The sequence below is a fragment of the Panthera tigris genome, chromosome D4 (assembly GCF_018350195.1).
Source record: "Panthera tigris isolate Pti1 chromosome D4, P.tigris_Pti1_mat1.1, whole genome shotgun sequence".
Taxonomy (NCBI): domain Eukaryota; kingdom Metazoa; phylum Chordata; class Mammalia; order Carnivora; family Felidae; genus Panthera; species Panthera tigris.
In genome coordinates, this window is record NC_056672.1 from 9033507 (window position 1) to 9321864 (window position 288358).

Below are 288358 nucleotides of genomic sequence, written 5' to 3' on the forward strand. Positions count from 1 at the left end.
CTACGAGATCTTTATGCCTATTCCTCAAACAAGCTCTTTTTCAGATACCTGCTTCCAAATACTTTCCCCTATTTTGTGACTCACCTTGTCATTTTAACTGAGTTTTTCACAGAGCAAAAACTTTTAATTTTGAAGAAGTCTGTCTTATCAACATTTATTTTTAGGGTTCATGCTTTTAGTGTCCCATTGAAGAAGTCTTTGTCCTGTTTTCTTTTATGAATATAATATTTTAGCTCTTAAATTTAAGATCCATTCTGATTCATTGTTAATTTTTGTGTATGGTATGAGGCATAAACGTCGAAGTTCTTTTTTTCCCCTCATACAGATATCCAGTGGCTTTGATCTTATAAAGTTAAAATCCTTACCATAGATCCAACAATCTCATTCCTCTGTTCACCTTAAGAGGATTGAAAACATGTCAATGCAAATATTTGTACCCCAATATTTACGGCAGCCTTATTTATAATAGCCAAGAACTGGAAACAACCCAATGTCCATCACATAATGAAGAGATAAACAAATTGTGAGATATTCATATAATGAAATGCTACTCAGTAATAAAAAGGCACAAAATGCTTGTTTAACATAAATGCATCTCGGAAATATTACAGCAAATGAAAGAAATCAAACAGAAGACCACATAATGTGTCTTCCATTTATATGAGATTCTAGAAAAGGCCATACTTCAGGGACAGAAAGCAGATCAGTGGTTTCCTGAGTCTGGGGGGATAATAAAAATGTTTCATATCTTGATTATGAAGATGCCAAAACCCTACTGTTAAAATGGGCAAGTTTTACTGTGTGTGTGAATTAGATCTTACTAAATCTGGGCAGAGTCCATAGACAGGAGCAAATGTAAGGGAAATGAACTTGAAGAGTGATTCTCTCTGGTATCGGTTGCCCGAGAGTGTACAATATACATACACAACTAAAACAAGTCCCCCTTGATAGAACACGATACCACTACATGGGCAGTGCAAGTATTTTATAGCCAAGTATTTCCAGTTCCCCCCTCTCACCCCTTAGAATATTTTGTCGTTCATTTCATTTCTCCATAAGCTATAATCCTGGAATACATTGTTGCTATTATGATTTCAAACGAACTCTTACCTGTGTGATCAGTGAAGAATAAGCAACATGAAGTTTCTGTTTTACCCTCATTTATTCCTCTTTCCAGCGCTCTACCTTCGTTAACACAGATCCAAGTTTCTGACCTGTATGGTCTTCCTCTACTCTAAAAAACTTACTTTAATGTTTCTGGTATAGCAGACCACCCCCTTCGACTTCTGCTGTCTGAGAATGTGTTTATTTCTCCTTCCCCTTTGAAGCATAATTTTAGGGAGGCACAGAATGCTAGGTTGGTGACTCTTGTAACACTGTAACTATTTCACTTTGGTCTCTGGCATAGTTTCTGAGCTTCTGATGTAATTCCTGTTCTTGTGGAGGTAAATTATCCCTGCCCGTCCCCCCACATTCTGGCTTTTTCAAGATTTTTTTTTCTGTGTCTTTAATTTTTCTGCAGTTTGAATATGATATGCCTAAGTGCAGATTTTTTTTTGTTTGTTTTTTGTTTTGGTATTCAACCTGCTTGGTTTCCTTTAAGCTTCCTGGATCTGTCTTCCTGGACTTGGTGTCTGTCATTAGTTTTGGGAGATTCTCAGTCATTCTTGCTTCAAATATTTCTTCGGTTCCTTTTTCTCTTTCCCTTCTGGTATTCCCATTATGCATATGTTACATCTTTTTAATTGTCCCATAGTTCTTGACTGTTGTCTGTTTTATTCATTCTTTTCCTCCTTGGATTTCAGTTTTGGAAGTTGCTGTTGACGTTTCTTCAAGCTCAGTGGTTCTTTCTATGACTGTGACCAGTCTACTAATGAGCCTGTCAAAGGCTTTCATTTCTGTTAGTGTTTTTACTATTATTATTATTATTATTATTATTATTATTTCTAGTGTTTCCTTTTGAATTTCCATCTTCCTGCTTACATTACTCATATTCTTGCAATGTTTCCTACTTTTTCCATTAGTGCCTTTACCATATTAATTAGTTGTTTAAAATTCTGATAATTCCAACATCTTTGCCATATCTAGTCTCCTTCAGATGCCGTCTCTTCAAAATGTGTTTTGTCTTTTAGTGTGCCTTGTCATTTTCTTTGTTGCAAGTAGGATATAATGTACTAGGTGAAAAAAGTAATGATGTACTAGGGAAATAGGCCTTGATGTAACATTTCAGGTTTATCTGCCTGTGTCCATTGTTTGCTGTAGCTGTAGGTGTCAGGGGCTACATTTCCCTCTGGTGTCCTTGTTTTGTCTCCTTTGTTATCTTTGGGTTTCCCTACAGACTTTAAAAATGTTGCCTAATGTGGGAGCTGGGTGGCTTGGTTGAGTGTCCGACTGTGGCTCAGGTCATGATATCATAGCTCGTGAGTTCAAGCCCTGCGTCAGGCTCGTTGCTGTCAGCACAGAGCCTGCTTGGGATCCTGTCTCCCTCTCTCTCTGGTGCTGGGTGAGGGACCCCATTCCCCAGCCCTGTGCTCTGGTCTCAGTCCTTTTTTTTTTTTTTTGTAATATAATTTATTGTCCAGTTAGCTAACATACAGTGTATACAATGTGCTCTTGGCTTCGGTGGGTAGATTCCTGTGATTCATTGTTTACATACAACACCCAGTGCTCATCCCAACAAGTGCCTTCCTCAAGGCCCATCTCCCATTTTCCCTCTTACCCTGCCCCCCGCCATCAACCCTGTTTGTTCTCTGTATTTAAGAGTCTCTTATGGTTTGCCTCCCTCCCTCTCTGTTCGAAACTATTTTCTCCCCTTCCCTTCTCCCATGGTCTTCTGTTAAGTTTCTCAGGTTCCATATGAGTGAAAACATATATCTGTCTTTCTCTGACTGACTTATTTCACTTAGCCTAATACCCTCCAGTTCCATCCACGTTGCTGCAAATGGCAGGATTTCATTCTTTCTCATTGCCAAACAGTATTCGATTATATACGTATATACCACATCTCCTTTATCCATTCACGGGTCGATGGACATTTGGGCTCTTACCATAATTTGGCTCTTGTTGAAAGTGCTGCTGTAAACATTGGAGAACATGTGCCCGGAACATTTTCCAAGACAGATCACACACTGGGTCACAAAACAGGCCTGAATACATATAGAAGAATTGAGATCACACCATGCATATTTTCAGATCACAATGCTATGAAACTTGAAATCAACCACAAGAAAACATTTGGAAAGCCTCCAAACGCATGGAGGTTAAAGAACATTCTACTAAAGAATGAATGGGTCAACCAGGCAACTTTTTAAAGAAGAAATTAAAAAAACATATGGAAGCAAATGAAAATGAAAACACGACAGTCCAAACCATTTGGGATGCAGCGAAGGCAGTCCTGAGAGGAAAATACATTGCAATCCAGGCCTATCTCAAGAAACAAGAAAAATCCCAAATACAAAATCTAACAGCACACCTAAAGGAACTGTAAGAGAACAGCAAAGAAACCCCAAACCCAGCAGAAGAAGAGACACAGTAAAGATTAGAGCATAAATAAACAATATAGAATCCAAAAAAATGGAATAATGAATCTAAGAGCTGGTTTTTTGAAAAAATAAACAAAACTGATAAACCTCCAGCCAGGCTTCTCAAAAAGAAAAGAGAGAGGACCCAAATAAATAAAATCACGAGCAAAAGAGGAGAGATCACAACCAACACCACAGAAATACAAACAAGTATTAGAGAATACTATGAAAAAGTTATATGCCAACAAACTGGACAACCTGGAAGAAACAGACAAATTCCTAGAAATGTACACACCACCAAAAGTCAAACAGGGGGAAATACAAAATTTGAACAGACCCATAACCAGCGAAGAAATCGAATCAGTTATCAAAAATCTCCCAACAAATAAGAGTCGTGGGCCAGATGGCTTCCCAGGGGAATTCTACCAGGCATTTAAAGCAGAGTTAATACTTATCCTTCCCAAGCTGTTCTGAAAAACAGAAATGGAAGGAAAGCTTCCGAACTCATTCTATGAAGCCAGCATTACATTGATTCCCAAACCAGAGACCCCACAAAAAAGGAGAATTACAGGCCAATAAACCTGAAGAACAGGGATGCAAAAATTCTCAACAAGATACTAGCAAAGCGAATTCAAAGGTATATTAAAAGGATTATTCACCGTGATCAAGTGGGAGTCATTCCTGGGCTGCAGGGCTGGTTCAGTATTTGCAAATCAATCAGTGTGATACATCACATTAATAGAAGAAAGTATAAGAACCATAGTGATCCTATCAATAGATGCAGAAAAAGCATTTGACAAAATACAGCATCCTTTCTTAATAAAAACCCTCAAGAAAGTCACAATAGAAGGAACATACCTTAATATCATAAAAGCCATATATGAAAAGCCCACTGCTAATATCCTCAGTGGGGAAAAATAGAGAGCTTTCCCTGAGATCAGGAGCACAACAGGGATGTCCACTCTCACCACTGTTGGTTAGCATAGCGTTGGAAGTGCTAGCCTCAGCAATCAGACAACAAAGTAAAATAAAGGGCATCCAAACTGGCAAAGAAGTAGTCAAGCTTTCACTTTTCACAGACGACATGATAATCTATATGGAAAACCCGAAAGACTCCACCAAAAAGCTGCTAGAACTGACACGTGAATTCAGCAAAGTTGCAGGATACAGAATCAATGTCTAGTATCAGTCTTTTAGGGCACCTGTGACCCTAGGACTGTGACCTTGATCTACCTTGGATTGCTTTCCCCCCATCGGAGAGGCATGAAGGCTAGCCTACACTGGAGTTGGGTGTTTGCCTTCTTCCATGTTGGTTAGGCTCCAGTAAAATCATTTCTGTTGAGAACAGGCCTTGTTAAAAAGAACAGAATATTCTGAGCATATTTAAAAACAGCTATTTTTGGGGGCGACTGGGTGGCTCAGTAGGTTAAGCGTCCCATTTTGGCTCAGGTCATGATCTCATGGTTCCCAAGTTTGAGCCCCGTGTCGGGGCTCTGTTGTTGACAGCTCAGAGCCTGGAGCCTGCTTCCCCCTCTTTTTGCTCAAAGCCCAAGAGAAAAGTGAGATACTGATGGGCTGCTGGAGGTCAAAGTCATGCAAGTGTGGGGGCCCTACTAACACTGGATCCCTTGGTATTTTTTTTTAAGTTGATTTATTTATTTTGAGAGAGAGTGAGCAAGAGTTGGGGAGGGGCAGAAAGAGAGGGAGAAAGAATTCCAAGGAGGCTCTGCACTGACAGATGCGGGGCTTGAACTCATGAAGTGTGAGAGCATGACCTGAGCTGAAATCAGGAGTCGGATGCTTAACCCACTGAGCCAGCCAGACACCCCTCCCTTGGTGTTTTTAACTCGCAAACTTGTCCAGACAGAGCCTCCAGCAGTTCATTAGTTACACATTAGGGTTTCCTAGGCTGCTTCTGGCCTTTTGTTACAGAGAAGCCAGTGGTGATTCTCCATATCTGCCGCTCTCCTCACTGTTAGAGGCAGTGGTTTGCCTTGTGACTTCGGTTCTGATACATTTAACAGGAGCTGTTGATTTTCAGTGTGTTCAGCTTCTTTGTTGTGTGAATGGGAGAGAGGACTTCTCGGCTCCTGGCATGCCAGACAAGAAACAAATACTTCTCTCTGGATGATAGTATGTCAATGAATTCTTCCTTTGTACATCCTTCACTTTCTGCATTTTCTACAATGTGCATATATTCCTTTTAAGATAAACAGGAACGGGGAGCCTGGGTGGCTCAGTCGGTTGAGCGTCTAACTTCGGCTCAGGTCATGATCTCGCAGTCTGTGAGTTTGAGTCCCGCTTCGGGCTCTGTGCTAACAGCTCGGAGCCTGGAGCCTGCTTCGGATTCTGTGTCTCCCTCTCTCTCTGCCCCTCCCCCACTCGCACTCTGTCTCTCTCTCTGTCAAAAATAAATAAGCATTAGAAAAAAAATTTTTAAGATGAACAGGAAAACGTTCTTACAGAAAAAAATTTTTATTAAAAAAATTGTTTTTAATGCTTCATTTTTGAGACAGAGACAGAGCATGAGCAGGGGAGGGGCAGAGAGAGGGGAAGACACAGAATCTGAAGTGGGGTCCAGGCTCTGAGCTGTCAGCACAGAGCCCGACGCAGGGTTTGAACTCACGGACCGTGAGATCATGACCTGAGCTGAAGTCGGACACTTAACCAACTGAGCCACCCAGGCACCCCCAGAAAAAAAAAATCTAAATGAGTTTAATCTCTGTTGCCTTGGAAGAAAATAAGGCAAGTTGCAGAGAATAGTATCTTGTTTTAAAAAATAAAAAATAGGAACATCTACACACATACCCCCCACCCTGCTGCTTACTATCAACATTAAAATGGACTTTAGGGGCACCTGGGTGGCTCAGTTGGTTGAACATCTGACGCTTGATTTCAACTCAGGTCATGATCCCATGGTCATGGGATGCAGCCCCATGTTGGGCTCTGTACTGGGTGTGGAGCCTGCTTAAGATTCTCTCTCTCTCTCTCTCTCTCTCTCTCTCTCTCTCTCTCTCTCTCTCCCTCCCTCCCTCCCCCCCCCCCCACTCACGTGTGTGTGCGTGTGCGCTCTCTCCCTCTCTTTCTAAAAAAAAAAGAAAAAAAAAACTTTAAAATTCTATGGTCCTCATTAGCACACTCTTAGTATTCAAGGAGACTCTTGTCCAAGCAAATAACTGAAAGGACGGGCCTACGCCGGCTGACTCCATCTTGTTCTGTGTCCTCCACCTTGAGTGACTATGTCCCCGACATGACCCCTTCTCCGGGAAAATCACAGAAACCTCAGACCACGCCTCCTCCCCTTGAGTAACCTCCCGCTCACCCGTTCAAACTTCCTGATCAAAACACGCCCAGCGACCTGCGTAACAGGACTCCGACCCTTCCCCAGCCAATCGGCCGAGGCCACGACCCTTCCCCAGCCAATCGGCTGAGGCCACAGCCATTACCTCACCAACTGCCCCTAGACCCCTGTAAAACCTTTGTGCTTTTGAAACTCGCTCGCTCTCCCTGGTATCTCACCGCTGCGTCGGTGCAGGTAGGGGCTTGAGCTCGAGCTAGCTCGAATAAAGGTTCTTTTGCTTTTGCATCGGACTCGGCTCCCTAGTGGTCTTTGGGGATCACGAATTCTGGGCATAACAATAACTATTGTTCATTACGTGAACTTCCTGAAAGACACATTCTCTTTAACAAAGCACCAAATGTGATCTATGTGCCCTAAGATCCTTTGAATCTCCACTCGAAATCCTTGCTTTACTACTTCTCCCGATCCTGATTTATTGTAGCGTGATCTTTATGCACTTCTAACCAAATCCCCACATTGATGTACCTTAGATCACATTTCCATAAAATCCAACCTTGACCTTCCCTTTCAAACTACCAAAGCTCCATCAAGGTGGCCCTCTCCCTTACCGCACCAGGCGATGAATTCAGCTTGTCTTATTAACAGGTGATGTTGGTGATAGCTGGGGAGCCAGCCTTTGACAGTATATAGGACCCTAGGGGTTTATGTGAACGAGAACATCAGGCTGTTATTGCTGATTCCCTTGTGGGGGTGAATTCTAAATTTTGGGGGGTATTATTTCACTATTTGTGGTGGACACATGTCCATTTTATAGTGAACTTTGATTAAAGCTTTGGGAAGAGAATTTTAAAAATACATCTATTTGGTGGTGGGACTCTGCATTCATTCTCTTTGAAGTTTAGAATCTCACAGCGAGCCTTGCTTTGTAGCATTTCTAGGGTTCACAAAGGCCTCTTTCTTGTGCATAATAAAACCCAGTGTTTATAAACAGGAAACTGGTTACCCCATACTCTTGACTTAGGTTTTTGTTTTTTTGTTTTTTGCCTTATTCAATTTAGAAAATCCCTTTGGAAAATCCTTACTGAAAGTGATGCAGAAAATGATACCCTCTTACACGAAGGGCTCGGTCATTTAGCACACGCCCCTTCCACTCTCCATTAAGTCCGATGTCCTAAACCACACCCGTGATGAGGATAGCTCACCTGGGCATACCTCTAGCAATTCTAGACCTATCCATCATCGTTTGTCATACCGCACCTCATCATTTTTGATGGTCTCTCCCTAAGTGATTGAAACACTGAGATTCATACACTTGGACAGTATCTAGGAGTAAGGGCAGAAACTGTGCTTTATCTGGCTTGATGTAGCTCTTACTGAATAAAATTTAGGAAGAGGAATGGACTTGGCTATTCTTCCAAGATACCTGCACAGGAAGATTGACTGTTACTATCAAATTCTCATGGGAACTACATTTATTCATAAGGGAAGAATGTGTCTCTATCCTTTTGCTAAGCAGACCAAAAAACATTTCCCCAGGTATTACACGTTATCAGTCTGAATGAGGTTCAAGTCAAGCACAAATGAAGATTGCTTCCTGGTCACACAGATGACAGGAAAGCTGTGTCAGACAGGGAGCAAATACTTGGCTTTTTCACTTATTCTCATTTATGTTGATTTTACTAGAATGGCTATTGGGTGATGGATGTGTATGCCTGTACCAATCATGTACGTCAAGACCAGGTTCAACATGGCCTCCTATCATTGCCCGGGAGGGAAATAATAGAGATTGAGAAGGTGATGGAGCCAGTGGTGCTTTTTCAGCTGGAACATACATCAGAACTGCCTGGAGGCAGCAGCAGCGTCCGCATCCGCTGGGGTCTAAGGGACAGGGTCCTGGTCCTTGTGGAGTGGCTTGTCACTGAGAAGGAAGAGGCAGGGTAGTAGAGGAGCCCAGCCCCGGAAATGGGGTCCCAGAGGCAAGTTCCAGTTGAGCCAGGGGGTCTAGAGAACTGAGTCAAGACTGATGGGTAAGCCTGGCTGTGTGAGCCAGTGCAGAGCAAATGGGTGTGTGGGGCTCATCAACAAGACCAGTTCCGTATCTCCCTTGCTGGGGAGGTAGGGAAGCTGCATGAAACATAGGCCCAGGAGCCAGAGTCTCACTTGCCAATTCAGCTTTGGTGCCCTGGCCACAGCTATTCAGTCTCGTGTTTGCATGATCCTCACTTGTAAAAGAGGAATGAGAACTATGCCTTCTTGGGGCACCTGGGTGGCTGAGTCGGTTGATCATCCGACTTCAGCTCAGGATCTTGGGGTTCATGAGTTCGAGTCCACTGTCAGGCTCTGTGCTGACAACTCAGAGCCTGGAACCTGTTTCAGATGGTGTGTGTCTCTCTTTCTCTCTCTGCCCTTCCCCCACTCATGCTCTGTCTCTCTCTCTCTCTCTCTCTCTCAAAAATAAGTAGACATTAAAAAAAATAAATTGAAAAAAAAATGCCTTCTTCACAAAGTTCCTATAATTAAATAAACCCATTAAGGGATCCAGTACATTTCTCTATAGTCTTAGCTTCCTTCCTGCATTCCTAGTAAACCACAGACCGTAGAAAGAACTAAGCCCACCTACGGGCTCAGCTACTTGAGCTAAACCGAATGGCGGTCACGATGAGGATAAAAAGTCAGCAGCACCCCAGTGTAGGATGGCTTACCTTTTGCTAATGCGTGCTCACTCTCCCTACCACCTTACCACTGTTCTGTGGACCATCTCTCCTGTCTGCTGGAGTCAGGGAGAACAACCCACCTAAGACTGGGGAATAAGAACGAGAGAACATTCTTCCACAACAGAAATTCTGAAGCATAAAGGCAGTGGTCTGGATGGCTTCAGAACAGCAATGCCTCCGAGGCTGAGAAGAGATTGCAATTTGTACATCAAGTATTGGAAACAGAAATGGTAGCAGTGAAATGAGACTCTTCTCTTTGAACTGAAACCAAACCATTCAGTAACAAAATCAAATACAGTTGATTCTTACATGGGAGTCTCCAATCCTTCTGTGGCCAGCAAACTCTAAACAAAGAGTAAAAGGAAACTCAACACACATTGTAACGATCAGACTAACTGGAAAGTCAGACATCAGAGTGGACACTTAGAGGGACAAATGGGTTTCTCAGGAGGATGCATTTTGTGACGGTCAGATTTCCTTCAGGATTCCAAGTAGGAGCCGTTGGTGATTCTTCACGTTCAGAAAGCAAGAATCGTGGCATTCTCCTTAGGCAGTTCTAATTTGTCGACCCATTAGAGAGGAGAGAAACCTTTTCCATGTCATAATGAGGTCCATAAGAGAAGAAGTTCTGGCATTCTTTGAAAACTTGTGCGAACAAATAAATGCAAGACAATTTGGGGACCGTTGGGGAAATGGGACTGAGATTACCCATGAGATACTAGGAAGCTACTGCTCATTCCCTTGGGAATGGAAGTGGGATTGTGGGAGCCAGGAGATGGCTTGAATCGTTGGGAGATTTGTGCTGAAGTGCTTAGGGGTGAAGTGTCATGATGGCTGGGACTTATTTTCAAAGTGGTTTAATGAAAAAAAAAAAAAGGAGAGGGACAAAATATTGACTGTTGTTGAATCTTAGCAGGAGAGTATATGGGTGCATGGAATTGGTCTTGTTCTCTTGAACACCTGTGAAATCTTTGAAAAATCAGGAGATGTTAATATATATGTATTACATACCATATTACACTGTAAATCTGTATTACCATATAGATTATCTGGCTAGTAAACAGAATTTAAAGCACTAGAAAAGGGTGAGCAGGGGCTTAGTGTGGCTTGGTCCATGGCACCAGATGTCTCCTGTTGCTTGAGATTAAAGTCATGAAAGCAATGGGCTCTCCCTTGAGACAAACCTGGTTCATTCCAGGAGACCAGCTTTCTAGGTCTTTCCGCGCCCCCCCCCCCCGCACCCCCACAAGCCTTCCGGAGTAAGAGACTGCCCAGCCCTCTGCAGGAGACCTTCACTCAGGCACCACGGTTTCAATCCCCTAGAACTCAAAAAACAAGAGGCAGTGTTGGTGGAGCTAAATTGTCTCTTTATTAGGAAAGCACCAACACCACATTCTTGGAAATTACTGGAATTTTATTTGCCTCAGGCTTATGACTCGCAACCAAAGACATTGTGCAAAGAAAGCAAAGATTAAGTACACTTTAGGGAGAAGGAGACGATACACATCAGTAACATAGGAGATCGGGCTGACAAAGGAAGCCATCCAATACACTAGAGAGATTGCAATATTCAATAGCGTTTTCAACAAAACTTTGTTTTGAAATCAAGAGCAAAAAAAAAAAAATTCAGCAATGTTTACAGTAGACATAAATCGTATACAGTTCAAAAGCATTTTTTTTTCAGATCATAGAGCATAAAATGGAAAAATGTCTATGCAGGTGAAGTCTAATTACTGTACACTTATCACCTATTAAAGTTGCTTATATGTACCACAGTGTAAACAAACAAAAAGAACAATACCGAACAAATAAAAACTCTGAAAATTGCCTGATGAAAAATAAAATAACCAGTGGCTTTTAATGGCTTCTCCTGGTTATCAGTGCTACAAAAAGACAAAAAAATCTTCTCATCTGGACAGGTGGTAAAACCAGGCACAATCAAACCGTTACCAAATGAGACCCACCCATAGAAATATACTATCCACCCACATATTTTCCATCAAAAGCTTTGTTTGTTTTAATCTTTGAATCTTTGAGGCCCATTTGGTCACAATATGTTACAAATATTTGTGTGTGTGTGTGTGTGTGTGTGTGTGTGTGTGTGTGTGTGTATGTGTGTGTTTTTACACCATGATATCATATGTTTGTCTGGCACTATCCTAAAGCTAGTTTATAGATGAAGATGCTATAGAAACAACCCAGGGCCCATAGGACAAATGAACTCACTGGGCAGAAATGAGAGAGGGGACGAAGGAACTCAGTTCTACCGAGGAAAAAAAGGCCCGTACTCCTCACTCATCGTCAGTCCCACTTGCTTCTGACTGTTCCTAAAAATAAGACAAAATGAAGGAAATGACACCTAAGAAAAAGAAGCAATAAACCATCCCGAGGGCAAGGCAGAAAAGACACGACATTTTGGAAACAGTCAACCCAAGTCTCTTCGTTCTGTGTCAAGATGGTGAGACGCTTGTGAGGAATTCAAGCTAAAAAGGGGAGCCCCCGCTGGGAAATCCCAAAGCAATTCCCACCATCTGTCTTGCTTTCTTTCACTGTGGCATGAAAAGTTCAAGGCTGATAATTCTTATTTTTAACACTATGGGTTTAGAAAATTCACCAGAGGCAAAAGTACCGTACGTTGGATGTCTACTCAGGGGGACGTCTTTGAAAGAAAACACAGCATTTTAAATGTATTCGAAAAGCCTGGGCCAAGGGTGAAGGCTGGGTGTGGGGCTGGGGTAAGAATTCTCAAATGTTTTCATCAGACCCAAATGGTGGTGCCCTGCAGCACACGGACCAAAACGTTAAATTCTCTGTCCAGAAGAAGAAAAAAGAGGGGGGCGAGTGATAGCCTGAGGTCTTCTGGAAAGTGAATAAGTGGAGGGGATTTCCCAAGGCCGGTGGCGGAAGTTTCTGCCAGCAATGCCACTTGCCTCCAGAATTTGGGGACGGTGTTGTACTGTTTGAGTCTGAATTCAACTTCTGCTGTTTGCTACTATGACCTGGAGGTAAGCACATGGAACCTTGGCCCTGGTTTCTGGGCTATGTTGCAAGTAAGAGAAACGTTAATTATGGATCATATGGGAAGGTAATTCTTTCAGGGCCTAGCTCCATAAGTGCTCCTGAATTTTTCCACCATGAAAAACAACCTGCCATGGAGAAAACTGTGTTGGGAAGTGACGGGAAGATTAAGAAAGGAGGAAAGGAAACACGATTGACTAGTTTTTCATTTTTGAAGACAATGAAAAAGGCCCTAAACACAAAGCCCGCAATTCTCTGTCCTAGATCATGCAGCTTTAGTTCATATCCCTCAATAACAAAATCTCCCCAAGTCTTGGTGTTTCCATTTCTGGAAAATAAAGAGGGTTACGAAAAAGGGAAAGTGGGGAGAGGGCTTCTGGGCCTTAGTCAAAGCCTGGTCCACTTACGTTTTCCTCCTGCTCCTCATCGCTGTCGAAATCACTCACTACGGGCTTGGCTTTTCCTCGATTTGGCCTTTTCTTGCCTTTGCCTTTGTCCCGGCCTTTCTCGTCTTTTTTATTGAGCTTGATTTTCACCTTGACGGATTTTGCTGCAACAAAAGTAAAACCACAGTGAGCCATCGCGGGAAGTCCTTCTGCAGGTAGTAAAAAAGGGTGCCAAGCTGCAGGTGACAAATCAGAAGGTCGTGGAGTATCCAGAACCCTCTCAATTCAGGCTTGTTCTCCATGGTCCTGTTAGCACCCCCTTCCACTCAGAGACTTTTCTTGGTTAGGAGGATAAATTAACATCATCGCCCTACGCAGGCAGCATGAGGAATGAGGTCTTACAGAAGGCTGGGTTCTTTGGCTGTTCTCTTAACTGGCCAGACAGGGATCTCCCTCAGCAGGATAAACAGAGCTGTCTTCCCTACTCCTGGGGGGTTTTTCAAGAAAAAGTACAAATAAGTGTAAGGCTTTTAAAAAATTTTTTTGAAGGCCTGTGTTACTATGGAGATCACTCTAATTGACTTAAAAAGAAAATTCACATAGTTGAATAATATTAACAGCACAGAAAGGTAGAAAATGCAAAGTTAAATGATTGTATGCTTCCTTTCCCGCCATCTCTAGTAATTCCTTGTTGTTCTCTTTCTGTTGATTATTTCCAGAAAAAAACAGTTTACATTTTATAATTACATAAAGATGTCAAGCATGCGCACGCACACACACTTTGTTTTATGCATGCTCAAATGTGACAGCTTGCCTGTATTCTCATATATGTGGGACATTTCTACCCATTCATATACATATTGGTCTAAATCTAAGTATTTTTCATTTTTGAGAGAGAGAGGGAGACACAGAATCTGAAGCAGGCTCCAGGCTCCGAGCTATCATTACAGAGCCTGATGCAGGGCTGGAACTCAAAAACCTCAAGATCATGACCTGAGCTAAACTTGGACATTTAAAAACTGACTGAGCTACCCAGGCACACCACCCACCCTCTGCTGCCCACCTAATTCTTTCTAAAGCCTGTAAATGTTCTACTTCAAGGGTGCATGAAAAATTCTTTAACCCTTTAGTGGTGGGTGCTGAAGTTCCCAGGTTTGTGTTTTTTTTTTTTTTTTTTCAAATTTAGAATATTTGTTGACAGGTTTGGCAGAACTGAGGAGAGATATGGTGAACATGTATCCACATGGTAAATTTCTACCAGTATTCTGCTCAATGAACCTTCAAAAACTGGCATCCCTCTTCCCTTTCAAAGCTATTCTGAGGACAGGAATAAGAACACAAGGGAGGATTCAACGTGCAATAAATACCACAGAGGCAGGTGCGTATTCCAATGTACAAGGAAGATCCGTCCCATGGCACTGGGCCAGGACAGATGTCTGTGGAATACCATGTTTAGGATTCGATGATGAAGTCACTAAGGATGTGTAGCCCTCATTCAAACCGGTTAGACTGGAATATCATGTTTACTGGGTCTCAAGGCACATGGAAATGGAGATTGTCATGGAGGGAATTACAGTTCTAGAAGGAAGCTTAGAGATGAGAGTTTTTCTTTTTAAAGTTTACTTAAATAGTCGGACACTTAACTGACTGAACCATGATGAGAATTTTTCAGACTTCCTTTGTGAAGAGGAGGGACCCACCAAAACATTGACACAAATGAAATCTTCCATGAGAGCACAGGGTATCCACAAAGAGGAGACTGGAGCTGTTCCGAACTGTAGTTCCCAAGTATGTTCTCCACCCAACCCGAATGCAGCAAAGGTGGGCAAATGCGAGTACACAAAATAGTATTCTAGTCAAGGCTTCCCTTCCTTGTGCCCAAATGTCTGCTGCATCATGAGCTATCAGGTACGGCCCTGTTATTGTGTGTGGAGTAATTTAGGAAAAGGGGAAAAGCTGGGGTGCAAAGGCTGACCTATTAATAGAAATGCATAAGGATGTGAAGCAAGGCCTCTAAAAACCCTCTAAAAAATTTGTAAAATTTTAATGTTTATTTTTGAGAGAGAGAGAGGCAGACGTAGAATCCAAAGCAGGCTCCAAGCTGTCAGCACAGAGCCCAATGTGGGGCTCGAACCCACGAACCCCGAGATCATGACCTGAGCCGAAGTCGGATGCTTCGCCGACTGAGGCACTTGGGCATGCCACCTCTAAAAACGTGCTAAACGAAAAGAAGACATGAAATATCTTTATCTACACAGGTGGAGCATTTCCTGACATTTGCAGTACAGAAAATCCACGCGAGGTGTGAAAGGGCAGAAGGCTGGCAGTAAAGGTAAGAAAGTACTTCTTTAAGAAGATAATTTAAATACACCTCGGAGTGGGAGATACTCGAAAGCTACCTGATTTTGTGTGTCAGTGAACGTGTTACTTCCAAAAAGCCGTCATGCAAAACTCAACTAAAAGATGGGACCTATCAGGTAGGCACTACAAACAGCATCCTATGGCTTTATGATCCCACCATTATGTACCCATGAAAACTGTCCTTTATCAGGCAGAATAACAGCCCCTTGGAGATGTCCCTGTCCTAATCCCCAAAATGTTACATTACTTGGCAAAAGGGATTATTGTTGCTAATCAGCTGCCCTTCAGAAGGGGAGATAAGCCTGGATTAACCAGGGGAGCCCTGAGTCCTTAACAGAAGAAGAGGAAGTCCCGAACTTACCTGCTGAGGACACATTGATTCTACAACTATATACAGAACAATTTCCGCAGGAGGAAAAAAAAAAACAAAACACCGACCCCAAACTAGCTAAGTGACTTCTACACATTAGGCAAATGAGGAAAAAACATCACATCAAGAGGAGAGGCTGAAGCACATTCTCACCATAAACCCCACCCCTGGGGTGGTGCTTCCAGTTCAGGAGGTTAATGCAAAACCTGGAGATGCTCCCTGAGGAGTGAAGGGTTTGAGTCCCACATCGGGCACCCCAAGTTTTAAGACCTGCAGCCCAGAGAGGAGTCCCTAAAACATCTAACTTGGAAAACTAACGAGTCTCACATCCAAGAACCCCCACAAGGCTCTAGTGAGCTGCAAAATGGGGTGTCTCGGCCCAGGACCCAGTACAGAGGCAGTGATTGAGAGGCACCCAGACTTTAAGTGAAAAAGGCTTACTTGTTTTATTAAAAGCTCAGCCTGAGCAGCAGGCGCCTCATCTGACGCACTTCTATAAAGGCCTGTTGGGGTGCTCCCTGGGGTGGAGGCATCATGCACTTTCCCTCTACCTCCCCAGTGTATCTCCTGGACAGGAGCTGGTACCCTCCTCTGGTGCCCAATGTTGGCAGCTACCCCCCACCCCCCACCCCAGGGCAAAGCAAAAGGCAAGAGTCCAAGAACCCCAATCTTTTAGTGAAAGAGACCCATTAACTTGGTTTCACACATGCGGTGTGAGGGGAAAATCTTCTAATGAAACATACGTCTATCTAAAGACAGGCAGGAATCCTTTTGCAAGACCTAGCAGGGCAGGCCTTACCTTTGAGCTCTTCCTCTGCCACACTCCAGAGAGAGTCAGGAGATCCCAAAGGGCCATTTCTACATGTAGGGCCATGGTTTTTATGTCTGCCAGCCCCGGGACATCTGGCTCCCGTGGCCTGCAGCTTATGCTTATGACCCAGCAGCACTGTAGATGTTGGCTCACTTTAAAAGTATCTAAGCAGCCTGAACTGCCATGCTCACGGAGATCCTCCCCTTTCAGACCATGACTGGTTCTTGGCCCAACCTTAACCACTGGGAGCTGCTGAAAATAAAACAGGCTGCTTAGAGTATCACAAAGGTGTGCGAGACCACCAAGAGGTAGAGCAGGGTTCAGTAAGTTTCGTCTTCAACAAGCGGTTAAGCTTTTAAGACCGAGAGAAGCCATGGTTTAACGAGTGCATCAAAACCAACACAGACTCCAGGGAGGTGAAGAGACAGAGGTATAATGTTCTCAATGAAAGACGAAGGTACACATTTAGGTATATCACTTAGCTCTATTTTCTTAGGGGCTTTTTCTGGTTAGGAGTTTAAAATAATGGCCATAAAAGTGCTCACAGAACTGGGTAGGAGAATGGATTAACACAGGACTTCCACAAGGAGACAGAAAATAGAAACAAGTACCCAGTAACAATCAGAGCTGGGCCGCCCAGGTGGCTCAGTCGGTTCAGCATCCAACTCTTCATTTCAGCTCAGGTCATGATCTCATGGTCATGATGTCAGATCAGGTCATGATCTCATGATCTCATGGATCTCGTGAGATCAAGCCCTGAGCTGGGCTCCATCCTGGGCACGGAGCCTGCTTAACCTTCTCTCTCCTTCTGCCCCTCCCCTGCTCACTCTCTCTAAATAAACAAAGTCCCAGAGCTTAAGAATGCAGTAGCTGAGCTGAAAACTTCATGAGGAGAGATCCACAGAAGACAGAATAAAACAGAACTGGACCAGCTGGACAAGTACAAGGGAAACCCCAGAAGACGATCAGATTTTTCAGCAGAAACTTTCTATGCCAGAAGGGAGTAACAGATGTATGCAAAGTGCTCAAAGAAAAAAAAAAAAAAAAAAAAGGCCAACCAAGAACATTCTACATTCTGAATTTATCATTCAGAACTGGAGAGAAAAATGTTTTGCAGACAAGCAAAAGCTAAAGTTCATCAACCTCAAGAAGTATAAGAGGGACTTTTCAAGCTAAAAACAAAGGGTGCAAGTTAGGAGCAACTCCTATGAAAAAAATAGTAGTGAACGGATCACTTGTAAAGTTAATATGAAGGTTGAAGACAAAAGTAGTAAAAATAACTATAACTACAATAATAAAGAGATGTAGCATGTGACTTTAAAAATCTAAAACGTGGAGGGGGTGGGGACAATAAAACTGTAGAGCTTTAGAATATGTTAAAACCTAAGTTTTTATCAACTTAAAGTGGACTGAATAAATATAAACTGTTGTATGTAAGCCTCCTGGTAACACAAAGCTAAAACCTCCAGTAAATACACAAAAAATAAAGAAGTCTAAGGATACCACTAACCCCAGTCATGCAACCACAGAGGAAGGAGCAAAAGAAGAAAGGAACCATAAAAATTCCAGCAAGCAATGAACAAAATGGCAGTGAGCACACAGCTATTATTAATTGTTTAAAATACAAGTAGGCTAAATATGCCAGTCCAAATAGGCTGAATGAGTGGATATGAAAAAGCAAGACCTGCCTAGAAGATACTCACTTGACATCTGAAGACACACAGACTGAAAGGGAAGTGAATGGAAAATAAATATATTCCACACAAATCGAAACCTGTAGCAACAAAAGTTATATCAGACAAAACAGACTTTAAAACAAAGACTGTACTAAGGGAAAAGGAGAGGCTTTACATCATGATAAAAAAGGTCAATCCAAGAAGCAGATATAATATTGATAAATATATATGTACCCAACATAGGAACACCTAAGGACATGAAGCAAATATTAAAGGATATAAAGAAAGAAAATGTCAGCAATATAATGAAAGTAGAGGAGTGTATCATCTCGCTTAAATCAGTTGATGGATTGAAATGACACATGAGATCAGATGGAATTCATACATGTAGAGAGAACATTCCAACCAAACACTGCAGAAGATACATTCTTCCCAAAGGCACATACAACATTATCCAGTACTGATAACATGGTGGGCCACAGAACAATTGTCAATACACGTAAGAAGAATGAAATCGTGTAAAGCTTTTTTTTTTTTTTTTTTAACTACAGTATGAAACTGGAAATCACTCACAAGAAGGAAATTGGAAAAAAAAAAATACACGGATACCACACAACATCCTACTCAACAACCAATGGGTCAACAAAGAAATCAAAAAGTAAGTGAAAGTCTCTTGCACGAATGAAAATGGAAACAGTAGTCCTAAGTCTGTGTATGCAACAAAACCAGGGAAGTTCATAGCAATACAAGCCTACCTCAAGAAACAAAAATCCCAAATAAACTATTGATTTTACATCTATAAGAACTAGAAAAAGAAAGCCCAAAGTTAATGGAAGAAAGGAAATAATACGGATCAGAGAGGAAATAAATGAAATTGAGACTAAAAAAACAATAGAAAACATCAATGAACTAGAAGTTTGAAATGGTAACTAAAATTAATAAACCTCTAGCCAAGACTCATTAAGAGAAAAAGAGGGTTTAAAATCAGAAACACAAAGCATAATTAGTGACTACCATGAACAATTATATGCCAACAAATTGGAAAATAGAAAAACAGATCAATTTCTAGAAACTACCTTCTAAGAAGCCTCAGTTATAAAGAAACAAAAAAATCTGAATACAGCAAATACAATAAAATTGAGTCAGTAATTTAAAAAACCGTAAAACAGGGGTGCCTGGGTGGCTCAGTCAGTTAAGCAGCCGACTTCGGCTCAGGTCATGATCTCGCGGTCCGTGAGTTCAAGCCCCGCGTCGGGCTCTGTGCTGACAGCTCAGAGCCTGGAGCCTGTTTCAGATTCTGTGTCTCCCTCTCTCTGACCCTCCCCTGTTCATGCTCTGTCTCTCTCTGTCTCAAAAATAAATAAACGTTAAAAAAAAAATTTAAAAAAACCATAAAACAAAATCTAGAACCAGAAAGCTTCACAGGTGAATTCTACCAAACAATTAACAGTTATAACCTATCCTTTCTCCACTTATTCCAGCAATTGAAGAAGGAATGCTTTCAAACTCATTTTACAAGGCCAGCATTAATTACCCTGATACCAAAAGGTCAATATACATGAAGGACACCGATGCAAAAATTCTCAGCAAAATACTAGCAAACTGAATTCAACAATGCATGAAAAGATCACATGCCACAATCAGGTAGGATCTACTCGAGGGAGGCAGGAGGCTTCAAATCCACAAAACAATGTAATATGCCCTATTAACAAAATGAAGGATAAAAATTCCATCTCAATAAGATGCCAAAAACACACCTGACAAAATTCAACAGCCAGTTCTGGTAAAGATTCTTGACAAAGTAAGTATAGAGGGAACATAGCTCAACATAAAAGACACCATATACAAAAAACCCACAGCTAACAACATACTCAGTGGTGAAACACTGAGAGCTCTTCCCCTAAGAGGAGGAAAAAGACTACGCCGCCTACTCTTGCCACTTTTATTCAACGTAGTAGTGGAAGTCCTGGCCAGAGCAGGTATTGAAGAAATAGAAGGTGTCCAAGTTGGAAAGGAAAAAGTAAAACTGTCACTACGGACAGAGGACACGATACTAAATCCAGAAAAGCCTAAACACTCCACCAAAACACTATTAGAATGTGTGGAATTTTACGAAACAAAATGGATGAACGTACGGGAAAGGAAAAAAGAGAGGGAAGCAAACCATAATATACAGAACAAACGGAGGGTTGATGGAGGGACGTGGGTGGGGGGTGGGCTAAATGGGTGACAGGTATTAAGAAGGACACTGATTATGATGAGCACTGTGTGTTCTATGTGACTGATGAATCACTAAATTCTACTCCTGAAACCAATATTACACTACACACTAACTAGAATTTAAATAAAAGTTCGAAAAAAACAAAACCCTGCTACTGGAACAAAAAAAATGAATTTCGCAATGTAGTAGGATACAAAATGAACACACAGAAATCATTTGTGTTTCTATATACTAATAGCTATCAGAGAAATTTGGGAAACAACGCTCCCTCCAACTGCATCAAAAAAATGAAATACCTAGGGGTGAATTTAACCAAAGAGATGAAAGACTTGTACTCTGCAAATTGTAAGATGGTGATGACTAAACTAAAGATGTCACAAATAATGGAAAGATAGATCAAGCTCAGTCAGTTAAATGTCCAACTCTGGCTCAGGTCACGATCTCACGGTTTGTGGGTTTGAGCCCCACACCTGGTTCTGTGCTGACAGCTCGGAGCCTGCTTCGGATTCTGTGTCTCCCTCTCTGTCTCCCCCTGCCTCTCTCAAAAATAATGAACTTAAGAAGACTGAAATATCAAAGCATCTTTTCTGACCACAGTGGTATGAAAAGAGAAATCAATTATTCACATGTGGAGCTTAAACAATGGTAGTGAACAGCCCATGGGTCAACAAAGAACTCAAAGGAGAAATTAAAAAATAACTTGAGACAAATGAAAATAAAAACACAGCATACCAAAACTCCTGCAGCAGAAGCAGTTCTTAGAGGGACGTTCATGACAATGAATGAAGCATCAAGAAAGAAGAAAAATCTCAACCTACTTTTACAGCTCAAGCAACTAGAAAAAGAACAAACAATTCCAAAGTTAGTAGAAAGGAGATAATAAAGATCAGAGCAGAAATAAATAGAGGGTAAAAAGGCAATAGAAAATAACATTGAAACAAAAGCTGGTTCCTTGTAAATAAACAAAATGGACAAATCTTTAGCCACACTCACTAAGAAAAAAAGAGGTGTCAGAATCAATCAAAGACAAGTTACAGCTGATACCACTGAAATACAAAGGATCACAAGAGACCATTGTGAACAATTATATGCCAACAAATTTGGCAACCTAGAAGAAATGGATAAATTCCTAGAAATATAAAACCTATCAAGACCAAATCATAAAAAGATAAGACAATATGAACAGATCTATTATTAGTAAGGAGATCAAATCAGTAATCACACACGTCACAACTAATAGAAGTCTGGGTCCAGACAGCTTCACTGGTGAATTCTACCAAACATTCAAAGAAGAATGAATACCAATCCTCTCAAACTCTTCCAAAACAAAGAAGAAGAAACACTTCCAAACTCATTTTCTGAGTCCATTACCCGGATACCAAAACCAGACCAGGATGCCATAAGGAAAGAATTTTATAGGCCACGATCTGTGATGAATATAGATGCAAAAATCCTCAACAAAATATTAGCAGTACAAGTTCAACAATACATTAAAAGGATTCTACCCCACACTCAAGAGGCATTTATTCTGGGCATGTAATGATAGTTCAAATCACAAATCAATAAACATGATATACCACCTTAACAAAACAAAGGATAAAAGTCACGATCATCTCAATAGATGTAGAAAAAGCATCTGAAAAAATGCAACATCCACTTATGACAGAAACTCTTGACAAAGTGCATATCGAAGGAACAAACGTCAACATAATAAAGGCTATATATAAGCCCACAGCTAATACACTCAATGGAGAAAAGCTGGAAGCTTTTCCTGTAAGGTCAGAAACAAAAACAAGGACGCCCACTCTTGCCACTTTTATTCAACACAGTACCCGAAGTCCTATCCAGAGCAGTTAGGCAAGAAAAAGAAAAGGCACCCAAGTTGGAAAGAAAGAATTGAAACTATCACTAATTGCAGAAGATAATGTATATAGAAAACGCTAAAGACTTCAAATATGTTAGAGCTAATCAAAGAATTAAATGGAAGGATACAAAATCAATATACCAAAATCTTTTGTATTTCTAAACACTAGTGATGAGCTTTCAGAAAGAAATTAAAACTATTCCATTTACAGTTGCCTTGGGGAAAAAAAAAAGTTCCTAGGAACAAATTTAACCGAGGAGGTGAAAGACACGTAAACTGAAAACTATCCAATATTAATGAAACAAGTGGAAACATATTTGTGCTATCAACTGGAATAACACTGTTAAGATGCCCATACTACCCAAAGCAACCTGTAGATTCAGTGCGATGTATAAAATTCCAATGGCATTTTTCACAGAAATAGAACAAACATCCCCCTAAAATTTGTGTGATGCCTCAAACAATCCAGAGTAGCCCAAGCAATCTTGAGAAAACAAACAAAGCTGGAGGTATCACACTCCTTGATTTCAAACTATATTACAGAGCTACAGCAATCAAAACAGTATGGTATTGGCATTAAAAACAGACATATAGATCAATGGAACAGCATAGAGAGCCCAGAAGTGAAGCACACACATGGTCACTTTACAACAAAGGAGCCAAGAAGGTACAACAGTGAAGGGCCAGTCTCTTCAGTAACGGTGTTGGGAAAACCAGACAGCCACATGCAGAAAAATGAAATGGGATCACTATCTCACACCATACAAATATCACATAACAAGAATTATCTCAATGAAGGTAAAAGACTTGAAAGCATAAGACCTGAAACCACCAAACTCCTGGAAGAAAACATAGGCAGGAAGCTCCTTGACATTTGTCTTGACTTTATGGTGTTAGGTCCGAGAACTCATTGCCAACAAAAGCAAAAATAAACACGTGTGGCTACATCAGATGAAAAAGCTTCTGCACAGCAAAAGAAACTATCCGCAAAATGAAAAAGGGGCCTGGTGAATGGGAGAAAGTGTGTGCAAATCTTATCCCTTCAGGAGTTCATATTCAGAATATGAAAGATCTTCTACAACTCAATAGCAAAACAATCCAATTAAAAAAATGGGTAAATAATTTGAACAGACATTTTCTCAAAGACATATACAGATGGCCAAGAAGTACATGAAGAGGTGCTCAATATCACTCATCACCAAGGAAATGTGGATCAAAACCGCAAAGACCTATCACCTCACACCTCTTAAAAGGGCTGCTATCCCAAAGACCAGAAGTAAAAAGCGTTGGCGAGGATGCAGAGAAAAGGGGACCCTCGTACCCTGATGGTAAGAATGTAAATTTGTGTAGTCACTATGGAAAACTGTATAGGGGTTCCTCACAAACTAAAAACAGACCTTATTATTTGGCAATCCCACCTGTGGAGTTTACATGAAGAAAATGACACTAAATCGAAAAGATGTGTGAACCCCCATGTTCACTGTGGCATGACTCATAGTCAGGATTTGAAATAACCTAAGTGTCCACTGATGGGTGAATAAAGGAAATGTGTGTGTGTGTGTGTGTGTGTGTGTGTGTGTGTGTAGTGAACTATTATTCAGCCATAAAAATTTTTCCATTTGTCACAACATGGATGGACCCAGAGGGCATTATACTAAGTAAAATGTATTTACTACTATACATAGTAAAATATACTATGGCTATTATTCAGCCATAAAAATTTTTCCATTTGTCACAACATGGATGGACCCAGAGGGCATTATACTAAGTAAAATAAGGAAGATAAATGCTCTATGATCTTACTTAAATGTAAATTCCTAAAAAGAAAACCAAAACACTCCCCGAGGCTGGTTGCCAGAGGTAGGGGCTGGAGGGTGACTGAAAGGGGTTGAAAGGTACAACTTCCAGGTTTGAAACAAGTTAAGTCAGGAGTATAGAATGGTGACTGTAATTGATAATACTATGTATGTGACATTTGCTAAGAAAGTAGATCTTGTATGTTCTCAGCAAAAGGAAACATTTGTAACTATTTGTGGTGATGGATCTATTTTTTTTTTTAAGTTTTTAAAATTTGAGAGACAGAGAAAGCAAGTCGGGGAGGGGCAGAGAGGAAGGGAGACAGAGAATCCCAAGCAGAGTCCGTGCTGTCATCTCAGAGCCCGGTGCAGGGCTCGAACCCATGAACAGGGAGATCATGACCTGAGCTGAAACCAAGAGCTGGAAGCTTAACTGACTGAGCCACCCAGGCGCCCCTGTGGTGATGGATATTAACCAGACTTAGTGTGGTGATCGTTTTACAATATATACAAATATGGAATCCTTACATTGTACACTTGAAACTAACATGTCATTATATCTCAGTTAAAAAAAAAAAGTACAAGAAGAGGCAGAAAAGAGGTCGAAAAGACACAGCATGAGAAGGATGCACATGAAATGGGTTCTGGCCTCCAGTGAGGAACGCAGCCCATGAACACCCTGATTTTGGTCCAGAGAGACCCACAGCACACTGTGACCTCTAGAATTGTGAGGTCCTAATTACGCGTTGTGTTAAGCCACTCCATTTTGGTGATTTGTAAAAGCAGCCATAGAAAGATAATACATCAAGTCTCCAGAGAGCTCTGAGAACCTCAACGGATGAGGCTAAGAGGGCAGATATTTGAAAACAGATTAGAAATGTGGCTGTAAAATCGGGAAAGATCTAGCTCAGGTTAAGTTACGTAGACCTACATCATCAAACACTGGGATCTCAGAACTGGGGAATAACCACATGCAATTGAAAAATGTAAAATGAGTAGGAGGCAGAATCACTGAAGAGAATGTCATGGAGAAGGGATGTGGGGACACAGGGGTGTGGGGACACAACGCTGGCAAAGACAGGTGCCCCATTCTGTGGGGCAATAGGCATGAATCAGAGGTTTGAAGAATGTTTGCAGTGATTTTTGGGTTAAAACGTTCACGACAGTGTTATTTAGAAGTGATATCGATATATTTTGTTCGCCTCATTAATGAATGTTAATAGATATTGCTGTTATTAAGACACTCACTGCTACTGGGAAATGTTCATAATACAGAAAAATTATGCTACAAAACAGTGTGCTGTGGTTTTCTAAAGAAAACATATGTAGAAAAAAAACTGAAAGGCCCATTCTCCAAATGTTAAATGTATATGGGGTAGCGGTATTACACATTTTCCTTTCTTAAAAAAATATTTTCCAAGTTGTCTGTACTGAGTTTGTAATGAAGAATAAATCTAATAAAAAAAAAAAAACAAACTTCTGAAGTATACCTGTACTGTTTTACACAGAAGACCGTATATGGCAGAGATTAATTACTTGGAGAGGAGGAGGTAGGGGTGAGAACATACTTAGGTAATCAATTTAGACTTCTGAAGGCACCTGGGAGGAAGCTTCCACAAAAGAGGTATTTGCCTTGGGTGCAAAATTTCTGAATGGATAAAGAAGATGTGATACACACACACACACAGGAATATTACTCAGCCATAAAAAATAAATGTCATTTGCTATGACATGGATGGAGCTAGAGAGTATTAGGCTAAATTAAGTCAGAGAAAGACAAATACCATATGATGTCATTCATATGCGGAATTTAAGAAACAAACAAACACAAAAATAAAGGAAAAAGACAAACCAAGAAACAGACTCTTAACTACAGAGAACAAACTGATCCCCCAGAGGGGATGTGGTGGGGGGGCAGCAGATAGGGAAATAGATGATGGGGATTAAAGCACACACTTATCATGAAGAGGACTGAAAAAGGTAGAGAATTATTGAATCCCTGTATTGTATACCCGAAACTCACAGAACACTGTATGTTAACTTTTCTGGAGTTAAATTTCAAAACTTAAAAAAATTTCCAAAGGCACTGAAACTAAGTAATTGAGATAAACATACTAATGCAGTGTTTGAAATACTTGAGGCTAATGCCAAAAAAATCCATGATGAACAAAATATCAAAATTTTAAAGGCAGATCAGTACTGGATCCATGACGGATAAAATGGACCCCATTTCCAACTCACTTTGACAATTATTTTCTAAGACAAGGATTCTCACAGTGTGTTCCTGAGCCCCCACAGCATCAGGATTTCCCAGGAAAGTGTCAGAAATGTTCTCTCTTGAGCCCAACACACAGGTTACAGAATCAGAAACTCGAGGGGGAGTGGGGATGCCTAGAAATCAATGCTCCATCAGTCCTTCCGGGCTAGGGAGCCTCTGTGTTCCATAACAGACAGGTGTCATTAACAGCTATGTTGGTAGAAAATGTGTATTACACTAATTTTCCAAGACAACATTCAGCGAGTGTTTGCTACGAGCCCGGCTATATGCTAGGCTCTCTGCATGCATTGGGATGTTTCTCATACCTCGGTTTTGTAGGGAAGAACACTGACCTTGATCAGGGTTAAGTACACTGCCTGAGGTTGCCCAGCAAGGACACAAGAGACCACAGAATGGCGGACTCGAACATCTGTTTTGTTAGCATCTGTGGAAATGTCTCTGCAGGTGGCAAGAGGCACAAAAATGGAAGAAACACATGCCTGGGCTTACCCTCTGACTCGGACTCCTCTTCATCTTCCTCCTCCTCCTCCTCGTTGCTGTCGTCCTCACTCTCTTCCTCTTTGGCAATTTTCTGCCGAGCGCTCTTAAACACAGACTGTAAGACGATCGAGTCTTCATAGATCTAAAGGGTCACAGGGGCACCGGTTACAAACACAAGCTGAGGACTCAGTATCACAGCCACAGTCTCTTCGTCAAGGCACACACCCTCTTTGCTGTACGTGAATCCTATTAGAAACATCAGTGTTAGCTTTTATGCCTGCGGGAAACCCAACAGGAAAACGCTGAACTCTACTATAGACACGCATATTCTTACGGAAAAAGAGTCCACTTGTGGTTGAAATTGTGTGCGTACGTGTGCATACATACTTAGGGAAGGGTAGACTTGCGTAAGATATCCTCACAACTGTGGCAACACAGAACACTTATAAAACTTCCATTTGTTCCTTGAAGTGTTTTGTCCAATGCTGTGGGAACACAACCTTGTCTAGAATGCAGATTCCCTAACAAAATGGAGGAAGTTGTTCTTTATTATTGGCTCATCAGTACTGGCCATGACTATTCCAATCAATACCTCACTTTCAGTGTATGCACAGACCTGAGCACAGCCCTGTGCGGTAGTTGCTGAGATCTGAAGTTCAAACATGGTCCTTTTACTCCAAAAATGAAAAATTCAAGTACCATACGATCCAGCAATCCCACCTCTGGGTATATGTCCAGAAGAATTGAGAGCAAAGTCTTAAAGAGAGATTTGTACTCACATGTTTACAGCACCTTTATTCGTAACAGCCAGGAGGTGGAAACAAGTCAGGTGTCCATCAGTGAATTGACGGACAAATAAAATGCAGTACAGAAGGAAAATGGGGTATTATTCAGCATTAAGACGGAAGGAAATCCTTTCATATGCTAAAACCTGGATGAGCCTTGAGAACATAGCCCTGAGTGAAATAAGCCAGTCTGAAAAGGACAAATACCGTCTGATTCACTTATATGACACATCTCAAGTAGTCAAATTTGTAGCAACACAAAGTGGAACAGAGGTTCCCAGGGACAGGGGAGCAGTCAATAGGGTGGTGTTTCATGGGTAGGGGGTTTCGGCTTCACCAAAGAGTTCTGGAAATCTGTTGCACAACAATGAGAACATCCTTAACACTACTGAACTGCACACTTAAAAATGGTGGAAATGATACATTTTAGGTGTTTTACCAAATTAAAAAAAAATACGGAAGCCAATGGCCTTGGACTCTAGATCTAGAACATAATCCTTTTTTGTGAGAAGCCAAACACTCATTAAGGTGACTGGGAGAGCCACAGTGAGCCCCAGAGGTAGTACAAGGGAAGAAATGATGGGGAGAGGCTCTGAGGTGGGGCCACTGGGGTAGAATTTGCCAGAAATCAGAATGCAGCTAGATATGCACAGGTGAGGAGGATTCCATCAGGGCTGAGAAGGGAGGGGGCTATTTAGGGAAAGACAGCAAGTGAGAAAGGTGGGGAGGCAAGAATATGATACATGTGGGATTGCACCAAGCAAGGTCAATTTCCTAGTGGTGACGGTGGACTGCTTATGCAAGATGTTGCAGTCTTGTGACCACATAAAGGGCACACGGGCTCTCTCTCCCTGTCCTATTTCTTACGGCAGCACGTGCATCCGGGTGTGTGTTCATGGGGCAGGTGTGACTGGACCACGAACTAACTGCTTAGCCTGAAAAGCAGCAGAGACAGAGGCTATAGTGTGAGGGTAGGGTACGACTTTGGAAAGCAGCCTATGGAGATTCAATTCCTTCTAGAATCTAATAGCACATGGTGGGAAGTAGATGGGCAGGAAAAGGAGCTGGTGAGAGAGTGAGCCACATGTTTCCAGGATGGACGGAGAAGGAAGCCGGCCAAGAGACCACTTAGGACTTTAGTTCACGTGTGAGACAGGGCGGCTGTGGCACCAGAGGGGGACCGGAGGACCCCGAGGCACAGCACCACGCTGCCCAAGTCCAGTATGACGAACCCAAAGGTCCATCCAGCGACTGCAAGGGGTCATTCACAGGAAGACATCCTTGTCGACTCTTGCTTATTACCCTCTCTGCCCTGGTTTCCATGTGAGCTTTCTTTCAAGAGGGTCTGGATTGCAGAAGGCCTGCTTTCAAGAACTACTGCTGAGGTCGGCCATGACTTACCGCCGTTAACCTGGAAACGCACAGTCTTTTCCTAAAAGGCATAAAAGGCCCATGCGAGGGTCCTCTTGTTCTCCAGTTTCATGATTGGAATGGACATAAAAGATTTTAAAAACAAGATCAGGAGAGAAGCTCAAGGAACTGAATGGTGGCTTAACACTGTACCAGTTGGCAGGCACACTGACCTCTCCTCTCTTCATCATGATACAAGAGCATTAGCAGAAATACAGACGGGGGAAAAGGGGGTGCTTACAAAAGGGGAGCGGAATTGAGGTATAATTCCCGTGAGAGGATCTCCTCGCCAGTTATTTTAATCAGCTGAGTATCACTGACTCGTATACTTTAAGACTTGCTAACAGTAAGAAAGGGGACTTCTTCACTGCGGTTGGTTTGATAAGCATGTTCTGTAAGCAATTAAAGGCAATGGTTCTTTTTTCTACGTGTACCCTTTTTTGTTCATTTGCTTTAAATCAAAGTATTTTCATTTCCTGACGTACGGTTATGGTCAGAAAAATGAAGGTGAAGTATAATCAAGTGCACAGTCTCTACAAAAGCAGAAAACCATACCTCTAGCCTTGAAGCATTATGCTAAGTGATTTCCTTGAATTCCAACCCCAATTAGAAGCCAAGCCTTGAAGGGAAAGCATAAATAGGAGCTATAGCACAGCTATGATACAGAGGCTGGCCTTAATTTGAAAGAGCCAAAGCCTCAATTTATTTACATACTCGCGTACGATATAGGCTTTTATTTCTCATTTTTGATTCTGCACCCCCCCGGGGGGGGGGGGGAGTAGCAGTGGTTCAAATAGTAGAAAATGAAACAGATCACTTAAAAGCACATAAGCACATCGAAGGTGGAAAGTTTTTCAGGCAACCAAAGACACATACCTGAGATCCCTCCAAGTTGAACGTCTGAGCGTTGTGACAGAGAAGCATGACATCTTTCTCCAGGTCACCCAGGCTCCGGTACTTGTGATTACGAATCCTCTCCTAATGCAGGTTTTGGATAAAATTGAGGTTAATGACGAGGAAGGGGGAAAAAAATGCAAAAATCATTACTTGGTCCAAAAAAGCCTGATTTGCCTCCCTTGTCTTCATAACCGCCCTGCCAGGGATGTGGGGCTACACAACTCTAGGGGGCGCTGTTCACAGAGGCCACCCTCCCACGGGGATTCCTTCTTGCAAGGGGGAAGGAGCTGCCCAGATTGGGGGGAGGAGTCTGAAACTTCTGAAATAAAATGCAACCGAATACACTATGGGCTCGTGACATGATGAAGTCATCTACATGTCAAGGCCCAAGGATATATCCCAACTGTTCTAGGGACGAGCCCTAGATGGAGGAGTTGGGGCCTGGGGGGAAGGGGGGGTGGGGGTCCACGGTGGTCAGACAGGATGCCACTGCCAACCCCTGACTGTAATCATTTCAATGAATTTACCTTTTTCTTTTTTTATAAAGTTTGTAAACAAAATATCTACCTTTATTTTTTTGAAATCCACCGGCTTCCTAATTAATTCATAGTATTCTGGTAACTCTTTCCTTGAAGGTAACTGAATGAAGACTTCACTGAGCTGCCGCCCTGAACTGTAAGGTTGGGGGGAAACAAACAAAACCATATCCGGTCACGTACTACCAAGGAAAGCTTTTATTTCAGAAAATGTCAAAAAAACAAAAACAAAAAAAAACAAAAAACAAAACAAAACAAAAAACTGCACCCCACATATTATAGACAAGGGGCCCCTTAAATCCAGGAAAAATCCCACAACTAGAGATTAATGCTCCTTGTGCTAACTCCGAAATCACATTAAAATGCCATTAGATCCCCACTTCTGTCACACATGATATGCGAGGTCCACTGTGAGTTCCTCTTTCAGAGTGAACAGATCTCTGTTTTGATAGAAACATTTAACAGTGTCCTATTCAACCAACCACTCCATTTTTTAATGAATAATAATTGAGTTGGCAAGAAAAAAAATTACAATGGCTTTATTTCCACACTCCTTTGTCTTCAAACTCCCTGTATATTCAGAAAATAGTATGTTAGAATATGACTCTGGAAACTCAAATGAAAAGCTTTTGTGTCGCTTTCTTTTCTGTGTTATTCCTTTTACAGTGTTTTACATACTGTGAACCACGCATACCTTTATTATTATTTGCCAGAGGAACCCCTTCATCTTGCCTAACTGCACTTCTGTGCATATGGCCATTTGGTCAGAAAAGAACAAACATATTTAGCAAGCTCGGATACCTCGCGTTTCTGGGATTAGTGCAGGGCCCTCCCTCAAATTCATGGTAGCTTTATTTGAAAGCAAATTTAATAGCAACAAATGCTTACTAATTTACAACTTTGAAAAACGGTTTATAAGGCACTATAAGCTTTAACATCACTTAATACTGGAAGCAGACATGAGTGAAGGAACAAAGATATTCATAATTTAGGTTCAAGATTCTAATATCTGGCTTGGCCTATCCAGATCGATGGTAGCTTGTGAGGTATGGTATGGTCATTTTTCAACAAAATCTTGCTTCCCTTATGATGCAGTCTCTACTTCCTTTGTGAAGGCAGAAATACAAAAATAAATAAATAAATAAATAGACAGAAATCACTACCATGTAAATTTCGGAAGGGGATTCCAGGAGTGTGGGAGAATGCTGTGGCTAAGAATGAGTGACAATATGTTGTTTTAATCCATACTCCCAGTTGTATAATTAAAAAATATTCATAATGACAGTTATCATAAAAAAGGCATGCGCAGTAACTCAAAGGGTTGCTTAGCAACCAGTGGGGAAAATGCTGAAGTGCAAAGGGGCCTGCATAAATTAACCGAAAATCCGCTGTCAAAGGAATGGGCGAGTTTTTCTATCATACGGGGGGGGGGGGCCTCTGTTTTATTTTTTAAAATATATACATGGGCCTCATGAATATGGAAATCAAGGGGCACACACCGGAGGTTGAAGAAGACTGCAGTTTAACAGGGAATTAGATTTTTAGGTTATCGTGGGAAGAGCCAAGGAGTTTCTCCCACCCCACAGCCGCCCTGACCCCCCTTTCCCCAGGCTGATAAATCTATTTGTACCTCCATAAATTATACCAGCAAAACATGACAAAAAGTAGTTTATTTATGGTCACCTTCAACATAGGGCCACAATTCCTGGTTTGTTCTTTTCCTCCCATTCTGAGATTTATACACACAAACGTTTTACCTGTTTGAAAAGAAGTATCTGAAAGGCAATTTATTAGCTATCAGTTTTTCTATTTCTATCCGTGTCTTCTCAACAAAGAGTCAGACCTCCTTGTAATCTCAGATTTAACACCTGACCCTCAATGACATCTTCACGATGTCATTTTCGACATTGCCAACAGATGGTGTCATTTTTCTATTGATGGATTACAAGGACATCTTTGCTTTGTACACCTGTGATGCACAGACCCTTGATTTCAGCGGGGCTCTTGGTGAAATAAGAAATAAGCTGTTTGCACCAAGAACGTGATAAAGGGCTTTCCAGCAGGGGCAAAATGGCCAAAACAATCTTGGTCTGATGTCTCTGTCTTTAGTCGGGTTGTGGGAATTCTAGACCCTGTCATGAGACAAGTCCAGAATTATCTGTGCTCCTAAAGGAGAGAGCTGAAAATTCTGAGACTCTGAAAAATCAGACAAATTTCTTCTGTTGATATGGTTTCAAAAGTTAACGCTCTCACTAGTGACTTCTGGTCCTATTTCCTTTTTTCCCCTCTGCCTAAGAACAAGGGAGCACTGGGGCAAATGGAAGATCTGGAAGCTACTGAAAAAGACCTCTAATGGTATGTTGGTTGGATCATCATACAAACATGTCAGTCCTCCTCAGCTCTGTATTGATGACCTGACTCTTCTATTCAGGACAGCATCTTTCCTGTGTGCCCATAAAGACCATGGTCAACCCGCCACGTGATTACTAATTCCCAGGCTCCATGCCTCCAATCTTACTTCAAGATCAAGAACCCATTTTCCATAAAAACTGAAGATACTCGCACTGCCAAGCTAACCCTTGGTGCCTCACTGCCCAGAACTTAATTCCCCTATGTATTTTTTTTTCTTTTTTCCAAAGAGGGTGGGAACATTGTACATTCAGTTAAAAGCCTTTCCCATTCCTGTTGGTACCAGGGGTTCTGATGGCCAGCTTGGGTGGGAATGTCAGGAAGACATCTGGCTTTGTGTGACCTAGAGAACACAGGGACGTAGGAGAACCACATGTTGACGGATCACTACAGTAACTTATTTTTTCCTAAATTAAAGGTTAAAAAAAAAAGTAAATGAAAAAGGAAGTGAGACAGCCTGACAAGAGTTTTGAATTCTTGGCATTTCTTTCTCAAACTTAAGCTGAGCAAAGGCTTTTTCAATACACCTTTTCAAATGCCTTTTTTTTTTTTTTTTCCAGTGCTGGAAAATTTTGTGTGTGTGTGTGTTTTTAAAGTACAGAACAATGGACTAATTGTACAATGGCTTGCAGAAGGTGTTCTGTTTCTGTTGAAATGCTTAACCTATCCCCCAAGGTATTTTCCATGATGTCATTTTATATAGTTTAAGGCCTAAGTATGAATCGCCAGCTGGAAGTGTGCAGCTTCCCCAAGACAAAGGGGATATAGCCGCTGCCCTCCCCCAAAAGAGGGATCCACTGAGGGTCCGCGATTTCAGATCTATTTCATACACTGATCCGTCAAGGAACAGGAAACGTGAGAAGGCAGAGCGTGGGTGGCGGAGGGATATGGATACAAGGGGACGCTGGGCAAGCACAGCTCTCTCCAGAGGTGACCGGGCGGGGGGCCGCGTGAGCATGATGTGTGAGCCAGAAAGGCCCTGTGTGCCGCCATGTAAATGCTGGTGTGCAAACCCTGCATGTACTGCTGATACGTGTGCGCATTACACGTGGATACACAAGCATACGACGGGGGCTCCCGTGGCTGTGGGGCTTCACGTGGGAACCAGTGTCTCTCCCATCCCGTCCGCAAACCAGAGGGCTCTGCTTTCCCGTCTGTACTACCAGGACCCTAAAATGGTGACTGCAAACATTAGGAACCTCTGGTTACATTTTAGGCTTAGCCTCCCTGGAAGAGTACAGAAGACTAACACTGCTAAGAAACCTACTGCTTTAAAACGCCAGCTGTTCTGCCTTCCCCACAAACCCAAACTAGGAAGATCAGGTATTGGGCAAGAGGTTTTTTGGTTTTGATTTTAGTTTGATTTTTTTTTTTTTTTCTGTTTTATGATTTTCTTTTCTTCTGCCCAGGTTGATGTGTTAAGCATGGATTAATAGACACTTGTGAAAAAAAAAAAAAAAAAGAATTTAGCTCATGTCGAAATGGCCACATTTTTGCCTTTGTTAACTAAATAAAACCTATCTTGCCCCCATTAATGAAGTGATGTCATGATTTAAAATACCCACTTGGAAGGATTTTACAAAAAAAAAAAAAAAAGTTACTATAGTCCTCAAGGATTCAAACACAGGAAATCTTTTGGGAAGAGAACTTTAAAACTGGGTCAACATTGGAGCTAGTAGTAGGTGAAAGCATGCTGTTGCTTTTCAGGGTCAGATTCCTGGGAGGTTTAAAACAAACCACTTAAAAATGCACCTGAAGGTGCATGGAGGGTAGTAGGTGAAAGCATGCTGTTGCTTTTCAGGGTCAGATTCCTGGGAGGTTTAAAACAAACCACTTAAAAATGCACCTGAAGGGGACAGCACCCTACTTTCCCAGGGAGCCCACCTGGGCCAGGCACAAAACAGGTATGACAATTACTTGTGCTCTGTGTTCACTACTGAGGTCTCTCACCTGAGTCTTACTGAGTATTGACTGAGAATTCCCAACAAGCTTGGAAATCTGAAGAATACAGGAGGTTATGGCAACACAGAATGGGAGGACGGTAGACTTGCTTTTGGCAATGGCGGTGGTAGCCATTAAAAATCACCCCAAAGGGTAGCGTTAGGACCGTAGATATAGGATGTGCCTGAGTTACCAACAAAAATAAGGTTACATCAGGTTAATGCAAGGTAAATGACCGGCTGTTAGCAGCAGTCATAAAGGGCTCACGCAGCTCAGTAAAAACAGCAAGGCTTTATCAAGAAGCTTGAATGCTGGGGCACTTGAGAGGCTCAGTCTTGATTTCGGCTCAGGTCCTGATCCCAGGGCTGTGGGATCAAGCCCCCCATTAGGCTCCAAGATGAGTGTGGAGCCTGCTTAATATTCTCTCTCTCCCTCTGCCCTTTTCCCTGGCTCACACGTGTATGCACTCTCTTAAAAAAATAAAAATAAAAGAGTCTTAAATACAGTTACACCATGGTACATGGTTCTACTTTTGGTAATCTATCCTAGGTGAATAAAATAATATATATGTAATACATAAGTATGTACATATAATAGTTGCATAAATGATGTTCATCACAGCATTATTTAAAGCGACTAATGTAATGCATCCAAAATGTTTACTGGGGAAAGGACAACAGAATGTTAGGGAGTCTAAAATTACGAATTTTAAGATTATGCCTTAAAGAAGGGAAAATTCCTTGTTGTGACCTTCAATAAAAAAATAAATAAAAGAACACAGGATATCAGACTGTAAATGCAGTACAATTGCAACTACATTTTTAAAAACTCATAAACTTAAGGACCAGAAGGAGATATGCCAGAGCATAAATAAATATTAACAACAATGTCCTCTGATTCAACAAAATGAGGATTTACATGCTAATGTATTTTGGAACCATATCATCATCCATAAATAAAGTAGGTTTCAAACACTTTTACTGGGTTACCTTCTTTCAAAACATGCTGTAAGTCAAAAATCTAATCTAATTTTTCCCAGAGAAATGGTATCTAAGAGGTATATGATCAGCTTTTATTTATAACACCATAAATAGCACATTTCACCAATTGGCACCATTTAATTCTACCTTATAAAGCCAAATAAAGAGAAAAGTAGAGCAGAATAACTCCATAAAAATTTTAATATATCACAACCATCAGAATCTACTACCTTATTAAGGTCCAATTTATTTCTTCAGGTTTCTCTCCCTGAACTTATCACTAACAAATCAAAGGTGCTCATCAGGACGTGGGATTCTGAGATTATTACTTATCTGCGTAGACAAGCATTTTGAGGAAACTTTGGGAGAATCTACCATCTATCACTGGACTCTTCTAGAAAGTGACTCAGGGTGTCCAGTTGCTTTTTCCCCTGTACTCGCCTGACATTTCCTAAGAGCAGGTAGAAATATACAATTGTAACTGCCCACCTGTCCACCTGAGACCTTGGTCGCTGATTATACCATCTCATCTCGTAGACCTGGACGTGACTCAAAGAATGCGTTCCTTTCCAAAGGCAGGGACCTACCTGCCCTTCCACTGAGTATTTTGTCCTCTGCTCCGTCCCTTTGTCTCTACTTGGTAATAGTGAAAACACTTCAAAGCTTTAGGCTGAAATGGGACCAAACTCAAAAGCACACAGCTTGGCAAGCAAACAAAATCAAATGCCTCCCACCTGAGCCTCCAGTCCCAAGTGTCATTTTGTTAAAGGGACAGGTTCAAGGGGACACCAGAGTGCTGCTTTGTCCTACATGGCTGTTTTAGCAACTTCTTAAGAATGACACGAATGAGGCAGACCTTGCCCCATGAATATGCAAGAACATCTATGCCTGATAACTGCCATGTCTCAGAGCAATCCGTTTTATTAAAATGCCTGTAGAGTGGTTTTAAAGACAGTTTTATCAGACCATAAGAAAATCTATTTTGTTATTCCAGCTGGTACTGTTCCTCCTCCCTCAGAAAGAGGTCATTTATGCTGGTGCTGGAGTACAGCTCTGCGAGGCAGAGGCCCTGTGCTTCCCCGGTCAGACTGACCCTGGAGGCCTCAGGGAGGCCCTGTGTGCCTTGGAAAGCAGACAGGCTAAGTTTGTTTGTGGGCTGCCCACTTGCTTTATGTGGGTATAAGTGGCTGAGAGAATCATGAAGTTAAGTGTCGAGTTGCCAGGAGTGAAAGTATAAACATATAAAAGTATCAATATTTGTCATGAGGAAAAAATAAAGTACTGAAATCCATATTTCCCTGAGCAAACCCTCTCTGGACTAAATGCAACTTCTAAGCTCCAGTTCAGCACTTCCCAAGGTGTGCTTCAGGGAATACAAGCTTAATGAGTTTTTAACGGTTCTCCCTGGAAAGGGGGGGTTTTGTTGGTCAAAGGAGTTTGGGATACACTGGGATGAATGAAGTTCAACAGGTTACTTGACAAAAGACCTCTCAGAGCCTCTAAGTGCACTGAGGGTTCTCCAAGAGGCTACGGTACCGGAATTTGAGGACCCCAGTCTGGGGAGCATCATCCCAGACAATGCGCAAGGCTATGTACGACCTCACCAGGCTGCAACTGCATAGAATAAACTGTCGGCTGTGATGCCGAGCCCGAAGCGTCCGATACGGGGAATGCACGAGGAAAGGCTCTTCACCTCCAACGAATTTTTCTACAAATGTGTCCACTTGGTCACACTACCATTTTATGGCAATTTCGCCATCATCTAATTAGAGCTACTATAGGCAAAGGTGCTTCGGCCCGAGATCCACAGTCATAGCCTTCCTCCCCTATTCAAAGAAATGCAGCACGTCGGGTGCTGATGTTGCTAAAAATAGATTTCCTCTAAAAGAGCTTCTTGGCTGGTCCTGGAAGGATGGTCAATACTAGCAACATAATCACAACATCAAGGGCTGCGAACAGCCATAGAGAGGGATCGGATTTCCTGGGATGGAGTATGTGGGCTGGGTAGTCGCATGTGCACGCACACACACGCACGTATGCATGCACGCACACGGTAGATAGGTATGCACGCGGCACCCAGGCACATGCGCGCGCACGTGCCTCCTTTCCTCCTACCCACATTCCTGAGTGGCACCACGCGGACTCACCACCACGGACAGAGATCCAAGGGCTGTCCGTGGGTTCTTCTCGCTCACACCTGCTCTGGAATCTTGTCAGTCACGTTCCCACCGCCCCCACGCGAGACCCCCATCCCCCGCACGATGTGGTCCAGGCCTACTGGGATCACGTGGTCTCTAGAGGGGCCCGCGTTTCCATATGGCCAGGGCTGCCCCCGCACGTGGGCCTGGGTGCCTCTGCCTCACCCACCACCCCCACACGCTCCTCGGGGTTCCCACTAGGCCCACACAGAGACCTGACGCGTCCACCGCCCCTGCCCCATCCGTCCCCTCCCACCGTGTATACACACGCTGTATACTCCCACTGTGTCCATGTTCTTCCTTGACCGCTTTTTCCAACTAGGCTTTAAGGCGTTCCGTCTTAGTCATTTCTCCCCCACTTGCGACACTCGCACAGAGACAGACACAGAAAATGCTCAGCACTTCTTCTGAACGCACAAACACCACTTTCACCCTAACACAGCCTCTGAACTGCCACAGCCATCATAAACTCGGGGGCTTATGGGAAAGCACAGCATATGGGGCAGTAAGGGACGAGAAAGATGCCAGAGCCTGGAGGGAGGCAAGTGTCGAGCCCCTCTCTGTGGCTCTGGAAATTAGTTTAAATGTGTCTTCGGTGAAAACGTGTTTATCTAGGTCCCAACTACATGCAGCCATATCCTCTCTGCAGAAAGGCCAGGCGTGACACTGGAGGCTTGCAATACCCTTTAAAGTTGTGATTAATCCACTTTTCACGGTCACATGACCATTTTGATGTTAGAGAGGGAAAAGGAGCTTATGTCTGTCCTTGTTTCCTGGGTTGGGCGTCTAGCCACATGGTGCCATTTAGACCTTAAGGCCACCTCTTCATGTTGGGGGACGGGGTGGTGAAGGTGGAAACGTTTACCCAAGATGTTCCCGAATTTAAACGGACCAAACTAATGAAGTCAAGTTATTTCAATCCCAAAATGCAAATCCGGACTGAGTTCTTTCTCATAATGGCCAAAATGTAACATAATTCTTAACATCCTGCAGTTACACATGATGGTTGGAGTGTCTGTCTGGCTTCTGGGATTGAACACTGTTTACCGAACACCAATAGGAATGATCAAAAATCAACCGTCTGGGACAACAGTTCTATCCCCACACAGACGCGGGTAGGCACGAATCACTCCCACGTTTAATCTCTTTACATACACAACTGGGGATCGGCATCCATTCTGGAATGCCGGATGGAGGAGGCTTCAGTGCTTCCTCCTGGCCCTAGACTGGATCCTACACTAGTGGGGGAAAATGCCGTAAAGGACGTTGCAGGGTCAACCGACAAAAGGGCAATATGGCTGAGCAAGTGGCATACCGTTTTTTTTTTTTGTTTTTTTTTTTTTTTAAGTTCAAGCTGACAGAAAGACATCTTCAATGTAGGACTAATCGTTCCTAACCCCGAGAAATCACGTACATCCCCCACTTCCCTTTCGCGACCAACGTCACCTCATTCGCAGGAAATGCCTACGAGAAAGAGCAGTTCTGTTTTCCACCTGCAGCAGCAGAAGCACACAAAAGTCCAACAGACTGGCTTGGGACACTTAGGACCACGGGGCAGGCACACCCAGATGGCGCAGGCAGGGTGCAAACCCCATGCACACTGGGGTTAACTCCAGAACGTCAGACACACTGTGTGCACGCACACATTTGTTCACACCCTGCAGGAGAGCCACGCAGCAGACGGGCTGTTCATGAAGCTTCTACAGCAAGGCAGCACGGAGTGAGGAGGCCCACGGATGTAAGACAGAAGCTGCCCGAGGGAGGGAGAAGCAAGAGAAACCCATCTGTGAGGGGAGGTGGGCAGGCAGGCCGGCAGGCGGCTCCCGACAGCCCTTCTAAGAAGGGCATTTACAGGACGGACACACCCCAACCTCAGCGCAGCACAAACAACTTCAAAAGCCATGGCTGGGGGGTTGGAATATCTGCCTCTCCGCCTCCCACCCCAAGTGGGTGTGGTCGGGAGGCTAGGGGAGCAAATGGGCTGTTTGCTGTCCCGACGGATACCTGTATTCAGAGACAAGGGGATACAAGACAGATCCTGACCTGTTTCCTTCTATTTCCAACTGAGAATTACCGGGCACCTTCTCCACGTTACACCTGTGGTAGAGTAGAAAGAACACTGGAGTCAGAAGACCTGGGTTCGAGTCCCAGTCCGGCTCTTCCTCCTATGGTGGGTGACCTTGGGGAGATTCCTGTCACTTCTCCAAGCCTCAGACTGCTTACCTGCCCGTGTTGTCGACTCATAGGATTTGGGGGGGAAACTACACAATGTTATGTGTGGAACCGCATTCTGACACACACACACACACACACACACACACACACACACACACACAGTTTTCGAGGAATGGAGAGAAAAGAAAAAACCTTTTTCGTGACGTCTCTGAGACATTTCCTGCTTCTCTTAAACGCGAACATGCCTGTTACTCCGGTTCCTGCTCCCTCGGCTCATGTTTGATGTGAGCATTAGGGTGCAGCTTCCGTGCACACTGCTCCAGAAGCAGCGGGGGGAAGTCAGGCAGCATTTGCAGGGGGTGGGGGAGCATGACCTTACCGGAGTGCTCTTACCATCCGAGGCGAGCCAGCTCCTCACGTGTAAATAAAACGGGCCTAGTACTTACCTCAGAAAGCTGGAGTGGAAACTGAATAGCACACTGCACGCTGCTACAGCAGCCAGCCCTGATTTCTGCACGCCACCCAGGTAGCTGGCTCCGCCTCCCAGACCTCCCTTCTCTTCAAGTCAGTCATTTGGACTGGAAAGGACCATAAATGGCCACCTGAGGTCTCCGGCCCTTCTATGGGCCTCTAGGGAAGCCTCTTCCATTGAGAACTCTGAAGCTGCTACCCTGGTGTCCCTTTATGTGGCGGGAACCAGAGCAGTGGCCGGGTGTGAGAAATCACAGGAAAAAAAAAAAACTTCCATCCTGTCCAGACCTTACTCTAGCATCCGCAGGCTGCGTGTGGCCGCTCATAAAATCCCTTCTCAGAGCCACTCCCACTCTTCGGAGGGCGTGAGGCACCACACAAAGGGAACGGCATAAACCAAGGAGAAGTGGAAAAAAGGTGGGGGGGGGGGGGCATTAGCTGCAATGTCTAAAATAAAAGGGAGAACAGGAAGGGACATGTTGGCAAACGAAGCTGGGAGGTCACTAAGGCCAGACTACGGAAGACTAGCTTTCCCTGCACTAAGAAGTTTGATCGCACTTGGGGAGGCAATGGGAAGCCATGCAAAGTTACACGACAGTGCGACAGTGAGCTACAGGCCCCAGAAACGCAGGATGAGGGACAGATTGGAGGCAGGGGACACAGGCAGCACACAGCTGCCCCAGGCCGGGCCTCCCATAACACGGTAAGGGCCTAGTGAAGAAGCATGTGGGGCGATAGAAGACGGAGTACCCAGGAGAGGTGCTGGGGTGCGTGTCAAAGGAACTTTGTACCTGAGCGCGTATCAGAAAGAAGGCACAGAATTGGAAACACTTTTCGTGCTGCTCATTTGGGACACTGGGTTGATGGTAATGTTAACCACGGGGATACAGAAGCCAAAACCAGACCACGTGGTCTCAGGACATGTCGTCAGAAAGGCAGAGAAACCTGGGAATGGTAAATACTCCCTCAGACATTTTACAGAACATGCTGTAAATAATTCAGAGGACGACGGGCAAGGTGCTGCGAGCTGAAACTAACGAAGATTACAGTTCACGGGAGATGCGAGGCTCTGAACAAGAGAGGTCCCTGCAGGATCATTTCGGATGATTCGGATAAGGAGGGCAGGGGGACAGATCTACACAGGTCAGCCATCTGATCACCTTGGGGGAAGGAAGAAAGGTACACGATACCCAAACGACCACAAAAAAAGAGTACAGGGACACGGATTTGGCTTTAAAAATACTGTTACTACAAATCTGTGTTGGTGAGACAATCCCAACAGTGGTGTAAACAGTCTGCCCTGGATCGAAGCCTCTGGAGGGTGATCAGTGTGGGAAGCACCTCCCCCCAGCCCCCCCCACCACAGTAAATGCACATCAGGTCAAGCACTTGAGAGAAAACCTCAAAACCAGGCAACTAAGTAACTTTTCTTTCTTTCTTTCTTTCTTTCTTTCTTTCTTTCTTTCTTTCTTCCTTCCTTCCTTCCTTCCTTCCTTCCTTTCTTCCTCTCTCTCTCTCTCTCTCTCTCTCTCTCTCTCTCTCTTTCTTTTTTTTAACGAGAGCCCATCCCTTCTGGAGAATGGATTGATGAGATGGGGACCTTCAAAACCAGCAGCTCGGCCTTACTCAACTTGAGGGCTATGCCACACCCAACTTCAGCATGTAAAGGAATTAAACGGTACATTTAGTCCTAAGGCTTGCGGTCTACCCTGTCCTTGGAAAGGAGCTGAAATGTAAAGGAATGGCACACTGGCTCTCCTTTCCCAGGTTAAATATCTTTATAATGATAGTTTTTTGTTTTTCTAAAAAGTGACCCTACATAAGAACTAATGTCATCGTGCCCTCATGTAAGAGGCTCACATGACCCCTTGCTTCCCTGAATTCTCCTGGCTGGCCACCTCCTTCCTGGAAGGAAGACTGTCTACCTCCTCCAATGCATGCACCGTGAGCAAGAGGAGGGGAGTACTATGAGTTTTTTTGTTTTTGTTTTGTTTTTTGGCTTTTCCCCCTCTGGCCCTGTTCTGCAGTACAGGGCTGGAAATACAGGAGGGATGCCATAAATATTTCCAGGATGAATAAATGATTTTCTACACTGTGAGCTGGAATTCAGAACAAGCCAAGACCTTCCACCGCTCTCAGACCTATCAGGAAGGATTCTGCAAATTCAGGTCAAGAAGATGACAGTCCGTCTTTAGGGAGGACAGCGGAGCCTCAACAGGGCCAGGGAGGAAGCAGCCCAGCGGTCACCAGCCCTACCCCCATCACCTCACTGTGGGCCAGGGTTGTGTCCACCCATCAGACCAGCCAGGCAGGTTTCTTCCGCCTCGCCCACTGCTTCCCTGTGTCCGTCCACAAAGCTGGACGTCAAGTCCCAACCCTCTGCGGACAGCGAGGCGGGTCATCGTAGAATGCTCCTGCCACAGTCTTCAGACAATTGTCAGGGAGGGAAGAGAGGACACAACCTCACCTTCCATTTCCAGATTCTTCAGGGATGAGGACAATGTTCAGATTTGAAAAGTCAGGCGCAATAAACGTTGAACAAAAGCCACCGACGGACAGGACTGTCGACCAGGCGTAAGAAGGTGCTTCACGTGAGTTCAAGTATCCAGTTGCAAACTAATTACATCCTGAAGCACTGTGCGGATTGCTTCTAGTAACGTTTAAGAAATCACAACGAACAGAAGTGGAGTCAGAAGATGAGAGATAAGAGCCAGCGTTCCCATGTCAAAATGAACAAGGAGACTTGAGATTGCTAAGCTTGATGAGGACCCTCCATAAAAAGTTAGAGGAAATTATTCAGATGCCACGGGGCTATTTAGAGAAGATAAATAATATCATTTAAGTACTAGCAGGGGGTCTCTTAGAAAAAGCCATGGCAAGCTAACCTCATTTTATTCTTTCGGCAGGGTTTCTAGGTGGATAGATTGGAGAGGCCATAAATGTGGTATCTCTTGGCTTCAACCTTTCTTGATAACCTTGAGAAAGGACAGACAGAGTGGGGGACACGATGGCGCAGTCCTGTGACACTACAGACGGCTAATCAACTTTAAGGATTGCTGTTTAGGGGCTCCTGGGTGGCTCAGTCGGTTAAGTGTCCAACTTTGGCTCAGGTAATGATCTCGCAGTTCATGAGTTCAAGCCCCGCGTCAGGCTCTGTGCTGACAGCTCGGAGCCTGCTTCGGATTCTGTGTCTCCCTCTCTCTCTGCCCCGCCCCCGCTTGTGCTTTGTTTCTCTCTCTCTCTCAAAAATAAACATTTAAAAATATATTTTTTTTTTTTTAAAAAAAAGGGTTAATGGTTAATACATTTATGTCAACCTGAAGTGATTTTCAGGTGCACATGACAGAGATCTGTCCTTTGCCTTTTAGACAGCTTATGGCAAATCTGATGGAAAAACAACAACAACAAAACAAAAATATTAAAAAAAACCCACAAAACAAAAAACCTGAAATGATTTACACAAGGAAACATGATTTTTTAAAAAGGCATAAAAAGGATGTTATAATAATAGACTGGAAAAATGGGACAAGAATCTGTTAAATGGAGCTGCATAAGGGAAAGAATGAAGTCGGTAGATACAGGCTCAAAAAAATCAAGCGCTTAGTTGACGTCTAACCTTGGCAATATTCAAGGGAAGAAAGAGCTTTCTACACATTTTGGGGCCGGGGAGCTTTCCCATGTTCATGTGTCAGAGCTGTTGGAAGAAGTTAAGACACTCTTGAGGCAGGGTAACAGAATTTTGGTATCCAGACCAGGGAAGCTCACTGCCCCGCAATTAGCCATCAGAATACCTTTGGAGGTATGGGTGCCATATTCTAAATGGGACACTAAGAAAGTAAGATGTGCCTAAGGAAGGGGACCAGGATGGTGTAGGTCTAGACGGCGCTCTGAGAGCAAAGGGAGGTGTGTCAGCCTCAAGGAGAATGGCCTGAGGTGGATAGCCGTGCCCAAAGGACACTGCTCGGAATGCGGACGGACATACTCTCTGAACGTCCAAGTAGAACACCCAGAAGTCAGAAGGGCTGAATCCTATAGGAAAGGATTGTTGTGCTTACAGCTGCACGTCAGTGTCGTTAACTGCCCCCTGACACAGCGCACTAACTCTCGGGAGGGTCCATACTGCTGGATGGCAGTCTGTCAAAGATGGTGAGGGGGGGCACATCTGAGTTGTGGGAAGGTGAGCCAGGGAGAGCGAGGACCCCGAATCCCTCTAGACCTTTCCATTATCCAAGTAATTACGAGCCACGTCTCTAGACTCGGGATGGCTCTCCCAGCCCCTACCCTTCACTATCTTATTCTAGATCTCATCCCAGGGGTAATTTTAAAGGGTAGAGATGCAAACTGGGATGGATCCTTTTTCTAAAGGAAAAGCATCTTAGGTTAAATAGTACATACGGTTAGAACAGGATTTTTAAAAGCCTCCTATAGAAACAGAAAACAAGGCTTATCATAACAAGTCAAAACAAAGCCTTCTAACACTACTTGATTTGGGGAATGAAAATAGTAGGAATGAGCTATAGCTGACCAGTTCTAACTTTAAATAGCAATTACTGCAGAAAGATTTTACATTTGTGTGTGAAACACACAAAATTACTGGCTCTTTGGGGTCACATTTTAAAAAGTATCCTCCTTAAAAAAAAAAAAAAAAAAAAAAAAAAAAAGCCTGGCACTGAAAACAAAGGCAATAAATAGATGCTTAAATTATCCTAGTTCTTCATAAAAAAGAAAGATACATCTGTCCCAGAATCATGCAAGAACTTTGAAAAAACTGTCTCATGAGAGCTAATTAATTCTTATAGATCAGTTAAATATAGATGGCAATTCTTATCTAATACACCGCTAATCTGTACAACTGTCAGAACCCTAACACTTGAGGTAAGGGGAGGGAAGTTAGTACAGGTGGTATTTCTTGCACAGGTAGGATGAGTTACTATATTAGTAGCTGACTTTAACAGTACAAAAATCTCAGCACATGGAGGGGTAGGTACATTTCCCAGCAGTATTTTTCTAAAACCAACAAAAATATAACAATGTATCCAATTAAGGCCCTCCTAATTTGAGCACCTCCTACTTGAGCACCAAGTTTGGGAAGAGAAATAAAACGCCGAAATATTCACAATAAGTGCTTTTTTTTTTTCTAGACTACTAACACGAAATATACATGAAACATGCAGCAATGAGAAAGAGGCCCATACTCTCCAGAAGGGACCTAAATGTGGGGGCTAACAGAACGGGCCTTAACAGAGTACTCTGCAAGGAAGAGTTAAATAAATACATTGAAACCAGAGAAAACAAGAGGAAAAAAGTACTCGATGTGTGAATACTAAAATATTTCAATATTCTTTCCCTACAATACAACCAAAGACATGTTCGATAATCAGTCCCAGTGAAACTGTGTTTTCTGTTTTTGGAGGGTGTGAGGGGACAGAAAGGATAGAAAACGTATTAGCAAGGACGCTTACTTTCAAGTGCTCAGAGCTCCATTTACCCACCTGATGAGCTAAAAGTAGTCTGAACGGCTGATTATTAATAATTAAACGACTCAGCAAGCAAGCTTGGCCTGCATTAACTCCTCCAACTCGCCTGACGCCTCTGGAGGCAGGTACGGTAATCATTCCATTTTGTGGATGGCGAAAGTGAGGCTCAGAGGGGTTAAGGAAGTCGCCCGAGCGCCCCACAGGTAGTAGATAAATGCTGGAGTTAAGATTCAAACACAGGTAAGCTGAACCCACGTAAGAGCTCGTGTATCAACAACGGTGCTGTGCTCAGCTGAGGTGCAAGGGATCTAACCTCCTATTCTGTGGTGGTTTCTAGGAAAGGAGTCAGCCCATAGCTATCTATGCCAGGAAGCGCAACACCCAGAAGCCTATGGAGCCAGCAGGTGATATAAATGAGTCAAGTGGGCCGGGTGGGAAAGCACGATGATAAATAGTAAGTGGCACCCCACACTAGAAGGATGATTTAGCAGGGTGACGGGTCAGGGGGAGGGCTGCGGCAAGCTGGAGCAGGAGAGCCCGTGGGGGGCGGTGGGTAGCCATCTCCTCACTCCTACCCGTTATCACCTTGGGGAAACTTGGGTAGAACGCTGCATGATTTTCAGGTTTTTCTAAAAGGACGGAGAACACCTGAAGTTTATAAGAAGTCTCTCCGGGTTTTATGTGTTTGCTTTCTCCCCGTCCCCCACCCAACAACATGAATCATGAAATTAATCAGGCTGTGGGCACTTTGTGGTCCACCAGCTGGTGACCTCTTTTGCACCGTTAAAGGAGGAGCTAGACGTCACCTGGAATAAAAGGCCTAGCTCCTAAACCTCTTCTCGGCTCTGCGCAGTGCTCCTGCCGCCCCAGACTCCACTCAGCAGGTTATGAGCAAGATGCCTGTCAAATACCAAGGCGCACCTGGTCAGAGTAACAGATGTCGCGCTCTGCTCTCCTGAGACAAAGGCAGAGAAGTTGGAGGCTTATGCAGGGTGATCCTCTCTACTTATTTTATTATTATTATTATTATTATTATTATTATTATTATTTTTTTTTTTACACCAGGGGCTGATAAAATAAGGCGTCATTGTCCAAGCTGGTTTCCCGGAAACCGTTCCTGCCTGTGGCATATCTTCCAGGAGGGCTGGGGGCGAACAGAAACCTGACACAGTTACTGATTCTTGGCTTACGAGGAAGCGTGTGCCCGTTCGCTCTGGTCAAAGAACAGACTGGTGGGCCAATCTTCCTTTCTGGATGGCTGTCATCCCCCTGTGTCAATGAGTGGCCTCTCCAAACCCAATATAATGGGGCTGCTCTTTGTTGCCACGTGTGAAATATGCAAGGGGATGCACTTGAAAAAAAGAACAACAACAACAACAAAGACAAGTAGTAAAAATAGTAAGCAGAGAACCTAAAAACTCTGGAACACAAAAAAGGGCAGGAAATTCTGACTCTTCCACACACACCTCGTGCTACCACCTGTCACCATTTCTGGAAACTCCTTACAGATAATGTAACGAAGACCCAACAATAGAACCTCTCAGTGGAAAGTTCCTTCCTGGTTACACGACCTCATCTTTATTAGGAGGTTTCTTCCTGATAGAAAACGAGCACTAAAGTCGCAAAGAAAAACTAAAATCACAACTTCGTTATGTGTGTTAAACATTCCTGGGTGTACAGAGCAACACTACTGTAAAAAAAATAAAAATAAAAAAATAACCAAAACCGGATTAAATGCCGCTGTGCAACTGCGAGAAATACAGTGCTTAATTCTTTTGTTTCCTATCAACTTTTCAACTGGAACGAGATGTGATCTTTCTATGAAAACTGCATCACATGATTATCAAGCAGAAACCAAAACAACTAACCAAAATGTAGTCCAACTAGTTTATCTACTGTGTCGGGCTGACCGACACAGGTCTGGGGATGATAACACGCCGCGTGTGTATCTCCACACTCACACTGAAAAGGTCTGTGAAAACGAGGTACATCTACCAGAAAACCATGCGGTCTATACAGTGTCATTAGGAAGGAGGAGATGTCGCTCAAACGAGGGCTCAGAAATACAAGTGTGTTGGAAGGAAAGAAGGAATGGTATTTCTGACGAAGCACCTCTTTGGTTTTCGACAGTCTCGACACGAAATATTTACCTTAAGTATGCTAGGATTCTTCATTCCCAAACAACTCAGCCCAAAAGTATAATTTCACGATGTCATTCCAGTCCTTCTACAAACGGGATGGTATTTCACAGATCCTTAAGAGTCCTGACTCCTCCAGTTGAGACTGTCTTTTTAATTTTTGTCACCTACACTATTTTCAAATATCCTCAACAATGCCTGGGAAAACAGCACACAAAACAGCAATGGCAGCCATTGTGAAAATGGTACGAGGTTTCTGACACCTTTGGGCAAAAGCCATGAAACACAAAGCAGAGAGAACCTTACAACCCAGCGCATGCCTTAAAATACATCTTGCTCGGTAGTGAGTATCAACTCTGTCTCCGTGGAGGGGAGCGAGTTGTAGGAGTGAAACACTCACCTGTCTTTGTAGTTTATTACAGTATCAATGATTGCGTTCATCTGCTTGGTCAGTTTGGGGGGGTTGGGGGATAGTTTCTCAGCTGGAGGGCGGCCTCTTCTCTTCTTAGCTTTTTCCACGTCTTCTTTGGCGGGATCTTTATCCACATTTCTTCGTCTTTTCCGCTTCTTGAGCCGTACCTCCTCTTCCATTTCTTCCAAATTGCCGTCTTCGATGGCCTGTTGTAGTTGGGAATGAAGGAGGAAAATTCAAGACAAGAGATTAATCAAGAAAATTTTAAAAAGCCAAGGTGAGTGATGAGAATCAAGTAAAACTAACAAAAATAAGATTAAAAATACAAGTTAACAGTAATCAGTCAAGTAAGAAGAGGGAAGACCGCCATATTGGATAAAATAATTCTTTAAGCCAAGTCTAATCTGGGAACAAAATACAGCGAGGGCAGGAAACACTAATAGTAAGAAGAAATGACAAATACAAAAAGGGCGACACATGTGAAGTGTCTGAAAGGTAGCTGAATCCAAATGAAATTTTAGCTCAATATAAGAAAAAGCCTGAATTGTTTTACTACTATAAAAGGGGGGAAAGGTAAAACAGAAAAACAAAACAAAAAAGAGGTGGGTGAAGAAAAAAATTCCTCTAAGAATACATCCTTACGATCATATAAGCTCTGACCCTTCTCTGGGCTTTTACATCAATTTACTCATGATTCACGACATAAATCCCTATTCCATCCAGATTTTGTTCTAACGTAGCAATTAGTAAACAAGGAAACAGGAAGTACAAAGCCACATTCCTTGGTAAATGCACTTAAACCATCTGATAAAGAACACACACACTCACAGACAACAAACACTTTTTTCCAATTACCTGCAAACGCTTGCTTTAAACCAGAGCCAGCAGCACTAATGCAGAGAGATAATAAAATAGCTATAAAAACAACCAGGTATAAAAGAAACCTGTTCGTAAATGGCTAAAAGATCCATGTGACAGACCCAGAAGTTTAAACTTTTTTTTTTTTTTATCCCCCTGGTAAATCTCAAAACTTAAGAAAAATAAAGAAAAACTGCAATGAAAAAAAAAAAAAAAACGAAACAAAACAGATAAAAGAAAATTTGACCATGAAAAAGAAAAAAATTTTTTAAAGACCTTTAAATTGCATTTCAAGATTGCTTTCTCACACAAAATAAACTGATGTTGTTATTTGTTCCTCCTGGCTCTCAATATTGCTTCCAGTATGCAAATGCTAATCAATCCTTTCTCGTAGCTGAAAGAGCCCTAATCATAAAGCAATTACCTTCATTTCTCCACAGCACCAAACATGGCTAATATTTATGATCATGTGAGTATAACAATCAATATAAAGAGTGATTACAGCTCAGACATAATTTCTTTCACTTGTGTACAATGCCTCCTGAAAAAGAAAGGTTTTATGAAGAAAACCTGGTGCAGAACACAAAACAACCTGGCATGTTAAAAATGCTAGTGGGATTAAAAGAATGTTTTCTATGCATCTTCCAATGTGCAAACCCGAAGAAGCAACATGCACACAGACAGAATCCTAAGGGACAGTCTGAGGCTAGGCCTTAATAATCAAAAGACAATTTCCATCACGATCCTACAGTGTTCAGATAACCACTATGAAGGAGGCGAGATCTGATGAGTTATGAGGAAAAAGAAAAAAAAAAAAAGAGAGAGAGGAAAAAAAAAAAGCTTCCACATTATTTCATTAATATTCATTTGCCTAAAAGCAGGACACCCAAACTATACAGCTAAACACACTGCAGCTAAGCGAAGATTAAGAAAAGGAAATTGTCCCGCAAATGTTGGGGACTGAACATGCTAATAATAAATACAGCATGCAAGGCTGTCAACAGTTAATGGTAATGCTCTCCTCAAGCACCCAGTTGCACACAGAAATACGGAGAACACCGGCTTTTGATGTGTTACACACCTACACATGCCTGGGATGTAGTTCTACTGAATCTTCAAGACGGCAACGAAAAAGGATATTTACCTTACCACTATCGGCAGGCCGGCTATCGGAAATCACAGTTAGTGGGGATAAAATTAACAAGCCAGCAAAGCAGCGAGCTGCTAGTCTCTTCATCAGCTGATCAGGAAAAAAAAGAGAGCTGGGGAAAGGCTATGTTTTCATATACAAGTAATTTTATTTTACTGAAAATTTAATACTGAAAGGATTGTGGATACTCAAATCTGCTGTTTCATTCTACCTACTACAAGGCCCGAAGCCTTCCTCCTTCAGCCTGTTTTAATATTGACAACTACTTATCATATTTTTCCCCCCTTATTATTCCAGGAAGCAGAATTAGAGATTTTTTAGCTCAGATGGTTTCTGATTCTTATTCTCATTTTAACAATTAAGCCAGTAAGGAAACAAATTAATATTCAATTTTACTAAAAAAAATTAAAACAGTTTAAGCTTTTTTTTTTTTTTCTTTTTTTGGTATCTTAAACCTCATTTTAGTGCCTTTAAAAAAAAACAGGCTGCATGTTTTTGGAGCAATCTCAGATGATCTTTTTTTTTTTTTTTTTTTGGATAAAAGAATTTTTTCATTAAATGCATGTCGGTAAAAGCAATGTGCATGTTTCCCAAGTTCAAACATTTTAATACAATGTCATTCTTCTCTTTAAAGAAAATCCCGAACAACTGTGATACTTCCCTTTCAGTTTCGTGCTGTAAAATTTTTCATTGTTTTTCTTTTCAGTGGGATCCATGAAGAGGGGGAAGTTGTGAAAAGGAGATTTCTACTCTCACCCCCTCCCCTTAATTTTTGGGGGGAAAAACGGAACAAAGCATAAGCTTATGATATTTGGATTTATCAATCTCTAAATCTGGGAATAGCTAAGAAGCGAAAACAAATAGCAAAAAGGAACTAATGGAACAATGTTTATTGCAATTGCTCATACGTGCAGATTCTTATTAAATTTAGATTTTTGGAATCACAAGGAAACACGCAAAGTACTGACCATGATTCCCCTTAAATTAAGGTTTTATGCAGGAATGCCGTCAGCTACAAAACATCTTCCCTCCTCCCCAAAGACCCCAAACACATCCATATGCAGTACTTTATGTTCAGGGATTTCTAAGGGTCTTTTTCTAATGGAAATCAATTCACTAAATATTTCCCAGTGCTTTTCGCACTTAAAGAACTAGAGTAAGATTACTCCTGCATGTAAGTAAAATTATTCATGGAAATTTAAAACTGTTCTTTTATTTAAAAAAATTATTTATTACACTGGCTCAACAGACTCAACTCAGTGCTAGGCGAGGGGGGGGGGGGGTGCCACGAAAAAAAAAAAAAACTTGCTACACAATGCTAAAGTACTACCCCGAAAAGAATGCCCTTCCAAACCTTTTACCAGCACAATAATGAAATAAATCACAGAAGCAAACCCCCAGTTTCCGACTGGTGACGTGTTGGGCAAGAGTGCGAGCCCTAATTCAACATACAGACGGCTCCCATGCTGAACTGCCTCTAGATTTAATGAAGTGAATAGGAAGGAAGTCGGGGGAAAAAAAAGTGTACAAATAAGAAATTAACACTTTCCTTCCCTCTCCGAACGGTGAGATACAACTACGGCGAAGTTTGGTGAGGCACTTCTTTCCTTAAAGGCACACTGCACCCATTTGGCTCCGAATGTCACTAAAAAAAAAAAAAAAAACCCTTCTGGTGATAAAAATCCCCAGCCAAGTTAAAATAGTTAAGCATATTCCAGCCTGTGTTTTTCCTGAATGAAGCTGGGAATTACTCCTTCCTCCACTGGATGGCAACCTTTTCTCCCCCCCACCTTTCTTTCTCTTTCTTTCTTTCTTTCTTTCTTTCTTCTTCTTCTTCTTTTTTTTTTTTTTAAAGAATACATTTTCACAACACCAGAACCGGATAAAGACTGGCTCCTTCTTCAATTAGCTCTGAAGAAAGCGGCATGTGGGTTCTGGTAACAAAATGCAGGAGCCAGTCCTGCAGGGTAAGCGGTTTCCGAGCAAACACTTTTCGCAGTCTGCAAGGCACATGGCAGACTCGACTGAGGAATCAGTCACCACACGTGGGTCTGGTGGTGCCCCTGTCATCCCGACACATGCCGTGTCTTTTAGGGGAAGAGAGACGGTCGGCAGAGTGGGCATTATCCCTGCTCTCCTCTCCCCGCGCTGCAAGGGGGTGCTGTGAATACGGGACTTCACAACCCTACCCGGCGGAACAGAAGGGATCCATGCCCGGGGAATAGGTAAACAGAGACAAGCAAACAAAAGCCACAAGCAAGTAGGAGGCATTGTTTCACTGTGGTCGCCTTTTTCCGCCCCGGTATCTGTAAGCCCACCACACAGAGGGGCACAGACCCAGCAGCGGAACAGACCATCTTAGGAAAAATCAAAAGGAGTAATTCTAAAGACATCAAGACAATGCATGGGAAATGTCTTGGATAGGAAATGGGAGATCCAGTATTCTCATACCCAGCTCTGCTGTTTAAATACCACGTTTCTGCCTACGGACAAGGGCTCTGGCTCTCTTGGCGGGTCCTCCTCCCTTAGGAACTTGAATTAGGGTCCCAAAGAGGACCCCAGATGCTGCCTGGGTGGGGGTGGGGTCACAGATTGAGGGCTAAGCACTAAGGCAAGCGGTTAGGACAATTACATATCAATAGGAGTGTTTCCTGGAGACCACTCACACGCTGCTAAACTTGATTCTAATATTAGGGGAGGCTAAACCTCCCTCACACCCTGCAGAGACCCTGAAAGCCAGTAAGACAGGTAATGATGCCAGCGGCAGCAATGACCAAAAAAAAAAAAAAAAAAAAAAAAAGTGGATTTTTAAAGAAACTTGAAGATTTCACGGGAAATTTTCTTACAATAGGCATCTTTAATAACAGCAACAAATTGAACATGGAGTTCTGGAACTCCTACTAAAAATGCCAGCCCATTTCACCATTTCAGCCACTTGGTTTAATAAAGACCACAGCACTTCTGGATACAGAATTTTGAACTCGGGGCCGTGGACCATTTTAAGGTTTTTGTTTGTGTGTTTGTTTTTAAGTTTATTTATTTTGAGAGAGAGAGTGAGACTACAAGTGGGGTAGGGGTAGAGAGAGAGGGCTAGAGAATTCCAAGCAGGCTCCTCACTGTCAGCACAGAGCCCAAAAGGGGCTTGAACTCACAAACTGTGAGATTATGACCTGAGTCAAAATCAAGAGTCAGACGCTTAACCGACCGAGCCACCCAGGTGCTCCTGGGGCCATTTAAAGTTTTTGATCATTACCAATCCCTGAAAGCAACCTGTTAGATCACTAGGCACGAAATCAAACTCCCAAGGTAAAATAAGCTGGACACCAAAGGACAGATAACTGTGTGATTCAACTTACATGAGGAAGAAGAACAGGGGTCACAAGGCAATGAATGTTGGGGAAAGTGTGGAGTTATTGATTAATGAGTATAGAATTTTGGTTTGGGATGATGAAAACATTCTGCAGTATCTCACGGTGATGAATGCACAGCAAATTAGCTAAAATGTACACTTAGACTGGTTAAGGTAGCACATTTCACATTATGTGTTTTTTACAACAATAAAAAAAAAAAAGTCCCGGGATGGGGGGAATAAACTTTGTAAATATTACACAAAACAAAACAAACCCAACTGCAGGTTCATACATGTTCCCATCACCTTCACACACAGCACACAATACCAGAGAAATCTTGCTGGCTTTCCTTCCGACCTCAGACCCTATAGCAATTCAACAGGTAGCACGTTCAGTCTTGCCCTCACTAGTGACTAGAAGCCTTTCCAAAAATTCTTATTCATTCATGTGTTATTAAGGAAATACCCAGGATGTGAGAATACACCTGTATAGAAGGACATACCTATCCACAAACTTCAAAGTCTTATTAACAAATGCCTCAAATATTCAAGGAGAGAGATGAATTGATCTCAAAGGGTTTTGTTTTTTGTTTTTATCATGCTGGCTTTTTCTTTTTTCTTTGTCACTGTGGTGCAACTGACTGATGTCCTATTAATTCAGTGGACCCTCATTTCTTCACTCGTTCCTCAGGCACCAGGGTGCTGGAGACTGAAATGGGCAATGCTGGCCATTAAGTGTGTGGCAAGCGTGTGGAGCCTCTGTTAACCTAAATTTCTGTTCAACGACTTTCCATCACTTTTGCGAAAGTGAACCAAGGTGTTCTTTCCCCCTAACGCCCTGAGGAAGCTACCTAAAGAAACCTAGGGGAAGGGGGGAAAAGGTGCGCGTATACAATTGAGACAAGGCAAATTAGACCCCTATTTCAGGTCAAAGCAGTTGTGGGGTGGGAAGAGGGAAAAAAAAAAGTTTAGGAAGCATAAAAAGTATTTCAGTCACAGGATCAACTAAGAACCCAGAGGGCACCTTCTGGGGAATATTAAGCACAGTACTCTGTTCAGAACGTGACTGTTAAGAGTTAGTAGAGGGTGGCCCTGTAGACCCTACCACGTTACAAACATGATGTACTGACACCTTTGTTCTCACACGTTAGGCACGCACGATGCTGTAGCTCCCTTGGGTGGAATAAAGAAGCAGAGAGAATTTGTGAGCCAGCAAAAGGCTTAGAGAAACGACGGAGAATTAAAAGAAACACAGTTCTGCTTTCTTCTCCTGAGACCATTTATCAGTTACTGTAACTCGCAACCCACTCATGCCCCAGGGAAGGCTTCTCAGGGAGGCCCGGTCACTTCACACTTTGGGGTTCTCAGTATGTTAAAATAAACAATGAGACGCCAAAGATAGGTAACAACAGACTGTGGTACAATTTCAATGCTTACAAAGCACAACATGATGGGGGCGCCTGAGTGGCTCAGTCGGTTGAGCCTGTGACTCTTGATTTCAGCTCAAGTCATGATCTCACCGTTTGTGGGATCAAGCCCTATCGGGGTATGCACTGACAGTGTGGAGTCTGCTTGGGATTTTCAGTCTCTCTCTCTCTCTCTCTCTCTCTCTCTCAAAAAAAATCTATATCTATATCTATATCTATATCTATATCTATATCTATATCTATATCTATGTATATATCATCTATATTTATATCTAAACTGGCAGTGCCTGGGGGGCTCAATAAGTGTTGGACTTCAGCTCAGGTCATTCATTGGTCTCCTGGTTCGTGGGTTCAAGCCCCACATCGGGCTCTGTGCTGACAGCTGAGTCTGGAGCCTCCTTCGGATTCTGTGTCTTCCTCTCTCTCTGCCCCTCCCCTGCTCTGTCTCTCTCTCTCTCTCTCTCTCTCTCTCTCTCTCTCAAAAATAAATATTTAAAGAAAGAAGGAAACTTAAAAAAAAAAAAAGAATAAGAATGTGATAGTTTTGAGAGAGACAGGTCACATACAATGACAGAAGTGAACCTCATACGGAGGTCCTCCAGCCAAAGAAATGGTTCTCTCACGGGCTTGCCTGGGACAGGCCATCCAGGAGCAACAGAGCCCTCCTCCGGGCTTCCAAACGACATCAAGACAAAGTCTTTGGGCTATAAACGCGCCCTGGGTGAAAAGCATCAAATCCAACAAAAGGGTGGCTCAGAGTAGGGTGCCTGTTCCCCCTGAGGCAGAGGCCAAGACCAGTAATAGCCCAGTTAAGGCAGAGAACACCTAAGGAACACAACACAAGAAATCAAAAGCACTGTAGCCTGGGGCCATCTGGTAAAGCAGAGTCTCCTTTCCAGCCCCTCTGAAGATACATGGCCTGGTGGATACTTCTAATGCCCCTACACCATCATCATCACCAGCAGCAGCCACAGCATCATCACCAAACCGTGACACGTACCATTGACACAGGTGCCAGGCACTCAGTGCTTTACATACATTTGCTCATTTAATCGTTACAACGACACTGTGAGGCAAGTACTGTGTCCTCAGGATACAGGTGAGACACCTGAACATCTCACTCCAGATCATAGACAAGTAAGTAGCGGAGCTAGGATTTGCGCTCTGGGGGTTTGGCTGCATTAAGCCACACCCTCAACCAGGATATTATTCCACTTTACAGCACAAACGAGGACTCAGAGCCCCATCAGGAAAAGGCTAATTACGCTTCCTGGGCTTAGTGAAGAATGCACATAAAGACCCAACATGGCACATCTTAAGGAGACTCTCAGCAGGAAAGATACACGCATGCACACGTGCTCAGTTGTCACTTTGCCTGCAAAGCACGGGGACCATAAAAATGATGGTGCAATTTGAAACTGCAAAAACCCAGTCTAATAATCAGGAAAGCATGATTTCTTCCACGTCCCTTAACAAACGTACACGCCAAAAAATTAAAAACTCCTATTGCCGGTTATATGCACACAAGAAAATGAAAAACATAGTAAAACGAGTATCTATTTAGTACCTGAACTTTAAAGCACTAGAAATGAGCATTAAGAGGACTTTTTGGGGTTTAAAAAAAAACCGTATCAGTATTGGACAATTTTGCTGTCTTCTCACCAATTAACTTATGATACAGAACAATCCTTTTCTTCCCTAGGCTTTGGCAAAACGCTCAGGATCAGCTTCCAACATTTTACCCTTTGCCCTTTGGATGTCGTGAAATGTCTTGCTCAGATGAACCCTTGAGGTGAGGATTTTGTTTTGTTTTATTTTTTAACTGCTGTCTCTTCCTCTGGGACATCGTCATCCTTTTCTTCACGAGCACCTTCAACCAACTTCCTCTGGCTGAACATCCAGATTGTTCTTTATGGGCACTCTACGACCTTACGTTTTTGTTGGCTTCCGTTCTCCATAAAGGGGTCTTCCAGAAAAGACCAGTCTCATCAGCAGTCAATATGGGATGATCCTTGGAGCTTGGGTGCAAACTTCACAGCAGTCCCCCCTCGTCGGCCCCTGGCAGTGCCACTAACCCTCTCTGTTCGCACCCATGTCTGAAACCTTGAAATGGGCCTTTTCTGGTAGACAAGGTTCTTCTCCAGTGTCCTCGTAATCACCATGCTTTTTCGGTGCAAAACTTCAACACTTTGGCCTGAACACTGGCCCAGTTGTTCAGGGTTTATATATATATATGTAAATATATATATAAATATATATATATATACACACAATGTAAATATATAAATATATAATATATATTTATGTATAATATATAATATACAATATATACAATATACAATATATAATATATATAAATAATATAAATGTATACATTTATATATATGTATATATGTATGTCTTCAAAGTAAATGTTCAAATTCAGTTTAAACTGAAATACACTGTGATGACTTTAGCCTTTATTTTTATGTTCATTGGACTGTTTCCAGGGCGGTTTATACTCAAGTTTCACGCAAGACTCCTCCAGTCTTCGCAATGATGCCACCATCTTCAAATCCAGTCACATCCAAATTCACTTTCTGTGCGTTTTTCTTCCCCCCTACACTTATGCCTTTGGAGGCCGATGCCCTCTTGTGACTATCTACTTTGGTAGAGTGTTGTGCAGGTTTACCACTGGGAAACAAGGAGGCACCGCAACCACATGCTTCACCATCTGTCCCTGGACTGAGCAACAGCCACTCGATGACCAGTCACCAACACACTTTGAAAACAGTGATGGGAACGGTCATGGACCATCATGTGGGTCTGTTACTTACACAGCAAGGATCGAAGAGCCAGCCGCCAAATTTGTACTTTATATAAAGACACAGTATATCATGGCCTTCTGGTATACCCCGGTGTGTTTGCCCTCCCCAACTCCTGTGGTGGGGTCCTAACCCCCGTGTGCCTCAGAATGTGTATGTATTTGGAGATGGGCCCTTTAAAGAGATAATTAAGGTACAAAGAGGTATTAAGGTGAGCCTGAACTCAGTACAACTGGGGTTCTCATAAGAAGAGATGTGAAGACACAGGGAGAAGAAGATGGTGTCCACAAGCCAAGGAGGGAGGCTGCAAAAGAAATCAACCCTGTCAACACCTCGATCATGGGCTGCTAGCCCCCTGATCTATAAGAAACTCAATTTCTGTCCTGTAAGCCACACGGTCTGTGGTCTTTTGTTCCTGCAGCCACAGCAGACTGATTCACCTGGTAACCGACCTTCATTACTGGGGACTGAGGTTTTTTAACTCTCTCACGGTAATGGAAATTTGTGTGCGCTGGAATGACACCAAGTGAGGACCTCCTCAAGGAGCGGAAACATCCCTTTGGGTAAGTGACAGCAGCCTTGGTCTTCTGTGCCCATCCTATAATCCAAGGGAAACTGCCCTGCCCGTAGGGCTGGCCGCCCGGCTGCTACGCTCAGTGTCTGGTCTCACCTGGAGGGACCTGGAAGGTGCCATGTCCTCAGAAAGGCCGGTCTCCTAGCTTGGGTAGGGCCTGGCAAAGGGGTCTCTCCATCAACAGAAGAGCGGCCAAAGTAGTTCACTTCTCTTAGGAATCGGGACTGCCAGCGCGGAAGAGGTGTCTAGTGGGTGAGGGAGTTGAAGCTGCACGAAATGAGCAGGAGAGCCGCTGGTCCCAGGGAGGCTGGAGCTCCATGTGCACAGGCACATACTCCTCACTGGTTAGACTTCCCCAGATTCGTAAATACGGGCACGTGCAGATGCACGTATACATATACGCACAGATACCATTAGAGTGTCTGTCACAGGGGAGTGCCTGGCCCCAGCACCACTTGAGAAGCCAACCTGGACACGTACACAAGTTTCAGATTTAGGTTTGCTCAGGTTGCGCTTCGAAATAGACGTGAAGTTATTTGTCAAGGAAGACTGACTTTACTTAATTCCAGGTCAGCAAAGCTGAATTTTCAAAAGAGAATCCTGAGCCCCGGTGGGCTATCCACGTTACAACACAATGGGTCATGCGGTAAGCCTTCAAACAGGTCTCACGTTAAAGCACAAACAAGAACGGAGGTAAATACGACCAGGTTTTACGAACGAACGTGCTTAGCACTACTCGGGCCGTCACGGCTCTCATGGGCTCTTGGTAGGCCAAGCCAGGACTAGCAGTTTTGCTGGGAATCAGTGGCCGAAATTAGGATGGGCAGTGCTGGGTAGCAGAGGAGGCAACGCCGGGAGACGGGGTCCCCTGAAACATGGTCAGTGATCTGCACGGCGCAGGCACACACAGTGACCAGCTGTACCTAGTGGTGACATTCTAGCGCAGAAAATCTCCCGTAAGTGCTATTCTAGGAACAGAGCACCTGGAAAGTGGTTTAGACGAGGCACACCTGTCTGTCACTCAATCTGAAGGAAGTGTCGAGGCTCCTTCAATCCCCCTCCACTTAAGGCCCCGCCCACAGCGGCTCCTGGCTCCTATACCAACACTCAGTGGTGTTCCCCTCGATCTTAATGCCAGTTACAACTTGTTACTGGAACTACACAATTGGACTGGAGATTGGGTAAAATGAAACACAGTTGCGAAAGGAAATAGGGTTCTAACTTCTACTGACCGCCAGGATAGTTAATGAAAGACTCTGTAAAAGGGGAGTGGCTTAAAACACTTAACAGTATTGCTGAATTTGGCAAGGGATAGACTCATCACGCGAGTAAGAGTATGCACTCTGCCTCCTTTGTAAGTATCCGGATTTGCCTTCAGGTGACGGATGGGTTCATGAACTACACGGGGCAGTCTGTTCAAAATGTATACTTGACAGGTCTTACCACGTCGTGCCTCAACCCTCCATAAAGCTGAACTTGAAAAAAAAAAAAAAAAAAGATTCTAAAGGGCACCTGGGTGGCTTAGTCGGTTGAGCGTCCGACTTCAGCTCAGGTCACGATCTCACGGTCAGTGAGTTCAAGCCCCTCGTCAGGCTCTGTGCTGACAGCTCAGAGCCTGGAGCCTGCTTTGGATTCTGTCTCTCCCTCTCTCTCTCTGCCCCTCCCTCACTCATGCTCTGTCTCTGTCTCTGTCTCTCTCTCTCAAAAATAAACAAACATTAAAAAAAATAATAAAAAAAGAAAGAAAGAAAGAAAGATTCTAACACCCAAACTGGAAGCTCTAAGTGAAACATAATACGGTTACTCAAGCGAGAAAGACTAGTCAGTAGATTCAGAGGTAACTTCATAAATAAATAAAAATGTGATAAATACTTGTTATGTTTCCCATTAAAGTTTTCATCGACATATAAGCGACATTTTCCCAGTGTAATATTCTCATTGACGGACCAGCTACTGATAAGAGGGTGTCTGCTGTTCTTTCTTTTCAGAATGGGAGTCAAAAGAAAAGTCATACTACCTTGCTTGTTCTTTCCTGTCCTCCAGCCTTTTCTCCCCTGCAAGAAGATCTAAATAGCTCAATTATGCTTCCCGGCCCCCCCCCCCCCAAGCATTATGGGCTACATCCCATTGGCCAGATCTGAAATGATCCTTTCATTAGGTTATTGCCCTACTCAAGTTGCAAAGTTATCCTTAGGATTCCAATTCCAGGTCTCCCCGCCAGACTCCAGAGGTCTCCGTAAGCTGATTTTACCCCATCTGACTTGCCATACTTTCCGGCAGGGAGCAGAAAGCCAGTACCTTGCCGTGGTGCGCCATATTTATCCCCACCTTTGTGGTTTCTCTTACGTTTCTCACCTGGAGCGTCTCTCCTAATCCCTTGTGCCACACTTCCATGATCAACTCATTCCCTGCTCAGGACCTTCCCCAGCTGTAACGGATCATTCTGATCTTTTCCTTATGGAGATGCCTTATGCTTTCTCCACTTCCTCTACAGTATCGAGCACAGCACTTGGGGAAGAAAGTTAGGGAGTATAAATAGAGTTGGAATACAAATGGAACTTTCATTTCATTTCATTCTAGGATCCCCTGGGAAAACTGCCCTTGGGTATACACCTGTTTACTGAACACTGATCATGAATGCCAAGGGTCTGTTCTAGATATTTCTACGGGAATCTCCAAGGACAAAATCATAAACTCTGGCATCGAACTCTCTGTGTCTTCTCCAGTCTTCTCGTTTCTCACTTTCCGCTTATTGCCAACCTCTGGAGTCACCTGTACTGTTGAACTTACGTCCTGACCACGGAGTAAAACTCCTTAGCGCCCAGGACAAGACATTGCTATGTTTCAAAAGTTGCCCAGAGCTTCCGAATCCCCATTTGTCTGGTCTCAGATCTTATTTTATTTACTTTCTCGTCTACTGCTCCTTATTTGAAATCTCTCCTTCCTGTCACGTTACAGTCTTGGGGTTCCCTACCTTTTCTTGCCGCCTTGTTCCCCCACTTAAGTGCAGATTCCCCAAGTTTTTCTTTGGCCTCCCCGTCTCTTTGTTCATGCTCCCGATAGTGAAATGTGGCTGCCCTGGGCCCACAGCAGCCATCACTAGTATGTCTGATGCCCTCACCAGCTGCAGGTGAGAGGTCTCTTAATGACCCGTAGGTCTCTTAATAGCGGCTGGAGAACTTCAAAACCGCTCTCCTGGGGTGGGAGGGAGGGGGCATAAATCGTTATCTTGGAAGGCTTTGGCCTCTCCGCTTCCAAAGCGGGGCCCTTGGTGAATGTCCCTGTGCTGAATAGCCTGGACACAGACTCACAACCCTCAGTGAGGTGGGTGCTTTCTGAGCAGTCCTTTGCCACTCAAGAAGTCCGGTCCCCTCTTCTGGATAGGACACCTTCTGTGGAGACCCAAACGGCCCTGACTGACTTCACTTCGGGCACTCGGCTTCAAACATTTCTCTCTCTAGCCTGGACTTGCTTTGGAGTTACCAGTTGTGGGTTCCAATATCTTGGTCAAACATCCCGGGTAAACATCACTGCCCTTCTCCCAAGAGAACAAACATTTCTCTCTGGATCTCTCTCTCTTCAAAGGGCAGCATCATTTCCCCCCCAGTTATCCAACCTCAAAACCTTTAAAATCATGACTGTCCCTCCTTACAGTCTGCCAGGCCTGCCCGTCACTGTGTGGTCTGCCCCTGAAAGAGCTCATTTCCTTCTGTTCATTCTCCTCTTGCACAGGGAGGGTCAGAGATAATGGCCTCCCTCTGGGCTTCCCTTGCTATCTCTCCTGGGCCCTGGTTCATCCTTCACAAAGTGGACCGTTACCTTCTGCTTAAAAGGAGGAACGCACATTGCTTCTCCCATTTCAGACCCTGGGTGTCTTTCTATGGAAACCAGTAAAGCCCCGGTTCCTGGGTCATGCACTGCCCCCAGGGAGTCCCACCCCAGCTCTTCTCCTCCATTTCTAGCTCTATAAAAACACCACGCTCCTAACACACAAAGTCACAGTGGAAGGAGCCACACATTTCGACGCCTCAGTGTGGGTCAGAACCTAGAACTCCCTCCTCCTGATCCCCCAGTCCTACGCAAATCATGCTCCTTTTTGCAGCAATGGCTAAAATGTCACTTCCTTCATAAAATCCTACCTGATCCCTTCCTTCCCTTGTACTTTTTACAATATGTTACATATACTTTTGTTCACTGTTTGTTTAGCTCTGCTTTGTAGGAGTGTTGTTCTCCAAATATGTCTGAATCGCCTATCAGTCTGAAATCTCTTCGGGAATTAAAAAAACAAAAAAAAAGGTCGCCTTAATCAAAACGTAAAGGCATTTTGATTGATGCCTTACTCACCCAAAAACGGGATCCAAAAATCTTGTTGAAAGAAAATTAAATCTTCATTCTCTATTCTTCCACTTTCTCAAAATAGCAGGGCTTACCAACCACGTTGCAAGGCCTGGCTTAAATGACTTCTGTCCAAGGGACGCGACACAGTCATACAGTGAATTAAAAACAAGCCAGGGGTGCCTGGGTGGCTCAGTCGGTTGAGCGTCCGACTTCGGCTCAGGTCATGATCTCGTGGTTCGTGGGTTCGAGCCCCGCGTCGGGCTCTGTGCTGACAGCTCAGAGCCTGGAGCCTGCTTTGGATTCTGTGTCTCCCTCCCTCTCTATCTGCCCGTCCCCTGTGTGTCCTCTCTCTCTCAAAGATAAATAAACATTAAAAAAATATATTGAAGAAGAAAATAAGCCAGACAAATGGGGCAAAAGATTTTGGGGGCTTTGTTTGCCCTGCCCCAACCCACCTCCTTTAAGGTGCCTTTATTTTACTTTTATATATTTATTAAAACAATTTTTTTAAAATATTTTTGAGAGAGAGAGAGACAGAGAGACAGACAGAGGGTGAGTGGGGGAGGGGCAGAGAGAGAGGGAGACACAGAATCCGAAGCAAGTTCCAGGCTCTGAGCCGTCAGCACAGAGCCCAATGTGGGGCTCGAACCCAAAAACCGCAAGATCATGACCTGAGCCGAAGTCGGATGCTTAACCAACTGAGCCACCCAGGTGCCCCAATCTTTGTTTTACTTTTACATTTCATTTATTTCTTTTCAGTCATCTCTACACCTAATGTGGGGCTCCAACTCACAACCCTGAGATCAAGAGTCTCATGCTCTTCTGACTGAGCCAACCAGGGACCCTGGAACTGCCTTTATTTGAACTGCCTTTACCTGTCTTGCTCTGAAGCTTCGAAAGTCAAATGGCCTAAATAAGATATCCAGTCTCATTGGCAAAAAGGAATATGCAGCCTGGAGTTAAGGTGAAGATCAGGCCTCATTCACTCAAAGGGAGAACATCGTGCGTGTCCCCACCCAACAAGATGAGGAGGGAGGCTGGGGAGAGGCCCAGGCTCCCTGCAAACAAGGCAGGGAGAGGAGCTGACCTGAGGCCATCAAAGCCCCGAGGGAGTCCCACTGCTGAGAGAAGGAGGTCGACAAAGAAGCCCCCTCTTGAGGAGTGGGGGCAAGTCCTCCATTGATTCCATCTCAAAGGCTGTCTTGAATGTCAAGGCAAGTCAAGACAAGTCCCCGAGAGGACTTGCCTCCGGGGTCCTCGAGAGACTCACCTGTTGCTGATCTGACCTGAGCTCCTGCACCTTTTCAGGAAGCAGGTGGACTTCACAAGCCAGAAGGAGGTTGGCTCAGTGGGCAAAGGGGCTGTAAACTGGGATGTGATTTGTCTTTTGCCAAAACCCCATAGTCCCGCAGCTTTGCCCTGATGTGCATTTTCAAAATCTTTAAGAGGCAGTAAACTGAACGTCCAGCATTCATCAAACGAATCCACGTTCTGGGTACCAAATGCTCTACCTGAAAACTCTGCTCCCCCACTGTGAGGCTTAGCTCCTCATCTGTGAAATGGGAGAAATAATAGCTACTCCAAGTCTATGAGGAGATTAAAACGTGATGTGTATTTATAGCACCCAGCCTAGCACTGTCTGGAACAGAGAATGGGGAAAGGGTAGTGTCGGAACTAAAAGTCCTGAAAAGTCTATGGGAAGGAATGTGGACTAAGAATTCAGACCTGGCAGCTAAAAAGCATACAGGATTTTTTTTTATGTCAATTACACGTCAAAAAACCCCAACAAAGCCACATCAGTCTTGGGGGATGGGGTGACACGAGCCCACTCTGTGGTAGCGAAACAGCACCGACTATATGACACAGGGAGGTGAAAGCAATTTTGAAAAGAGGAAATCACAGCCGGTGAAATCTGAAGTGGAGACATAAGAGGCCTGTTTACGGAGAAGCAAAAATTGGTATTCCAGTGTGGGAAGGCATGCCCCCACATGTCCCGTAATGGCCTTAAAGAAAAGTCAGTCCCTTTGGCACCCGGAGCCCCGTAAAACAGGGTGTTCTTAACACTGAATGGAAGGACATGCGAAGATTCCTAAAGACAGGCTGGGGCTTGATGGGCCTCATGGGTTGGGATTTACTGAAACTGCTACAAAAGAGCCAACGAGCAGCCTCGTAACAGGTTAAAAATAATTCGGAACGTAATGGCACCAAATTAACCCCCGTCCGTGTTTTACTTGGCTCTGTCTCCAACCTGGGTACGTGAAGGTCAGTGAGATCACAGGTGCTTCTATTTTCTTTCCCTCACCTCACTCTTCTGTATTTCTCATTACGCTTTTATGACCGGGGGAAAAAAGTGCCTCTCAAAAAAACTATTTTGAATTTTAGGTTAAAAAACAAAACAAAACAAAACTCCCAAGGGTTTGGGTGCTGATTATAAAAATGCAGAAAGAGACACGGGGCGCCTGGGTGGCTCAGTCGGTTAAGCATCCGACTTTGGCTCAGGTCATGATCTCGCGGTCCGTGAGTTCGAGCCCTGCGTCGGGCTCTGTGCTGACAGCTCAGAGCCTGGAGCCTGTTTCGGATTCTGTGTCTCCCTCTCTCTCTGCCCCTCCCCTGTTCATGCTCTGTCTCTCTCTGTCTCTAAAATAAATAAACATTAAAAAAAAACACATTAAAAAAATGCAGAAAGATACAACTAAGCAAACAGTCTATCACCAGATTCGTTTAACAGGATAACATGGTGGCAAATAAAAACCCCGAAACCGGGTTGGTAACTTCTCTTGCAGAATACGTATTTATGTCAGGGATTCCTCTGCAATGTGGACACTATAGTCTGTCGGACTCCACGGTATCTTTCCATGCCTTCCAGTAATATCCCCTGGCATTAGTGTCCTGATTTTTTAAAAATGTTTTATTTTTGAGAGGGAAGGGAAGCGGGGGGGGGGGGGGTGAAGAGAGAGACAGAGTGGGACAGAGGATCCCAAGCTGGCTCCATGATGGCAGCAGAGAGCCCAAGGTGGGGCTCGAACTCACGACCAGTGAGATCGTGACCTGAGCCGAGGTCAGCCGCTCAACTGACTGAGCCACCCAGGCGCCCCAAGTACTGATTTTTTTTTTATTTATTAAAATGAGTGTAAATGGATTTGGTCTTGATAATTTGGGTGGGTGGGTGGATGAGGGGGCTTCATATGTGTCAGTGAACAAAATGCACCTATTTGGCAGCTGTGAAGCACTCGGTAGTGTGCAAGGGGTTCAAAAAAATTCTTGATCTTGGTCTGTAGCGAATGGCAGAAGCCCCGACTGCCCGCATGGGAAAGGCAATCCCGTATGGCAGGTACGACGCTCCCTTCACACTCCACTATGCTGGCGTCCTATCCGCCCCGTCCTATCAGCACACAGACTCAGCTCACCATTCTAAATGCTACAGACAACCAGACCGTCCCAAACACTGGATCATGTATGTACTGAGTCTACCAACATGCAACAGGACCCTGTGTCAAACGTGCATTTTCAAGAGAAAGCCTTCCTGAGAATGACAGGAAACCTCTCACCAGTGCCCCCGGTTTGAATCCCTGAGAGCAGAGTCTCAGAGCTGGAGCCAGACCAGGGTAAATCCACGTGGTTCTCTCCAGGGCCACCAAAGGCAGAGTCACATAAGGACAGGGCAGGAAAGATGGGGCATGGACTCTTCCTCATCCCTCCTGGGGAGGTGAAATGACGCCTCCAAGATGTCATATAGCAAAACAACGGCAGATCTGGAACCCCTGTTCTTTCCACTAAGTTATCAGAGGCAACTTGGAAAAGAGGAACAGACCCACTGGCAGCCTCGATCAAGTTTTGAGGCTATCATTTTATTTTATTATATTTTTAAATTTTTTTAATGTTTATTTATTTTTAAGAGAGAGAGAGAACGAAACGAGCGGGGCAGGGCCAGAGAGAGAGGGAAACACAGAATCCTAAGCAGGCTCCAGGCTCTAAGCTGTCAGCACAGAGCCTGACATGGGGCTCGAACTCATGAACTGTGAGATCATGACCCGAGACGAAGTCAGATGCTTACCCGACTGAGCCACCCAGGCGCCCCTTGAGGATATCATTTTATTTTATTTATTTTATTTTTTTTACATTTATTTATTTTTGAGACAGAGAGAGACAGAGCATGAACGGGGGAGGGTCAGAGAGAGAGGGAGACACAGAATCTGACACAGGATCCAGGCTCTGAGCAGTCAGCACAGAGCCCAACGCGGGGCTTGAACCCACCGATAGTGAGATCGTGACCTGAGCCGAAGTCGGATGCCCAACCGACTGAGCCACCCAGGCGCCCCGAGGATATCATTTAAAATAATCTTTAGAAAATATTCTACTGAAGGTGCAAGGGAGGGACATTTTACGAAACAACTTCCTGTATTAGGATTATGCTTTCTACAAAGGACTATGAGCAGAGTGACCTTAAATATTGTATTTCAGTAGGAGTGGCAGACTAAGCTTTGCCTGGAGCAAAGTTTCATGGTCCCATCTACAATTTTTCATGATTCTGACAATCCCACATTCTCCAATAGAAAACAAGAAAGGAAGCCTTGCAAAAGTCCACAGATTTAGGCTTAAAATGCACATTCTCTTTTGGGGGCTTTCTTGTACAACACTAAAAATGAAAACCCAATTAATTTAGTGCCTTTTTAAAAAAAAAAAAATTTTAACGTTTATTCCTTTTTGAAAGACAGTGCACGAGCAGGGGAGTTGCAGAGAGAGGGAGACACAGAATCTGAGGCAGGCTCCAGGCTCACAGCTGTCAGCACAGAGCCCGATGAGGGCCTCGATCTCAGTGACCACTAGATCATGACCTGAGCTGAAGTCAGACGCGTAACCGACTGAGCCACCCGGTGCCCCTAGTGCTTTCTTTTTGCCTCTTCATTTCGAGTTAGATTAGATGTGCTAATCTGGTTTTCACCGAAAAAGAAAGAAAACAGTTCAAGCTGGAAAACAGCTGTTGCGAAATCTCTGGCAATTTCCAAGGAATAGCTGGGTTGAAGGAATGGCTGTACTTATGTAGGCATAGTTAAATGATCTTCATCAATGTGCTCTGAAATTAGAAGAGAGCCTTCAAATTCTTGAGGAACTCAGGAGCACTTAGGTCAAAACTGCATGCCTTTAGACTTCTTCTAAGTGAGAAAATTTTCCAAGGAGACACAGATCACTGGACCCTAATGGGAAAGAACGCCAACAATGTCTACCTTGACCCACATCAGTCAAAAGAAAAACACAACGCAGGATTCACAGAGTGTGCCGAAACGACACAGACTGCAACCAAATCTCCCCCGAGCCCACATTTCTGGCTGGCCCACTCACAGTCACAAGTATTTGCTGAGTGCTATGGGCGAAGTGCTCAGATGCTGGCATAGGGCAGTGGACCAGACAGGTGAGCGCACCGGCTTTCCTGGAGCTGAATGCCAGTGGAAAGAGACAATAAGATAACCTTGGCATGATGGCATGAAGAAAACTAGCCTAGGTCACATGACAGATCCTGGCAGGGTGAGGCTACTTCAGCTGGGGTGGTCGGGAGGGATGTCTCTGGAAAGAGACCATCAGGGCAAGGAGATAGCCATCTGGGAAGGAGCCTTCCTGGAAGTGCAGAGGACCTGAAAGACAGCCTGGTGTGAAAGCCTTCCTGAGAGCTAGGGGAGAAGGCCAGGTTCAAAGGCCAGGCAGCGGCCAGATGGCCATGCCTCCCAGACTATGCTGAAGTGTTTTGAGTTTAACTGCACTTGCAGTAGGAGACTGGAGTGTCTTATGTGGCTGGTTGGGGGAGCTGGAGTAGGGGTAGCAGGTAGGGGGTGATGGGAGTTGGTACTTGTTGTGGAAAGTACCCTCTGACCTCTCTGGGTAGCCACCTGAACTGTTGTGAACAAAGAGGAAAAGCCATCCTCCAAAATTCCAGGAGTCTGCAAATGTCACAGGCCCTAGCACCTAACCCCCTGCACCTCCACCTCCTTTTCTCTGCTCAAAGGTGGAGGATGTGCTGTGCTGTATTTCACCTCCACTGGGGGCCAAGCAGGGTCGGTAGAAACCCCAGGAGCACAGGCGTGGCTGTCAGAGAGGCTCGGGTCTCCCGGGGACAGCCAGGAGGTGACCTCTGTTGCCCTCCGCGAGTGGAGGGCACAGTCCGAGAAGGAGCTGCCCTTCCCTCCTGTGGAAGTCTTCTTAGGCATGGGGGAGGGAAAATCAGAAATCACGTCTCCAGAGGCAGGACACTAAAACTCTAGCATAAAGTAGAATGCATGTTGCCTAAACTCTGCTCATTTCTGGAACAGTTAAAAGCCCCACAAGTTAGAGCATCTCACAATCTATTTTAATCTCTATTAATTCCCATCTGTGTACACTTGGAGACCTGCTCTTGACAAGCTCTTTAAGGTGGCTAAGTGTGCACTATTATCTCTAATAGCATCTCTCAAATCTGGCTCTTAATTGCACTAATAAGGCGGGCACTGCTCCGACAGCAAGGAACAGAAACCTGACGATTAATGCTGCTTTCCCCGCTCCAAGCCAGTGCAGTTCAACCTACTCAACGTTCAATAAATGGGCGTCGAGTTGAATTTGCTTTGAAACAGCCTCCACGCGTGGACCCGCTAATAGGAAAAGCAGAGGATGATCGTTATCAAAACCAGCATACAAAGTAAAAGGCAAACCAGCTTCATGGGATTTGGAAGGTTGTGGAAGGGACCCTGCGAATCAAACATAATGCAACTAACTCAACCCTGGAGGCCCGAGATCACCGCAGCTGGCTGGTGGCGGGGCCAGGACCCCACAGGCCCAGTTCCTGACAGCTGGCCCCAGCGCTCTCTTCCCGCATGCACGGAGGGTTAGGGAGAAAACCCTAGAACAGACAGTTGATAGCTGAGTGTGTATAGGGTGGTGGGCTTGAGGTGAACAAGCCTGTAGGCCAATCACACAACATATTCAGCAAGTAAACATTCTGTCCTCCTTAATTCCATTGAGTGGGGATAGGGACATCTCAACGCACCCCCTTTCCCTTTCTCCTGGCACCCCATACCGTGTATTCAAGATACGCAACAGAAGTATTTTTGTTTCCTCTTTCACTATTACCTATCAGGTTTACTCTGAAATTAGTGAATACTTTTTCGTAACAGCTTATTTGTTTTTGGAATCCTTCTTATATGAACCAGGTTCTCTATGTTATGCATTGAAACCTCGGAAAACCCTATGAAGAACATGGCGATTATTTTCCTCGTTTTATAGCAAAGCTACGAGAGGTTACACTAGGCACCCCGGGTCACAGGCTAATTACCAATCAATGGAGCTGGGATTTGAACCCTGGCCCATCATATTCCAAGGCTTACTTTAAAAAAAAAATTTTTTTTTTAATGTTTATTTATATTTGAAAGAGAGAGACAGAGACAGAGTGCAAGCTGGGGAGAGGCAGAGAAGAGAGGGAGACACAGAATCTGAAGCAGGTTCCAGGCTCTGAGCTGTCAGCACAAAGCCGGATGTGGGGCTCGAACCCATATCTGTGAGATCATGACTTGAGCTGAAGTCAGACACCAAACCGACTGAGCCACCGAGGCATCCCTCCAAGGCTTATGTTGTTGACCACCATCCTAAACTCCCCAGGTAGACAGCCACCAAAAGGGACAGCTGTGACACCCACCCAGACAGAGGCACAGTGACGGTAAAGTTATCAGCCCTGTCTCTAACCTCCGGATACCCTCCCCCACCTCCACCCCATGAATGACGTCATTTCAAAACCTATACCTGTATCAAAACATCACATCTCACACCTTAGATATATATACTTTTACTTGTCAAAGACAAAAATTCTTTCAAGAAGATCTTTGTGCAGCTTTACTGATCCAAAAAAAAAAAGAAGTAAAAAAGAGTGTAGGACGGACACCAAATCTTGATTCAAAAAAAGCAGATGTATATCTAAAACCATCTATTTGTCTGCAGGAGTTGGCTCCACGTAAAGATAAGACGAACTCATTGGGGCTTGTTAATATCAGTAAGCCCCATCCCATTTCTCATGGTTACTTTCCATGCCTGAGCTCTGCTTCAGAGCCCAATCCCCGTTTCAAAGGCTAAAACTTGAAACCAGAAATTCCACGCATCACAGTTTCAAAAACTGAGCAACGCAAGTCTCTCTTGCTTCTCCACCTGTAATACTTATTCTAGTTGGTCCTTTGAGGGCTATTTCTTCTACTGAATTTTGACAAAAGGGAACAACATACTGAGTAAGGTCCAGTGGCTGTGAAAATGATCTAGCCAGTGGATTTAAGAGTAAAATAAACAGTGTAGAAAAGTGACCGAAATGCTTTTTACTATTGTCAAATATTTCCCCAAACAATTCAAATTCTTGCCATTAATCAGTTCAGGACTTCCTTCCTAAGGTACCGCAGAGCGTGAAATTTGGCAAAACCCAAATCTATTTTCTAGGGCCTTAGCTCTCCCTTGTGTATAAAAGCGGAAATGCAGCTTGCTAGAAATTTTGCCCCAGTAGATCTGACGACCCAATTTTAGAAGCTAAAAATGCCATTTGAAAAAGGAAAAGAAATATCAATTTTTATATCTTACAGCAAAAAAACAAAGATTACCCAAAGTGACAAAACAAAAGAGAAGCAGGAACAGATTAAAGGCATCGGGCACATTACACTTTCAATGAAGAATCCAAAAAATCAAAAGCAAACACACAGAGAAAACCTTGTCAGTATAAGATATTTTAGGAAAAAGTACATCTCCCAGAATCACAGATGCTCTTGACTGTGATTACAACTAGGATTTTTCAGCCCCTGTCTCTGATTTCAGGCTGGATCGTACTTTTAATCCAGCCCAAATGCAAGACACTTTATCCTGTTTCAAAGGTTTCTAGAGAGAAACCACCTCTTTGGATAGGTGAGAAGATAATTTTGCTATTTTTCACTGTGTATTTCAATAGAATTTCAAATACATTATTTGAAATACCAATCTCTTTAAACCTTCTTGGTACCTTTTCCAGTCCTTTGTGACCACCTCTCCATGGATTTCTCTGCCTCCTTCCCAGGTAGGGTTTGGCACAGGCTGTTGGTGATGGAAAGCCACTCAAGGGATCTTAGCGTGTAGTTGCAACCTGGTGTTTCATAGCTTTATAAGCCACACAGGTACATTCCCTTGAGAAGGGTCTCATTTTACTTCCTGATTGCCCCCTACTACTGTATATTTTAAGACTTCGTTACTGTTTTCTCCACTTTGAGCTGCGGGAAGGAGAAACCCCAAAAATCGTCCTTTCAGTGTGGTCAGGGGACAGGACCATGAAGCACAGAAAACATGGGGAGGCTTGAGCTTTTAGTTGGTGACAGACTAGTTGAGGAAAAAGAGGGTTTTCTCTGGGCTGCCCTTCCTGGAGGTCCCTCTCGAAACCCTAACACTTCTAAAAATAGCTGAATCTATCCCTAGATTCAAAGATGTGAGAAAGTGGGTTTTACTGCTATCATTCACGTAACATCGTTAGGGGCCCCCAACTAACAGGGCATTGCAAAAACACAGAGGTACCTTCCTTCATCACCAGGAGCTTGTACAGCAGGCCAAAACAAACAAACAACAAACAAACAAACAAAACGCAAAAAAACAAGCATCTTCATACTCATACATGTGGACCACACAGACAGCCACCAGCAATTAAGAAGGACCTTTCCAAATCACAGTCTGGAGACATCACATCCATTGTGAAACAAAAGCATACTCTTCAAAGTTTGTTCCCTCTACCCGGCTGGCAATTAAATAGTATACAGAGCACATAATTTAGTTCGCATTCCAATTATCTTCAAGTGCTGTAGGGTATAAATCACTCACTCGGCAATTAAATAAATTCTGGGGTGTCACTAAATGTTTTAAGGAAGGGAAGGGTTCTAAAGTTGGTGGCGGGACCAAAGGTTCAGGAAGAATGGGAAAAACCAAGGGCTCCAGAATTCACCCTCAGTCCAGCTTTTAGCTTTGCGATCACCCCGGTTTTACTGAGCTCCCGCCTCAAGAATGACTACGACAACTAGAGATGTCCCAGACAGGGCACACACGGCAGGAGGTGAACCGAAAAACCTGTCCCCCTGGGCTCATCAGGGACATCTGCCCGTTTAGGCCGATGGGATGCCCGCTGTCACACAGAAAGAAACAAAGGTATTTTTTTCGAGAAGTCATCAACACGAGCCGGTCATTGTGTATGCGCAAACACACACACGCACACATACACACACAGTACGTGGTGTCACAGTGTTGTCACCTGGGGTACACCACGGGAAAAGCTGTAAAATGCTAATGGAGATAGTGTTTTTAAACCCACGTTCATATTCTCTTTTATGCCTTCTAAAGGCACCATTCCCTGTTGAGGGGAGTCACCCACTGTCTTCGGAAGGATTAGGATAAAGTTGGTACACAAAGAAAAACAAAACCCAAATGATAACCAGTGACTTCCAAAAACGGATTTGTGAGCCCACCATCAGAACGGCAGACTAAAACAGGATTTGTTGAGGGAAGGGAGGGTTTCCTCAGTTCCAAAGGCTCTTTGCAACCAAGAGCTACCCTTGTGGACAGGGATCCGCAGAACTGCCAGGAGTCATAGTGTTGAACCCCGGGTCGGGCCACATGTGGATGCGAAGTTGCTACATATAGGGCAGGAAGGCAGGGCACAGTGCCTTCTTTCTTGGCCACAGAGGGAGTAAAGAGGAAGAGAGGCAAAAGGTCAGGCCTGAGGATATTGCCACCTGTTGTATAATAATTTATCTGGTCTTTGTCCTAGGTTGCTGGCATAGAGCTTTTAAAACCCTTGGAATTTCCTGAGTGGCAGTGGTGCCTTTGTTATGCTAATGAGGTGACCCAGGGAGGGCCCCTAGAGGGCTTCTGGATGGGGGCTGTCACCAGAAGGACCAACCACCCTATTAGATGGTGGGGCTGTTGAGCGGGCCCAGCCTGGGAGGGGTGGGGGACCGGAGAGGGAGTCCAATCACCCAGCTGATGATTTTAATTATTCGTGCCTGTGTAGTAATGAGCCCCCGACAAAAACTCTGGACCCCGCAGCTCAGTGGAGCTTCCCAGTTGGTGAACGCACTGATGTGCCAGACGGGCGATGTGTCCTGATCCAAAGAGGAGAGGGCAGGGGAACTCGGTGTCCCCTTCTCAGACCTCATCCAATGTGTCTCTTCATTTGCTGGATTCGCTGGTCCATCTGACGTGGGGCTTCCGTAACAAAACTAATCACAAAGTAGTGCTTTTCTGAGTTCCGTTAATCATCAGAGCAAATTACTGAACCAGCGGGGGTCATGAGAACCCCTGAAGTTATAGCCGGTCAGTCAGAAGGAAGTGCAGGTGGCCTGGGGGCCCCCCCAAAATGTGGCTGCTGGGGGAAGGAGGCACCATCTTGTTGGGGGGCTGAGCCCTTTAGCTTGTGGGGTCTGTGCCAATGCTGGGTAGTTGGTTCCAGACATGAACCCGGTTGGGGTTGAAATGGAATATTCACCCACAAGGGTCCAAACTTCGTGTGCCTGTGGGATGGGTGCAAGGGGCACGAGGAATGAGGTCCTAAAAGTGCCAGATTTCTCTGTGATGCTAATATAGCGCACACTTGAGGATGCTCACCTCACAAGCTCCTTCTGAGGATCTGGGAGGGTCCCTCACTAGGTGTTCACAGGGTCAGATTCAATACGCACAAGTGACATGTTTTTGTCTCACTTGTTTTAGTTTTTTTAATTCATTATTATTTTTTTACTGTTTTCTTTTTTTTTTTTTTTTTTTAATTGAGAGAGAGAGAGAGAGAGAGCGAGCAAGCAGGGGAGGGGCAGAGAGAGAGGGAGACACAGAATCCAAAGCAGGCTCCAAGCTGTCAGCACAGAGCTTGATGCAGGGCTCGAACCCATGAATCATGAGATCATGACCTGAGCCGACATCGGACGCTCAACTGACTGAGCCACCCCGGTGTCCCAATTGTCTCGCTTATTTTAAAAAGCTCCCTCACCCACCCACCCACCAGATTCTAGAAGCTTCAGTCTTGACAACCCTTTGGAAGTGACTATGCCATTGTTGAGAAATGGGGCTAGACTGTCTCCCTGTTCTAGCACGGCACGAAGAAAGCAGCCAAGACTTTGCCGATTCTCAAGCTGGGCACGAAAGAGCTGAGGGGCACTCTGGCAACACCAGAGGGGCTGGGGTCCTCATGAGACTTCAGAGTGCAGAAGCTGGGAATGGAGTCAGGACCCCAGACTTCAACAGCACAGATCATGGCAATCTCCCAGAGGATGAGATGGGAACCAAGGGCACGTCAGGGCGTCGAGGGATGGGGCGGCCTGGCAGCCTGGCACTGACCCCAGCAGACAGAATCGAGGCACCGGCCCCCAAGGCCATGATGAAACACCCACTTCTGCCTTTTTCCAGATGCCACTTGACAAGGTACGTGGGACAGCAGCCCCCAGGAAGAGGAGAGAAACAGCCCATGGGGTACATGCCTGTTGACCTGACTACCCAAAAAGATGAGTTAACTCGAGATTGGCTAAACCCCCAAGGAAATCTAAGTTTCCCTCAGTGGAAATAGGGATTTCAGAACAACTTTACAAAAACGTTTGTTTCTTTTTTTAATTGAGCTGTGTTTGAAATTGTGAACCTTCTCATTTAAAACAACATTATGGATACAGAAAAATTTAAAAGCCTTCCAACTAAACAGATTGTCTAAAGGTCACTGTGGGAATTTTTAGCATAATATGATTATAAAATAAAACCTGTTTGTGATAAAACCGTAATAAAATTTTCAAAGAAGGTGGCCATATCACTTCAATTTAACCTAAGTGTTCTGAGGCAGAGACTGCTAGCTAGTCACCAAAATCTTATTTTCCTGGGCTGGCGGCCAGGCCACATTTCCCAGTCTCCCTCAGAGCTGGTGCGGCCACACCACCGACCTCCCGCCGACGGAATCCGACCAGAAATGGATTCAGGCCTGGCCCGACTGAACCCCACACCCACCACTCTGTGCTGTCTCCCCCACTTCCAGCTCAGTGGGGTGCGGATGAACAAGCTGCCAGAACGCTCGGTCAGCCTAGATCCTTGAACAAGCCCGGGCTCACCTCGGGCTTTTATGTGAGGGATAATATCCTACTTAGTTTTCTGGATAGGCCCATGAATGGGGGGTGGTGAGTGAGCATGACCTTAGGCTCTATTCTTGCACATCAATCTGGTGCTGATTCAAGGTGGCACTCCATGGGCGCTTACTATTTGCACGTGGAGCTCCTACGTTGTAGCAAGATCCACCTTACCCACTAGGAGCCGAGCAGCCGACATGCCGAGCATGTCGGCAGCTAGCAAGAACGCGAGGAAACTGGACTGGAACTGTGACGAAAGAACAGGCAAAGGCATGTGACAGCACAGGGGAAAGTTCATTTGTGAAGGCGCCACAGATATGGTGGCCAGGGGAGCTGGGCCCTGAAGGATGAGAAAGCTTCCGAAGAAAGGACAGGGGCGGAGGGTGGGAGAGTTCATTCCAGACTGAGGAGATAGAATCAAAGCCGGTGAGAAGCAGCTACAAGGAAAGAGGATTCTGTTCAAAGAGAGGGGAAGAGCTAACAATCGGGGTTGACCACGAATTGGAGGCACTACGCAGACAAAAAGGCAGAGCGATTCCTTGAGGGGTGGCCAGCCTCCTGGCACAGGGACGGCGGAGAACGCGGTTCCAGCACAGGATGGGTAGCTGCTCCATTCACCGGCCTTCCAGCTCTGGGATCTACGTATCTCCGGTGCCTCTGCCAAGCAGGCTTTGTACAACATTGCCAGAAGAAAGAAGAATTATTTTAGCCCTGTTTCAGCATTGCTTACACGACGGTCTTTGCCACACTCCCTTTCAAGGCTGTGCTGGCTGGGATGGGACCATTCAATGCGTTCGATCCTAAGCCAGTAGAGAACATCCCTTCACGACGAGGCTCGGGAAAACCCCTTGAATATAATGTTATTACTGGAAGAACTTAGTAGGCTGATATTAACCAGGATTGCTGCTGGGGACCAAGAAAACAGAGAACAGGAAGTATCTGTTTCGAATGCGGAGGCCGTGGGACAACGCCGTGTTAACTGCGTGTGCTGGCTGACAGCAAGTTACTAGCTCCTACCACCAATTATGGACATACAACTTTCAGAAGAATGGTTCACAAAAAGACATATTACAACACAGCTGTGCGGAGAGCACTTTTGTCTTTCCTGGGTGACTTTTTATCTCACAAGACACCTCGGCCTGAGCATCATAAACGTGACTTTCACAGTGTAGTTTTGAAAAGCAAACTAGTTTTCCACTTTTAGACGTCTATGTTATAGGTCAAAGAAAGTCTGCCGGAGCACTAGAAAGAGAAATACTATTCTAACATCACAGTAAATGAGTCAATTTCCACTTTCTGCATACAGAGTTATAATTTCATTTCACAAACCTTTCTGAGTTTCTACTATGCGCTCGGCACTGTGTTATTCATTAGTGATATAAACGGAATGAAAAAGAAAAAATGGGGTCTTCTAAACTTGAAAACTTCCTAAGATCCACAATGTTATCTTTCTGTAAGAGCATTTCCAAATGATTATTTTATTTATTTATTCATTTATTTATTTATTTATTTGAGAGAGAGAGAGAGAGAGAGAGAGAGAGAGACAGAGAGAGAGAATCTTAAGCAGGTTCCACACTCAGTATGGAGCTGGCAACGGGGTTCATTCTCACGACACTGGGATCATGACCTGAGCCAAAATCAAGAGTAGGACACTCAACAGACTGAACCACCCATGTGCCCCCAGCCAATGATTATTTTAAAAAATGGTAAGTTCAGCTACATTCTTGCCCCAATAAACAAGGTTATTTTGCTTGTCACATCTCGAGATTCTACATATAAAGAATGACTTTCAGTGTTGGCCTGGGCTGTTATCTCATCTCCTGTAACAGGACTCCAGATACTTAATTTAGTGCTTAAATAAAAGGGAAAGAGAAGAGAATTTTCCTGAGCTCAGAAATGATTGTTAAACAAACACAGAACTCTTCACATTATAGAATGGATCTTAATTAAACAGCTCCCGCCTCACAACAGCGAAACAAAAGAAACCCATAAAGCCATGTTCGGGGGCCACTGGAATGTTCAGATATGACAGTAAAACAGCCACACAGGAAGTTACATTCCATACGCCATCATTCAACCATAAATATGAGCAGTGCCTTCTTAGTCTCTTTCTTTTTCAGTCCTTTCAAAATTCAGGTCACGTCTCTCTCATCGTACAGCATCCTGAGTAAATCACATCTCAAGTGGTGACAAGACCTGTCTGCCTTTGATATCCAATCTCAAAATACTTCCCAATCGCCTTTCTACCCACCTACCTTACTTATGTCCTGGGTCCTAAAAGCCATGTTTTACAAAGCTTGGGAACTGCATTCCCTTTCGATAAAATGAACAACTCACAACAACAGCTTCTATTTTGTTTGGTTTTCGCCCAACTGTGCTGACTCTTTCCAGCCCACATTTACTGGTCCTGCCTGGAACGTGGATCCCAGTTTGTTGTCAAGGCAGGTACTGAGTCTGCTCCCTGTGACAGAAAGCGGGGCTAAACCTTCAAATGGAAGATTCCCACCGGCCTTGGCATTCGCACCATGTCATTCCTAGGTGCACTGTGGTATTTCTCTGCTCACCAGGCAACATTCTGAGATTTCCTTCCCTAGCCAAAATGAGAAATCAACATTTTCCAAAGTGGGGCGGGGAGAGCCCCAAACGACAGAATAACACTTCCAAACATCAGTGACCCTGAGTCTGTGTTTGCGACGGGACAGATCAGATTAGCCGAAACTGAGCACGTCAATGCTTCAACACTCACAGATTCTTATTTCTAGCCAGCTGTGTGATCCTGTATAGTCACTGAACCTCTCTGGGCCACAACCACTTTGTCTATAAAACCAAGAGAATACCAAGAGACCTTCCAGCTCTAAGTTCTTTGGGCCACAACAACTGCTTTGTAAAACCAAGAGACTCCAAAGACACCTCCCAGCTCGAATTTCTTTGGGTCTGGGAAATTAACAACGCGGTCAGAAAATGCCACTGTCTCTGAACTGACTCTGCAGACCTTGGAAAAGTAAAACTCGGATTAAAGACCATGAAATTGAGGGGGAACAATTAAAAGATCTCTAAGGCCCCTTTCCACATTTCGATGCTAACTCCGAGAGTGAGGCTTGGCCGGGCAATTGGCCATAAAACATTAGCGGGTCTCATTGCTTCCAATGGCCAATTCGGCTCTAGCGAAACATTCTTCATCATGTTTCCAGGCACTGCCTTGAAATGTAAAGCGTCCAAGGCAACAGCAGAACGACTTGCCCTATGCTCTGCTTTCACTGGCAACTCGTCCCTGGGTCCCCGATTTCTCAAGCCAACGAGAGCATCCACCTGGCAAGAACAGGTAAGAAAGCCACACCTACCCTCAGCCACTGCTTCTCCGTGAGGGCGTCGCTGTAGTCCACGTCCCGGCGCTGGCGAGAACCCCTACCAAATATTTTCTCCTCCTCTTCCTCACATGTGAGCCGTTCAACTTCGGCGTCATCCTTAATAATCCAGGAGGGCAGCTCATCTTCCTCCATCAAGCGGGGCTTACGCTTTGGGTTCCTGGCATCTTCCCTCCGTCGGTCCATGTCCATGCGCTGCAGGTAGTAAACAGAAGTGTCACCAATGGGAAGGGGGACTCTGTCCAGTACCGATGTCACAGCACACAGAACTTTCACGAGGGGCACCTGCGTGGCTCAGTCGGATAAACGTCCGACTCTGGCTCAGGTCATGATCTCACAGTTCACGAGTTCGAGCCCCGCGTCGGGCTCTGTGCTGACAGCTCGGAGCCTGGAGCCTGCTTCGGATTCTGCGTCTCCTCTCTCCGCCCCTTCCTCGCTTATGCTCTCTCTCTCTCTCTCTCTCTCAAAATAAATTAAATAACACTAAAAAAACAAAACAAAAACAAAAACAACTTTCACGAGTCTCCTCCTATGGCTTCAGGGCCCCTTTCTGCTTTTCCCATAGAGTCTCTCTATCCTGGCTTACTTGTTCCGGTTCCTTCCTCACACACACTGTCCCAGCAGAGATTCTGCAAGGTGAAATCTCCTCCCTCCCTCCGTACCCCATCTTTGAAATTCATGCATGTAAAATATGCTCTTTACAAATTCCTTTACTTCACCTGGGTGTGTGCAAAAGCTACCCCTTAAAACAGTGAGAAAATTCCAATTGGGGGTATATTTAAAAAATATGAGCCCCAGAAATACAATTTGCTGCTGCCCTCGCATAAAAGTACTCTCTGAGCATATACAAGAGAAGCTTCATTAAGAAAACTTCCTTTGACTCAGTAGGGCTCATGCTTTTAATTAAACAGAGAAAAAAAAAAGTCAGCGACCCAAGTTTTGCTGCAGACTGGCTCACCCTTGGACTCGGACATGTGGGCACATAAATGGCTTGATTAGTCATTCGGCCATGAATGTATTGGATTTTCGGCACACCACGGGTTCCGTGAGAGGAATGTCCTTCGACGCTTTAGCTTTTAAAAAGTTTAGCTCTTATGAAAATATTACAACGCCAGAGAAAAACCTCAGATGTAATGTCACCTCAACGGATCAAGTTTTAAGTAAAGTATCTCCCTTTCATATATTTTCATAGCCTTTGAATGCCTACTTCTCCATCTCTTGCTTTCTTTTTTAAAAACCCAGTGCACCTGGGTAAATTAAGTACTACATGCTGGGCTTTAACCTATAACTAAACAATCTGAGAGCTAAAAGAAAAAAAAAAGTAAATAAGACCTACACGGAATTGCTGCTTATGTTATACACACACACACACACACATATATGTATATGTGTGTGTGTGTGTGTGTGTATGTATATGGGTAGCTAGATGTACTATTTCTACAATCAAATAGACCATTAACTATTCAATGATTTACCTTTCCCCCTTCTTCCTTCAGTTCTACCGTCCTGAAACAGGAATTCAACATAACTTTTTCTTAACAACTGAAACTGATAACAAAATAGAAATGAAATTTCTATTCAAATCCAAACTTGACCTCTAGAATCGACACAAAAATTAAAGTTCAAAGTCCATTCACCTACGCTTAAACATTTTTGGAAATCATTATATTCCCAGGGTTGGGGCAGGCTTGCGGCATGGGGGAGCCCCATTGGTAGATAAATGTGGCCGTCCTGTTCCGTCATGTGCTATAGTTAGCTGGAGAGGCTGTCCTTAATCCTGACTCCTAATGTTCTGGTATCAGAAATGGGACCCACCAAACTTGCCTTGTTAGAACACAGAATGCCTTGCTAACAATACAGTCTACAGAGGGGCTTCTCAAAGGGACCTCCTAGTAACAGTACTTTAGAATGCTAATGAAAAAAAAATTTTTTTTTTGGTGAATGCATTCCACTGTGATGACAAAATACTGCCACATCCACTTCTGATTACATCACCACCATCACTTTTATACCGATATACCTATATATGACTTATCCCATGTATTTGTCCACAAGTGAGAAAATAAATCTTTTCTGACATAAAAATTTCAAAAATCGATATAAAAAAATGTAAACTGATAGAAAATCTGATATAAAAACTAAATTGCATTTGTTTTTTATTTTTCGTTTATGAAGGGGTGATGCACTTTTTAAAAAAAAAAAGTTTATTTTATTTATTTACTTATTTTGAGAAAGGGAGTACATGTGAGCCAGGTAGGGGCAGAGAGAGAGGAGAGAGAGAATCCCAAGCAGGCTCTGCACCGTCAGCACAGAGCCCGTCGTGGGGCTTGAACTCACAAACCATGAGATCATGACTGGAGCTGAAATCGAGAGTCAGACGCTTAACCAATTGAGCCACCCAGGTGCCCCGGGTTGATGCACTTTTTTTTTTTTTTTTTAATTTTTTTTTTTGACATTTATTTATTTTTGAGACAGAGAGAGACAGAGCATGAATGGGGGAGGGTCAGAGAGAGGGAGACACAGAATCTGAAACAGGCTCCAGGCTCTGAGCTGTCAGCACAGAGCCCGACGCGGGGCTCAAACCCACGGACTGTGAGATCATGACCTGAGCCGAAGTCGGCCGCTTAACCGACCGAGCCACCCAGGTGCCCCGATGCACTTTTTAATAAGCTTAAAGTTCTGACGCTTGCCATCTCTTCCCAAAGATTTCTACTTGCAGAAGACACGTACAAAGATGTGAAGTTGATATTCAAGCATGTCTAATTTACTATTTAGGTACTACATGAATGTATTTGTTTTACGATACATTCATGATAATAAAAGTTGTGCTAACAAGTACAATGATTTTTAAAAAGCACTTCTTGGGGCGCCTGGGTGGCGCAGTCGGTTAAGCGTCCGACTTCAGCCAGGTCACGATCTCGCGGTCCGTGAGTTCGAGCCCCGCGTCAGGCTCTGGGCTGATGGCTCGGAGCCTGGAGCCTGTTTCCGATTCTGTGTCTCCCTCTCTCTCTGCCCCTCCCCCATTCATGCTCTGTCTCTCTCTGTCCCAAAAATAAATTAAAAAAAATAAAAAAATAAAAAGCACTTCTTAAAGTTTCATGTTTGTATGCCGTTGAAATATTTCACATTTGTATCTTGATGTGGCAAAGGTCTTTTTAGGTAAAATTCATTGTTAATCAGTGTGAAGGATCACTGTTTCTGAAGTTCTGTTTTTAGGAGAAAACAAGAAAAATATTTAAAAGAAAGGTTTCATTTTAAAGAGACTAGCTTATCTGCTTAATGTGCGTTATTTAACTACAGTGTCCGTGATAAATAAAATGATAACCTGATATTAATTTTTACATAGAGAACCAGCTTTTCAAATAATAAGGGATAAGAAGGTTAAATATTTGAAATCCAAATCTAGCTTGCATTCCATTCTTGTGTCTCACTGAACTTTTTCATCGGGAGTAGCTGGCAGGGAATCAAATGTGATTTCCTGCCCCCTGGTGGAGGTGCTAATGCATACAGAATGGGACAAAGGCAGCCCGCTGCTTGGATTTAAGGAAAAAAAAAAAAAAAAAAAAAAAAAAAAACTAAACCAAAACTTTGTATCATCTAAAAATGAGAAGGCAACCATTAACAAGCAGAACATTCCCCAAATCAAAATGCCTACAAAACAGCGTTCCCTAGCCAGCCAGCTTCATTTGTTCTAAGCCTCCTCTTTGCGTGATACAATATTCCCAAATTAAAAGAAAGCTGGGCCTTGGCCAGACATTTCTTTCTTTCTTTCTTTCTTTTTTTTCCCCCTGAAGCTTTCAATTTTTACAAATACCCAGCCCAAAAGTCAGAAAAGAGATGTACTCTTTTCCCCTCACTTCGGGGCTGCTGATGCAAAAATCTCCATCTCTGGGCCTAATCTAATTTGTATAATGACAGGCAGCTTATCCTTTCCCAGGCCTCAAGAGTATCTGCGGCTGTAGCGCTGCTGAATTATTGCCAATCAGAAAGCAGCCAGGGAAGCTGAGGGCCTCTGGCCCCGGTGATCCCCAGTAATCTACATTTTAATAAGTTCGTCAAGGAGAGAAAAGATGTCTGTTTCCTATGTGTACCTCTAATGTCCCCAAGGAGAGCACCAGTCTATAAGGGTGACCAACAGTCGGGGCTCAGAAATTTAGGTCTGAGGAACACCCTGCATTGGCCATGCTGTCACATGACGTGTTGCACCATTTGTAGCCAAAAATGCCTTTCCTAAGGAGGGTGGTTCACTTAGGAACGGGGTGGGGTGGGCAAAGTGCTCATCCCAGGTTAGGAGCTATTCCCACAGCTCCCTAAAACTTCCCTGAGGAAGAATTAAATGTCTTTTATCTCGAATCTTTATGTGTGGACACAACCGTTGTTCCCTAGTCAAAAATTGCAAAAAATAACGTAAGCCTCTACGCAGCTGGAGCTCTCTTCTCAGACTGTCTGGGCTAAAAAGACAGAGGATGCAAATCCTGTGGGTCACATCTGGCCCGGAGTCCTGTTTCATTTGGCCTGCAGTAGGAGATCATAATAAAAACAAAAGTGAATTTAGCCGCAAACATTTTGAAATCCAGAGATTGCCCATGAAAAAAACCTAGATTTCTAGCTTCTCTTGGAAATTTGGAATTCCTGGATACCTGGGGCCTTGCGGCTCTGTCCCCCTTAGACAAAGCAGCTCTGGTTTACCACCACCACCCACCCACCCCCATCCACTTGTTTCTCTCCTGCAAAATGCCTGACACCTTGAGGGCATTCAAACTGGGGGCCTTGGACTTGGGGACCGTGCAGCATGACCGCATCACAGTTCACATTTCCTTACTCATTCCGCCATCAGACTAAATGTCCGGAAGATCAGAATGATTGATGGTACTGGAAGGAGCCGTGCAACTTCACAGGTCCTGATCCGCGCTGACATCTTCACAGGGCTTAAAATGTTGCGAACGCTGCCATTCGTTCACTCAAGATTTGCTAAGCAAGTACTATGTGCCAGAAACCGTTCTGACCATTGGGCCGCACAGTAGATGAAAGAGGTCCAGCGCATGCCTGAAGAATGCAGCAAAATAGCACTTCTGAGGGCCTCCTTCACAACCGGAGGGGCTTGCTTCCGCATGTACTGACCCTGGGGCGGGCCACACACGTAAATCAAGTGCAGATTTCAGCAAAATCGCACGTGACTATGTAGTATGGAACGTCAAGGTTGAAACCATGGCTGTTAATTCCTTAAATGTCAAGGTTCTTTCCTATCTGCCCAGATCAGCGAAATCCAACCAATTCCGATCTTTCAGCGAAGGCTATGCCTTGATGTGCATCTGGAAGGCTCCTGCTGGCTTAAGCCAGGCTCTCTTCAACAGGAAGGAGACACACGACCCGTGTTGTTTGGTTGGGGAGCATATCTGCTTTGATCCAGTAAGGAGACAGCGAGGGAATGATTGTAAACTACCTACAGGAGTAGGGCAGGTTCCCAGAATGATGCTGGCCTTGAATTACAATGAGTTGGGATTGGGGCTGGGGGGCCAGGGGCAGGGATCTGGGGCAAAGCCATAACCCACATGGCCTGTCCAGCCGGAGGGTGCGGCTGCCACTAAGCCCTGGCCAACTGTTTCCACACAGAGACGTGGGCCTGGTGCTGCCCACCCTCATTTTTCAAGAGAAGCCAGAAATCAGGATTCTTTTTATGTTGGCAACAAATTTGAAATTTTAAAAAACACCGCGTGGGCCAAACAAAATATGTCTGCAGGCTAAATCCAGCCAGTCTGCAGCCTCTGAACTGAAAGGCCCAGGCTCTCCGTAAAGGAAGTTCTGCCAGGGCACGCAGGCTCCAGACATCGCGCGTTAATAGAAAAAGGTGCACGATTTTCTATGGTATTACCATAAAAAGATCAAATTCTTCCTCTCGTCGAGCAATCATTTGGTTCAGGGTCTCATCGTCGGGCACTTCATCTTCTTCCTGGGGTTAAGAACAGAATGATTTAACAGGCTTTAGGGGAAAGTTTGGACAATCAGGGTGAGGTATGAAAGAGTAAAGTGGATATGTCCTGTAGACCACAGGGATTCATTTCTCAAGCCCCAAAGAAAAGAGAAGGGTCACTGGGGGTAGTATTTGCCATCATTATTTCGCCAGCTACTCAAACCAATCTTCCCAGAGCACAGTACTATGAAAAGTACTGTGTGTGTGTGTGTGTGTGTGTGTGTGTGTGTGTGTGTGTGTGTGTGGTTTTTTGGGTTTTTTTGGTGCGGGGTGGGGGGTGGTGGTGGTGGTAGTGTATATCTTGATTCCATTACTTTTGAAACAAGTTACTTAACGTCTCCCCTGCTTCAATGACCTCATCTGTAAAATGGGCGTGACATTTAGTTCACAGTCAAGTTGTAAGGAAACGCGAGGGAAAAAGTGCCTGACATAAATCCTTTTAATTCTATTAAGCCTCATATAAGTGATTTTCAAAACCTTATTAAACCCACCAATATGTGAAAGTTCGTGACTAGGCACAGAACAAGGCCATAAAAATCATACAGATAGGTCAAATATAGAGCCTTTAATATGGGTTTAATCAATGTGTTTCAGTGGGAATTATTATGCTAACAGTTAAAGTTCTGGATGGGTGCATAACAGGGAACAGTTTCGTTTTATGTGATATTAGACCAAAGCACATGATCTCTCTGCAAACTCCTCAGAAACCAAGTTCTCAAGTTTTCTAGAAATGCTATGACTTCCACACTTTACCAAAAAACAAAAAAAATCTAAAAGTTGGGCATATACTACAGAACTTACCTTCCAAAATTATTTTTATCATATGCTGACTGAGTGTGTTAAGAATCAAATGGGGGGATCGCAGGGTATGGGCAGAAGGAGGAAAAGAGGAAAACCCAGAACTTCAAATATCCAGTTTCCCAAATTATATGTGCAAAAACGAGGCACCTTGTTCTAGAAAGAGTATGAGTGTCCCAGCAGCTTAAATGACTATGTTTCTTCCCAAGATAATGTTTTATGCACTGTGTTAGAAGTGAATGCATTTCCATAGGCAAATATCTAATGACTCAAGATAATAATTCCTCATAAAAAGCTTTCTGTTCTAGTTCGCCTCTAACCTGATTAAAGTAAATTTGTCTCAATATTGCATTTCATTTGACAAAGACCAAGCCTATCTGGCAGCGGGCTGATACTTCATGGTACGAAGAATTTGGTTAACATATCCTTTGGTGAAAAGGTGCCCTGGTTTGCTCACTACCTAGAACCACATATTATCCACTCTCTGCCTACACAATGGGGGGCTTGCACATCCCCACGCGTACGGTGAAAAGATTCTCTTGTAAACTGGCAAGAAGCCTGCCTGCAAGGGTCTGACCTTCACAGAGAATGAAATGGCTGGGAAGTGTGCAAAATACCTCCCTGGGGTCTTTGTATCTTAGTACTTCTAAGTACTGTCAGCCGTGCAGATAAGCAGCCTACTCGGCCTCAGTATTTGGAACCACAGCCCTTGACTGTGGTCTGTCAGTGTCTCCAAAGATCTGGACACAGGGCGCCCAGGGCACCCAGACACAGGACACCCAGAAAATGGCACCACGTCTGACACACTAACAGCCTGGAAGGAGTGTGGAGCCCCAGTAATGCGGCTGGCCCCAGGCCCCACCCCAGCCCAGCCCTGGTGGCCCCTGCGGCTGGGAGACATCGACATCTCCCTGCAGCCTAGGACGGGCGGAAAGCTCCAGGCTCCTCTGCACGCCATGTTCCCCAGGCCAACCTCTACTTTCACAAGGCCTATACAAAACGAGTTAAAGGCAAAAACAGGGTAGAGACCATGGGCGGAGTATCAGCTCTGCCCACACCTGTGTTGGGACAGTATGCATCACGCAAAAAAATAATATATATGTTTTTTAATTTCCAGGTGTGTAAACAAGAACACAAAATTTACCTGACAACCTGATTCTAAATCTGGACCAATCAATTTCAAGAATCAAGCCTCTATCACGTGTTCAATTTTAAGAATCAGAGTGAATTATTTGAGATCACAATTTTAAAAATACGGGTGGATGTGTGAATGCGTGCGCACACATATTTTTCATTATTTTAACAAAACCTAATACATAACTAATCAAATATATTAGACCTACAAGTTAGGAGGAAGCATGGTATAAAAGTGCTCTTCAGTTTGCAAAAAGATTCATTTCAGGATTCATTTGAATATCAAGATCTACTTCACATTCAGACTCATTTCACACACAAAAAAATGTACGGGAGACTTTTAAATGAATTTGGTTTATAATTTATAGAAGATTTCAAAAGCATATATCCTACTTAAGGCAAGATCGAACTATATCTAATATATGCAATGAAAATAGTATTCCATATGAATATGTTAAGGTAAACCCACTCCTCAGCTTACAAATATAGGGACATCAAACTAAATCTGTCCATCCCAAGACAATTTTATGGTAAGGATTGGTGCTGGTATTTTGCACACTTTTCTAGACTACATTAGAACTATGTCTTTTGATCTCTTTCAAATCTGTTCGGGTTGAAAATTCAGTATAGAATTACTAAAATTGGCAATCTAAAAAAAATACAAGCGACTACCTAAAGACCCCCTTAGAGGGGCGCCTGTGTGGCTTAGTGGGTTAAGCACCCGGCTTTGGCTCAGGTCACGATCTCACGGGTGCGTGAGTTCAAGCACACATCGGGCTCTGCGCTGACAGCAGAATCTGTTTGGGATTCTCTCTATCTCCGTGCCCCCCCTCCCCCACTCATACTCGTGCTCTCTCTCTCTACGTGAATAAATAAACTTAAAAAGTTAAAAAAAAAAAAAGACCCCCTTAGAGAAACATAAGGAATGTGTTCTTTGAACAATCTTGCCAAGTAAAGAGATTTTTTTTTTTTTTTAAAGCTGGTCATTTTCTCAGCCTTTGGTCAGCTTTTACAGAAAATTTTGCACTGGAGGTCAAAGTCCTGCTTTCAGAGTGTAAGTACAAGAAAACATGTTACGATGGCTGTGAGGGCTTGTCCTACAAACATACTGAAGAGCTTAATCAAAAGGCAAAAGACAGAGAGGGCCCAGGGTAGGGGGATGGCAGAGAGACAAGGCAAGGAAGGACCCTTCTTTCTGGCGGGGTCTACTCTCATCTGGCTGAATTGTGTCCCGGTACCAGGGGCCCCTGTGCAATTCTACATCTTCCCTACAGAAGGCGGCATTTACAGTTCGATTAAGCACCCTGTCTGCGTCTCTGGGGGGGGGGGGTGGGAGCCAGGGGGGTGTGCCCTGGCTGAGCCTTGAGGTGCCTCTAGCAAAGGCTCTTAAGACACTGGTCTGGATGACTTTCAGAGGCTTTCTGTGCTTGGGATGTAAGACAGGCAGCTAATTTATTCATTTTAATCAACGCCAGCCCAGCAAATTCTTTAAAGAAAGAACAGGTCGTTCTTAATCCTTCCGAGACAAAAGGGCGCTGTGCGATTTCATCAGCTCGGCTTTCTATCGTACCTCGTTTTCCTCTTCGTGCTCCAGGATGGCCTGCAGGAATGCCCTCCGCTCGTGGCTTGAAGACTTCTGATCAAACATACCCGCCTGGATCACCTTCTGATCCACGTTCAGCTTGTATTTCGCGGCTGCGAGAATCTTTTCCTCCACGCTGTTGACAGTGCACAGCCTCAGCACCCGGACCTCGTTCTGCTGGCCGATGCGGTGAGCTCGGTCTTGTGCTTGTAGATCCTGTGAGGGAGAACCACATGCTCTGAGGGCCAGCGCACCTGCATCAGCCCAGCGAACAAGTCACCTGCCCGAGAGACAGGGGAGCATAGAGGGTTACTTAACCCACCCACGCTAGTGAAAAGATCTTGCTTTCATTTTTAATGTATGCAAGCCACCTTCTCTGGAAAACCTGAGTTCATCCCTAGTTGAGGGAAGCTGGGCTCCGATCGGCCAAGCCAACCAAAATACATATCAGGTTTTGAAATCCAGGCATCAAGGTGTTTGCACCCGTCTCTAGGTTCACCATTAGATTTTGACCCGAACTAAAAAAACAAAACAAACGAAGACCCCATTAAATTTGATGTCAGAATTATGACTTTGATATTCCCTACAACTAACCTTAAATCTCAAGAAACACTAGACACTGGTCTAAAGTGTTAGAGACGATTTTTAAAACATTTGTGAATTATATGTACATACAGTATACATACACACCGTACAGATAGGGACTTGTCAGGGGGCAGATCTCCATGCATCTAATTCCACCAAAGACTCCATCTTTAGTTTGGGCAATGAAAAGAATTCCCCAAATTATAGCTTGTGGAATGCTAAATTGGTCACAGTTTTGGGGGAAAGAAATCCGGAACCAAGTACCAAAAGTGTTAAAACTGGGAATGATCTCTGACTCCTGAAATTTTGCTTCTGGCAATTTATCCTACGGGAATAATCGTGGATAGGATATGCACAAAGATTTACAAATATGGGTATACCTCTCAGCATTATATATTACTTACAATGGTTTTTAAATTTTTTTATGTTTATTTATATTTGAGACAGAGAGAGAGAGAGCGAGCCTGTAAGCAGGGGAGGGCAGAGACAGAGACAGAATCTGAAGCAGGCTCCAGGCTCTGAGCTGTCAGCACAGAGCCTGATGTGGGGCTTGAACTCATGAGCTGTGAGGTTATGACCTGAGCCAAAGTCGGATGCTTAACCGACTGAGCCACTCAGGCACCCCTGTTTTTTGTTTTTGTTTTTGTTTTTAAAGCAGAATTAAATCAACATTCAACAATAATAGATTGGTTAAAAAAAATTAATCTTTGTATGTATGTACCATACACTATATGCATAGTACCATACAAATTAATTATAGGAGATTTAATGACACAAAGCAGTAACAAGTAAAAACGACACGTTACATATGACTATGTACATGTGGATCTCATATGTGCATATTTACGTAAACCAAGTAAAAGGCAGGAATTTACACTTCCAAGTAACGAAGAATAAAGTCATTATTAAATTTCCCTCATTTTACTTTCAAGTGGTTGAACAATTTTTTTTTTCTGCTTTAAACCTGTATTACTCTTATAAGAAGAAAACAGTTGTAATGAATTCTTTAAATAAAACCCCTACTAAACCTAGGAGGCCGAGCTACCTGATTTCAATGCTACACCACAAAAACATCTTGGTCTGTCACTTTGATCTAGGTGATGGTCTCTGGGCCAATGCTAATTAGTGGTTTCCATGCACCCCCCATTAGACCCGTACACGTTTTGGGGGCAAAAGTCTGTCCCCTGTATCCGGCATCCCAGACGCCCTGTTTTGCACAGAGCTGATGCTCTACAGCAGGAAGCCCAGCCACTTGGCCAGATGAGTTTCCTGGCCATGCACATGGCACGAGACGGCAACAGGCCAAAGTCTGTCCAGGAGACCCGTCTTTGCTGCAGGGACCTCTACAATTAAATGACTCGTGAGGCCAATATGTTTCCTCAGAAGATACATGAGTAATATAAATATCAGACAGCTGAAACACAAACACAGCTGGGATCCAACCAAATTAGATTACGTTCCCAAAACAGGAGAAGGTGAGTTGGAGATGTACCATCCAAAGCTGGTAGGGGGAGAGGGGGTCGGAACCCTAAACTTCATTTTCAAGCTCTTAGTTCAACCATCTCTCTTGACAAATGCTCACGAGAATGGTGAAGCAGATTTCAAAACAGCGAGGTGTATGTTATCCACCTCTGGATTATTTCTAGAACAGGGGTCAGTGGAATGTTTCCTGAACGGGCCCAACAATAAGTATTACTAGTAAATGTTCTAGACTGTCTGGGCCAAGAGCAAGCACTGAGCAACTGTGCTGTCAGCAAAGAGCCCACTTAGGATCCTCTGGCCCCTTCTCTCTCTGCCCCTTCCCCCACTCACACGTTCCCTCTTAAAAATAAAAAAAAAGTATTTTTTTAAAGGTTAGAAAAATTATTAAAAAAAAATAAAACGATCTATCTATTTGGAAAGTAGCCAAAATTATTATTTCTAAGCTGAAGGTTTAAAAAAAATTTTTTAATGTTTTTTAATGTTTACTTACATTTGAGAGAGAGAGAAAGAGAGACAGAGTGTGAGGTGGGGAGGGGTAGAGAGAGAGGGAGACACAGAATCCAAAGCAGGCTCCAGGTTCCAAGCTGTCAGCACAGAGCCTGATGCGGGGCTCGAACTCAAGAACCGTGAGAGCATGACCTGAGCCAATATCAGATGCTTAACCTAGGCTGAAGTAGTTTATAGAATGTTTAGCCTCTGAGTCTCTTAGCTAAAGTGGGGAGCAAGGGGCAGGGGATACTATGACAAAGAAAAACGTGCTTTCGTCATTGAACGGATTCTTCAGTACCTCTGAGATGGGAGTCGCCTGACACTCAGCCACACTAATTAGGTGTGATTGATTCTATCTGCACATAAGAAGATAGCCTGGGAAAAGGACCTCCAAGGTAACTTTGTGGGTGGCCATTCTGTGGTAACAAAGAAGTTCAAACTCCATGGGCTAATAGTAAAGGCATCAACCCATGTTTCTGATTCGCAGTTTGGAAATGAGAGTCTTGGTAATTCCGAGGGATTTTATTGCTAATTCCACATGCGTATGTGCTGTCCTTACTTCTAGCAAGGGCCTCCAAGTAGCAACTTCTTGGCCTCTATCTTCAACTTCGCAAATGGACCTGCGATTTCATCAACAGGACTTAATTCTGATTCAACTGACTTAGGATTATTATAGACACTTTTTTTTTTTTTCAAAGCACAATGGAACCAACAAGATAAAAAGAGCTCCACAACTTTCATTTTGGGGACCATGCAATATTTATGCAGGGGTATAGGGTAGAAAGAGCCCAAAGCCAGGATTCACACCCAGACAGACATGGGTGACTTAATACTGACTGGTTACCTAACATGTGAAATATTTTGAGGATTAGGTAGGAAATTAGGTATGCAAACTGCCTCATCGTATCCAGTGGAGTCGTGGCTTAATGAAAGTTAGCTGTCTTACTTTTTAAATGAAAAATCAGTACTTACTCTATCATTGTAAGATAACTGATTTCTGAAAGTGAAAGAAAAAAAAAGTTTGCCCAAAGTAATGGCCATGTTTAAGTGACAGCCATGAAAACTCTGGTCAGCCCAGTTGTCCAAATCAGGGGACGGTGAACCTACCTGTGGCAGATAAAAATATTTGGAGAAATATATGTCCCAGTGCCAGGAATCTGGGGCAAATCAGACCAGAGGAAATTTGAGATATTAGCTCAAACACAGTGAAAAGTGAATGAATTGCTCATGCAATTTACTTGATTCTGGACTTACACCTTTGGTTGCTGGTTGTAAAAGTATGTCTGTCTGTGTGTGTGTGTGTGTGTGTGTGTGTGTGTGTGTGTGTGTGAGAGAGAGAGAGAGAGAGAGAGAGAGAGAGAGAGAGAGAGAATGAGAGAGAAGCAGACATAAAGACAAGACAAAGAGATAGAGGGGTAGAGGGAGACAGAGAAAGGGAGAGGCATGGATGTCCCAGCATCCTCTCTCTGGTAATTTAGCATTTCTAGAGACCTTGAATTCCTTTGACCCTTAGCATTTGCACTGTGCCAGTGAAGGTGGTCAGCTGAGATGCCATAGATGTGCTTCCCCCGCCAAGATAAAATCTAATGAACTCTGCATTCACCTATAGACAGGTTATTTTTTTCTCAGGAAAGACACAGGCAGTGGCTGCAGGGTGATCTAAACCACACGGGGCACCGAGAAGACAGACATCACATACTCCTCCCCTAGACGCCCAGCCGAGCTCAGTGCCTGCACGCGGGCAGCCTGTCACGAAATGTCAAACAGACACCGAATTCACAATGGTAAAAAGGGACAAACTGCAGGTCTCGTGGGATATAAAAATATAGAAAACATATAAAAATATTTCCCAAAGACTTGGAACTAATATATTCCATGCTGGTGGCTCCCGAGCCCTCTCCAAGGTGAGAACATTTCCAGAGAAGCTTCCTTTAAGATATTCAGCTAGAGTAAATGACTGGCGAGCCTCTCAGGGGTCCAAGCTGGTGGTCACCCCAAGGCTTGGAACCACTGCTTTATTCCTGAAATCAGTGCTCCTTGGCCAGGAGAGAAAGGATGTCAGAATCTCTGGGGAGCTTTCAAATGTATGGTGGGGGGAGGTGGTTCCGGGAAGCCTCTACCAAACTGGGGGTGGGGTGCAGGGGATGGTAGGCAGGCACGCAAGTTTTTGAAAGCTCTCTCATAATTCTGTGCACCCCCTGAATGCCACTTCCTGCCCAGAATGACTGCTGTCAGCTTTTTCATCCCAGTCTCCCCGCCGTGACCCGGTGACAGGGTCGTACTCTGCATATTTGTAGCTGAGGAAAGCAAGGTGCAGTGAGGAGCCCAGGCTAACCTGGTGTATGGTTCATATTCATACACGAGGGCCGCTTCCCTTTTTACTACCTTGAATTCACGTGCACCCCAACATGAGTCACATCCTGATGAATAGCACTCCACCCGATACCTTACAGGCAAGCGCACTATCTCCCTGAGTAACGTAGGAACCCACAAGGGTGCCACAAGGGGCCCATCCTCACGGATAACGCTACATTCACCTAGGCTCAAAGAACCTAGTAGTAGATGCTCCACAGAATATTCTTTGATGGTGATTTTAAACAAAACCTACGGACTAAAAGACAAACCATCATATACTAACCTCAGGGAACTTACTTAAAGCTTCCGGCGACTCATTTTTCTTGACCGGGGAGATGCATATAGTAATAATAATTACAACCTCACAGGATTGTGAATAAAGAATGAAGCAATGCACATCAACAGGCTGGCACAGAGTCAGGGAGGGTCCAAGAAATATTAACTGTTGTTGTTTTTATTTTGGAACATTTGTGATTTGTCCTACGACTAAATATCCTTTGCCTGACGTCAACCTCAGAAGGGGGGTTAAAGCTAAGCAGAGCCTGAGTTTCTGTACCCCAAAATGGAGCTTTTCAAAGGCACATCAAAGGTGGGTGTGAGACATCTCACTGTCTACGCTCTGGAGGGACATGAGAAAAGAGCCATCACGAGGTCACCATTTCCCCAAAGGGGAAACAGCCCCGCTCATTTAGAAATTGGCTCTTCTGCACAAGTGTGAATGCAGACACTGATAGTCTTTGAGTTCCTCTGGTTCCAGAAGGAAGGCCTGGGCACCCAAGTCAGAGACATTACAGACCTGGTGAGGATTCCAGTCACTGTCAAAGATGACCACGGTATCAGCTGCCTGAAGGTTCAAGCCCAGGCCGCCGGCTCTGGTGCTCAGCAAGAAGATGAAATACTGGGACCCGGGTTCGTTGAATTTCTTCAGCAGAGCGGCGCGGTCCTCAGACTTGGTGGTGCCTGTAGGTACAAGAAAAGTAAATTTGCCAATTAACTCCTGTCTGAAAATGGCACGGTTCGAGACAGAAAGGCTGGCCTCCTTGAGAAATAGACTCCTCTGGCATTGGTGAGGTAATCCCCTGAGGTTTTTGTGCTTTTTGGGAGAGAAAGTTTGAACATTTTGCAATTAAAAAAAAAGAGAGAGAGTGAGAGAGAGAGAGACATTTCTCAAATCAAGGAAGGAATACTGTCTACTACCCACTGTTTCAAAATGCTCGGTTTAAATAAGCACTTATGACTGTACCTTTGCAGAATGTACAACATTCTCATGTTAACCTAAACCTTTATGAAACATTTGCTGGATTTATTTCTGTGCTTTAAAACAACAAATAATTTTATTTATTTGTTTATTTATTCATTCATTCATTCATTTATTTAGAGAGGGAGAGAATGAGTGGGTTAGGGGCAGGCAGAGAGGCAGAGAGAGAGAGAGAGAGAGAGAGAGAGAGAGAGAGAGAGAGGGAATCCCAAGCAGGCTCCACACTGTTGGCACAGAGCCTCAGGCAGAGCTCGAACTCACAAACTGTGAGATCATGACCTGAGCTGAACCAAGAGTCGGCTGCTTAACCTACTGAGCCACCCAGGTGCCTCAAACACACCAAATAATATTATAAAATACACCTACATACATACATACACACACACACACACACACACACACACACACATACACATACACACACACGCCTGCACGTGCCTACAAAGATTATCATAACGGTTTAAAGCAATTTTGCCGATGGGTATCAGACCAAGTAGATGTTTATGCCAAGAGGGTGGAAACAAAAGGGAAATTGATTTCCACTGCATTTTACCATTTCGATTGCTCCTGAGCATGATCTGGCTGCTTAAAACCTGAAATGTGAATGGAATATTTTTATCCTGGTTAGCAAGACTTGAAGCCACAATAATCCCATATATATAAACATATACCAACACACACACACACACGCATACACACACACAGAAGCTCTCAGTCTGTTTCTTGTGTGGACATTCTGCTTGTTGAGTTCAAAGGGTGGTAACCTAAAACCTAACAGACCATCATGCGACTCACCCACCGATGGCTGGCCCCAAGGTGCCTGAAAAGACTCCAAAGACCCTGAATAAGCTCAGGACACCAAACCCCAGGGGGTGGTGCTCACTTTTAGAGCAGGAAGTCACCCATACCTGCTCCCAAACCAGCCACTCAATCACATACTGGGCATTTGTAATGTATTTACCGAGAAAGCACAACTGCAGAGTTTTGAAAAAGGCCTTAGGCTGTTGGGAAATACGGGAAAACTATATATACATGTTACACGATAGCCCCTAAACGTCTGCTATACAAATATTATTTCTACATGGTGTTCTTTTTTTAAGGTTGAAAATACACCAGCAATTTATTTCAGAGGATTAAAACAGTTAAGTGGTGACAGCTAATGAAATCTAATTACTATGAGGGTCAGATTCCCAAACATGGAGGGGATCTATTATTCATATTAATAAAAATAGTAAGTACCCTCCTGAGGAGGGGGAAAAATGCCAATTCCCCACATATAGCAAATGGGGATCAGAAACCAGGGGCTTTGGGGGTTCTCTTCATTAAATGAAGCAATGTTCTTTAGAGCTCATTTTGCTTCCTAAATTAGATTTCAAGTTTAGCCACCTGGTCAAATTCTGCAACAAGAAATGGTAAGAGTCTGAATTTTGGGGGAGGTGCACTCAATGTGCTTTGCTGAGTGAGGTTTCAAATACGTGGGGCTCTTCTTTTCTTTTCAGAACTGGCTTTCTGAGATCATAGTGACCTATTTGTTCAGGATGCTAACGGAAGATATGTTCTGTGCTATCACGAAACCTTTTCACTATATCATCTTTCCAGTTGAAGTAATTAAAAAAAAAATACTCACAGGGAGTCACGGTTCACACATTTACCCTATGCCGTAAACCAAACGGAAAGCTACAGAAACCAAAAAAAAAAAAAAAAAAAAAAGAGAGAGAGAGTTCTAAAGTAAGGAAAGAAAGAACTTCTAGAGACAATGAAGTCTGTCTTCTGACAGCACAGAGCCTGACGGGGGACTCGAACTCATGAACTAAGAGATCATGACCTGAGCTGAAGTCAAATGCCTAACAGTCTGAGCCACCCAGGAGTCTCAGAAGTTCAGTTTTAAATCCACTGAAAAATAATCAGCTAATGACCACATGTGTTAAGATAGGAATAAAACTAATTGGTGGAGGTAATTACTTGGAATGAAATAACCCTAAATACAAAATAAAGCACTGAAAAACAAAAGAAATACCAAAACTATTTGGTCAAAGGAGTTTTTGAACCCTACCCCAGATACCTCAAGCAAAGAGAATGACTATATACATATATATATATATATATATATATATATATATACACACACATATATACGTGTATATATACGTATATATATATATATACACACATATATACGTATATATATATATATATACGTATATATATGTGATGTGGATTCAAACTGTATAAAATCATAGGGAACCTGACAAATTTTTCAAGCCGGACAAAACTCTGATTAAATCACTTTTCGTGCAAAGCTAGGACATTTCTAATGACAAGGTTCAGAATTTGCTGGATTACCATTCCCATTAGTCAAAGGTTCTCCAAGTCAAGATCTTGGCTGGTCCTTAGCAATCTTTGGGGTATTTGCTCTGGGAGGTTCGGACTACTCCATCAGGGTTTATCCGCAGGCACATAAGCGCTCCTCGCAGGTGGCACAGGATTTGACATGCTCGGGATGAGTATCAGCCCCATGTTCTTTTGGACTTTTGACACAGAACAAACCCAGGTCATAAATTAATAGCAAGGGCAGTTGTGTTGCAAGTTGCAGAACGAGCCAGGAGGATTAGGCTGCCAGGCTTTCATGATTCCTAATTTTAACTGCGTTTCATGTGCTTTGGGAGAATTTTGTCTTCTGGGATGTAACTTCACCACTTGCTCTCACTGAAAAATCATTTCCAGTGAAAACAACGACTATAACGGAGTAGTCGCCAAATCTGTTCATGTAGCCATCATCTTTGCAGGAAAAAAATCTGTTTAGCTGTCATCGAATGATTCCCCCTCTGCGCGCCCCCACCCACCCCCCCCCCCTTCCCCAGGTCAAAAATCTGAGACATCAGACGCAGCAGTGAAAATCTGAAGTCATTTTAACAAACGGGCTAAGGGGGGGTGGTGGGAGGGTGGATGTACTTGGAACTGGGTATATTGATTGTTTGCCCCTCGATTCTCTCCAACTCCAGAAACAAATGGCGGCTGTTTCTTGCGGGTGGGAGCCTGTACAATCCTTCTCAATTCCATCTGCAACATTTTACGGAGACTGTTGTCTCCTCCAACCTCACAGTAAGGGCGTTGGTGGCAGGAACAGTGAGTGGCTCCATTCGGCTTGCATCTCGTTCCGATTAATCACCTTAAAATTTCTGAGTGAGTTCCAAACCACTCGTAAAAGGCTGTCGCCAGGAAAGCAGCCTGCATTTGAAGAGATGGGGTGCATCTCACTGGGTCTGCTAAACCTGATTCTGAACTAATTTGGAATCAGACAGATCTAAGATAGAACTTGGTTTTGCCCTCGGCTCCTTTCTGTAAACCTCTGTTTTCCCATCTGTAAAATGGGAATCGTAGTCACACCTCGGTAAAAGGGAATGAAAACAGCTTGCTTGCCTGAGAAAATTAAATTAATAACGCACGCAAAGTGCTTTGCCTGGTATCCCACATGAAGTAGGAATTCTGTAAACCTTACCTTTTAGGACTATTATTAATAGCGATAAGGTCAGCAACCAACAGCAACGTAGGAAAGGCACTCCCTCAAGCTGGCAAGAACATGGGAGAGAGATTTGTTTCAAGGAAAAAGCACTTCTTGCCAGTTTCACAGACCGGAGCATTCCAAGGCCACACAGCAGGAGGCTCTAAACAAAAAGCCACAAAGTAGCAAATGGCAGTTGGGTGGGACACCAGGGCTGGGCCGCCCCTCACCCGAGCAGCAAGGAAGGCACGGAAGGCACGCTTATCCTTCAAATGAGTGCTGACCTTGCCCCTCACAGAGAGGGAAGAAGAATCAGGTCAAAGGAGGAGACACAGTGCAGGAGACGTGCCAAAAGAGACAGACTGTGGATGACAGAACTGTATCACGAACTGTGTTCAAAAGGAACACTTACTTAGCCATGCATCGGCCTGGAGGTCTGCGGTGACTTTGGAAGGGAGAGGTAAAAACACCCTGAAAAATCAGGTCTGGGGTCACCTGGGTGGGTCAGCTGGTTAAGCGTCTGACTTCCGCCCAGGTCATGATCTCACAGTTCGTGAGTTCGAGCCCCATGTCAGGCTCTGGGCTGACAGCTCAGAGCCTGGAGCCTGCTTCAGATTCTGTGTCTCCCTCTCTCTGCCCCTCCCCTGCTTGCTCTCTGTCTCTCTATGTCAAAAATAAATAAAAACATTAAAAAAAAAAAAGGCAGGGGGACAAAACCTTTTAATGGAACATAAACTTTTAAACTTCCGATTTAACAATAACTTGAAGATTGCACTAGCTAAAAACTGATATTAGAAATTCTGTGCTACTCAATATCCAGGATTCCATACCATTCTGGCTGTAAATTAGCTCCTGTTCCTACAAACCACTCTTCAAAAGTATTATCCCACACCACCATATGAGGAAGTTTAGTATCTTTCATCTTTATTTTTTAAAAAAAAAGTTTTTTTTTTAACGTTTATTTACTTTTGAGACAGAGAGAGACAGAGCATGAGCAGGGGAGGGTCAGAGAGAGAGGGAGACATAGAATCTGAAACAGGCTCCAGGCTCTGAGCTGTCAGCACAGAGCCCGACGCGGGGCTCGAACCCATGGACCGTAAGATCATGACCTGAGCTGAAGTCGGACACTTAACCGACCAAGCCACCCAGGCGCCCCAGTATCTTTCATCTTTAAAAGATTAGGGCTGATAGCAAAATCCTAACAGTAATTTAGGAAATGTCTCCAAATTCATATTTCCTCCCATTCGTATTTGCTTACTAATTTTTTAGAACTTTGCCTACCAGGTAAATCAGGCAAATATTTCGCACATTGTCTGCAAAATCTAGGACACAACGGGGCCGTATGTCTTCAGGTAGCATGTAGATATGTTCTACTTAGAAAAAGAAAGAAGCTTTTATTTATTTTTTTAAAAAAGAAGCTTGAATGATAATTCAGTATCACCTTAAATGAACAATTAGAGGGTTACTGAAGAAAGGAGACATAGCCCTTAATCTCGTTAAAAAAAATCCTCAACAGGTGGCTTAGCCTGGGTGCCTAAGTCAGTTAAACGTCTGACTCTTGCTTTCGGCTCAGGTCATGATCTCACCGTCATGAGATTGAGCCCTGTGTCGGACTCTGCACTGACAGCGTGGAGCCTGCTTGGGATTCTCTCTCTCCCTCGCTCTCTGCCCCTCCCCCCTCCAAAAAAAAGTAAGTAAACTTAAAAAAAAAAAAGCCTCAACAGAAGAAGTTAAAGGTTTATCAGAACATTCGTACAAGTGTGTAGAGAACAGTCAATCCTAAAGGCAGGGACAGATTTTAAATTTTAATTTAGCTTCGTTTAGTTTAATGGTGGTACTTATAAAATGCCTCCAAGTCCACTTGCATTATTGGCTTGTCTGGGAGATAAACAGCTGTGCAAACGATTTCAGCGTATTTTTTAAAAGCTGGAGGAAATAAAAACTGTCTCTGGAAAAGCCGCACCTCACCCCGCTAGTTAATTCTTCAACAACTTCACTCCTCCTGTTGGGGGGAACTGGATCTAAGTGCCCGTCACCCCTGCGCTCTCCAGGGCGTGGCTTCCGAGCCTCACCCCTCGGGCACTCACCGTCAAGGCGAAGGTAGAGGAAGTTCCGAAAAGCAAAGTAATCCTCCATGATGGTCATGAGCGAGGTCATCTGGCAGAAAAGCAGCACGCGGTGATTAGTAGCTCGCAGTTTGGGCAGAATACGATCAAGAAGCTCAAACTTTCCTGAGGCCCGATACAGTTCAGCCCTGAACCCAAAAAGGCAAAACAAGAAGACAGTATTACTGCTGTCTTCTTGAAGGATCCAGTATCGCTTTCGTTTTCAGGCACTGCCTTGTGCGTAGTGAACATTCAGTAAAATAACTGTGGAATGAATGAATGAATGAATGAATGACTATCCACTCCAGGGTGATGGGGGTATGTAAATGGAAAAAGAAAATGTTTCTATACAAAACCCATAAAGAGCACATTATAGATGCCAGGTATGAGGGCAGATTCTGGAAAGAAATGGAAATCGTTTCATGTTCTAATTCTTTCACTGTGTGTGTGTGTGTGTGTGTGTGTGTGTGTGTGTGTGTGTGTGTCTCAATTCTCCCTCCCTCTTTCCCTCTCTGTTATACACACGTGTACACGAATATGTTGTATTTCCTTACACTGCTACTGAGCAAGCACATAATTATTAATTCAGGGCACGTAAGATTCATCCAAATATTTATTGAGCACCTACTACCAGCCAGGCACAACGCTCGGCATGTGTACCAGGATGAGAAAATAGAAACCCTGCCTTCAAAATGGCTAATTGCACATTGTGATAAGTACTAAAAAGAAAAATAGCAAGTTGCTATGAGACAATGCATAGCAACACGTGACGTCTTTAAATTAGAGCAGAGTTTGGCCAATTTCGGCCCTGGCCTGCTGCCTGTTTTTGTAAATAGAGTTTTATTGGAATGCAGCCAGGCTCACTCATTTCTATTTTGTCTATGGCTGCTTTCATGCCACTATGGGCAAAGTCGAGATAGAGACTTTTTGACCCACAAAGGTAAAAATATTTGACATCTGGCCCTTTACAGAAAAAAAAAAAATTGCCAGCCTCTGATGCAGAGGGTCAGAGGTAACCTTGCTGAAGAGAGAATGGTTTAGCTAAAACCTCAAATAATGAGCAAAAAGGGAGCCAGGTGAAGAACGGCGGCTTGGGAATGGAGAGGAAGAGATTCCAGAAAGAGGGAAGCGTATGTGCAAAGGTCCTGTTGGAGTAAAGGAGGCTGGTGAGTCTGAGGAACGGAACACAAGCATCAGGAGAATTCTGGAGATGAGGGCCAAGAGGCAGCAGGAGGGAGTGGGGACAGATGCCACAGGGTTCTTTTAACCACACTGGGTGTGTTAGCTTTCAGTGCAACAGGAAACCCCTGACGGGTTTTAAACAGGAGAGTGGCGAGATCTGCCACACCCTTCTACAAGATCACCATGCACACTGGAAGGATAGACTGGGAAGGGGACAAGAGGCCTGGCTTGCACAGAAGTTCATAACAAAAATAGGACAGTAGATTTACCTCTGTCAGAGTGTTAATGACCTAAACCAGGGCCTTTCCTCCACCGTAATAAACTACTTATCTTTTGTCAACAGGCATGTGTTAAATTATTAAAACGTAATCGTAGGGCTGACGTGGCTGGGAACACCGGTCAGTGCACCTGCAGTCTACACTGAAGCGTATCGTCTGGCAGCTGATCCTGTGACACAGCGTGTGTTGTCTCTAACAGACACATTTTCAAGTGTACGTCTTCCCAACATCCACCTTCCCGCCCCGACATCTGTGGCCATGTTTTTAGTAAGCAACCTGGCCAGTCCCGTGATGGCGGCAGGAGTGACCACAGCCAGGGGAAAGGGAAGCAAACAGGAGTGGGAGAGCCTAGAGGCACTGGTTCTGGATGGGTCCCAATCTCTGGTGCTTAGCCCAGGGACACCATCTGCCTTTGGGATCCCAGAATGGCCCCTACATCCTCATGATCAATGTTCCTTGGGGCAAAACAGAGACTATCTGTTAATGCGAGGTTCTTTTTTGTTGTTGTAAGGCATGGCTCTCTTCAATGTCTGCTGCTAGGAAAAAAAAAACAAAAAACCAAAAACAAAAAACCCAAAACAAACGTTTCTTATACGGGCCATACTTTGACAAACTACTGTAAAGTCATCCATATTTATAGCAGATGAGACATTTCCTCTCATGCACGTCCATGTTAAGCGTCAACTTGAAATTTAATATGATAAGTTCTCTTTTCGGCTCAAGCTACACCACCGGTTATAAGTCACAATGTTTGAAGCTTCCACAACAATTTTTAGGACATGAGCATACCATACCATTAAGTCTATTAAATGAGATCTATGTCCTTTGAATAGCCACATGCTTAAGGCATGGAGTAATTTATGCCAGTAAAATAAAAGAGAATGCTGATGTTATCTCACCTCTGCAGAGGTGAGAGAGGACTGAGGAGGAGAACAGTACGTACGCGTGTGAGAGGAAACACTACGGAGGGAAAAGTTTAGGTATGACTAACTACTTTTTGGAAGAAAAATAAATTTTAAGTTTACCCATTGATGACCCCATTTGAATAGCCCAGGTGTTCAGCAAAGGATTCCTTTAAAAAAGAGAGGAGGAAAACAATGATTAAAAAAAAACAAAACAAAACCCAGACATGTAAATCATTAACTTAATAATGACTTTTGTAGTGAGGTCGTTCTATTTACTTATAGAGTATAGTTAAACAAAATAATAAATAGGAAAATACTTGTTAGACGATGAACCAGAAACCCCGTATCTTTGAATTCGGAGTTTTGTTCTGCCACGAACGTGTCCTGGGAGTTTCTGCAAATCTCCAGAATCTCATACTGAGATGACAGAATTAGTTTACTTATCAAACAGTGATTAAGTGTCCACTGACCCAGGTTTGAGCCAGGCAGGTACGGGGGACCCAGAAAGAACTGAGTATCTATCCCGAAGAAGTTAGGTCTAGACTAGAGGAAAAGCCTAATATAAGCAAATCAGGATCAGACGTACACATATGTATACTGCAAAGATATTTAACAGGTGTACTGTAGCATAAATCTGAGTTTACTGACATCCTAAAATCCCCCCATACTGTGCTTTTCTTCTCTCTGTTACAGATAAGGCCCTAAATGGACACTGTTCCCTCAGGCGCCTGGCTTCCATTTTCAAAACAAAGAATTTTAGATTTAAAGAATGGTGGAATGTTACATCGAATTTTGAAATGCTTAATCACATAATTCCCTCCTCGCTGATCCTGCAGAAGAAATAAATGACTGTTCTCCATGTGATGTTTCCATTCCTGCTTTATGGAGAGGGAGACCATCTGTGGGGAAAGGAAGCATATCACACCTTCACATTAGCCACCAGCTGTCACCCTTCTCTGCTTCCTTTCCTTCCCCGACCCACGGAGCTTCTCCTCCAAGGGGATCAGATCTTCCCCTTTGGGCTCTCCTCTCAAATACCCTCATCGCCTATGGTGGGCTCAGCCCCTCAGGATGCTGCCCTGCTGGCAAGATCGACACCGATGGACAATGGCCAAAGATCCCACTCTGACTCCAGGAACCACGTGGGCCTGCCCACTCCACACGCAGCCACTCCCGGCTAGATTTTTGGGTTCTGTCCCTATCTCCAAGAGACGTAAAAACCACAGAGATGGTACGTGTCAGTGCATGGTGGCAAGTTGAGGAATTAGCAGCATTTTAAAAATGCTGTTTTCGGGGCACCTGGGTGGCTCAGTTGCTTAAGCGTCCGACTTCAGCTTGGGTCATGATCTCGAGGTTCGTGGGTTCAAGCTCCGCCATCAGGCTCTCTGCCGTCAGCGCAGAGCCTGCTTCGGACTCTCTGTCCCCCTCTCTTGCTGCACACCCCCCCTCCAAAACTAAACATTTAAAACAAGTGCTGTTTGTCATTTCCCTGGCTTGCAGGTGCTCCGGGGAAACAGTGAGCCCACAAGGGAGGCTGGACTTCCGGTATGATTTTGTAAGAACAAGGGTTGTGGGGCAAATAATACAAAGACAAAGGCAAAATGCGTGCACCGACTCTGGGCTGTATGGGTGCTATGTCTGCCAAAACTGTGAGTCTCCTTTCTAGGAAGATGCTTCTGAAAGTTTTTGTGATTAAAAAAAAAATGTACATCAGACTCTGTCTCTCTACTGAGTGCTATTTACAACGTAAAGGGGCGCCTGAATGGCTCAGCTGGTTGAACTTCTGACTCTTGATCTCGGCTCAGGTCATGATCTCGAGGTTCATGGGATCGAGCCCCGCATTGGGCTCGTGGCTGACAGTGCAGAGCCTGCTTGGGATCCTCTCTCTCCCTCTCTCTCTGCCCCTCCCCTGCTCGTGCTCTGTCTCTCTCTCTCTCTCTCTCTCTCAAAATAAATAAATAAATAATTTTTAAAAAAAAATGTAAATATGCAAGTATTGGAGGGCATGTTACTTAAACTTAGCTCCTTTGGTGATCTTCTCCCTCAGGTTCTCCGGACGGAAAAGCTTGAGGGAGGAAGACGTCATCCCCCTTCCTGACATGACCTCCCATGTTTCAAAGGCTAATTTTTGCATGAGAACCAAAATGAAATTAGGTTGACACTTAATTTTCTTAACTTGTAAGCCCTCAAACCCCTCTATGCATAGGAATAAATACCTTAAAATTGTTTTGCGGGCAAAATGGGTGGGTGATGGGTTAGCCTGACATGACCCCAAGTCATTTTCATCATGAAGACATTGTATTGGCTCCCCACGCCCCCCCAGTCACAAACCAATGTAAACCCACCACTAATTCGTTGCTACCTTTGATCTGTTTAATATATATTGTCAATTTACAAGATGCTTCCTATCTTATTTTTTCTTTGAAGTTTAGCCTCTGCCAGTCCTATAATCAATCTGTCACCATGAGATGACAGGTCAAGCACACTGAAGTTTGCAGATGCTGAGAGATTTTCACCAGGTCACTCAACAAAGTAGCCCGGGACGTGGCCTCACGCCCCTTCACTCTGTGAATGCTCCTTCACTCTGTGTCTAAATAGCTGTGCCTTGACGGTGGGATCTTTTTCCTTCTTCTTTTTGTTTTTTGGGTGTTTTTTTTTTTTTGTTTTTTGTTTTTTTTTTTTTTTAGGATTGCTGCAGCTGCCATTTTACTTGGATCCAGAACTTGTTAGCCTATAGCTACTCTGCCCCATGAACACTGGTGACAGCAGTTATCAGGATGCCTGGGACAGGTTTCTAGGACAGGCACAGGATGTGCAATAAATACTCTTATCTGACAAGTGTGGTTACCAAAAAGAAGGGAGAAGAAAAACGAACCGTCAAAGTCAAGACGATTTGAAAGTCAGGAGTATGGCAACTTGACTTTTATACTGTAATTATGAATTTCTCATTTCCCAGAACCTTCGACTTATTTCCTTTTTTAACGAACGGGGGCAGGCACTGGAGGCCTTCAGTGGCTTGTTCCCTGGAGCACCTGCTCATGTGCCATGGACAGCAGGCACTGCCCTGGCGTGTAACTGCCACAAGGGCCATACGCATCAGCAGCAACGCTGAAAAATGGGAGACTATAGTTTGTCTCCTTTTCCTTCCTGCTCAGGTCAATTGTTCCCACTGGGGTGAAGTTCTGTCAATTTAGGAAACTTATTTGCACGCAGTGAACAGGGAGGAAAATGTCCTCGCCCCAAAAATAGCTCAGTGAGACCAGAACGTCAGGATAAAAGCTGGGATTTATACTGTCGTGATAGGAGCCAGAAAGGGGAAAAAAAAAAAAAAAAAAAAAAAAAGCAGATCGAAGCAACAGACCAAAGTCAGCGTCTTTTACAAAGAACGTTTCGAGAACGTCTTCCTCTTCAACAGGTATAAATACGTTATTTTAATATTTTTTTCACAGCATCCTTCTGAGGAAGCTGGCTGTATTCATCACTACCTTCAATTTCGCAGCTCCTACCATAACAAGGCAATTCACAGCACTTACCCAAACCCACATAATGAGCCAGAGCTTACAATATTTTCTCACTACTTTAAACCCTTGGTTATAAAATTCCAGCTGCTCAAGTGCTTGGTGCCAATGAGAATCCATAACCAGAAAATCCGTGTTTGTTAATTCTGCTTGTCGAGCTATCAGAACATACGTCTGCAACCTCCATGCATATTTTAACCCTCTTTCTTCCCTCTGTCGTTTCTTCCTTCTTTCCTTCCTTCCTGCCTTCCTTCTCTCCTACCTGCCTTTTTGTAAGAGTCGTATTCACAGGACAGTGCGATCGGGATCAAACTCAACACAGAGCAGAACAGGGACTCACCTCGATGTGCTGGAACATATATGGGTGGTTGCAGATTTTCCTCAACTGCATAATAGTGTTCATAAGTGTCTTGGCACCTCCTTTCCCCTAAGGACGAGGGGAATAAAGACAGAACAAATGATTAATCGATCAGATACTCCCTGTTTTAAAAAGTAAGCTTTTATAGAAAGGGCCATAGGGTCTTCTAAGTAACCTATGCGTCTTGGGGTCCAAAGCTCCTGTTACACAGCTGTTCCCCAGTGACATAAAACATCTCCCTTGGGACTAACTTGTCCTACGGGAGGGAATTCTGTTGAGACGATGGCTTTGCGACCTGTCTATTCCCCAGAAGCCTGGAGAGAGAAGACAGACCAGATGCCCGGGGAGCGGCACCGGATTTTAAAACCTTCTAAGATGCCACCCCACGCTTAGGCAGAATATAGTCCCTACAGAAGTGACATGAGCAGAGCTGAAAACTATTTTGGTGAGAGGAACACACTCTGTTCTCCATGCCCCAGTGCAATTTGCGATTGAAGAGGTTAAGAGATTTCCTTCGGCTGCAACAAGAGCTAGAGAAAAGGCCCCAAAGTGTGCTTTAACAAATCAGCATTGGCAGGGACGCGTCCCGGGAGTATGTGATGTCACGGCCTTGAGAAGACGCATAGTGACACCCTGAGTTGCACTATTTTCTGTGATGTACCTTCTTATCTTTCTCGGAACCATCTGTGAGGAGGATCCCTTTGGCTTGCATATGGCGATAGAGAATCTTCTGCAGGGCTGACATGTCACATTTGATCACATATTCAACCTGGGCGAGAAGAAACAGCAAGTAGGTAAGAGGAGGGAGAAGGTGCTCGTGCTCAGAAGGCTGTTGACGCGTGGTGACGGGTGCACTCTCCAGAGCCCTGCAGGTGCCTCTGTTTCCCCTTCTTGGATTCACAGAGCGCAGGGCGGGATGGGGGTGGTGGGGGAGACCATGGTCATCACTCCTAAAGATACCATTACGATGGAGGGACCTTCCAAAGGTTGTAGGTAACTGAAGCTAGGGTCATGTTTTCTGAAAATTCTTGACTTGTTCCATATTTGAGAAAGAGGTGGGGGGGGCTTGCAAAATGTTCAAATTCAAAAATGTCCCATACAGAGTTTTTTCTTAGTATTTCTTCTGCTTCCTGGCTACACCCTCTCTCATATGAACAGAAAAACAGCGACTGGCCAATATCCCAAGATTTTCTCTGTTAATCATTTTTTTAATGGTCATGCATAGCGACCCCAGTACTGGTCCAAAAGTGAGATTTGTAATAGCCCTAGGTTGACTACCATTAATCTCTGCTTTTCAGAGATGAGAGAATACTACCTGTGAGGACGGCAGGTGGGCAGGGGGGGCGGGTGTGGAGAGGAATTAATCCAAAACTGGATGCAACTTTACGACCTTCTACAGAGAGCAAAGCCTCCTGTGCCTCCAGTTGGACTACTGCAAAAAATCCAATTTAAAACAGTTGGAGGGAATTCATGTGCCCTTGGCTTAACACGCACCTGCAATACTTCTAGCACATTCTTAATGCATAAAATCTGCCTTGATTATTTCTTAGTATTATTTTCTTTATTAAAAAAATCCCCAGAATACAAATGTGCAATTTTCATAATAAACGTCACATAAATGCCTAGAAATCTGCAGAATGTGATTAAAAGTCAATCAGCAAGCTGCCTAATGTTTAATAAACTGATTAAAAACGATCAGGTTATTTTCAGCTCTGAGGGCCAGGGCGAGGAGGTCACAGATGAAGAGAAGTTGAATATTCATTCAGTTGTTGCGTCAGAAGGCACCTTTGTCAGCCCAGATAGAGCGGCAATTAATAGCCTTCTGCCACCTGTTTTGATGCACCGAATAAGACCGGAGAAAGGCTAGCATCTTTGCAGAAAAGTTAAGAAAAGCAAGCGACCTACCATATGCTTTTCGTTTGGAATGACCTTCTTGGCCAGAGAGGAAAAACCAAAATTTCAGGTTCATAAATTGAAATTCAAGTTCAAGTTTCATAAATAAGAATGGACTTACAACAGGCTCTCTGTTGCAGATACCTGACCCTGTACTGTTTTCACAGCACGTCGACTTTTTCAAGAGTTGTTCGCTGTTGGTGAAATTTGATCATGGTGAAGAGCAGTATTAGACAAGTTCAGACCACAACAAGTTAGAAGCATAAAAATGGCACCAAGGGCTAATATCACTGAGCTCTTCCTGTGGACCCGGCCCTGTGCAAAGGGCGTTCTGTGCCTTCACTTATTTCACAATATGAGAGCTCTAGGAGAGGGTTAGATGTCATGTCTGCATTTTATACAGAACCTGAGCATCAGAAAAGTTGACAGTCTGGCTCAAAATGACAAGGGTATTTAATGGTAGAGTTAGGACTGGAGACAGAAGTCACTCTTTCAAGCTCTATGCTAAGGATGACCAAGGCCATCCAAGGCTACTCTGCCAGAAGGGATGGCCACCGCTTGCTTTAAAGTGTGTTAGGGAGCAGCAGATACAGATATAGGGACAGATCCCTCAACTCCCTTCCCACCAGTCAGCTACTGCTAAGCACTGGAGGGGAGGGACTTTGGGAAGCGGGAGGCACATATGATGACACCATGCAGACAGGGAAACCAAATACTCCTGCAGCATTCAGGTCAGCAGAGAAGTGAGCCCATCCCAAGGATCCAATAGCTGCTCTAAGAAGGGGAAGTCTCCCTCACCCTCCTCCCCTGCACTCTTAGGGGGTACCTAAGAGCAGAAGCTGCTCTGATACACATGATCAAAATCACTGTCATAAGCTTCACAACTGTATTTGACGTTTGCTCCCTGTACCTGCTCAGACAACTCCAAGCTGTTTTGTTTGACTTTATACTTTTCTCTAGGCCTGGGGTTGGGGTGGGGGGGGGTTACTCTTAGTGCTTCTTTTCTAAAAAATCTTATTCTACCTTAAGGGTTTTAAAAAGTGTCTTCCCAGTGGTGCCTGGGTGGCTCAGTCAGTTAAACTTCTCTCAGTTTCAGCTTGGGTCATGATCTCATGGTTCGTGGGTTCGAGCCCCGCCTCTGGGCTCTGCAGCAGGCAGTGTGGAGCCCGCTTGGGATTCTCTCTCTCTCTCTCTCTCTCTCTCTCTCTCTCTCTCTTTTTTATCTATCCCTCCCCTCCTCATGCTGTCTCTCTCAAAATAAGTAACTTAAATATATATATGTATAGGCATATATATATATCTCAAATATACACATGTATACATATATATATGTACAATATATATGTATATTATATGTATAATATATACATGTATAAGTGTGTATATATATATATATATACACACACACACACACACACCCCTATACATATATATATCTCTTTCCCAATTACCATATCTATCAGTCAGAGTCAATTTCCCCTTTCATTTCCCTCAAAGAAGTAGTTATTAAGCTTTTCTTTTTTATTAAAAAAAGTTGTTTTTTTTTAACGTTTATTCATTTTTGAGAGACAGACAAAACAGAGCGTGAGCTGGGGAGGGGCAGAGAGAGAGGGAGACACAGAATCCAAAACAGGCTCCAGGCTCCGAGCTGTCAGCACAAAGCCTGATGCGGCACTTGAACTCACTGCCCACGATATCATGACCTGAGCCAAAGTCAGATGCTTAACTGACTGAGCCGCCCAGGTACCCCAACTATTAAGCTTTTTTGAAGGCATCCCCTTCTCAGGTAGACATATGAGAGAACATCTTCCCAACACATGCCCATATATTTGCTTATGAATTATATGTAGGCACTAGCTTTAATATCTAAAGACACACATGGCTCTTAGGGCATGGTCATCAATGTTAAGGGCAGCTAATTTATTTCAAGGGTCCAATTTGACGACATCTAATTTTTTTTTGGCCGATTGCAGCCCAATTACCCTATGATGTGGTTAATAAAAACTCACAGCAGGAGCAAGAGAGGCCAGACTGCCTTTTTCTTACTGTTGACTTATGCTTATGCTCTTCTTCTTGCTTTCAACCCACAGTCCTTTGTGGAATCTTTTTAAGTCCTTTGTCCATTATGGGGGCCAGGAGTTGCGTTAGTTAAAATCAGACCATCCTACATCCTCTGATCTGGGTACAGGGAACTCAGCATAGCCTCACAAGAGGCAAGAAGTGCAGAAGCCAGGCTGTGAGGGTGGGTGGGCTGCCAGATGCCCGGGTAGTGGTGTTTCCCCTCACACTCCCCCTGGGGATGACCTACCCAATCCAACCCAGGCACGTGACTCGTTTCTCCCGTGCACACTGCATGGGTACCCATTCCAGTCTGTATGCTAAATGTCAACAAAGCTTAATTTTTAAAAATATTTTTAATGTTTATTTATTCTTGGGTTATATTAACTTTTAAAAATAAAAAAAAATTAAGCTTTGTTAGGGTGCCTGGGTGGCTCAGTTGTTTAAGCATCCGACTTTGGCTCAGGTCATGATCTCGTGGTTTGTGGGTTTGAGCCCCGTGTCAAGCTCTTTTCTGATGGCTTGGACCTGGAGCCTGCTTCAGATTCTGTGTCTCCCTTTCTCTCTGCCCTTCCCCTGCTTGCTCTCTCTCTCTCTAAGAATAAACATTTTTTAAAAAAGTTAATATAAATGGAAGTTCTAAAACCTTCTTTCCATACCCCAATGGACTGCCAGTACGCACCCCTGCCCAGACACACTCCCTGAAGTGCCTGCTCTGGAGACCTCTGCCCTGGAGTGCTTGAATGCCTGCATTACTCATCCACATGGGCTGGATGACGTTGCCTTTCATGGTCATGTCCTTGTTCAAGGTGAGTAGACCTCGTCTCCACACCATGTCTGACCTCTCACACCATGTCTGTTTCTGGTGTGGCTCCCACATCTTCTAGCCCAGCCATACACACAGCAGGCAGGCAATGAGAGCTATGTGTTGAGAAAAGGGCAGCCTGAACGATTATTAAGTAGACACAGAGACCCAGAGGAACCAAGTGAAAGAAGTTTCTATGATGCTCATGCCCCTTAAACTTCCGGGTCCGAGAGATGTGATGGCACCTGATTAAGGCATGAACGCAGAAGTTCCTTGAGATATGCTGGTGCTGCAGGAATGAAATCTGTGCCTCTTTAATAGGGAGAATCCCCCCAACAAGTGAGATTGGTGAGGGCCACTGGGGCTATTTTTGTTCATGTGTGAAAGTGAGGTACTGAGCTACACTCAGAATAACTGTCTCCTAAGAATTCTTATGTTAGTAAATGACCAAACTGGTCCCTACAAGGAGCCACATCAGGTGATTGTACTGGCCCAGAGTCTGCTCCCCACAACCCCATAAAAGTTTTCAAGCTTTAGCCATAGTTTCCTCCTGAATACTACTCTTCACTTTCAACTTCCCTCCCGAAAGGATATGTTACTGGCACAAGCGATGTAGACTACGCTGTGTGACATATTACCACTTTCTGAACTGAGGTTTCCAAACAATAACATTAAATATTTGCAAGTCTTAAGTTCTGGAATCTGTGGTGTGAGAGTCCCGAAGTAATGATTAATCACATCAAACACTCCACGGATTTATATAAGGAAGATACAAGTTGCCCATCTAAGGGAAGCCTGTTTGTGGTTTTACACAGATGACATCAAAATCAGGATTGATTTTGGTAGGTCAGCCTCTAGTCAACCTCAGGCATTGTACACATATTTGAGCATATTTAGACATCAGTATGTACACAGCCGATTGCAAGTAGAGTTGATTCTTGATTATATGAATTATCAAAGTGGAGAGTCAGCACAGACGACCCCAAATGGGGGCTAAATCGCAAAATCAATTTTTATTTAGTTTACATTAGGTTTTACACATGTCCTTTTGTATGAACTGCCTTTCTTTCCTGAGTGGAAGGAATGGATTTCATGTGACAAATTGGTGGTGGTGTTGGAGGCACTGGGGGGACAGTACATCCCCCCTGCTCATTAGGTGTATCATTAGACTTATCACATTATTAAATACTCATGGATTAAAACAAATTTTTATTAAAAACTCACCTACTCGAGCTAATTTTTCTATGAAACAGGGCTGCACATCCCAAAATTCTGGCCCTTAGATGCCTGTTTTAATTTCATCAGAGGGAGTACAGGTTCCTGAGCCTACTCCAGCTACACTAGACAGAATTACTGTTTACTACATATGGAATATATTTTGTATTTTGAAGAGTTTTTCTGTCTTAAAACTCAACGATAAGAAATGATCCAATAAAAAAAAAAACAGGCAAGGATTTGAGCACCATTTCATCAAAGAAGGTATATGGAGGCCAAATAAGCCATGAAAAGATGCCCAACATCAGTGGAAAATGGAGAAATGCAAATTTATGACAAGGTACCAGTGCACCCCTGTTGAAATGGCCAAAAAGGTCAAGAAAGCTGATGACACTCAAAGAGTACTGACGAGAATGTGGAGGAAACGCCCTGCTCAGACACTGCTGGTGCAACTGCAAAATGGTTCAGGAAGCTTAGAAAACAAGTCAGTTTAGAGAATTTCCTGTAAAGCTATGTGTACATTTACCACAGGACCCAGCAATCCCACTGGAGTGAGATGAAAAGCTATGTTCACGCAGAAACCCGTGCACAGTGTTTATAGCAGGTGGGTCCACAATCATCAAAAACCAGAAACAACCCAACTGTCCCCTCAAATAAATGGACAGACACCCCACGGTGCACCCACAGACCAGAAAGCTACTCGACAATACAAATGAGGCAACCATTGATACAGGCAACAACTTGGATGGAGCTCAAACACACTGTACTGAGTGAAAGAATCCAGATGCAGGTCTGATGAGACACGATGACTGATTCTATCCACGTGACAGTCTGGAAAAGGCAAAGCTATACGGATGGAAAACAGATCAGGGGTCGCACGAGGCTAACGGTTCCAGAGAGGATTTGGCTAAAAACAAGCAGTGCCGGGGGATCTGGGGTGGGGGGGGACTTGGAGGGAGAAACATTCTGTATTTTGACTGTGGGTACGGTTAACAGGATTATGCATTTGTCAAAGCCCACAGAGCTGTATACCCGAGAGACTAGATTTTATCATATGTAAAGTTAGAAATAAAATGAAAAAACACTTTCCTAACTGGTTGCGTTTCATGAGAGCATTTGAGAATTCTTACTATGGAATATGTAGCCTTTTCCTACCATCAGCCATAATTCCTATCCAGGTCTTTATACAGGCTGAGAAAGACATACACGTTGTTTGTGGTGTCTGATTTATCACACCTGTAATAGGTATATATAATACATACACGTGTGTGTACATTTTATCATCTGTATGTTTATACATATCACATCTGTAATACGTATATGTAAAATACAAGTGCATGTAATACGTATACATCTATGTTTATGTATGTGATACTATCTATACGTTGGCATATATTATACCTGTGATATGTATATGTAATATATACACTATGTATGTAATATACACACGTGTCTATGTATATGATACCATCTATATGTTGGTATATGATATATTACACCTGTAATATGTGTATGTTATATATACACATATGCGCGCAATAAACATACATATATATGTAATACGCACACGTGTATGTAATAAATATACATATATGTATATGTATATGACACCATTTCTATGTTGGTGTATGCTATATTACATCTGTAATATGTATATGTAATATAAACACACATGTATGTAACATACGTGTGTGTGTGTGTGTGTGTGTGTGTGTGTGTGTGTGTGTGTATACACCATCTGTAAGCAGATGGGGGCAGAAGGAAGCTCCTTATCGCCCCAGGATGCCACTTTAATGGCCAACCAACTTCCCTCAGGTAAAAAACCCTAACAAGACAAAAAAAGAAGAGAAGGAACACAGGCCAAACCACATCAACAGCTACATGCACAAGCAGTGTGATTAGCTCCCCTACTCACCTGGAAAGGTTTATGGGCACAGAGATGGGGGAGGGCCCCAGAAAAGGCAAGGAGGAGCGGAAGGTGAGAAAGAACTTGAGGTGAACACAAAGGAGAACTTCAAGTCAGCAGCAGACAGAGCAACACGTGTAGACAGTAAGGAACATGGCAGCAGCAACTGTCACTGGTCCAGGGTGTATCGCATGCCAGGCTGAGACTTAGAAGTGCCACCTCCATGAATCCTCTCAACGACCGTAGGAAGGCAGGTATTATTTATTTTCCAGTTCACTGAGAGGAGCACTGAGACTCACTGGATTAACTGACCAATGCCACACGGTTGGTAAGAGACAGGCAGTGGGGGACCCATGTCCGCTCTGGCAGGCAGGGCCCGTTATTCCTACTCCACGAGCTGCCTCCATAAAAGGCAGCTTATCCACAGATAATATACCACATACAGGGCATTTACCATACCTCAAATAATACTCTGGGTATTAAAGAATATAAAGTGTAGTTTATGCAGAAGACATGCTCTCGAAAATTGAATCCCAATTTTTTTTTAAGTTTATCCATACTCAGGAAGCTCTCTTGTGAAAGGAACAGTGAAAAAAAGTAGTTTAGTAAGAATTCCTCTGTGACACAAACTGATCACCCCATAACCCTTATTCTGGGCAAGCTGGGAGTTTTATATAATGGGTTTTCTTTTCTTTTTAATGTTTATTTACTTATTTTTAGAGCGAGAGGGAGAGAGAGTGAGACAGAGAGAGACAAAGAGAATGCACATGTAGGGGAGAGGGGCAAAGGGAGAGAGAGAAAGAATATGAAGCAGCCTCCATGCTCAGTGCAGAGCCCAGCACAGGGCTCGATCCCACAGCCGTGAGATCATGACCTGAGCCGAACAAGAGTTGGATGCTTAACTGAGTGAGCCACCCAGGCGCCTTATATAACGGATTTTCTTAAAACAGGGCGTACTTCCAGCTTGTGATGTGTTCTTTTTTAAGATTTTTTTAATAAGTTTATTTATTTATTTTGGGAGAGAGAGAGCGAGCGGAGGAGGGGCAGAAGAGAGGGAAACAGAGAATCCCAATGTCAGTGCAGAGCCCAGTGTGGGGCTCGAACCCACAAACTGTGAGATCATGACCTGAGCTGAAGTTGGATGCTCCACCAACTGAGCCAGCCAGGTGCCCCATGTGATGTGTTTTTGAAAATCTGTCTATATTACCCAGTTCTGGAAATAAGTAAACAAAAGTAACAAGTATTATGAAATGAATAAATGAAGGACTTCAGTTAGTTACCTTTTATTTTATACTTCTAAAGAAACAAAAGAAGTATAGGATATGTTAAAATTATTAACATCCACTTCTATACCTTTCAGGATCTCAGTAACAGTACAATGACAAGTAGTTAGAGGGGGCCACTGACCAATGGACCCATGCCCCAGTTTATTCAAGAAGTACGGTCCAGTAAGCGGATTACCCAAAGACACCAAGACCACAGGAAGTCAAAGAAATATCAACCACATTCAATCCCCAGGATGCATTCACTAGCAAAATAAAATACTTATTTAGTCTTCTGCTGGGGTAAGAATGATATAAGGACTGTATTTATTTTTAATTCCTTTTTTTCCTGTTAATGAGTAGGGAAATTAGGAACAGAATTCGGTCTTAATAAAGAGATCAGCTTTGTATACTACCCTGTCAACTCCCACTTAAAAAATGAACAGGATGAGCCAATCTGTCCAAAAAAATAGAGCCCTTACACAGAAAAACACAATGATGCAAAATATACATTTCTGAACTGGCTCATCTACGGAGAAAACTCAAATCCAAATATCTCATACAAGTCGTATACAATGTCAAACAATCTATCTTTAAGACAGTATAATTTAGAACTCAGAAGTGTGTGCTTCCAAAATAGGATCAGAAACATATTAAACTAATACCCAGGTCAAACCAAAAAATGTGCAGGGAAGGGCTCAATAGACATTCTAAGGCACTGAAAAGTCCTGATAAATACCTGCCTAAAAGGTTCATAGGAAGTTACTTTTTATGGTGCAGGACAAAAACCCTGTCCAAGAATAATTAGATGATGTGTCTATAATTTGCAGGAACTCTTGTTTTTCACTTACTATCAGAACAGTGGCATCACAAGCATCACAAGCATTCAATAAATTTCTAGGAAACCTGGCAAATGTCTAGTAGGCCTTTTGCTGATGATTCAAGCCCCAAACTCATGTCCTTGTTTGACTCACCAGCACATCAATTCTGTGGCTCCTGCAAGAGTAAACTCAATGAGGCCAATAACTTTAAAAAAAAAAAAAAAAACACCCTAAAGTTACAGTATAACATTAAACGAACACAAGGTTAAGGGAAGGTAAGTTAAAGCTAAGATGTAAAGAGACTCTATGAATTTGCTAATTTTATAAAATCTGCCCCAGAGCCTTAGGAAACCGGGCTGGAGACACCAAAATTTCCCTTCTCTCCCTACCCTAAAATCTCTAGCTTCTATCAAACAAAAAAAGGACATCACGCTATTTCCGCGACACCACCTGTGACTCAAACACAAGCCTGCTGTTTCAGAAACACAATTGAAGGTGCAGAGAGAAGCCACCATTTTTTGGATTTTGCAACATACTTTTTCTGGCAGCTGGGATTCAACTTCTTTCTTCAGCCTCCTCAATAAAAACGGTCTCAACACCTTGTGCAGGCGCCTGATGATCAATATAGTTTCTTCTTCATTCAAGTCCACCTACAAGAGAACCTCAGGTGAGTCGGACATCTTTTTTTTTTTTTTTTTTTTTAATGATGTTTCACTTAATAACACTTTAGGCTACCTTTCTTATTTGTTGCAATACACGACTGAAATTGTATGTGCGGCACAAAGGCCAGGTCATTCATTACCTCTGAATTCTCTTCCCACGTGCCAGGTGGTAATAAAATGGACTCTAAATGGGTGTCTTTGTCTTAATGTGCAGTTCCATGGAAAAGGGGCCAGAGCCCCCAGCTTCCCAGTTGAGAATCTTTTGGATAGGACTGCAACAAAGCCTTACTGAAGACTGAGACAGAACCCAAGGGAAGGGGCAAGAGTTCGTGTGTTCTCACTCGAAGCTGAAGCGTTAAGCTAGGCTCTTAACTTGGATTGTCTCCGATGCAGAAACACACCAAGGCCATGTGGCCTGAACATGAAAAGAAAAAGAGAGCAGATCTAGTTTGTGTTGGTGAGCTTCCAAGCCTCTCTACCTCACTCTTCCTTTCCTCTGCCCTGGTCTCGTTCCATCCTCTATATACGTAACCTCGTCTAGAACCTCTGTGTCACCTTCCTCTATGAACCTCTAGGGGGCAGATTTCATTGGCGTTGCTTTCTCCACACGGGCAAGCCACTGAATTTCTGACAAAGGGCAAAGATCCCTATAATGTACTTCAAAATTCAAGGGCTGAAGAGTTCCAACATAAATGTCTCGACAGCTTTCTAAGTGGCTTTTCAATCCCACAGTTAAGAAACCACTAATCAAAAGGACAGGTACCCATTTCTTTTCTTGCAATGGCCCGTGTCTTCCTTTCAGAAATGAGCTCCAAGACAAAAATTGATGGTGGAAGGAATGAAAATAAGGAATGTGAAAATGGCTGCTCCGGGATCTGAGGAGCATTTATATAGACACGAAACTGAGGCTCACACAAAAGCCAGAAAAAAAAAAAATGTGTACAGAAAATTAGTGTGGACTAGCTCAGTTTTACACACAAATTCTTCAGGGGGATATAGTGCGACGAGAAGCCCAAGTTTACAACAAGGAAATATCTGTTTTAAGGTTTGTGTTCAATTGGTTCGGTTGATCTGGTTAAACTGATTCAACAAATATCTCCCATTCATCCTCCCTGTGGCCCATGTAGATAAACATTCCAACAGTCAGGAACATTCTCTGCTGGCCTACTTAACATGTTGGCAAAAGACCAAGGACCTAGATTCTAGGATCCTAGACCATTTTCTTAGGACAGAAAATAACCCTGGAAAGAGAACATATGCATCCACTGATTAGCTCTGTAAAGTAAGCAACACTGTAAACCACCCTACGGGCTTTCTGTGGCGCTAACATTCTTGGCTTTGGGTTCCTTACGTTCATTTCATTCCCATACGCGGAAAATACAAAAGTTAGACCAGTACCCTTTCTCCAGTCATGGCAAATGGAGCATTAAACCACTGTTCAAATGTGCTGCAGCTCTTAAAAATCGTGGGGAGGAGGAAGTTAAGGAGGGCCCAGAGTTCCGGGAGCTTGTTCTGCAGTGGGGTCCCGGTCAACAGGATCCTTCTGGGGGCCACATAGTGAGTGTTCAAGACCTGAGTCAGCTTGCAGTGGTGATTCTTCATTCGGTGGCCTTCATCCACTATCATGTATTTCCACCGAATCTGTAACACATGAGGAAGGACCAACATGTGGTGAGCTAGGGAAAATACCACAGGCAGGCAGTGGTGAGGAAAACCAAAGAATTCACACTTTGTGCATAATACAGTGTGATTCCCCCTAGGATAAAAGAATCTCAACAGTCTATTTCCCATACCTGATGGATCACGTAAGACGTCACGTGATGATGGAACGTCAAAGCCACAATGCTGCATAGGGGCCATGTGATTCCAAACCGCCCTTCCCAAAGAAGGGAACTTAGCCCAGAATGAAGTGGTCGGGCCGGGACTAGCTCCTGTGTCTCGCCCCCCAACTCCCCTCCTATTGATGCTATCTCAGATTTAGTGTTCATGCTGCCTCTGCTCCTAGAAAGTACGGAATAGAGCTCTCCACTTAAAGCAGAGATTACTGACTGGTTTTCCAAGGTGGCGTCAGCAGGTACTTAGAGCTGAGCTCTTCCGGCTTCATGCCTTCTTTTCTATTATTATATTGGCTGACTAGTACCTTTGGGGCTTGGCTCAGCTCAGTGTTCCTTTTTCTTTTTAATTTGAATGAGTTGCTAGCATTTAAAAGTTGGAATATTTCACATAAAAATCTGGACATCCAGCTTCTCTTAAAAAAGAAGAAGATCTGGCAACTTGGAGTCTCTCGGTTCAGACAAATTCCTTACCTGCCAGATCTAGGATCACTCTTTTGAGATAGCTAAAATGAAAGGACATACTCACTAGCACTGAAGACAATGCTAAAATATCATCCCTCTATTTGTGCCAGAACTTCGGAATTAAACACAATCTTCTCTCCCAGCATGACTACTGCTTTAAAAATAAAGAATGGCCATATGACACAATCTTCCCTCCTAAGTCTACTAGACACTGGCCCCTTCCTCTCTCATAACTTACCCTTCAGCCCTCTTCAAGGTCACTGGTCTCAGTTTCTTTAAGTGAGAACAATAAGGAATGTGCCACTAAGCCTATTCATTCCCTACAAAACAGTGGAAATGGCCAAGAAAAGCATCCGGTGCTCAGATGTCCCTGGATCCTGCTGCAAAGCTCCCAGAGAGAGGAGGGAGACTAGCAAAGTATTTTAGGCGGTTCCTGCCTTCCTCATGAGAAGTGACGGTAAAATCGGGGGAAAAGAAATAAAATCATCCGCCAGGCTGGGATGTTCGGTTAAAAGAAACTACCAGAGTTTGGGGTCGTTTACTCTTCTTTCACCATTTCTAAGAAAAGCGTTTAAGAACGAAGCTGTACGGACAACTGTCCCAAGCTTACCAACAGCATGAAAAGAGGCCAGCAGATAAAAATGTATTCAAGTAAGCATTCTAATCTAATTTCCTAATTTAGCTTATGACCTAACAAACAAGGAATCAGGGGACGCTGATTTTGCTAATTTGCTAATTTACCAATTAGGTCTTCTGCTTGGGCAAAATATTACTACCCCTTTCTATAGCCTCAGTAACAAATAAAAGCAATTCATCTCATTACCAGGCATCTCTGATGAATTCTGAAATACATATGCAGAAGATGTGATAGGGTGTTTTTTTTTTTTTTTAAAGAATCTCAAATGTGCAAACACATTCCCGCAGTAATATTGAAAACGTCATTTTTGACATGTTCAATGTCAAATTCATCTCTGAGCCGGAGTAGCAGGAACACAGCACTATTGCCACTGTCATCTCAATTATTAAACCCCCCTGGGAGCACACTTCCTGTATGTTACTTCCTGTGATGCCACGAAGGGAGCACTCTGTTCCCAGAGCAAAGGTTTAAGGCAGAGAGAGAAAAGGTCCAAGAAACAGGGATTCCGTTCAGTTCTGGCCATAACTTAGTTTCAGATTATAGCAGTTCGGTAGCACCGTGGGGGGAAAAGAAATTACCAAAGGGGAAAACAAAAGGAAGTTTTCATAGTTGCTCCCATGAACCAATGTATTTCTGTCATTCGGCAAGAACGCATCGGGAGGCAAGGTGATATAAGTGAAAAACACTTTTCTATTTTATGGCTAAAGGACAACTTACGACGTACAAATTAAGAGCCATGAAGGTTGCAGGTGGAAAAACAAGCCTCTCTCAGCTTCAAGTAAATAGAGAAACAGCCCAGAGTAATTCAAACAATAGCCCATTATTTTACCAGGAAAACCTAACACAGGAATAGCACCAAAGCCCCAGCCTGGATGAATGTTCGTATGGAGAGGTGCCCACTCGTCTTTGGAGAGACAAAGGCACCAGAGGAATGAAGTCACGCGGCTGACAATAACCCAGGGCAGCAAAAACAATTATTTCTTCCACAAGCAGGTTCAGGGCCACTGGAGAGAAAAAGAGTTGCAGAGGGAGCCCAGGTGAATTTCTTAAGAGATGTAAACTCATTAACTATGAGAGGCTAGGTAAGAGAAGCAGAATCAATGACATATGCCAAAAAAAAAAGCATGCATAAAATTAAAGCCCATGACCAAAATATATCTGACTCTGCAAGTGAGCGAGAGAGAGAGAGAGAGAGAGAGAGAGAGAGAGAGAGGGGAGGGAGGGAGAGAGAGAGGGAGGGAGGGAGACAGCGAGAGGGAGAGGGCAAGGGGGAGGGAGAGAAGCCATCTAATGATCAAATTATAGTAGCGAGTATAATTTGGGGAATACTTTACGCTCCAGTGCAATGGTCCATAATTAGAGGTAAAAGAATTTTTTTTTTTTCAAACATACCTTTGCAAGAATGTGCTTGTCTTTGATAATGTACTCATAAGTAGTCAAGAGGACGTTGAATTTGCCACTCCGCAGCTGGGGGACAAGGGAGCGACGCATGGCAGGGGTGCCCTGAATGGAAAGAAATTCATACATATATACATACATATATATATATATATCCCAATGGAAGTAATGTGAGCATTTTGTCTCACTATTCATGGCTTAATGGAGCCCAGACACGTGACTGAGAATTGCACATATATGCATTATCATATACAGATCCATTATCCAGGAAGAAAGTGCTTGGCAAAATCGCACACATCTGGACAGTTTTCAGACCCTTACAGACAGGATTTCCCAGTGAAAACTGAGGGTGGGGAAAGAGAAAAAAGGAAATTATGGCAACCTCGAGGTAGCAGAGACCCTGCTGCCCTGGTGGAATGCTTCATTTCTATGGGACCGTGCAGCAGGCAGCCCAAGCGCCCGGGTAATTGCGAACTTTGCGGGAACCGTGGGCATACAGGCACGCGGAATGCGCGATATTTGTCATTTGTATTACTCTCATCAGAAACCTCGCAATATGATAATTAACAATTTTCTTCTGCATTTCACTATCTGAAAGTAATTATGGTTTATTACAGTAATCTTCTTGGGATGATTAACTCACACTGTTTGGTACATGATGTACATGACAAAACTTTACAACCAAATACAGTTCACAGATGTGCATATGGAACGAAGAAAAAAAAATAGGGTCTATTTTTTGCTTCTCCACATTTATATATAAATACAGCATTCCAAACCTTGTAAGAAATTTTCACCACAGAAGGAGCCCATTTGTCAAATTCATATGTCCAGTTAGACAGAGTCCTATGGAACAAAAAAGAAAACATTCAGAGAAAAAGACATTTGTATGAAAAATCAGTGGTTAAAAAGATGTTCTTATTCATGCTCAGGCCTCACCTTGAAAGGGGCTAGAGACTATAAATTATCTCAACTAAGTATCTCTTTTAAAGGTGTGGAAATAAGAGATAAGTGGAGAATAAGATGCCCCAAAGCATGACAAGTGTGTGTGTGTGAGTTCCTAAGAAATCTCGTAAGGGAAAAAAAAAATTAATGCATAAACATAGAGGGGGAAGAAAAACCTTAGCAATTGCCAGAGTGATGTGGGGACTCTTTAGAAGCAGCCATGTAAGTGCACAGAAAAGTTGAGCCAGGAAAAAGAAATTTTAAAAAGCACATGAAAACATTAAATAAATATGTGAAGATAGAGGAAGGGGAAAAGCATTGAATGCCCTTTTTTTTTTTTAAATCCCTGAAAACATCACCGTAATATAGGAGTCCCAACATGAACAATATAGGTAAAGAGCAAAATATATACTTGAAACGTAGATATAATACAAAGGATGTCTAAATACCACGGATTTGGATAATGCAGATTCAGAAGGCTTGCAAATAAATAGTCCTCGTTTGGACCGAATTTGCAAAGGCTAAACCAGAATCCTTTTTTTCTCAAGGTCCAAGACTGTACCAACACTGGGATCGACAAAGATCTCAGGGACTAAAACTGTAATCTAACACCCACAGCCAGAGACCTCACTCTGGAAGGGGGGCTCTTCTGAACAGGTATTCCTTCTCTCAGAAGAGTCAAAGAAAGACCTCCAAGGAGATGCACAGTGGGCCAGGCTCTGGGAACTGAATGGAGAACAGCAAGACCCGTCCTGATGGCTGAAATTAACCTGCATGTACCAAAGGCAGTTTAATGCAAAATTCAGTTACGACTGTGATTTAGCTTCTGCTTTAAAAGATACAGCGAAGGCAGGTTGAATAAGACATACTTTTTGAATTTCTGCAACCTTTTGGAAATGGGACAAGGGAAAGCTATCAAAGAAATCTTAAAAAAAAAATATGTCCAAGCCTTTCCACCTCGGGAGTCACTTAAGGTGTCACAATGAATAAGATCTAACTGTGCCCTGTGCAGGCTGTGTAGACTACAGGGCTAATGGCTGATAAAATCACTTTGTCCTGTGTTTAAACAGCCATTCAAAGAGGCCGGGGGTTGGGGGGGGAGGGTGGGCAGTGAAAACCTAAATCCAGATTAGATGCTCTTGGTAATCCCACGACCTGCTAAAATTCTGTCTTAAATGAAAAAACAAAGATGAGCTACTAAGAGGGCAATCTACAACCTAGGGAAAGATAGTGCGAAATAAATGACTTTACTTACGAAAGGGGAACAATGATGAGATAGGGGCCATTGAGTCTTTTGTGCTCCATCAGATAAGTGATGAGGGCAATGGTCTGTATGGTCTTTCCTAGCCCCATTTCATCAGCTAAGATCCCGTTCAAATTGTTATTATACAGGGAAACCATCCATTCCAGGCCCTGGAGCTGAAATGAAGAGTAATTGCTTCAATTATCCAAGATCTGCACAGGTAATTAATACTAATACAACTCAAGTGAGGCTGTGACTTCTTAACTCCTCGGTGCCGTAGGTTGCATTTCCCACAGTAGGCAAGTGGGGGGAAGCACCAACACAAAAAGAATTTAAAATATGAGCCTGTAATCATTCCGGCTGCTTGGCAGGTGCTAAGTGTTAATCAGATTTAGAAATGACGGGCTGCAGCATACTGGTGGGATTTTAAGCAGCTTTCCTGCTCATCCCTACTTAGCATTTCACAGTATATGACATTCCACAGTGATTATAAATGAAGAAAACCCAAACTAAAATCCATTCCAACCACTCCAAGAACAAAAAGCCAATGTGAGGATTAGAGACAAACAAACCAGAAGGCAGGTTTGGCACACAGATCAGAGATCATTAGAAACAGCCTTCTTGGCAACGTAGAGACTCCCCCGGGGCGGGATCCCCTCCGGGAGGAAGCAGGGTGACCGGGGAGCCAGGGGCGCGCTGCTGGGTCCACAGGAGCACATTTCCTGGTGGAGAAAAAGCTCCCAGGCACCACTTTGCAATGTGGGTGCCCCCCATGGGCAGCGCACTGGAAGCTGACTACCTGCAAACAGGTCCCACAGATTTTTCAAGTACAAGAGCTCTGCACCAGCGATGCGGCTTTGGGGTTCCTGTGTTAACTACAAGAAAGCTTGGGTGAAAATACGGAACTGCTCCACTTCCTTCCCCCAACCACCAATACCACTACCATCCCACACGTGTTGGATTTCAATGGTAGAAGCAATTTAATGTATTTATTTACATGATATACATTTATACACTTACATGTTACATAATACATAGAACTATTCACCTTGATGATGTATTACATATTACACAGAAGTAAATGTGTATAAATATACAAATACATAAATACGCATATCTGCTGAAACCAACTCAGCTTGCTGATGAAGTTATACTTAGGGAAATGTTCCTTTTAATTTATTTTATGTAAGAACAAAGCGAGTAATTCAATGATTTTCATTAGTTATTAAGTGACTGTTCTGTGCAAAGGACCATGCACCGAGGCAGAGAAGACGGATGAGGGGTGTGGAGGATGCATGCCTCCCTTCAGAAGTTTCCAGTCCAAGAGGAGACAAAAGGCATTCACACATACACGTGGTTTAAGAAGTGCTTCAAAGTATGTGGCATACATATAAATACTATAAACTTACTTAAAACGGTACTAGCACATATATGCAATTGTATCGAGCAGGTGTGCAGAAATACGTCCATAGGCCACTTGGGCCACCTTGTACCATGCAAAACGCCCAATCATCCTACAGGATTTTGCAGGACAGCAACACCAGGAGATGGGAGAAACAGGGAGGGCTCTGAGGGCATGGGCAAAGATAGAGAAGGCAAGAGGGGAAATGAGTGGCGCAGTGGCGGGGTGGGAGGGGTTGCATGACCGCAAGAGGACCCTGAGACCACCAGACCTTTTGGAAAGTCAACTAAATGCCAAAAGCATTTGAACAGTGGTTTAGTGGATTTTTTTTTTTTTTTAACGAAAACTGGCAAAGGGGCTGAATTTTGCATCTGCGTTCAACCTAGATAAAACAGGAGCACGAGTGGGCAGCACAGGAGACTAGAAAGTCATGAAACTGTAGGAAGGGATTTGGATTTCCCTAGACCGCAGAACTGGAGGGTTCGGGCAGTGAAGCACACTTGTGCAGCATTCCCAGTTAGCAGCAGAAGAGCCTCCCCACCACCCCCATCCACAGTGCCAGGGTTACAGAACTATTAATGACACAAAAAAATGTGCCAAGGAGCAAGGTGACAGAAAGCTAACGCGTGGACAGAGATGCAGGAAGGCGCTGAGCCGCAGCTTTGTGAGAAGCAACTCCGTGGAGCGAAAACCCGGAAGGGGTCTGATGCGCATGCTCAGGAAATCTACAGTGGCCTGGAGAGGAGGAGGGGCATAAAACGCACAACCGGAAACCGGGGAGACAGGTGTGAAAGGACTGTGATGTCAGGGGATTAGAAAGGTGTTGGATGGCGGGAGGAAATCAGTGTGGCATTAACACTGATTTATGAATATTCCAAAGTATGCATCTTCTCCGTGCAGACCGACAACAGTTTACTAGAACAAACTGAGTTGACATCTATGCCAAGTACGATGAAAACAACTCGGAACCTCGTGAAAATAGCATGGTCTTTGGAAAAACCATGACCTTACTACAGCCAGAACAGTGGTTCTCCAAGTGTGCTCCAGGGGCTCCTGCTGGGGAGATTTTCAGAGCATCCCCAAGGTCAAAACTATTCTCACAATATCACTAATTCACCTTTTACATCAGGTTGATACTTGAACCGGTGATGCAAAAGCAGCAGTGGGTACAGACTGCTGGCACCTTAATTCAAATCGAGAAGGGGACTGTGGCAATGGGCAATGCAACCTTCACCCCCCACAGTGGCAGCAAGCACAGTGCCCAGTATTAAGAGTTTAGGGGAGGGGTGCCTGGGTGGTTCAGTTGGTTAAGTGTCTGGCTTCAGCTCAGGTCATGATCTCATGGTTCGTGGGTTGGAGCCCTTCATCGGGCTTTCTGCTGAGAGCTCAGAGCCTGGAGCCTGCTTCAGATTCTGTGTCACTCCCTCTCTCTCTCTCTCTTGCTCTCTCTGCCCCTCCCCCACTAGGGCTCTCTCTCTTTTGAAAATAAATAAATTTTTTAAAAAATTAAAAAAAAAAAGTTTACAGGAGCCGAGTCCAAGAAGTCTGACAACTTAAACCAAAATTTCCTGAGGTATATTCCAAAACACACTAATTTTATAGCATGTTAATAGGGGATATCAACATAAAATTTGGTGGTCAAAGAAATCTGGGATTAGGAAGTTAAAGTTATTTCACTGCAGGATGCTGATGTGCAATCATAGGTCACACGTTTATTTTTGCAGAGTCGTGAATGCGCTCCTGCACAGCAGGGCTTACCAGGAGGGTCACTTCCAAGGTGCCCATATGTCTGCTTGGCTCAGGATAGTCCTGGGTTATGCCTGGTATTTATAGGAAGGGCTTCTATACACGCTCCTAAGCATCCAAATTTGCGATATTAAATTATGCAATAATCCTACTTACAGCTGATAGTATTGCCCATATTTATTTGACCACAGAACATTTTTTTTTCTTTTTAAGGTACATCTCCTGAGACAAATGTTCCAAGGAACACACTTTGGGAAACACCAAAGTGGCAGGAGGTAGAAGACAGGAGCTGACCTTATTCCAACAGGTCAAATGCAACGTCTGTTATGTTTACAGTATACTTTTCACCAGAGCTCCCCATTTTATGGTGTCTTAAAAAAAAGCATAAATATAGCAGACAGTGGCTCCCAGAAGCTGAATCCATGGCATTAAACTCTAGCCACCACTGCAAGTTTTGAAAAAAATGCTTCATTTACTTCAAGACGAGGCACAGATGTTCCTTTACATACAGAATGTGGCTGGGTTTCCCATTGTGCAGAGACCCACAAGAAAACCGTTCCAAATGTTAAAGCCCATATTTCTTAAGACGCAATTCATCCGAAAATCATGGAAGAGAAAATGGGTATGCCCTAGTCAGGTGGCAAAACGGAAGTGCTCTGAAACAAAAATGGGAGGCACCACGGAAGAGAATCATCTTAACAATGGGACCCCAAATGCCTCCCCATCACCAAACTTCTTAAGCAATTGACACGCGCCTGTGCAAGACCCACTCCGACGAAAATTAGGTACAAGACTGTGACTTGCCAGGAGGGCACAGACCACACCCATTACCTGATAATGCTTCAGGGTCCCGTTGATGAGGAGGGCGGACTGCTTCTCCACCCTCTCCGAGATGGCATGGGCCACCGTGTAGTAGGACTGGGAGCCCCTGGCACTGTACTGCATGCTGTACTCATCATCCACGTCTTGCTTCGCTGTCCTGGGACAGAGAGTGGAGAATCATCCTCAGGTAATTTGGTGCCTGAATGGGGAGCCTAAAATAGCTGCAGTGAGTACAGTGTATCGATCACCTACTTCCTGTCTTCTAGTTCAAATACACGATCTGTAACCCTCACAGAATTAGCAAGGTAGACTGAGTACTGTCCATCCCCATTTTACGCTTGTGGGGAGCTGTAGGCTCACAGAGGTTAATTCATTTGTCTGGGCCACATAAAAAGTAGTGGAATCCGGGTCTGCGTGCAGGCCCGCTTGACCTCAAATGACCGATACGAGCATGAGCTTGCCCAGCAGCTGAGAGAGGGAGCAAAGGGATAGGAAAGACAGGCCGGTTTCAGCTTCCTATGTCTTGTTAACCAGCTGGTATTTCATTCCACAAGCAGTGAGGACCATCAAAGGTGGGGGTGGGGTTCTAGACCTTTGGTAAAGGAGGAATGGCAGACTGAGAAAACAAAGTTTCCTAATGTGGGGCCTATTTCCTATTTCTGGGTGTTTCCTTTAAAACTCATCCCTTTTATTATTTATTTGTTTTTTAATAAAATTTATATTTATTTATTTCGAGGGAGACAGAGACAGTGCACATGGGGGAGGGGCAGAGACAGGGAGAGAGAGAATCCCAAGCAGGCTGTCAGCACACAGCCTGATGCGGGCCTCAAACCCATGAAGCCATCAGAACACGACCTGAGCCAAAACCAAGAGTCGAATGCTCAACCGAATGAGCCACCCAGGTGCCCCGAAACCTCATCACTTTAAAATGTTGTATTTTGCAGGGCGCCTGGGTGGCTCAGTCAGCTAAGCGTCCGACCTCGGCTCAGGTCATGATCTCTCATTTCATGAGTTCAAGCCCCGCATCGGGCTCTGTGCTGACAGCTCAGAGCCTGGAGCCTGCTTCGGATTCTGTGTCTCCCCCTCTCTCTGCCCCTCCCCTGCTGTGCTCTCTTCTCTGTCTCTCAAAAAATGAATAAATGTTTAAATAATAAATAAATAAATAAATAAATAAATAAATAAATAAATAAACAAATAAACAAATAAATAAATGTTGTATTTTGCGGGGTACCTGGGTAGCTCAGTTGGTTAAGCGTCTGACTTTGGCTCAGGTCATCTCATGGTTCATGGGTTGAGCCCCGCATCAGGCTCTGTGCTAACAATTCAGAGCCTGGAGCCTGTTTTGGATTCTGTGTCTCCCGCTCTCTCTGCACCTCCCTCACTCTCACTCTGTCTCTCTCTCTCTCTCTCTCTCAAAAATAAAATAAATATTAAAAAAAATTTTTTAGATGTTGTATTTTGCACATTATTTCCTCCAAGGTTTCTCTTAATATTAGAGCTACACAAGCAAAGTGCCGACACAGAGGATGGCTGGGGTGAAGAATGGAGCCAGCAATTGAACACCGGGAGAAGAGGGCGCTGAGGGGTCCTGGGGTGCTGCGGAGACTGGGCAGGACGGGGGTTAACGGGGACTAGGAGGGAATGGCATTTCTCACAGGGTGGGGGGGGGGGCGGGCTCAGGGTGAGTGTCAAGGTGGGAAGAGCAGCCGAGCAGCCAGCTAGTAGGGCCGGTCTGATCAGTTCAGTCCTGGCACCGAAGGCCAAGGTCGGGGAGAAGCCCAGGAGTGATGCTGAGCTGCAGATGGGGATTTGGGAGGAAGGAAGGAGATGAGCCCCCAAAGCTCGGTGGGTGACCTCAGTCGCCATATTCGTTTCACGTGGGGTGTGGGCGTAAGGTCGGTCGGCCTCCTTCCTTAGACAAAATTTTCTACAAGAAAATCCATAAAGCACAATCCTCCTGAAACACACTGACAAGGGAGAAAACTGAGCGATACACACTCAATGATCTGCTTGGCATCCTTCTCAGAAACCTCTTCACTGTTTGGATCCAGAAGTATTTTCTCTTCCGTGTCCTGCCGACTGGACTCCTCTTCTTCATCCTGGGGAGGGAACAAAGACACAGGAAAGAGTCCACTTTCGTGAGGGAACCTCGACGGTAGGCATTTTCTGAAAAGCGACTGGGTGGTACTCAACTTCACAGACAGAGGAAACACAATTAAGGGAGGAAGTAAATGTAATACTTACCAGAACCAGGCAATACGCCATTCCATTTCTGTTTAAATCATTGAATAAGAGAATAAGAGAAACCCTCTGAGGATCCCTTAGAACACTCACTCCCAAGAATGAATATGGAAAAGTCATGGCAGATGGGTATTTATCATTGTTTGGTTATCAGAGTCCTGCAGACCGTATCTTCTCTCACTTAGAAACATTCTAGAGCCTCCTCTCCAAAGCCAGACTTTAGAGGCTTGCTATGATCCTTCTCATAAAAATGCTCTCTGATAATGCCAGTCGTCCCCCATGCATTCAAGGTAGAGGGGCTGGAGCTTGTGAACACACTGCCTTCTGTGACTACTTCCTATCACATATTTCTGAATTTAGATTAAAACTGTCAATAACTTGGCAAAGGACTCACTATCTCCACCTCTCAACTGTGTACTATGATCTGCTGATGTGTTTGAAAGCTTTGCTATGTAGCCATTATGTGCACTATCAACCACTGGTGTTGAAGGCTCAGCCCTTCCAGATAGTCCAGGAGAAATTCTTTAAAAGCAGGTTTCAAGAGAATAATGCTTTCCCACAACTCCTGCATGAAAACATATGAACTGATATGATGTTAACACGGACAATCAAACCTAGGACAACAGATCATTGAGATGCCGGGGGTCCGGCGAGGAGGCAGTACAGGTCTTTCGTTTTCCAGGCAAGGGATGAAGTTCTTTGAGGGGAACATGACTCGCCATGAGTGGGAGACCCAAGATGAGGACTCAGGGTTTCTAGACCCCTGGGTCAGAGTTCACTCTATTCCCGGCTGCCTAGAGCTGTCTGCAGGGGTCAGTCTTGGGCTGATAGCTGGGGGTTCAGCAGCGTACTGTATCTCATCTCTGTCCCTCCCTGGTTCTCTTACTCAATGACAAGATGCTTCCAATGGGTCACTTATGGACACACTCATCTGAGTAAACAAGAAACATTTTTAAAATTGATTTTGTAAGCTTCAAAGGCCTTGGAACAAAAGTGGCCTATAAAAAATAAATAGCATGCAACCCAAAGCAGTTTAATGGGGTGCTTCTTTTTTTTTTTAACATAACTTTTATTATTTTTTCCTCTTTGTAAAAGTTAACAAGTGTTCATGGTAGATTCCTTTGGGGAAAAAAATGGGGGGGCCACAAAACAGAAGAAAATGACAATTGTCTTAAAACTCTGGTGAGCTATATGACCCAGTCTGTGGATCTACGCCACAGCACTTTCTGAACCAAGATTCTTCCAAGGCTGGCAAACAGAATTAATGACCACTCAATAACAATGCTCTCATAAAGGAGATAAAAGTCTTCTTTTAACCCTCCTATTTGTAATTATTAAGCATTTCGCAGTTGATCTAAAAAAAAAAACAAAAAACCTTTACTATTATTTCTTAAGTTCTGTTAAAAGTGTCCAAAATTACCATCTCAGGCTCTAGATGTCCTGACTGCTCCCTCCAGGAGACTGAGAAACATGCTTCTCCCTGGGTCATGGGTATATCCAAGGAATTCAAACCAGAATCATGTTTAAAGAGAAACCAAGAGGGTCAATAACCTCATTCAAACAAGCCCATGTTGCCCTTTCGTCTAAGTCTCCAGGTGTTTGACTGCAAATACACTCTAAGGCTTACAGGACTGCAGAAACCTTTAGGTGACTAAGTCTCAGTGCAAACCAGGTAAGGCAAGGCGCTGCCTTCCCAAAGGAAACCATCTCCAATTCTCCCCAAAAGACCGTTCTGTCCCCTCCAACATAATGTCAGCTTCTGTTTTCTTGGATTCATATAAATTTAGAATTCACCAAATTTCCCCATTGGCCACGAGCCCCCGAGAGGTCACTGTACCATGGGGATTGTGCCATCACGGCTTTGGCTCATCCCTCAGCCCCAGGCGTCCCCCAAAGGCCAACACTGGAGGAAGACGGGACAGACAGACACGGGTGCCTCCCCCATTAACTTTCAAACCCATACACTCCAAACACAGGTGACTACATACCTCCTCCTCGTAATCAGAATCACTCTCTTCGCTGTCGGATCGGGGGGCGACTTCGTAACTACAGGAAAAGGAGTGGGAACGAGAGGGGGCTTAGTTTTTTAAACTATAAGACAATATGTACACCCGTGACCTAACTAGCATGTTCTATGCACAAATGACAGATGCAGGTGAAATAACTTTAACCAGATCGGTAAAGGTCATGCTGTTTTAGTTCTAAGATTGTAAAAGGAGCACAAAACTCTAAGAAGTCAAAGGAGGCCAGTACTTCTGCTTTATTGTTTTTTTGGCTTTTTTATTTGTTTGCTTGCTTCAATTTATTTTGAGAGAGAGAGAGAGAGAGAGAGAGAGAGAGAGAGAGAGAGAGCACGCAGGAGGGGCAGAGAGAGGGGGACAGAGGATCTGAAGCAGGCTCTGTGCTGACAGTAGACAGCTTGATGCGGGGCTCAAACTCACGAACTCTGAGATCATGACCTGAGCTGAAGTTGGACGCTCAACTGACTGAGCCTCCCAGGTGCCTCCTCCCCCAGTATTTCTGCTTTTAGGCCATACCCAGGATTCATCTCCAACCAGGCATCCAGCTGACTTGCTTTGGGTGCTTCTGGTCCAAACAGGACCTTGCCAGTTTCTGTGTGAGTCACTTTGACAGGGAGGTCACTCATCTGACTGCTTTCGTCTATGGGCTAGAAAGGAGAAAAAAAAAATACACATCACCGCTTGGTGTTCACACAGCCTCCCAATTCTGTGCTGGGCATTTCTCAGCCTTTTGGCTGCCCAGCATCTGAACCCTTTTTCTGTGAATGGAAAGTTCACCACCTATGGAATCCTGGCAGGAAGTGGAATACCACCTCCTACTGAAGAAGCTGAAAACACCAGCCTCTCTTACAGCAAGGCTACCAGCACAAGACCTCAGCTCCATCCACCGGACGCACTCACCAAGGCTCTGTATAGGGACCCAGAAGGCTGGGGAAGCCGGCAGAAACAGGCATGCTGGAGGGAGGGCAGAGCACAGCAAGTGGCCTTGTGGAGCTCCTGCCCGACTCCCAGCGTCAGCCATAGGTCTCATTGTCGAGCTGTTCGGCTCAACGCTGACTGTTCTCCGGGCTTTCTTGGAGATCCAATGAATTACCCAATATCCCATTAACATATTCTCTTCTCACTTAAATCTGGCAGGGTTGATTTTTGCCATTTGCAACTCAGAACCCTCAACCCCCAAATAATACTTCCCCAGATAACAACTATTGCAAAGTCATGGTTTCTGAGAAAACAGGAACAGAGAAAGGTACTGTCACCTCATGAGGGGCCAGTCTAAGCTTCTGCAGAACCAAATGGCCTGGCATCTAATGCAGCCACGGGTGCTAGGAGTAGGATTTTAAAGCAAAAAGCTCTGCTCATCTGAAACCTGGCGAACGGGCCAAGACTGAGCTGAAGTTCATTATTAGACTCTCAATGAAAAATGGCTTGCTCAGAAAATTAGGAGAAAAAAATGAAATTGCAGAGGCTGCATTCAACCTACTTCAGAGAACAAATTTTTTTAAGAGGCGTAAAAATGGAGTAATCCTATGCAAATGCGTGCAACTCATTACAGGGTGACGTCACCTCTAGGAGCAGACCCCCAGGCCAGACGTTGTTGGTTTGGAAATGCTTGATGTTTTAGGAGTCCTCAAGTTATCTATCTCCTTAAAGGTAATAAAATTCAATATTTAGAGAACTTATCAATTCCAAAGGATTTTTCCTAAATTGTTCTTAATTGAAGTTAAATATAAATGGTAGGAAAAACAGTATACAGTAGCTTATCTTACGTATCTTTATAATAAATGACCAGAGGGGCGCCTGGGTGGCTCAGTTGGTTGAGCCTCCGACTTTGGCTCAGGTCAGGATCTCACGGTTTGTGGGTTTGAGCCCCGCGTTGGGTTCTGTGCTGACAGCTCAAAGCCTGGAGCCTGCTTTGGATTCTGTGTCTCCCTCTCTCTCTGCCCCTCCCCCACGTGTGTTCTGTCTCTCTCGAAAATAAACATTTAAAAAAATTTTTTTAAAAATGACCAGAAAAAAAAAGTTCTTTCTCCCTTCTCCTTTAAGAAAACACTGTAAGAATAAAAAACAATATGTTATGATTATCAACCAAAATAAGCTTTAAAAAAAGGAAAGGATTACTCCAAACTGTCTTTTTCGTTTTTCTTTTATGTGTGCTAAAGCGATGCATGTGAACACCATTACTTTGCACGCACGACGTTTCTTTCTCTTTAATGTGAAAGGTCATCTACACACCCACGTGATCAAGACCTACCAGTCGCTATTGCCTCCCTCGGAAAAGTCAGTTTACGTTACCTTGAACTATTATAATATAGCTTTTTCATTCTTATGTCATGCCTCAAAGAAAATTGGGAATCACCGTAGCTGGAATTAGATCTTTGGCAAAAAGCACTGAATGAGCACAGCAGAGTGTAAGAACATGATTTCAAAACAAACTGAGCAAGATGTCCACTTTGCCAACTTGAGCAAACAGAATGCACATGTGTCGAGATTAAAAGAAAAAAAAAGGTGCATGTCACAAGCCCAAGATCAGTGGCTAATTTTCCCAAGAGATGATAAGAGGTAAGAGCATTGTCCCGCTAACACGTTAAATCTCTCCCTGTGTGCTTGTTAGTTACAGACCCTTGTGAGGCATGCTCAGGTAAGGCTGGGGGCTATTACAAATCAGAGTGGTTTCTAAGTGCTCCAATATATGGTATTCTTCCCCTAGAATGGCCCACTGAGAGGGCCTTACACGTTAGACTCTTAACCCCATCCTTTCTTTCCCTGTGATAGATTACAGTGGTTAAGCCACATTTACTGTTCAAGAAGTTTCTGCGCAGAATAGTGGTTTCAACCTTTTTCTCTGGATCCAGGATGTTCACATTCAGAGTACGCCTCCCATGTACAGTGATTCTAGAAGGGTTCCCCAAGCAGGTTTATCAGAATCCATGAGAGAAGACAGTTTGAAACATACTCCCTCCCATTCGGCTGTGGAGAGCGGTACGTATACCTCCTCATGTGAATCACTGGCAGAGAACTTTGAGTTTTCGGAGAAAAAAAAGTCCAATAAATAAGTAATTGTGTTCTCATGATTCAGGAGAATTTTCAAAATCCTAGGAAATAACATTTAGGAATGTGCTGATGACTCCACACATAGAAGCCCTATCATAAACCTACACACAATGTCAAAAAATAAGTTAACCAAATATGTAAATTGTTTATGGAGTTTCATAATTTCAAATTAGTAATACACTAAGGAAACTGGGTCATATTTTATGTTTCTGTATCATTTACTGGGGAAATGCAATTATACAATCACTTAAGGTTCTTACACACATGCTATACATTCATAAACATATAGGTACACAGAAGATTCCAGAAGGTACACAAGAAACTTCGTCTGAGACGGAAGATGCCTTTCCAGTATATCCCTTTTATGCTATTCTAATTTTCAACTATGCTAATGTACTACTATTTTTACTTAGAAATGAATAGCTGAGTAAAAATAACGTTGGTATTCACAGAAAATGGTGCCGTAGGGCATGGTGGGGACTCACGGAGCAGAACAGAGCAGAAATGGGTGCAAAACGCCTCACCTCTCCGTCTGGTCCCAGGGCAGACTCTCCACCCTCGGCAATCTCTTCGGCCTTCTGCAAAGCAAGGTCAAGATGTCAGGTGTACGTGAATCAAGAAGACGGTTACAAGAAGAACTTTGTGGCAACGCTGTGGTATAAAAAAGCACTTCATCGCCACTCATCATCATCCAACAAAGCTTACATGTTAATGCCTTTCATTTGTATTTCTCTTCGCTGTCTGAGACAAGGTGTGTCTTTCACGGGCAACTTGCGGGGAGTTACTGAAAGCCACGTATGATTCAAGGCTGGCACACACCAAAGATTTGTGGGTCGAGTCTTCCAGGACCCAAAATGCTGAAGGTATGAGAACATCAGGGCTGAGGTCAGCACGTGGAATGTCCTTCCCCTGTTTGGCACTGGGAAGACAAATCCTGATGTAACTGGCTCCACATTCCTTGGCAAGGTTTCTAAAAACGTCCATCACGAATAAACTCGGAACCGCTCTTGGGTCATAAAAACACAGAATTGTACAACAATCCTGTGAGCTCTCTGGATGTTTTCCATTCAACCTAATCGGCTTTTCATAATACACAGTATTTCTATGGTGGGTACTAGGAGCAAATGTGATACAGATACTGTGATCTCATGACAAATTCCGTCACCTGCCATTTCTTAAATATTTCAATATCTTAGTCCATTAACCTCCATGTGCCTCAAAGACAGCCTAAATGAAAAGCGAGGATTATGTCACATTTGGGGCATACCCGAGAGAGTCTCATCTGCAATAAACACAGAAGAGTCTCAAATTTCTTACATTTATAACAACCTCTTTGACAAGGGAAATCTTTTCCATCACCTTTTCAGAATCCTTATTTGAAAGTTATTGCTGGAAAGCTATACTCTTCGTGTGTGAGGAAAAAAAACCAAAAAACCACTTTAGTCATTTCCTTTATCAAGACATTTAAGAAAATGAGCTTTCCTCCCCTGGGCTCTTTAGTTAATTAAAAATATATATAATGATACAGAATCGATATTAACTCTACTCTGTTTACTTAAGGCATTGATTATATAATACATTTTTGCTTTCCATGAAAATAACTCAATTGTCTCTTGACAAAACAGCTTTGAGAGGCAATGTTCAAAATCCAACCCTTTGTCCATACTGAAGAAATGCAGATCCCATAAACGTTTGAAATTTTGGGGAAGTTCTTTCAAAATTGTCTTACAAGGAATACATGTACGTAGGTATGCCAAAGCAAAGGGCATGAAAAAAAAAATGCAGTGCTTCTACCAAAGAGCAGGAAACAAAATGCTCCCTTTGGTTATGATTTCCCAAGAATTTAATATTCTATGTATGCCGCCCCAACGTGAAAAACATTTACACTCCAAAGGAGTGATGAGCGTCAAAAAAGACACCAGGCTCTATATCTTGGCGAAGGATATAGAGAACAATGGCAGAAAAGCCCAGAAAAAAAAACCTCCCATGTGACCAGCCCCTAAGAGTTCCAATTTTGGAATTCTCGGGCACTACACTCAGGCGACTGTTTTAATTAATGGGAGAAAGTCAATTAATCCCACCATTCTTTCCATACAAATCAGAAATAAGCTACAAATTTGGCCAACAAAGAAAATCAAATGAGACAATGAATAAGCCAATTTCCAATATCTAGTGAGTGGAACTGGATCACCATTTCAATGAATAGTACATTAAAAAGCTTGAAGGACCATAAATAATAGAATCAAAACCATTCTAAAGGATACTGTTCTATGAATATGCTTTGACTAGCTAGAGTGTTATCTAAAAACTGCCTCACAATCAGGCCCGTCCTTTATTTTAAATCCTCTAAACTCATTTTAAAAATAATATCGAATTCAAGAGGCAATGTAAGATTAGATTTAAAAAATTTGGTTCTGGAATTAGACCACCAGTGTTTGAATCCCCAGCTCTGTCACTAAGAACAAGAGATCTGAGCTATGTGATCTTGAGCAAATCTCCGTCGTGCTTCCCTCTTCTGTAAAAAAGGGACAGTAACAGTCCCTCCCTCATGGGGCTGAAGCAGGAAAGGATCGCTATTTCAGTACGTACAATCCAGTGTTCCATTATATACTGTTATATACATATATACTCCTAGCATCAACCTCCACAACGCACAAGTTTCAATGACTGTCTGAAGACTATTCCTTTATGTCTGTGACACTGGTTATAGCACTGCCTAAAACTGCTTCATAAGGTTCATCCCATGAATTCAGGGATTTCTGTCTGTTTTGTCACACGTATATCCCCACACTGACAAGGGGTCTTGGCACGTAAAAGGTACTAAGTAAATATTTGGTAAAAGAAGGAAGGAAGGAAGGAAGGAAGGAAGGAAGGAAGGAAGGAAGGAAGGAAGGAAGGGAAGCACCAAAATTAATAATAATAAAGAAGCATCCACTTAGCACACACTCAATGAATCATCATTATTGTAATTACATGCCAATGTATTTGCAAACCATAAAATTAGGTAAGAACACACACGCAATTCCTCACAGAACTGGCACGCCCTGAATTTATACCCAATCCTGCTGCTATTACACAAGGTGGAAGCCAGGTGGCAGTCTACTCTATGGCAAGAGACAACACATTCTCCCATCATGCTTTGGATTCTTTCAGTTTGATGATCTCTGGATCTCCCATGACACTGGTGCTTTATCTTGGCCACCCACCCCCCACAAAAATAAATAAGTAAATAAATAATCCCACAAAACATCCCTTTTCTTGGTTCAATGTTAACTCCAAACAGATTGCTCTTGGTGCTACCATGGTCTCCCACCAGTTGAGGAACGTTCATATACAGTTATCTCCATCACATGATTACAAACACATCCTACATTACCAGCTGATGCCTGAGCTTTTTTTTCTCCGTCGATTAAAAACAAAACAAAACAATCCTACAAAAAAACTACAAAAAAAACTACAACACTGTAGTTCATCCATTAATCAGGACTAAAAGGACCCTGTCTTGGCTTCTTCCAACCTGCAAAACATTGGGGACAAATTATGCTTGCTGGAGGGAGGAAGGAGTGTAATTCACCTAGTGATGGAAGGGGATACAGAACAAATTACTCACAACTAAAAACAGTGTGGCTTCCCAATGCCCAAGGCCAATGGCAATTTAGAAATTCCACTTAGGAATGTTCACCAAGCTGTGTGCACTGCTACCTGTTTTCCTTGCAGAAGCTATGTGAGATAACTGGCAATGGGCGCAAAGAGGCCAAGGAATCCCTACATGTGAAAATCCTGTGTAAGCCTGCACCCAGGAAAATAAACTTCAGCGGGGCACTTCCTTCACAGCACTACCCCAACACAGGCCACGAACGGCCTCGATCTGTAAAGAAACGGTGTTCTACCAAATATTTCACAATTTTACAATTTGTATGATGAAGCGAATGCATTTTATCCCCCAGCAGGTGTTGTTACACTATGCTAAAACAACATTCAAGAGCGTTGGCATCGTACAGACTCATTCTGTTTCAGCGGAAACCTAAGCTTTCAGAAACCACTTGGGTTATTTTTACTGTCATTTAAGTGGACCTTTGAGCATTAAGATAGGTGATCAAGCAATAAAAAATACCCAAGAATATCAAATGAACAGGCAACTGCACATTACTGTGCTTGTACTCTGCAGAGAAAACCAACTCCAACATTTTTGACTCAAGTAACTGGTCAATCCAGTTCAGCAGGACTCTGATCCAAACTTCAGTTTTCACCCATTTTGATACTGAGCTAATCAAATTAATCTAATCACGCTGGCATTGCATTCACCTACCTTGACCACAGTCCCTACACTCAGATGCCCAGAATTTCTTAGAACTTTCCTTTGACCTGTGAAATTGTCCTCGTGGGGGTACATCATCATCTTGGGGGGAGGGGGGAGAAACAGGAGAGACAGAAGAATTGAGAAGAAGTGGAGAGCGGCTTGAATTTAAAACAAGTGTCTCAACAATATTACTATACTTTTGCATCTGATGCCTCTTTTCACCAAAAACTATACCAACAGGTTTTTCTGATTTGTTGATATCTAAAAAGGATGAAAACACATTTCCTCTTACCATACTGACCAATGTGGTATGCTGTGCCAGAAACACTCCCCCTCCAATATGTCATGGTCCTGAGATTTACTCCTAACAGTGTCTTCTGAGAAAGAGAATTAAAGAACTTCTGGAAGGAAAACTGAACACTACGATGGAAAAGGTACTTGACCCAACAGTGCCCCATGGGATTTGGACGGTTCTTATTAGCATCTTGAGTTTCCAAGAAATGTCACAAATTAATAGCAAGGGTGTAGTTCTGTTGGTATACACGCCATCGAAAGACTTTGGAAGACGGAATTAAATATTTATTTTTGGCCTGAAGTCAACAGCTCGGGAAGCTGAGCCTGTGAAATGACCACGTGTCTTGACAGTAGGTTGGGTGAGGGAGGTCGGGGATGGCTGGCATGGGCTCCTGACCACAGCTGAAGGAAGAACTCTAAAGCCCTGCAAGGGCCACCTTATTACCACCAGGAACCACCGTAAATTAGAGGCTTTATGATTAAAAAATTCTCTTTGTAGGAGCTAGGGAGAGAGAGATAGGCAGGGTCCACCACAAAGAATAAATCTTCACTTCCTACTACATGCCTCAACAGGCAAAGAACCTGTCACTGTCCCAAAAGACATCTTACCTAATTGCTCCTAACTAAAATACATACATACATACATACATACATACATACATACATACATACATAAAGTAGCCATTTATTCTCTCGATATCACAGAGAACATACAGCATGGGGAAAGAGAAGATTTTATTTAAAAAAAAAAAAACTATAACCACATTTCAACAATTACTATCCTACATTTATACTGCAAAATTGTTTCATAAAATAATTAATACTAACTGAGCACTTACTCTGTGCCAGGGTATACTCTAAATGCTTTTTTTTAAGTTTACTTATTTATTTTGAGACAGAGAGAGAGAGAGAGAACAGGGGAGGGGCAGAAAGAGAGGGAGAGACGGAGAAAGAGAGAGAAAGAGACAGAGAATCCCAAGCAGGCTCTGTGCTGTCAGGGCAGAGCCCAACACAGGGTTCAATCTCACAAACTCTGAGATCATGATCTGAACAGAAATCAAGAGTCGGACACTCGGCCAACTGAGCTGCCCGGGGCCCCACTAAATGCTTTAGATACACTTTACCATGTAATCCTATCACCTTCTTACAGATCCAGAGACTGAAGCACGAGGTAATAGGTCTTTTAATGAAATACTCTATAAGGGAATGAAAGCAAATTTGTACAAAATTTAAAAGTCTGCAGACTGGGGGCGCCTGGGTGGCGCAGTCGGCTAAGCGTCCGACTTCAGCCAGGTCACGATCTCGCGGTCCGTGAGTTCGAGCCCCGCGTCAGGCTCTGGGCTGATGGCTCGGAGCCTGGAGCCTGTTTCCGATTCTGTGTCTCCTCTCTCTCTGCCCCTCCCCCGTTCATGCTCTGTCTCTCTCTGTGCCCAAAAAAAAAAAAAAAAAAAAAAAAAAAAAACGTTGAAAAAAAAAAATAAAAGTCTGCAGACTAATGTGATTTATTAGACAGTGGCTCAATTTTCTACTCTAGTATGCTCAATCCTACTTGTACACACCCTGGTGGCCTTATGTAGCCCCATGCCCTTTTATACCTTGTAGTCACCCAGCAGATGTTAAGAGAACGATCATGGCAGGGGACAGAGACCTCAAGGTCATGCAGAGTGCACATCAGAGTACATTAATCTTGTCACACTGCAAAGACTGGTTTCACATAATTAGATATTTCCATACTTTACAAATTATGCCTCCTCTAACACCTAGGTAGATACATGTATTTCGTTTCCTATTCCTCCACCTCAAGGGCATTCATGGAAGACCAGACCCACAGCGAGAAGCTCCAGAATGATTTATAAATGTTATACGTCACAGCAGCAGCTCTGATGGTGAGAAGAGAGAAGCAAACATGGTCAAGGCAGGTTAAAGAAAACCCACTCTCCTGTTTACCAACAGCAAGGAAACACAATAAACTCCACCAGAAAGAGAGAGAACTTCTCTGTTACATTGGGGCAATTAAAAAAAAAAATCGATCCCTTTCCATTTAAGTTACAAGGTCAACCACACTCATCTACAAGAGCGTAGATACAGTCAGCTGTAGCCGAGTGGTCCTGTACCTGTTGCTATAGCACAATGTTCTTGGTCCACTGGGTAAAGAAGGCTTTCTCAAAATAAAGGCTTATTGATGCCTTACTTCATTAAAAACAAACAAACGAACAAACCAACTGCAGACAGGTACAGCATAATACTGTTCTGTGGGAAAATGCTTTCTCAAAGGGTCAGTGCGGAACTTTTAAGCTTCAGGACACAGCCTTCCTCCCCAGCAGAGAAGCTGGAAGGAGCCATCTCAATCATTCACTCTAATGGAGGGAAGAAGAACTGCAGATAATCCAAACTGTCAAATAATCAGCTTTTGAAAGCATCCATTTGCTTTGCACTTGAATAAAGGTGCATCGGCAATTGTGTAACTTGCTTTGAAAGAAGTCTCAAAGCCCCAGGAAAGAGACAGGTTTCAGGAAGGAGCCTGGTTTCTTTGTTTCCTCCATTATCCCATTTGTCCCAGCAAGATGGCCCCGGAAGGAAATACAGCAGGTCCTCCCCAGTCCTGCTGAGGGCAGGGTGTGCTCAAATGCTGGGGATCCTGACAGAGCACCGGGAAGGAGGCAGAGGGCTGATGATCAACTAATGGTTCTGCACATTCAATCGTGTGAGATAACCAGCCAGAGCCACCCAGAGATTCCCACCAGGCAGACAGGAGGGAGTTGCTTTGGTATCCATTATTCTTTTGCCAGGAAACCAGTCCCCGCCCCCAATTTGACTCCTGGGGCTTCCTTTTCCGCATTCATCGTGGTTTATCATTATGTACCTGGTTGCATATTTGATTAATGTCTACCTGCCTCTCGCTCTCTGATGGAACTGAGAAGGCACGTGTGCTTCTCCTGGCCATCGCCTTCTTTCTCCCCCAACGTGTAGCCCGCTGCCTAGCTTCAGTTGATACTCGTCAAACAAATAGATAAAAGAGAAAAGAATAAATGCTATCAGCAAAACTGAAGCTAAGAGTTTGGAAGTAGAGAGCCAATCTATAGATCATGCAAAGTTGGCAGCATCGTGAAAAATAGTGTGACAGGTTCCCGCTCTATACAGATTAACACAAAAATAAAGGCATAATCCCCATCACTCAGTTAGAGATCTTTCTTTGCCTACGATGATATAACAATCTAATACCATGGCAGGAATCCATTAATTATAAGCCAGAAGCTCAATTCGGGGACCCTTCAGCTTTTACATCACACACACACCAAGTAGAATTTGAATTTTACTGCTACGGACACCAACAGTGACCTTTTCCTGGCCACTTCTGCAAAACACAGCTCCGGACTAGGAAAAACGAAAACTGCCGTTTCATGGGGTCCCCTTGTGGAATGTTACAGAATTCTTTCTACCTGTTTGCCCATGTGCCTTTCTCTGACTCTGAAAGCGTCTTTTGAAGTCAGAAACTGGGAGCTGACATTCTGCAGAGTCTATAATGCCACCTTGACAAGAAAATGAGGGATCGCTCACCGACGAAATGTCTAAATCCAAGCCCTGAGTCATTGCGCACTCTTCACATTGCGGGAAGCTATCTTCTACTAAAGAAGTCAGGTGCAAGAAGGCACCTTCTCAATCATTTATTTCTCCTCCTTAATTATGAAGCAGGGATGGGAATTCAGGAGCCATGAAATTAATTATTTTTTGAAAAACATTGCGTTCAATTATTCAGTGCACAGAATAAATGATTAAATGGCACCAATCTTCAATCCTCACAGCCCTGGCCGAGACTTCCTGTTTCTTGCTGGTGTGTGTGTCCAGGCCAATCAGGGTGTGCCGTGAAAACAAAACATGAACCAAGAACCAAATCACCAGACCACTCAGGATTCAGAGAGGATCTGTATTCACAGGTCTACACTGGCAGGTTGCCCTTGAATCAAGATACAATATCTGCAGGGCAGAAATTCTAAATCTTACTCTTCACTTTCTGTGCAATATAATTAGGTTATATTGTACATAAAACGATTTACTGTTCTCTGTAATAACCTAAAACCCTGCCTTAGACACTCACCTTACTGTGACACCAGGGCAGCTGAACTGAATGAAGGAACCACTTTGACACTGTCTCCCGTTCAAATAAACAGACTGAAATCTGTTTTGAAAGTACCCCAACGCCATCTCTTAACATCTTTCTCAGGCTCTTTCCATCTGTACTCTGCATTCCTTCTTAATTTTCATCACCCTACCACACTGGCATTAAACTTAGGCAAATACTTCTGTGCCCTCACATCTTTCCCTTTTTTACTGACCGTATACACTTGATATTTCAACACTGTACGGGACCGTGAAAGTATGGACAGAACCGTTACAGTTTGGAACATCCTACTGGCTACACCCTCATCTCCGACCTGTGGTCTGGTGTGCCTCATCACCTCTTTGACACCGTGCCTGTTTTGGATAAGCATTTTCTGCAACTCAAATATCTGAGTCTTCCACTAGGGCAGTAACGAGTAAATATATATGTATATATATATATAGATATACACACACATATATATATATATATACACACACACATATATATACACATATATATGTATATATACATACATGTATATATGCATATATATATATATATATATATATATATATATATATTTAAGTTCTTTTACTTTTAAGAGACAGAGAGTGACATAGCATGGGCAGGGGAGGGGCAGAGAGCGAGGGAAACACAGAATCTGAAGCGGACTCCAGGCTCTGGGTTGCCAGTACAGAGCCCAACTCGGGGCTCGAACCCATGATCATGACCTGAGCCAAAGTCGGATGCTTAACCGACTGAGCCACCCAGGTGCCCCAGGAGAATGTATTAAAGGGCCCTGGACTGGCTCCTGACCATACACTCCTCTCCTCTGACTCACTAGGGCGCTCACCTTCTTCCTCTTCCTCCTCTTCTTCTTCTCTTTGGCGGCCTGGGCTTGCTTGTGCTCCCAAACCAGGTTGGTCAGGTTGGCCACATACTCATCAGTCTGCTGTAAAAGGTAAGCTAAACGCCTGTCTTTCTTTTGATCAATCAGTTTTCTGTAGCCCTCTTCATCTTCAGCCTATTAAGGAAAGAAGAACACGGTCAGGGCGCCATAAAGATTGGCAGACGACTCCATCTGCCGCTCCTCCGCCCCCCTCATGGTCTGAACTCTGACCGGTGGTGAGTGCGGGCAACCTAAGGATCCACGCTGCGCGAGTTATGGCGCACAATCCGGGTCTGGGGTGCGCTTGGGGGCGCCATGCCTGCGTCCCAGGACACGCGGGCTCGTAGCAGTCAGGACACTGAACCACACTACTTATGTGGTGCGAGCAAGTCCTCAAAGTCAGCTCTTTGCTCTTCTAAGGTTCTTTGTGCGCGCGCACAAACACACACACACACACACACACACACACACACACACACAGAGATAAAATTTGAGAATCCGTCATCCAAAGTGTATCCTTAACTTTGTATTCTGGAAATTTTCAAAAACAAGGGAAAGCACTTTGTATTCTGGAAATTTTCAAAAACAAGGGAAAGCAGAGAGGAGAGTATAATCTCTCATATCACCAACACCAAGCAACAGGAATTAACTCACGAGGACTCCCTTTTCACGGCTACCCTTCCCTCAAGTTCTCTCCCCAGTCCCAAGCTAGAGTGTCCTGAAGCAAATTCCAGACATAAGATCTCTTCATTCAGAAATAGTTCAGTAAGTATTTCTAATGGCAAAGACTCCAATGGACTCTAAGTGTAGTAAGTATAACTTCATATACGTAAAAGCATCACAAACACCACGGCTGATAGGAAAAGTCAAATTCGGGGGAGTTTTGTCACTGACAGGCACGGCGCGACGGGCCTACGTGACTAGAGGCGAGTCATTTAGCACCTGGAGTCTGATACTGCTGGGTAATAAAACAGGTACAGTAATTTCCAACTCTACCTCCCATTAAGCAACATTATGAGGTTAAATGCAATAAAAACTCTGATGTACTCTGGGCCATTTCAAGAGAAATCTCTTTTATGCATCCCAATAAAAAGGACAGCTCAAAATATTTTCCTCGTGTGACGCGCAGGATAAAAAGGGACATACCACAAAATCTTCCACTCTGCGGAAAAGCTGGGGAGCTTTGGTCCAGGGGCACCACTCCAGCATGTGCCCGAGTGACAGCCGTTTTATAACCCAGTCTAGCTGCTGTCTGCCCCGTGGATGAGTGTGAACCTCAAATGCTATTATAACTCTAATTGCTTTTGGTTATGGTTGATCTCACTTGAAGAAAGAGTGATAAAAACTGCAGTTTCCCTGTTATCTGTATATTCCATCATTTAATTGCAAAAATTAATGATTTGCAAATGCCTAATCATTAGTGTCAAACCAATCTGTTACTGAAGTTCTAATATAGTTTCACTCCAGTTGAATCAGACAAATTTTGACCGCTTACTGCTCAAATTACTATAAAGCAGCCTCCTTGGCTAGTTAGAAATCTCGTGGACAGTCGTCTCCTTCCCGAAAAAGCAGAGGGAGGTTGGAGGAGATCTAAGGTTTAGTAATACCTGGAAACAGGGCTCTTTAAAACATGGTGTTTAGTCTCTGGAATCCACAAAATTAGTGGGGAAAAAAATTCAAACCATAATAACACCAAGAAAGGCCTTGTCACTTGGAATTTTCCAGGTTCGTAATTATGGGCCAAGGCTAATGATTTTATCTCCATCCTACTCTCAGGCATTATGTCTCAGGTACAATTTGCAGGTCTCGTATCATTATAGATCACACACACTTTTAAAATTCCATGGTGTGCTCCGAGGTCCAATTCCAAAAATAAATGGTCAATAAAACCAAACACCCAGGTCAATGATGTAAACCAATCCCTTCTGTATTTATATATCCATTAAAAAATAATAGCATAAATGCAATGACCCGTGGGTAGCCTTTGACAATAACACAGCTATAACCAAAAACGCAACATTTCAAAATTAACTTAAAAATCACTTTTTATACTGCTAGGGAGAAATTTCTATCATTAAAAAAAAAAAAAAAAGGATAACACCAGAGGCTTCAAAAAACAGACCTTCTTCGAGTCCAAGATATAACTTCATGACACATTCATGCAAAGCAACCTGTATCATGAGTCTCAAAGACGCAAAATTTTACAAAGGACGATCTGGTTGTTAAATACAACTCCTGAAAGCTGTACGACCCGCCTTTATGTGAGAAGCTATAATCTGAACAGCAATGCTGCCCCAGGACAGGCAAGCACTCGACTCATCAGCCGTGGTCCTGGATTCGTGGTATGTGCTGTCCAGGAAAGAGAAGATGTGCTTACTCCATCCGTACGAGGTTCAAAGGAGTGTGTTAACATGTTTGAGAAGCCGCTTTTACTCACTCCCTGCTATAGCATATTTACCATTCTCAATACGGGTGCCTGTGAGGACCCCCATTTCCCGGGGTCCCTGCAGGCGAGCGAGCCCCTTACCATCAGTCTTCGCATTCTTTCCTTTTCGATACGCTCCGTCTCTTTTTTCTGCTCTCTTTCCGTGTTGGCGTGCCAAGTTGCCACTGCTTTGGACAGCTTCTGGATCTTCCCGGCCACAGACCGATGGTATTCCTTAAAATCTTTTGCATGCTGCAAAATACTGTTCAGGTACTCCTACAGGATCCAAAGGGAGGAGAAAAGGACACTCAAAGTCTATTTCCCATGAGGTTTCAGCGTAGCCCAAGAAAGCACACACTCTGGCTTCATGAGAGTGGACGATTAGAATCTTCTGGGAGACAGGTGCCCTGGGATGTCTCCTGGCAGCTGAGCTGTGGGCTATGGGGCTGGTGAAAAAGGCTCTCAAAGTTTGTTTGGGCGCCAGTGTGTGGAAGCGAAACCTCTCAGGCCTCAAAAAATACGGCCCCATGAAAATGGCAGGATCAAGCATTGGCAGAAGCATGCAAAACAGCAGTGAGGAAATGTAAAGCACATCACCCTCAAATAAACCCGAGGGAGGAGGGTATTTTCAGTGAGAACCAGGTTATAAAAGTCATGCCTCTTCTGCTCTAACTTAAGCGCCTTAGAACCGTGACTTGAAATAAGATGAGGAGCCACGAAAATCGCCGCCATAATTCAGATCTACTTTTGAAATACAGGAGGAGACACGTGTACCAACGAATATCTAACTTTTTTTTTTTCCAAATGAAACGAAGCTGGGGCATTAAATCGAGCACCAGAAAACAAACACAACTTATAGGGCTTCTAATGCAAAATCAAATCCTGCATCAAAAATATTTCCAACCCCCTAGGAAGGAACATTTTAAAATATCTGCCCCTGGGTGCCTGGATGGCTCAGTCGGTTAAGTGTCCGACTTCAGCTCAGGTCATGATCTCACGGTTTGTGAGATGTGAGCCCCACGTCGGGCTTTATGCTGGCAGCTCAGAGCCTGGAGCCTGCTTCGCATTTTGTGTTTCCCCCTCTCTCTACCCCTCCTTGGCTTGCGCTCTTTCACTCTCTCTCTCTCAAAAATAAATAAACGCTAAAAAAATTTTTTTTTTAAATCTGCCCCTATGAAACCTCCAACGGGGCCCCAGAAAAGCCCAGGAGGCTGTATTTACATTCGTTATAAAAATAACTGTTTTGGGGAGCCTGGGTGGCTCGTCATTTAAGCCTCAGACTTCGGCTCTGGTCATGATCTCCCAGTTTGTAGGTTCGAGCCCCGCATCGGGCTCTGTGTTGACAGCTCAGAGCCTGGAGCCTGCTTCGGATTCTGTGTCTCCCTCTCTGTCTGCCCCTCCCCCACTCACACTCTGTGTCTCGCTCTCAAAAAATAAATAAGAAATTAAAAAAAAGAAACCAAAAACTGTTTTGCTCTCTTCATTTCTTTTCCAGGCCATCCGGGTGGCAGCTGGCCGTGGGATTATGCAGAAGACACCTGCCTGGAATTCAGAAAGCAGGGTCCTCCACTGATCCCCTCACAGTGCCATGGACGGGCCACCCGCTTCCCCAGCCTGGCCTGTCTCCCATGGGGCGGCTGGAACACAGGAGTTGCAAGGGACCTTTCTGTTCTCATGGTTTGTCCCCACCACCCTCGCCAGTACATTTCTCAGTCCTTCTGAGTCCACCTGAGGGCTCAGTCAGGCGTGTCCGTCAATGTAGGGCCACACAGTCCACCCCCCAATACCTGGTGCTTCTGTCGACGCTTCCTTTCCTGCTCAATCTTCTGCTGCTTCTCCAGTTTCTCTGTCATGCGGGCCTCCCTCAGGGTCTGGCGCTTACTCCGTTTGTATGCTTTGGAGTTGAGGGCCGTCTCCAGGGTTGTGTCTCGTCGCATGCAGGCCACCACCTCTTGTCTCAGCTGTCAAGGTCAAGGGGGGAGCGGGGAGCCGTTGGGAGAGCTTCCCCAAACAGAGGCCTGGCTCCTGGACAGCCTCCACTGCCCTGCTCCCCGTTAGTGGGGCAGAATGGGGTCCCTACAAGGTTCTCCGTCGGAGTTGGCCTTGTTTTTTGTAAGTGAAGGGACTAAATCGTGCCAAATCCACGCAGCATTTTCAAAGACGGTAAAAGTGTTCTTTCCCAGTAATTCAGATTAAAAACAAAAACAGAAACTTACAGCACTATAAAAAACACTAACCAAAACCTGTCTTGGGTGTTCAATAAATGAATTCATTCTGTTTAATTATTCTAATGGTATTAATTAGCTAATGAGCTTCTGAAATATTTTACTTCATTTTAAGTGCCATACTAACATTCTCTTTGTGTCTAAAGATGGACGTTAATGATGCTCTGCAAAAAAGAGTAGAAACGTTACTTCTTGTTCATGCACAGTAGCAGCAGGTACTCAAACAATATTAATTCAATGTTAATTTTCACATGAAAAATGGGAAATATGGGCTTTGGCTTCCTCCACTCCCAACGATGATATTCTTTCCAAGATATTTAAATTTCACACTAGATCGTGGACTTCTTTTTAGATTACCATAAACGTAGTATCTTATCCATGTTGTACATTATGTGGTAGCAGCCGGGGTGGTGGGGGTGGGGGAAGGATTGGGCATATACGTTAAAATAATAATCTAACTGAATCTCAAATCAGCATCAACTATAGTTAATTCACTGGGAAAATTTCATAGAGGGTGGACTTTTCTACACCATCAAGCAAAAAAAATCAGAGACTGGTAAGAGTCCAGCACAGAGAAGCAAATCTGAATATAATCTTATTTTGTGAAGATATATTCGGTTATTAATTATTTTCACAAAATTTTAGCAAGCACTTCATGAAGTGCGTTTCGTGAAGTCCCGTATAGGAAAGGAAGTAAATGGAATTCAGGGCCTTTTATTTTCTTTCTTTTAGAATTTCAGCTGAAAGCTACTCTCACAAAGCTATGGCCAAGGAGCACCCTGTCACCACGACACCCTCCTGCGACATTATAACCCATAGGGCAAATGTACTCCCAACCGAGTTCCTATGACAGTAGCAAGTGGGGTGCCTTTGTGATTTTAGTCACATCCCGCAACAGACTGAGTCATGCAATTCAATACTTCCAAACCACTTTCATTCATTAATAATTCATTTTGCACGCCCCGAGACCTTCACCAAGTAAACCCACCTGCCTGGCAAGCATGCGTCCCTTCTCCCCTTTGGCTAAACGAGGCAGGGTGCGGACCAGGAGACCTGCACCTTTTGGGTCCACAGAGCAAAACTCACCAACGTAAAGACTATCTCTACTTCATTTCACTAGTCTCCTACAGACTCGGCAGTTATAAAACAGATCACCATGCTAGCTTTTATTAATCAGTCACTACTAAGAACCACAGCAAGAACACTAGGTAACAGTCCACTGATTAGTCAATACATGGGCCTGATGTGGTCAAATGCTTCAAACTTAGGCTCCGATGAATAATCAGCAGTTAGAAAACAGTGCTATGTATTTCTACAAATGAGGGGCTATCAATTCAGCAGAGGAGAATTCGGAATGGCTAGGATTTTACATTTGTGTTTACAAAGAGACTCTGATCGACCCCCTTCTATCTTTTTCTTTGGAGTCATAAAGGCAAGCTAAACCATTTATTCTCAAGGTTTCATCCATGGTAACAAAATGCCATTACTCTGACTTTGGAAACCGTAATATAGGAGAAAAAAAAATGTCTCTGATATACAGAAGAAAAAAAGTAGAATAATAAACAATTCATCTTCATTACTTTTGGCTCTATGCTGCTGGTTGGAAATACACACTAGTTTTACTAAGTTTATATCTTTATAACAATATTGAACAGACTTCCGCTTATTTCCTTCATCTCAGATTCGCTGGGGAAAAGGTATTACCTGACGCTGGAAATTGAGTAAGCGAAGTGCTTTCAGCTCCACAGTTGCTTTGGTTCGTAAATCTGGTGGCAGAGAGCCAGGCAGATTTTCCAGTTCTTGGATCCTATGAGCTATGCGAGCCTGGAGTCTAAAGGAGATAAGGAAATGGGGGGGAGGGGAGGGGGAAATATACATTACAACTGAGTCTTGAATGATAAACAGTAACCCTCAGGTTTAAGTTCTGGCAAAACATATCCCGGATCTTGCTGTCGGCGAATTCCTGATGCCCAGCTGGATTATCTGATGTTAAACGGAGAAGAGCGACCTCTGCATTGACGCGGACAGGTGCCGTATGTTGCTCAACACTCTGGCCTTCACAACGTCTCTCTCTCTCGAACACCCAGAAAGGAAGACTCAGGATGCATCTAGGAAGGCAGTCCAGTGCCATGACTTGCTTCAGACAGAGAGAACATGAGAGACAGGACAATGTGATTTGCTCCCAAATGCCCAGGCAGCCAGAGTGCAGAGCTGAGACAACAGAGTTTTCTTTCTGACTTCCAGTTCCGTCCTAGGCAACCAGGCCATGTGCCCTCTTTGCCAAGATGCTGATGACAACAGCCGTTGAAGCTGAGTGAACAAGAGCACTTTTAGGTGCTGAGGCCACAGAAATCAACCAACCCAAAACTTTCACGGAGGGAGCCTGCCAACCACGACCACTTCCTCTCTGAGCAGTGCTTGTCTGAGAAAAGGCAAAGTAGGCATTTTTAAAAATCAGGTTTGGGGAAGCGGGAGATGGTAAAGTAACAGTATTTAAAAACTACGTTTCTAGAAAAAGGGTTGCTAGAGATTCTCATCTCCGACATCATCAGAAATATAACTGCAGGTCATTCTTCAAAATAAAGGCAGAAGAGAAAACAAAACATACCCCACTTTCTTCATTCAGCCGGGATACTTTTACTGTGACCCCATACAAACCGGCTTCAGATTTCGCCTGGATCCTATTCTTACAAATAATTGCATGCCATTTAAAATCTATTTTTAGAACTACCTCCCTCCAAACTCGGGGCAGAAGTGTCTTGGAAAAGATTTCATGAAGAATAGTAAAAGGTAGTAAGTTAAATTAAGTTAACATTAACTGTGCTAAGGTGTATTTAAGGTAGAATTTTCTTCAATTCTTTCTCCCTCCCTCCTTTGCACGTACTCACTCTCTCTCTCTCTCTCTCTCTCTCTCACACACACACACACACACACACACACACACACTCACTCACACACGCATACACACATGCATGCACCCCCTACAAGGTAAATGCTATAGAGGTGCCATCTTACTGATGAGAAAACTGAGGTTTGGAGACAGTAAGAAACACGCAAACTTCACAGAACTAGTGAAGGAGGGAGCCCGGACAGGAGCCTCATTTGCCTGACACCTGCAGGGACACTGCAGGTAATTAATACACACTTTCTGACTGCAGCTTTCCTGGACCTCAACTATAAAAGCTGATAATTAAAGATTCTTTTAAAAACTCGTATCATGCGGGGTGTCTGGCTGGCTCGGTCGGTGGAGCGTGTGACCCTTGATCTCAGGGTTGTGAGTTCTAGCCCTCAGCTGGGTATAGAGATTACTTAAAAAATACAATCTTTAAAAATATTAATAATAAATGACTAAATAAATACAAATCTGTATTATGGTTTTGTCGACCTTTACGATGCTCTGTGTGCGTCAACATGAAAAAGTAAAATCTCTGAGCGAGGGGCCACAAAATTATCTTATTACTTCAGTTAGCCCAAATATCAAAAACTGAGTGCTTTTAAAAACAAAACCAAACCAAAAAAATGTACAGAACCTGCAACTGTTTGCTTTGGTAGAGAAGTAAAATGTCATCTTTTTCAAAACTTTAAAAAATGACAGTACACATCGTTTTTTCATTGACTTTGCTGGAAATAATATCCTGACAGATTCCTGTTTTATTTGGTACATACGTGTTATTAATTCTGATTTACTGAACGATTTGATGGCAGAACATGCTATTATTAGCGCTGTCTGTGTTATCATGCTGTTTTTTTCAGCCCTCTGTACGAACACAAGCAAACAGGCCCTTAAACGGCTTACACATGCAGCAGAATAAACACTTGTGAGTTCAAATGACGGTAAGAAACTTCCGCCATTTTTGAAATAAAAAAAGGAACACTTACAAATTTTAAATAATTAAAAAAAATAAACAAACTTCCACATTGTATTCTTTTGGCCAGACTGCCCCACCTCACCCACTGTTCTTGTGCATTCCTATTACTACTGATACTCATGGGATTTTCATCAGTTTCTTTCTTTTTTTTTTAAATTTTCACCGTATGGAACAAAGATCCATTTCATTTATCCAATTCAATTTCTTAAATATTCCCATTGCCAAAAATCTCTAACTATGGCCAAAGATGGTACATCTTAACTATGACATTAAGAGAAAAACCTATTATAGTGTGTTTTTTGTTCAAATATTTAATGTAAATAGGAAAAAACAAAACAAAAGAAAACTAAGCCAAAACAGCTTTACTCAAGTCGAAGGCCACAGTATAGGAGAATTAAATATCACAGGGAGGTAGATGAGAGTCAGTGATTTAGTTAGGCTACTTCCTCGGTTCTAGATTTACCACAAACTTTTGTTTGTTTGTTTGTTTGTTTCATGTGAATATCTCAGAAATTCAACCATCCCTTGGTGTTTGGGCTTACTTTCTCTGACCAAGTGGGTCAAGTGAGAAATCAGAGACATAGCTGCTTTTTCTTAATCTTCTAAAGGTCTATGGAAATAAGACGAAATAAATAATCTTAGGACAACTGGGCTGAGAGTACAGAGATTAATTCCCCCGATGGGAGTGGGAGATGTAGGGATGTGGGGAGGCAGGGATGGGGGCAGATGTAGCCTCAGAGTCTGTTGGGGAGCAGTGGGGGGCACTGCTTCCCAAAATATCTGCATCTCCCAAGGGCCTAGTAATTTGTCAAGGAATCTCAGACTCCCCAACACAAAAGAATCTTTCTTTTATGAGAGGGGGGTGGAAAGTGCAAAGTGCCATCGTGCAAAACTACAGAAGAGGAAAGGTAGGTTCCGCGGTAAAATTACATGCATTGAATTCCGCACGTGGTGGGTGGGTAGCGAGGGTACAGGAGGGGCTGCTTTAACGCAGAAAATTTTATTTCTTTGTGGTGGTGGTCGTCGTTGTTAATAGAAATCTTCATTTTAAATAATGCTCCTCGCCAGACAATTTCATCTTCCCATCAATGGAATTCAGCAGGTAGTCCAATAAAGAGATTCAGGATTCTAAACTTCCCGAAACAACAACACATGTAATACTGTATAACTGCGGGAGACTCATTTGGTGTCCTCACGAGTACAGAAAATTGAAGCAGAATTAGGTCACTCAGGTTTTTCATACAGATTGAACAGTAAATCAAGAGGGGTTACTGTTCCAGCAAGAAAAAGAGTTCCATTAAAGGTAACAGATATTTGTTCAGGTCCAGAGGAGAAGTTTATGATTCCTGTAGGAGAGTTATTTGAACAGAAAATGACACTGGTACATTTTGTTCCTTCAAGGAGCTGAGTGACACTTTAAAAAGCGGGGGGGAGAGAGAGAGGGGAGAGGGTGGGGGAAAATGACTTTTCGTAACTCTGCTGACCAAACAGCCCTTGGTAATTTTTGAGAAGGAGTTTGAGGGTTGCAGTGGGGATCCGGGAAGGACAAAAAACACGCTTGCTTCCTGAAGCAAGGTGTGCTACTATTTTCATACTGAATTTGAAACTGATGCCAAAGAGGGCTGGCGTGTTTCAAAGGCGAACTTCTCAAATAAACTCCTTTGAATGTGAAATGCATCTTCCGTGAAAACGCTTGTGGAATCCATTCATTAACACACTAACGTGACAACCGGAGCACTTTTGCCCGAATATCGAACTCAGGATGGGAGAAGTGAAGTCAGGTGTACTGACAGGGCAAGAGAAGCAAGCTGGAAAGACCGCCACCACCACCAACAACAACAGCAAGGACAAACTGGAACTCTCTCTCTGACGCTTAACTACAGAAAAAGGCACTGAGATTCATCAGTAAGAGAAAGATGGTCAAAAAAGAAAGGATACAATTTAGATGGGAACAAAATGTTTTCACCGCAGAGACTGCACAGATTTGAGGCAAAGTGTTCAGGCCCAGAAACTTATTTATGCTGTTGTTGAATCAAGAAGGTCAGTTTGTCAAGATTCTGCTTTTATGATGAGCAAGAGAAACAGCCAAGCGACTTAAAAGTCAAAAAGAAATTTGAGATTCTGACAACTTCCTTTCAATTTTCACAGACAAGGTAAGTGATATTACCATGGTCAAAGACATGAATATCTGTTAAAGAAATTCTGACAGATGATGTCTTTTCTCCAACAAAGTACATAAAATTATAAAGGAGATATCTATCTATCTATTAATATCTTTTAGACCTTGCTCAAATAATCGATCAGATGGTTTTTGCTCCAATTAAGTACATAAATTATAAAACAAATATATGTATACATATATTACATGTACACATACATGTACATATACATATATATACACATACACATATATATACACACACACATATATATATATATATACTTTAGACCTTGCTCAAATACTTGATCAGAAGGTAAAGATACACAGGACCTTTCCAGCTACTAGTGCTAAAGACCAGGAAGCCATTCTCTCAAAGAGGGGCAAAAGGAAAAGTTGCTTAGCTGTCTCTTACAAGAGCCTAAGGCACTCGATCTAACCCCTTCTGAAGGATAAAGTTAACTCCTCTCTGCAGCTGAACCATTTATCTCCAGATGGGGAAGCCAGCCATCGCTCTCTAATTAAAGAAGATACAAGATGCCCTGTGATGTTGCCAGGAGAAACCCGTGCTCTTTCTCAAGATGGCCATGGGAAAGTTCAGCCCCAAGACCCCACCTGCTTTTCAGACCCAGAGTTGCCAGAGCAATCATTCCGGAAGCCACGCATCTTTACGAAAGAGGAGACATTTCATCAAGTAATGATAATAATATCAAAAATAGCCATTCCACCACATTCTGCTTATAATTTAAAAGATCCCGACTCATGTATTTTTTTCTTATTGATACGGGACTGGAGGACCAAAGCTTTTCACACACTGGAATAGGCTACATAGTCCTACTTAGTACTGTATACTTTGGGAGGCTATCCAAGGGTGCTAAAAATGGGGCTCATGACAAGAAAGTCCTGCAAATACGGTTCCGGTAAAAATGAAGAAAACTTAGGAGTCAGTAAAATGCACATACACCTGCCTGCCTCCCCCCACCCCCCGCCCCGCACAACACAGGCTGAACAAGGAGAAAAGTCCAGATGTATTTCTAGGTAGAGAGAGTGTCTATGTTATGAATGTAGTTCACATGACGTAGTAACAATATTGGTACATTTGAGGTAAGGACAAAAAAAAGTTAGTTCTTTGGAAGTCAGAATTTTAGAGTAACTAAACAATACCCCTCGGTGCTACTTACCGCCTTTTTAAAAAAATACTTTTGACTTTTTTTTTTTTAATTCAGTAGTGATGTAAAGAAAGTACCGCATATGAATAAAGCTTCTGCCCCCAGATAGGAACCTAGTGCTAATATGTGACTTTGTACCGCACAGTGATCTGTCTGTCAACACTACAATACCAACTGATGATGTATATGTAGCTCTCTAGGGATACATAAAATTTAGGAAACAGCAATACAAAAGCTCTTTGTTGAGGATTAGTAATAGCAAAGAGAGGAAAGTTTTGCTTTTCATCCAAAAAGCTACACACATTTACGGGCAAGGTACTGTGATTTCTTTCACAGTTAACTACCAAAGCTGGTAACTCAGTGTTTTAATCTAGTAACATGTAAGTCATGTGTTTTTCAATAAAGACTAAGGTGATGTCTTTAAAGGGAAGCTAGATGTTATTTACTGACCTTCCCTTATAATTTCTTTGAAATTAAATAATAATTGGGAATAATCATAGCTGATATGTACTGAAAGTCTTTGTATCATTTAATCTCCCCCCCTACAAGAGGTACTCTAACACCTTCTTTTAACAGATGTGGAAACTGAGTCATGGAAAAGAGATGTAACTTCACCAAGGTAACACAGCTGGTAAGTGACAGAACACTCCTGGACTCTCTTTTTGGTTAACATTAAGTATTTACATCAAGGGTCCGCTAACTCCAGCCTGTGGGTCAAATCCTTTCCACAGCCTGTTTCTGTAAATAAAGTTTTACTGGAACACAGCCAGCCCATTATTGTCTGTGGATGCTCTTAGCAGAGCTGAGAGGCCTTTGCCACAGTCCTGAAAAGGGTAAAGTTTTAACCATCCCGCCATTTGCAGAAAAGGTTTGCCCACTACTGATTCAGATAAATGTGCCAAATCAGGTGAAAATTAGGTTTCTGGAATGAAGAGTTTAAAGAAGGACCCCACATGAAGACACTTGTATCGGGCTTACCGCTAAGGCTGGGCCAAGCTGTAGACCCACAAATGCATGCATTAAAACAAAGAATATATTACAGTGAGCCACTATGTAGGCTTTAGTAGCATGAGACCAGCTCGAAGCCATCATTCAAGGATAAACTGAGAGACACCCTGCACAGATAGGCCAAGTATGACGGGTCTGCTTTCTTGCATCCACAGGCACTCCTGGCTGGACTTTGATCTTTGCATCCCTAGTGCCCGACACAGTGCCTGGCATGTCATGGCGGGTGATGACAGCTTTCCGGACTCAGAGAATGACACTCACCGTCCTGAGAACCCAGAGGCCCCTCTCCTGACACCGCTATGGCAAACAAACCCTTGTTCCAAGGACATTCTTCCCGCAGCCTGAGTTTCAGCCTGTGCCTTGTCCCATTGGGAAGCATGCCCACCACACCAGCGGTCCACACACCCCCGGCGAGGTGGGGGGCGGGGCGGGGAACAGTGTCTTACCTGTACTCGCGCTCCTGCAGGATCTCCACGGGGTCCAGGCCCTGCGGTTTCTGGATGGGGCTGATACGGCTCTGCTTCTGCTGCAGCTGCAGGATGGGCGACGGCTGCCCCGGGGCCGGCTGTGGCACGGAGGGCCCGGGCACGGCGGCGGCGGGGGGCTGCGCGGCGGCGGGGGGCGCGGGCGAGGGCCGGCCGCTGGGCGCGGGCACCGGCAGCTTCTGCGGGGTGTTCGGGCCACTCAGCTCTGGCCCCGGGCCTGCGGGACAAGAGCGACACGGGCAGCAGCAGCTCGGGCGGACCGGCGCCCCTGCGCACCCCCGGCCTGCCCGCTGCCCCCGGGGGACCCGCCATGGGGACAAGTAAACTGTCTCAAGGGAAGGAAGGAGGGGAGGAAGAGGAGGAAGGCAGGAGGGCAGGGGAGGAAAGGAAGTTAAAGGAAAGAAGAACCTGGCATCTGTCCGCATAGGGAAATGGCATTCACTAACGAACACTGGCGAAATGGTCCATAAATGACTAAAGGAATAAATTGATGAAAGGAACGGAGGCCCAGCAATTAATGTAGCTGAACAGTGCTTTTTATTTTGTTTTGTTTTTAAAGAATTACAATTACAGGTGCATTCAAGAGTTGAGAAAAGCAAGGGAGTTATGGAACAGTCAGATGCGATTTGGGTGCGGTCCTAAAAATCACATTTCGCAAATTGCGCCAAAAACGCGGCTCTAGGCAGACCCCGGTCTTGTTCTGCAGCAGCCTTGCTGTTGAAACCCTTGCCTTGCAAATAACAGCCAGCAGCCCGGCCAGTCCTCTGATGTGAGCTGAAAGGGGCACACATTTTTCCTTAATGACCTATAAAGCACATTTCAGGCTTAATCAGTGCATCTCAGGAACTTAAGTTTTTGGGTTTTTTTTTTTTTTACTACATATTAGAAAATGTTTCTAAAAACATTGCAGTGTGTGTATCTGGTGGGGGGGAGCCACTCATCCCACCTAATAAAAAGTAGTAAATATTAAGATTCAAGAGAGCATTTTCCTCATGCTAACAGAATAAAGGGATATGTAATCATCCAGCTTATCAAAATGCACTTAATAACTTAATTTAATGCAATTTTCCACATTAGACCTCAGGAGTTTAAATTGATTGCTATGTATGGACCTAAAATAAGAAGTCCTGTCCCTCTTCCCTCCTAGGTAAATTTTTACTTACTTCAAAATTATAAATAAGATTAGCGATGCTACCAGATGAATTAGTAAATGAAAAAAAAAAAGAAATAAAGCTCTCTAAGCTGTTAAAACCTCTGCATTCTTCTGGGTATTTGCCATAGCTTCTCTAAGAAAAGTTAAAATCATTCAATGGCAACAAAATAATAGTCTATATACTTCAGAACCCCTTAATAATTAACCATACAAAGACACACATTATGAAAGATGAGACATATTTATTCAATTTCCAGCAAATACCGTTTGGAAATGGGCTTCAACTGACAATGCAGGGAGAGTGTCAGCAAAAATTTTGACATGAGGAACGTGAGAAAATAGAGCAAACTGCTTAGGAAACTGTGTGTTGTGTGTGTGTGCACGCGCATGTGCATGCGTGTGGGCATATGTGTGGGTGTGTGGGCACATACATGAGCACGTGTGTGTGTGTGTGTGTGTGTGTATGTGTGTGGTGTTACTGTTGTTCTTCTTTCCCCTTCCCTGTGAAATTAGGTAAAACTTTCCAAAATACATAGAGCTACATAATCCTGAGGCAATCTGTAGCCCCTGGGTCTAGTGGGGGGGGATGAAAAACTCTGGAGAGAAAAATGCATTTTTAAAAATTTTCTATTTTAAGCATTGTAGACAGTACTATCATAATAAAGAGATTCTTTTCATCTAAGTACTTTCTGATTTTTTTTTTCTGAATGGGAAAGTCTTTTACATAATGTATCGCATTTCATAATAATTTATATTTAGAGTTTCTTTTATCCATACATAAGAAACCAATTTCTAAACGTTAAATCTGAGGGTCGTTAAGCATGGGAAAGAGTTATGGAGGGACGTTCTAGAATATTTTCTCCCTAGAGGTCTTTAAAACAGGGTAGATTTTCCCTTGGGGTTGTTTTAGATATGATCCAGTCCAAAGAGAGGAGACAGAGATTTCTAACAGTTATGTTAATTCTCTGATTCTTTTTTTTTTTTTTAATTCTCTGTGATTCTATAAATCTCCTTAGTAGACTCAGGAAACTGGTATATTTAAAGACTTGGTATAAGCACACTAAATAATCAACTGAATACATTGAAGCCCTCTAAAAACACTACCAACTTGAACAAAAACAAAATTTGGGTCTTGGTGATAAGATAATAATTACTTTACACTCAGTTCTGAAAGGGATTTTCCTCCTTTCCAAGTTTAAATAATTCATCAACAAAAGCCATAACAGGGCACTGGGGTTACGCATTCCACCCGTTCCGGGAGCCTTCTTTAGCGGATAGCCGGCAAATACCTATGCAGAAGCCTCTGATGACTCCTTGAGGTAAATTCAAGTCACTATTTTTAAAGCCACATTTCAGCAAAGGAAGGTATCCAGAGCATGTCGGATATCCCTGGTTCCACTTCTGGTCATTTTTAGCCTATGACTCAAAACTAGGTCTAACACGCACGCACCAGACTAGACGTCTTAAATCCATTAAGTCCAAAGACATTCTTATCTGGCTGATTGACCGTTAAAATTGAGAAGCAGGGAGAGACCCCAACGTGAACCTACATATTCAAATCTCCAATTTGAAAAGTACTACGGTTTGCTGTGAATGAAATGGGCACGTTTAAAACACCCTGTATCTTCCCAGGTCACCTCAGCTCTACCACCTACTGGTGGTGTAAGCCTGAGCAAGTTGTGCCTCGGTTTTCTCATCTGCAGAATGGGGATAAGAGGGTGGTCGTGAGGTACAATGAGATAATGTAGATTCCACCCTCTGCTCTTGTCATTCTTACCGCTACCACGGCCACAAAGGTTAAGAAGTCTAATTGAATTAATTTCGCTTTCTAGAAAAACCCCACGGCAACAGAAAGGCCTTTTAGGAAACTTGGTAGCGTATTAGCTGGCAACGTTGGGAGTACGCTTTTCTCCAGCAAACTTCAAAATGCCTCTACAGTTTACAACAACTCAGCACAAATACTCAGATAAGTCAGCTTGCCATGTGCTTCCTGCTAATCTGCTATCAGAGCCACTTACAAGCAAATTCCTTTCCTCACTAAACACCGCAAGTTCACTTACTGCGTGGGCCTTTTTTTTTTTTTTCCCCTCCCTCCAATAGATTACATAACAACTTCTATTTACAGAGGCCAGGGAACTGAATGCAGCTTGCAGCAACTGGACGTGCCTGGAATGTAACTACCTGTTCATCAGGCTTCCTGCCTGTCCCGCAGGCGGCTTCCACACCTGAGGTGCCTGGCTGGCTGGGCTTCCTATCGGCAGAAACCATCTCTGCAATAGACACTCGTGGTCTGCCAGACGGTAAGACTTCTCCCTGGTATCTTCAAACGCAAAACAAATTACATTCCCTATCTTATCGCCTACCCGCCCCCCAACATAAACAATTTAGGCTTAGTTGCCAAGGCTCCAAATGTGTCTGTTTTCCCCTGAACTCCCACCTTGGAAATCTAGGCAGATGTATTATGTCCTGATGTCCCTGAGAGTCTCCCAGGGCAACCAAGGTGTGTGTGTGTGTGTGTTGGGGGTGGGGGGGATTGTTCTCGGACGGATCCCTATGCCTGATGTTATGAAACAGGGAAACTGAGCCTGGGTGGCTCAGTCGGTTGAGCATCCAACTCTTTGATTTCGGCTCAGGTCATGATCTCACATCAGGCTCCATGCTGACAGCGTGGAGCCTGCTGGGATTCTCTCTCTCCCTCTCTCTGTCCCTCCACCACTCGCTCTCTCAAAATAAATAAACAACAACAACAAAACAACAGGGAAACAAACTTATGAAAATACCTGAGTCTCGCATGTACAGAATTTCTGTTCATTCAGAACTCACTGTCTTCTGGCACACTAGGATAGTTACTCAATATTCTGTGCCTTAAATAGGGATTTAAGTGGTTTCCGTGGGTTGGAAAAAAAAAATGTAATGAAGTGTATTTATTACATTGAGGATACCTAGAAGTTTTAGATACTAAAAGGAGGGGCGAAGCAGGAGAGAGACAGGCACTAAAGAAAATTGGCAGTGAAACTTTTACTTTCTATCGTAAGGTCCTTTACTCCATATACACCAAAAAAACAAAACAACAACAAAAAAAACACCCCCCAAACCTTTTTTATTACAGTTCCTAATTTTAATTTTGCTTTAGTCTCTATAAAATAAAAAAATAAATCAAAATGAAAAGGGAGATGATGGGTTACATTTGCACAGAGCCCACAGCAGGCAAAGGTTGAAGAATTATTTGTTCAGTGCACAACTCCTGCAGTCAACCAGTAATTCTCTAGCGGTGCCTATGATGATATATGCCACTTTGGGTGAGTTACAACTCTGGAGTAGGTTTGAGGCAGACCACCCCAACCAAAAAGATTCTCCTCACACATGAATAACGCTACAAAGTGGGACAAAAGAAAAATGGAATCGTAGCTACCTCTAGGTAAGTGGACACACTTAAAACTTATTGTTTCCTGAAATATTAGTAGAGGGATTTATACACAACAATACTTTTTTTTTTTAATTAGGGAGGGATGGAGGTAAACAATAACAAGAAAAATAATATTAACTCAGAAAAAATATTCTTCTTTTGACTTGTCCTAAATGCCAACCTCCTCCCCACCCCCAACAAAAAACAAAACCAAAAACAAAAAAAGTCTTTGTCAAGGAAGATTGTCATTTCCCTCTAAAATCTGAGATTTGGGGACAAGTTCTGCAACAATGTCAGGTGTAAGCCCCTTCCCAGAGGCAGAAATGGATCTGCTCTGTTAACAGGTTATTTCTTCCAAAGTTACCCATGGCCTCCTTGCCCCCTCTGGCATGAAACACTACCTGCCCTAATATTTTCACTTGTAATGAAGCCTGCTTTCTAGAAACACGAGACATGAGTGGTGAGTAATAAAATGAATTCCTCCCGACAACAGGGGCCTGGTGAGGGAAGGCCCAAGCATCGGAGACAGAAAAGACACGGAGCCCTCTCTTCTGGAGAGGGTCCAGAAAGCGCACTCAGGATTGTGTTGTACTGGGGCATGGACTGGTTGCTCTTCCCAAGCATCCAGACAACCACGACTTCGTTCCCTAAGTTCTACTCCGTCACTGGGTCTGCTTATTCGAACTTCGGGTGAAAAGGTATCTGAAATGAATTGATTACCTTCCTGCCTTCTTAAGGGAGGCTTTGGGATGTTTTCCTGCTGAGTGTAGGTCATTAAAAAAAAAAAAATACCAATGCTCATGGAGGTCTGTGATGAGATGGCACCCCAGGACACGCATCGAGGTGCGGTGACAGGTGCCTACTGACAGGGTCCCACACCACTACCTCTTGGGAGGTGCTTAACTATCTGATTCCTGTCATTCTGTCTCTACTGGAAACTGCCCTGAGATGTGGGTTATCAAGATGTGCCAATTTCCTTGACGTTGTGTCTAAAGAGCAAGTTAAAAGGCTCTACATAAGGAGCGAAGATGTTTTTCCTTTTGACACACACAGGAGTAAAATGCTTGCATCTGGTGCCCAGAGTTTGGGATGGGGTTCTTTCCCTGGTGGTGAGCTCCGTTGTGATGAGGGAGCCAGTATGGGGCAGCGGTTAAAAGACGTGGGCTCTTGAGGTCAGGCTGCTGGTATGTGAGCCCCGACTCGCCATGTTCTGGATGTAAAGTACTCATCGCTGAGCATGATGCACGAGGCATGCCAGTAGGTGCGCCCTAAGTATAAGCTATGCACCCAGAGACGTGCGTGTATTTCTTTCTTTCATCTGGCTGCCTTCCCCAGAGCTGGAGTTATGCCATTTTAAAACCTCTAAACGCATCAAATATGCAAACTACCATTTTATGCGTGGTTTTCCTCTACGTTTGCAGACCCTAGAGGTTCAGTGCCATAGGATCCTTCATCTACCAAAGCGCCATGGTCACTACAAAATGATCTGAATCTGACATGATCCTTTCTTACTCTTTCAAATCCATTCCTAAGTATACAGCCACAGTTAAGGTGAGTTTATCCCTACCAGAAGAGAAACACAAACTCTGAAAACAGAGTACTTCATCATCATCATCATCACCTGAACTCTTCTATACTGCTTCAGTCCCCAAACCTAGAAAAAGTACCCACTTCCTGCACCGATTGTGTGCAGGAATCAGCATGTCGTGGCCTGCCCTAAGGAGAGGGAACCATTCGCAGGAAGGATGTCAACGTCAAGGAAGACCCTGGGAATTCAAAATTCCCTGGGATTCAAAGCTCTAATCAGGACAGAACCATAAACTCTTTGCTTACCTGGTGGTTAACAAAAAAAGCCTGCCAGAGAAAATAAAGTGTGTGGAAGCTCATCCCCTAGCCTCCTGCACCTCTGAATTCTATCAGCGGGATCAAGCCAGACCACCAGAAGGCCCTGGAAAGGACTATCTCATCTCCACCTGTTACATAACAGCACAGCTTAAGCTTTGATGCCGGGGTATATATAAGAAATAGGCCATGTGGATTCTGTTACTCGGTTTATTATGAACAAATGTCACTGATGCCTGTCACGCAGTGTCTTTTATAATAATAATAATAATAATAATAATAATAATAATAATAATAATAATAGCGGTAATTAAAAAAAATAATCCCACCCGGAGAATCTATTTTATTGCCTCATGCTAGAAAACGCTCCGTTTTCCTCTGAGACACCGGTGAGCTACTTGCTTCTGAAAGGTGAGGATTTGGTACCAGACCCTCCCCCCCACCCCACCCCTTTCCTGACTGCCCGGAAACTAGAGTCCACTTGCTCGGAGGCAACAGCCATTGGAGCTCTTGTCGGCCGTGTCCCTGACCTCCCTGACCCTGATTTCTATTCCCTTTGCTTCTGATTTCCTACCTGACCATGATTTTACTGCAGGTGTGCTCCTTGGAAGCCTCCCTCAATGCTTTTCGCAACACAAACCAGGTAGAAATAAATAAGTCAACCAACCTAAGATGGCTCGCGGGGACCAGATTCTGGGGGCGCATTTTGGCGATGGGACGCACCGCGTGCAGGGTTCTTAACCTGGGGGTGGGGGGCGGTGTGCACGGGCTTCCGACAGGCCTTGAACCTCTTGGAAGAGAATGCAGAATCACGGGGGACACACCGCCTCCTGCCTCAGACTCTACGGCACAGGAGCCCAAGGATCCTGGCCAAGTGAGCGAAAGAAGACACGACAGCCAACGAGGTACAACAAAGGGCTAAGTCAGCCCTGGGCTTCGGGCGACCCAGCGCTTGCGCACCAGGAGCAGTCCTTATCCGAGCCGGAGCACCGCGTTATTCATTGGGTGGCACGTTAACCTACCAGATGGTCTGTTGTAGTTAACAAGGGCCTGCTGCTGCGGCTGCTGTGCCTGCGGCTGGGGCTGCGAGGGCGGCTGGGGCTGCGGCTGCGGCTGCTGCATGCCGGGCAACGTCCTTTTCCCCTGCACTGCAAGCTGCAGCGTTTCGGGGAGGGGCTGGCCGCGGGCCAGCATTTTGTAAGCTAAAATCTGAGCTCGCAGCTGATGCAGCTGGACGGGGCTGAAAGGCGAGGGACCTCTGTTGGGCTGGCTCATCGCCTGCGGATCGCCCGACAGGAGGGGCCCCGGCTGGCTGGGCGGCATCTGGGGTGGGGTCGGGCCGCCCCCCGACATAGGACTGGAGACGTGCTCTGGGGCTCCCAGCGGAGACGGGTGCGGCGACATGTAGCCTGGAATAAAACAGGAGAGGAGATCACACGCTGCCCCCAGTGACCCCCGAGGGCCAGGCATTCCTGGCTACTGGGATAATTTTCTGCAACAGCACTGCCTGTTTAGAGGAATGTAGGATATATACCATTCAATAATCACAGAAGTACATGGAATTATCAAATTTCTATACACCAGAGGCACATACATTAAAATTTTCTAGGAGTCACATTAACAGGTAAAAGAAACAAAGCTCATTTTAATAATGTTTCACTGACATCAACAAACCCCAAAATAGTATCATTTCAAAATATAAAAATTATTAGACATATTTTACATTCATTCTTTTTTTTTTTTCATACTAAGTCACAACACACCTCAATGAGTAGAAGCCACATGTCGAGTGATCAAAGACCGCATGTGTCCTAGAAGGTAAACTGTCAGTGGCTGCCATATACCTAAACGAAAGGCACCAGGGGAGAGCAGTATACATTAAGACTGGCTTCAGCTGACAGAACAAAACCTGGAGGTGGGTTCGATATCGCAAAAGGGAATGAAGAGTCTCTTATGAGGACAGCAAATGATTATCTGGTTTATTATTATGCACAATTATTGAGGGCCTCCACTGTTGTAGGCACTACCCAAGTTGAGCGCTCCCTCGAAACAGAGCCTGACGGAAGGATTGAGTGTGAGTGATTTGGGCGAAAGGTGCGGGGATACTGGCAGGGGTATAAAAAGGTGGCATAAGGCAGGGACGGCAGCTGCTAGAGTGGGTATCTGCAGATTCATCTCTGGTAGACGCTCAGGGACATAAGGTGAAATAACTTGCCTCCAAATTATCCCAGGGAGCTGGGGGAGGAAGAAACTTGAGGTATTTACACTCTCAGGATCATCAGTCACTGCTTATGTCACCGGTGACGACTCTGGGGGATCATTGGTCCCCAGGGACTCTTCTAGCTGTGGGTAAGAGGGACTGAAGTCAGCTGAAGGCAACATGGTGATCTGGCCAGCGGCTTTTAGGCTAGTGTGAGCACAGACATGGTAAGGAGAATTAAAAGGATAGGAGTGGAGTACACATTATTTCTTTAATCCCCACAACATCCTCAGAGCCTATGTGTTGTCCCCTCATTTTCAAATTTTTATTTTTATGTATTTTTTAAATGTTTATTTGTGAGAGAGGGAAACAGAGAGCATGAGTGGGGAAGGGGCAAAGAGAGAGAGGGAAAAAGGATCCAAAGGGGGCTCTATGCTGACAGCAGACAGCCCGATGCGGGGCTTGAGCCCATGAACCGTGAGATCATGACCTGAGCCAAAGTGGGACACTTAACCAGCTGAGCCACCTCGGCACCCCCACCTCATTTTTTTTTAAATAAGGAAACTGAGGCTCAGAGTGTGAGTGAGTTACCCAAGGTCACACAATGAGATCTCTGTAGCTCCGAAATTCAAACCAAAGCCTGTGTGATTCCAATGCGTACATGTTCTCTCCAGCGTCTAATATTAATCTGGTTTTATAAAAAATAAGTTAGAGACTCGAAAGTATCACTAATCCTTCTAGAACCATTTACAATATGACATAAACATGAGAGGAATCTGTTTGGACTTATAAGAGATCTACATGGGAAACTTAAGAATACTTTTCTTGGGGAAGAAAAGTCAAAAATGCATAAAATACTTCAAGGAACTCATTTTTAGGAGATGAACTGCATATCCCGGCCAAAGAATTCCTGGAAAAACATATGACCGAGCACTATTGCAGGGAGACCCAAGGTGAAGTGAAGGAGGGAACAAGGCGGCCTCCTGCAATCCTAAAGCCTGTCCCGAATTCAAACTAAGCGCTAATTAATCAAATCACTGATGTCCTAAGACACAGTCTAAAATATTAAAGGTCATTGCCTTTTAATAAATGTACTTGAGTCACAATTATCATAAAGGTCATCACACCCGCGGTTATTAGACATCTGCTTTGTGTTTGAGCCCACGTTGGGATTGGGCTGAAAGAGCTCTGTGCGTCCACGTGGGATCACAGAGGCCCAAGAATATCTGACCAACAGTGACTGGGGACTCAACTGTCACCATGTGCAAAACTAGAGGGGGAAAAAGGGATGTAACTTCTTGTATGTCGAACTGCCAAGGGAAACAAATTTCGTCTGATCCTCTAAGACAAGGGTAGGTTCTGTCCAATCAAAGGGTGGGAGAAGTAGAGCTCCATTCAGAGAAATCCTGCACTGAGGATCCACTGACTCTTGTTCTCCAAATCCCTACTTCATAAGGAAATGCAAAACCACTCAGCCACTAGGGTTCTAGTTAGTCATAGAAGATGGCCAAGAAAATGCCCTTGAACCTGAAAGCAGCCTACAGGGCCAGCAGACATGTACAGCCCAGTATGCTGCCACTTAAAACAGAAAAAGTTTAGATGGGACCCACAATATACACCTAACTTTGACATGAACATTCTTCCTTCTTTTTTTTTTTTAATTTTTTTTTAACCTTTATTTATTTTTGAGACAGAGAGAGACAGAGCATTAACGGGGAAGGGGCAAAGAGAGAGGGAGACACAGAATCGGAAACAGGCTCCAGGCTCTGAGCCATCAGCCCAGAGCCCGGCGCGGGGCTCGAACTCACGGACCACAAGATCGTGACCTGAGCCGAAGTTGGACGCTTAACCAACTGAGCCACCCAGGCACCCCGGACATTCTTCCTTCTTAATGAGGCTTACATTTGCCCCTTCATTGTAATGCTGGCGCAAAATGGGAATTTGTTCATTAGGAAGCAGCTTCCTGACACCGTTTTGGCCAACCCTCTACCTACCACAGAGGGAGAAACCTGCTACCAAAAACTTCCTGCTGGCATTTTCATAGTAGGAGGGATACTCCTTCTACATTAAAATGGGTCATATGTCTCCCGTCTTCTGGTCTCTCCTATTTTCTTCAGGTCATCAATTATAGCTTACCCCAAGATAAGTCACAGGATGCCTAATACAATGGGCCAAAACACCAGACAATCCAGTCTAAACTCAACTGTTAACCAAATTGCTCTTTTAAACTGTGGAGTACAGGCAAGACGAAGCAAGGGAGGAAGGTGAGACAGTTACATCAGGGACAGTGATTAAGTTTACCTCAAATTCACTACTGAAGAAGCTGAGAGAGGAATAAAAATTATTTTCCAGAATTCGTCAATGCAACCAAGTTTCACCTCAAATGTGACAAGAAGAAACTGGGGATGGGAATTTTTTCCCCCCAGAAAATACGGGGGATGGTAATAGAATCATTCTATCACAGTATGACGTTAAAAATGTGACAGTGTTTCAGCTAAAGAGAGAGAGATTTTTTTTTATCCTACATTCCATAAAACGTCAGGAAAAAACAGAATCTAAATGATGATACAACATAACATATTTTAGTAATTATCTTTAGTTGAGAAAACGGGGTGAGGAAATTGCCTGAGAGTGAATATACATTCGTCTGCAAGATGCCAGTGTCGATATGGAGTGTACTCTTTTTGAACTAGTCTGATTTGCTCATTCGAAAGTGGTCCAAAAGTGGCAGTTTTACTTCCCTGGTCTTCGAGGGCCAATATCTCCCCAGTTTCACCTTGCCTCAGAGAGAAGCAGTCACGTTTCTCCTTTTAACAATCTTGAACTTATAAGTGCCAATTTTTATATGAATTTTCTCTTTGCACACACACACACACACACACACACACACACACACTCACACACACACACACATTAAGTATTATATACTTGCCTTGGAAGACTTTTTCTATCCAACGGACTAAAAATAAACAATGTTATCATTGAGACCATAAGGTACACAATTCAGTATTTATTGAAGGAAATGGTTTTCCTTCTCAACCAATACCTTAAAATAACCTAATATGTTGCTAGGTAGTTAAAGCTGGCAGCCTTCCAATCAATGCCACACCTCTCTATACCTGTGTGCTTATAAATGGCTTTTTACAATGGGGTTTTTAAAGAGACATGCTATTACAGAGTCTAAATTCTTTTTAGATCATTATATAGAATAAGACTCCATTATACCAATACTACTTTACTCAAAACTATGCTTTTAAATAACTCATTCCCCAGCCTGCAATGCACTTTGCTAGTTTGGAGAAAAATATTACATGCTAATTCTGATTCCATTTAAATGCAGACCTCTACATTTCCAAGTAATTAGAACTTCCTAAAATTACATAAAAATTAGTATCTATTTAGAATTATTGACTTGTGAATGCATCAGGTCACTTCTCTGCCTACATGAATGAAATTAACTAGGTATCTATCCAGTTGTGTGCTAGATCCTGTGCCAACGTCTTGGAGATTCCAAGCGGAATAAGAGGAACCAAGCAATGAGAGCAATTCTAAGATACATAAAAGTAAAAATGCTCACGTAAAGTTCATGCATTGGAAGTGTTTTGTGTTGGGAGTTTTGATCGGACCCTATGACTAAAGGTACTGCAAAGCTGGGAGCAGAGAGAACAAGCACCTGGCTTCGAGAATTACTGAATGTCACTCGTCTACATCTCCCAGACAGTACAAATGAGGTCTATATTGGCTCTGTGAATGCACCTGGCTTGCACCTGGCTCCTTAATATTTAAATGTTAAACCTGGAAGTGCTGTCTAAATCCATTCTTGAACACTGAATGGGTCAAATGTTTTCTTCCTATACTGCAAAAAGGCCCAATGAATCAGGCTGCTTTTCTGACAACACATGGTAGTCAACATTTGGTGAGTCCTCTGTGACCCTTAGACCTGCCTGCCATCAAAATTCAGGTCGGAGTCTGGGATATTCAAAACCTGCTTAAACATTAATGACGATACACTCCTATGCCTCCATGATTTGCTTATTTATGTATCTGTTAAAATTGTGAACACACTTCTCTAAATCCTGTCAAAAAATCTCTCCTCGGATGGATGGATGGCTGATCATGAATAGAGAAAAAGACTACATATATTAAACTACAAAGGAGTATGCACACCAACACATAAACCACAAACTTTGAATTATATATCAACATATTAGGGTTAACTGGTCCTAGATGAATGCATGCCCTTGCATGCTGAAATGATCATTAAATGACTGTGAAAACAGGTTACACTGTACTCAAAGACTTGGCCGTATCTTTACTATGTCTTAGGGAAGAAGGCACCAAGGAGAAGAGAAATATACCATAGATTGATTGGCCATTGTTGTGAGTTGAATTATGTCCTCTGCAGAGATATGCTAAAGCCCTAACCTCTAGAACCTATGAATACAACCTTATTTGGAAACAGGATCTTTGCAGACGTAATCAAGTTAAGATGAGGTCATAATGGATTAAGACCCTAAACCAATGACTAGTGTCCTTATAAGAAGAGCGAAATCTGGACACAGGCACAGACACTCAGGAAAAATGTCACATGGAGACCAAGACACATTGGAATGAGAGATCGACAAGCCAAGGAGTGTCAAGCTCTCAGCCACCAGAGGCTGGGAAGAGGCAAAACAAGATTCTTCCCCAGAGCCTTCAGAGAGAGCACGGACTTGCTGATACCTTGATTTCAGGTTTCCAGACTCCAGAACCATGAGAGAATAAATTTCTATCGTTCTGAGCCGCCCCCCACCCCCACCCCACCACCGGTTGGTGGGAATTTGTTATGGTGGCCTTAGGAGACTAATGCAGCCACCCACCAGCAACGACAGGTAATTCCGCTGCCAGAAAAAAGCCACCTTACAGACAACATAAGAGCATGCAATCCAAGGGACACGGTGGCTCATCTTACCTTCACATCTATGCTGTCATTTGGAGGCAGAGCTGGATTCTCCTTCTGGCCCCGTCACTTACTGGATGTGTAAACTTAGGAAAACACGGTAAATTCTCGGAGCTTTAACTTCCCGTCTGTAACACTGGGGTGCCCTAATTTACCTTACAAGATCACGAGAAAGAATCTGCATAAAGTACACAAAGCACTCTGTAGACTGCTTGGACGCAGGGTGGCTAGTAGAATTTATTAGTATTTTGGAAATAAAACTGTCCATATAAATCATAGTTGTGTTGGCAGGGGAAGGGGGAAATGAAGCCTGCAGGACTCGATCTCCCTTAGACACGTTCTTTGGAAACCACAATTAAAATAACCAATAAGAGGGGCGCCTGGGTGGCTCGGTCAGTTGAGCGCCTGACTTCAGCTCAGGTCATGATCTCGTAGTTTGTGGGTTCGAGCCCCGTGTCAGGCTCTGTGCTGACAGCTCAGAGCCTGGAGCCTGCTTCAGATTCTGTGTCTCCGTCTCTCTCCGTCCCTCCCCTGCTCATGCTCACTCGCTCGCTCGCTCTCTCTCTCTCTCTCTCTCAAAAATAAATAAATATTAAAAAAATAAATTAAATAACCAATAAGAAAGATGGAAGTCTATGGAACTGAGCCAATGTCAGGTGTGGAGCAGACACAAACCTTGGCTGTGTTGATCCATCGGACTCTGGGGAGGACCCATGCCTGGGTGCGGTGGCCGCATACCGGTGCCCTTCATGGATCCACAATGGATATCTTCTACAATCCCCTTGTCGTGCATACCATCGATGGGCTGAAACATGTCAAGGACGTCAGTTAGATGTCACTTCAGCTACAAAACATGTAGTTGGACCTTGAAGATCCCTCATGTTTAAACTCTTCAAAATTGTGGCACAATTTTCTCTGGCTCACATGACAATCATCTATTTTTATACGTAGACTACCTGTATTATTATAGGTCTTACATATATTTTATAGATGGGCACAAAAAAATAAGACTATATCAACAAGGCTAGCAAAACTATCTGTAAGTCAAAGTTAAGGCTGTAAACAGCTGGATTTTTTTTTTTTTTTTGGTAATGTCAAAAGCCTATAGATAAAAAGTCCTGCTCACAAGGGAGACAAATAGAAGTTATTCTTCTAAACCATTTTAAGTAAGTTCTGAAACCTGTTGTACATTGAAGTTATAGTGCAAAGTCAGAAGGGAGACTATTTGAAACATCTGTGATGGTCTATTTTTTGGTAAGTTTTTTTTTTTTTTTTTCCCCCATCAGGGAGGAAAGAAGACTATGGAAAGTTTAAAAGTCGAAATTGGAAAGTTCCATGCAGTTGGGAAAAGAGGAACAGCCACAGTGGAGCAGACTACTTCAAGGGAAGGAAGGTCCAATGGACAAAGCTATACCCTGGAGAGAAGAGGTCCTGAAAACGTTTCAAGGCAGAGTTTGGAAAAAAGTTAAGAACGCAGGGACTGTTCACAGGACGTGAGGCCTCGTATGTAACAGGCACATGATAAAGAGCCATTGAGCTGACATTAATCCAATCCAGAATTGGGCAACGGAGCATATGTTTGAAAAAAAGGAAAAGTCTATTCCTCCCCACACTGGAAGAGCAATTTTCAGAACAGCCTGAAAGAAAGATTTCCAGGAGTTTATAGAAACCAAATGACTTCAAGTAAGAAAGTATGAGTGTTTGCAGTTTTACAGAAAGGAAAGTTAATTTCTGCAGAGTCAAAAGCGCGCACTTGAAAAGAGGAAAAATTTACCATAAAGAGGATGTTCAGAAGAAAAATGGGAAGAATTTGGGATAAAGAGTGTCTCTGAGTCTGTTAAATAGTAATAATAGGGAAGAAATCAAGGCAACACAAGCAGATGTATTTAGGCCACTTGTTTATTTATTTCCAGCGATGTTGAAAAGCGAAAAGCTGAATCTCAGAAGGAGAAGGAGGAGAAAGACAAGGAACAAAGCTGCCTGTAAAAGGACTCTAAAAAAGGGAAGGCATCTGGTCAGCAGGTGTGAACTCTAGGCGCTTAAACAGGTCCCCACACAGGGCATCATCAGAGGGGCTAGGATTTTGGAAAAGCAGGATGGCAAAAAAAAAAAAAAAAAAACTCAGCAAAGCAAAAGAAAATGAAACAAAAAGGAGTATCAACGGGGCAGGGGGCGGTGTGTGGAAGGGAAGACAGTATGGGAAAATGTGACAAAAACACTAGGTCACAAAACAGAAGGGACCAGAAGAGATAATCACCAAAAAAATCAATCCAGTGCAAAAACCTACCACGGACCCAACACTCAGTCAAACATTCAAATGCTTAAATGCTTAAATAATACTAAAGCCTAGATAAAGCTTTCCTTCACACTTTATCTTTCATTTGGGAGGCAAGACAGCCTCAAACCGTCCTGGAATTCTTTCACCCAGTTGGACTAAGGCCTATTAGTGACAGATCAGACCTATAATAGCTCCCAAATTAATTTAATAGGGACACAAGACAATGTAATGACTTCAGTATGTCTGTATGTTCAATATGTCTCCTAAAGACGACGATATGAAAAACAAGCAGCTTTATTTCTTTAGATACCTGAAACGCTAAAAACATGTTTAAAAAAAAAAAACCCCAAAAAACGAAAAAGCAGAGAGAGAACCTGGGGATATTATAGGGATAGGCATGGTATGTCATTAAATGAAAAGAGGAAGTTTCAGAGTAATTAATAGTGATGCTATGATTATTCGATTATGGTAAAAGGAAAAACAAACAGACAAAGTCAGACCTATATATGCAGATGTGTGCTTACACAGTACTTTTACTGAACAAGGAGAAAAGTAAGGCTGGGAAAGTAAGCACAAAGCTGTTACCTGGGGTAAAGCCAGGATTAACCATTTCTTTCTTTTTTTTTTTAATCGTTGTTTAATGTTTATTCATTTTTGAGAGAGACAGAGTGTGAGCAGGGGAGGGGCAGAGAGAGAGGGAGACACAGAATACGAAGCAGGCTCCAGGTTCTGAACTGTCAGCACAGAGCCTGATGCAGGGCTCGAACTCGTGGGCTGTGAGATCCTGACCTGAGCCGAAGTTGGACGCTTAACTGGCTGAGCCACCCACATGCCCCTAACCATTTCTTTCTTTAGCTCAGTATGGTTTTACTTTTCAAAAGAAGTATATATTACTTTCCTGATTTGAAAATCATCACATAACAAAATTTGTAAAATAAAATAATAAATAAATAAATAAATAAATAAATAAATAAATAAATAAAATTTGGGCGCTGATGCTTTACCTTAAAATGGGCCTGTATAGTCCTACACAGTTAAAGGAAAGACTTGCTTTATTTTGCTGGAATCTTTCTGTTTTAAACCAGCATCTTCCACGGCTTGCCTACTTTATACCAAGGGGCAGCCCCACCACGCCTGTCATCTACCTGTGACGACATCCAAAAAGGGGATGGAAAACCTCTATGTGTCTCATCGGGTACAGCCCTGAGGTCACGTGCTGTGGCCTCACTGATTTCCACTGACTAGTAGAGCAAACTCCCACAGGCCCTTGCTGGCTTTCTCCAAAGGCTGCTCTCCCTTCTCTGCATCTCCCTCAAAGGCCTGATGCCAAGTTGTACTGATAAGATCATCCCTGCAGCAACAATCCAAGCCTCATAAACAGAAGATTATTATAACCCTAGTCCAGAAACGAACAGATAGGGACCTGCACTCTGCAAACTCCCAGCCCTCTTCCAAAATCAGAGTAAAGCCACTTGACACGGGGATAGCATAGTGCATTTTAGGGATTCCCGAGAAACTATTTTATTTCGATACAGTCTTTTAAAAACATCCCTTAGGAAATGACTTGTTTTCTTTTCACTCTGTGGGATCTCTTTTTTTTTTTAAATAAATGTCAACATTTTTAGGGAAGGGTCAATTTCAATACCTCCATTCGCGGATGATATGTTATTTAACATCTACGGTTGGAAAAGAACCAAGACTCGCTCACTAATACACTTACTCACCAGGCCAAGGTACCTGCAACCTACAAATCACAGACTGTCAGAACTGCATATTCTATCTAGTCTTTTGCGAAAACCCAAGATCTGATCTTCCTGTACAACATCTGTAACAATAAAAAGAGCCTCAGAACGTATGTTTTTAATAACATACAAGATAAAACAGAGTCCTAGCTTGATTCTCTTGTTAACAATAGTAGGGGAAAAAAAAAAAGAGAGAAAGAGAGAGAAGGGGGGGTTATCAGGGATATTAGCCATCTATGACTCAGAAGACAAGAGTGAACAAGAAAATGAACTCTTACCTTATGCATTTGATGTATGCCTTCCTGTGGGAAGTCGGCAGACCCCATTGTTGGCATAGGGTGTGAGACACTGGGAGGTCCGGGACTCGGCCCCATCATACTGTGGACAGAACCTGGGGATGGTCCGGGTCCTGGACTAGGTCCAAGAATTGGTCCAGGAGAGGGTCCGGGCCCTGGCGAGGGCCCTGGATGGGGCATCGCGCCAGGGTCTGTGGGCGTGGACATCTACTTCTCCTGTCTCTGCCAGTCAGTAGAGTGATACTGCGTTGGAAAGAAGAAAAGAGAAAGGAATGTCTTAAGCATGATGTTGAGATCAGAATGAAACAGTTGTTAGTATTTGATGGTGCCATTTCTGTAACAAACATCAAACAGAACTGCCCTGTCTCGTCCAGATGTTTGAGTGAGTGTGATATATATCCATCTGCCCTAGTCTTTATGAAGACCACTTGTTTAAAAGGAAAAAAAAACAACACTCTAAATGATTCCCCAGAAAGATATAAATCATCTAAGATACAAAAAAGACTCACTGGAGAAACTCAAATTTAACACATAAGCAGAATTCTAAACAAGTTTGAAATTTATTACCGAAGTCAACAGATGCTGTTCATTACTTACTGGCTTGGGCACCTGACGAATCATTAACCCCCCAAAGCCAGTAAAATATAAAACCCCTAAGAAAGTTTTCATAATCAAGACACGTTTTCATAAGTAAATGAGCATTCGAAACTTCACAGAGAACCCCAGATAGTTAAAAGGAGAAAGAAGTACAATTTCAGAAACTGACAGTGAAAGGGAATGCCCGTTGGGGGGCGAGGGAGAAGCGGGGGTTGCCCGGGTCAAATGGATAGATGGGTCCAAATACCCAACATGTCACAACCACCGGCTGAGACCGAAATGCAGTGTCGGCACATGTACCAAAACAGCTCCGTGCCCGGCACCGAGCAAGCAGCCAGTCCTCATGCAGCCTTATCTTCCCCACCACCTCCGCCGTACCAGAAGCGATCAGAAGAAACAGTTTAAACTGCGGTTCCTCCTGCCAGCTAAGTAACTGCCGACCACTTGGAGAGTTGAGGCCACACATTCATCCTCAGCTTCTCTGTGGTCCCAGATTCCCAACAAGAGTCATCCATGACTACTGGATCGGGCCCAGCACAGACTAGGTGTGGAAATTCCGGGGCTCTGATTTCGGCAAACAGTCCATCACCCACACTCCAAGATTTCTTGGCATCCTCCCCCCTCCCTGGGGAAATGCCTCACGGTGTGGGTACATCTCACATCTTGGAAAGGAGCCAAAACGAGCAAATACGCTGTTTCCCAGATTCCGATGGACATCAATGAAGACCACTGGTGAGAGGAAATGTGACACTGGACCTTTCGTTATCGGGGCCCGTGCACCTGTACATGCAAACACTTTTCTGCTCTCAGACAACCTCCCAGAACACAGAATGAGACACCCTAAGTGAATTTGCTTACCCACTGCTTAGCGGCAGGGGTGGAATTAACCATAGGGGCCCAGGCACTCACAGCCAGGGTATTTCCACGCGGTGAAATGAGGTTAAAGGGGAAACACATCGAAAAGCCACATTAGTTCCATTCTTAGCTCCCTGCTTGCTTTCACCTCCTGCTAAATCACTGGAATGCAAGGGTCTTGCTCTTCTGCACTCCTCTGTGTCCCCGCATGTAGGAAGTGCTCAATAAAAAAGAGACGTAGTAGTGCCTGGGTGGTTTGGTCAGTTGAGCATCTGACACTTGGTTTCAGCTCAGGTCATGATCTCACAGTTCGTGGGTTCGAGCCCCACCTCGGGCTCTGTGCTGAAAAGCTCAGAGCTTATTTGGGATTCTGTCTCTCCCTCTCTCTTCCCCTCCCCTGCTCATGCCCTCTCTCTCTCTCTCTCTCTCAAAATGAATAAATAAACTTTATAATATTAATAATTTTTTTAAAAAGTGTGAATAAATAGCCCAGGAATGCCAGGAGCAAAGTATTAACAGAGTCAGTTATTTTATAAATAAAAATTAGAGAGTAATCTGTGCCTCAGCTATGTTCACACAAAGAGATCCAAGGAGTGTAGGCAAGAATTTAAGCCATTCTGATAAATGAATTAGGGCCAAAACAGGGAGCAGTGGGAGGCTACCTGGGAGTGATTGTAACAGTATTTTGCTGATCCAAGACAGGACTCAGAACCCAGTTGAAGTGGTTTCTAAAACAACAGGGAAGCTTCAAGGGTGAATTATAGCCTTGGATCCACTAGAGAGCCAAATGTTATTATTTATTCTTTGTGATTAACAAAGCAGGCGGAAGTAACTGTTTTTTGGTTTTGGTTTTTTTTTTTTTTTTTTTTTTTTTTTTGCATGCCACTCCCTCACATATACACTGGTCCAGTCAGCATTTTAAATTTAGGAAGCTGACGTCAATTCAGAGGTACTACAAGTTATAATGTTCTTTCATGTATGTCAGCAAACTAATACACCCCTTTATTTTTTAGTGAATAAAAGGAAATTGCTTACTTCCTGTTATGGTTTACCTTGAAATGGGCTTCAATAGCTGTTACCGTAACCTACCCCAAGTCTGAACAATGAAGATACAAATGCTCGGCCAGGAGCCCCACTTTCCACGTTTCACGTTTTGATCTACGTTCTCCCGAAATACTGCTCTGTGCATATGTGGTGGCTTTCATCTGGGAATGTGGCGGAATGCTGGGATTATATTGTATACTGCCCCATAAAAATGCTCCTCATTTTTTGTTAAAGGAAACTACGAAAAGCTTCTTAAAGGGGAAAAGAGATAAGAAAAGGGGACGGAAAAGTACTGGGTGTTTAAGTAGAATGTTAACAGGGGAGGGGCGCCTGGGTGGCGCAGTCGGTTGGGCGTCCGACTTCAGCCAGGTCACGATCTCGCGGTCCGTGGGTTCGAGCCCCGCGTCGGGCTCTGGGCTGATGGCTCGGAGCCTGGAGCCTGTTTCCGATTCTGTGTCTCCCTCTCTCTCTGCCCCTCCCCCGTTCATGCTTTGTCTCTCTCTGTCCCAAAAATAAATAAAAAACATTGAAAAAAAAAAAAAAAAAAAAAAGAATGTTAACAGGGGAACGTGTTGTGGGGGAAACTTTTCTAATCAGAAGAGAACCTTCCGAGGCAGGGGCCTGATGCATGTTGTCCGTGAGACAGCACAGGTCAACGAAAGAAAATAGCTGTGAGCAACTGTGGAGTTTAGGAGATGAGGGCCCTTGTCCCCTGCGAAGGGAGGGCAGGAATCTGCACAACCACACTACTTGGATGGGATACTCTGGCTGTTCCGAAGGCACCGGGTGTCCAAAGATCCAGAGAGGCAGATGCTCGTCTTCCCGTTCCAGGACCATCACCAACTGCGGGGCCCTGGGCAGAGTGCTTTTCCTCTGCAGTCTTTCTGGTTCCTCTTAGCTTGAGAAAGGAGGATCTCCAGGCTCCCCCCAACCTGCCTGTGCAGGACTCGAAGCACCTCAAAGATTTCTGCAATCCTGTGTGCAGTGGCCTTCATGAGGGTCCCTCCAAGGGCCGAACCTGGGCTGTCCCAGGACTCCTGCCTGGCCACCAGCACGCAGGTATAATACTGCAGAGGAGTGACTCTCCAAGAGGAGGCCGTAGCCCTGGCCCCTTCTCCCTCCCTCCTCGTTTCTGCTGGCACCTTTATGGCACACCTCGAGAGGACCTAACTAGACTTGCCCACAGCGCAAAGCAACTCGCGGGGTGTAAACTACAAAGCCATTCGGCTCTCAGGAAGAGGCGCGGGTTATTACCAAAGTCACTGTGGTTAAGGTTTGAAGTCCAGTGTCGGCCAACTCAGCGTCTCCTTCACCAACATTGCCACGGGTATCCCTCGGAATGGACCCCCTTTCTTTCCGCTTCAAAGCACTGATGACAGGATGCCCACAGGCAGGGATGGGGGTGGGCCCAGCCGGGTTTGGGGGGGGAGGGGGGAAGGGACGGCTCAGCTCACCTTGATAGGTTGGAGTGACAGGTCTCTGCTCAGACTCTGCTGTTATTTTGTGTTGGGGGGGGGGGTGGGTAGAGAGGGGAGAGGTGGACACTGTCACGGAAAAGCACAGCATGTTCCACAATTACGTGGCTGATACAATGAAGGAAACGTGTCTGGGGTGCGGGGACAGGGTAAGGCACAGGGGCAGCCCCCATGCACATGTGCACACACTGCGGAGGAGGGAGGAGTCCCCTGTCCTCCATATAATGCACTCCCCAGAGGGCCGGCTGCTGTGTTCTTGGCCAAGACATCACACCCTGTCTTTTCTGTGTCCTGACCCTGCCTTTACAACGGGGGAGTGTGTGTTTTTAAAAATAAAAGTCTTCAGAGCTTCGCAAAGCTGCAGTTACCACAGACACCTTCCCTCAGCCCCAACCTCCTCCCTCTCCCCTGAGCTAAAAGTCCCAGCACAGCCATGAGCAGATTAAATAGGAATTCAACTCCAAGGAACTCTAAGCGTTGCCAGCCTAACTGTGACAACCACGACAAAATATGTACCTTACTGTCGTACCGCAATCAACCAGGATACCAATGACCGCCCCCCTTGGGGTCATATTTAAAGGCACCCGCAAGGGCTTTGCAGTAACGTTAGCGACTTCAATTGAGGATACATTTTTGTCACATCCCCAAGGAAAAGATGAGGGCGGGAAGTCAGGAAGGGACCACGCGGCTTGCCCAAAGAAGTCACGTCTGTAAGGAGAGCTTTCTGTCTCTAGCCCCAACCCGGGACTGAGCCACGGGACCCATCAGGCAAGGCCATCCAGCAGGGTGGAGGGCTTCCACTGGGGCCCCCCCCCAGCGCAATGCAACAATGTGCAGGCAGGCAAAGAGAAGGGCGTGGAAGGGGAGGGATATTTTGCAGGCAGGGCTCAGGATTTGGCTGTGATGATCTATCAATCTAGGAAGGGAGAGACAGGAGAAGCCGCAGGGATCATAGGAGGTGGAGTCATGAACTAAGGAGGCTGGTGACGTCCAATCAAACAGCCAGAGGGCCTCCTGTCCTCAATGTCCAAAGGGCATGAGGCAGGTAAGATGTAGGAAAAGGCCCAAGGGCTGACCCCAAGGCTCTGCAAGTCTGATAGGGAAACAAGACTTACCCTTAAAGAGTAGTGAGAGGGGGAAAAAAAAAAACAAAAACAAAGGGGAGCTCCTGCGAAACAAGAAGGGGTATAGCCAAGGCTGTCCAGAGCAGTCACAGGACAGGAGGGCAGGCCTGCAGGGTGGAGGGAGGAAGGAAGAGGGGATCAGGGGAGGCTTCCCGAGAAGGTGACATTTCAGCTAGGCCTTGAAAAAAAAAAAAAAAAAAAAGAAGTATGAATGAATGAATGAATGAATGAGGAACAAACCAACGAACGAATGAATGTTTCCTAGATACTTTTGTTTTCTAGTCACGAAAGGGTTTGGGGGCAAAAAACCACGTCGACTAGACAGCACCCCTTACATAAGTCTTTACCAAATGCGATAAGGGACCGTTTTCAAATCCAGCAGCACATCTTTCTCACGGCTGGGCTGACAGAAAGGCTGGGGTGCGGGTCAAAGGTAGAATATTAGAAATAAAAATCAGGCCCAGTTCACATCCCCGGGAGCAGCTCTGGTCTTTTTTAAAGTTTTCTGGCTGTTAACGGGAGAACTACAAGGCTCAGGAGATAGTTAAGATAAGAGTTCTTTTTATGTCTGTTTGCTGATTCAGAACATCTCCTGACCTGAAGGGCTTCTCGTTTTCTGTGTAGCTTTCTCCATGAAGGGATTGATAATTCCCCTACAAGAAGTAACAACATTTCTCCAACTGGAGCACAGAGCGCTGCCATTCTTAACGGGGAAGGGGGGGCGGGGGCGCAGGGCAGGGGGAGAACAGCAGGGAAGATAAAGGAAATAAATCTACCAGAAGTTTCTTTTTCAGAGACCAAGGTTGCCTGGAAGACAGTGAAACATTACCAAAGCCCTCCTGCTTCTGGGTCTGGGACAGGCAACTTTAAACAGTGTGCGGCATGATTTGCACCACGATGAAAACCGTGCTGGGCTTGAAGTTAAACATGACTCGTACTTGGGGCGCCTGGGTGGCTCAGTCGGTTAAGCGTCCGACTTCAGGTGGGTCACGATCTCAGGGTCCGTGAGTTCGAGCCCCGCGTCAGGCTCTGGGCTGATGGCTCAGAGCCTGGAGCCTGCTTCCGATTCTCTGTCTCCCTCTCTCTCTGCCCCTCCCCTGTTCATGCTCTGTCTCTCTCTGTCCCAAAAATAAATAAACGTTAAAAACAAAACAAAACAAAAAAAAAAAAACAAAAAAAAACCCATGACTCGTACTGGACCCAAAACTCTAGAAGAGCATGGAAAACATTTTTCTCCCAGGGCTTCCTGTCAGTTTCCCATTCAAAGTTGAATATGTTTGAAAAAGTGGTTGGATTTGGGGTGCCTGGGTGGCTCAGTCGGTTAAGCATCCGACTCTTGATTTCGGCTCAGGTCATAATCTCACGGTTTGTGAGTTCGAGCCCTGAGTTGGGCTCTGTGCTGATAGTGCAGAGCCTGCTTGAGTCTCTCTCTCTCTCTCTCTCTCTCTCTCTCTCTCTCTCTCTCTCTCTTCCTCTCTCTCTCTCTCCCTCTCAAAATAAATAAATGAACTTTTAAAAAGTTAAAAAAACAAAATTAAATAAAACGTGGCTGGATTAAAAAAAACTGCTCTGTTTGTCAGGCTTCTGTGAACCCTTCTGTCCTTTGGTCAAGGAAACAGGTTAGGATGTTAGCTGCTGCCCTCCCTTCAAATAACCTGCTTTGGGACCATCCTTGCCCAGAGTCAGACCTGGAAAAGTCTCTATGGCAGCTCTGTGCGAGAGAGGGACAGAAGATCACACAAACACTGTAGCGGCTAATTACTGCCCCACCATCCTCGGAGCCACGCTCAACAGGAACCTGGCTCTTAACATTATCACCTTGCACATCCTGCTGAGTCGCCTTCTTCCGAGAACCTACCTGGGATACAATCCCAAGACCTCCTCCGTGAGGACAGCCAACATTTCCACAAAGGACAAAGTCTTTAAAGGAGGGTGCCTGCTTCTGAGAAAACCCAAAGTATGCAGAAGAAGTCCCTCAACAACAAAAGCACTTCAGCAGAACATCCTTCTAAGCCAGGACCCATGTCCATCGGCAGGCATAAAGGTTATCGTGAATTACGGTCGTTTCTAACACTCAGTTGAACCTGAAGGGCTAGGCAATCAGTCAAAACCAAACCGACAAAAACTAGTTTCACAGCAGGCCACTGTGAAATGTATTAGCTTGTATATACCTTACAGGTGCAAACCATCCTTCCTAGGTTCTCTTAGGCCCGTTTGCGAGGCAACCTCGGTTGGGATGCTGCTAGGAATCAATGATAGCCACTTCCTGCTCTGTCTGCTAAGATAATTTTATTAGTACATTAAACACCTAAGAGTCGGAAATAGATATTTTACAAACTCTTCTCGCTGAGATGGCACACTTGGACTTCGCAGTAAAACTCGACTCTTATTCGCTGAACAGACCCCAGGTTTGTGACGGATGGGTTTTAATATGCCCTGACTTTCTCAGTAGCAACAAAAGTTCAAGAAGGAGCCCTTCAAGTTCACTGCAATTAAAATGGACAATGGCTGTTTACACGCTAACATGCCATTAAAAAAAAAAAAAATTGCCACATAGCTCATTTGAGCTGTTCAAGTTTCAGGTTCTGCATCTACAAAAAAATAGGCAAAAGAGTTGCCAGCTACAACCACAGTTTTGATATAAATCAAGTAAAAGATGTGCTACCTTGTGAGCTGGGGTGTAAAAATGTGCATTATCACGAGGATCCTTTTAATGGCTTCAATTCCCACCCTGGACTTGAATCCACATGTGAATCTGCAATATTTTCCATCATGAATTCCCTGCTCAAAACTTCTGAGACAAGCCTCCAACGCATACTGGATAATCTTATCCCTATGGATTTATCCCTATGGATAATTCACCATCCCTAACGTTGTCTTCCGCAAATCCTCCCTGGCTGGAACCTCTTTCTCTGACAAACGGTCTCTTCTCAGGTCAAATGTCTTCTCATGGAGTCTTCAGACCGGTGTCTGTGAGCTCTGGATTTTCCTCTGATGATCAGCAGCCCACCTCCTCCACCCCTACCCTCCTCTGGTCATAAGGCTACCCCATCTCAAGGACCTTATCTATCCCCTAGACCCATCACAGCTCACCCTGACCTCTCCCTGCGTCATGGGGTCTGCGCAGTTGACCTTATGTTATTCAATAGCTTCTCACGTTCAGGTACATTCTTTAAAACACAAATTCTCAGTTGTACGTTGTTTACTTTTTACGGAATTATGGGCTTTGCTTAATAGCATTTGAGCACATGTATAAATACAGTGTGGCAGCAAAGTACAGAAGAGTTGCAGATACTGCAAAGCTAAACACGCGCCCACTTCAAAAGCACCGGGGGAAGAGGGGGGCGGACGTTGGTCGTGTACACTGAATTTCCAAGTTCAATGACTTATGTCCCAGTGGGATGCTAACAACTGGAATACACAACATGAAGGAGGTGAAGAAATATACAGTCATCCTAAACAAGAAAAACACAATCCAAACACAAAATGGTAAGGGAATCTCCTTGGACTGCTGTTAACCTACAAAACAATGTATCTCGATCTTTTTTGCTCAGAGACATTTTGTCTATTTTTAAGTGACTTAAATTTCCCAATTCGTAATTCCACTTTTTAAAAAAGGGGAGGGGGGGCGGACTTATAATTATATTTAATGGTTTTGAAACTTCAAATTTGTTTCTATTCTGTGGACGCCACTCAACACTTCACAAAAGGGTCAGCCCGAATTGAAATTAGTTCGGTTTCCAAAAAGTTTCTAATGCATCAGTGCTTGCAAAGCAGTGGATGATGTCTTGGTATGAGACCGAAGCTTAAGTTGATGCTTCCACACCTAAAAATACAACAGAATATTGTGATTTTTAAAGGTTTTACATCATACAGGCATATGGCCTGATTATAACTGTCTGAATGCTCTGAAAGTCTTGCATACGAAGATATCATCACAATTCATAGTTAGCTTCGATTAAAGAATCACATATTATAAATCCAGAAGTCCAGAAGGGCACCACTTACGTCAGTATCTGAGTCAAAAATCCCGTATTCCGTATCTACACCATCATTCCAAATGAGAGAATTAATGAGTTATTCGCTCATAATTAAGATTAAATGATGTTTATATTCAACACCCTAAAGACCCAGCTACATAGCTGCTGAATTTCATCAGCTCTATTATATGTTTTGCTAAGATATAATTATTCAAGCATCTTTGACTGTATCTTTAAAACTTGCATCTTTAAAACTTACATTTGACTGTATCTTTTTTTAATTTTTTTAATGTTTATTTTTGAGAGAGAGAGAGAGAGAGAGAGAGAGCACTAGCAGGGGAGGGCAGAGAGAGAGGGGGAGACACAGAATCTAAAGTAGGCTCCAGGCTCCAAGCTGTCAGCACAGAGCCCAACGCAGGGCTCGAGCTCACAGACTGAGATCATGACCTGAGCCGAAGTTGGATGCTCATCCGACTGAACCACCCAGGCGCCCCAAATTTGACTATCTTTAAAATCTCTAATGTACCCTGAATGCTTTCAAGGAAAAGTACTCTATTAACATGAGAGAAAATAAAGTCATCATAAACAATAAGATTGTAAAGTTTTCCAAACCCAGGTTGCAAGATCCCCTTTAACTTGGCTGATAAATACATCAAAATAAATATGCTATCTTTCATAATGACTCTGGCAGAACTGAGGTTTAGACTTCTATATTCCCTGGTAAACATAAAGTCATGGCTTTCTATGTAGCAAAAAAGAAACATCTCAGGCCTTCCTAAATACTCTACCAAATAACTTCACCACCATCTGTATTTTCTGTTCCCAACTCCTTATAGAATGACCCTTTTATAACTGGCTAGAGACTAAAGTTCCATAATACAAACCCTTCCAAAGACGACAGAAAATTCAGCCTCCTCTGTTGGTCTGACAGAATCTACCTAACACAGTTAAGGACAAGGAGTGATCCAAAAGATAATTCTTTCACATTTAAAAAAAAAAAAAAGTGACAAGAGGAAATCAGAAGTCGCTCCCAAATATGGCTTTCCCATTAGGGAAATTTTCTCATCTGTTCACCAGAAATGCCACAGAAGAGAAATGTGACTCATATACAGGGAGTTTTCCAAGTCCACTCATGTTAAGCAACAAACCGTCCATGGCTTCCCTTAAAATCATCTTGACCACAAGCAGTGAAACTCAGAACTCACGCTGGTTGAAATCAGGTCCTACGAACACTCCCCCCCATAGCGCGAGGTGAGGGCAAACACCGCCTAGCACTGTATTTGTGATAATTCAGTTGTTCTCATGGCAGCATGTCAAGATGTCACAAATCGTGATTTATTATTTCTCTGGGGTATCAAAAAGCTGCTGACCTAGGGGAGTTTGACAAACAAAGGCCTTGTTTACAAAGGAAGACTTCTAAAGGGGGGGAAAAAAGGGCCATGAAAACACTGGAGGACACTACCACTTTTATAATTTATGAAAGTTTTCTCTTTTATGGTCTTGCTCCAATACATAATAAGCCTTTAAAATGAAATGTCGAAAATACTACAGTAATATGAGGGGCATCACAATTGTCTCCTGGAAAGAATGGAATGTGCTTTTATACTGGCCTGTAAATGACTTATCTGAATCAAAGAAAAAAAGTTTTAAAATAATTATTTGCCAAACTGTTACTTTCCAGTTATGCTGCCAGAAATATTTGAAACAGAATTCAAGCATTAAGGGTATAATACAAGCAGGGACACTTTTTTTTTTTTTTTTTTTTTTTTTTTTTTTTTTTGTCAATTCCAAGCCTCAGGTGTTGGTCAAAGCACTTTTCAAGAAACTTGACGAGAAACGCTCAAAAACCACTTTAAAACCGAACAAAAGAAAAGATCTAAAGCTGCTTTGAACACACTCTTGCGGTGAATATTTTCTGAGACGCCACAGTGCAGCTAGTCGCGGTGCTGGGATGTAACTGATGTCACTCATAAGAGAAAGCCTGCATTGAAGGAAGAACTCCCTCACCTCTGACAATTCTTCAAGGGTTCTGATAATCCAAACTCCTAATTTATTTCACAATGTTCTTTACCCATAAGGCATCTCTTTTTAATGCCTCCAACAAGGGAAATGGACCGCGGTGTCCAGGTCTGGGGTTTGTTTCTCTGTCCACGGCAATAAATATCTTTGGTACCTAATAGGTAGCTCCAAATCCTCTCTTCTCCAGTCGCAAACATTTGAGTTGTCAGGGAGCTTAAAAAAAAAAAAAAAAAAAAAAAAAGTCCAGGAGAATAAAAGCGCAATTAGATCCCTAAAAGAGAAAGTGTGTCTGGATTTGCATAACAATGACCCAACTTGGATTCAAACCTGCCACACCTCTTAACACTTAACCAGTGTGCTAAAAGTAGGCTGGAAGCTTACCAAGTCTAGTGTTGGCAAACAAGCCTGGGGCAGTGGCCCCCCCAAATTACTGATGGAAAATATTACTGAAATATTTGAATGTGTATATAGAAGTGTAGATACACACACATAATATTGGGCATGGCTTTGATTTTAGTACAGCTCTCAGGGCCTTCTGAGTCTTAGGTGGTTAGACAGAAATTTTCTTCTACCCAACAAGCCAGCAACAATCTTTCTGTTCATACAGGCATTCTGCTCCCACAAGCATGAAACAACCAGGTGTAAATACAAAAGTCCTTTGAAATGGAAGTTTAAAATTTAACTCTGCTGCTCATGACGCACAGACGTTAAAAATAACCACTCCATGCAGTAGACAAACGTGTACCCTTAATGCCTTCCTTATGCTCTAACATTACACATACTTAGGAATACAGTCTACCTAATGACCGGAGCACAATGATGACACCTCTCCATAAAGGTATTAACCCCAGTGGCTTTGTTGTTTCCAAAGCACCAACGTCCATCAGATTAGGGAGGAAGGAAAAAAAGGCGAAACCTTGCAAAACTCTCCCAAAAGTTATATAAACAAAGGAGGGGAGAAGCCCAATGTGGGCTTTTGCACCCATGTGCTACCAAAATTACATAACACCCGGCGCAGACATTAAAGAAGGAATGGATTCTGCACAACACCCCCACTTTCCTCGACTCCCAAGCCCGTGTCCTTCTCTTATGAAATCCAAACTCCTGGCAAGACCAAATGGACGACTATGAATATTTATTTTATTGCTGGAGTAAATCCTGCGAGAGTTGGGAGGCACGTTTAGGCCCAAAGTTTGAATGTGCAACAGCCCCAGGGCGCAGCGACTCCACTCCCCGGACCCGGAGGAGAAAGAACTGACAAGCGACAGCACCCAGCAAGGCCTTCTTCTCCTTGCCCCTTACGGTGCTTCCCGCTGGAAAGTTTTCCACGCGATCGATCGGAGGGCGAGGAGCCCGCTTCCCGCCCCCCCCCCCCTCCGCCTGCCTGACTTTGCAGGAAAGGCAAGCCGGGAGACCAGAGGGGGCCGGCTGGGAAAGAGCTGGAAAGCTCGGCACTCAGCGGGCGGCGCCGGCGCAGGCTCCTTACCTGGGGGACGCGGAACAAAAAGAGGAGCGGGGCTCGCCGAGCCTGCGGCGGCGGCGCGGGCGGAGCGGGTCTCCCCGCCGGAGCCCTAGGCCCGCGCCCGAGCCCGCGGCCCGGCCCCCGCCGCCGCCGCCGCTTCCTCCCTCGCGCGCGTCATGTCACGGCGATCAAACATGTCTGTGTGCGCTTCGCTGCTGTGACTTCCTGATTCTCCGCCGCTCGCGCGCGCACACTCACACTCACACTCGCAGCCACACGCACACGCCACCCCCACCAGCCTCCGCCACCAAACCTCGCCTGGTCCTCCCCGGGCTCCCGGCGGCTGCCGGCGCCTCTGCTCGCGACGCACTGGCCCCGGCGCGCACAACACACACTCACACTCACGCGCAGACACACTCGCGCCGGCCCCGAAGGCGCGGAGACGCGAGCTGCGGGAGCTCGCCGCCCCCTCCCACCCCTCTCCCTACTTAGCCGCCCTGCCAAACTTTTTTTTTTTTTTTTCCTGCCTGATCCGTGTCCAACTTCCCTCCACCCCCACCCCCCCACCCCCAGCAGTCCGGCCTGCCCCGCGCTCACCAGGATCCGCCGCAAGCTGCAACCCGGATAAAAATAATAATGCAATCCAGGCGGCGGAGGCAGGGGCGAGCGCGAAGACACTGGCAGGAGGCGATTTCCCCGCGTGTACCGGAAACCGGCCGAGTGCCGGGACCGGGGCGCGGGTGTCCCCTGGAGCCCGCACTGCTGCGCCCCGCCCCGCGCGGTGCAACTGCGCCCAGGCGGCGAGGCCTGGTGCGGGGCACCCGGAGCACCAGGCTCGGTGTGTGCCCGAAGCCGTAGGGAGCCTAGGGGCTGGCACGCCGGACCGGTTATTTGGGGAAGTGCATCGCGACACCTTTGCAGATGGCATGGCCCTGTTTTGCAACGCAAACGGGAGGAGGGAAGACGGCCGGATGGAGGGGGAGAACAGAGGAAGGGGTAAACCAGGTTGGGATGGGAATAAAGCAAACTCGAAAGCAGGGAGCGAGAAGGAAGGGGTGCGTGTCATCGTTGGGAGGAGGCTCCCACCCGGTCTCCCCGCCTCCCGCCCTCGCCACCCCCTCCCTCCTCCCCCGCCCCCCCGCAGCCCTTCCCCTTCTCCGGCGAACGCCACCACTGCTGCCCTGGTGCGCGCGGGTCCTGTTTGTGACAGTCAGGCAGAGAGGATTATCCGGATCATGGCCTCCCGGCCCGCAGCCACGGTGGCTCTGCCGGGCCCCAGCGCGCCCCTAGCACCCGGACGATCGCGGGCGACCCACGCCCGAGGTTCCCGCGGTTCAAGCTAGGGGAGGACGCCAAGCAAAAGAAAACAAACCCCGGGAGGGGGAGGGCAGGGTAACTGAGCCCGGCGGGCACCTCCGACCTCCTTCTTTGGGGCCTCCTCCCTCCGTACCAGCAGTGCGGCCCGGGCAGGACACCCCGAACTTCAACACCCGAGCCCGCGCGGCCGCCAGGTACCAGGGGCAGGGACGTCTCCGCAGAGCCCCGGGCGCAGCCCCCCGATAGCCGCTTTGCCTAAAGGCCTGCCTACCGGTCAGCGTCTTCATCCCCGCCCGAGGGAACCCGCAAACTGGAGGTGACACCTCCGATCCGGCACGCACCGGCCCCGCGGCGTGGCGGCCGCCTCTTCGGCGCGCCAGCTCCGGCTTCTCCCGCCGAGATCCGCTCGCGTCTCGGCAACCGGAGCCCTTTAAACAAGTCCCCGGGAAGCGGGTGGCAGCAGCGTTCGTTGGCGCCCCGCCGCCAGCCCGGGCACCTCGCCCTCCTCTCTCGCTCCCCTTCCAACTCTTCCGGGGAGGACTCCTCGGGGTGAACTGTCGCCTTTCCATCCTCCTCCCGGGTCCTCCAGCCTTTCCCCTCCTCTGTGCCCCCTCCCCCAGCTAAGTGGATGGGGGGATTGCAACCTTGTCGATAGAGTGTGTGTGTGTGTGTGTGTGTGTGTGTGTGTGTGTGTGTGTGTGTGTGTGTTGCAACCTTGAGTTGGCAGCGCGTCGCTGACTGCCTACCTAGGGTCAAGGCTGTGGTTTGTTGGGATTTCCCCCCCTCCCTCGCCTCCTTGAAGTAGTAATTATTACTGTTATTATTAGAACAGCAAGGTTCGGTTGAAACTTTCCCGTTTCTTCCACCGCCGCCCGGGAGCTGTCGTTAGAGCATTCCACCTGAGGCCCGCGGGGAGGAGGCGGGCTTTTTTTGTTGTTGTTGTGGCGGTTGGCCCGCCTGTTTGTTTTGGTCTCCGTGCATGCACAATAAATAATAATTAGGATAATAATGAATAATCCCCGGCGAAGGCGGCGCGGTGCCGGAGGGGTTTGTGCGGCGGCTGCAGCCAGGAGGCCGGAGGGAGGGGAAAGAGGAGAAAGGAGTTGTAAGTTATATTTACCTTGCTCGCGAGGAGTGTGCTGGCTGAATCTCTTCCCTCTCTGAGTCACCCAGAGTACAGAAACAGAGGGAGAGAGGACTAGATTATGAATATGACTTCATTGATGACAGCCATCCCCTCCTCTTCCTAAACTCGGGCTCCGCCCCGCGTCCCACCCTCGCCGCCTCCACGGGCGCCGGAAGACGCGCCGCAGTTGGCCCCGCGCGCCGCTCCTCCCTGCCCGCCCGGACGCGGGTTGGCGGGACGCGCCTGTCACTCGCCCCGCTCAGCGACTCCGGGAGCTCGGGGGAAGGAGGGGGCGGTGTGCAAGAATGTGGATCGAGACGGCTCTACTGTATGCGTGGATCCGTGTGTGTCTGCAAGGCGCCGGCTCTCGGGCCGTGCTTGTGCCTGGAGCAGAGAAACTGCGCAGGACGCAGAGAGCCCCAAGCCCGGGTGGAGTTGGGCGCCCGTTATCCCTCTCCCCGCCGTCCTCCTGCAGGGGCGCTGCGGGGCGCCCCGGGGAGGCTGGGGAAGCAGAGGAACCCGAGCGAGAGGGAGGGCATCCGTAGTAATAGCGCGTAGTAGTTTGGGGGTATGTGGAGAAGGTGCTGGAATTTAACTGTGCCTCCGCCTGCTGGAGCGAGCCTGCAGAAGGAAAGGGAGGGGACCGGGGGGAGGGCTCCGAGTGGTACCAAAGCTGTGTGTGGCACGGTGCTGACCGTGAAAGCAAAAACAGGCATTGTCGTGCCGGTTGAAACTTTTTCTCCCCCCCCCCCCCCACACCCCGCTCAAGGTTGTAATTATAAATCTGCCCCCTTTCTCCCCGGTAAAAAGGGAGGCGGGCACAAAGAACATTCCTGCCAAATCTGTCTCTTTTCTAAAGGACGGCAAGCTTCCAAATGCCAATGAGGGGAAAACAGCTGAGAGACTGAACGCCTTGTAAATAAATAATCCCACCCTAACCCCTCTGTTTACTTTGTGGACCAGATAGGGCACTTTAAGCTTCCCTCACCTGTCATCTTCCTGTAAAATATATACAAAAATATGGAAAAAACAACCCCGTGGGGGCGGAGCGAGCGGGTTAAGGGACATTTGAAGCATGGAATCTGCTTTTGATTTAAGAAGGGGAATAAATCTCTTATTCTCTGTAGCCCATAGTGTCTCCTCTCCCACCCCAATTTAACACCAATTAAGGCTACCAACACCAAGCTGCTGGCACTTGGCAGTTTTGAGACCTCTTGTTCCAATTCTCCTTGAAATATAGTTCTTTGGCTGGACGAATAGGTCAGTGTTTGCTGAGACAATTTTATTTTTAGTTTTATGAAGTGTGAAAGAATGTTAGGAGATTTTAAATCAGGGGCCTATTATTTTAGACTCAGATTAATGGAAGTACTTGACTCTTAAAACTGTTCCTATATGGTAGTGTTATGAAAAGCAGGATGTATCCCTTATTTTGTAATGTAATGGCTTCAATTAGTCATTCAACGTGCACCGTGACTATTTGGTCGAGGATTTTCCCCCTGGAGTAAAATCCTATTTTAAGACCGTTTTGCTGTTGCAAAATTGACTTGGAGCAACGGCCTCTGAAATGCTGTTCCAGGATGCTTCACACTACGTACTGGGGAAGGTGAAGGCAAGAGGTAATGGAAAGAACACACAATGCTGCATTTGGTCGTTCAATGGCAAAAACTGTTTGCACTGCTGGTCCACTGCTGGGGGAAGTGGAGTTTGTTTGCAAGGGCACCAAGTTCAGGCGGCTAGGAGTGTCAATGTCAACCGCCCTGTAGTTTTCTAAGGCTTTGTTACTGACTTGATAACTTTAGTGTTATAATTTCCTGGCTGTCCCAAAGCGCACCTCAAGACAACAAAAGGAGATGCATCTAAGAAATAAAATATAGTATGCCCTGAAGAAGCTACCGCAAGAACTTATTTTCTGCCTTGAAGATATGCCAGTATAACTTTTAACCGGGAAATAAACAGTGAGAAATCTTAAAAGTGGCAATGTGGTAAAAGTATTACCTTCTACCTGCCTAATAAATCGCAACTAATAACATAGCCAGATAACTGAGTTGTCTGTAAAAGGGCTTTCACCTAATGGCAATGCTTATCACATTAGTGAGTATCAGGTTTTAATTCTTTTTCAGGCCTGATTTGTTTCTCTGGCATGCCAACCTCACACATTTTCTTCCCTGTGAATAAGTGCCGTTTATCCCTTTAGGATGCCACCTTCCCCTGCTGTGCCAAATCTCTAGGAGAGAACAATCACCTTAGTAAGACCCTGGAGGAGAGGGACTGGCCATTCCCTCTGTCATTTTGTCAGAGGGAGAGGAAGGGGAAGAAAAGGCTTGCTTTGCTACATGTACATATTCTTCAGCTCTTGTAAAATTTTGATGCAGTACTTAGAGGGATTGGTACCAATGCATTATATGCTCAACTATGGGAACCGAAAAATAAAATCTATCTCTGGGAGTAGAGCTTAAATATAGATACTACATCTCCTTTTCCCTTCATATTGGTCTAAGAAAGCACCACCTTCTCCCTTCAGGTCTTTCCTCTGAAGGCTCGTCTTGTTTGTAGCTTGCACTGTAGCAGGTAGGAAGGTTAGAAAATAAGGCCTATACTCGGGAGACATGAAAAGGCAGCACCATTCACTCAGTACAGGAAAAAAAAAAAAAAGGTTGTAGAACCTATAGCATAAGCTTCCTCTCTGAGGGAAAGCAACATTTAGCAATTGATGGTAAGGAGGGAAATGATGGGCTCTTTTGTTTTGCAGAAGCTCCACACAAAAGCAAATATGGTTGGAGGCTAAAGGGACCCCGAGGGTGCACAGGATGCTGTATTCACATGAAGCTTTGCCTTCTGGACTTTGATGAGTCATAATGTGTTCTCTGAACTTGCTTTTCTCTTTCTAGTTTGGCATCAGGAGATAGTAGCCACTTTTTCATGTCTGTATGGCCACATTGACTTGTTACGTAAGTCGGCTGTGGTTGATGTTCTGTTTAGAGTGGATATTGGGTTTGAAAACTGGTATGTGGTTGTAACAGCCTCAGAAAGAAAAATTCCATGCACAAAGTCAGGAGGCCTGTAATCCCACCAGGCAGACGGTTAATGCTGGCTGAAACGTTGCCTAGCTTCAAAGCGGAGCAAGTCGGACACTTCGGGAACGAATCCGGTAATGGAGCCTAGACCTGGACAAGGTGAATCAGCCGACATTTAATTTAGTGACGAGTTTAGACTTAGCAAGTCAGCTGACTGCAGAGGTGAGCACTCCTCGCTTTCCTTTTCCCCCAGTCGACAGTCTCGAAGCGATTTTGTTTTTTTCATCAGGTCATTCCTCCAAAGGACCACTCTTTGTGATGGAGTCCCCCTCCTAGCGTAAGGGTCTTTGTCTGTTTCCAATCCATTCTATGATATATTTCAGACGTAGATTGTCATCCAAGGCGGTGGGTGCATGGACAGATCTCTGCCAGCCTTGTTGACCTCCTCAAACCCCGTAGCTCCAGAAACCCCATCTACCTACTGGTTCTCAAGGGGCCACACTGGATCCACTTCCTTCTGACCAGAACGCGAGTTCCCGATTCACGTCCGCCAAGATGCGGCGATGGCCCCACAGCAGTGTCTTCCGGTGGCCCTCCTTGCCCTCCCCACGCAAAGGAAGCTGCTTAGTCTACCTGCTCCCATAGCAACCAGCACCTACCTCCATTACAGCACTTATCACTTTGATGCCATTAGTTGTTTGGTATCCTCCACTAGATGGTTAGTGCCTGGAGGGTGTAGGGCAAGTTCAATTCATCTTTGAAACCTCAGCCCTCAGCCGGAGGTCTAGTATGTTGTATGTTGTTTTAAAAACAAAAACAAAAAAACTTGGTTGAATGACAGGATGGGAGAACATATATCAAAATTGTCCGGTAGGATTGAACAGGCCTTCCCCATCAGTAATTATCATGTTAATGAACGAGATCACCAAGTGTTCAGAATCTGTCGTCTTCCAAGCTGAAAAGGCTAATATGCTTTTGGTTTTTGTCTTATTTTGTTTTGTTTTGGGAGGTTAGGTAGGAGGTGAGAAGGTATGGCTCTTGCCCTCACGTAAAGAGCACCGAGAAGAGGCTTTGTTTGCTTTTTAAATTAGGCTAGGAGTAACGTGAGTGCACGTACAGCAATACAGTAGTAATCATTATCTTCTTTTATTTCTCCTTTAAATCACACACCAGTGTCTATGCAGAGGCCTGTACATATGCCATTTATCCACTTAACCCAGTGACTTATGCGATATTATCCCCATTTTACAGATGAAGAAACTGAGAGGCAGTAAATAATTTGCCTAAGGCAGGGGTGTCCAAAGTGGAGTGAGCAAGACAATTTACTGCGATTTGGGAAGAACATTGGAAATTCGATTTCTTCTTCCTTTAATGATTAAAAAAAATGTAATGACCAAAAAGACAAGGGCTTTACCAATGTGTATTGTACACATTTACCCTGGCACCTTTGCATGGTGCCTAGGAAAGTGGTCACATGCCAAGTATTTTATCTGAGGAGTACTTAGGGGAGCATCAGGGGCAGAGGGGTGACGGTCGCGCCCCCGTCTGGTTCTTTCAGGTACAGGGTGTTGATGTTACCTGATGTTTACGCCTTCCACAAAGTGCCTTGTCTGGTTTTGCCCAATGAATTCTCTTATTTGGAAAACAAGTGTCTTAAAAAGAGTCCTTCCAAGAAATTGAACACTGAGGTAGATCCAATAACGCACTCACAGGTGAAAATCAAGATCAAACCTGCCACTTTGAGCTCTGAGTTTTTTGCCAGCCATTCTGAGAAGTGAAAACAATGACGGTCTAGTTAGCTCTGACAAGAAATAGGTTAAAAACATTCACATCTATTCAAGACTAGTTGCCATTTGGATTTATATGCACTACCGTTAATGATGAATTCTGATCTAAGCATATATTTTGCCTGGAGGGGGTATGAGCTATTGATATCGCATGATATCATCATGATTAGCAAGGTATTTTATTCTTTCATCTTCATCTGTTTTATAACTTCTATTTTGTATATGTTTTATAATGCACTTGATATATTAATACTTGAATACATGTATTATGAATAAATATACATAGATCATACTCTATCCTTTTTATTTTGTTTCTTCCTTTTTCATTGCAAGGGGAATGTGATCAAACAACATGGAAGTAACTAAATGATGAAGTCGGAATGTAAAGAAAAATTTTTTTTAATTTTTTTTTTTTTAACGTTTATTTTTGAGACAGAGAGAGACAGAGCATGAACGGGGGAGGGTCAGAGAGAGGGAGACACAGAATCGGAAACAGGCTCCAGGCTCTGAGCTGTCAGCACAGAGCCCGACGTGGGGCTCGAACTCACGGACCGTGAAATCATGACCTGAGCCGAAGTCGGCTGCTTAACTGACTGAGCCACCCAGGTGCCCCTAAAGAAAATTTTTTTAATGTATATTTACTTTTGAGGGAGAGAGAGACAGAGCCGGAGAGGGGGAGGGGCAAAGAGAAAGGGAGGCACCGAATCCAAAGCAGGCTCCAGTCTCTGAGCTGTCAGTGCAGAACCCAACGTGGGGTCCAAACTCATGGCTCATGAGCTCATGACCTGATCCGAAGTCGGATGCTTAACCAACTGAGCCACCTGGGCGCCCCACTGAAGTCAGAAGTTTTAACCCAGCTTGGTAAGACTAGAGTGACCTATGTTGCTCATGTAAAAACTGTTCAATCATTTGTCATCGATACAGGGTTCTTAACCCATTATGGGGCAGAGAGGAGGGGGAATATAAATGATCTCTGGCGCATTTGAGAAGCCCTGAAACTGAAATTCCGTGATCAAGGTACATTTTCTGCAGGGAGTCCATACATTTCATCAGATTCCCAAGGGGATCTTCACCACCGGGGGTAAGAATTACTGATAAAGAGTCATTAGCAGCATTAATAACCTAGGATAGTCTTCTGATAAGAAACTAATCTTTCCTTTAACTTTCATAAAATGAAGTGTGCACATTTTATATGTCCAATGATGTCTACCCTTAGAAAAACCATTTAGAACTCAATATTTCTCTAGATAATTCAAACACATCCTAACTGCCCAAAGGAAAGCTTCATTTGTCTCTGGAGACCGGCTTTCTGAGAATAATTTCATTCTGCAGGATTTTCTCAATAATACTCTATTATATATTGCTGACTGGACAAGAAAGGATTTTTATAAATGTTGTCATCAACGTATGTTTAAGGCTTTGACACATCTTTGGAGAGTTGCATGTTAGGCATCAGAACATGAATTCAGAGCCTAAAAATTTTTTATTGTCATAAATTGCTCAAATATTTTAACTTTTATTTGGCGGGCCATTGTACCGACTGCCCTTTGACTTGTACTGCGTTTCTCTGAATGATCATATGCTTCTGTCCCGTGTGACACTGTGGATCCTCTCCAAGTCCCTCAACCAAATGCCACGGTGGCAGAAAACGCTGTATCCCTTTCCCACGCTGTTTCATTAGATTTTATGGCAGCGTTTCACGTTTAGACCACCTTCAGCTGTTACCGGCCTTATCTTTTCAGTAGCCCTTCGTTGCATTTTATTTGTGTGCGACCCTTTTCCAGCTTGACTTCCAACACATCACCCACCAGATTCTTGCTTCAAGTTCAGCACACAAAAGCACAATCTGCTGTTGTTTTATTCCAGCCATTTTTCTACGCTTGAAGTTGTTCTATGTAAATTCAAGAGGAGAGTAGAAAATAAACCGGGAACATATAAAAACAGAAATAACCATGAAAATTACCTTAGATGACTCTTTAAAGAAACTGAGATAAATAATCTGCTTTGGGGGGGGGCGGGGAATCAGTCTCTGTACAGGTGGGGATAAAATACATTCTACAACAATACGGCTTTATTTTAGTTTTCAATGGTGTTACCAGCCAGAAAATGATGAATATTAAAGAAAAAAAAAACAACACAAGTATATGAAGTTTGGGGAAAGGGTTGCAAGCGTCTGGATTCTGCATGGGGCAAGGTTTAATGCTAGGCAGGAAGCTTTTATCTTTTATCTCCCCTTTCGATAAACTCAGCTGAATAGTCACTGGATTCACCGAGGGCTGGACATAAAGGAAAAGCTCACATTTGGTCTATAATTGTGCACATTCAACCGCTTATCTTACCAGAGACATTGTGCTATCTATTGGAATTTTACTATTTTGAAAACTCTTCGGGGCCTTTTGGGAATAGACTTTTCTGAAATATGGAGGAAAGCAAGGGATGTGTGATAAGGTACAAGAACACCATAGCATGGAACATTCTTTGTTTGTTTCATACTTAGGACATAGGGTGTGGGTGTGACGTTTGCATCTTAAAGAGACTGACACCTCATGCTTTATCTATATTTTAGTAAGCTTCTTAAAAATATATGTGGGGGTGTTTGTCTTTATGTGACACCTCAATTTTATGGTATGATTTACTGACATTAATGACCATAACCACCTTTACCTGATGTTCTGCAGGTTCCATGAACCATATCAACGTTTATTCCCTAAGAATTTATGACCAGAATGCTGAGCTATTTTTTCTTTCTTCTTCTTCTTCTTCTTCTTCTTCTTCTTCTTCTTCTTCTTCTTCTTCTTCTTCTCCTTCTTCTTCTTCTTCTAATGTTTATTTTTGAGAAAGCAGAGGGAGGAGGGGCAGAAAGAGAGGGAGACAGAGGATCCGAAGTGGGCTCTGTGCTGATAGCAGGCACCCTGACGTGGGGCTCTAATTCATGAATCATGAGAGCATGACCTGAGCCGAAATCGCCGCTTAACCAACTGAGCCCTCCGGGAGCCCCATGAGCTATTATTTCTAATGCTAGCATAATAAATAACTACTTATCAATTGGGAAAGTAATTAAATAATGGAAGCATAATGGAATAATCTAGGTAAGTGACTCTTCTTTCAAACAGCCTGCAAATGTTAGTCTCCCTGGCCTTTGAGCTGTCATACACTATACATCAATGTCTTATCTCATAACTTCTTATAGTAGTTCCTGTTTTAAAAAGACATACCAATCTCAGAACCTCTGGTTCCAGGCACAGAGGAAGCATAATATACTAGAACACATGGCTACATGGATTGCCCATGGTTACATGCAACGCCCACCAAGATGAGAACCTCAGTCTCACTCCCAGTCAATACAGCTCCTGCTATACTACACTGTTTCCTGTTAAAAAAGAGAGCGAGAGAGAAAGTCTCCAAGTTCATGCTCTTCAGCTCAGTAAGAGTCATCAATGCCCAAGTGAAGAAATGGGCCCAGCGCTGTCAACGGCATGTGTCAAATTTATTTTCACAGACTGTGGCTTTCATACCGCTTTAACAACCACTCTCAGTACAAAAATGTATTCTATATCATGACCCAGTATACACATACTTGGGTATATAGTGAATTGTGCCAGTCGGAGTCCAACCAGGAAAACAAAGGACTTTATTCAGGAAATTGGTTCCACAGCCTGGAGCCTGCTTTGGCTGTGTTTCCCTCTCTATCTACTCGTCCCCCAATCGTGTGTTCTCTCTCTCTCTCCCTCTCTCAAAAATAAATAAACATTAAAAAAATTTTTAAGAAAACACTGCTTGGACCAACAGAGGATACACATTTCAGGAACTTTTTGCTCTGACCTAAATATTCTTTTAGGTCAGGTTATTAACACATGGGTTTCATGGGGCACCTGGGTGGCTCAGTCAGTTAAGTGCTGGACTTTTGGTTTTGGCTCAGGTCATGATCTCATTATGGTTTGTGGGTTCCAGCCCCACGTCAGGCTCTGTGCTGACAGCCTGCTTGAGATTCTCTCTCTCCCTCTCTCTCTGCCCCTCCCCCACTCACTCACATACACACACTCTCTCTCTCTCAAAATAAATAAATAAACATTTAAAAAATAAAACATGGGTTTCATGATCAGAACTTTATGGGTTATATCATATGTATATTAGTAAAATACAAATTTCCACCAGGCTCCCATACTTGGACCATCTTTTTTGGTATGTGGATACCAAGTAAACTGTGCTGGATGACAATGAAGGAAGTCAATTAAAGGCCTTATTTTTCTACATAATCAGCAAATAGCCAGGTATAATACTTATTAATCCCTTTCACTTTTTTTTGCTATAGAGCCTTTAGAGTATGGCAATAATAGTTACATTTTTTATAATGGAAATCTTCTGGGGCACCTGGGTGGCTCAGTCAGTTGAACATCCAACTTCGGCTCAGGTCATGATCTCATGGTTCATGAGTTTCAGCCTCATCTCGAGCTCTGTGCAGATAGCTCGGAGCCTGGACCCTGCTTCGGATTCTGCGTCTCCCCCTCTCTCTCTGCCGCTCCCCAGCTTGCACTCTGTCTCTCCCTCTCTCAAAAATAAATAACATTAAAAAAAATTGTATAATAGAATTCTTCTTTGTAAGTCAATTTTCCAAAACCTGGTTTGTAAAATAGTACACAAACCAGGATTAGTGTGTATGAGCATAACCCCCTCAACTATAGTAAGATATTAAATGAAAAATTTAACCATTATTTAAAGACAATAACACATAAATACATCTAAAATTGCATATGCAACAGTTTTGGAGTTTTGGAAACCTAGTGAAATAGAGACAATATCCTAATTCGAATTACTAACAAGAAAATTTTAGTTCATGTTTACATTTTCACGTGAATATCAGGTAACATATTATGTTAACAGCAAAATCGATAACATTTCCTACCTTGGTAAGAATTTAGACTGTGAACTTCTGAATAATTCTAATGTTTATTTATTTTTGAGAGAGAAACAGAGACACAGACAGAGAGACAGAGACAGAGCATGAGCAGAGAAAGAGGGATGGGAGGGTCAGAGAGAGAGAGGGAGACACAGAAACCAAAGCAGGAGGCTTCAGACTCTGAGCTGTCAGCACAGAGCATGATGCTGGGCTTGAACCCACAAACCATGAGATCATGACCTGAGCTGCAGTCTGGCTCTTAACTGACTGAGCCACCCAGTTGTCCCTCTAAATAATTCTAAATTCTAGTAATGCTTCCAGGGCCCAAGGTGTTAGTAGATTCATGATGGATTTGTTGGTCACTAGTCATTATGATGGACATAGTATCTGCCCTATGCTGATCTGTGTCTTCAGGGCCTTTTTGAAAATGGAGCAAAACTAGTAATTATCTGCATCAAAGATGCTGTCAACATAAACATTACAAGAGAAGGTCACTTAGGCAACTTATAACCTAAACATCTTGTTTGTAGGATTGAATCACCAATATATATATATATATATATATATATATATATATATATATATAATTTTTTAAATGTTTATTTATTATTTTGAGAGAGAGAAAGAAAGAGAGAGAGCACAAGCGGGCGGAGGGAGAGAGAGAGAGGTAGACACAGAATCCAAAGCAGGCTCAAGGTTCTGAGCTGTCAGCACAGAACCCGATGTGGGGCTCCAGCTCATGAGCTGCAAGATCATGACCTGAGCCGAAGTAGGGCGCTTAACCGACTGAGCCACCCAGGCGCCCCTAATTTTAATTAGACTTGTAATCAGCATTCTGCTCAATGATCACAACTCCTCTCTCTTGAACAACATGCACCCTGCCTCACTCCAGGAAAAAGTTCTCACTGTAGTGATGGATTCGTTACCAGGCTTTAAAAGCTTTGCCACATATGACATTGGATACAGTGCTAATAATGAACTAGGAAAGCTGCTTAGAGCAGCCAAATAACACTGAGTGACAGAAGCATCGAAATTTGTACATTTAGACAATTTATGTATCGAGAAAATGAAGAAAGTAAGTATGAGGAAATAACCACCAAAGCCCTTTCAATATCAATTTTGAAAATCCATAGGAAGCTTCTCTCTTCAAATGCGGTTGGCCCCTGGAGGAGTCATGTGACCTTGACTTGTGAGCCCTTTTCACCTCTCTTACAAAGTGGACTGGTTTGTGCCACAAAGTCTCTAAGTTTCCTTCCACCTTAAATTTTGTGTCTCGGCTCTATAAAATGGGGCTAATATAATAATGGCACCCAACACAAAGCACTGTTACAAGAATTCTAAATGAAAGTAGATGTAATCTACTGTACACGTGGCCCTAACACAGAGGAAAACACTCAGTAACTGAAATTACTTCATAAACTAACTGGCATTAGTCCCTTTGTCCTAACAGGTCTGAACACTCCTCCTCCTTCTTGGGTAAATCATGTTCAGTCCCGTCTACAGACTTCCCTTCCTCCTCCTCTTCTGCACCTTGTTGGGCAAAAAGCCCCCGAGTTCAGGTCTTGCTCAGCACCTCCTGCTCTGAGCTCTCTCCAACTCCTCAGTCATGTTTATGGCTCACACAATGGACTGGCAAATGTTGATCACCCTCCAGACTTTCAGCCCTGTATCTCCAGCTGCCCCAAAGCCTTCCTGTTTGGGCGGTGTCCCTTTATCTTGCTCTGTCTAAAGCATAATTTGTCATTTTTGCCTCCAACATGTGTCCCCTTCAGGCATCTCTTTTTCTGTCAATAAGTTTTCAATTATTTACGCGCATTTTCATCATGATAAACGATGACCGCATAACCAAAAATTTGATTCGAGAAAAAAAAATCACCCATAATTCCGCCAGCCCAATCCAATCATTGTGATAACGTAGTTGTGGTTTCTCCCAACCTTTCCTATCGCATATGTGTTTGTACCGTTGTAACCGCGGTCTGTAATTGTAATTGTATCTTGCTTACAATTCTGATCATCCCGTACGGATTTCCCACGTTGGAGAAGCTTTCATAATAGATTATTGTTTTACTGTTATCTCTGTTTCCAGCAACTCTCTCCTTCAGTTCATTCTACACACCTGGCTAAATTTCATCTCATTCATAGCACGGCCTTAAGCGTCTTTGGTGTGCTCAGAACCATGGGTGATTTCCTTACTGTTCAAAAAATGAAGCCTAGGCTTCCTAGTCGAGCTCAAAGGCCCTCTTCAAACAGCAGCCCATCCTTTCCAGCCTTGTCTCCTATTACAGAACTTCTCTTCAGGCCAAATCACACCACGAATTACTCCACAGAGAAACGATAGTTGCCCCAGTGCCTTCCTTCAAACCATTCCGCTTACCTATGCCTCCTTCCTGTTTGACACTCCTTTGAGCTCAGGGGCTATTTCTTCCCCTAGAAAGGCTTCCCCATGTATTGTGGTTACTCTCCCCGCTCTTTTTGTTTCTACTTGTTACCTGAGCCACTTGTTGGGCAAGCTTCTAGGACTATATCTTCTGCCTCTCTGTGTCCTCAGAACTCAGCACAAAGGGCATGCTCAATAAATATTTATTAATGATGATGATGATACCCACTGTCAGCACACCTGTTCTGGTTTCTACGATAATGAGGAAAGCAGTAAGGGAGCATTAGGGGGAAAATTCACTATAGCCCTCCTTACATGCTGCCAAAAGTCCGAAGAGATTTACGTATATTCTACTTTATAGCAAAGACCTAATCAAAATTAGGAAGGAAGGAAGGAAGGAAGGAAGGAAGGGGGGAGGGAAGGAAGGAAGGAAGGAAAGAAGGGGGATAATCAAGGATTATTTTGCATTTCCATATAATCTATGTCATTTGTGATATAGCAGAGATAAGTGTGAAACATTCTTAGATTGTAACATCGCTATTATAAAATGGCTTGAGACTTCAGAAAACTTAAACAGTGGATAGTGGAAGAGTCCAAATTAGAGTCCCAGGCTTTCTAAATCCAGCCAAAGCAAGTTAGTCATATCAGAAGCAGCATGGCACGATGGTGAAAAGCTTGGGCTCTCTAGTCGTGCTGCCTAGCACACAATTTTAACGCTACCAATTTTAACTACTAGTTGCATGATCATGGAAATTTTACCTAACTTTTCGGTGTCCCAGTTTCCCCATCTGTGAAAGAAGGGCAACAGCCGTGGTATTCTAGAAAATGTTTAACAAATGGCTCTCCCCCCCGAAGCCCCGATTTGTAACATATGTCGATTTCCATGGTATAAATAAATACTCCCACAATGGCTGATTTCAAGCTACCAACAGGCTCACAAAATTCCTGAAAATTCAGCAATGGACTCTTACATGGTATTGTCCTTACAGGGCCGATGATGTGACGATTAAATGAGTTAATATGTGGGAAGCATTTAGAACTGGCCCTGGTACTTCGCATGCTTAGTTGGATAAATATTAGCTGTTTTTATTATACCATTTAGTTTCCCTTCCTCTGTGGAAATAAAGGATAGGAATAGCAAGTACTATTGAAAAAAAAAAAAGCAGTTGCCTTGATTTTAGTTCATTTCAACCTCTTCCTAATCACATGTTTTATTTCACTATTGCCAAGCAGGTCCCATTGACTTATTTGAATTTCCTTTCCTTTTCCTTAATTCATCTTTTTCGGAAGCATTCTGAGCATCCGAGGACTGGCTAAAAGCCACATACCAGGGAAGAAAAAGGGTTATAAAAAGTAAGGATAATCCCAACTGAAAATTTTTCCCTGAATAATCATTTTAAGAAAACCTAAGTACTTACTCAAACAGCTAGATATGAAAGTTTATTCGGATACAATTACTTATTGCCGTTTTTCAGGAGTGATATGAATTGTACTTCGTCTAGCCTCTTTTCAAAATAATTTTATTCCCTGGTGTTCTTCCTGCCACAAAATAAATAGGAATTTTTATTAAAAAGAATCCCAAAATATATGACTCTGAACCATAGCATTTTCTGGTTTTTGATTTCTCTGTGTATTTCCATGACTTCCCACTTGCAAAACATCTGCTTACAAATATTGTAATTTGCTGGGTGTTTCATCAGAACTAACACTCAGGTAATAAATATTAGCTACTTCTAGAAAACAGGGTGTTTTTCTATCTTTAAGCCAGAACCTGGCCAGCCAACAATTCTGCTCATTAACCAGAACCCCTGGGCCTCAACATTTTTCTCTAGACTGTCTTCCTCTTTTTTGATCGGATGTTTGTCACAAATTCCCCATGCTTCCTTTGCTTCTGCCACTCACACAATGGTTTCTAATGGTACTTCTCCGAATTTTATTCCCTTCTCAGTCAGTTTCTCCAGGGCTTTTTTCCTCCCGTTGCATTGACTTGACGCTTGTTTTTTGAAGGCCATGCCTAACATCATCTCAACTGTTGGGGAGGCTTCAGATTAGGGAAAAGCCTCCTGTTGGTGGAACACAGGGGACAGCAAAACATCCAGGCTGCAATCCCACGGGAGCGCCCACTTGCATTCCGCCTCTTTGGAGAAAATGGAAGCCTCTCTTAACCTTCTGCCCACCACTTCTCCCCCACAGCCCCCGCGACCACCCTTCTCCCCCACAGCCCCCCGCGACCTCTCTTCCACTTTCTGTCTCCACGAATGTGACTACAGGTATAAGTGGAATCAGACAATATCCGTCTTTCTGTGAATGGCCTATTTCCCTTCGCGTAATGTCCTCAAGCTTTATCCGTGCCGCAGCATTCAACAGGATTTTCTTCCTTTCAAAGCTGCTGAGTGATAGTCCACTGTATGTACCCACCACATTTTGCTTGTCCATTCATCCACTGAAGGGCACTTGAGTTGCTTCCACTGTTTGGTTGTTGCAAATAATTCTGCTATGAGCATAGGTGTGCAAATATCAGTCCCAGTCCCTGCTTTCAATTCTCCAGGGTATATACTCAGAAGTGGAATTGATGGATCATATAGTAATTCGATTTTAAATTTTTCAGGGAGCCACCATACTGTCTTCCATAACAGTAGGTTTTCCTTTGTGCACCATGTACGTTCCCACCGACAGTGCTCAAGGATGCCAACATCTCCACGTCCTCCCCAGAACTTGTTATTTTCTGATTTGTGTTTTATTTTTTTTTTTATTTTTTATTTTTTAACAACAGTCATCCTAGCGGGTAGGAACTGGTATTGCCACAACGAGATACTACATCAAACAGATGAGGCTGCTACAATCATTGCTTCGAAAAATGACGACCACTATAGAAAATGACAAGTATGGGTGAAGATGTCGAGAAAAGCTGGAGCCTTCCTACATGGCTGGTGGGAATGTAATGCACCCTCTGTGGAAAACAGCTTGGTGGCTGCTCCCTCAGCCACACATACTGTTGTGTGACACAATTCTTAGGTATATAGCAAAAGAACTGAAAGCAGGTATTCAAAGACTTGCATGGAAGTTCACAGCACTGTTCACAAGAGCCAAAAGGTGAAAGCAGTCCAGACGCCTATCAAATGGATGAAGACACAAAATGTGATACATCTGTACAATGGAATGGAGTATTATTCAGCCATAAAAATGAAATGCTGACACACATTATCACACAGAGAAACCTTGAGACCATCATGCTGAGTGAAAGAGACCAAACACAAAAGGCACATATTTATATTCGCTTGGTGCAAAGTGTCCCAGTACGGAAAAGTCTAGAGATGGAAAGCAGATTGACGGTGGCCAGGAGCTGGGGAAAGGCAGGAGTGGGGAATGACAGCTCAACAGGTACGAAAATGTTCTGGAACTAGATCGTGATGATGGTAAATACCACTGAATTAGACACTTGAAAACAGCTAAAATTTTATGTCATGTAAATTTTACTTCAATGAAAAAAAACTTCCTGATGAATTTATCATTCATCATCTATGTGTCAGGCATAGTGGATATAGAGTTGATTAAGATAGTGCTCCTCTCTCTGGACTCTGCGATCCTTAAGGGACCGGCAGGTGAAATAATACGGAATAACGGTATGTGGTCAGACACATATACAGGCTGCTGGAGGCTAATCCCACGGGTGATGATAGTGGTAACGACGATAGGGCTTTCCAAATGAAGAAACAGATTTCTTGGAGGATTGATTGATTGATTGATTGATTAAAATGTTTTTGAGTATGCCTTTTGTACCTGATACTGCGCTAGGCTAGCAATCCAATGATGAACAAAATCAGATGCTGTCCATATCTCATGAAGCTGGCTTTTGGGACAGAGTTAGACATTAATTTCAGCCACCTGCAGAATGAAGTAGGCTCTGTGAAGAAAAGGAATACTCCTCCATAAAGAAACTTAGCCAGGACCAGAGAGGTCAAGGAAGGCTTCCTTCTGACAGTAATTCTTGAGCTGAGATCTGTGGAATGGGTAGGAAAGATGAACAAGCTAAGAGGAACCAGCATGTGCAAAACCTGTGCGGGAGGAAACCTGACATTCAAAGGCATTCACAGGCAAGAAAGAAGGCTGTAGTGTTTTGGAGCAAGCTGCATGATAGGGGATGAGGTTGGAGAAGCAGGGCCTGGAAGGGCCCTTCTGTGCTGTCCCTGGTAAAGATTTTGTTCTTTATCTTAAATGTGATAGGAAAAGGGTAAAGGCAGTTTGCCTGATGGTTACCATCATCCTGGCAGTCAAGAATGGACTGGAAGGGGGCAAGAGTGGACGCAGAGAGGAGACCAGTTAGGAAGCTACTGCAGTTGGTCAGGGAAGAGATCACGGGGCTTGCGAGGTAGAAACAGAGATGGAGAGACGTGGAGCTAGACCTACACAGCAGAGGTGGAGTTAGGAAGGCCAGGGGAAGACTGGCCCAGGGAGGCTGACATCTTGCACAAAGGCATGGAGGCGTCAAAGCATGCAGCGGAAGCTGGTTGGGGCTTGCCAGGGTAGGTCACTAGTGACAGAACCCATGGAAAGGTGCAGATGCGGGAACCACGGGAAGGTGTGGGAGAAGTCTGCAGAAATCGGGTCGTGGTGGCCCTCACTGGCAAGTCTAGACCTTACCTTGATGGACGTGGGAAACTGTGAAGCATTTAAGGAGGGAAATGGGAACTATCAGACCCATGTTGTATCAAGATCATTAGAGGGGTGCTAGAGAATGGATTTAGGAGGAATAAAGGGAAGATACTCTTGAGTATAAATGAAGAAATTGATTAGGAGGTTGTTGCAACTGCTTAACACAAGAACTAACTACTGTCTGGGCTAGAGTGTCAGGGGGCTGGGGGATGGGATGACTGTAACAATCCATTGATGACCACAGGAGTCATGATCTGTTGAGCCCATGGCACATTTACAGCCCCAACATCTTCACTCATGTGGCCTCATGGATCCTTGTCAGTTTAAGGGCTGTGGCACGGAACAAAGGAAAAGATCCAGGGGGCTGGAACAGAGTCTCTGACAATGTTTTGCTTTCAGAATTCCGCCCCCCACCCCGCCCCATTTTGATGTGATATAGTCACTCATCTGAACTACAAGTCCTTTAAGGAGAGGGATCATGTCTTAACTCCCGATTTCATGTCCTGACCCTACTGTCATCCTTGCCTCAAACGAGGGGCTTAATAAATACTTGACTGAGTACATGAATTAAAAAAGGCTTATTTCTCAGTGTTCCTGCCATACTACTAACGTTAAGGGGGGAAATACACACGCCTTAAAGAATTATGAAACTCTGAAGCCCCCACTAATGTAGATAATGTGCTGCTAATGTATCAGCTGCCTTTTAAGACAAAATGTCGCCCTTATTCTGCTGATGCCGCATAAGAATCTGTCATCTTTATCACCAAGCTGTATTGCTCTTGATTGGTGCTTCACAGCATGGTGGAGTAGACCAGGATGCGATTCACAGGAGTCTGAAGAAAAACCTATCTCGGGCTCAAAACACCTATGAACCTACTATCACCCTGACATCCAAGTAATATGGATGCAAAAATGTCCTTGAACTTGTTCAAATTGTGTCCAATCCATCTCAACGGTTCTGCAACCAATGGTCTCCCCAATGGAGCCGGCTTGTCTGAAATGAGTTCTGGTCAGCCCTCTCTATCTTCAAGCATGTTAGCAGAGCCCATCGGACAATCTGGTTCTGAGACCCCTTACCCAGAAAACTTTAATCTCAGAAAACTTTAGTTAAGACATGATTCCCTAAAGGAAAGGCTTTGAACATATTGGGGAGAGGGAGAAAGCAATTAGACTAGTAATTCAGAGCTTAGAACTTACACTGGCAGTATTTAAAGCTTAATAAAGGCTTTCACAAAGAACAATTAGACAAAGTCTCAGAAAGAAATCAGAGAAAAAGAAAAGTTTATTTGATGTGTGAACACTAAACAGCCTCCAAATGTGTGTGTGTGTGTGTGTGTGTGCGCGCACATTTGTGCGTGTGTATTTCTATAGATTTCTTGGCAGATTTGGTCTTCTAATTATGACACAAAAATGTGGAAATGGGGTCACACAATTGCTTTTAGAATTAATTCGTGAAATCTAAGAGACAAATGCTAACCTCTTTTAATGGCAAAATCTAATAGAGCTATAGGATTATCATTTCCATCCATGACCCAAGGCTACTTTCAAACTAGCTCTCCTTCCCATTGCTGATTTAGTAGATGCAAATGGGGGGAAATAGGTGTAGGTAAAAGCAAAAGGGGGATAAGGAGGAAAAACAAGGTTCGGGGAATATTGTGGTGCCTTGCTTTGTGTCCTGAAGGCGGCTGCCATTGCTGAACTGTAAGCTCCCTGTCTTCCGTCTTCCAACTGATGCCAACACGAACTCTGAGCCATCAGCAGAACTCAGCCATCAGCAGAACTCTGGCGGTGAGAAATAGTGAGGTCAGGGTGTCTATCACTCTGCTGAATTTCCAATCATCAGCAAACGTCCACCTCAGGCTACAGTTCTTCTCGGTGTATGTGGGGGTCATCATCTTCCAGGGTGACCTTCTTGGGTTCTGGGATCTGCTCCTTCCCCTCACCTTCTCTGGTCCACAGGTACTAACTTCTCCACTACTGCCGGTCTGGGGACGCTTCACCATACTCTGTTGATTTCCCTGATCCCTGCCCATACTTTTGTAAATGTCCCTCCATTAACCTGCCTCAAGTTCTGTTTGAATGCACCATCAGCTTCTTGCTGGGAACCCTGATGGATACAATTGTCTTCTAAGGCAAATAGAGCACTGAAGCTCAGACAAGAGGATCTTGGAAAATCCCAGGGAGACAGGGTAACAATTTTTACTGGCTTTTTCCTTTGGCCTCAGTAATGAAAAAGTGAGTGGTTGTTTAGAATGCAATCTGTGGTTAATTATTGATGGGATAATGTTCCCTTTTGTAGCACTCATTCTCCTCTGGTAAGCCCAACTCCCCCATTAACTGTAAACAAAATTACGAAAGTACTTTATGAACTAAGTTTTAAGCATCTTAAGTTTGAAGCGCCTGAGGGAGAGCCTAGTGGTAATGCTGTCTAAGTATTCAAAGATGAAATTGTTTGCCGGCTGGGGATGGTGAGTTACACATCACGGGAGGTGTTCAAGTAGGAGCTGGAAAAGCCATGGACTGGTTGTTGCACCTGCTGACTTCAAGGTCATTTCCAAAGTGTGCTTTTAGGATTCTAAATGTTATGCTTTAACTGTTGATCATTGTATTCATGAAAATGTTGACTAATAATTTAGACATCTTAATATAATGATACATGAACAATATGTACATAGAGCTTCAGGCTCAAAAATCTTAAAGGAAATTCATCTTCACTGTGGCATGGCAAAACCCTGGTCTCTGTTTCAATCCTAACTCTTAGCCAAAGCTGTGTGTTCCATGGAAGCCACCTCGCCTCTCTGTGCTTGGTTTTTGCTTACCTTTCTTACAGACAGATGGTGGGAATTTAGTGAAATAGTATCTAGGACAAATTCAGGTCCTCAGTCAATGTTAGTTCTCTTCCTTTGCTTCAGTATCTCCATTAAACTGTTCCTCCTGCTACATCAATTTATGGTGTGAAGGTAAATAAAAATGCATTTAAGAATTCTTTTCTTAATTGCAAAGTGCAATCAAAGTAATGATCAACACATCCTCTTCAGCACCTCACAACTCTGAGGGCACAGTGCTCCGCGCTATGAAGAATGCATCATATGAGAAAGGCTTCCCTGGGGCGCCTGGATGGCTCAGTCGGTTAAGGGTCCGACTTCAGCTCAGGTCATGATCTCACAGTTCGTGAGTTCGAGCCTTGCGTCAGGATCTGTGCTGACAGTTTCAGAGCCTGGAGCCTGCTTCAGATTCTGTGTCTCCCTCTCTCTCTGCCCCTCCCCATCTTGCACTCTCTCTCTCTCTCTCTCTGTCTGTCTCTCTCTCTCAAAAATAAATAAACATTAAAAAGAAAGAAAGAAGGAAAGAAAGAAAGGCTTCCCTGAAAGGGTATTTTAAAATATGAGTAACAAATGCTATTCATACAGTGTTTTTCAACTTACAGACATTTTGCTTGGAGCCTCCCTTTAAGCCAGGCATTATTATTTCCATTGGTAAAAGAAGGGATCTATAAAGGGCATAAAACCTAAACCATCCTCAAGAAGGTCTTTCCATGGACTCATTCAGACATTTTTACTCAGTCAAGGAAACAAGATTTTAAAAACAAAAAAAGGATTTAGAAAATTAAGAAATGAAATAGCACACAATAGCTTAGATGAGCCACATGAGTTAAACCAAATCATCTCTAAGTAGTTAGGGATTTCTGGAGCAAGAAGTCCTCCTATGCTGGGTGAGCGGGGGAATCAGAGAAACATGCAGCCCAGGGGTTTAGAGTGCAGGCTCAGGAAACTTGTTAAAATCCTGGCTCTTTTGCATCCCAGTTGTGTGACTTTGGGCAAGCTGTTCAGCCTTTCTGTGCCTCAGTTTCCTCGTCTGCAAAATGGAGGTAGTAACAGAACTCACCTAGGGGAGGTATGTGAGGTTTAAATGGGATACTCTGGTCAAAGTGCTTGGCTTAACCCCTACTTCGGAGAAAGTGTTTAATAAATTCAGGTGTTATGATTACAAGACAAAACAACAGAGTTCCGGTGGAAAGCTCATTTGCCTACAGCCCCAGAGCTGGTTGGTGACAAAGCAGAGATTAGAGCCAGGATCCTGTCTGGTGTCCTTTTGTTATAAATGAACCACAGCTTAATTAGGTTTTAAAACATGGGTGATAAGAATTTTGGCAAAAAGAGAGAATTAGAGCTAGATATTCTGATCCCTGCAATCTATCAATGTAGCTTTTCCAGGAAGCAGACACATCCCAAGTACTATGCAGAAAACATAAATAAATCAAATTCCTCCAGAATGTTCTTGTCTTCCTCCTACGTGTGGGACTGCCTCACAGCCAAACCCCTTCTAACATGGTTCATTTGTGATTTGAGTGACCAAATCCCCTTGGACAGGTATAAGAAGGTACCAGCTTATAAAACATTTGGTTCTTACTGTGACTAAAGCCGTGGTGAGGCCCCTGTGTAGACAGTTCTGGCAGGACAGAAATGGATGTGGAGATTAAAGAACTAAAGTAAAGCCTGCAATTATCTTTGAGACTAGCTTGTGCCTGGTTTTATATACACTCCTTAGCTATTTTGAGTCACCAGGGGCTTATCACTCCCGGCCTCAGTTCAGAAAGCATTCTTCTGGTCACATGTTGTAACCATGAGAACAGTAGACCCACAACCAGTTACCATAACGTCCTTGGCTAATAAGGGCAGGCTCTATCACAATGCACTAAGGCTGAATGAATTTGGGCAATCAAGACTTAAATAATAGCACAACTTGAAACAAGATTGAGCTTAACATGATCCTTCAGCCTTTTCTCCACTTAGGTCTCTTCTGCTAGAAATATTTGTTGTTCCTTTGCCTTTTAAAGGCATGTCACATCAATCCCAGTCAATTCCAGAGAGGACAAGTTGACCCAAAATCTTTATTGGGTTCTAGAGACACCGTTTTCTTGACTTTTCTTGGAATAGAAGTAGAGCCTCCCTGGGTTTAGAAAGTGCTTTTCTGGTTAATGAGGACTACACAGTTTTATTCCTAATTACGGTAGTCCCTTTTATGGTGTCATGCTTCTAGAAGAGATTGGAAAGTTTGCATCCTTAAATGCCAAGCCAGCAAAACAGTTGTAGCATATATTAAAATCTGAGTAGTTATAACTCTATTTAAATCCTTAAGACGAGTGGAGCGGCTTGTACACGAACTATCTGCAGACTCCCAGAGAGTAACACAAGAGGATATTTCGGTCCAGTGTCTCAGCTGGGACTGAGCTGACAGGGCTGGAGTTTTGAGAACACAGATACAAGAGAGCCTGGGAGATGATGTCTTTCTCAGTGAGAAATCTATTCATTCTCTTTTCTTAGAGTCAGAAATACTCTGCTTCTCTGTCGAGCACGAAGACTTTAAGGCGAACCAGTTTAGAGAGCCTTGCTTCGATCCTACGTCTGGATTTTAGCCAATTTGTGTGGTGAAGAAATGGACTTTCCCAAGTATGTTGCCCGGCAAGACTGCTGGATTGAGTTTCTGGTCCATTACGGGGAGGTTCTGCCTATGTAACTTGCATCCCTCTAGTTGAGTTGGTTCCTCTTTGTTTTGATTTCAGGCCTGTTACTTCACCCTTAAAACCAGGAAGAGTTCGGTGGCCACTTTTATCCTTTAAAAAATACGGTGGGTGGGTGGTAAATGTCATATCGTCAGTGGTGACAAAAGACAGAAGGGCATGATAATCCCTTCCCCTGCCTTGGGTCACCTTCCAATTCAGGCAAGACTTACTTCTACGAAGAGGCCAGCAAGGTAGGATGGAATCTGACTTGGTTCCCGGCACTGCCACACGTGTCTCCTTTGACTCTCAGCCTCCACAAAGTAAAACAGGGTAACGGAGCCAATCTCTTAGGTCTCTCCGAGAATCAGGAGACAACACATAGAGAGTACGAGTCTGGTGCACAAAGAAATGCTTCCTCTGAGTTAGTGGCTGTTCCCTTTTCGACGAAACACTTAAGAACCTGCTTTAGGAAAACAAAGCCGCAATAGAAACTTCAAAAATTATGTGAACCAGTGAACATGTTCTTCTCTGATAAGGAATTGGAAAAAATCGGAGAAATTTCCAAATCTGAAATTTCTTTCATGTAATTAACCTTAGACCTTTCAGACAAGAGACAGCAAGACCAGCCTACCAAGGAATATATAATCACGTAGGAGATTAACATTTGCCGACTTACCACCAGGGGACAATATCAGGCTATAATTACTGTACAGATGCTCCTTATGAAATACTGGGCTGGGCGATGTCAGATCCAAAAAGAGGCATGCGACAGTTTCCTCTAAGAGTGTCCAAAGAGGGGACATAGTTTTGTGGAAAGAAGATTGGTCTTTGACTCCCGTCTTGTTATCTATTAGTTAAATGAATATCTTTGGACCCCAGTTTTGTTTCTTTCTTTCATTCCTTTCTTTTCTTTTTTCTTTTCTTTCTCTCTCTCTTTCTTTTCTTTTCTTTTCTTTTCTTTTCTTTTTTCTTTTCCCTTTCCTCTTTCTTTCTTTCTTCTTTCTTTCTTTCTTTCTTTCTTTCTTTCTTTCTTTCTTTCTACATTTATTTATTTTTGAGAGAGACAGAGAAAGAGTGCACATGCCCAGGGAAGGGCAGAGAGACAAAGAGGGAAAGAGAGAGAATCCCAAGGAGGCTCTGCACTGTCAGTTCAGAGCCCAATGCGGGCTCAAACTCACAAACTGTGGGATCATAACCCGAACCGAAATCAAGAGTCGGATGCTCAACAAACTGAGCCACCGAAGTGCCACCGCCCCTCCCCCCAACACACACCAGTTTTGCTTCTTCCTTCTCTGTCAAATAGGCAAGAGAATTTCCAATTCCCTCACAGGACTATTGAGAGTACAGGTCCTCAAACTACCAAGCTCTAGAGGATCTTATTAAAATGTAGTCTGTTTCAGGAGGTTTTGGGGTGGAGCCTGGGCTTCTGCATTTCCAGAAATCTCCAGGAGCTGCTGCTGCTGTTGGTCAGGCACCACACTTTGAGAAACAACAATTTAGAGGAACGTATGAGATACACGTGTAAGAGGACTTGTCAACTGCTGGGCATAAGGGAGGGTACGAGTGAGTGATATGAGTGGCAGCAGCACTCATATATTCTCCTGAGAAATGTTCTCCAATAAAAAATATTACCGGCTCTCATGTCTTTCCGTTCTACACGGTTCTTTTTGCTGTTTCTAACAGTACCTATATTAAGAGTTCATTGTTTTTAGCGTGGTTGGGATGGAGCCTGTTGGAGTTCAACATGCCTGGCACAGCGCAGACACCGAAGAAAGAAAAGGAGGGATCAAAGGAAGGGGGAAGGAAGGGAGAAAGGATAGAAATATGTCGTGTTTTAGGGGTAGCGGTGGCTGTCGCATCTCAGAGATAAGGAGATGGGCCAGAAAGGAGGGAAACAGCCTGCCGGCATTTTGCCTCAAATATTTAAGGGCAGCGATAAGTGAAGATAGATTTGTCAGAGGTATTTATATTGACGATGGGGAAATTTAGGGATGCTACCGTGAATAAATATGGTTTGATAAATTCCCAGGAACCATTTGTGATGCCTCATCTGTCTCTACGGCTGTATCTACCCACACAAACATGGAGACAGTCTTTTTGTCAAAAAACAAACAAACATTACTTTTAGAGCTGATCTAAGACTATGGATCTTATGTGTAGGTGAACAGCATTTACTGAGCCCTCACTGTGTGCAGAGCACGAGACCAGGTGGTAGGCCTGTTTCCGTGGGACGTGCTTCGTGGTTGCATCACAGCACAGCCAAACCGTGGCCAGGACCTGGGAGCAGGGCTGATTTGCCTTCTCATCCTTTGGGCAAGATGTCTTCACTTCTTTTCTTAAAAAAGTTTTTTTTAACGTTTATCTATTTTTGAGAGAGAGAGAGATTTTTCAGAGCATGAGCAGGGGAGGGGCAATGAGAGAAGGAGACACAGAATCCGAAGAAGGCTCCGGGCTCCCAGCTGTCAGCGCAGAGCCTGCTGTGGGGCTCGAACTCACGAACTCTGAGAGATCATGACCTGAGCCAAAGCCAGACGCTTAACTGACTGAGCCACCCAGGCACCCCACTTCTTAAGTTTTAAAAAGATGTCACAGGTAATTCTGAGTTCCTTTCTAACAACATTTGAACGAACCGAAAGATAAAAAAGGCAAGCACTTAAAAGGAAGGCTCCCTAAAAGTTCTTTACCCAAAGCACCTCACAATTCCATCTCCTCTCAAATTGTACCCCCTCTCCGCCTGCTCTCTCCTGCTTCTCTCCCACCATCTCAGATTCTCGAGAGCTTTTGTATTTACTTTATCATGTGTCTTCACCACTAAGACACAAGCTCACTGAGGGTGAAACTTTGGGCTGCTTTGTTGGCTGCTGAACCCCAGCAAGTGGAATTAACATGGGCTTGTATCGGGAGCTCAGCAAGCGTTGGTTAAGGGAATAAAGAAATAGTGAGGATTTGTAGTAGATAAATGCTTGGCAAAATACTTTCTTGAAGAGGCTGTATGGCTTCAAATTTGTGGAGGGAGTTTCTGGATTTCTGAAAACCACAACGAATGTCTCGTTATTTAATTCCTTTTCTCCCAATAAATAACTTTTTGTTTCTTACTAAGGACGGTGGCTAATACAACACATTGCCCAAGATTTAGTAAATGTTTATTGAACAGTGACTACGGATTGGACACTTTTTTCCTGCATCCTTCTAAAAGCAAGGCACTCATAAAGCCATTCAGAGGGCTCTGCAGTTACTTACCCAAGAGCCTCCCGGAGTATAGAAGTCACTTCTGAGTCCCCAAGGAAACTCTCTCTCTCTCCTTGTGGTGGGGACTGGAGAGCCACAGAAACAGAATCGGGGCGTATGTCTGATCTTTCTGCAAGTGGTAAATAAGAATGCCTTTGACGGATCTTACTCTGACTCCCACAAACCTCCTAGATGAAGCGGGGACCCACAGCATCTCTTGAGACAGGGGGGTGGTAGGAAATGTTAATCTCTAACCCGAGTCTCCCCAGGGCTGTGCCAGTTAGAGTCCCCATCAAACCCCAGTTGAAATAGTGTTTCCTTCCAATGGACCACTTATTTGGGGGATGCCTTGGAGCTGGGGGCCCTCAGTTTGGGAGCTACTAAGGTGACCACATTTTACCGTTTTAACCCTTTAAAGACGGCGCTGACATTATCTGGCAGAGCAGGGGGTCGCGGTGACCTGACTTTAGAAGTGATTTAGTGAGAGCTGAGCCCCAGCTTGTGAATCCTATTTTCAGTCTTCATGCAGTTTTAAGATTTAGCCCAATTTCCAGACCATCCCCTACCCAGGCTTGAAAATGGCTTTATTTCACACTTTGCGGCAGGAGGTAAGTGGGTTTCTATGTGAAACTGATGGTGCCAAAGACATTTACGAACATTAAAAAATGTCTGAACATGGCTTCAAGCCACTCAGACTATTTCTCATCCCGCGCCGTGCCTTGTGAAGCGTATGCAAGTTCAGAGCTCTCTTTGAAATCAGTGGCAGTTACGAGCTTCGAGCAACTCTGTGGGGCACTGAGCGATATAATAAATGAGCCCCTTTGAAGACCAACCATTGTAGTCGGGCTCTTTTTGTGCTGCCCGACACTGATTTCTCGGGGTGTTCGGCGGTGGGTGGGAGTGGCCCATCAGCAACACGCCCTGCCCTCCGGGTCTCCAAGTTCAGCCAGGGGGTGGGGGGGTGCAGACGCAGAAAGAAGACCTCTGATTTCCTTCAGGCATCGCTCCCAACCCTTTCCGCTCTCCTTCTGATATCAACATGTGGGATAAACCATCCCACACCCACACGCTTTGATTTGAAACAAAACCAAAGCTGCCTTTCATCCGCATGAACTTATCGGTCCATACAGCAAGAAAACACCAACAGTAACAGTGAGAGAAACAAGACAAAAACCAAGAGCTGTTACCTGCCAGGAGATAAAGCAGATGTGATTTGTGTATCAAGGGGTTTTTCAGATTATTTATTTAGGAGGAGGCAAAGAATACAATCTGGGAGAGTTTTCATGTTTCTCTGATGACATTACAGGTCACAGTGATATTCTGACACAAAGATGAAAGTCCTTGACTATTCTTAAAAGGGAATTAAAGCTTTTTGTTTTGACTTTTGACTAAATACTCTTTAAAAAAATTTTTTTTAAATGTTTATTTTTGAGAGACAGATCATGAGTGGGGGCGGAGCAGAGAGAGAGGGAGACTCAGAATCACAAACAGGCTCCAGGCTCTGAGCTGTCACCACAGAGGCGGACGCAGGGCTCGAACCCACAAACCGCGAGATGGTGACCTGAGCCAAAGTCGGACGTTTAATGGACTGAGCCACCCAGGCTCCCCTAAATACTCTTTTTTTTTTTTCCTTTTTTAAAGTTTATATATTTATTTTGAGAGAGACAGCACGAATCAGGGAGGGGCCCAGAGAGAGAGAGGGAGAGAGAGTCCCAAACAAGCTCCATGTGGAGCCTGACAGGGGACTCAAACTGACAAAACCGTGAGATCATGACCTGAGTTGAAACCAAGAATCAGATGCTTAACTGACTGAGCCACCCAGGCACCTCTTGACTAAATATTCCTAAATGGCTAGTATGTAAATTTCAAAGTTCAAATAATTAAGTTGAGTACGATAAGTATGTTTGGGTTAACTTTAAATATGTTGAAAAGAAGGGCTGCCTGGGTAGCTCAGTAGTTTCAGTGTCCAACTTCGGTTCAGGTCATGATCTCATAGTCCATGAGTTCGAGCCCCACATAGGGCTTTGTGCTGACAGCTCAGAGCCTGGAACCTGCTTTAGATTCTGTTGTCTCTCTCTCTCTCTCTGCCCCTTCCCTGCTCGCACTCTCTCTCCCTCAAAAACAAATAAACATTAAATAAAAATAACTAACTAAATAAATATGTTTAAAAGAAGTTTGAATTACTTGGTCCAATTTTTCAAGTGCAAGTTTTTTTTTTTTAAATTTTTTTTTTTTAACGTTTATTTATTTTTGAGACAGAGAGAGACAGAGCATGAATGGGGGAGGGTCAGAGAGAGGGAGACACAGAATCTGAAACAGGCTCCGGGCTCTGAGCTGTCAGCACAGGGGCCCGATGCGGGGCTCGAACTCACAGACCGCGAGATCGTGACCTGAGCCGAAGTCGGCGCTCAACCGACTGAGCCACCCAGCCGCCCCTCAAGTGCAAGTTTGAATGGCAATTGGAACGCTGTCTCTTGCGCCACATGCAGATTCAACTCATTTCTGCTGAGCGCCTTCTTTATTTCTTGCAACCACACTGTGAGATCACTATTGTTAACCCTACTCCGCCACAGAACCGAAGCAAGGGAGGTTCGACGACAGAGAGCTGCGAGTGCCAGAGCCACAGCCAAAGGCAGGCCCTCTGACTAGCAAGTCTGGCCCTGATCCCACCATGAAACTATAGCTTTTTCTCAAACTACAATAATCCAACCCTCTCCCCAATTAAATTAGCATGCTGTTTATTCACAAGGAGAAGTGTCTGAGCAAATATTGAGTTAGGTCTAAATCCTCGTAGGGGCCAATCAAGAATGATCGTAAGAAAAGTAAATATCAGGTAAAACAGACTTCAAGGAAACGTGCATTTTGAGACACAAATGTGGGAAAGGAAAGTTCCAAGCCCTCTTTACCATCTTGGAAACTCTTCTCAAATCAAGAGCAAAAATAGACAGACGTATCCTCACAACTATTGATTGGCTTAAGGCCTCTTTCAGTTTACTTTTTGGTGTTCTGCCTCATTGCAAAATGATGCCAGGTGGATTGCAGATAACAAATAAGTGGGCTATAGGTAAAGAACAAAAGAAAGAAAGAATATTAACTGGAAACCAGAGGTGAATTAATACATGCAAATTCATGCCACTGTGAGGATGAAAGCAAAACATAAACACAAAACCAAAGAAGAGCAGCTGTGTTATAATAATTGTAACAACAACAATAATGGCAAACATGTGTGGTGGACTTATGATTTGCCAGACAACGGTGCTAAACACGTCTACACTGATTGTGTCTTTTAATTTTTACTGCAGCCTTATGAGGTAGGTAGGATTATTTTTGTTATTTTACAAACAAGGAAACTGAGGCTCAGAGAAATTAAGAGGGTCAAGGTCAACGAGCTGCTACATGAGGGATGCTGGATTTGAACCCAAGCTTTGTGGTTTCAAGACTCTGCTCTTGACCATCCCTCGCTGTACCCCCAGATACACATATTGTCGTTGCTAATGAAAAACCTATTGTTTTCTGGCATTGGGTGTAAGGGAAATGGCTCTTTGTGCCCTCACGAGTGGGCATGCTGGTTGGAAGGCTAGTGGCTTTCTCAACGTCCTCCATGATGCTAACAACGAAGGCTGACAGGCCGATGATTGTTTCTTGTTGGTCCCACAATGCAAGCCGGGGCCCAATGCCAGCATACAATTCACTAAACGTGAGTAAAAGTAAAAGGAGCTAAAACAATATGGTTCAAGTATTTAGTTTGGATGGCTTACCTTGACCTTGAGATATAATCTAAACTATCTAGGGAGACAGATGGACTTCATGTCCTTCAAGCAATCCTCCATGGAGCCTCCTTAGCTGTAAACATTCCTTGAGCACTGCTCTGCTGGAGGAAAAAGAAAAATCACAACCATAGAGAATGGAGACCATAAATCTGGAGTGAAACTAATCTCAGTTTTGCCTTCAGTGTTACTCAGCAGTCCTATTACATGTGCTTCTCCCATTTCCCTCAGCTGCTATTCCAAACCTTTACCACTCTTCAAAGCTTTCAATCTTCTCTTTGGGATGACCTTGTTTCTAAGTCAGGGACTGGCCGCCATCAAAAATGGCGTCCTTCATTTTCCCACCCATTCAGCCACAAGCCCCTCCACCTCTGCACCCATCCTTTCCCTGTCCCCATTGCTAGCAAAAGACAGTTTTCCTGTCAAAGGCAACTCTGTCCACTGGTGCTATGGGGTATTATTCCACCTTGCCTCCTTAGAAAACGTGCTTTATCAGCAAGGTCCTTTTCTTACCTCCGATGCTCCATTGGCTGTTCCCCTCAGTGTACAAATATGTTCATCCCTCTCCTTTAAAAAACAAACAAAACCTATTTAAATAGCTAATTTTTTTAGCACCCCTAAGTTTCTTTTTTTGACAGCCCTTCTCTGACAAAGCGCAAGCTGGATTTCCTCACTCCGACTCCACACTACACATTCACTGCTGGAACCATTCTAACCTGGCTCTAGGCACGTCAGTGCACTGAAGTTGCCCTGCTCACTTCCTGACGCATTGAAAATTCTCACCTTATATGACTTGTCCTGCCTGCTGACTATTCTCCCAGGCTTGCAATTCTGGTTTGCCTTTCACAATATCCTCCCCCCCCGCCCCCATCTCTCTCTCTCCTCCTTTACCTCTGCACTGGTTACTCCTTTCTGGTGCCTTGACTGGGTTCTATTTCTCTCCCCTCTCCTTAAACGCCAGGGTTTTCTTTCCCATTCACTTTTGGGGAAAATCTTGGGTCCCAAGGTTTTACATCTAAATCTCTATCCTGAGCCCATATCTCCAACTGTTTTCTAAACAGGTTCCACCTGGGTATCCCACAGGCACTGCAAACTCAGGATGTTCAGAATAGAACATCTCTGCTTTGGGGCCCATACCTATTTACTACACAAAAGTCTCTCTCCCTCCTAGATTCTTCATATGAGTGAATGTTAGACCCTTCCCTCAGTTTCCCAAGCCACCATTCTGGGATCCTTGGACCCCTTTCTCACATTCCAGGCAACGCATCCCTATGTATTCGACTCTCGCTTATCTGTCATGTCAGTAAATATCAGGTAAAACAGACTTCAAGGAAACGTGCATTTCGAGACGCATTTTGAGGCGGCTACCATGTTACTTGATCAGGTCCACTGACTCCCTTACCCACTGCAATATAATCCTCGACATTTCTCTCCAGGAACTTCCATTTCCACCAACCCTTCCCCCGCCCACGCTTTCATAGTAGCCCCAGAGTTCAAATACAAAAACTTGATTACGTTTCTGCCTCAATTTACGATCGATCATTAGCATCTCTGACTCATACCCTATAGTTGGAAATCTTTTGTCTGCCTGGAAAACACCTATTCATACTTCTCTTTCCTCGGAGAAGTTTTCCAGGACGGATTGAAATGTGTTATCCTAATGTCCCAGTCAACTTTGTGGATCATCCGATTTTGTAAATCTTATCAGATTGACTTGTTTGCAAGTCTGAGTCTCTGCTTGTTTAAATGCCCTGAGCGTAGGACCTTGCTTTCTCAACTTTGTATCCACAGCATGGGATATACTAGTAGGCACTCAGTAAGCATTAAGAGAGTGAAGGAATTTTCAGAAAGTCTAATTGCCATGAGTGGGAAAAAAATCTTGCCTGGGGAATCTCTTACCTGAACAAGAGACCAGTATTCAATTACTTCTTCATAATAACTCACTTTTCCTCTCGTGGGGAATATATATCCAGAAAATATTGGCTATTGAGTGATCCAAAACTGTTAAGGTTAACTAGCAAAGTAGAATGAAGGTAGGTCCTTGGTAGTTCCCAGGTGTTTTAAATGAGCATCTTGGACACAAATGGACAGACCCATTTATGAACTGGGTAACCCGAGGCAAATCTCCTAGCCTCCTTTTCTCATTCTTTGTGTCCTGTTTGACCCTGAGATTTGGATTCTGGGGAAAAACAATGCCTATACTAATCTGGCCCTTTAGGGTCTGGCAGCCTAATCCTTATGGAAACACAACTCTCCTAGCATTTGGCATCTCCATAAATACACAATTAACACATGCCTAGAGATTTATTGGCTGGTATCTTTATCTTTGCCACATTCTTTCAAATTGATTTAGTGGTGGAGAAAGCTAGGCCAAGAGCATGATTTATCCATTTGACCTTTGACCTGGCCTGGAGCCTCATTCAAATCTGTATTTTCGGGGTAGGCCTGTATTTTAATCATTAAGTTACTTTCCCCACTGTGTTTTGTGTCCTTTCTAACCCTTGAAACAAAATCAAATTTTGTATTTTGAATCAACAGAGCATTGAGAGAGTGAGTCATGGGACAAAAGGAGGCAAGTTCAGGAACAGGGGAAAAAGCAGATTGTCAGATTCAAAGCGAGAGCTGCATTGTGGCAACTGGGGCTTAGGGATCAAGACTAAAAAATTTTTTAATTTTTTCATTTAAAAAAGATGCTCACATTTCTGGCTAATTAGCGCTATAAAGAATCAACAAGGCTAAATAAGGTGGGCCTTTTCCCCCTGCTTTACAAGGTTGTTCTGAGAAGTCAATGTGGTGACATAGATGAAAGCAATTTGCCAATTATAAAGTTCTCCATTAATGTGTTCTATTACCGGAAGAGCCACTCTGTAGATAACTATCACCTTTAGGGTCACTAAGTCCCACAGTGGCTACTGGTCCACTGAGTTCCAGGGGAGCATTGGCCTTGATCAGTAAGGCAACATTTGCCCCCCACAGGAATACCAAGTATACCACCTGCAGAGTGCTGCTTTAAAGGCCAAGGATCTTTTTCTTATTTAAAAAAATGCAAAAGACTTTCAGTTTTCGAAACAATAAGTGGCACTGACATCTCTCAAGATTGAAAGCACTATTGTCTCATTTTTAAGCACCCCCTTATTATTAGGCAAGGATGTTGTTGGCAGGAATGAATAATTAGGTAACTCTTTGTGGGCACATTTTGTTCAGGTCCCAAGGGGAACGGTACAATTGTAACATCTCCTTGGATTATTTCACAAACATATGGCAAAGAAACCACCTGAGCCAGATGTACAAGCATATTATACCGGGTCTGTTTTAAGTTAAGACTGTGAAATACATCAGATGGTGAAGTTATTTTGGTCGTGAACATCCATCATGGAAATCTATAGAAGCATCTTCTCTTTATTGTCCATTTTACTTGGACTGAAAATAATCAAGAACAAAACAGCTTGGAAATCATCACCTGCAGCAGAAGATTCCAGGTGAAGTTCAGGACCTAATGAAGTGCATGGTCTGGATTTCCATGGGCCCCAGACACCTCCACATAGTTTATTAATGCCTAGTACCAATATTCACTGCCGGCAGGTCTGGAATCTCAACTAAACAATGATTATTTTCAATTCTCTTCTCCTCATCTTGTGTTTTCACTCCTCTGGAGATGCATATGGGTAATTTAATATGGAATTTTTTAATAATGAGGATATAGTCTGTCCTGATTCAGTAGGGAGTTTCTGTGTTTTTTTTAGCCTATTTTATTATTACAACATTGGCTGTTTATTTTACTAAAGACTCATCATCTGGTACTGGCCTCTTGGAATCATAGTAATCTAAGCAGAAGCGTCCGTCCCATTTGCTAGTGGGAACACCCAATTTCAGAATGACTGGGATCATTTTTAATCCGAGTTACTTAAATTTCAGAATCAGAAGATGGAGGTGCCATTGAACTCTCGAGCGTACGGTGTTGTGCTTGGTCTGATACGAAAATAAAGACTACACAGGTGCGGGCAACTGTATCTTCCCTTCAATACCTACATGCAGATTCCATTAGCATTAATGAGTGCCTCCGCATGTGTACTGAAGAGTTACAATGGAATCTATTACTTTATCCGGTGAAAAAGAAGAAAAAAGACTCGCACCGCATTCCTGAGCTTTTCCTGATACAGAGAAATACACAGTGTGGAGAGCCTGCAGACAATATGGTGGTGGTGGCATGAGGGAAAAGGTACTTACTTTTTATAGCCTGCATGGTGTAGAGCGGAGATTTTGGGGTTGAATTACTGTGGTTGGCGAATGCTGAAGCTGACAATAGGGGTCCACAGGGTCCTGGATATTCTGCCTTTGTGTTGCATCAAAATAAGGAAACCAAGTATTTATGAACTTTAATTCTGCTTTTCAATTTTTCCCCCTTTGAAATGGCAATTCTCTGCATGGTGATATGTATAGATGCGCAGTTCGGATGTGTTCCTAGCCAATGTGATGTTCCATAAACGTGGTGCACCTGTGTTTTCTTGGTCACCCTGCTGTCACTGGGGTGCCTTAAAGCGCTCTTTCCGAAATAAGTGAGTATGGGGAGGCGGGCAGGCGAGTGGGAGAAGGGGGAGCATCTTCCCCTCCCCTTTTTAAAAAATGTCTTCTCATTTGGAAAGCCTTGGAATGTAGATTTAATTTCAAGTTAAGACGTAAGGTTTATCCAGAGAAGTTGACAAATCCCCATCTGGGATTGCCGTGGCCTCATATGCCCTCATATTGTACCCATCTCACAGGGATGTAGCTGTATTTATAATACACACTTCTAATATTGCAGAACTGCTAAGGTCAGGGCATTCTGAGCCTTGCGGTATTAGGCAAACAACCACCCCAAACTGCACATCACACAGAGGCCCCCTTTGTAAAGCTGCTAACCCAACATCCCTCAGCGACCGGTGGGGACTCGATGTATTAATGACCTCTACCCGGCAAGCCCAATGCCCTGATCAGTCTGAGAAATGGACTCTGAGCATGGGGACAAACCACAACAAGTGGAATGAAATGACTGGCAATGAAGGCAGACGACAGAACAGGACTACAGATTCGGTGCCCTTACCTTCATTTCCCCCCTGAAGATTTAAACTTCTAACGGTAAAAGCAATAATGCTTTGACCTTAAAGGGCTGGGGCTGTGTTGCGACTGGTTGTTTCAAGAATCAATTCCTCAGCAGCTCTAGTATCACTGACTCTGGTGGAGGCGGCCACGGAGGCAGCAACCACAGAAACTGGAGTTCAGTCATATTGGCATCAGATTCTAGAAAGGGGAGGGCAGGGAGAGAGGGAGTCTATTGGCCTAAAAAGCTGAAACATCTGCTGGGGTTATTAACAGCTTTTTGGCTGAGTTCAGCAGCAGGGCACCTTGTGGTTGATAGATTCTTCTCTCAGCAATTCAAAACAATGCAGTTAAAGCAAATTTCTCATTTTCAGAGCCCAGCGTAATGAGGCATACAGTATTTTAAAAATAGTCACACTTAAAATGGTCAATGGCAACGAGTGCAATCAGTGGTTACCTTCGGTATTCCATCGAGTTGTTAACTTTGTCAGGATGGTTCTGTAGCATGGATTTTTCGAAAGACCACCGTAGCTCACGGTTAACTCGCTTTGTAGGAATTTACATTATTTATGAAGTTCATGAAGATTATCCAACGGTGTAAATATTGGCAAACTTGATCAAAACCACTTAGAGGCCTTGTGGCTCTCCCTTCCCAAAAGTGTACATTAAACCATTTTGAGGTCCAAAGGTCCAGCTCCGGGAAAGGTTCTGAGAGGCCTTATTTTGTACATGAAGCAAAACATCAAGTGTGATGACAGCCCGGGCTGGAAAGAGTATTGGTTGGAAGTCAGGCGGAAGGTTCTAGGCTTGTGTCAACTGGCTGGATGAGTCCTTGGGCGTCAATCTTGCCGCCTCGATTTCCTCCCGAGGAACATGGTGGGCCCTGTTCCCGGGTACATCTCCAGATGTTTCCATCCAGCTCTGCCCTATCCTGGGAGCTGTGGAGTTCAAATCCAATTTTTAAGTGTTCCTTTCGTGAAATCCGTGATTGAAACCAAGTTGAGACTGCTCACAAATGCCGTTTTGCATCAGCACATGACGGTATGCATGGTATTTGGGTGGGGGCATCAGACAAACTATAAAATTAAATAGCTCTGTCAGTCACTTCAAGTGAGTATACCATATGTTGTAACAGACGTGGGCAAATTACAGCCAGCCCCAGCTGGATCTCCTAGCCTGTTAGTTTATCTGGCCAGACGACAGCATCCAGCCCAAGGAAGGGTCACATATGACTTCATGTCCTACAGGTCCAGCACACAAACTTTGGCCGAAGGAAGGGGGTGATGAGGGAGAGGTAAAGCTGACCTGGTATGGACCGACATCTGTGATGTCACTGAAGCACCCCCTCCCCCGCCCCCACCCATTCATTGCTCATCAATGGCCCAAGTGCCCAGAGCATGGTACGAAAGGAAGGAGGGGTTTGCCAAGTCACTGTTTCCCCAGGTAAAATGATGATCTGACCATGACATCAAAGGAAGACAGCACTCCCCACTTCCTGGATTCTGATCCAGGACTTTCTAGGGGCAGAGATAGTATTTCGATCTATTCAACAATGATCCTGGTTGGTTCTAAGATACACCCTGGTAAGCAAGGGTCCCATGAGTGTGGGCGTGCTTCTAGTCTCCATAACCAAACAGTTTCTATCACTGAGGCCAAGGGTACACGTTCCAAGTCACATTGACTTGGCTTGTCCCTTTCCTTAGTTAATAGCCTCAGGTTTCCCTCAAACCTGCTGGGAGCACAAGTCAAGTCAATAAGAACAAATTGAAGCCTTTCTGTGCTTCCCAGAATCATCATATGGTGTGATCCTTTATTCCTGAATCAACTTAAAGGAAAACCTTCAGAATGGCCAGAGCCTTTTCATCCTGCAGATCGAGGACAAGAATATCCTCAAGTTCCTTGCAACAGAACCCATTTGGTTGGTACCAGGCTTGACTTTTAGATGGAACAGTGTATAAAAGATAACCTCACACCTTTGCAGGGATGTAAGATACTTGGGAGATCCTTCTGATGGCAGTTTGGGGTTGAAAACCCAACTGATGTCACATCTTGTCCCCCAGGAATACCAGCCTAAGTGCTGTTCTGAAATTTGCTGAAGCCACAGGAGGTCTGCCCATCGCTGAACGATCAACACTTGGATCCCTGTCTACAGGCGCCAAGCAGTTTGCTGAAAGCCTCAGTTTTGGTGGATAGCAATCTCAGGGCAGACCACCAGTCTCTCCCATAGCTCTGTGGCACAAGTGCCCTACTGTGTTTCTGTGTCATAGGAACACTGTCACCTTGTGCAACAATAAGGGAGTCACCAGTGGGTCTAATGTGGGGGAATGCTGGCTCAGGTAGTCTGAGTAAGGACAGCATATCTCTGAGAGCTTCCATGGAAAGTCGTCCCCATGCTTTTCTTCTCCAAAGAGACAGATGAGATGGGGAAGGAAGATCCAGCCTTTGTTGGAAAGACAGTGACCAAGGTTTCTGGGTAAATGGGATGTCCAGCTCCCGAATCCAGTGCTACTGAACTTGGGGCCGCAGACTCTCTGAAGGCCCATGTAATACATGCTACTTATTCAGTAGTTACCTACTGAAGCTTGGGGACTCAGCCTGGAGACCTCAGCCTGGCGACACCCGCCTCATAGGCTGCTGAATGGGTAGTCACATTCAGTAAAGTCACAGTATGGCCTTAAGATGACCTTCCACAGACTCTGAAAAAGAACCCTAAAATAAGGCTAATCAGAAATAAATATCAATGTATTACTCCCATTCCTAAAATATCAACAAATCTATGTCACAAACAAGTACAGACATGCCCTCCCATCCCATGTCACCCAGAGCATGGATGTTGATTTGCTGGAAGTGTGTGTGTGTGTGTGTGTGTGTGAGAGTGAGAGAGAGAGAGAGAGAGAGAGAGAGAGAGAGAGAGTTTTAAACACATCACCTGTCAAGTCAGGGCATGCATGAGACCCAACAGCAAATAATATTTTTTGTATTACTGAATAAAAAGTGATAGTATCCTACTTGAACTTTGCCATACTTAAACATAATTCAACTCAGAAGAGCATGTGTAGTATTTAGTAAAATTAAGTAGAAAATAGGCAAGCCATGGACCATGACTATTTGGGCCAATAAGCTGGTAGTTAATTTTGAGTAAACCCAACCTGTATATAATAATCTGTCTTCTTCCAAAGTATGACTAAGCATTGTTATCATTTAGTGTTAAATATTAGACCATCATACTTTTTCAGAGTGAAGGTTTTATAATAAATGAATGACAACCTAGCATAGTATCTTAACAATTGCCTAACAATTGTTCTTCTATAATCCGAAATAAATCTTGGAATGACTTGTTACTTCTATGAAGGATTTTTCTTAAGGGCTGCTACATACACGAAAGATGGAGGAGATAATGCAATCTTGATATTGCCACAGCAAAGTAACTATATTCTAATAGCAATCCAAAGGATGATAGGGGTCATCTGGTCTAATCTCATTGTTAAATGGGGAGACAGGCTTAGAAAGGGTAAGCTGCTTGTTCAAAGCTACAACAGTAGAAATTTCTTTCAGACATATTCCATTTCTCAACATAGTTTTAATCACAAAACCAGACTCCCTTACAAGATATGTTATCAAAGATAGAGTAAATAATCTAAGATGGGATTCTAATCATAGTATCTGTCTGTTTGTCTCTTTCTTTTTCATATATTCCCCCAAATACCATTCCTTTAGAGAGGGATGTCTACTCTCTGATCCAAAAGGAATAGGAAATTTTGTTCCTAAAATTCTTCAGTGGAAAGTCTGTATTGATAGCTAGCACTAATATTATCAATTCATCAATGAATAAATAGCTATTTTGATGTACTGAAATACATAAGAATATAAAGTAGCACCAACTGTAAGTGAGATGCTCTGGGGAAGGAATACCGACATTTTTGGGTACTCTTTATGTTCCAGAACCCTGCTAAGAGCTTTTCAAATTATGTGATTTATTTTAATTAGAATCCTCCTCTAAGGTAGGTACTTTTTTTACAGATAAAGACACTGGGACCCAGAGAAGGGAAAATTGCTTAATGTTACTCCATTATTATGTGGCAGATGTTTCAATCTCAGGCCACCTGTCTTGAACTCTTTGTTTACCTATATGTACAACACATATGTAGAAAGATATATGTTCAAAGGAGCATGCATAGTAAGTGATGGGCATTATAGATCATGACTGGAAGGAGAATTCAGAGGAGAAACTATTGGGTATTCCTGGAATGAATCAGTGATGAATTCTGCCAGATTAGAGTGCTTGGCTACCATGTTTCCTTGAGAAAGTGGATGAGCCAAGTCTCAAGGAAAGGGTAGGTTTTGATAGGCAAATATGATAGGGAAAAACAATTTTACTTTGGGGAAATAAATTCCAGCAGAGAAAGCACAGTAAAGAGACATGAGTAGATCACCTTGGCTAGAAAGGAAGATTCCCTTTGGGAAGCCATGACACAAGACTAGAAAGGAAGCTTAGGTTTGGACTCTAAAGAATTCAGAGTCAGGGTAAAGGGTTTGGATGTAATACTTTGGATGAGAGCAGACTATAGAAAGTTAGTTGGAGCTCACTCAGGGAACCAGAGAAAGGAGAGTATCTCAGATTTTACTATGGCAGCACAGGTACGAGGCGGTGTTGGTAGTGATGCAATGAAAACAGACTTAAAGGAATTTACAGGGTAAAATAAGCACTAGTCCAAGGAGATGTGGGGACTGAATGCAAATCAATCCAGATATTATTCCCTGGCGGGACCTGGTATAATAAAGGTTGTCAAATCGTTTGCTTCATCTGTTGACTATTCAATTGTTGAATGCCTACTAGGTACTTGATGCTATTCTGTTCCCTGCAGATACAGCAAGTAAGCCAGACAGCCCCATTCTGTGCTGCTAGGGAACTTACATTCTAGTGGATGCTCTGGGGGCTATGGCTTGTGGTGGGGAGGGACTCATGAGTGAGGACTGTTTTTATTAGAAGATAGTGAGTTGGAGGTGAGATTACGGCAGCCCATGTTAAAGCGTAGAGCAACGATAAAGAATAATGTCATCGTAGGGAGACGAGGGTTAGAAGGAAGAAATTAGAAAGCCCAGTGGAAGTAATCAGGTACCAAATCACTTCCAAATCACAAACCACTGCCTTTACATTCCCCATGTACGCACCCCCTCAGTCTGCTTTTATCATTCGATTTATCCCATGCCCTGAACCCACATTTCTTTAGTGTTCTTTTGGTATCGCTAAATTTTTACCTATCAGGGAAACAAGATTTGAATAATTCTATTCGTTTGCTGCACAGGAAGATATCTGACTATGTCTGATTGCTTCAGGAGTGCTATGAAATATTTTTATTCCATGAAATTCTTTAGGGCAGTGCTTCTCAAAATTTAATGTGCACACAAATCACCTGAGGATCATGTTAAAATGCAGCTTCTGATTTTGTGTACCTGGGATGAAGCCTGCAATTCTGCATTTCTAAGCACCCAGGTGCTGCTACTCATGGTCCCTCAGAGCTAACTTTCAAGCCTTGGCATCATGATGTTATTATATCTCACATTGCCGTCTGTCAATGATGATACTGAAATCAACTGTTTTTATCTTGTAGGTATAAACATATTAAAGATGTTTAAGCATCTTCTGCAGGGAAGAAAAGGCATGTAAAATTTTTGTTAGGTAGCCAAGAGTACGGATCAATGGCCAAAGAAAAGGGCATCTTGTGGGAAGACTTCCAGATTGGGTGGTCCAAAGAAGTTTCATAGAAAAGGAGGATTTTGAGTTGGTAAGGATTACAGTAGGCAAAGAAGAAGAGAATACAAAAATCAGGGTTAGAAAATAACGTCAGTGCCAGATTATTTAGATTATTGTGGATTTGTAACACACTCTGACATCTTAATGCAAAGCCCCTCTCATTACTGTAATCTCTCAGATTTTTGTTTGTGTTTGTTGTTTTGATTTCATGTGAGCCTCCGATTGTTAAGTTTCAAGAAAAAATATATTGAGATTGATTGGATTTCATTAAGTTTAAGGATTTTGGGGGGAGTCGATGACACTTCTTTAATGTTGTCTTCTTGTTGCTGTTTGTCCATTTATTACAGTCATTATGCTCCTGAAAAATTTTTAAAGTCTTCTGGGAATATTTTTTTCCTTGGGGCAGTTCTTAACTAAAGAGCATTCTTCCCCAAGTAAGAGTTACTAAAATATCATTAACAAGAGTAAGCAAAAAATACATATAATACCTAAGAAAAAAATCTATCTCTTCATCAACTTGTACCCCAAAGCATCATAACTACTATAGTTGATTTCTCCATTATATTTGCTAATTAGTTACTGCTGATGCATAGAAAGAGCTCCTGAAGTTTGAATATATCCCATGCACATTCTTTTCACATATAATAAGCTCACTGAAACTTGTTATTATCAAATGATTCTTTTGAGTTTTTCACGTAAATAATATCATCTCAGGATCATGATAATAATTTTCTCATTTTTACTCCATTTATTGTCCTACCTTACTTATTGCATTGGCCAGAACTTCAAAAAAGGCTTAATCATAATGTTTAATGGGAATACCTTTGTTTTGCCTTCTGTGATTTTGTGCCCAGATCAATATTATTGAATCATTATTTTATTTTATTTATCTTCTCTATCAAAATGAATTTGATATTTGTGCTTATTTTTGATTAAAAATAATAATCCCAGATTACCATTAGTCCCTAATCACTCAACCTTTCAAGTCTCAAGTTCTTCTAGCTTTGCTCTCTCTCTTGAATTGTTCAAGACAAACATATGGGTGGCACTTTATTTTGAGTCCTTAGATTTCTGAGATTTCTGAAAACGGTTTAGGTTAAAATTATTGGTTACAATTTCTTCCTATAAAAATCTTTAGACAGTTGCTCCATTGATTCTCCCCTTTACAGAAGTCTGAGGTTAAGGCTGAGTTTGTTCTTGTGTAGGATAATGGTTTTCCTCCCTTACTGAATGTCAGAGAGATTCAGTGCTAGTTCTCTCTGGTCTCAAACCAAAACATGTCCAGAAAGGGACACGTTAGCTCAGCTGTGGTTAGATCCTCAGGACTTGGGCATTTCTGTGGAGCTGGGGGTGGTGATACATTGCCTTATCCAGACAGCTCCTGCTTTCCCAATGCATGGTTGAATGGAGGCATGTTTATAGAATCAGATGGGGAGCTAAAAGTCTGCCTGGTGGTGGGCAAGATAAAGGGAAAAGACACAATCTGAACTGTGCCTTGAGATAGGATGAGTTTGCCAGGCCATGCAATGGTAGATGGGAACAATTCAGTCAAAGAACCAGCACCCATTCACAGCACAGAGATAGGAAAGGAAGCAATTTCACATAGGAAAACCACAGAGTGCGTGGAGGTAATAGCTGGAGCTGAGGCTGGCAGGTAGGATGGGGCCAGTTGGAGAAACAGCCAAAGAAAAATGGATGTTATTCTGAAGGCAATCACCATTCAAACCAATGAGGAATCATCCCAGGTAAAAAAGTGAAAAAGCATCAACTGACTTGTTTTTGGACTTACCACGCTGGTGGCCAGCGTGGAATTTGAGGGTGGGCCACTTGGGAGCCCAGAAGAGAGATGAAGATCTGGCATTGGACAATGGAAATGGATCAGGGACAGATGGAAAACATGTTTTAGGGTTTGAACCAACAAGAGATGCAAGGGAGGTAGAGGCAGAGAGAGACAGGGGAGCCAAGATGACTGCTGTTTTCCCAGAGTGAAGAGAAGCCATCCAGGATGGAGCTGTCAACAGGGGTCTAGAGGTTGGGAGAGAGCTCTGGGCTGGTGAAATAGAACGGGGTGTGCATCACTGGGAGACAGTGTGGTTACTCAGAGAGGGACAGCGAAAGGTGAAGCAAGAGCTGAAAGTTGAGGCTAAACACCACGAAGAGATTGGACCGGTCAAGCACTGAACATGCTGTAAGATTTGCAAGTGGAGAAGTGAGTAGCCACTGCTTGAGGAGTCCCTGCTGATTTTGAGAGAAGCCAGGTAACTGATTTTGAGAGAAATTAGGAAGGAGGCCTTGTGATCTCCTAGAAACTGGAAGTAAAGGGAAAAGAGAAGTACGCAGGTAGTTGATGTGGAGGCTAAGAGTTTTGCTTACTTGATGGGACTGAGGAATCAAGTCCCCAAATGGATGTTGAGGCTAAGAGTTTTGCTTACCTGGTGGGACTGAGGATTCAAGTCCCCAAATTAAGTTTGGCTTATCCTGGGTCTCCGAGTTATTTTTGGTTTCAGTTCCTTGACTGAACCGCAGGACCTGCCTACATTTCCGCTCATTTATCTTTTCTTCCTTTATCTTCCAAATATTTGTTTTTTTTTTTCTCCAGAAGACTGTTCAATTGTATTTTAACACCTTCCATCGTAATGATCCTGTTGGATAGAGAAAACTATCATTTCAGTGAAATCAGCAACCTAGAATTAGAAGGCATCTTGGATCACTTTGTCTAATGTACTCTCCTGAAATTATAATCCCCCTTTAGCATCCTTAACATATTTCTAGTGATAGTAAATTGCTACTTCAGAAAGAAGCCAATTACTTTGGTTGGACATACCATACTTAACAGCATGTCTGTGTTAGTTCAGCTGGGATGTGTTCAGCTGCGAGTATCAGGTGACTCCAAAATTGTTCAAACAAAGATGAAAATATAGTATTTCATCTGATAAGAAGGGCTGAAGTAGGTAAGTTTCATAGTTTGTGAAGTTAGTGTTTCAACACAATGTCAAAGACCCAGGGTTTCTCAATCTTTTCACTACACTATCCTCAGTGTATCAGCTTTAGTGCCCCTCATTGTCACAAGATGGCTGCCATTATTCCAGGCATCACACACGATCATCAGACACCCAGCAGAAGAAAGAAGCCATATTCTGTTTGATTCTTTTTTGTTAGTGAGGAGACCTTGTCCAAAAGCCCTCAGAAGACTCCCACCTTACTACTGCATAGTGGCAATGAGTGTGGATAATAAGCTGTACACCCTGGGTCTGTAATCTAGCTCTACTCCACACACTTCCTAGGACAAGTATTTTTAGTGTCTCTAGCTCTGAATTTCCTCAGCTGCAAAACTTAGATAGTCATACAACCTACCTCATAAGGTTGGTGTAAGGATTAGTATTAATATACATAAAGTAGTGGGAAAAGTGCCTGGCATATAGTAAGTGTTCAGTAAGTGTCCATTATCATGCATTCAACCAACTTAATTGGGCTACATGTCCATCCCTTAATCAGCTACTGGCAAAAGGAAGGAGGTTACCATGATTGGCTTTGAAACTCAGAATTTATCCTCAAAATGGGGGCTAACAATGTGGATCTCTATATGGATATATGAATAAAACCTGGACTCTGTTAACAGGGAAGGGAGAATGGGTAGATGGCTCTTGGGGAGGCCACCAGTACTGTTGACCATACAATGCACAACTTGCCAATGACTTTCATCCTATTCATTATCAATTTGCCAACCGTGGTGATGTTGAGAGAAGAAAGTGGAGGCAAAGAATATTTTGCTTAACATATACAGTTGACACTCAGACAAAGGTAGAGGTCAGGGGCACTGACACGGTCAGTCAAAAATCCATGTGGAGGGTCACCTGGATGACTCAGTCGGTTAAACGACTGACTCTTGATTTTGGCTCAGGTCATGATTTCACAGGTGGTGAGATCGAGCCCCACATCGGGCTCTGTGGTGACAGAATGGACCCAGCGTGGGATTTCTCTCTCTCCATCTCTCTCTACTTACCTGTTCACCCTCCTCTTTCTCTCTTTCTCAAAATAAATAAACATTTAAAAAATAATCCATGTGTAACTTTTTGACCTCTCCCCCCAAAAAGTTAATTACTAATAGCCTGCTATTTTCTGGAAGCCTTAATGATAACATACACCACCAATTAATACATATTTTTTTGTGTTATATATATTATATACTGTATTTGTACAATAAAGCAAGGTAGATAAAAGAGAATGTTATTAAGAAAATCATAAGGAAGAGAAAATACGTTTATGGTACTGTATTTATCAAAAGAAAATCTGTGTATCAGTGGTGCCCCCAGAGTTCAAACTCAAGTTGTTTAAGAGTCCATGGTACTGGCGATATATTGCTAATATACATATTCTAAGTAAATTCATGCTTGAATCCTACAAAGTGAAACCTGAAAATATTTTTTAAATACCTAACAATTAGTTGCAGTATAATCTGAAACATCAGAGTAAAAGAACTTCTTTTTATACATTGATTTGCAAAGGTTTTTCTGCCTACTTTTCTCCCTTGATTTACACAACAATCAGGTGATGTATGAAGGGATATTATTATTACCATTTGCAGATGATACGGATGCTCTTAGATCTCTAGAAGTAACTTCAGATACAGAGTTCAGAAGTAGCAGATTTCAAACTCCAATTCAGTTCACCCATTTCTTGGTTAGAAGTTTTTCTTCTCAATCACAGTGGCTTGCCTGTAAAATAAAGACATTCTGAAATGTTTTCTTCAGCCATCATTAGCAGAGGCTCGCTCCAATCTTACAGTCAAGAATCAAATACAATGTGCCAAGAATATGGCAGAATATGTGAGCACATATCCAGCCATGACATTCTTAGCATCATTCATTTCCAGAGAAGTGAACGCACACACATTTATGTGTTACTATTCTATGGAAGGGTTATCTGGAGGCTTTTATTATTATAAACGTTCTTTCTTCAAATGCCCAGTGTTAATTGCTAATTCCTAATTTTCTTTTTTTCCAAACCAAAATTGGCAATGGGCCATTTGGAAATGTGATTGCAGAGAATATGAAGTATGAGAAACCTCTTCCCAAAAAGAAGTGTTCACTTAGAAAAAAGTTTCATTCCAGAAAGGCAGAATTTGGATAAATCTCCGTTAAAAACTGTGTAAAATTGCCAGTTGCTTACATCGATTACTGTTGTAATCAATGGAATGGGATAGTTAGTGATCTTTAAAAAACTTTAATTGCCATATTTTAATAGAAAGTTTTTGACATATTTTATAAGAGCGCTATAATCATTGTTATTTACATCATGCTATACTCAACATTTCTTTTTTTTTTTTAATTTTTTAACGTTTATTTATTATCGAGAGACAGAGAGACACAGAGCGTGAGCAGGGGAGGGGTAGAGACAGGGGGAGACATAGAATCTGAGGTAGGCTCCAGGTGCTGAGCTGTCAGCACAGAGCCCGACGCGGGGCTCAAACTCACAAATTGCGAGATCGTGACCTGAGCCGAAGTCGGTCGCTTAACCGACTGAGCCACCCAGGCGCCCCTCAACATTTCTGTCAGAGACTCCAGCCGGGGACCCTGCCCTCTGCACCCCACTTCCATGGCGTGGCAGTCGAGAGACCTCCGTGTGATTTCTTGATGTGTCTAGAACTTACTCTTATGCTTTTCTTTGCACCTGCATGCCAAGATCCTGGAAGGAGACTGAGGATCTGCTCTGAATGAAACAAATAGGAGGCCCCAATCTCTTCACTGGCTTTTAAAACAGACAAGCCAACCAACCACTCGCTCTAAACATTTTAGGAGTTAAACAGCCCTGGGAGGGAAATGGAGGTTCATGGGGTAGGGCTCCAGTGAGAATCATTTAGGCTCTCCCCCTCATTTCAATTCCTATCTGGAATCAATGGAATATTACTCCTCCTCTCTCAGCTACACCAGACCTCCTCCCCGCAAGGTCCCATGTTCTCCATTGTCAGGATATTTTCTCTTGCTCTTCTCTTTCCAGGAGGTTAAATCTGGCATCTACTGGTTGTATCAAACAGTATTTTCCCACTTCTTTGCATTTCTAATTCACCTTGTCTAGTGTCTGAACCACAGTATGTATAAACGAAAGATATTGTTAAGAGGTTACTTGTCCTGACTTTTCTCCCATTCTTTTCCCAGGTGAAATCATAATTTGGACCAGAGGTCGGCAAACTAAGGCGAGATGGCCAAATCCGGCCACACCTGTTTGTTACTATTTTTTGTCTAAGGTTGGTTTCACACATGCACTCCACAACAGCGGAGGTGCGCAGTTGTGACAGAAGACCATGTGGTCCACTGGGCTGGAGAGATTAACAGACCATCCTCTCACTGAGAAACTTTGCCCTGATTTAGGCAACATTCTTGAAAATACTTCACCTGTACCCAGGGCTTTACTGTTCACGACATTTTTACTTATTTATCTTGATCTTCTTGTACCTCGGAAATGCCTATTCTCTCATTTTACAGATGGGAAAATTAGAGAAAGACAAATACCATATGATTTCACTAACATGTTTTTGTTTGTAAAAAATAAAACAAATGAGCAAACAAGCAAAACCAGAAACAGAATCATAAATACAGAGAACAAACTGGTGGGTGCCAGAGGAGAGGGGGTTGGGACAATGGGCAAAAATCGGTGAAGCGTGTTAAGAGGTACAAACTTCCAGTTACGAAATAAATAAGTCACGGGGATGACAAACACAGCATAGAGAACAGTCATTAATATTGTAATAATATACGGTGAGTCCACTTATTGTGGCGAGCACAGTATAATGTACAGAATGGTCAACACTATGCTGTACGCTTGAATTTAACAGAACATTGCAGGTCAACTATGCATCTATTAAAAAGTAAAATAAAACAAAATTAATAAAAATAAAACCCAAAGTGTTCAGGGACAGAGTTAAAGATGGGATGCAGTCAAGTTGGAAATAACGCAAGTATACCGATAGGCAGTTTCTCTCCTAATCTCTTAATTTAGACACTTAAAGTCCAATGGGAATTTCCTGTTAAAAAAAAAAAAAAGAAAACAAGAAAATAAAATTAGAAGGTGACTAACCCAAGATCACAGAGGTGGCACCTGGCAACTTTGGGATTAGCACAAAGTGATCGATTGGCGCACTAGAGATGACGACATTTGGAAAGGAGAGGGGAACTAATCGGCCATCCAGAGACCTACTTATCCTCCCTCTTCCGTGGTTGAAGAGGGGCCATTTTTGTTTGGTCCTATTCCATCTACTGTGAATGCTTCAGGTGAATTTGCCTGCTCAGTTCCCCTCCCCAAATCTCTCAGGGGGCGGGAGATGTTAAAATGGATGAGACAACCACAGATTAGTTCTTCTTAACTCTGCGCTCACTGGAGTAGGATTAGAAGGCACAGAAATGCCCCCGAGTCCAAGAGTTGCCCAGGATGCACAGGCACCTCAGAGCCCAGCTGCTGCTTTGGATACATTTTGGCACTGGTTGGGCCTGTTGGCTTGGCCTTCTTACTCTGAATTCAGTGCTCTTTTCCACTATATTAAGCAGACTGTTGAATAACGATAGCACAAATGAATGATCATGATTTCATTAGGAAAACACAAAAGAAGAGATGAAATTTTGTGCTGGATTCCAAATGTGGCCATCATCAGTTTCTCGCCTCTTTGTAGGTGCAGATTGCTCCTCTCTTCCTGTGGGTGGGAGAGTCTAATTCCTTTCCCCTTGAATCTGGGTGATCTTGGGGGCAAGTCTGAGGTGGGACTTCTGACATTAGGTTATAAGAAGTTGGCAACCTCTACCCTGAGTCTCTCGGAAGGCTCATTCTGAGAGACTTCCTCACAGAGCCTAGCTGCCATGATGTGAGAAATGGAAGCCACATAGAGATGCCACAGACAGGCGTTCTAGTCGAAGTCTCCAGCTCATCTCAGCCAACAACAGCCATGTGTGAGTGCCATCTTGGATGACCAGCCCAATGGAGCCTAAGCGAGAAATCCTAAGCGAAAAGCACCCAGCCAACTCATACGCTTGTGAAAGTTAATACACTGTTTTGTTTTGTTTTTCAAGCCGCCACATTTTGGCATAGTTTTATGCAGGTACAGGTAACCAAATAAAAGCTTAAAAACCAAAAGGCAATTCAGTTATAAACAAGAAAGATGAACATATTTTGCGAAGCCAACCTAATCAACAAGTCCATTGTTCAATAAAAATCATAAAAAAAATAATTCCCTAAAGTCAGTGAGACAAAACAAAGTTTCAGATTTGGGGGGAACTAGTGGGGGCGAGATGTGTGCAGGTGGGAAGAGGTTCTTACAACACAATCGTGCTTCAAAGTTGCCAGTTGTTAGCAAGACAAAGTTTCCCCTGTAGATGCTTCAGGCATAAGGATCTTACTCCCAGGGAAAATTAAAGAGGTGCAGAATAGAAATTTCATGGTATCTTCCAGGATAGACCCAGGGATGAAGATTTCTAAGTCTTTGCCCTAGAGAAGAGAAGCCCTGGCTGGAGGAAGGACAAAGGAGTAGAAAAGAGAAAAGGAAATGTTGGAGACACTCCAGAAACACCTGGGTTTCCTTCTGAGGCCGACTTTGTATCCCTGGAAGGTAATCCCATGGGAAGAGGGAAGCAATGTTTTGCTCTTTCTGTTGTTCCTCATGGGTGCTCTCAGTTGGCTAATAAAATAAAACTGTCTACATACCTCACAGTGATCTGCTTGCATGCTTTAACATCCCATTGGTGTCTGGATTTTGATCAGTTTGTTTTCCTCGAAGAAAGAAGGGCAGTCATCTTGGGGAGTCAGGGGCACCTGAAAAGGTCTCCCTTCAACTTTAGAGCAAGGAAGTCCCAACATTGGGTTTCTTCTCGAAAGGGGCAGGGCATGTGTGTGTGTGTGTGTGTGTGTGTGTGTGTGTGTATTCAACCACAAGATCAATCCTCTGGAACAGTAAATTTTAGACCTTCCTTCTCCAACATCTCCTATCTCCTATACCACCCCCCCCCCCCCCCCACCAAGCTTGCTGCTTCTACTTTTTCTTCCTCCCTCTAGTGCTGGGTCTGCCATTCATCCCTCCAAATATTCTCTGCACTCATCTCTCCCTGACTCTGCACAGAAAAGCTGACTTACAACCACTTCATCAATAGACTTTCTTGCCCTTCCTTTTCTGGTTGAGTTCAGCCAATGCGGAGCCCCGGAGAATGAGTGAAGGCAGTGACAGAAGTGACATCGTCCTGTTTATTCCCTTGGCTTTCTCTCTGCAGTCACTTTGAGCCAGTGGTATCCCTTGCCTGAAGGTCTGAGCTCCTCTCATGACACCCCTCTCTGCAGGACTCTCTCATTTTGGTTTCAGTAACTGCTCCCTCCCCTCCTATCTTGGGCCTAGAAATGGTAACAGCTGTGCTTTTATTAGGTCAGGGTGCTGTACTAACCATTATGGCTTCCCTACAACTCTGTAAATAGTCTCTTTATTAAATTTATTAAAATCTCATGGAATGATCCTAATTTGAGCATGCCATCTACTTCCTGCCAGAACCTGATGGATACACTAGTCTGCACTATGGGTCATTACATCTTACTATAAATTTAGTTCAAGGTTTTCTTCCTTTCTCAGCCATTCGTGATAGTAAGTCCAACTGTGGCACTAAAAGATTTTTGGTTCCTAGGAATTTCATGGATAAACAATCAGGTGGAGTTTGCACTGGCAGGGGAGGAAAGGGCAAGAAGATTAAAATCTGCTCCTCACGAATCACACCCGAAGGAGTCTTCCATTTATTCTGACATTAATTTTATAGAATACCCTGCTCCTTCACCTCCATTACAGCCTTACTTAAGCTAACTATTGGCTAGGTGAGGGTGGAGAGCTAGTCTTTTTCCAGGTGGGGCTGGGCTGGGAGATGAGTACCTGGAGATGCAGGGATCAGGGGGGCTGTGGTACAGTGGGTGGAGAAACACCAACACAAACCTCTTCTACATTGTGATTGTGCTAAGGTGAACCATGACTAAGCACATAGCTGCTGCTGCTTCTTTCTTCTCCTCCTTCCTTCTCCCCATCCTCCTCCTCCCCCTCCTTCTCCTCCTCCTCCTCCTCCTTCTTCTTCCCCTTCTCCTTCCTCTTCTCCTTCCTCTTCTCCTCCTCCTCCTCCTCTTCCTCCTCCTCCTCCTTCTTCTTTTCCTTCTTCTCCTTCTCCTTCTTCTCCTTCTTCAAGTAGGTTTCTCACCCAGCACAGAGCCCAGTGCAGGGCTTGAACCCATGACCCTGAGATCAAGACCTGAGCTGATATTGAGAGTTGGACATTTAACTGACTGAGCCACCCAGGTGCCCCAGCACATAGCTTCTTGATGTGGAAAATACAGGTTTTCAGTGTAATTTCTGCCTCCTCTGCTGTGATTTTGTTAGTTTTTTTTTTTTTAATGTTTATTTATTTTTGAGACAGAGAGAGACAGAGCATGAATGGGGGAGGGGCAGAGAGAGAGGGAGACACAGAATCGGAAGCAGGCTCCAGGCTCCGAGCCATCAGCCCAGAGCCCGACGCGGGGCTCGAACTCACGGACCGTGAGATTGTGACCTGAGCTGAAGTCGGACGCTCAACCGACTGAGCCACCCAGGCGCCCCTGATTTTGTTAGTTTTAAAACCACCACGTTCTCACAAGATTTAGGTGATATTAGGGATGCTGCTAAAAGTCTCCTGAATAGTTTCTGAGTTTCTACACCGAAGACCTCCTCAGCAGTAACTATGAAAGAGACATATTTGATCACAAAACTCCCTGTCCTTGCAAAGCGCCTAGCGGCCCTCCATTGCTTAGGATGTAACAGCCAAATGTTAAGCCTGACATTCTAAGTCCTATAGCCTCACCTCTCTTCCTAGTCCCTCTCCTACCTCTCTCTCTTTATTTCTCCAGGCAGATTAATCTTCAGCCAAAGCAATCAACCTCTTCATTTCTAAGCCTGCTATACAAGTTCCTCCTTGTAGGTGGCCCCCTCAGGGCCCACTGGCTTCTCTGCCAGCTGGAAGTCCTTTCCTTAACAGACGTGGCCTCCCACTGGGGAGTGAGTGATGGAAGGAAAGGGTGCTTGATTTCACGTTTTGTGGATCTCTCCAGCACAGTACAGTACCTTCACATTCTAAGTATCATCAAAAGAATTTGTGGGGCAAATGAAAGTAGCTGATCCAAATGGTAATTTTTCAGGAACTGTTTCTAATTGTCTTTGCCTGAAAACAACAGGCAAGTTTGAGGTTCAGAAATAAGAGGTAGACAGCAAGGGTTCTGTATTGCGGGATAATCCTTAACTCTTCCTTTTCAAAGCAACATCTATTTGTCTATGAATAGACACGATCCATGTGGATCTACTAACCACATTCATGCACAACCAGAATGACGAGGATTAAGCCTAGATTAAAAAGAAATCTTCAGTATCATCATTTGTCAGCAGTAAGTACTCCATAAATACAGACTCTACCGAGGACTGATAATGTGTAAGTTTTTCAAGGTGCTCTGGGGGAGGGGACAATTCCTTCACGGTTCCTCCATATTTATCTAAAGTAAGTAAGACAATGGAATCCAGAAGAAAGCCAGGAATTGGACAGAGTTGAACGTGTTCACAATTTTTTTCTTTCTGATTGGAAAAATGTCCCGTTCTGGTGTTTGATGCTGCAAAGAGTTTCCTTCAGCAAGGAGTTAAGGTTAGATGTGGCCCAGTGCCTAGTGAACTCCTGTGGGAAGGCCAAAGGAAGGCAATGGACAAAGCAGTATGGAAAACGTTACATCCAAATTGTAGTTATTCCCCAAAGATGGGCCCCAGCTCTAACATTTACCCTGTACCTTGTAATAGCATTCGGGGAATCATTAAAAGCTTTTGGTGTCACTATTTTAATTAAGAGTGAAAGTTCCTCAAGGGCCAGGCTCAGTCAGTAGTGGTCATTGGGGAGAAATGGAATGTCAAATAAACGCAGGCTCTTGGATTCTACCACAGAGTCCTAGAACCCTTATGTAAAGCGTGTTTGGAAAGCATACTTCCTCTAGCGAGGAAAGTGAAGCTGGGACTGGGCGTTCTCTCTAAATCTCTCTCCAGATCTCTATCTATAACATGTATGTCCACTGAAATACGGAATCCATAGCCGGCGAATGAAAGCGTTTACGTTTTTCTGATAAAGGTCTCAAAAGTGTTGTAAGATTGTATGTGTGGAAAGCTAGATTTAAATCTTGAAATATGACTGAGGACTCCATGTACCACACGTGGAAACTTCCTTTTTAAGCTTCACCCTCGGATACCTAGCTTGCATGATATACGTGACTTGACAGTCAGGGAGGTAATACAATGTGCGTATTTTTATACCTTCTTTCGAGATTGCACAACACATCATTTTCCTGACAAACAGTATTCTGAACGTGTACCTTCGTCAGGTTACTCTCCCTCTCTACACCTTTTATGATAAACAAAGAAATTTTTCCCCCCTCCAAATTCCTAATTTATCATGACACAATTGCTGAATGAGCAGATTCGGTAACCTAACTACATTCTTTCGGCTTTGGAGGGGATCCAGGGGTATTTACTTTAAGTACAGTGCAATCTCACTATAATAAAATACTGTTTGTGAAACATTTCCCAATAACCACGTGCATGAGGATGTTATGCCGTTAGCGATTACTACTCTACCCCGGGTACACTATATCAGAGAAAACACTAAACTTTAACTATTTCCTCCTTTGGGAATCTGAGAGATCACTTTGCACAGATTAACGTGTCAGGTATTCTGTGCTCTGTAAAAATGGCACTTGAATGCAGATTTTGGTATGCTCGCCCTTTGTAGAGAGCTGTGTCCATGAAGACAGGGATCCACAGACACAAACATGTGATGATTCTACATATATTTCGAGAAGACATCAGCATACAAACGAGAAAAAGAAAAAGTAATTTACGTACAACTTTGCATGGCCCAGCAAGTACCACATTCAGGAAATACCTCCAGAGCTGCAGACACGAGTGTGTTAATGTCTTTGATTACTTTCATATGGTACACTTGGAATTGTTAAAACACAGCTGCCACACATCAGAAGGTACTAGAAACAATCTGTTGGACAATACAGCAAAATGGCAGTAAATGAATTTCAGAAATACCCCATGCTAGTTACTAGGGGATGATTTACATGAAAAAAGAACAACAACAAAAATTTAAAAAATGCCAAACACATCAGGAAATATCCCCAAAAGTCACTGGTCTTTTTTGGTCTTAAACATCCCTTCAAAAAAAAAAAAACCCAAAAAACAAAAAACAAAAAAAACCCCACATCATTTCAATACTCTGTTGGTATTCCTAACTGGCGGAAAACATATATAAACATAAATGTATATAATGCATATTATATATATAACATATGTCATGTATAGAAATGTAAATAATGTATCTTACATATAATACATAACATGTATATAATATATACAAATATTTAAAAATATATATAATATATAATACATATATAATATATATGCATTCCACAATATTGATTAATAAAGTTTTTTTCAAGATAATTTTGTTTGTTAAGAGCAAAACTTGACAATTTTAGGGGCGCCTGGGTAGCTCAGTCAGTTAAGTGTCCAACTCTTAATTTCAGCTCAGGTCACGATCTCATGGGTCATGAGATCAAGTCCTCGCTGGTCTCTGTGCTGACGCCCAGAGCCTGCTTGGGATTCTCTCTCTCCCTCTCTGTCTCTCTCCCACTTTCTCTTTCTTTCTCTCAAGATAAATAAATAAACTTAAAAAGGGGGCACCTGGGTGGCTTAGTCGGTTGGGTGTCTGACTTTGGCTCCGTTCATGATCTCACGGCTGGTGGGTTCGAGCCCCGCGTCGGGCTCTGTGCTGACAGTTGAGAGCCTGGAACCTGCTTCGGATTCTGTGTCTCCCTCTCTCTCTGCCTCTCCCCTACTCACTCTTTCCTTGTCTCTCTCTCTCAAAGATAAACAAACATTAAAAAAATAATAAATACACTTAAAAAAAAACTTGCCAGTTTTAGGGGACTAATTATTATCCAAAGGTAGAAAACTCACCTTCCTAGAGCAAATCTCAAGGGGTGTATTGGTTTATCCCTAGCTTCAGAGTGCTGTGACATCTCATCTAGCAATAGGCAGTTACCTGTTCTATTCTTAAAACTTTCCAATGAAGATGATTCAGCAGTGTGTCTTAGAAGCTCATTTGGTGTCACATCAGTCACCTAAAAGGACTTGGAAAACATTAGACATAATCCCAGTGGGTATGCAAAGTTACTAGAACACAGGGAGGGACCTGAATTCTCTTCCAAACACAGTCTCTGGCTACAAATATTTTTAAAGCAGGATCAGAATTTTGAGGATCAGAATTGCCACAAAGCAGGCAGAGGATGTTGGTGTCGCCATTGGGGTAAAAGGTTGTCCTACATGTTGCTGATAGATCGCAAATTCTCATTAGCGACGTGTTGTTTTAAGGACACCGGGTTAGAGAAGGCACGGTCAGAAGAGTAGAGACACCTGATGTTCTGGCAAAATGAATGTTAACGTACTGATGTGTGCAAAGGGTTAGTGTACAAAGATGTCAGAGACGTGGATGTGAAAGTGATCTGTCAGCACACATAAACAAATCACAGTTCCAGGCTAAATTTGAGGCAGAAATTCTTGTTCTCATTTACCTGGAAAATGGATGAGATAAAGGGTCTAGAGACATCATTCTTTTTTTTTTTTTTTTTTTTTTTTATGTGGACCTATGGTGAGTATTTCCCCCAATTGCAGGGAAATTGAAAATGAATGTTTAAAATTAATTGATTCCACTAATTCTTAAAGAGCACATTGTACGTGCCAGGCGGTAACGTGCCAGGGAATACAGCTGGGAATAAGACAGACAAATGCCCTGGATTTTTTGGTACTTAACATTTTGTTGGAGATAGACAGGCGATAGATAAGTAACTTAAAAAAAAAAAATCAAACAAGATAATTTCAGCTAATGATAAGTGTCATTAAAACCATAAAACTACATAATGTGCGGGAGTAGCTGTGGGTGGAAAGATGGGCTAAAAAATTGTACAGTCAGACAAAAGCCTCTCTGAGGAAATGGCATTTAGGCTGAGATCTGAATGACAAGAAGGAGCCCACTCTGCAAAGCTTGGAGGGAGAATATTCCAGAGAGAGGGAAGAGCAAGTGTACAGGCCCACGGGTGAGAGCAAGCTTGGTGTGTTCCGGGGACAGATAAGGCTGGTGAGGGGCAAGGCCCGAGCGTCACAGGCGAGGAGCAGTGCACTTTTGTGGGAGCCGTCTGGATATTTTTACATTTCACAGTTTGGGTTCGGAAAGGCAATGAAGCACTTTTAGGATACTGAAAATCATTTTTGATTACGGATGTAATCTTGGCTCTTACCTGTTCTCCCAACTGTCAGGATACCTGTGCGTCCTCCCTGTGCAGTCGGGCTTTGCTAGCTCTTGCGGTGGTCTGTGAATGCTGGACCCCAGGCCTCTACAGAAGTCCCCACGTTTCCCCCCAGTCACCTTTAGGTCCCCAGGAGCAGGTCGCATATGATCATACAGGGATCCATCCCTCCCCATGTGGCTCTGTCTCCATCCTTCTCCTTCTGTCATGTTGCTTCTAGGGGAACTGCCATCTGCTGACCCCACGATGTCTCCAGGCCTGGGGTCCCCTCTGCTGGGTATGGCTTCTTTCACTGCCTCGGGACAGCACCAGCACCTTCAGAAGGCACCTAAACCCTGCACCTCCCCCAGCCTCTGAAGGTCCCAAACCACAAGGGATTTCTACAGAGTATGGCAAAGCATGCCCCCCTTGTGACACCATCCTAGGGGCTGAAACGTGTGGCTACTTGTGACCACTGTCTTACAGCTCAGTGTCAGTCCTTGCAGGTTCTATTTGATGGTGCCTCCCACCTCCCTCCCCCAGCACTCCCTACCCCTTCCCCACTGTTGGACTCATGCACAGGTTCATGGGGTTCTAACCAGGAGACAAAATGCAACGGGAATCACCACTCTGCTCGCAGAAGGATCCCTCTCCTTTAACAAGCCGCGCGCTTGGTGTCGAGCTCTCTGTTCCCCTAAATATATCTTGGTCTTCGGGGTCATGCAAATACAAGTTCCATAAGCCTCTTCTTTCTCATTTCCCCATCTGCCCAGGCGTGGCTGAGGCCCCGATAGTGGACGTAATGTTCTCTCAATTTGCTACCTCCCTACGTGTCTGTGCCCTCTCTGTCAAAGTCTCCTTGTCCTTCGGGACTCACCTCCGGGGTCGCTGTTGCAGTGGAGCCCAGCAATGCACGAGGCAGCCCTCACCGGGGCCCCTGGGCACTTGGGGCAGCCAGGATGCTGGAGGACTTCTTAGCCTCTCTTGTGAGAAGATGACCTCTGTCAGTTCCAGGACCCGTTCCGGGCCTGCGATGATTTTTTTCCAGGTATGGATTTGGCACTTTCTGGGTTTTAAAATGTTATTTTTCTGGCCTTTTGTGTCCTTTATGATGGGCAGCTGTTTGGGGCTGTGGAGCGGTGCTATGCACATACTGTCTGGCCAGATGGGGCAACCAATTCCCCAGGCTACTCCACTAGCCGCACATTCTGCGTGTTTCAGGTCAAGCAAAGCCTCTGGCTCATACCTCCAAGAGCACATCCTCTAGCTTATTCCTGGTTCTTAACGTGGGGTGCGTTCAGTGAACCCCCCCCCCGGCACGTTACGTTGGGTGCGCTGCCCCAGATGGTAGTGTACTTGTGTGTGGCCACTGAGGGACCGGGGGTCTGTTCCCTGTTTGCCAGGCTGTGCCCCCGTGAGGGCTCATCAGCCTGAGAAAGGTGTATCTCCTGGACACTTGGCCACCCAGAGAGGCTGCTTTTTTCTAATTTGCACAAAGACACTGTTTGTGCTGCCCTGACAGGTGTTGGTAGGAGTGGTTCAGTTCTCCATCCTAATTACATCCTCTGGGAGCCAGCCTAGATTTTTCATTTGTCTCTGCCCTTCCAACAGTCTTTGCGCTTCACAGAGAGAACACAGACCAGCCCTGTGTCTCTTCATAGAGCTTATCGCGCAAGGCGTCCAGGTGGCTCGTGCTTCAAGTACTCAAGGTGCTTTCCAAATGCTCCAATGAAACGAACCTCTTGCTGGTGCCTCAATGCAGACAGTGGGCATTCTCAGGGCACCGCAAGTTGCATGGTGAGTATTTTCACGTGCCTCAGGAAACTTCCCTGAAGTTAGCAAAATGGCTTTCCTCTTGCTTGGGGAGGTAACCCAATGAGGAGCACCACCTGGGACCACCAGTAACCATCTATTTCATGGCATCAGTTGACTGGCATTGGCAGTTGGGGTGAGAATGTGCCCTTGGTTCTTTGTGAGTCATATCTGCACCAGGAATCTTCCAACAGGCAAAGATGCAACTCTTTTTTATGAGTTCTCGTCACCACCCACTAATGCAAAACTGTAGGCCTCTGCGAGTTCTTCCCCTTCCCCCAGATTTCTCAGCGATCCTTCCCTAGCACATCCAGTGAATCCAAAGAGAAAGTCAAGTTAGTTACCATGCATCATCTTTGTTTCTGTTCTTTTGATATCACTCCCGGTGTCCTGTGCCTGGTGTGTGGACGACTTGCGATGTCTACCTCTACCCCTTTCACTAGTTATCGATGCATCTACCCATCCCAATCACCTTTCCAAAGGGACAGTAGCCTCTGCTGGGCCCAGCTGCTTCTTTGGCAGGCCCCTGCCCCCACTGCTCCTGCACCACCAATGGCCAAGGACCCATGAAATATCACAGCTGTTCAGAATCCTGTCGTGAAAGGAGGGGTGCGTGTTTCTTCTCTTTAGCCTTCTGTTGCACTAGAGGGTTCCCAGAGCAATAACGGATGTGCTCTAAAATCTCAGAATGGATCTCCCGAGCGGCTCTATCATTTTTACTTATATTATCCCAGCTCACCTCACGACTCAGACATAGGCTGGGGGACAAGGCCAGGAGCTCATCCAAGTGACAGACGCTCTGATGTATTCATAATCACCTCTCCCTGGCTCTCTTCCTGACTGAGTTTGTGCTTGGTTCTCTTTTCCATTCGGATGGGACCTTCCTGGGAAACTCCTTAGCACATCACACAAATCGACTAATGGCAGACCCCCCCACTTCCTGTTTGCCAGACCTACAAAGCTCCCTACTCCCTCCCCCTGCTACGTATGTTTTCCAAGTATGATTAGGTTATATATTTTTTCTATTTGTTGTCACTCTGTCCATATGTTTTACAAGAACAGTTGAAACATTCAACCGCTCCGACAATCTCGTGAGGGACAAAACACATTAATAAGAGATTCAGTCAGTAATCTTCCACATTCCATTAATGCAGTAATGTTTCAAAAGGTTATAATTAGGATTAATTTGTTTGGTGGCTAATGAGGTCATCATGAGTCAAAACTGTGGAGTAGAAAGTATACTTTTTCATTGGTATTCACGAACACGGGTAGCGGTGGGGACAGTAAAACACCTGAATTTAAATGTACGTTGTAATTGTTTCAAGAAGCTTAAATTCCATCATTGGGTGATTGTACCCCTATTCCTGGCTGGGCATTTTGTACAGGTGCCTGTGTATGGGTTCATGTGAATAAGCTTCCTTTAACCACCTCCCTTCCCTAAAATAATGCATTCTGAGATTTTTCTATGGTAGGACTTTTCAAGGGAAGAGGTGATATACGAGGATGCTGGTGTTATTGGTGAATAAATTTAATGGATTGGTAAGTAACTCAGGGTTAGAGCAATGTTCCCTTTTTAAAGTATTTTTTTCACACTTTTTAGGCTTATTTGTTTCAGAGACAGTTGGGGGAAGGGGCAGAGAGAGAGGGAGAGAGAGAATCCCAAGCAGGACTCTGCACTAGTACAGAGCCTGACCTGGGGCTCGATCTCACCATCCATGAGATCGTGACCTGAGCCGAAGTCAAGAGTCGGACACTTAAGCAACTGAGCCACCCAGGCGCCCCTAAAATATTTTTTTATAACTCCAAAAAATTGCAAATTTGAAAGTCTTACTTTCAATTCATAAAACAGATGCCCGGTGAGGTGTTGGTAAGTGTTTAACAACTGGCTCTCCAGGAAGGGGGCATCAGTGGGGAAGGGCTGATTTGCAGCATGAATCTATTCCGCAACGTAAATACTTTCATTGTCTGGGATTTTGGGATGTCAACGTGGTGTCACTGAACGTGGACTTGGGAAGAGATGTGCAGGAGCACACAGTTCTAGAGGATTTAAACCACACGGACACAATGCACGTCAGTAACCTCAGAAGCAGAAGGGTAAGATGTCATAAACTAAAAAAAAAAAAAAAAAGTGATCTTGAATATTTATTACCTTTGGGTTTTTTTTTAAGTTTACGTATTTATTTTGAGAGAGAGAGAGAGAGAGAGCACAAGCAGGGGAGGGGCAGAGAGAGAGGGAGAGAGAGGATCCCAAGCAGGCTCCCTGATGTCCACACAGAGCCCAACACGGGTCTCAAACCCATGAACCATGAGATCATGACCTGAGCCGAAATCGAGAGCCAGATGCTTAACCGACTGATCCACCTAGGTGCCCCACCTTTGTTTTTAATATAAGTTATCTAGTTACGAGTTGACCTAAATAATGGCCGAGTATAACAAGCCAAATTAACAAAATGCATGAAAGTTTAACAAGCAACTCTTGAGAACCCGTCGGAGCTGGCTCCGGTCTATGAACACATCCACCCTGTCACTCAGGACTTATAAGATCCCACTTTGGAAACCGGAAGCCACACAGTCCCCTGAACACTTTGGTCGCAAACACTGACAAACACAATACTCCATCACCTGTGGATGATGTTGGAGTGGCCTTTTGTCACAATAAAACCGCCATTCATCAGACTCCTTAAGAAAACCTCTCAGTTGACGAGATTTTAATTTTAATTTTTTAGAAAGAGAAACAGTTTATAAGTCTGATTTAGTGTTTGCTCAAAAAGGTTTCTAAATCAATATACTAATTCATTTTTTTTTTTTAAATGGCTGTTCTGGAAAAGGCTTAGAGGTTGATATCATAAACCTATGTACTATAAAAAGACAAACAAAAGTACAAGGTAAAAAAGCACACGTCAGTAGGGAGAGTTGCCTGGACAGCATGTTCTGCGTCCGTAGGTCTGCACTGGCCTGTCCTGGCTGGGCATGGTCCCCCGCTCCAGGGGTCCCACCTCCAGCTCGCCAGCAGACTCTGCGGGCCTGGCCGGAGAGCCTGTGCCCAAAAAGCTGTGCAAAGTGCTCGGCTGAGGCGATCATATCCCTTCCCTCTGGAAACTGAACCGGAAAAGAAAGAATTTGTCCAGTGACAGGAGTTGGATCTGAAACAAGGTCATGAGGTATACCTGGGCCAGATAGTAAGTTATAAGGATAAATTATGAGCAAGCAGAGACGGAGTGATGGCCAGGCAGAGAAGGAGACGTTCTACAAGAGGGAAGAATGAGTAGCTCGTCTCCAGTGGATGTAAGTCCCTGTCAGCTGGCCCGTTCCAGACCATGTGTGATCTTTTTAATAAGCCAAAGTAAAAAGTAAGGGAGAGAGAGAGAGAGAGAGAGAGAATGGGTTACACGGCACCCAGTGCATCATAGCTAGAATCCTAACTGTACGTAAAGAAGAAATGAATGTAGTCCTAGGGATGTTTTGGTTTTTGTGGTTTTCTTTTTGTTTTTTTGTTTTTGTCTTTGTTTTTTGCTGGTATTTGCTGTGTGGATGTATGGCTCCTTAAAATGCCAAGCAGAAGAACGGACACATTTTTCCCCCCCGTGGGAACTCTATAAATGGGACAGAACATGCTTCCCTTGGTCATTTCTGAGATTCCTCCCCAACTGCAATAGCCTCGTATTATTAAATAATTCAGAGAAGACATTTTAGTGGGAGCTAAGTATTCATGGTTTAAGTATGTAGCTTTTTGAGAGTTTAACCTGAAATAAAAGTTAGATAATCTTTGAGTATCCTTCAAATATCAAAGGTATCAAAGGCAGTTGGGTGACAAAATTAAAGTCAAGTTTCCCATTTCTCACATCTTCTATAGACCCAGCGAACATTCCACGCAATGATGGTTGGTGTTTTTGGTGATAATATCTAGGCAAGGAAGTATCTTCAAAGAAAACTTTGAAAAAGTAACATTTCCATAAATCTCTGTAAGGTGCAAGGTACTTTGTTTACAGCCTCCAGCTGGAATGTCTTAATGCCAGGAGACAGGCAGGCATTAGAATTCCTATTTTCCAAAACGTTTTCTACCATGGTTATTACATAGCCCCTTCCCATCATCTCTGGTGGATCTCCTCCATCCCCAGGGCTTCAGTTACTTGAAGGATGCAAACATCCCCACGTGCATTCCAGAGCCCTTGCCTGATCTGACTTCACGTCTGTCCACGGACCGTGTTTACCTGCATATCTTACTGACGTCTCCACCTCAACATGCCTGAGCCAGGACCAATAGATTCCTGCTGCCCTCAGCCTAACCAACTGCTCGCGTGTCTGAGATTTGTGCCAAGACCCTTCTATACGCACAAGCCAGAAGTCTTGGGTATTACCTTCCATTCTTCCCTCTCCCATACTGGTATAACTGGACGTGATATATCCATGCCAGCCGTCTTCAGACTAACGTGCTCTCAAAACAGCAACGAGAATGAGCTTTCTAAACTGCAGATGTGACCAAGTCATTCCTCCAGTGTAAAAACCTCTTACTTGTTTTCTGTGCTCTCAGGATAAGATGGCATCTCCTTGGAGTGACTCAAGATGTCCTTGCCCATTTAGCGCTTACCCCCCTCTTCCTTCCAGTCTGACTTCCTGGTCATCTTCACACCTGATTCCTTCTGTGTATCCTGCTCCTTTCTGCTTCTGGGTCTCCACTCCTGCTGCTTCTTTGCCAACATCTCTCAGATTACCTTTCCAATCCCAGCTTAGATGTTGCCTTGTCCAGGAAGCCTTCTATGATTCTAGAGACTAAGCTAGGCATTCCTTCGCATTCCTTCTATGAGCATATATATTTGTATTTATGACAGGCTGCTGAAATTGAAGCTTGTTCCTCCTTCACTGGGCTTACCACCTTAAGGGAAGGTACCTGTTTATTTTCAATTGCAAAAGTGTGCTTAGTACAGTATCTGACATAGGGTTGATATTCATATTGTTTATGCTATGCACACTGTATCCAAAATACCTGTCAATTGAATACTAATGGCACCAGTGGAAATTTGGTGGGCAATGCAACCTCATTTGAGGTCCCTGATGCATTATACTAATATGAAGGTAGCTGAGAATTGTTGTGTATCTTCTTGCAATCTTTTGTCCCAGGGGCGTTTTAATGGAAATTTGAGTCATGCTTTTCAAATTCACTTCCATTTACTTTACAAAATGACTTCAGAGCCTGTCCCAATCTCTCTCTCTCTATACCATTTTTAGGGGCTTTAACATTCCTCTAAATCACTTCATTTCCACTTGGCCTCAAACACACCAGCTGGCCATACCAGAGACCACACTGCTACATGCACAACTGGTGCATGTTTGAAGCTGAGACTCTGACCTTCGCCTTGGAAACTCCCCTTCCCATCCTCTCCATTGCTCACCAACAGAGTCAGCAGGTCAGATCATTACGGCTTCCTGAAGCGTTCCAGTTGTGGGGGGGTCCAGATCACCTGTTGTGTCACTTTGCCTCTGGTTATGGACCTCAAGGCTGGCCGTTCCTATGATGTGTCTACTGTCCTATCCAGATCCCTCAGTCTCTTAACATTTAACCCCTTCGTCAGTGAGGAGTGGCTGAAAGCTGCTGAAGAAGATAATGAAAAATGTGCTGATTGGGCCAGTTAGGGTTTTGTGCCACCTCATCAGCTGAACCCTAGTGAACCCAGCCACCACAAGGAATAATTTCTTTTATTCACCTTGTTGTTGATGCCCTATTAAGCCAGCCACAGCAGTTCCAAACCTCCTCTCCTTAAGCCCCCAATGGAGAACTCTCTTTACTTCATTAGAGAACTTTCCCCACAGAGTCACTGGAATCTCTGGGGTGGACTTTCACTCCCCACTCTTCCTGTTCTAAAAGCCTACTCCTGGAAGAAGCAGAGACTTTCGGGAGACAGATCCCAGCGAACAGATGGAAGCTGACCCTGACAAAGGGTGAGTCCTTTCCTGAAGACGAGGGCAAAGGGTGGAGATCCAGAGGGACAACAGAGAAAACGTCGAGGGTAAGAAAAAGCAGGATTCAGAGTAGCATCAAGTGCCCTGTCTCCAAAGAGATTGATTTAAAGAGAGATACATGGAGTAGGCATGAAAAGATCTGCCTCTTCATTTCTTCCTGCCTCAATTTCCTCCTCACCCAAAAGAGCTAAACTCTTAAGACGTCTCTAATACCAATATCGTAAGAGATTCGAGCAGAGTTTCTGAACATCAGAAAGGTTCTCAGTTACTAGTGTGCTGGGTGGGTGGGACGAAAGAAATTGGGAATGTGTGTGAGGGCATTCTGTGACTGATATGATGACAGGGGAGCCTCCTTGATATTTGGTGAATGGGGAGTGATGATGTACACTGACGAGAAAGCAGTGCCCTCCCCTTGCAAGTGGGGATTGTCCCTCCCTCACACCCTATCGCTGCGACACCCTGTGGAGGTCCGAGAGACAATACCGTGTATTCAGTTTTTTGAGATCCCCTGACAGCGACCCTTCAGGACCAGTCGGGTTTGTAGTAGGTGTTCAATAAAGGCATGTGAGAGAAAAAAAATCTGTGTCCCTACAGAATTGTATGTAATGCTGATTTTTGTAACCCTACCAGTGATTTCCCATCGACATACATTTTAATTTCAGAGGTGCTTTATCTCCACTTCTGATTGACTCTTAATTGGTAGTGCCTTCTAACACTGAGAAAGCTCAGTTATTAAAATGGAACCCTGCAGGGAATCCATTTGTAAAGCGATAAATCCTTTTATAGTGTGAATAATCACCCATTAATTGATCTGGTTTGTAAATTTGAATTTTCATATGCTGCATTTTTTTTCTCCTTAAGTGTGGGCACAACTACATTCCCTTTGCTATAATCTCAGAGTTCAAGAAGGGTCGAGCATGTATGACAGTTTTTCTATGTCACATCTGAGTCCTTTCTAGCAACTTCCAGACTTTCCCGTCTATTAAATTCTTTTATAGGACTCTTGAGCAAATCCATTTAAATAATGATTTGCTGCTTGCGACATTATTGGTCCATTCACTTTGTGTTAAAAAGCAATAGAGGGGTGCCAGGGTGGCTCAGTAGGTTAAGCGTCTGACTCTTGATTTCGGCTCAGGTCATGATCTCATGGCTTGTGAGTTCGAGTCCCGTGTCGGGCTCTGTGCTGACAGCATGGAGCCTGCTTGGAATTCTCTCTTTCCCTCTCTCTCTGTGCCTTCCCCACTCCCTCCCTCTCTCTCTCTTTCTCTCAAAATAAATAAATAAACTTAAAAATTTTTCTTAAAAACAAAACAAAACAAAACAAAAAAACCAGTAGAGAAACTATTTGTCTCTAGGCTACTCACAGATTTTAAAATTCTTAAAACAAACAAACAAACAAACAAAAAAACAATAGAGAAACTATTTGTCTCTAGGCCACTCACTTTCTTTAATAGAGAAAGGCTATCTTCCAACCTTTATCATTTATGAAACGGAGTCCCAGAATGGCCCGCAGAACATTACCATGTGTCTGTGGCTGACATGACAACAGAATTCAGATCACCTCATCTCTCATTAAAGAGCTGCCTCTTGACTGAAGAATAATTTCTTAGTTCTGCAGAGGTGTATTCAGGATGGCTTCCTGTGACTCACATGACCCTGTTCTGAGAAACGCTCACTGAGTGGGTCCCCTCACAGAGGGTTACAGGTGTGTGTCTGTATGGCCAGTTCAAACAAATTCCATCCCTAGTCGATTTTCTAGACGTGAACTCTGTTACACTAGGTTTTCCAGCGGTAAACCCATGCTTGATAATATTTTGCCCTGCTGCTTTGGGTATTATAACAGTTCATGCAGAAAGTACTGGATTAGCCTCATCATGGATGATGATGGAGGCTGTACATGTGCCCGGAATATTATTACCAATAATTATAGAGGGAACATTTAGCCTGGCGTTCAGTCCATGATGCCCATAGTGTAGGTTATAACAAAAAGAATCTTAAATGGGCTAAACACACCTGTTTCTCAAGTAATAGTACCATAGGGGTCTTGGGTAACATTAATTAATATTTAGCATGACGACAGGGGGTTTTTCATTTAAGGTTGCTATGGCACACTTTTTTTTTTCCATTTTCATTTCAGCTTTTCTTCCCCCCCACCCCGCCCCGCCCCTTTCGGATTGACACGGGCATCGTTTTCTATAATATATTTTCCTTCTATTATTCTGTCCTTGGACTTATTAATCCATCATTTTATTTGGCCCTGCTTTTCAAATGTTAGATATGAGCTGTGATATTTGTCTTGGCTAGCAAAATAAACGAGATGTGAGGATTCACTCAGAATGCATCTTTCCTAGGTTCTTTTATGTCTCCAAGAGAAACCTTGGAGACTTGCCTCCTCCTGACTTCACTCCCCTCTGACTAACCCCCTCCCTATCCATAATAGAGCCTGATCCCACAAGCTGGGTAATTATTTCCCCATCCGGGAGGGTGGGAGAAGCAGCAAAGGGGACCTAGAGGTTTATCGGAAAAACCTAAATGATGCTGTCTGAGCACAGTAGCCTGTCCACCCAAAGAGAGTGGGTTACAGGCTAGAGACAATAACATTAAAAGCAGTATTCTGTCACGAGGCCTTCTCAGAGCTGTGAAACTAACCTGCTTGTATTTTTTTTCCTACAGCCCCATAAAAGGGCTCACAGCCAGAAAATACAAATCCCATAGGCTGCTATTATGTTGATGACAGAGAAGAAAGGGGGGGGGGATTGTTTCGTTGCTGAATTGCAGATATAATTATGACATTTTCTGTATTTTGCAGCCTGTACCAAAGATTTGTATTAATATCCCCTATGCCCTATAGCAGGAGAGAAGTTAGCACCTTAATGCAGGCCACTCAGGTTCTGATTTTGCTCAGATTGAATCCCCCCGGCTATTTACTAATATGAATTTTGTGGTGAAAGGGAAATTCACAAGCAGGTGATAATGGCTGCATCTTCTGCAGGACCAGCTGATTCATACAAATCATTCCGCCCGGCACAGGGAGTGAAGCTAATTGCACTCGGACAATGTGTCTTTCACTGCCAAGATCTGCAGCCGAAGAAGTCTGCTTACTTCAGCCAAAGACGGATACAATGAGGCGTTGAGAAAAATTTAAATAAGTAGCCGTGGCTCACAGGAGAAACGTTTGGGGGGGGGGTGCGGGTCAATTTGTGGGGCCTGCAGATCAATGCAATTATGACAGAAGAAGCTGAAACTTCTGTTAGTGGGGTCACCTCGCAGCCAATTATCTGCGCGATGAAAAAGCGTGTAAACGGGAAAACCAAAACCCGCACCAAAACATCTATCATTACTTTCAAATGCCAGCTCAGGCCGCAAGGGCTGAGGTTGGTCATCCTGTCCATACCTTATATTAAGAATTAAGCATTCCTGGCGAACAGTGAGCCAATAAATAAACAAACAACATTTTGGGAGATGCGGAAGAGACAGGGAAATAAAATGTATAGTAATGAAATATTCATAACCTTGCATTTTATGGACCTCAAACACTGGTTCCATGATTTACGCTCTTTCTGTATGTAGTGGTATGGAATCTGCCGAACAATAATAAAGATAACGTTAGGCGGCTCCTGCCTCCACGTCATGGAGAGGGGAGGATTAATCAGCCTTGTGCCATCATTGTAAACTCAAGCAGATAGAAGTACATATAGGTGACTGCCTTCCCTGCACACTTTCTGCTTGGCCCACGGAAATGGAGATGAGAAATACGGTAATTATGAAAATGACGTGTGTCAGCACCCAGCTCCATACAAATACCCACATTATTCTCCCAGCTTGGGGTTGCTCAGGGGCGCTGGTATAGACCAGCTGCTCCCAAGAAAATGTGGCGGTGGTTACTGCGCGTGCAACGTTACCTTTCAGAAAAGCTTGGCCCCCCCGACCCCCTACACGGAAAATGCTGTGTTGTGAGCTTGGTGGCCTTGTTGCGTAGGAAAGAGAGCCCCGGGGCAGGTCTGGCTTTTTCCCTGGCCCTCTACTGCCACGGAGCTGGGGCTGGGAGAGGGAGTTGCAGACTAAAACCTGCAGAAGAAGAGCCACACCGTCTTGTTTCAGAGGCCGTCTCAAACATTCCTGCGATGTATCTGTGCCCCCGTTCGACAGCCAACCTCAAACCTTTGGTGTTTATCTTGTCCCAGATTCCGCAGGCACGAGCGGCCAGAGCTTAACGCTGCTGAGCCCTCCTGGGCAGAGGGGCCGACGCTCTCGCACCTTCCCCACCTTCACCGGGGGCCTCAATGATGCGTGTGCTGGGGGCCGAGATCGCCCTTTGTGAGACGAAACTAATGGAACGGGCAGTGCCCCATGAAAACCACCGAGTTATCTCTGCGTTCCTCCCACGTCTTCCACACTTGCAAGTGCCCCACTGTCACAGGGACCCTGTCCCCTCCCCCCCTTCTGCCTTTTAAGTAACCAAAATTAATTAGCCGTCAACTTGCCTCTAAAGTATGAACCCAGTACTCAGAATACCCCCGCTAACCCTCCTAAAGGGCAAGCAGGAGTGATTTTCATTAACATTTTTAGCATTTATCTTTTGGTATTTACCTTGTCATGGTAAGTCACCAACCCTTCCATTTTCCTTCAGGAGACCACACTAGCCTGGTGTTGCCAAACTTCCTTCAGGTAAAAGTAGGCTTTTGATGAAAATGACTCCGCCTGCCTTTAGTTCTTAGTAGGCTTATGGGGCGTACCTGTTTCTGGCACAATGAGAAAATTTTTTGAGTGGATTAATGAACCATTACAGAGAGAGTCAGACGTTGTACCCATATCGGTAACAAATACCCACAACCGACAGATTAAGCATAAATCTTTGGGAATAAATTGTTTTTCCCCTTTGGTCAATCTTTTATTTCTTCTTTTATTATTTTTTTAAGTTTATTTTTTATTTGGAGTAGAAAGTACAGGAGGGGCAAAGAGGGAGGAAGGGAGAGAATCCCAAGCAGATTTCACGCTGTCAGCACAGAGCCTGACTTGGGGCTTGATCTCTCAAACTGTGAGATAGTGACTTGAGCTGAATTTCAGGGTCACCCAGGGGCCCCTTCTCTATTTCTTTTGCTCACGACTGGGAGTATAGTGATGTGTATAGGGTGACAATAGTAGGTTCTCAGTAAATGTTCCAGAAGTCAGCCAATGAATTTCAAGGTCCTAGTGAATTTTTCTTGCTTCTACATGGGGTGAGGTCAGCTGTCATGCTGTTACAGAGAAATGAAGTCAAGAATGGCTTTGTAGGAATACTGAACTAAAACATAGTATCTAATCGGATCTCCTGGAAGTATACTTTTTTTTTTTTAAATCATTCTGTGTCTTTCTTTTCTAATTTTTTTTTGTTGTTTTTATTTATTTTTGAGAGACTGAATGTGAGTGGGGGAGGAGCAGAGAGAGAGGGAGACACAGAATCGAAAGCAGGCTCCAGGCTCTGAGCTGTCAGCACAGAGCCTGATGTGGGGCTCGAACCCACGAAGTGCGAGATCATGACCTGAGCTGAAGTTGGACACTTAACCGACTGAGCCACCCAGGCACCCCTGTGTCTTTTTTCTCTAAATGCTGGAAGATTCTTTTACTTGGCATCTTCAAACATATTTTCCTCTATCATCTACTGAGGAATGCAGGGAGAGCTGGGGAAACCAATGGCAATGGTACTTTTCAGAATTTTCTGAATTTGTGTTTATGCATGTATTATATGAAATATATGTGTGTGTGTGTGTGTGTGTGTGTGTATATATATATATATATATATATATTACAAAAGAATACATAACACAAAAGAGTAAACAAGGCAACGAACTGTACTTCCATGAAGCTGTTGCCCGATTCAGAGCCTTTTAAAAGAAGAAAATCTTATAATATTCTGGACCAGATAATTCTAAAGCATCTTAAAGATATTGATAACATTCAAAGTTTAAAAATGATGAAGGGGAAATAAATCATTGAAGGCTTTGATAGAAACCATCAACTGCCTTGGGAAACAAATGAAATGAGTTACCTCATTACCTGCAAAAAAACCCCAAAAAAACAAACAAACAAAAAAAACCCAAAAACCAAAACAAACACCATAAACACAGACTCTCACCACAGAACAGGTTCTATGGTGTTAGATGGATGTTTCCAAGTTAGAAACCAAAACAAACACTGTAAACACCGACTCTCACCACAGAACAGGTTCTAAACCCACCAAGTTAGATGGATGCTTCCAGCCACCCAGTCCTGCTAGCCTGTTCATTTTAGGGCCCCTACATTCCTTGAAAATATTCCCTAAAAGAGTCTTCACATGGGATGCACTTTATTCCAGAAAGGTAGATCCTGGAATGAAGTTTTAAGGATAATAAGTTGCAAACTCTACCTTGTCCTTTTGTCTCCCCTCCTGCTGGCATCCTTATAAATGTCTCACTCTGTAACATTTTGGTCTAAGTTGGATAAAACATACCTTCCCAGGGTTCTCTATTTGCTAATAGAAAAAGAGCTGAATTGTCGCCACTGAACTCACTGTGAAGTGCTTTGACTTCAGGTGAGCTCAGAATCAGCTTATCACTGCGGTGCTGTGATTTGGGTCATAATTAAAAGATTTTACTACAGAATGACTGTGCTGTTTGTACATTCCTTTCATGTCCTTGAGGAAGAACACCATCAATCACTTATTTGCCTTTTATATGATTTTTTAAAGGCAGCACAGTGCAAGAGAGAAAACCAAAGCCATAAAAGAGAGACCTCGTTTCAAATCCTGGCTCTGGCAATTAGGAGCTCTGTGAACTTGGGCAAATTCCTCAACATTGTTGAGTCTTAGTTCCTTCAACTACACAAGGGGCCATGACATCAGCCTTGTAGGGTTCCTCTGGGTTAAATGAAATACTACATGTAAAGCATCTGCTATTTTGTAGGCATTCATTTAATGCTGTACATCATCATTTTATCTTCTATTGCTTCCTTCTACATTTCGATTTCCTTCACTATTAACATCCCTCTGTGAAATGATGTGACCCCGCCAGGCCCTAAATCATTCCTTGATGAGAAGTCAGGAGAATTAATGACAGCAGTGAGCTCATTTTCTTTTTCACTGGTGGAATGTTACAAGGATGCCCCATCCATGAAGCATTTTCCATTTTTTCCAAGAAAATCTCTCCATTTTAGCACTTTGCTCGTTTCCCTATTCGAGTCATAATTTAAGTAAATATTGTGTTACAATCTGTGGATGGGACGGTTCTTTCCGGCAGATCTGAAGCTTCCGGGTGGAGGCTCAGTTTTGTTTCTCCCATACACAAAACCATCATGTTTGGAGTCCCCCAGATACTTATTGGCCTGGATAGAGAATGCAGTAAGTTACTCTCATGGATTTGGAAGAGTAAAGACACTTCGTTCTCATCCACCCCCTACTTCACGATCCACTTGGAGAATAAATCCAAAGATACCACCCTCAATATGCAACTGTGAGAAAACCTGGTCCCCATCCTCTGCTCACATCCGGAGGCACCTCAGGAAAATTCCCTGGGTTTGCCTACTTATATACCTCCTTAAGAATGCCGGAGGGGATGTGCTTTGCGATTCCTTCCTTCCCACTCTGAGTACTACCTTTAGCACAACCGGAAAAACAGATGACGCCACGGTTCCCTGTCTACTTACAGGTTTTATAAGATTCATATGTGGCCTTTGAGAGGCGGGTGAAGAGAAGCCTACGCCATCACAAACTGCGGTGAAGGTATGGAATGATCAGATTATGTTGTTTCGAAGACCTCTGTAAAGAGACCACGAGGTTGGGACAGCATGGCAGCACTCTGTTCATAGAGGAAGGGAACAACGCAGCGCTCGCTTTCGGTGAAAATGGCAAGTCAGGCTCTCTTGCTATGGAGACTCCCCCACCACCCTCCTTTCAGGTGTAGGATCAAACTAAATAAACTTTGAACACTGTGAGAGCTTTGGGTGTGTGTGCGTGTGTGTGTGCATGTGTGCGTGTGTGTGCTCACTCACACCTTTAACCAACAAGCAAGGGTTACAGTAGCAGGGGTGCCAAGAGAAGGGGCTCTGGGGGCCCAGCCTGGTGTGAGTTTTATGCCTGCCACCTGCGAAGTGGGCGACCTGGGTGACCTTTCAAAGCTGTTCTACAGTTTCCTCATTTGTCGAGTAGGGACAATAACAGAGCCCGCCTCACAGGGCTGTTGGGAGGATTGACTGTGTTATTACAGGCACGACATTTCGATAAATGTCCCAGCACGTAGTAGGCAATCAACACGTTTAGCTGAGAAGCAGTAACAACCCCTCCCCCACACCCAAACCTCAATTGACTAGATATGCATCTTGGGCGGGGGGGGGGGGGCAGGCATTAAAATGCATGAGAGTTTGCTGGTCTTGGAACTCTCCTTCTAGGAGGAAGAAAGATATGTAAGGAAATAATTATGGTGGAGCAGGGTCTGTATTCGCAAAGGAATATGGAGGTAACTCTACAGAAAGGGGAATGACTGTGCTGGGCTTTGAGAGAGAGCAGATGGTGTTTCCTAGGCAGAGAAAGGGGTAGGGGACAAGAGTAGTTCCATGAAGAAGAAATGGCACGAGGGAGGCCCGGATGGATGAAGGGACGTGGTATTCTTCAGTGGCAGCTGTTCTGACGTGGCTTGTGTGGAGGCAGGGCGTCTAGGGCAGTGAAGAAGGAAGGAGCCCGGAAGTTTAGGCTGGGGATAGGTGGTAGACGGCAGAGCTCGCCTATGCCGCGCTAGAGATCATCATGCCGGGCTTCCATAAAGGCTTCCAAGCCAAGGGATGGCAGGATCACACAATTAAGCCCTCATTTCTTATCGCGTTCATGTTCAACACTCAGGGAGAGATCATAATAACGAAGAATTATAACTAACCCAGACGTGGTTAATTTGGAGTTAAATTCCCCTTGTACGACTGATAATTATCCTGTCCCCTTGAGCCGATCGCTTAGAGGCTCTGAAGCTCATTTTCATCAGGGTTGTTGGGAGGTTTGCATGAGATGATATATGTTGGTACTTGGTGAAATTTAAAGGAACAGGGAAACGTGCCATACTATCGGTAAGTCTATTTTAAGTCCTTTTGGAACGAAGAAAGCATAAATTCAGTGGAGTGTCATGGCCCCTCCTAGCAGCCAGCCAACAGAGGGCTGTATCCTCCAGTGGCTGGTGGGGCCAATGCTAGACAGCCTCCAGCAGGGAGGAAATGGGGCCAGGCCAGGGAAGAAAGCTGAAGGACTCTAAAACTTAATGGTCTTGCTTTCTGGGGAGGTGAGATCTCTAACTTCCACTCCTTCATCTTTATTTAGAGACGACACCTACCACATAGGTGTTATTACCAGGACTGGGGATGATTTACGTACCAGGCAGTGTTGGGACAAGTGCCAAGAGGGCAGTCTTTAGGATCAGATGTGTAGTTTTGACTTCTAGCTTATCTTTTCATTTCATTATTGTTTTCTTAAGATTGTTTTTTTTTTATTTTTAAGGGATCTCTAGACCCCATGTGGGGCTCGAACCCACAACCCCAAGATCAAAAGTTGCATGTTCCACCAACTGAGCCAGCCAGGACCCCCCTGGTTTATCTTTTAATATTCTTCGACAGTTTAGCTAATCTAAGTCTCAACTTGCTCATCTGTAAAGTGGAGTAAATAATAATAACCTCTGTTTCGTTAGATCGTTGTCAAGATTAAACACAGTAAATTAAACACAGGAAAATGTGTAGCACAGTGCCTTGTTCATAATGAGCATCCAGTAAATTTGTCATCGAATTTACAAATTTAAAAAAGCTGAAATTCAAATTGCTGGTAAATTATGTATCCTCGATCCCTAACTACTACAAGATGCCCTTGGATCTTAAACTTAAAATATATGCAGCTTCAAAGCTCCTAGTTTTTCACCTATATCACGTTGCCTCCCCTGATATGTCATAGACCCCAACACAAAAGCGCAGCCCTGGTATAAAAATGAGGAATTGAAAGTGAGTAGAGATGATATTTCTAGATTGTCAAGTTGAGCAAAATGTGTAAAAGTAAACAAGCAATACTAAGACCTGAAGGTGAGTTGCATATTTTAAATTCTTCCTTTTTAATAATCTAAGCTGTTATTATTAGTGGATAAGAAAACACTAATTTAAAGAAAAAAAAGTATACGATTTTTTTTTAATCCTGGTGCATTTTTACCTCTAATGCAATGTACATAGTATAAATAAGTAATGTAATCAAGTTTATCTTCAGAAGAAAAAGTTACTAATCTTACTGGAGAGTTGGAAATAAGTGGCACTCTTATTACATTTATTACAAATCACTCAAATCAAACCACCCCAACCTGAAACCATGAGTCATTTGAATATTTTGCATCCCTTTGCTACTGTTCTTACCCTCCCATTCCCAGCTGCCTTTGGACTTGCAGTGGGGGCGCTGGAGACCCCCAGGGGGCTGGGCTCAGCACCCAGGGATCCAGAATGAATTGTACCAATCAGTTCAGTGGTGACAAACGGCTGACCCATCCTTCTGGATGACAGAAGGAAACTCACTGGGCTTGTGACACTACACAAATAGCGAAGTGCGTGTAAGAGAGGGGACAGGAGACAGTCAGGCACCGGGCAGAGAGTGGACAGACAGACATTATAGGGAAGAGGAGAGAGGAAAGGGAGGCAATGGGGGTCCCTGAGGGACCCCTCCACCGGGTCCTGCTGCCAGAGGAGTTTCTGCCTGTCATGACCGGGTGCCTGTACAACGTGGCACGGAGACTCTGATGAGATACCCACACCCTTTAATCCCTAGATTCTGCACCTCCTTTTCCACACTGGGAGTCTAGCATTGCTAAACTAGAGGAATGTGGAGGGGCCCTTTTAGCCCTGTGCCCAAGCACCTTGTCAACACTGCTTCTTCTGAATGTGGACTAAGCTCTTCCCAAGAAGAGCTCTCTCTCTCCAGTACATTCAGCATGTGTGTCGGCACTGACCCCCAGAACCAAACTGAAAACACCCTCCTTGAAGTCTACCCTAACACCCCCACATGGCCATCAGCCCTCCTTGGGGAGTCCTCTGAGGTACCCGTTCCCTGTCCCCCTGAGACTCCCCTCTGCTGCCCTCCCTGTGCTCCCTCTGCCCTCAGTATATCTATCACAGCCTTTCCACGTGGCATCATCCCAGTCTGCCTTCCCTCCTCTCTTCCTTCCAGAATGGGGATGCATTTTTCATCTATGCATTCCTGTGCCTGTCTGGGACTTAGATGCACTCAATGTGCTACAAGTTTTGCTGCATACTTGTGGGTATTAGTCAAGATTCTGCAGAGAATGAAATTATGGAGACCGAGAAGTCCTAAGGTCTACAGTCAGCAAGCTGGAGACTCAGGAGAGGCTGATGTGAAATTCCAGCCCGAGTCCAGGGGCCTGAGAGCCAGGCCAGCTGGTGGTGTAGGTTCCAGACCAAGTCTGAGTCCAAAGAGTCCAAAAGCAGAAGACTGATGTCCCAGCATGAACACAGGCAGAGTGAAAGAGAGAGAGAGAGAGAGAGAGAGGAGTTTTCTCCTACTCAGTCTTTTCTTTCTGATCAGCCTTCATAGGATTGGATGGGGCCCACTAGGGAGGGCACTCTGCTTTACTCAAATGCTCCATCAGTAGAAACACTGTCAGAGACACACTCAGAATAATGTTTAACCAAGCACCTGGGCATCTTGTGGTCTAGTCAAGCGGACACACAAAATGAACCATCACGCATGTCCACCATATTCAATTCCCATTGCAGGTTCTGTCTCCTTCAGAAAAACATTGGTTTCGCTGCTGCCAGACATCCCTCCCGGGGTGCTTAGGTGGCTCAGTTTGTTAAGCGTCTGACTCTTGGTCTCAGCTCAGGTCATGATCTCATGGTTCGTGAGATTGAGCCCCAGGTCCAGCTCAGTGCTGTCAGCACAGAGCCTGCTTGGGATTCTCTCTCTCTCCCTCTCTCTCTCTCTGCCCCTCCCCTCCTTGCACGCTCTCTCTCTGTCTCTCTCAAAATAAATAAATAAACTTAAACCAGAAAAAGAAATCCCTTCCTTCTCCAACACATATTATATGTACTATATGATATAAGACCTGATTACGGGTCTCATCCATTGTTTTGTGTCTCATGAGTTCTTTACTGAAATTGCAAGCTCCTTGAGGGTAATTAATTATTATGTGATGTGCTTCAAAAATTTTTTTAAATTTTATTTTTAGAGAGAGAGTGTGTGTGTGTACACAAGCTGGGGAGAGGGGGAGAGAGAGAGAATCTCGAGCAGGTTCCACACTCAGCACAGAGCCTGACGTGAAGCTCAGTCCTGCGGGATCATGAGCTGCGCTGAAATCGGGAGTCAGATGCTCAACTGGCTGAGCCACCTAGGAGCCCCATTGTGACACACTTTGACCACACTCTTCATTGTTCTTGATCTGGAGCTGGAACAGAGGAGGCATTCCAAAAATACTTATTCAATTGTATTATATTAAAATATATATGATGAATGAGTTGTCATACTTTAATGATATTGTATCTGATTGCTGGTGATGTACCCCAAATCCATTCTCTTCCTTTAAGGAGAAATAGAACTTCTAAAATTTGGGGTATGGCAGTGTATTCTGGCCTCACATCAGGAACTGTGAAGCGTGTGGTATAAATGATGTGGTCATTACCCCATGGAGCTTACAATTCTAGTAAAACACTCTGCTTGCTCATGGAACCAGAACCACAGAAGAAAGCTATAGGTGGGTCTTAGATCATTTGGGGTAGACAGGAAGTACGGAGGAAAGTGGAGAAGGGAGGGACCTTTATAAGCTGTGGGGCTAATGTTTCCCTAGCTGCAGCTAAGGGTGGTCATGTGACTGTGTTCTCGTCATTGAGTTCTAGACAGACTGATGTGTGGAATTTCCAAAGGCGTCTCTTAAAGGGAGGTGACTCAACTGGATGCTGCTCGGGTTTTACTTTCCCCTTCCCTCTCTTCCAGTCGCCAGGATTCCCGACAAGATGCCGGAGCCCCAGCAGCCAGCGTGGGGATGGAAGTTACGTGCGAAGAATGGTAAAGCAGAAAGATAGAAGAGGTCCTGAGTCTTTGTAGTGCTGGCCTACTAGCCCTGGACTGCTCATTTCTGGACGGCTTTCACATGAAAGAATGGAACTTTGTGGTTTTAAACCTCTTTTATTTGGGTTTTCTATTTTATGCAGTTGAACATAATCCTAGCTGAAACAGATACAAATTAATACTTACAAAAGAATTAGAGGCAAGTATTGTGTGAAATAAAGACAAATATTCTTTCAGTTGAAAAAAAAAGGTATTTTCACTAATATCCAAGAAACAAGTGAACTATTATCATCAGATATATTGGGTGTTACTAATATAAAATATATCCCATTTATTCATTTCTCCCCTGTCATGACAATCCCTCAGTGTTGTGGGGCTTTACCTTGTCTTTCCATGCAAGGACGATTTTCCTGTAAATTAGAGCAAAAGGAGAAAAGCCTTGTAAATCAGCTCTCTCACTTAACTTGCCCATTGTCCTCTCTCGGCAGGAAACCTAGAGGTTGTAGAAGAAAATGGCTGGTGGAAATGCAGCAGGAAGAATAATGTGGTTTTGAAACGAGGTGAGAATAAGTGAAATTAATGTAACAGCAGACCTTCCTTTATTTTTTTTTTCCTACTTCACAAACTTAAAACTGGGGAAATCATTGAGAGGAGTCTTTGTTTTAAGTGAGCGCAAGACAAGGACCTATCTTTCTAAGGGTCACATTAAATGAGGTGGAAAGAGAAGAGGACTCGGATGATAAATAAAACATCCCACCTGCTCTGTCTGTCTCACCTGATACAGCACATCAGGCCAACACAAGGAATCGTTCTGTAGTCCTAGGCTGCAGTACTTTGAGAGAAACGCCCAACTCTTTAAGCCTTTGGTAAGTTTAGAAAGGTGTTCAGAATATGGGCATCATATTCCGTTTCTCAAGTTCTGTGATTCCCACCCCCGCCCCCACCCGAGAAGGGCCACCGTTAATGAACCAAATGGAATCTTTTATGGTGAGACAAATTCTGAAGCTTCAACCAGTATGATTCAGAAAGCAAATAGTCCTGTTTTGCAATAAAACAAAATAGTGTGGACCCAAGGTGGACCTTATGGTGAGCACCCAGGATACAGATACAACAGTATGTCAGCAACATGAAGAAATGACCGCAAAAAAATCTGGAGGATTCACTTCCTGGATGCTCCTCTCACGTGGCTGGCTAATCAGTGCTGGCCATTGTCTGGAAGCTCAACTGGACCGGGGGCTGGGAGCTTTGGTTTCTCTCCATGAGGGACTCTCCATAGGCTGCTTTAGAGCATAAGGGCTGGGTTCCAAGAGCTGGTGTGCCAAGAAGGCTCTACATTTACCATACTCTATATTCAAAACATTCCCAAAGACTCACCCAGACTCAAGAGACAGGGGCACAGGCCCCCACCATTCCGTGAGAGAAATGTCAAGGTCACACCGTATGAACAGATAGGATGGGAGACACTGTAGTCGCCATCTTGGGAAAATAACAGACTGCCATAATAGGAAAAGCAAGTTCACAGTAAGTAAAGCAGGGGTTTTTCAGTCACTTAATCAGCTTGAAAGCTCATTTACCATGTATTAGCTCTTATAACATCTGGGAAGAGCCCAGAAGGAGATGAAATCCCACACCCACCGCCCATTAGCATCCTGAGCTATCCAGGAGTCACCGGGTTCACAAAACTATGAAATTTGAAGAGTCACAGACTAATTTCCAGACATGACCACTTTCAGCGCCCCAGAGTCATTGTGCTTTTACAAAACGTGAGGTGGTTTTGAGGGAAACTGTTCCCTTCTGTATGCTACCCACTGAGAAGAGGGGTAGTTCCAAACCCAGGTTTCCATGGCAGTGGGCTTCTGTCTCACCGCTTCCTGTCGTGGCTACCCTAGGGCCTGGGGAGGCAGGCAATGATGCTGGGACAGCCCCCGTCTCTCCTGCTGCCAGGGAGACGTGTGTTATTACTATAGTCAAGAACAGTAACCCAAGTTCTCTAGCCTGTGGATACAAATGGGGCCACATTAACAGTAATAAAACACAATTGCATTGGCTAATACCCTCTCCTGGCAGCTAATCTCGGTGAGCATTTGGAGACTACACGGGGGCTATGTCAGGTGTGTTTACCTGTCTCCAGGCTCTTGGGGTTGATGTTTCCTGCCTGCAAAGTCACTCAAAGGTGGGCATCTCCTTCCTCTCTGTTACTGCTGCCATGTGTACTAGGGGCGACAGCAGAACCGGGCTCCCAGCAGTCCTCACGGAGCTAAGCAGGCTGTTTAGGGTGCAGAGAGAGACGGTGTCCTGCCCTACACCCAGCCCTCCCCAGCCCCCCGCTCTGAGCCTCACTCTGTTATCTAGGTACTGGAGGAACATTGCTTGGGCACTTGCACCTCGTAGAGCCCCTTAGGACAAGAGTGTCCCCAACCTCTGTAAACCAGCTCTCTCCACAGGGCTCAGATGAGATTCCAGGGAAGCCAACTTCTCAAAAATAGATGCCAGTAGGCTGCCTGACCCACCAGGTCACCGGACCTTTCCAGACATGCCTGATTCCCAGCTGAGAACACCAATTAGGCTCAAACCTGAATCCCTGCTACATCACTCAATGTACACAGCACACCGCAGTGCTTTCTCCTGAACTGACTCTGTGAGGTGTGTGTGTGGGGGGCAGATATTGTTATGGTTCCCATTTTTCATAGGAAGAAATTAATTCTTAGTGGGGATAAGCAAGGAGCCTGAAGCGAAATAATAATTAAGATTCGGATTGAACATCTGAATGGAGGTCTTTGAACAGCAAATCTGGAACTCTCCTTGGAGTCACTTCTTAACGGCAGGTCACTAAGCTTGGCCTGGATGCTCTAGGCAGTTAGATGCGTTTTCCTGTCTGTGCTCACAGCACGTTGGTCCGTTGTCACATTTATCGCATTTTATGGCACTGCTTTAAATGTCATTCTTCCCCACTAAATGCCTCTCACACCAGCAGAGTGCCTGGCACGGAGAAGGCACTTGATAAACATTTATTGGTGGAATGAATATGACTCTCTTAATGTTTCTCAAGTGGAGGTGCACCCTCCCACCCCAGAGAGTGTTTGGAAGTAGGAGGGCATTTGTGGTTGTCACAATACTGGGTGGTGATGCTCCTGGCCTTTAGTGAGCAGAGCCAGGAATATGGAATGTCTTACAATCTGTCAGAAAGTTCTGGAAGGGCTCTACCCCACATGCCAATCTCTCCTCCGTGGAGAGTAATTGCAAGGTAGCTGAGATGCAAAGAAGTTCCTTTTTTTAAAATTTTAATGTTTATTTATTTTTGAGAGAGATAGAGAGAGAGAGAGAGAGAGCGCGCACAAGTGGGGGAGGGGCAGACAGAGAGGGAGACACAGAATCCAAAGCAGAACAGAGCCCGACAAGGGGCTCGAACTCACGAACTGCGAGATCATGACCAGAGCCCAAGTCAGACGCTTAACCTACTGAGCCCCCCAGGCGCCCCACGGAAGCTTCGAGCTTAGCCTAGGAACACCTTGGTTACCTGTGACCCTGCTATTCGAGCTTTGGAGCTGAAATGGGGGCTATGCTATATATCCAGCTCATGCTATGATTTAATGAGATGATATATGCAAAGTGCCTAAAGAGTCCTGGGCCGGAAGCAGGCAGACAAGTGGTTTGGCTCCTATCCAGCCGTCTTTGGGTAACAAGAATGCTTACTTGTCAATGGATCAGTCTGGTCTGTGGTGTAACTCAACAGAAAGGGATTTTGCACACAGGCGTGTCCCAAATCTGCCCTTGTGAAATGCAGAAAGTATTATGGGAGGCACAGTGCCGGATTGTGATGGGGACCCAGCAACATGAATATGTAAAGTTTCAAAAGATCAGTGCCTGGCACTCCACGGTCTCTCGATAAACAGTTCACACAATGAAAGGACAGCAGAGTTCCAAGAAAAGCAGCATTCTCGCTGAGGCATTAAGGCAGCTGATCAAATGATACTCTCTCTTCTCAACAAAATCAAGCGAGATTTCTTCAGCAAATTTCCCCTCATACTCTAGTTGCTGCAAATTAAACAGATTTCCCGGAGAGGACACACTTCTGGCCCTCACTCTGCGTTCCCACCGCTGCTGGGTAAGGGACGCTCGGGGCAAAAACATGTATGATTCACCTGCTTTCCTCAGTCCCTTCGTACCCTTCCAATTCCCACTGGCGAGTGTGCTTACTTTCCACCTGTTTCTTATTAGCGAACATATGCCAGAGCAACATTAAAAAAAAGTTGATAAAAATAGAAACGTCATAATCCTCACCTATCCCGACTTTTTAAAAATTGCCTGCCAGTGCCTTTCTGTAAGAATGTTTTTGTAGAGGTGCTATCATGATGCACATAGTATTTTGATATTTTGATTTCTACCACATCCAATTTGTATTGTATATTTTCCACATTTATATGTAGGCTGCGTAATTACGATGCCTGATGGCAGCAAAGTTTCTCATTGCTCTCATACGCCGCCCCATCTTGTGGGATACGGGGGTTGTCCTCGCAAGGTAGTGCTGCAGTAAACACTTTCCTATTTAGTCGTGCTAAGATGTTTCACAGAATTAATTCCTAGTACTTTAGATACAGAATCAAAAACAGTGTGAACATTATAATCCTTGCTCTGCATTTTCTTATTAATTTCCATAAAGGCTGTACCAATTTACAACGCCTTTAGAAGTATTTAAGGATCTAATTTTGCTACAGCCTTGGACTGGATCATTTTTTTTAAAGTTTACTTATTTATTTTGAGAGAGAGAGAGAGAGAGAGAGAGAGAAAGCACAAGCCGGGGATGGGCAGAGAGAGAGAGGGAGAATCCCAAGCAGACTCTACACTGTCAGTGCACAGCACGACTTGGGGCTCGATCTCATGAACCGTGAGATCTTAACCTAAGCCGAAACCAAGAGTTGGATGCTGAACCGACTGAGCCACCTAGGTGCCCCTCATTTTTTTTTTTAATTTAGCAGGTATATAATGATAGAAATGAAAGTTAATTTGTGTTTATTTATTATCAGCACGATTATTTTCCGTATGTTTTTTTTCTTTCTGTTTTATTTTTTTGTGCATATTCACATAATCAATCTCCCCAAGCACAGCCAAGTGAAAAAACGAGCATGAGGTTAGTTGAGGGAACTCTAACAGCATAGGTTTCTTTTCTTTTTTTTTTTTTTAATTTTTTTTTTTTTAGCATTTTATTTATTTTTGAGACAGAGAGAGAGAGAGCATGAACAGGGGAGGGTCAGAGAAAGAGGGAGACACAGAATCTGAAACAGGCTCCAGGCTCTGAGCTGTCAGCACAGAGCCCGACGCGAGGCTCGAACCCATGGACCTCGAGATCATGACCTGAGCCGAAGTCGGACGCTCAACTGACTGAGCCACCCAGGCGCCCCTAACAGCATAGGTTTCTAATGTAACTTCTTTCTGTCCAGCACACTTCTTTCTCTTTAAAGAGGGTTATCTGATCTTACCTTCATCTAGCTCTAAATTTAAATTTTTTAATGTTTATTTATTTTTGAGAGAGAGAGACAGAGCGTGAGCAGGAAAGGGACAGAGAAAGAGGGAGACACAGAATCCAAAGCAGGCTCCAGGCTCCAAGCTGTCAGCACAGAGCCCAACGTGGGGCTTGAACCCAGGAACCATGAGATTCTGACCTGAGCCGAAGTGGGATGCATAACCAACCGATCCACCCTGGTGCCCCTGTCTAGCTCTAAATTTAAATGGTTCTAAGTACTCCCTGTGAAGCATATGAAACTCTACGATGTATAGCATCATACAGTATTAGATCTGTAATTAGCACAGGTAAATATCTGGAATTTAACATGGGGGTGTCTAGAAATCCCAATGGATTCTAGGGATCTCCATGATTTCTGAGCAACAGGTAAGGATAAATAGGGAAAATTCTTCATTCATTCATTTACTCATTTCTTCAATGGATATGTAGAGAGGGCCTAGAATATACCGGACTCCATAATAGATGCTTGGCCTATAAAAATGAAGAAGATATAGTCCTCAGGGTCCTATAGTCAAGTGGAAGAGAGAGATGAGCAGAGTAACTATATGGTAAAGGCTGCAGTGGGCAGAATGGGAAGAGGGCTCATATTTATTTATTTATTTATTTATTTATTTATTTATTTTTAAGTATGCTCTAGGCCCAGTGTGGGGCTTGAACTCATGACCATGAGATTAAGAGTCATGTGCTCCACCAACCGAGCTGGCCAGGTGCCCCATGGAATGCATATTTTGGAAGGCTTCGGAGAGGAGGACACATTTGAGCCCAGACTTGAAAGATGAGTAAGATTTTGCCAAAAGGAGAATGGAGGAGTAGAGGGAGAGAGGAAATGGTAGGCATGGAGGGAACAGCATGCAACGGGCATGGAACTCAGAAACAACAGCTTAACAATGGTGAGAAGTTCAGCTTCTGGAACAGACGGTGTGTTGGGCAGAAACAGAGATGGACAGATAAACTGGGGTTGGATTTTATGCCAAGCCAAGGAGTCTGTTCTTTACCTTCTGGGAAGCTTGGGTCCAGAAGGGAGTCAGGGGAAGTTTACAAACAAGGGGGGTGACCTAACCGGAGTTATTCTTTTTTTTCCTTTTCTTTCTTTCTTTCTTTTTTTTTTTTAACTGTTTATTATTTTTGAGAGAGAGAGCAAGCAAGCACACTTGCTTGCAAGTGAGGGCACAGAGGATCTCAAGTGGGTTCCCTGCTGACAGCAGAGAGTCTGACGTGGGGCTCGAACTCGAACCATGAGATCGTGACCTGAGCCAAAGTTTGACACTTAACGGACTGAACCACCCAGGCATCCCAGCCGGAGTTACTCTTTGAAAAAAATGTTTTAAGATTCTTTCTACAAAGTTCCCATGTACTATTACTCAGCTCAAAGCTAGAGCCGACAGTGTGAACTTAGGGGTTCTGTGTTTGAGGCCTTAACCATTTTGCATTTGCCCCATTGTCGAGCTCTCCCTCTATTTGCCTCTGACTATCTGGTGTCTGAAAAGGTGGGAAACCTAGAAGATACTTATTTTGAAACAGTGTGTTAGATTCATTTTCAAATAATATGCACAGTGTTTCCCTCCAAACTCCAACATCTTTTCAGGGACATCGCGGATCTTGTCGCGGAGGGAAAGAACACATGTTGGAACTGTGGACGTCTCCTATGGCTTCTGCTCAGACACAGCACACATGGCTCCCACTCATATTTTATCAGTCAAGGCAAGTCACACGTATGCATTCCAAGTTCACTATGCTTCCTCCTGAGGGAAGGTACTGGAAGTCACATGGACAAGCAGCCTGAACAGAGAGAGACTATGTGTTTATGTAATATGTACAATGGTGTCTGTATCTAGATATAGAGCTCAATGATGAAGAAAGGTCTTAACTAGGTTTTGAGCACTGAAATCAGGGTGAGCCATTGTCCACTTCCCCTTGGCTCTGTTCCCTCAACTTGCTAGCCCTGCTCTGTATTTCAGGGTTCTGATCCTTGCAAAATATGTTTCTGAGGCTTCCTTGAGTTTGTGTAGGTTTGTTCAAGAGTAGGCTCTGGCAGGAGACTGGAGGACGTGAGGAGGGGAGAAGCCAGGATATTTGCCTCCACCTGTCTCTGGGCTTCTGGTAGCATCTTTGGGCACGGCTGTGTCCCGTAGCTCCAGCAACCTCCCCAGTGGTCCTAGCTGCCTGTGAGTGGTTTCCACCTGCCAGCTCCCCTCCTTGTCCAGCCCCAGGGATAAGAGTGGTTTCTTACAGTTCCTAATTTCTAGTTGCCTCATCTGTTTGCTCCCTTGACTCTTTAAATGCCTTTGTAAACAGTTCCTTATATTAAATCCCCTCCACCAAATGACCTGGTGTGGGTTCTGTTTGCCTGATCGAACCCTGCATAATTCAGACTCCATTCTGTTCTACAAATTAGTTACCCTTCTCAGACCAGTCTAGTGGCTGGAAGCTTAAGTCATCTTTACTCCCAAGGTAAATTTAATAGAGTTGGCTGTGGATACTTTAGAAAATGTGGTTAAGCTCTTTTAAACCTCATATCCCAAGACTAGGCCCCTAGCTTTTTGTTCTAGGCCCAACAGATATAGCAGTGTGGCACAAATGGATATTTTAAATATTTACCAAATAAATATTTAAAAATATTTACAAGTTCTCATCTCCTTAAAAAACATAGCAGAGCAGAAACAAGGCAGGTGGGATTTATGTGAGAGCAAACAAACAAATGATTGGCCCAGGTTTTATCCCTCCAAAAAGAAGATAAACTTTGCATGTATGTGTGTGTGTGTGTGTGTGTGTGTGTATGATTAAGGTATATATCTTCATGTAGATATTGGCATTTACCCTGCAAATATATATACGTGCATACATATGGCATATATATATTCATATATATATGATACAACTATTTAAAATTTTTTTTTAATGTTTATTTATTTTTGAGAAACAGAGAGACAGAGCACAAGCAGGGGAGGGGCAGAGAGAGAGAGACACAGAATCCAAAGCAGGCTCCAGGCTCTGAGCAGTGAGCACAGAGCCCAGCACGGGGCTTGAACTCACAAACCACAAGATCATGCCCTGAGCCGGTCAGATGCTCAATCGACTGAGCCACCCAGGCTCCCCATAATGCAACAGTTTTTGAAGGACTGTGGTTATGAGTAGCCTTTAAGGAGTTATTTAAAGATACTTAGAATGTAATGATCACAGCCAAAGAGGATTCATTTAAAAGCTCTCATGTTTTGTATCGAATTTCTATTGATGTCTTTGATACAGTAATGCAAACGAATTTCAAATTTGGAAGGGAGGAGACAGAGACACTGAAGAAAAAAGATTTGATGGCATCCAGACAGATTTTTTTCACCAATATGTGGTGAGTAAATGGACAAATGAGAACCCTGGAGACGTGATGCTTCCCCTGAATTAACAAGGGATTTGGCTTCAAGATCTACAAGGGAGAGGAGCACAAAGAGTTGGTTTCTAGGGAACACTTTGCTCATCCTGCCTCGGTCTGCTCCCGGTCTAAAACACCAGCCGGCTTGGCTGCTGGTGGGGAGGGGGGGGGGCGGGTGGGCACTGGTGGTGGGAGCATTGCTCAGTGTTTTGCAATGGTCCAAAGGGCCCCTGAGGAGCTTCTTTCTGGGGACTGTCATCACCGGGCAGGCCAGGGCACCCCACACAGGAGCTGGCAGTCATTAGGGTTTTCTGAGTCCAAATGATGGCAGGTTCCTCTGATGGAGATTCGCTAAGGAGAAGTGTGGTGGCATTGAATCCATGATGTGTCTTTGTGTGGCCTTCAGAGAGAGACTGACCTGAATTTGGATCCCGGCTCAGCCACTTACTGGCTACATGAACTCGACTATGTTATGCAGTGTTTTGAACCACTATGTCTGCCCTCATAAAAATGGGCAGGAATATATATCTATATATCTATATATCTATATATCTATATATATATACATACACATACATGTGTTTATACACATACATGTGTATATGTACATATATGTGTGTATACATATGCATACACACATATATACATATATGCATATGTATATACACACATATGTATGTATGATACATACATACATATGTGTGTATATACATATACACATATATATGTGTGTATATATATATGGCTCATAAAAAGCACTCAGTGATGCGCCATTTTTATTGATAATAATAGCTATTATCCATATTGTCACATTTGTAAGATGCTCACAGCCACTTTATAATGCATCCATGTATTATGCCCCCGAGTTTCTAGGATGCTACAGGGACACTTCGAATACTATACAGACTAAGAATCTGAAACCCAAAGAAGACAGGCAAAGTCGACAGGAGTAAGTCCAGAACCATTACCTGTCCTTTGATCCCCATTCCATGGTCCTTTCTACTTAACCAGGAAGGTCAACACACATTCCTCACCCACCCCTTTTACAGCGACTTTCCCCACAATGATGGCAGCAGTCATCGAGAAGGGTCACATCGATGACAGATCTCTTTCCTTTCTTTCATTTACTCCCTGCCTCTTTCCATCTCTTGCTTTCACACCAGAGGCTTAATTCTTTTCTCTCCTGAATCTTATTCTCCTCCCACCTTCCTTCGAGTGCTCTGGCATTCTGTGCCCACTGGCTAGTTTATTTTTTAGTTCACTCAACAAACATTGATGACCTCTTCCGAGGTGTCAGATTCTGGAGAACAAATGTTTTTGATAAGCCCCAGGGGCTCACAGCCTCTGCAGGGGACAAATCTGCAAACAGGAATTATAGTGCCCGTGCTCACGAGGGGGAACAGAAGACCATGGAACCCCCCGAATCTCCCGCCTGCAGCGGGCAGGATAGCTGGCTGGCTCTGGAGTCGTATGCCCGGGACGTGAATCTCTGCTCCCTCTGTCAGTGCCCTTGGGGCACTGTAAAGACTCAAAAGCAGAATTATATATTCCTCCTTTGTAAAATAGAAGCCCTACTAGTACCTGCTGCAGAGGGGATGTGGGACTTCACTGAGAAAACTTTTAAAAATTAAATACTTAAAAATGCCCACAAGTTGTTATCTCCCTTTAAATAACAGAGCTGGTCAGAATAAGAGCAGGAATCCATCTGAGAGCACATGGCATCCGATCAAAGTGATTTCCTCTGTCCTTAAGAGGGAGAGTAAACAGAGATTACTCATTACTAAATAACTGGGGTTGAGATCCTTGACGAAACAGCATCCGGATCCCTCCTCTTTCTGCAGCCAAAGCAGAAGTCTCATGGTGCTGGCTCTAAACCCCAATGGTTACCACCATCAGGAGAGACTGGAGAGCTGCCCCTGAGGGAGGCTGCTGATCGACTGTCTACGGAGGGTGGCCTGCCGGAGCGGATGGGCAAAGCCCGTGCAGATCCTGCATTTTGCAACCTGTGTGGTCCAGCCGTGGGCTGAACAAAGAGCGGCAAAGGTGGTGTGAGAGCTTTGAACAGAGCTGGGACGACTGCATGCTTCTGTGTGCGGGGAGAATGGTTTGCTCGGTGCATACCCGATTCCTTTCCAGCATCGGTTCCTCCTAAGGAGCATGGGTCTGAAGCCAGGAGCAGATCTCCCCATGTGCTGGCTCTGTTTCCTGCACGTGGAACTAATCACTTTCCATTCAGCTCCCAGGTAATGGAGAAGTTTCCTGAAGCAAACGCACAACGCACATTGGGAAAAACCAGAGCCCCCCCTCTCCAAAAACAAACAAACAAACAAGCAAAAAAAAAACACAAATATGGTAGCCAGAACAAAACACAAATGTCCTCTGCCCTGCCCTAGGGTTCGGAAAAATGAACTTTCTGGAAAAGGGACACTGAATTAATTCTTCAACAGGAAGCACACTTGTGGGTTTTAGTTAAGGGGAATCTAAGCTATGTTAATCTGTGTGTCTTACGGTCCTTTGTGTGGACGTGTATGTGTGTGCACGCTTCTGTGTGCTTACATGCCCTCCTGGGTGTGTGTGCTCGTGTGCTCACACGTGTGAGGTGTGCCTGTGTGTGTGTGTGTGTGTGTGTGCTCACGGGGATGGTTTTAAGGGGACTGCTGCAGCTCAAACAGGGTGGGAACTCATTTTCATTTGGAATCAAATGCATTCAGAGCTGGATAAAATGAAAAACTTTATTCAGCATTTTCTGCAAGAAGCCATCCAAGGTCCCCTTTCTCCGAATCTAGGACCACAAATGCCACTGAGGTCACACAGGCTGTGCACATGCACACACATATGTAATTTTTAATATCCCCCACATGACCAGAATGGATTTGTGCTATTCAGTGGGAAGCCACAACATTTATTACATCTCTCTCTCTCAAATAAACCTCAAAGCGAGCATTTCATCTTTCCTCATGTAATCATCATAAGGTAGAGAATGAAATTTCCCAAACCTAAAAGCATGTTGCTAAGAGCTCCTGGGCACTGGTCACTTCTTACTTTGATGTGTTCATGGAGGGGGGGAGGGTGGGGGAATGACAAAATAAAAAAAGAGAGAAAGAAAAGGGAAGGAAGGATGCATTGCACCTTCCTTGAGATTTTCAGAAAGCTTTTTTTTTTTTTTTTTTTAACTCTTTATGTAGTGACAAGGTGGGGCTGATTACAACAAGACAAGGAAAGTCTTGGTGCCAGACCACTTCAGAAATGAAGCATTCCAGAAAGGCATGTAAGAACTCCTGTCAGGAACGGGAATGATTTCGCGGCCCCGCTTGCATATTAATGAACTACACGTAACCTCAGTTTAGTGGTGCAGATGCACCATTTCAGGAGCCGTGCCAGAATTCGGCGATAAATGCCAGCTCCAGGGGAAATACATTTCATGATGGAATTAGGAGATCAGCCATCTGAGACGTCCGCAGAAATCGCCCGCCTCCCCCCACCTTGGCATGCAAGGGGGTTTCTGGGGAGCAGGGCACTTGGTGGCATGGTGAATGTGGGGCGCACGAGGCTAGTCATCCGAACCTGCTTCCCGTATGTTCGCCGAGCCTCCAACTCTTCTAACACCGTGCATGTCCTCAAGCCACAAATGCCCCCACCTGAAAGGTCGAGCTCAGGTGAACTGATTGGTTTTGCTGCCTATTTTTCTGGTGTGGTTTAAAAAACAAAAACGGTTGACACATATACTCCTCCTTGCTTTAGGAGCAAAACATCTCTTTATGCCTCCTCCCCGCGCCTCTGCGACTGCCTGCCAGGTGTTTCTCCTTCTCAACTTCTTGCCGCCTGTGGTTGTGTTTTCAGGCAGAAGACAAGCTTCCCCCGATTCGATTCCCTTCCAGGACTCCTCCATCATTTGCCTGTTTCTCGCCCCTTGCTCTCCTCATTCCCCTTTGCCCCGTACGCACAGTGCCACTGTCGCGGTCGTCTGTGCTCACCATCTGTTTCTGAAATTCCTATGATACAGAAATCACATGACAGTTTGAGGTGCAGCCGTTTCAATATCGCTAGGTTTCGCTTGGCAGGATTTGGAAGTGATGGCTGTGGGGTTCTGCCTTACAAAGCTGACCAGCTAGCTCCACGTGGTGGGATTGGTAGTGAGCCCTCCAGAAAGACCTTCAAAAGTGGCTGCCGACCGCATCTGATGTTTTTGTGAGGTCGAAAATGGAGAATAAAGCCTACACCGTCCGCTGAGACGCAGGCCAGACTGCGGCCAGGAGGGAGAGAAAAGATGGACAGAGCAATGCTCTCTGCTGTCACGTGAGAACACAGCACGCACCGGATTTGACTCGCTTGCTCGCCGTCAGCTATGGCCGCAAGAATGCCGCACAGCAAAGCTCTCAGACCCAGCGGCTTAATGCGGCGATGGCTCATTCTTGCTCACAGGCCCAGGTCCAGCAGGGCGCTGACGGACATAGGCTGGGTGCCCTCGCTGGGCTCGCAGATTAAGCCCAGGTCTGCTCCCCACTCTGTCGTCCTCTTGCGTCGGTGGGCTGCCTGGTTTCTGTTTGTATGGTGATGGCATGAGCAGAAGAGGGTAGATCCAACTGCGCTTCTGTCATTGAGGCTGACATTCCACTGGCCCACCCAAGCCATGTGACCACACTCAGCGTCGAGGGGCAGGGAAGGATGAGCCTCACGCTTAAGTCCAAGTTTAACCCGGGGAGGGGTGGGGGAGACAGTGAAGGGAATAAGGAAATAATATTCTGAAATCTTCCATACTTGGTGTGGGTGCCCTCCCTAGTGCCCATCCCTTCTTTTGGTCGTTTGGTTTTCATCCGGTACCTAAATCCTCCGCAGTTAAACCTGCTGGAGAAAAGGATGCTCCCTCCCCACCAGCAGGTTCTAGAGACTGGGTATGCTTCTCAGGCTTCTGTTACCCGCAGAATCCTGTCCCCTGGCCACAGGTACTGGTTTGCAAATAAACATGGGATCCAATTTGGACCACTGAGAATGAAAGAGGCAGTTGCTCTGAACTCCTGGAAGATGAGATTTCTTCTTATGCTGCGAGAACTGCTAGGAGATACACATGAAGCAGCGTGCTGTGGACCTGTGCCTTTTGCGACTGTTCAAGTGTGATGGGGAAGCCGGCACCCAGAGGACATATGTTAGAGAACTACCCCCTGATCAAGCCTAACCTGAAGCTCACACTATTTCAGAAATCTCTAGTTAACTCAGCTATTACATTACCTTCTTCTCTTTTTTAATGTTTATTTATTTTTGAGAGAGAGAGAGAGAGAGAGAGGGAGAGAGAGCATGAGTGTGGGAGGAGCAGAGAGAGAGGAAGACACAGAATCCAAAGCAGACTCCAGGCTCTGAGCAGTCAGCCGCGAGATCATGACCCCAGCTGAACTCAGACGCTCAACCAACTGAGCCACCCAGGTGCCCCTAAATTACTTTCTCTATTGAGTTTTCAAATTCCTTACAACACTATATTCATGAATTCACTCTCTGTGTGACTTTGGGATATTGGTGTGTGTGTGTGTGTGTGTGTGTGTGTGTGTGTGTGTGCAGTGAGAGGTTTAATTCCTTTGGGCCTCAGATTCCTAATCCACGGTATGGGAACGATATTGCAATAATGTGATCATGTATGTCAAGGCTCTAGTGCTGGGTGGGCATGACCATCCGGCATGTGTCTGCAGGTTGCTCACCAGATGAGGAAGGGACAGGGGACTGGAGATGCAGCCCATTCACCAACCCTCGTGCCTCTGGAGCTGCCTCCAGCAAGAGAGAACGTCTGCTTCTAATTTTCTCCAAACCCACGGGCTAGCTGAGGCCCTGACAGAAGATGCTGAACAAACATTAGTTCCTTCTTTTCCTCTTCAGTAGTCAGTACCTCTTTTGATAGTTAAAACAGCCATCATTTGGGTTCAGCAATATTGCAATATTGCAATCTTAGCAATATTGCTGATTTTTGCTCTTTCTTGAAAAGCAACTTCCTCCCCTCTGTGGTGGTCATTTCTTTCCCCCCTTCCTTTCCTGAAGCTCATTTCCTTTCCCTCTCTCTTCTTTGTGTTCTCTTTCTCATGCTCTGCCTCTGGACTCCTCCTGTCCCCTTTCTTCTCCCTCCTTTGCCTCTCTCTCACTCTGGGAAAGGACCCCCCCAGGACTCATTCTTTCCAGCCTCTGGGTCTCTCCATCTAAGAGCTGATGCAAAATCTCTAAGAGCAGTGTCTGGAGATAGATGTTACATGAACACCAATCCTGGTCCTAGGGTTCTGGACATCCGAGGCTCTCTGGGCCTCACTCTTCCTTCCCCTCTACAAAACTGGTCTAACTCATTCACCTGAAGGCCTGTAGTGGAGGGCTGAATAGAATAACGTATGCCAGGTGTCGGAGACTCTTCACCTTCTGTCCCGTAATGAGCCTTTACCTAATTGTGTGAGTAGCTGAAGCCTCCCTTGTCTAACCGTGGACGGGGAACACAGAGGTGAACTCTTTAGTTCATGGCTACTGAGAGAATTCTGGGAATGCTTCCTGCATGCCCTCAGGCAGATGGTTGGCCCACATATATTTCAACAACACAAATTAATGTAAAACATATTCATGCATGTATTAATTAATGCTAATGTATTCACAAGAGATTCAGATAATGGGCAGTCCGTTCTGACACCTCCCTCCTAATTCATTCACCCTAAAGAGACTGAATCTTGCTTAATTTTTACGCTCAAACAAATGGACCTATTGTGATTTGGGGGCTCCCTTTCTTCCACACTCCCTATGGCCACCTGCCGGCTATCGAAGATCTCCTCCAACTGGTGAAAAAGACGTTTGTGTTGTAATTAGAAGAGGAGGGGGAGAGGGTGTCTGTGCAAATACGAGGCTAATAGTAGTACCTGAGTATGAATAGATTTGTGTCTCAGAGAAATCAGATAAAAAAAGGCAGAAGAGTAAAGTGGGTAGTACTTGACGAGGGTGCTGACAGTGGAGGAGTCCCTTGGGGTTGGAGGAGGGACCAAAGAGGGAAGGAAGCCGGGGTGAAAGAGGCCACCATCGTGAAGGTGCTGGAACACTGTCCAGAGTCTCATGTTTGTGTCTGGAGACAGAAGCCGTGTTTTCAGGAATTCCTTTTTTTTTTCTTTTTCTTTCTTTCTTTCTTTTTTTTTTTTTTTGTGGAGTAGCATCACTGTGACACTATTTAGGCAAGGTTGAATTTGAAGGTTGTTTTGTGACTGCTGTTTTTTGTTTCTTTTTAAACCGAGTTCCTTCAATAGATGAGCATTTTCCCCAGGGCATTGTTTAATGGTGGAGCTTGAATACAAGGTGAAGAGACTAAGAAGGTCTCTGCCTTCAAGAAGCTTATAATCTGGTGCCTGGGTGGGTCAGTGGGTTAAGCGTTCAACTCTTGATTTTGGCCCAGGTCATGACCTCACTGTCATGAGATTAAGCCCTGTGTTGGGCTCTACACTGGCTGTGGAGCCTGCTTAAGGTCCTCTCTCTCTCTCTCTCTCTCTCTCTCTCTCTCTCTCTCTTTCTCCCTCTCTTTCTCTCTCTCAAGAAAAAAAAAGCTTATAATCAAATTTGGACACATATGGAATGAGATAAGACAAGTCTCAAACACAGACCTATCTAGCATCCTGCTCCACCCGGTCCCCTCTCCTCACTTCTTGAATCTGGAGGATCTGACACTCTGTCTTCTTCTGTTGCTATTTCTGCGTTCAAACAGGAAGGTTTTCCCTTAAACAAAACAACGTATCATAACCCATGCATGAGAGACAAATCATTAATTCAAGGGATGGAGAAGGATGTAGACCAGATCTGCAATGAATACCAAAGGGATGAGTCCATGAGAAAAGCAAAATAAGCTCTTATATTTTCCTGTGCTGGACAGTTTCCGAAGCCCTTTCATTCAGATGCACAATTCATGACCATCCTGCGAGGGCCTCAAGGTGAGTAGAGTCCAGGTTTATGTTCAGATGGGTTTCTGCTTCTGAAAATAAGGAGTTTGGAAGAAATGGCTGTTGTTCCATTAGCACCTCCAAGAGGGCCCCCAAAGTTCATGCCCTGGGTGGTATTCATCTTCCCCCACCCCCATCATGACAATGGACCAGATCTAGTGACTTTTACTGATTAGAAGATGGCAGAAAGCGATGGGATGTCACTTCGGAGATTAGGTTATAAAGACTGGTATCTGTCTTAGGGATTCTCTCTTGCTCTCTCTCCTTGGATATTCTCATTCTGGAGAAAGAAAGTTGGTCTTTTGGTGAAGAATGGATATCTCCAGTCAACAGCCAGTTGAGGATCTGAGGGTGGCCAATAGCCACATTAGAGAGTCTGGAGGCAGATCTTCCCTGCGTCGAGCCAGAGGCTGACTTCAGCCCTGCTCTCACAGTGACCCCGTCTTGTGTGCGACTCCTAGCCAGGGGCACTCAGCTAAGCTGCTCCAGGATTCCGAACCCACAGAAACTGAGACAATAAACATTTGTGGTTTTCAGCTGCTGAGTGTTGGGGTAATTTTTTTATGCAGCAATAAATAACTAATACAATTGTCTTTTTTTTTTGTCTTTATAAACAAGGCTGTGTTTTTTTTTTTTTTGCTTGTGAAACTAAAATGTGCTTATTATTAAAACAGAAATACAAAGAAAACAAAAAACACCCCAAAAGTTGTCACCAAGAGGTTACCAATATTCTCCATATACTATACACAGAGTGAGCCAGTTAAAATGTGAGTCATATTGTGGGGCGCCTGGCTGGCTCAGCAGGTTAAGCTTCCGACTTTGGCTCAGGTCATGATCTAACAGTTCATGGGTTCGAGCCCCGCGTCGGGCTCTGTGCTGACAGCTCAGAGCCTGGAGTCTGCTTCAGATTCTGTCTCCCTCTCTCTCTGCCCTCCCCCACTCACGTTCTATCTCTCAAAAATGAATGTTAAAAAATTAAAAAAAAAAATAAAATAAGATGTGAGTCATATCAAACGATCCCCTCTTCAAAACCATTCTAAGGCATCCCCTTATGTTTGGAATATAATCCAAATTTCCTACTGTGACCTCCAATTCTGATGTGACCCCTTGCTGTCCCTCTCCCCCTCCCTGAGCTCCAGCAAGCATAGCCTCTTGTTGACTGTCAACTCTATCCCATATGTTGCTTTTTTTTTTTTTTTTACAAATAGAAATTGTATACATTTAAGGTGTACCACGTGATATTTTGATATATGTATGCACGGTGTATGTACAATCAACCTACCCATGACCTCTCATAGTTACCGCTTTCTTGCTTGGGTGTGGTGTCAATGCTTGAGATCTACTCTCATGTAGATTGTTATCACCTACAGTCACGATGCTGTATATTAGCGGTCCAGAACTTATTTATCTTACAAGGAAAGTTTGTACCCTTGGATCAGTATCTCCCCTTTTTCCTCACTCCCAGTCTCTAGCAAACTACCATTCTGCTCTCTGTTACTAGGAGTTTGAGGTTTTGTTTTATTTTTGTTTGTTTGTTTTTTGTTTTTTGTTTTTGGATTCCACACATCAGTGAGATCATGAGATATTTGTCTTTCTGTGGCTGGCTCATTTCAGTTAGCACAATGTCCCTCATGTTCATTCAGATGGTCACAAATATCTGATAAGGGGTTGATATCCCAGGTACATAAGGAATTTGCACAACTCACTGGAAAACATGAATAGCCAGATTAAAAAATGGGCAAAGGACTTGAACAGACATTTTCCCAAAGAAGATCTATAAGTGACCCACAGGTATATAAAAAGGTGCTCAACACCACTCGTCATCAGGGCAATGCAAATCAAAACCACCTCATACATTTAAGGATGAATATTATCAAAAAGTCAAGAGATAGGGGTGCCTGAGTGGCTCAGTCAGTCAAGAGTCTGACTCTTGATTTCAGCTCAGGTCAAGATCTCATGGTTCGTGAGGTCAAGCCTGTGTGGGGCTCTGTGCTGACGGTGTGGAGACTGCTTGGGATCCTCTCTCTCTCTCTTTCCCCATCTCTCTGCCCCTCCCCCCACTCTCTCTCTCTCAAAATAAGTAAATATAATTCAAAAATATATATATTTTAAATGTCAAGAGATAAATGTTGGCAAGGATGGGGAAAAAAGGGAACCCTTGCGTGCTACTGGTGGGAATGTAAACTGGAATGGAAACCATGGAAAACAGTATGGAGGATGCCTCAAAAATGAAAAGTGGAAACCCCATATGATCCAACAATCTGACTTTTGGGTATTTACCCAATGGTTAAAATCACTCTTTTGAAAATATACTTGCACTTCCCAGTTCTCTGCAGCATTATGCCAGTAGCCAAAACATGGAAACCCACCAACAGATGAATACGTATATGTGTATACGTAATATACATATATATTCATTCTTCTGTTAACATGCACATACACATATACTTATATTTGCATATACATGTGTGTACATCAACAGATGAATGAATATACATGTGTATATATATTCATGTATATATAGTAGAACATCACTCAGCCTTAAACAAAGAAGGAGATGCTGCCATTTGTGATAATGCGTCCTGCATGCTCTTGCCTCACTGTCACATGCTTGCTGTTTCATGGCCCGCTCCCTCACCACATTCATCACCCAAATGTGGCCTGCTCAGGTCTCTGTCCAAATGTTACTCCACAGAAGCACCTCCTCTGAATATCCTCATCTAAAATAGCCCCCTTCACCTACTATCCTTCTGCTTCACTCCAGAATTGAGCCCACAGCAGAGGCGTCGGTAACACATTTTATATGGTGTCCTCCTCCTTCCCTGCCTCACTCGGCTTACTCTCCATTCTTGCCTCCTAGGATCACTTTGCAAATGAACTCCCAGCACGTGGGTTCTTGATAGCTTCTGCTTTTGGGGGAAGTGCAAACTTAGACAGCTACTGATATTTCAGGATTTATCTATTACAACCACCAGAGTTACTTAAATAAACTAAGTAATACCATTAAGGGGATGCTGAGTTATGAATAACATTAAAACATGGGACACTGATGTAGAGGTCAGGGAGGGGTGGTGAGGAAACTGATATTGGAAGCTGGAGAAAAGACATATTATAGAGCGACAAAACACTTGGTAAAGCTGTTTTCCATGGTGGCCTGGAAGACAGACTATGTGTTACTGAGACCATAGCTGGAGGGGAAGTGGTTGCCAGAAATCAGAGTAATGGAATATGTTGGCTTTTATGTTCTACTTCTAGCAACTTATTGCAAAAAAAAGAAAATCATGGATAAATGGATAAGCCAAAGATGGTCTATACACACAATGCAATATTTTTCATTCTTAGAAAGGAAAGAAATTCTGACAAATGCTATTGCATGGATCTTGAAGACATCACGCTACGTGAAATAAGCCAGATGCAAAAGGACAAATACCGTATGATTCCGCATACGTGACGTCCCTGTGGTTGTCAAACTCATACACAGAAAGTAAATGGTTATTGCTAGTGGCTGGGAGGCGTGAGTGGGAAGTCAGTGTTGAATGAGGACAGAGTTTCGGTTGGGGAAGACGAACAGGATTATGTGGCTCGGTGGTGGTGATAGGTGCCCAATAACGTAAAATTACTAAATGTCACTGAATGGCACATTTAAAAATAAGGTGCTGAATTTTATGTTACGAATATTATACTATAACAACAAAATAGGAGATAATCTCAGGATTGAAACGACCAGTTTGCAAGCAGGGTAAAATAGATCAGAGAGTCGAGAAATTTGGAGCACCAAAAATTGGGAAAGCTGTTTGTGTCTACACCCCAAAGAGTGGGAGCTCAGCATGGGACAGGGTTTGTGCAACAAAGGCCCCTTCAAACTGTGCTCTGTGGCACACATCTGTACAGGGCGTGGCATTGCCCCCCACATCAGAATTGTAGACGGCTTCAAGAAAGTCATCACCGAGGTGAGAGAGGCACAGGGTGGGGGTGGGGGAGAACAAGCAAAGCCATAAATTCGGTCTGAAAGTAATGCTGAG

General features: G+C 43.9%; 1 protein-coding gene and 1 long non-coding RNA gene across 6 annotated transcripts; both read right to left on the reverse strand.

Moving 5' to 3' along the window:
- Positions 1-10886: 10886 nt before the first annotated feature.
- On the reverse strand, positions 10887-191459 carry SMARCA2 (SWI/SNF related, matrix associated, actin dependent regulator of chromatin, subfamily a, member 2). Of its 4 annotated transcripts, none has more exons than XM_042963969.1 (34): positions 191289-191459; positions 176278-176538; positions 172655-172784; positions 165863-166249; positions 158401-158656; positions 151455-151581; positions 149313-149486; positions 147628-147801; positions 145065-145235; positions 136040-136093; positions 132981-133111; positions 132432-132489; positions 130201-130301; positions 128212-128359; positions 124245-124408; positions 122824-122890; positions 122039-122149; positions 119111-119353; positions 117587-117700; positions 107752-107859; positions 107073-107159; positions 103335-103381; positions 100832-100998; positions 94781-94944; positions 89062-89289; positions 85461-85538; positions 79565-79783; positions 48615-48832; positions 39997-40050; positions 30457-30562; positions 29869-29970; positions 26807-26939; positions 12962-13104; positions 10887-11863 (listed from the first exon to the last, which is right to left on the reverse strand). In XM_042963969.1, exons 2-34 carry the CDS (start codon positions 176500-176502, stop codon positions 11828-11830), a joined length of 4725 nt encoding a protein of 1574 aa, XP_042819903.1. In that variant the 5' UTR covers positions 176503-176538; positions 191289-191459; the 3' UTR covers positions 10887-11827. The 4 variants fall into 4 exon arrangements, with proteins under 4 accessions (XP_042819903.1, XP_042819904.1, XP_042819905.1 ...); XM_042963970.1 differs by lacking the exon at positions 191289-191459 and adding an exon at positions 189449-189874; XM_042963971.1 differs by lacking the exon at positions 191289-191459 and adding an exon at positions 188876-188964.
- Positions 191460-197603: 6144 nt separating this feature from the next.
- Positions 197604-226853, reverse strand: LOC102953928. 2 transcript variants are annotated; one of them, XR_006210769.1, is made up of 6 exons: positions 226054-226853; positions 224748-224853; positions 221034-221087; positions 220512-220624; positions 216766-216883; positions 197604-197986 (listed from the first exon to the last, which is right to left on the reverse strand). It is a non-coding gene; the product is annotated as an uncharacterized LOC102953928 (long non-coding RNA). The 2 variants fall into 2 exon arrangements; XR_006210770.1 differs by having other exon boundaries at positions 225601-226853.
- Between the last annotated feature and the right edge of the window lie 61505 nt (positions 226854-288358).

Bases quoted from the DNA above. Each gene is read 5' to 3' on its own strand.
- SMARCA2 (XM_042963969.1), bottom strand. From the start codon at position 176,502: ATGTCCACGCCCACAGACCCTGGCGCGATGCCCCATCCAGGGCCCTCG. The intron at 130,302-132,431 runs GTATGTAGTCAC...TTCCCTCCCCAG, and splicing joins ATTCTGATTACGAGGAGGAG to GATGAAGAAGAGGAGTCCAG. The intron at 117,701-119,110 runs GTACTGGTCTAA...GTTCTCTTGTAG, and splicing joins TTGCCATGACTGGAGAAAGG to GTGGACTTGAATGAAGAAGA.